Source organism: Scyliorhinus torazame, chromosome 5, assembly GCF_047496885.1.
Source record: "Scyliorhinus torazame isolate Kashiwa2021f chromosome 5, sScyTor2.1, whole genome shotgun sequence".
Taxonomy (NCBI): domain Eukaryota; kingdom Metazoa; phylum Chordata; class Chondrichthyes; order Carcharhiniformes; family Scyliorhinidae; genus Scyliorhinus; species Scyliorhinus torazame.
In genome coordinates, this window is record NC_092711.1 from 43,011,525 (window position 1) to 43,291,673 (window position 280,149).

The window sequence follows — 280,149 nt, forward strand, 5'->3', positions numbered from 1 at the left end:
TTTCGGAATGATACAGGGCTATGGGGAGAGAGTGGGGCAGTGGGATTAGTTTGGGAATGATACAGGTCTATGGGGAGAAAGAGGGGCAGTGGGATTAGTTTGAGAATGATACAGGGCTATGGGGAGAGAGTGGGGCAGTGGGATTAGTTTGGGAATGATACAGGTCTATGGGGAGAAAGAGGGGCAGTGGGATTAGTTTGAGAATGATACAGGGCTATGGGGAGAGAGCGGGGCAGTGGGATTAGTTTGGGATTGATACAGGTCTATGGGGAGAAAGAGGGGCAGTGGGATTAGTTTGGGGATTGATACAGGGCTATGGGGAGAGAGCGGGGCAGTGGGATTAGTTTGGGAATGATACAGGGCTATGGGGAGAGAGTGGGGCAGTGGGATTAGTTTGGGGATTGATACAGGGCTATGGGGAGAGAGTGGGGCAGTGGGATTAGTTTGGGAATGATACAGGTCTATGAGGAGAGAGTGGGGCAGTGGGATTAGTTTGGGAATGATACAGGGCTATGGGGAGAGAGTGGGGCAGTGGGATTAGTTTGGGGATTGATACAGGGCTATGGGGAGAGAGTGGGGCAGTGGGATTAGTTTGGGAATGATACAGGGCTATGGGGAGAGAGTGGGGCAGTGGGATTAGTTTGGGATTGATACAGGGCTATGGGGTGAGAGTGGGGCAGTAGGATTAGTTTGGGATTGATACAGGTCTAAGGGAAGAAAGAGGGGCAGTGGGATTAGTTTGGGAATGATACAGGGCTATGGGGTGAGAGTGGGGCAGTAGGATTAGTTTGGTGATTGATACAGGGCTATGGGGAGAGAGTGGGGCAGTGGGATTAGTTTGGGGATTGATACAGGTCTATGAGGAGAGAGTGGGGCAGTGGGATTAGTTTGGGATTGATACAGGGCTATGGGGTGAGAGTGGGGCAGTAGGATTAGTTTGGGATTGATACAGGTCTATGGGGAGAAAGAGGGGCAGTGGGATTAGTTTGGGAATGATACAGGGCTATGGGGTGAGAATGGGGCAGTGGGATTAGTTTGGGATTGATACAGGACTATGGGGTGAGAGTGGGGCAGTATGATTAGTTTGGGATTGATACAGGGCTATGGAGAGAGAGCGGGCCAGTGGGATTAGTTTGGGGATTGATACAGGGCTATGGGGAGAAAGAGGGGCAGTGGGATTAGTTTGGGATTGATACAGGGCTATGGGGTGAGAGTGGGGCAGTAGGATTAGTTTGGGATTGATACGGGGCTATGGGGAGAGAGCGGGGCAGTGGGATTAGTTTGGGGATTGATACAGGGCTATGGGGAGAAAGTGGGGCAGTAGGATTAGTTTGGGATTGATACGGGGCTATGGGGTGAGAGTGGGGCAGTAGGATTAGTTTGGGATTGATACAGGGCTATGGGGAGAGAGTTGGGCAGTGGGATTAGTTTGGGAATGATACAGGGCTATGGGGAGAGAGCGGGGCAGTGGGATTAGTTTGGGATTGATACGGGGCTATGGGGTGAGAGTGGGGCAGTGGGATTAGTTTGGGATTGATACAGGGCTATGGGGTGAGAGTGGGGCAGTAGGATTAGTTTGAGATTGATACGGGGCTATGGGGTGAGAGTGGGGCAGTAGGATTAGTTTGGGATTGATACAGGGCTATGGGGAGAGAGTTGGGCAGTGGGATTAGTTTGGGAATGATACAGGGCTATGGGGAGAGAGCGGGGCAGTGGGATTAGTTTGTGGATTGATACGGGGCTATGGGGAGAGAGTGGGGCAGTGGGATTAGTTTGGGGATTGATACAGGGCTATGGGGTGAGAGTGGGGCAGTGGGATTAATTTGGGGATTGATACAGGGATATGGAGAGAGAGTGGGGCAGTGGGATTAGTTTGGGATTGATACAGGTCTATGGGGAGAAAGAGGGGCAGTGGGATTAGTTTGGGAATGATACAGGGCTATGGGGTGAGAGTGGGGCAGTGGGATTAGTTTGGGATTGATACAGGTCTATGGGGAGAAAGAGGGGCAGTGGGATTAGTTTGGGAATGATACAGGGCTATGGGGAGAGAGTGGGGCAGTGGGATTAGTTTGGGATTGATACAGGTCTATGGGGAGAGAGTGAGGCAGTGGGATTAGTTTGGGATTGATACAGGTCTATGGGGAGAAAGAGGGGCAGTGGGATTAGTTTGGGAATGATACAGGGCTATGGGGAGAGAGTGGGGCAGTGGGATTAGTTTGGGATTGATACAGGGCTATGGGGAGAGAGTTGGGCAGTGGGATTAGTTTGGGATTGATACAGGTCTATGGGGAGAAAGAGGGGCAGTGGGATTAGTTTGGAAATGATACAGGGCTATGGGGAGAGAGTGGGGAAGTGGGATTAGTTTGGGAATGATACAGGGCTATGGGGAGAGACTGGGGCAGTGGGATTAGTTTGGGATTGATACAGGGCTATGGGGTGAGAGTGGGACAGTGTAATTAGTTTGGGATTGATACAGGGCTATGGAGAGAGAGTGGGGAAGTGGGATTAGTTTGTGAATGATACAGGTCTACGGGGAGAAAGTGGGGCAGTGGGATTAGTTTGGGAATAATACAGGGCTATGGGGAGAGAGTGGGGCTGTGGGATTAGTTTGAGGATTGATACAGGGCTATGGGGTGAGAGTGGGGCAGTGGGATTAGTTTGGGGATTGATACAGGTCTATGAGGAGAGAGTGGGGCAGTGGGATTAGTTTGGGATTGATACAGGGCTATGGGGTGAGAGTGGGGCAGTGGGATTAGTTTGGGATTGATACAGGTCTATGGGGAGAAAGAGGGGCAGTGGGATTAGTTTGGGAATGATACAGGGCTATGGGGTGAGAGTGGGGCAGTATGATTAGTTTGGGATTGATACAGGGCTTTGGGGAGAGAGCAGGCCAGTGGGATTAGTTTGGGGATTGATACAGGGCTATGGGGAGAGAGTGGGGCAGTGGGATTAGTTTGGGGATTGATACAGGGCTATGGGGTGAGAGTGGGGCAGTAGGATTAGTTTGGGATTGATACGGGGCTATGGGGAGAGAGTGGGGCAGTGGGATTAGTTTGGGGATTGATACAGGGCTATGGGGTGAGAGTGGGGCAGTAGGATTAGTTTGGGATTGATACAGTGCTATGGGTAGAGAGCGGGGCAGTGGGATTAGTTTGGGGATTGATACAGGGCTATGGGGAGAGAGTGGGGCAGTGGGATTAGTTTGGGGATTGATACAGGGCTATGGGGTGAGAGTGGGGCAGTGGGATTAGTTTTGGGATTGATACAGGGCTATGGGGTGAGAGTGGGGCAGTGGGATTAATTTGGGGATTGATACAGGGATATGGAGAGAGAGTGGGGCAGTGGGATTAGTTTGGGATTGATACAGGTCTATGGGGAGAAAGAGGGGCAGTGGGATTAGTTTGGGAATGATACAGGGCTATGGGGTGAGAGTGCGGCAGTGGGATTAGTTTGGGATTGATAAAGGTCTATGGGGAGAAAGAGGTGCAGTGGGATTAGTTTGGGAATGATACAGGCTATGGGGAGAGAGTTGGGCAGTGGGATTAGTTTGGGATTGATACAGGTCTATGGGGAGAAAGAGGGGCAGTGGGATTAGTTTGGGAATGATACAGGGCTATGGGGAGAGAGTTGGGCAGTGGGATTAGTTTGGGATTGATACAGGTCTATGGGGAGAAAGAGGGGCAGTGGGATTAGTTTGGGAATGATACAGGGCTATGGGGAGAGAGTGGGGAAGTGGGATTAGTTTGGGAATGATACAGGGCTATGGGGAGAGAGTGGGGCAGTGGGATTAGTTTGGGATTGATACAGGGCTATGGGGTGAGAGTGGGGCAGTGTAATTAGTTTGGGATTAATACAGGGCTATGTGGAGAGAGTGGGGAAGTGGGATTAGTTTGGGAATGATACAGGGCTATGGGGAGAGAGTGGGGCAGTGGGATTAGTTTGGGATTGATACAGGTCTATGGGGAGAGAGTGAGGCAGTGGGATTAGTTTGGGATTGATACAGGTCTATGGGGAGAAAGAGGGGCAGTGGGATTAGTTTGGGAATGATACAGGGCTATGGGGAGAGAGTGGGGCAGTGGGATTAGTTTGGGATTGATACAGGGCTATGGGGAGAGAGTTGGGCAGTGGGATTAGTTTGGGATTGATACAGGTCTATGGGGAGAAAGAGGGGCAGTGGGATTAGTTTGGAAATGATACAGGGCTATGGGGAGAGAGTGGGGAAGTGGGATTAGTTTGGGAATGATACAGGGCTATGGGGAGAGACTGGGGCAGTGGGATTAGTTTGGGATTGATACAGGGCTATGGGGTGAGAGTGGGGCAGTGTAATTAGTTTGGGATTGATACAGGGCTATGGAGAGAGAGTGGGGAAGTGGGATTAGTTTGTGAATGATACAGGTCTACGGGCAGAAAGTGGGGCAGTGGGATTAGTTTGGGAATAATACAGGGCTATGGGGAGAGAGTGGGGCTGTGGGATTAGTTTGAGGATTGATACAGGGCTATGGGGTGAGAGTGGGGCAGTGGGATTAGTTTGGGGATTGATACAGGTCTATGAGGAGAGAGTGGGGCAGTGGGATTAGTTTGGGATTGATACAGGGCTATGGGGTGAGAGTGGGGCAGTGGGATTAGTTTGGGATTGATACAGGTCTATGGGGAGAAAGAGGGGCAGTGGGATTAGTTTGGGAATGATACAGGGCTATGGGGTGAGAGTGGGGCAGTATGATTAGTTTGGGATTGATACAGGGCTATGGGGAGAGAGCGGGCCAGTGGGATTAGTTTGGGGATTGATACAGGGCTATGGGGAGAGAGTGGGGCAGTGGGATTAGTTTGGGGATTGATACAGGGCTATGGGGTGAGAGTGGGGCAGTAGGATTAGTTTGGGATTGATACGGGGCTATGGGGAGAGAGCGGGGCAGTGGGATTAGTTTGGGGATTGATACAGGGCTATGGGTGAGAGTGGGGCAGTAGGATTAGTTTGGGATTGATACAGTGCTATGGGTAGAGAGCGGGGCAGTGGGATTAGTTTGGGGATTGATACAGGGCTATGGGGAGAGAGTGGGGCAGTGGGATTAGTTTGGGGATTGATACAGGGCTATGGGGTGAGAGTGGGGCAGTGGGATTAGTTTGGGGATTGATACAGGGCTATGGGGTGAGAGTGGGGCAGTGGGATTAATTTGGGGATTGATACAGGGATATGGAGAGAGAGTGGGGCAGTGGGATTAGTTTGGGATTGATACAGGTCTATGGGGAGAAAGAGGGGCAGTGGGATTAGTTTGGGAATGATACAGGGCTATGGGGTGAGAGTGGGGCAGTGGGATTAGTTTGGGATTGATACAGGTCTATGGGGAGAAAGAGGGGCAGTGGGATTAGTTTGGGAATGATACAGGGCTATGGGGTGAGAGTGGGGCAGTGGGATTAGTTTGGGATTGATACAGGTCTATGGGGAGAAAGAGGGGCAGTGGGATTAGTTTGGGAATGATACAGGGCTATGGGGAGAGAGTTGGGCAGTGGGATTAGTTTGGGATTGATACAGGTCTATGGGGAGAAAGAGGGGCAGTGGGATTAGTTTGGGAATGATACAGGGCTATGGGGAGAGAGTTGGGCAGTGGGATTAGTTTGGGATTGATACAGGTCTATGGGGAGAAAGAGGGGCAGTGGGATTAGTTTGGGAATGATACAGGGCTATGGGGAGAGAGTGGGGAAGTGGGATTAGTTTGGGAATGATACAGGGCTATGGGGAGAGAGTGGGGCAGTGGGATTAGTTTGGGATTGATACAGGGCTATGGGGTGAGAGTGGGGCAGTGTAATTAGTTTGGGATTGATACAGGGCTATGGGGAGAGAGTGGGGAAGTGGGATTAGTTTGGGAATGATACAGGGCTATGGGGAGAGAGTGGGGCAGTGGGATTAGTTTGGGATTGATACAGGTCTATGGGGAGAGAGTGAGGCAGTGGGATTAGTTTGGGATTGATACAGGTCTATGGGGAGAAAGAGGGGCAGTGGGATTAGTTTGGGAATGATACAGGGCTATGGCGAGAGAGTGGGGCAGTGGGATTAGTTTGGGATTGATACAGGGCTATGGGGAGAGAGTTGGGCAGTGGGATTAGTTTGGGATTGATACAGGTCTATGGGGAGAAAGAGGGGCAGTGGGATTAGTTTGGAAATGATACAGGGCTATGGGGAGAGAGTGGGGAAGTGGGATTAGTTTGGGAATGATACAGGGCTATGGGGAGAGACTGGGGCAGTGGGATTAGTTTGGGATTGATACAGGGCTATGGGGTGAGAGTGGGGCAGTGTAATTAGTTTGGGATTGATACAGGGCTATGGAGAGAGAGTGGGGAAGTGGGATTAGTTTGTGAATGATACAGGTCTACGGGGAGAAAGTGGGGCAGTGGGATTAGTTTGGGAATAATACAGGGCTATGGGGAGAGAGTGGGGCTGTGGGATTAGTTTAAGGATTGATACAGGGCTATGGGGTGAGAGTGGGGCAGTGGGATTAGTTTGGGAATTGATACAGGTCTATGAGGAGAGAGTGGGGCAGTGGGATTAGTTTGGGATTGATACAGGGCTATGGGGTGAGAGTGGGGCAGTGGGATTAGTTTGGGATTGATACAGGTCTATGGGGAGAAAGAGGGGCAGTGGGATTAGTTTGGGAATGATACAGGGCTATGGGGTGAGAGTGGGGCAGTATGATTAGTTTGGGATTGATACAGGGCTATGGGGAGAGAGCGGGTCGGTGGGATTAGTTTGGGGATTGATACAGGGCTATGGGGAGAGAGTGGGGCAGTGGGATTAGTTTGGGGATTGAAACAGGGCTATGGGGTGAGAGTGGGGCAGTAGGATTAGTTTGGGATTGATACGGGGCTATGGGGAGAGAGCGGGGCAGTGGGATTAGTTTGGGGATTGATACAGGGCTATGGGGTGAGAGTGGGGCAGTAGGATTAGTTTGGGATTGATACAGTGCTATGGGTAGAGAGCGGGGCAGTGGGATTAGTTTGGGGATTGATACAGGGCTATGGGGAGAGAGTGGGGCAGTGGGATTAGTTTGGGGATTGATACAGGGCTATGGGGTGAGAGTGGGGCAGTGGGATTAGTTTGGGGATTGATACAGGGCTATGGGGTGAGAGTGGGGCAGTGGGATTAATTTGGGGATTGATACAGGGATATGGAGAGAGAGTGGGGCAGTGGGATTAGTTTGGGATTGATACAGGTCTATGGGGAGAAAGAGGGGCAGTGGGATTAGTTTGGGAATGATACAGGGCTATGGGGTGAGAGTGGGGCAGTGGGATTAGTTTGGGATTGATACAGGTCTATGGGGAGAAAGAGGGGCAGTGGGATTAGTTTGGGAATGATACAGGGCTATGGGGTGAGAGTGGGGCAGTGGGATTAGTTTGGGATTGATACAGGTCTATGGGGAGAAAGAGGGGCAGTGGGATTAGTTTGGGAATGATACAGGGCTATGGGGAGAGAGTTGGGCAGTGGGATTAGTTTGGGATTGATACAGGTCTATGGGGAGAAAGAGGGGCAGTGGGATTAGTTTGGGAATGATACAGGGCTATGGGGAGAGAGTTGGGCAGTGGGATTAGTTTGGGATTGATACAGGTCTATGGGGAGAAAGAGGGGCAGTGGGATTAGTTTGGGAATGATACAGGGCTATGGGGAGAGAGTGGGGAAGTGGGATTAGTTTGGGAATGATACAGGGCTATGGGGAGAGAGTGGGGCAGTGGGATTAGTTTGGGATTGATACAGGGCTATGGGGTGAGAGTGGGGCAGTGTAATTAGTTTGGGATTGATACAGGGCTATGGGGAGAGAGTGGGGAAGTGGGATTAGTTTGGGAATGATACAGGGCTATAGGGAGAGAGTGGGGCAGTGGGATTAGTTTGGGATTGATACAGGTCTATGGGGAGAGAGTGAGGCAGTGGGATTAGTTTGGGATTGATACAGGTCTATGGGGAGAAAGAGGGGCAGTGGGATTAGTTTGGGAATGATACAGGGCTATGGGGAGAGAGTGGGGCAGTGGGATTAGTTTGGGATTGATACAGGGCTATGGGGAGAGAGTTGGGCAGTGGGATTAGTTTGGGATTGATACAGGTCTATGGGGAGAAAGAGGGGCAGTGGGATTAGTTTGGAAATGATACAGGGCTATGGGGAGAGAGTGGGGAAGTGGGATTAGTTTGGGAATGATACAGGGCTATGGGGAGAGACTGGGGCAGTGGGATTAGTTTGGGATTGATACAGGGCTATGGGGTGAGAGTGGGGCAGTGTAATTAGTTTGGGATTGATACAGGGCTATGGAGAGAGAGTGGGGAAGTGGGATTAGTTTGTGAATGATACAGGTCTACGGGGAGAAAGTGGGGCAGTGGGATTAGTTTGGGAATAATACAGGGCTATGGGGAGAGAGTGGGGCTGTGGGATTAGTTTGAGGATTGATACAGGGCTATGGGGTGAGAGTGGGGCAGTGGGATTAGTTTGGGAATTGATACAGGTCTATGAGGAGAGAGTGGGGCAGTGGGATTAGTTTGGGATTGATACAGGGCTATGGGGTGAGAGTGGGGCAGTGGGATTAGTTTGGGATTGATACAGGTCTATGGGGAGAAAGAGGGGCAGTGGGATTAGTTTGGGAATGATACAGGGCTATGGGGTGAGAGTGGGGCAGTATGATTAGTTTGGGATTGATACAGGGCTATGGGGAGAGAGCGGGCCAGTGGGATTAGTTTGGGGATTGATACAGGGCTATGGGGAGAGAGTGGGGCAGTGGGATTAGTTTGGGGATTGATACAGGGCTATGGGGTGAGAGTGGGGCAGTAGGATTAGTTTGGGATTGATACGGGGCTATGGGGAGAGAGCGGGGCAGTGGGATTAGTTTGGGGATTGATACAGGGCTATGGGGTGAGAGTGGGGCAGTAGGATTAGTTTGGGATTGATACAGTGCTATGGGTAGAGAGCGGGGCAGTGGGATTAGTTTGGGGATTGATACAGGGCTATGGGGAGAGAGTGGGGCAGTGGGATTAGTTTGGGGATTGATACAGGGCTATGGGGTGAGAGTGGGGCAGTGGGATTAGTTTGGGGATTGATACAGGGCTATGGGGTGAGAGTGGGGCAGTGGGATTAATTTGGGGATTGATACATGGATATGGAGAGAGAGTGGGGCAGTGGGATTAGTTTGGGATTGATACAGGTCTATGGGGAGAAAGAGGGGCAGTGGGATTAGTTTGGGAATGATACAGGGCTATGGGGTGAGAGTGGGGCAGTGGGATTAGTTTGGGACTGATACAGGTCTATGGGGAGAAAGAGGGTTAGTGGGATTAGTTTGGGAATGATACAGGGCTATGGGGAGAGAGTTGGGCAGTGGGATTAGTTTGGGATTGATACAGGTCTATGGGGAGAAAGAGGGGCAGTGGGATTAGTTTGGGAATTATACAGGGCTATGGGGAGAGAGTTGGGCAGTGGGATTAGTTTGGGATTGATACAGGTCTATGGGGAGAAAGAGGGGCAGTGGGATTAGTTTGGGAATGATACAGGGCTATGGGGAGAGAGTGGGGCAGTGGGATTAGTTTGGGATTGATACAGGGCTATGGGGTGAGAGTGGGGCAGTGTAATTAGTTTGGGATTGATACAGGGCTATGGGGAGGGAGTGGGGAAGTGGGATTAGTTTGTGAATGATACAGGTCTACGGGGAGAAAGTGGGGCAGTGGGATTAGTTTGGGAATAATACAGGGCTATGGGGAGAGAGTGGGGCAGTAGGATTAGTTTGGGATTGATACAGGTCTATGGGGAGAAAGAGGGGCAGTGGGATTGGTTTGGAAATGATACAGGGCTATGGGGAGAGAGTGGGGCAGTGGGATTAGTTTGGGATTGATACAGGGCTATGGGGTGAGAGTGGGGCAGTGTAATTAGTTTGGGATTGATACAGGGCTATGGAGAGAGAGTGGGGAAGTGGGATTAGTTTGTGAATGATACAGGTCTACGGGGAGAAAGTGGGGCAGTGGGATTAGTTTGGGAATAATACAGGGCTATGGGGAGAGAGTGGGGCTGTGGGATTAGTTTGAGGATTGATACAGGGCTATGGGGTGAGAGTGGGGCAGTGGGATTAGTTTGGGGATTGATACAGGTCTATGAGGAGAGAGTGGGGCAGTGAGATTAGTTTGGGATTGATACAGGGCTATAGGGTGAGAGTGGGGCAGTAGGATTAGTTTGGGATTGATACAGGTCTATGGGGAGAAAGAGGGGCAGTGGGATTAGTTTGGGAATGATACAGGGCTATGGGGTGAGAGTGGGGCAGTATGATTAGTTTGGGATTGATACAGGGCTATGGGGAGAGAGCGGGCCAGTGGGATTAGTTTGGGGATTGATACAGGGCTATGGGGAGAGAGTGGGGCAGTGGGATTAGTTTGGGGATTGATACAGGGCTATGGGGTGAGAGTGGGGCAGTAGGATTAGTTTGGGATTGATACGGGGCTATGGGGAGAGAGCGGGGCAGTGGGATTAGTTTGGGGATTGATACAGGGCTATGGGGAGAGAGTGGGGCAGTGGGATTAGTTTGGGGATTGATACAGGGCTATGGGGTGAGAGTGGGGCAGTAGGATTAGTTTGGGATTGATACAGTGCTATGGGTAGAGAGCGGGGCAGTGGGATTAGTTTGGGGATTGATACAGGGCTATGGGGAGAGAGCGGGGCAGTGGGATTAGTTTGTGGATTGATACGGGGCTATGGGGAGAGAGTGGGGCAGTGGGATTAGTTTGGGGATTGATACAGGGCTATGGGGTGAGGGTGGGGCAGTGGGATTAATTTGGGGATTGATACAGGGATATGGAGAGAGAGTGGGGCAGTGGGATTAGTTTGGGATTGATACAGGGCTATGGGGAGAAAGAGGGGCAGTGGGATTAGTTTGGGAATGATACAGGGCTATGGGGAGAGAGTTGGGCAGTGGGATTAGTTTGGGAATGATACAGGGCTATGGGGTGAGAGTGGGGCAGTGGGATTAGTTTGGGATTGATACAGGTCTATGGGGAGAAAGAGGGGCAGTGGGATTAGTTTGGGAATGATACAGGGCTATGCGGAGAGAGTTGGGCAGTGGGATTAGTTTGGGATTGATACAGGTCTATGGGGAGAAAGAGGGGCAGTGGGATTAGTTTGGGATTGATACAGGGCTATGGGGTGAGAGTGGGGCAGTGTAATTAGTTTGGGATTGATACAGGGCTATGGGGAGAGAGTGGGGAAGTGGGATTAGTTTGTGAATGATACAGGTCTACGGGGAGAAAGTGGGGCAGTGGGATTAGTTTGGGAATAATACAGGGCTATGGGGAGAGAGTGGGGCAGTGGGATTAGTTTGGGATTGATACAGGGCTATGGGGAGAGTGGGGAAGTGGGATTAGTTTGGGGTTGATACAGGGCTATGGGGTGAGAGTGGGGCAGTGGGATTAGTTTGGGGATTGATACAGGGCTATGGGGAGAGAGTGGGGCAGTAGGATTAGTTTGGGGATTGATACAGGGCTATGGGGAGAGAGTGGGGCAGTGGGATTAGTTTGGGGATTGATACAGGGCTATGGGGAGAGAGTGGGGTAGTGGGATTAGTTTGGGGATTGATACAGGGCTATGAGGAGAGAGCGGGGCGGTGGGATTAGTTTGGGGTTGATACAGGGCTATGGGGAGAGAGTGGGGCAGTAGGATTAGTTTGGGGATTGATACAGGCTATGGGGAGAGAGTGGGGCAGTGGGATTAGTTTGGGGATTGATACAGGGCTATGAGGAGAGAGCGGGGCGGTGGGATTAGTTTGGGGTTGATACAGGGCTATGGGGAGAGAGTGGGGCAGTGGGATTAGTTTGGGGATTGATACAGGGCTATGGGGAGAGAGTGGGGCAGTGGGATTAGTTTGGGATTGATACAGGGCTATGAGGAGAGAGCGGGGCGGTGGGATTTGTTTGGGGTTGATACAGGGCTATGGGGGAGAACGGGGCAGTGGGATTAGTTTGGGATTGATACAGGTCTACGGGGAGAAAGTGGGGCAGTGGGATTAGTTTGGGATTGATACAGGGCTATGAGGAGAGAGCGGGGCGGTGGGATTTGTTTGGGGTTGATACAGGGCTATGGGGGAGAACGGGGCAGTGGGATTAGTTTGGGATTGATACAGGGCTATGAGGAGAGAGCGGGGCGGTGGGATTAGTTTGGGGATTGATACAGGGCTATGAGGAGAGAGCGGGGCGGTGGGATTAGTTTGGGGTTGATACAGGGCTATGGGGGAGAGCAGGGCAGTGGGATTAGTTTGGGGATTGATACAGGGCTATGGGGAGCGAGTGGGGCAGTGGGATTAGTTTGGGATTGATACAGGGCGATGGGGAGAGAGTGGGGCAGTGGGATTAGTTTGGGGATTGATACAGGTCTATGGGGAGAGAGTGGGGCTGTGGGATTAGTTTGGGTATTGATACAGGGCTATGAGGAGAGAGCGGGGCGGTGGGATTAGTTTGGGGATTGACACAGGTCTATGGGGAGAGAGTGGGGCTGTGGGATTAGTTTGGGGATTGATACAGGGCTATGGGGAGAGAGTGGGGCAGTGGGATTAGTTTGGGGTTGATACAGGGCTATGGGGAGAGAGTGGGGCAGTGGGATTAGTTTGAGGATTGATACAGGGCTATGGGGAGAGAGTGGGGCTGTGGGATTAGTTTGAGGATTGATACAGGGCTATGGGGAGGGAGTGGGGCAGTGGGATTAGTTTGGGGATTGATACAGGGCTATAGGGAGAGAGTGGGGCAGTGGGATTAGTTTGGGGATTGATACAGGGCTATGGGATGAGAGTGGGGTAGTGGGATTAGTTTGGGAATGATACAGGTCTATGGGGAGAAAGAGGGGCAGTGGGATTAGTTTGGAAATGATACAGGGCTATGGGGAGAGAGTGGGGAAGTGGGATTAGTTTGGGAATGATACAGGGCTATGGGGTGAGAGTGGGGCAGTGTAATTAGTTTGGGATTGATACAGGGCTATGGGGAGAGAGTGGGGAAGTGGGATTAGTTTGTGAATGATACAGGTCTACGGGGAGAAAGTGGGGCAGTGGGATTAGTTTGGGAATAATACAGGGCTATGGGGAGAGAGTGGGGCAGTGGGATTAGTTTGGGATTGATACAGGGCTATGGGGAGAGTGGGGAAGTGGGATTAGTTTGGGGTTGATACAGGGCTATGGGGTGAGAGTGGGGCAGTGGGATTAGTTTGGGGATTGATACAGGGCTATGGGGAGAGAGTGGGGCAGTAGGATTAGTTTGGGGATTGATACAGGGCTATGGGGAGAGAGTGGGGCAGTGGGATTAGTTTGGGGATTGATACAGGGCTATGGGGAGAGAGTGGGGCAGTGGGATTAGTTTGGGGATTGATACAGGGCTATGAGGAGAGAGCGGGGCGGTGGGATTAGTTTGGGGTTGATACAGGGCTATGGGGAGAGAGTGGGGCAGTAGGATTAGTTTGGGGATTGATACAGGCTATGGGGAGAGAGTGGGGCAGTGGGATTAGTTTGGGGATTGATACAGGGCTATGAGGAGAGAGCGGGGCGGTGGGATTAGTTTGGGGTTGATACAGGGCTATGAAGAGAGAGTGGGGCAGTGGGATTAGTTTGGGGATTGATACAGGGCTATGGGGAGAGAGTGGGGCAGTGGGATTAGTTTGGGATTGATACAGGGCTATGAGGAGAGAGCGGGGCGGTGGGATTTGTTTGGGGTTGATACAGGGCTATGGGGGAGAACGGGGCAGTGGGATTAGTATGGGATTGATACAGGGCTATGAGGAGAGAGCGGGGCGGTGGGATTAGTTTGGGGATTGATACAGGGCTATGAGGAGAGAGCGGGGCGGTGGGATTAGTTTGGGGTTGATACAGGGCTATGGGGGAGAGCGGGGCAGTGGGATTAGTTTGGGGATTGATACAGGGCTATGGGGAGCGAGTGGGGCAGTGGGATTAGTTTGGGATTGATACAGGGCTATGGGGAGAGAGTGGGGCAGTGGGATTAGTTTGGGGATTGATACAGGTCTATGGGGAGAGAGTGGGGCTGTGGGATTAGTTTGGGTATTGATACAGGGCTATGAGGAGAGAGTGGGGCGGTGGGATTAGTTTGGGGATTGATACAGGTCTATGGGGAGAGAGTGGGGATGTGGGATTAGTTTGGGGATTGATACAGGGCTATGGGGAGAGAGTGGGGCAGTGGGATTAGTTTGGGGTTGATACAGGGCTATGGGGAGAGAGTGGGGCAGTGGGATTAGTTTGAGGATTGATACAGGGCTATGGGGAGAGAGTGGGGCTGTGGGATTAGTTTGAGGATTGATACAGGGCTATGGGGAGGGAGTGGGGCAGTGGGATTAGTTTGGGGATTGATACAGGGCTATGGGGAGAGAGTGGGGCAGTGGGATTAGTTTGGGGATTGATACAGGGCTATGGGATGAGAGTGGGGTAGTGGGATTAGTTTGGGAATGATACAGGTCTATGGGGAGAAAGAGGGACAGTGGGATTAGTTTGGGAATGATACAGGGCTATGAGGAGAGAGTTGGGCAGTGGTATTAGTTTGGGATTGATACAGGTCTATGGGGAGAAAGAGGGGCAGTGGGATTAGTTTGGGAATGATACAGGGCTATGGGGAGAGAGTGGGGCAGTGGGATTAGTTTGGGGTTGATACAGGGCTATGGGGAGAGAGTGGGGCAGTGGGATTAGTTTGGGAATGATACAGGGCTATGGGGAGAGAGTGGGGCAGTGGGATTAGTTTGGGGATTGATACAGGGCTATGTGGAGAGAGCGGGGCAGTGGGATTAGTTTGGGATTGATACAGGTCTATGGGGAGAAAGAGGGGCAGTAGGATTAGTTTCGGAATGATACAGGGCTATGGGGTGAGAGTGGGGCAGTGGGATTAGTTTGGGGATTGATACAGATCTATGAGGTGAGAGTGGGGCAGTGGGATTAGTTTGGGATTGATACAGGGCTATGGGGTGAGAGAGGGGCAGTAGGATTAGTTTGGGATTGATACAGGTCTATGGGGAGAAAGAGGGGCAGTGGGATTAGTTTGGGATTGATACAGGGCTACGGGGAGAGTGGGGAAGTGGGATTAGTTTGGGATTGATACAGGGCTATGGGGTGAGAGTGGGGCAGTATGATTAGTTTGGGATTGATACAGGTCTATGGGGAGAAAGAGGGGCAGTGGGATTAGTTTGGGAATGATACAGGGCTATGGGGAGAGAGTTGGGCAGTGGGATTAGTTTAGGATTGATACAGGTCTATGGGGAGAAAGAGGGGCAGTGGGATTAGTTTGGGAATGATACAGGGCTATGGGGTGAGAGTGGGGCAGTGGGATTAGTTTGGGGATGATACAGGGCTATGGGGAGAAAGAGGGGCAGTGGGATTAGTTTGGGATTGATACAGGGCTATGGGGAGAAAGAGGGGCAGTGGGATTAGTTTGGGGATTGATACAGGTCTATGGGGTGAGAGTGTGGCAGTAGGATTAGTTTGGGATTGATACAGGGCTATGGGGAGACAGTGGGGCAGTGGGATTGGTTTGGGATAGATACAGGGCTATGGGGTGAGAGTGGGGCAGTGGGATTAGTTTGTGAATGATACAGGTCTATGGGGAGAGAGTTGGGCAGTGGGATTAGTTTGGGAATGATACAGGTCTATGGGGAGAGAGTTGGGCAGTGGGATTAGTTTGGGATTGATACAGGGCTATGGGGAGAGAGCGGGGCAGTGGGATTAGTTTGGGAATGATACAGGGCTATGGGTTGAGAGTGGGGCAGTGGGATTAATTTGGGGATTGATACAGGTCTATGGGGAGAAAGAGGGGCAGTGGGATTAGTTTGGGAATGATACAGGGCTATGGGGAGAGAGTTGGGCAGTGGGATTAGTTTGGGAATGATACAGGGCTATGGGGTGAGAGTGGGGCAGTGGGATTAGTTTGGGATTGATACAGGGCTATGGGGAGAGAGTGGGGAAGTGGGATTAGTTTGTGAATGATACAGGTCTACGGGGAGAAAGTGGGGCAGTGGGATTAGTTTGGGAATAATACAGGGCTATGGGGAGAGAGTGGGGCAGTGGGATTAGTTTGGGATTGATACAGGGCTATGGGGAGAGTGGGGAAGTGGGATTAGTTTGGGGTTGATACAGGGCTATGGGGTGAGAGTGGGGCAGGAGGATTAGTTTGGGGACGGATACAGGGCTATGGGGAGAGAGTGGGGCAGTGGGATTAGTTTGGGGATTGATACAGTGCTATGGGGAGAGAGTGGGGCAGTAGGATTAGTTTGGGGATTGATACAGGGCTATGGGGAGAGTGTGGGGCAGTGGGATTAGTTTGGGGATTGATACAGGGCTATGGGGAGAGAGTGGGACAGTGGGATTAGTTTGGGGATTGATACAGGGCTTTGGGGAGAGAGTGGGGCTGTGGGATTAGTTTGGGGATTGATACAGATTTACAGGGAGAGTGTGGGGCGGTGGATTCGTTTGGGGATTGATGCAGGACTTTGGGGAGAGAGTGGGGCAGTGGGATTAGTTTGGGGTTGATACAGGGCTATGGGGAGAGAGTGGGGCAGTAGGATTAGTTTGGGATTGATACAGGGCTATGGGGGAGAGTGGGGCTGTGGGATTAGTTTGGGATTGATACAGGGCTATGGGGAGAAAGCGGGGCAGTGGGATTAGTTTGGGAATGATACAGGGCTATGGGGAGACAGTGGGGCAGTGAGATTAGTTTGGGGATTGATACAGGGCTATGGGGAGAGAGTGGGTCTGTGGTATTAGTTAGGGATTGATACAGGGCTATGGGGAGATAGCGGGGCAGTGGGATTAGTTTGGGAATGATACAGGGCTATGGGGAGACAGTGGGGCAGTGAAATTAGTTTGGGGATTGATACAGGGCTATGGGGAGACAGTGGGGCAGTGAGATTAGTTTGGGAATGATACAGGGCTATGGGGAGAGAGTGGGGCTGTGGGATTAGTTTGGGGATTGATACAGGGCGATGGGGAGAGAGTGGGGCAGTGGGATTAGTTTGGGGATTGATGCAGGGCTTTGGGGTGAGAGTGGGGCAGTGGGATTAGTTTGGGATTGATACAGGGCTATGGGGAGAGAGTGGGGCTGTGGGATTAGTTTGGGGATTGATACAGGGCTATGGGGAGAGAGTGGGGCAGTGGGATTAGTTTGGGGTTGATACAGGGCTATGGGGAGAAAGCGGGGCGGTGGGATTAGTTTGGGAATGATACAGGGCTATGGGGAGAGAGTGGGGCTGTGGGATTAGTTTGAGGATTGATACAGGGCTATGGGGAGGGAGTGGGGCAGTGGGATTAGTTTGGGGATTGATACAGGGCTATGGGGAGAGAGTGGGGCAGTGGGATTAGTTTGGGGATTGATACAGGGCTATGGGATGAGAGTGGGGTAGTGGGATTAGTTTGGGAATGATACAGGTCTATGGGGAGAAAGAGGGACAGTGGGATTAGTTTGGGAATGATACAGGTCTATGGGGAGAAAGAGGGACAGTGGGATTAGTTTGGGAATGATACAGGGCTATGAGGAGAGAGTTGGGCAGTGGTATTAGTTTGGGATTGATACAGGTCTATGGGGAGAAAGAGGGGCGGTGGGATTAGTTTGGGAATGATACAGGGCTATGGGGAGAGAGTGGGGCAGTGGGATTAGTTTGGGGATTGATACAGGGCTATGGGGAGAGAGTGGGGCAGTGGGATTAGTTTGGGATTGATACAGGGCTATGTGGTGAGAGTGGGGCAGTGGGATTAGTTTGGGATTGATACAGGTCTATGGGGAGAAAGAGGGGCAGTGGGATTAGTTTGGGAATGATACAGGGCTATGGGGAGAGAGTGGGGCAGTGGGATTAGTTTGGGGATTGATACAGGGCTATGGGGAGGGAGTGGGGCAGTGGGATTAGTTTGGGAATAATACAGGGCTATGGGGTGAGAGTGGGGCAGTGGGATTAGTTTGGGATTGATACAGGGCTATGGGGTGAGAGTGGGGCAGTAGGATTAGTTTGGGAATGATACAGGTCTATGGGGAGAAAGAGGGGCAGTGGGATTAGTTTGGGAATGATACAGGGCTATGGGGAGAGAGTTGGGCAGTTGGATTAGTTTGGGATTGATACAGGTCTATGGGGAGAAAGAGGGGCAGTGGGATTAGTTTGGAAATGATACAGGGCTATGGGGAGAGAGTGGGGAAGTGGGATTAGTTTGGGAATGATACAGGGCTATGGGGAGAGAGTGGGGAAGTGGGATTAGTTTGGGAATGATACAGGGCTATGGGGAGAGAGTGGGGCAGTGGGATTAGTTTGGGATTGATACAGGGCTATGGGGTGAGAGTGGGGCAGTGTAATTAGTTTGGGATTGATACAGGGCTATGGGGTGAGAGTGGGGCAGTGGGATTAGTTTCGGATTGATACAGGGCTATGGGGAGAGAGTGGGGAAGTGGGATTAGTTTGTGAATGATACAGGTCTACGGGGAGAAAGTGGGGCAGTGGGATTAGTTTGGGAATAATACAGGGCTATGGGGAGAGAGTGGGGCAGTGGGATTAGTTTGGGATTGATACAGGGCTATGGGGAGAGTGGGGAAGTGGGATTAGTTTGGGGTTGATACAGGGCTATGGGGTGAGAGTGGGGCAGTGGGATTAGTTTGGGGATTGATACAGGGCTATGGGGAGAGAGTGGGGCAGTAGGATTAGTTTGGGGATTGATACAGGGCTATGGGGAGAGAGTGGGGCAGTGGGATTAGTTTGGGGATTGATACAGGGCTATGGGGAGAGAGTGGGGTAGTGGGATTAGTTTGGGGATTGATACAGGGCTATGAGGAGAGAGCGGGGCGGTGGGATTAGTTTGGGGTTGATACAGGGCTATGGGGAGAGAGTGGGGCAGTAGGATTAGTTTGGGGATTGATACAGGCTATGGGGAGAGAGTGGGGCAGTGGGATTAGTTTGGGGATTGATACAGGGCTATGAGGAGAGAGCGGGGCGGTGGGATTAGTTTGGGGTTGATACAGGGCTATGGGGGAGAGTGGGGCAGTGGGATTAGTTTGGGGATTGATACAGGGCTATGGGGAGAGAGTGGGGCAGTGGGATTAGTTTGGGATTGATACAGGGCTATGAGGAGAGAGCGGGGCGGTGGGATTTGTTTGGGGTTGATACAGGGCTATGGGGGAGAACGGGGCAGTGGGATTAGTTTGGGATTGATACAGGTCTACGGGGAGAAAGTGGGGCAGTGGGATTAGTTTGGGATTGATACAGGGCTATGAGGAGAGAGCGGGGCGGTGGGATTTGTTTGGGGTTGATACAGGGCTATGGGGGAGAACGGGGCAGTGGGATTAGTTTGGGATTGATACAGGGCTATGAGGAGAGAGCGGGGCGGTGGGATTAGTTTGGGGATTGATACAGGGCTATGAGGAGAGAGCGGGGCGGTGGGATTAGTTTGGGGTTGATACAGGGCTATGGGGGAGAGCGGGGCAGTGGGATTAGTTTGGGGATTGATACAGGGCTATGGGGAGCGAGTGGGGCAGTGGGATTAGTTTGGGATTGATACAGGGCTATGGGGAGAGAGTGGGGCAGTGGGATTAGTTTGGGGATTGATACAGGTCTATGGGGAGAGAGTGGGGTTGTGGGATTAGTTTGGGTATTGATACAGGGCTATGAGGAGAGAGCGGGGCGGTGGGATTAGTTTGGGGATTGATACAGGTCTATGGGGAGAGAGTGGGGCTGTGGGATTAGTTTGGGGATTGATACAGGGCTATGGGGAGAGAGTGGGGCAGTGGGATTAGTTTGGGGTTGATACAGGGCTATGGGGAGAGAGTGGGGCAGTGGGATTAGTTTGAGGATTGATACAGGGCTATGGGGAGAGAGTGGGGCTGTGGGATTAGTTTGAGGATTGATACAGGGCTATGGGGAGGGAGTGGGGCAGTGGGATTAGTTTGGGGATTGATACAGGGCTATAGGGAGAGAGTGGGGCAGTGGGATTAGTTTGGGGATTGATACAGGGCTATGGGATGAGAGTGGGGTAGTGGGATTAGTTTGGGAATGATACAGGTCTATGGGGAGAAAGAGGGGCAGTGGGATTAGTTTGGAAATGATACAGGGCTATGGGGAGAGAGTGGGGAAGTGGGATTAGTTTGGGAATGATACAGGGCTATGGGGTGAGAGTGGGGCAGTGTAATTAGTTTGGGATTGATACAGGGCTATGGGGAGAGAGTGGGGAAGTGGGATTAGTTTGTGAATGATACAGGTCTACGGGGAGAAAGTGGGGCAGTGGGATTAGTTTGGGAATAATACAGGGCTATGGGGAGAGAGTGGGGCAGTGGGATTAGTTTGGGATTGATACAGGGCTATGGGGAGAGTGGGGAAGTGGGATTAGTTTGGGGTTGATACAGGGCTATGGGGTCAGAGTGGGGCAGTGGGATTAGTTTGGGGATTGATACAGGGCTATGGGGAGAGAGTGGGGCAGTAGGATTAGTTTGGGGATTGATTCAGGGCTATGGGGAGAGAGTGGGGCAGTGGGATTAGTTTGGGGATTGATACAGGGCTATGGGGAGAGAGTGGGGCAGTGGGATTAGTTTGGGGATTGATACAGGGCTATGAGGAGAGAGCGGGGCGGTGGGATTAGTTTGGGGTTGATACAGGGCTATGGGGAGAGAGTGGGGCAGTGGGATTAGTTTGGGGATTGATACAGGGCTATGGGGAGAGAGTGGGGCAGTGGGATTAGTTTGGGATTGATACAGGGCTATGAGGAGAGAGCGGGGCGGTGGGATTTGTTTGGGGTTGATACAGGGCTATGGGGGAGAACGGGGCAGTGGGATTAGTTTGGGATTGATACAGTGCTATGAGGAGAGAGCGGGGCGGTGGAATTAGTTTGGGGATTGATACAGGGCTATGAGGAGAGAGCGGGGCGGTGGGATTAGTTTGGGGTTGATACAGGGCTATGGGGGAGAGCGGGGCAGTGGGATTAGTTTGGGGATTGATACAGGGCTATGGGGAGCGAGTGGGGCAGTGGGATTAGTTTGGGATTGATACAGGGCTATGGGGAGAGAGTGGGGCAGTGGGATTAGTTTGGGGATTGATACAGGTCTATGGGGAGAGAGTGGGGCTGTGGGATTAGTTTGGGTATTGATACAGGGCTATGAGGAGAGAGTGGGGCGGTGGGATTAGTTTGGGGATTGATACAGGTCTATGGGGAGAGAGTGGGGCTGTGGGATTAGTTTGGGGATTCATACAGGGCTATGGGGAGAGAGTGGGGCAGTGGGATTAGTTTGGGGTTGATACAGGGCTATGGGGAGAGAGTGGGGCAGTGGGATTAGTTTGAGGATTGATACAGGGCTATGGGGAGAGAGTGGGGCTGTGGGATTAGTTTGAGGATTGATACAGGGCTATGGGGAGGGAGTGGGGCAGTGGGATTAGTTTGGGGATTGATACAGGGCTATGGGGAGAGAGTGGGGCAGTGGGATTAGTTTGGGGATTGATACAGGTCTATGGGATGAGAGTGGGGTAGTGGGATTAGTTTGGGAATGATACAGGTCTATGGGGAGAAAGAGGGACAGTGGGATTAGTTTGGGAATGATACAGGGCTATGAGGAGAGAGTTGGGCAGTGGTATTAGTTTGGGATTGATACAGGGCTATGAGGAGAGAGTTGGGCAGTGGTATTAGTTTGGGATTGATACAGGTCTATGGGGAGAAAGAGGGGCAGTGGGATTAGTTTGGGAATGATACAGGGCTATGGGGAGAGAGTGGGGCAGTGGGATTAGTTTGGGAATGATACAGGGCTATGGGGAGAGAGTGGGGCAGTGGGATTAGTTTGGGATTGATACAGGGCTATGGGGAGAGAGTGGGGCAGTGGGATTAGTTTGGGAATGATACAGGGCTATGGGGAGAGAGTGGGGCAGTGGGATTAGTTTGGGATTGATACAGGGCTATGGGGTGAGAGTGGGGCAGTAGGATTAGTTTGGGATTGATACAGGTCTATGGGGAGAAAGAGGGGCAGTAGGATTAGTTTCGGAATGATACAGGGCTATGGGGTGAGAGTGGGGCAGTGGGATTAGTTTGGGGATTGATACAGATCTATGAGGTGAGAGTGGGGCAGTGGGATTAGTTTGGGATTGATACAGGGCTATGGGGTGAGAGAGGGGCAGTAGGATTAGTTTGGGATTGATACAGGTCTATGGGGAGAAAGAGGGGCAGTGGGATTAGTTTGGGATTGATACAGGGCTATGGGGAGAGTGGGGAAGTGGGATTAGTTTGGGATTGATACAGGGCTATGGGGTGAGAGTGGGGCAGTATGATTAGTTTGGGATTGATACAGGTCTATGGGGAGAAAGAGGGGCAGTGGGATTAGTTTGGGATTGATACAGGGCTATGGGGAGAAAGAGGGGCAGTGGGATTAGTTTTGGGATTGATACAGGGCTATGGGGTGAGAGTGGGGCAGTATGATTAGTTTGGGGATTGATACAGGGCTATGGGGAGAGAGTGGGGCAGTGGGATTAGTTTGGAAATGATACAGGGCTATGGGGTGAGAGTGGGGCAGTGGGATTAGTTTGGGATTGATACAGGGCTATGGGGAGAGAGTGGGGCAGTGGGATTAGTTTGGGATTGATACAGGGCTATGGGGAGAGAGTGGGGCAGTGGGATTAGTTTGGGAATGATACAGGGCTATGGGGTGAGAGTGGGGCAGTGTAATTAGTTTGGGATTGATACAGGGCTATGGGGAGAGAGTGGGGAAGTGGGATTAGTTTGGGAATGATACAGGGCTATGGGGTGAGAGTGGGGCAGTGTAATTAGTTTGGGATTGATATAGGGCTATGGGGAGAGAGTGGGGAAGTGGGATTAGTTTGTGAATGATACAGGTCTACGGGGAGAAAGTGGGGCAGTGGGATTAGTTTGGGAATAATACAGGGCTATGGGGAGAGAGTGGGGCAGTGGGATTAGTTTGGGATTGATACAGGGCTATGGGGAGAGTGGGGAAGTGGGATTAGTTTGGGGTTGATACAGGGCTATGGGGTGAGAATGGGGCAGTGGGATTAGTTTGGGGATTGATACAGGGCTATGGGGAGAGAGTGGGGCAGTAGGATTAGTTTGGGGATTGATACAGGGCTATGGGGAGAGAGTGGGGCAGTGGGATTAGTTTGGGGATTGATACAGGGCTATGGGGAGCGAGTGGGACAGTGGGATTAGTTTAGGGATTGATACAGGTCTATGGGGAGAGAGTGGGGCTCTGGGATTAGTTTGGGGATTGATACAGGGCTATGGGGAGAGAGTGGGGCAGTGGGATTAGTTTGGGGTTGATACGGGGCTATGGGGAGAGAGTGGGGCAGTGGGATTAGTTTGAGGATTGATACAGGGCTATGGGGAGAGAGTGGGGCTGTGGGATTAGTTTGAGGATTGATACAGGGCTATGGGGAGGGAGTGGGGCAGTGGGATTAGTTTGGGGATTGATACAGGGCTATGGGGAGAGAGTGGGGCAGTGGGATTAGTTTGGGGATTGATACAGGGCTATGGGATGAGAGTGGGGTAGTGGGATTAGTTTGGGAATGATACAGGTCTATGGGGAGAAAGAGGGACAGTGGGATTAGTTTGGGAATGATACAGGGCTATGAGGAGAGAGTTGGGCAGTGGTATTAGTTTGGGATTGATACAGGTCTATGGGGAGAAAGAGGGGCAGTGGGATTAGTTTGGGAATGATACAGGGCTATGGGGAGAGAGTGGGGCAGTGGGATTAGTTTGGGAATGATACAGGGCTATGGGGAGAGAGTGGGGCAGTGGGATTAGTTTGGGATTGATACAGGTCTATGGGGAGTGAGTGGGGCAGTGGGATTAGTTTGGGAATGATACAGGGCTATGGTGTGAGAGTGGGGCAGTAGGATTAGTTTGGGATTGATACAGGTCTATGGGGAGAAAGAGGGGCAGTGGGATTAGTTTGGTAATGATACAGGGCTATGGGGAGAGAGTGGGGCAGTGGTATTAGTTTGGGATTGATACAGGTCTATGGGGAGTGAGTGGGACAGTGGGATTAGTTTGAGGATTGATACAGGGCTATGGGGTGAGAGTGGGGCAGTGGGATTAGTTTGGGGATTGATACAGGGCTATGGGGAGAAAGCGGGGCAGTGGGATTAGTTTGGGATTGATACAGGCTATGGGGAGAGAGTGGGACAGTGGGATTAGTTTGGGGATTGATACAGGGCTATGGGGTGAGTGTGGGGCAGTGGGATTAGTTTGGGATTGATACAGGTCTATGGGGAGAGAGTGGGGCTGTGGGATTAGTTTGGGATTGATACAGGGCTATGGGGAGAGAGTGGGGCAGTGGGATTAGTTTGGGATTGATACAGGGCTATGGGGAGAGAGTGGGGCAGTGGGATTAGTTTGGGATTGATACAGGGCTATGGGGTGAGAGTGGGGCAGTGGGATTAGTTTGGGGATTGATACAGATCTATGAGGAGAGAGTGGGGCAGTGGGATTAGTTTGGGATTGATACAGGGCTATGGGGTGAGAGAGGGGCAGTAGGATTAGTTTGGGATTGATACAGGTCTATGGGGAGAAAGAGGGGCAGTGGGATTAGTTTGGGAATGATACAGGGCAATGGGGTGAGAGTGGGGCAGTGGGATTAGTGTGGGGATTGATACAGGGCTATGGGGTGAGAGTGGGGCAGTATGATTAGTTTGGGATTGATACAGGGCTATGGGGAGAGTGGGGAAGTGGGATTAGTTTGTGAATGATACAGGGCTATGGGGTGAGAGTGGGGCAGTGGGATTAATTTGGGGATTGATACAGGGCTATGGGGAGAGAGCAGGGCAGTGGGATTAGTTTGGGATTGATTCAGGTCTATGGGGAGAGTGTGGGACAGTGGGATTAGTTTGGAAATGATACAGGGCTATGGGGAGAGAGTGGGGAAGCGGGATTAGTTTGGGAATGATACAGGGCTATGGGGTGAGAGTGGGGCAGTGTAATTAGTTTGGGATTGATACAGGGCTATGGGGAGAGAGTGGGGAAGTGGGATTAGTTTGTGAATGATACAGGTCTACGGGGAGAAAGTGGGGCAGTGGGATTAGTTTGGGAATAATACAGGGCTATGGGGAGAGAGTGGGGCAGTGGGATTAGTTTGGGATTGATACAGGGCTATGGGGAGAGTGGGGAAGTGGGATTAGTTTGGGGTTGATACAGGGCTATGGGGTGAGAATGGGGCAGTGGGATTAGTTTGGGATTGATACAGGGCTATGGGGAGAGAGTGGGGCAGTGGGATTAGTTTGGGGATTGATACAGGGCTATGGGGAGAGAGTGGGGCAGTGGGATTAGTTTGCGGATTGATACAGGGCTATGAGGAGAGAGCGGGGCGGTGGGATTAGTTTGGGGTTGATACAGGGCTATGGGGAGAGAGTGGGGCAGTAGGATTAGTTTGGGGATTGTTACAGGCTATGGGGAGAGAGTGGGGCAGTGGGATTGGTTAGGGGATTGATACAGGGCTATGAGGAGAGAGCGTGGCGGTGGGATTAGTTTGGGGTTGATACAGGGCTATGGGGAGAGAGTGGGGCAGTGGGATTAGTTTGGGGATTGATACAGGGCTATGGGGAGAGAGTGGGGCAGTGGGATTAGTTTGGGATTGATACAGGGCTATGAGGAGAGAGCGGGGCGGTGGGATTTGTTTGGGGTTGATACAGGGCTATGGGGGAGAACGGGGCAGTGGGATTAGTTTGGGGTTGATACAGGGCTATGGGGTCAGAGTGGGGCAGTGGGATTAGTTTGGGGATTGATACAGGGCTATGGGGAGAGAGTGGGGCATTGGATTAGTTTGGGGATTGATTCAGGGCTATGGGGAGAGAGTGGGGCAGTGGGATTAGTTTGGGGATTGATACAGGGCTATGGGGAGAGAGTGGGGCAGTGGGATTAGTTTGGGGATTGATACAGGGCTATGAGGAGAGAGCGGGGCGGTGGGATTAGTTTGGGGTTGATACAGGGCTATGGGGAGAGAGTGGGGCAGTGGGATTAGTTTGGGGATTGATACAGGGCTATGGGGAGAGAGTGGGGCAGTGGGATTAGTTTGGGATTGATACAGGGCTATGAGGAGAGAGCGGGGCGGTGGGATTTGTTTGGGGTTGATACAGGGCTATGGGGGAGAACGGGGCAGTGGGATTAGTTTGGGATTGATACAGTGCTATGAGGAGAGAGCGGGGCGGTGGAATTAGTTTGGGGATTGATACAGGGCTATGAGGAGAGAGCGGGGCGGTGGGATTAGTTTGGGGTTGATACAGGGCTATGGGGGAGAGCGGGGCAGTGGGATTAGTTTGGGGATTGATACAGGGCTATGGGGAGCGAGTGGGGCAGTGGGATTAGTTTGGGATTGATACAGGGCTATGGGGAGAGAGTGGGGCAGTGGGATTAGTTTGGGGATTGATACAGGTCTATGGGGAGAGAGTGGGGCTGTGGGATTAGTTTGGTTATTGATACAGGGCTATGAGGAGAGAGTGGGGCGGTGGGATTAGTTTGGGGATTGATACAGGTCTATGGGGAGAGAGTGGGGCTGTGGGATTAGTTTGGGGATTCATACAGGGCTATGGGGAGAGAGTGGGGCAGTGGGATTAGTTTGGGGTTGATACAGGGCTATGGGGAGAGAGTGGGGCAGTGGGATTAGTTTGAGGATTGATACAGGGCTATGGGGAGAGAGTGGGGCTGTGGGATTAGTTTGAGGATTGATACAGGGCTATGGGGAGGGAGTGGGGCAGTGGGATTAGTTTGGGGATTGATACAGGGCTATGGGGAGAGAGTGGGGCAGTGGGATTAGTTTGGGGATTGATACAGGGCTATGGGATGAGAGTGGGGTAGTGGGATTAGTTTGGGAATGATACAGGGCTATGAGGAGAGAGTTGGGCAGTGGTATTAGTTTGGGATTGATACAGGTCTATGGGGAGAAAGAGGGACAGTGGGATTAGTTTGGGAATGATACAGGGCTATGAGGAGAGAGTTGGGCAGTGGTATTAGTTTGGGATTGATACAGGGCTATGAGGAGAGAGTTGGGCAGTGGTATTAGTTTGGGATTGATACAGGTCTATGTGGAGAAAGAGGGGCAGTGGGATTAGTTTGGGAATGATACAGGGCTATGGGGAGAGAGTGGGGCAGTGGGATTAGTTTGGGAATGATACAGGGCTATGGGGAGAGAGTGGGGCAGTGGGATTAGTTTGGGATTGATACAGGGCTATGGGGAGAGAGTGGGGCAGTGGGATTAGTTTGGGAATGATACAGGGCTATGGGGAGAGAGTGGGGCAGTGGGATTAGTTTGGGATTGATACAGGGCTATGGGGTGAGAGTGGGGCAGTAGGATTAGTTTGGGATTGATACAGGTCTATGGGGAGAAAGAGGGGCAGTAGGATTAGTTTCGGAATGATACAGGGCTATGGGGTGAGAGTGGGGCAGTGGGATTAGTTTGGGGATTGATACAGATCTATGAGGTGAGAGTGGGGCAGTGGGATTAGTTTGGGATTGATACAGGGCTATGGGGTGAGAGAGGGGCAGTAGGATTAGTTTGGGATTGATACAGGTCTATGGGGAGAAAGAGGGGCAGTGGGATTAGTTTGGGATTGATACAGGGCTATGGGGAGAGTGGGGAAGTGGGATTAGTTTGGGATTGATACAGGGCTATGGGGTGAGAGTGGGGCAGTATGATTAGTTTGGGATTGATACAGGTCTATGGGGAGAAAGAGGGGCAGTGGGATTAGTTTGGGATTGATACAGGGCTATGGGGAGAAAGAGGGGCAGTGGGATTAGTTTTGGGATTGATACAGGGCTATGGGTGAGAGTGGGGCAGTATGATTAGTTTGGGGATTGATACAGGGCTATGGGGAGAGAGTGGGGCAGTGGGATTAGTTTGGAAATGATACAGGGCTATGGGGTGAGAGTGGGGCAGTGGGATTAGTTTGGGATTGATACAGGGCTATGGGGAGAGAGTGGGGCAGTGGGATTAGTTTGGGATTGATACAGGGCTATGGGGAGAGAGTGGGGCAGTGGGATTAGTTTGGGAATGATACAGGGCTATGGGGTGAGAGTGGGGCAGTGTAATTAGTTTGGGATTGATACAGGGCTATGGGGAGAGAGTGGGGAAGTGGGATTAGTTTGGGAATGATACAGGGCTATGGGGTGAGAGTGGGGCAGTGTAATTAGTTTGGGATTGATACAGGGCTATGGGGAGAGAGTGGGGAAGTGGGATTAGTTTGTGAATGATACAGGTCTACGGGGAGAAAGTGGGGCAGTGGGATTAGTTTGGGAATAATACAGGGCTATGGGGAGAGAGTGGGGCAGTGGGATTAGTTTGGGATTGATACAGGGCTATGGGGAGAGTGGGGAAGTGGGATTAGTTTGGGGTTGATACAGGGCTATGGGGTGAGAATGGGGCAGTGGGATTAGTTTGGGGATTGATACAGGGCTATGGGGAGAGAGCGGGGCGGTGGGATTAGTTTGGGGTTGATACAGGGCTATGGGGGAGAGCGGGGCAGTGGGATTAGTTTGGGGATTGATACAGGGCTATGGGGAGCGAGTGGGGCAGTGGGATTAGTTTGGGATTGATACAGGGCTATGGGGAGAGAGTGGGGCAGTGGGATTAGTTTGGGGATTGATACAGGTCTATGGGGAGAGAGTGGGGCTGTGGGATTAGTTTGGTTATTGATACAGGGCTATGAGGAGAGAGTGGGGCGGTGGGATTAGTTTGGGGATTGATACAGGTCTATGGGGAGAGAGTGGGGCTGTGGGATTAGTTTGGGGATTCATACAGGGCTATGGGGAGAGAGTGGGGCAGTGGGATTAGTTTGGGGTTGATACAGGGCTATGGGGAGAGAGTGGGGCAGTGGGATTAGTTTGAGGATTGATACAGGGCTATGGGGAGAGAGTGGGGCTGTGGGATTAGTTTGAGGATTGATACAGGGCTATGGGGAGGGAGTGGGGCAGTGGGATTAGTTTGGGGATTGATACAGGGCTATGGGGAGAGAGTGGGGCAGTGGGATTAGTTTGGGGATTGATACAGGGCTATGGGATGAGAGTGGGGTAGTGGGATTAGTTTGGGAATGATACAGGTCTATGGGGAGAAAGAGGGACAGTGGGATTAGTTTGGGAATGATACAGGGCTATGAGGAGAGAGTTGGGCAGTGGTATTAGTTTGGGATTGATACAGGGCTATGAGGAGAGAGTTGGGCAGTGGTATTAGTTTGGGATTGATACAGGTCTATGTGGAGAAAGAGGGGCAGTGGGATTAGTTTGGGAATGATACAGGGCTATGGGGAGAGAGTGGGGCAGTGGGATTAGTTTGGGAATGATACAGGGCTATGGGGAGAGAGTGGGGCAGTGGGATTAGTTTGGGATTGATACAGGGCTATGGGGAGAGAGTGGGGCAGTGGGATTAGTTTGGGAATGATACAGGGCTATGGGGAGAGAGTGGGGCAGTGGGATTAGTTTGGGATTGATACAGGGCTATGGGGTGAGAGTGGGGCAGTAGGATTAGTTTGGGATTGATACAGGTCTATGGGGAGAAAGAGGGGCAGTAGGATTAGTTTCGGAATGATACAGGGCTATGGGGTGAGAGTGGGGCAGTGGGATTAGTTTGGCGATTGATACAGATCTATGAGGTGAGAGTGGGGCAGTGGGATTAGTTTGGGATTGATACAGGGCTATGGGGTGAGAGAGGGGCAGTAGGATTAGTTTGGGATTGATACAGGTCTATGGGGAGAAAGAGGGGCAGTGGGATTAGTTTGGGATTGATACAGGGCTATGGGGAGAGTGGGGAAGTGGGATTAGTTTGGGATTGATACAGGGCTATGGGGTGAGAGTGGGGCAGTATGATTAGTTTGGGATTGATACAGGTCTATGGGGAGAAAGAGGGGCAGTGGGATTAGTTTGGGATTGATACAGGGCTATGGGGAGAAAGAGGGGCAGTGGGATTAGTTTTGGGATTGATACAGGGCTATGGGTGAGAGTGGGGCAGTATGATTAGTTTGGGGATTGATACAGGGCTATGGGGAGAGAGTGGGGCAGTGGGATTAGTTTGGAAATGATACAGGGCTATGGGGTGAGAGTGGGGCAGTGGGATTAGTTTGGGATTGATACAGGGCTATGGGGAGAGAGTGGGGCAGTGGGATTAGTTTGGGATTGATACAGGGCTATGGGGAGAGAGTGGGGCAGTGGGATTAGTTTGGGAATGATACAGGGCTATGGGGTGAGAGTGGGGCAGTGTAATTAGTTTGGGATTGATACAGGGCTATGGGGAGAGAGTGGGGAAGTGGGATTAGTTTGGGAATGATACAGGGCTATGGGGTGAGAGTGGGGCAGTGTAATTAGTTTGGGATTGATACAGGGCTATGGGGAGAGAGTGGGGAAGTGGGATTAGTTTGTGAATGATACAGGTCTACGGGGAGAAAGTGGGGCAGTGGGATTAGTTTGGGAATAATACAGGGCTATGGGGAGAGAGTGGGGCAGTGGGATTAGTTTGGGATTGATACAGGGCTATGGGGAGAGTGGGGAAGTGGGATTAGTTTGGGGTTGATACAGGGCTATGGGGTGAGAATGGGGCAGTGGGATTAGTTTGGGGATTGATACAGGGCTATGGGGAGAGAGTGGGGCAGTAGGATTAGTTTGGGGATTGATACAGGGCTATGGGGAGAGAGTGGGGCATGGGATTAGTTTGGGGATTGATACAGGGCTATGGGGAGCGAGTGGGACAGTGGGATTAGTTTAGGGATTGATACAGGTCTATGGGGAGAGAGTGGGGCTCTGGGATTAGTTTGGGGATTGATACAGGGCTATGGGGAGAGAGTGGGGCAGTGGGATTAGTTTGGGGTTGATACAGGGCTATGGGGAGAGAGTGGGGCAGTGGGATTAGTTTGAGGATTGATACAGGGCTATGGGAAGAGAGTGGGGCTGTGGGATTAGTTTGAGGATTGATACAGGGCTATGGGGAGGGAGTGGGGCAGTGGGATTAGTTTGGGGATTGATACAGGGCTATGGGGAGAGAGTGGGGCAGTGGGATTAGTTTGGGGATTGATACAGGGCTATGGGATGAGAGTGGGGTAGTGGGATTAGTTTGGGAATGATACAGGTCTATGGGGAGAAAGAGGGACAGTGGGATTAGTTTGGGAATGATACAGGGCTATGAGGAGAGAGTTGGGCAGTGGTATTAGTTTGGGATTGATACAGGTCTATGGGGAGAAAGAGGGGCAGTGGGATTAGTTTGGGAATGATACAGGGCTATGGGGAGAGAGTGGGGCAGTGGGATTAGTTTGGGAATGATACAGGGCTATGGGGAGAGAGTGGGGCAGTGGGATTAGTTTGGGATTGATACAGGTCTATGGGGAGTGAGTGGGGCAGTGGGATTAGTTTGGGAATGATACAGGGCTATGGTGTGAGAGTGGGGCAGTAGGATTAGTTTGGGATTGATACAGGTCTATGGGGAGAAAGAGGGGCAGTGGGATTAGTTTGGGAATGATACAGGGCTATGGGGAGAGAGTGGGGCAGTGGGATTAGTTTGGGATTGATACAGGTCTATGGGGAGTGAGTGGGACAGTGGGATTAGTTTGAGGATTGATACAGGGCTATGGGGTGAGAGTGGGGCAGTGGGATTAGTTTGGGGATTGATACAGGGCTATGGGGAGAAAGCGGGGCAGTGGGATTAGTTTGGGATTGATACAGGCTATGGGGAGAGAGTGGGACAGTGGGATTAGTTTGGGGATTGATACAGGGCTATGGGGTGAGTGTGGGGCAGTGGGATTAGTTTGGGATTGATACAGGTCTATGGGGAGAGAGTGGGGCTGTGGGATTAGTTTGGGATTGATACAGGGCTATGGGGAGAGAGTGGGGCAGTGGGATTAGTTTGGGATTGATACAGGGCTATGGGGAGAGAGTGGGGCAGTGGGATTAGTTTGGGATTGATACAGGGCTATGGGGTGAGAGTGGGGCAGTGGGATTAGTTTGGGGATTGATACAGATCTATGAGGAGAGAGTGGGGCAGTGGGATTAGTTTGGGATTGATACAGGGCTATGGGGTGAGAGAGGGGCAGTAGGATTAGTTTGGGATTGATACAGGTCTATGGGGAGAAAGAGGGGCAGTGGGATTAGTTTGGGAATGATACAGGGCAATGGGGTGAGAGTGGGGCAGTGGGATTAGTGTGGGGATTGATACAGGGCTATGGGGTGAGAGTGGGGCAGTATGATTAGTTTGGGATTGATACAGGGCTATGGGGAGAGTGGGGAAGTGGGATTAGTTTGTGAATGATACAGGGCTATGGGGTGAGAGTGGGGCAGTGGGATTAATTTGGGGATTGATACAGGGCTATGGGGAGAGAGCAGGGCAGTGGGATTAGTTTGGGATTGATACAGGTCTATGGGGAGAGTGTGGGACAGTGGGATTAGTTTGGAAATGATACAGGGCTATGGGGAGAGAGTGGGGAAGTGGGATTAGTTTGGGAATGATACAGGGCTATGGGGTGAGAGTGGGGCAGTGTAATTAGTTTGGGATTGATACAGGGCTATGGGGAGAGAGTGGGGAAGTGGGATTAGTTTGTGAATGATACAGGTCTACGGGGAGAAAGTGGGGCAGTGGGATTAGTTTGGGAATAATACAGGGCTATGGGGAGAGAGTGGGGCAGTGGGATTAGTTTGGGATTGATACAGGGCTATGGGGAGAGTGGGGAAGTGGGATTAGTTTGGGGTTGATACAGGGCTATGGGGTGAGAATGGGGCAGTGGGATTAGTTTGGGATTGATACAGGGCTATGGGGAGAGAGTGGGGCAGTGGGATTAGTTTGGGGATTGATACAGGGCTATGGGGAGAGAGTGGGGCAGTGGGATTAGTTTGCGGATTGATACAGGGCTATGAGGAGAGAGCGGGGCGGTGGGATTAGTTTGGGGTTGATACAGGGCTATGGGGAGAGAGTGGGGCAGTAGGATTAGTTTGGGGATTGATACAGGCTATGGGGAGAGAGTGGGGCAGTGGGATTGGTTAGGGGATTGATACAGGGCTATGAGGAGAGAGCGGGGCGGTGGGATTAGTTTGGGGTTGATACAGGGCTATGGGGAGAGAGTGGGGCAGTGGGATTAGTTTGGGGATTGATACAGGGCTATGGGGAGAGAGTGGGGCAGTGGGATTAGTTTGGGATTGATACAGGGCTATGAGGAGAGAGCGGGGCGGTGGGATTTGTTTGGGGTTGATACAGGGCTATGGGGGAGAACGGGGCAGTGGGATTAGTTTGGGATTGATACAGGGCTATGAGGAGAGAGCGGGGCGGTGGGATTAGTTTGGGGATTGATACAGGGCTATGAGGAGAGAGCGGGGCGGTGGGATTAGTTTGGGGTTGATACAGGGCTATGGGGGAGAGCGAGGCAGTGGGATTAGTTTGGGGATTGATACATGGCTATGGGGAGCGAGTGGGGCAGTGGGATTAGTTTGGGGATTGATACAGGGCTATGGGGAGAGAGTGGGGCAGTGGGATTAGTTTGGGGATTGATACAGGGCTATGGGGAGAGAGTGGGGCAGTGGGATTAGTTTGGGGTTGATACAGGGCTATGGGGAGAGAGTGGGGCAGTGGGATTAGTTTGAGGATTGACACAGGGCTATGGGGAGAGAGTGGGACAGTGGGATTAGTTTGGGGATTGATACAGTGCTATGGGGAGAGAGTGGGGCAGTGGGATTAGTTTGGGGATTGATACAGGGCTATGGGGAGCGAGTGGGACAGTGGGATTAGTTTGAAGATTGATACAGGGCTATGGGGAGCGAGTGGGACAGTGGGATTAGTTTGGGGATTGATACAGGGCTATGGGGAGAGAGTGGGGCAGTGGAATTAGTTTGGGGATTGATACAGGGCTATGGGGAGAGAGTGGGGCAGTGGGATTAGTTTGGGAATGATACAGGGCTATGGGGAGAGAGTGGGACAGTGGGATTAGTTTGGGGATTGATACAGGGCTATGGGGAGAGAGTGGGGCAGTGGGATTAGTTTGGTGATTGGCAGAGTGGAGGATGCCCCCAAGGTGCTGGCCATGCACACCCCTGGTACCACCCGCCCGTGTAAAAAGGCAAAGGACAGGGGAGGTGGCAGCCTAAATGCAGGGGCCACAAGGGAAGGCGCCGCAGGGCAATAGCAGAGCGGGGCAGCATCCTTCAGCCCTGGAGGGGCCTAAAGTAATGTCCAAAGCTGCCCCACACCCCCCGCAGGTGGCAAAGCGGCCGGACGGCTCTCTTCAGCCCTGCCTTAGCCCAAAACAAAGTCTCTCGCTGCAGCCCCAGGTGGTCCCACTCCCACCTCAGGCAGAGGGGTGGGAGGACAGGAGGCCGGGCCTGCAGCCCTGGATGGTCCCACTCCCACCTCAGGCAGAGGGGTGGGAGGACAGGAGGCCGGGCCTGCAGCCCTGGATGGTCCCAGTCCCACCTCAGGCAGAGGGGTGGGAGGACAGGAGGCTGGGCCTGCAGCCCTGGATGGTCCCACTCCCACCTCAGGCAGAGGGGTGGGAGGACAGGAGGCCGGGCCTGCAGCCCTGGATGGTCCCACTCCCACCTCAGGCAGAGGGGTGGGAGGACAGGAGGCTGGGCCTGCAGCCCTGGATGGTCCCACTCCCACCTCAGGCAGAGGGGTGGGAGGACAGGAGGCCGGGCCTGCAGCCCTGGATGGTCCCAGTCCCACCTCAGGCAGAGGGGTGGGAGGACAGGAGGCCGGGCCTGCAGCCCTCGATGCTCCCACTCCCACCTCATACAGAGGGGTGATCAAACCGTGATCTTTATCAATGATGAGAAGGCGGAGACAGTGGAAGTTTAAGCTGGACAGATATTTCACAGCTGGTTTCACACAATACAGACAGCAATGTCGTAGATTGTGTAAGTGCCACAAATGTTGTCAAATGCGGTACGTGGGGTCCCTCAATGTTTCAATCTTGCTGAGAGACTGTCAGCCCACAGGGACAACATTTCTGTTTAATAGGACTGATGGACAAGTTAAAATAGTTCCGTTTCAAAGTTTAAAATACCCAGTCATTTTTCTGTGCAGCTTTCGGAATCTGTCAATGGAATTTACTTCACACAGGCAAGTTTAACAAGTGTATGGGGAACTGATTAGAAGTTTTGATGGAGATATTCATGCATTATGGAAATGTGTGAGATCTATTTAGGGTTGGGAAATGGATTGAGGATCAAAGGATGCAGTTGTTTTTTAACTACATTAGACTGAGAGCCTTGAAGATTCACAACTTCCATGAGCTGTGAGAAAGGATTGATTAACCAAGGCCTATTATTCAAATACTTCAGACAAGTGAATAAGCTACAGTAACATTGAATATACAGACAGAGACAAGCAGGCACCTGTAATCGGAGCTTAAACTTCACGTTTGAATGTGAAGGGCTGAAATAAACAAGAGTCCACCCTGGGATTCGGTGCAATTTAAGTTCTGATTTCCCAAAAAATAAAAATAACTATCTGCAATGAAAAATTCCTTGGACAGGACAGAGGGATTTTGACTCTGTATTTAACCCCAGACAGTATTTGTGTTGTGAGTGTTTGATGGGCAGTGTAGATGAAGCTTTACTCTGAAACACTGGAATTCAGTCTCAGGGCTGATTTAATCAAAATGCTTCAGAATAATAATTGATATTGTACATCTCGTGTGTGTCTCAGTGTCAGCTGCGAAACATGTACAGCACAATCTCATCCTGTTTCTGTCTCTCTCTCTGAAATTAGCTGGTCCATTTCCTAAATTCCCACCTTTCAAAAGGGCTCCATTGCCTGTGAAACAGTTTGTGATACACAAAGGTTATGAAAAGTGCTTTAGAAATATCTGTCCCCAAGCTGCTGTGAGGATGTTCAGAGTCAGTGTGTGTCTTGGGTCACACACAGGCCAGATACACCTCTCCAAGTTAAAGGTGGAGAATGGATCTCTCTCCATTTGAAAGATGTATTGACCCAGTCTGTCTGAGTTTGAGTATCTGTTTTTCTGTACACATGTGTGTGTGTTGAGGGGGGGGGGGGGTTATGTGTGGCATTCTTTACGCGGCACTGGAAGTTACACGGTAGCACAGTGGGTAGCACTGCGGCCTCACAGCTCCAGCGCCCCAGGTTCGAATCCCGGCTTGGGTCGCAGTCTGTGCGGAGTCTGCACGTTCTCCGCTTGTCCGCGTGGGTTTCTCCCGGGTGCTCCGGTTTCCCCCCTGACGTCCCGAAGGACGTGCTGTTTGGTGAATTGGACATCATGTATTCTCCCTCAGTGTACCCGAACAGGCGCCAGAGTTTGGAGACTAGGGACTTTTCTCAGTAACTTCATTGCAGTCTGTGTGTGTGCCTGTGTGTGTGTGTGTGTCTGTGTGTGTGTGTGCCTGTGTGTGTGCCTGTGTGTGTGTGTGCGTGTGTGTGTGTGCCTGTGTGTGTGCATGTGTGTGTGCCTGTGTGTGTGTATGCCTGTGTGTGTGTGTGTGTGTGTGTGTGTGTATTTGTGTGTCTCAGTTTCACTTTGTTTAGTACTGATTGAAGATAATGAGATAGAAAGTTTGATAGAAAGTATGGCAGCATTGTAGGTGTAAACAATAATGACAGAGACAGTGTGAACCCTGAAGAGAGCGCCATACCTGGGCCCACTCCCCTATCCCGTCGCTGTCACCCCACCTAACCTGAACATCTTTAGATACTGTGGGCAATTTGGATTGATCACCGCCAACCCACCTAACCTGCACGTCTTTGGGCGGTGGGAGGAAACCGGAGCACCCGGACAAAACCCACGCAGACACGGGGAGGACGTCCAGACTCCGCACAGACAGTGACCCAAGCCGGGAATCGAACCTGGGACCCTGTAGCTGTGAGGCAGCAGTGCTAACCACTGTTCAGTCCCGGCTCTGGGTCACTGTCCGTGTGGAGTTTGCACATTCTCCCCGTGACTGCCTGGGTTTCACCCCCACAACCCAAAGATGTGCAGGGCAGGTGGACTGGCCACACTAAGTTGCCCCTGAATTGGAAAAACTGAACTGGGCTCTGAATTTATTGAAAAAATATTTTTATTGCCATTTCCACAATTCTGTGCATTGCGGCTTGTTTACATTTCTCAGAGAGTGAAAAGGCGTTCTCTTACGTTTCTATCGTTACAAACTGTTGCCGTTCAGTTCGGCGTGTCTGCCCACCCCCAACCCCCCAACCCCCCTTTCCCTAACCCTTCCCCTCTCTCCCCCGCAGACCCTCCGTGATGCCCTTCCGGGCCGACCTGCTGTGTGACCCCCTGCTCCTTGTTTACCCCCTTACCCCCCCCTTTCTTTTCTCCCTCCATCGATTTCAGCCGTGTTCTTTCAGTGGATTGGGGGGCGGGGGTTCCCCCTCTCCATCCCTCTCGGTGGGGGGGGGGGGGGTTCCCCCCACTCCACAACTCTCGGTGGGGGGATTCCCCCCTCCATCTCTCTCGGTGTGGGGGAATTCGCCCTCTCCATCTCTCTCGGTGTGGGGGATTCCCCCCCTCCATCTCTCTCGGTGTGGGGGGATTCGCCCTCTCCATCTCTCTCGGTGTGGGGGGATTCCCCCCCCTCCATCTCTCTCGGTGTGGGGGGATTCCCCCCTCCATCTCTCTCGGTGGTGGGGGGGGGGTTTCCCCTCTCCATCTCTCTCGTTGGGGGGGGGGGGGTTCCCCCACTCCATCTCTCTCGGTGGGGTGGGGGTTCCCCCCTCTCCATCCCTCTCGGTGGGGGGTCCCCCCTCTCCATCCCTCTCGGTGGGGGGGGGGGTTCCCCCCACTCCACAACTCTCGGTGGGGGGGGGATTTACCCCTCCATCTCTCTCGGTGTGGGGGGATTCGCCCTCTCCATCTCTCTCGGTGTGGGGGGATTCCCCCCCTCCATCTCTCTCGGTGGTGGGGGGGGGGTTTCCCCTCTCCATCTCACTCGGTGGGGGGGGGGGGGTTCCCCCACTCCCTCTCTCGGTGGGGTGGGGGTTCCCCCCTCTCCATCCCTCTCGGTGGGGGGGTCCCCCCTCTCCATCTCTCTCGGTGGGGGCCCCCCCCGTCTCCATCACTCTCGGTGGGGAGGTGGCTGTTCCCCCCTCTCCATCTCTCTCATAGAACATTACAACGCAGTACAGGCCCTTCGGCCCTCGATGTTGCGCCGACCTGTGAAACCACTCTGAAGCCCATCTACACTATTCCCTTATCGTCCATATGTCTATCCAATGACCATTTGAATGCCCTTAGTGTTGGCGAGTCCACTACTGTTGCAGGCAGAGCATTCCACGCCCTTACTACTCTCTGAGTAAAGAACCTACCTCTGACATCTGTCTTATATCTATCTCCCCTCAATTTAAAGCTATGTCCCCTCGTGCTAGACATCACCATCCGAGGAAAAAGGCTCTCACTGTCCACCCTATCCCAATCCTCTGATCACCTTGTATGCCTCAATTAAGTCACCTCTTAACTTTCTTCTCTCTAACGAAAACAGCCTCAAGTCCCTCAGCCTTTCCTCATAAGATCTTCCCTCCATAACCAGGCAACATTCTGGTAAATCTCCTCTGCACCCTTTCCAATGCTTCCACATCCTCCCTATAATGCGGCGACCAGAATTGCACGCAATACTCCAAATGCGGCCGCACCAGAGTTTTGTACAGCTGCAACATGACCTCATGGCTCCGAAATTCAGACACTCTACCAATAAAAGCTAACACACCGTACACCTTCTTAACAACCCTCTCAACCTGAATGGCAACTTTCAGGGATCTATGTACATGGACACCGAGATCACTCTGCTCATCCACACTGCCAAGAATCTTACCATTAGCCCAGTACGCTGTCTTCCTGTTATTCCTTCCTAAATGAATCACCTCACATTTTTCTGCATTAAACTCCATTTGCCACCTCTCAGCCCAGCGCTGCAGCTTATCTATGTCCCTCTGTAACTTGTAACATCCTTCCGCACTGTCCACAACTCCACCGACTTTAGTGTCAGCTGCAAATTTACTCACCCATCCTTCTGCGCCCTCCTCCAGGTCATTTATAAAAATGACAAACAGCAGTGGCCCCAATACAGATCCTTGTGGTACACCACTAGTAACTGGACTCCAGTCTGAACACTTCCCATCAACCACCACCCGTTGTCTTCTTCCAGCTAGCCAATTTCTGATCCAAACTGCTAAATCTTCCTGAATCCCATGCTTCCGTATTTTCTGCAGTAGCCTACCGTGGGGAACCTTGTCAAACGCGTTACTGAAATCCATATACACCACATCAACTGCTTTACCCTCATCCCCCTGTTTCTCACCTTCTCAAAGAACTCTATATGGTTTGTGAGGCACAACCGACCCTTCACAAAACCGTGTTGACTATGTCTAATCAAATTATTCCTTTCCAGATGATTATACACCCTATCTCTTAAAAACCTTTCCAAGATTTTGCCCACAACAGAAGTAAGGCTCACTGGTCTATATTTACCGGGGTTGTCTCTACTCCCCCTCTTGAACAAGGGGACAACATTTGCCAGAGAATCCTAGGATAAATCCCATCCGGCCCAGGGGACTTGTCTATTTTCACCCTTTCCAGAATTGCTAACACCTCCTCCTTGTGAACCTCAAGTCCTTCTAGTCGAGTAGCCTGAATCTCAGTATTCTCCTCGTCAACATTGTCTTTTTCCTGTGTGAATAGTGATGAAAAATATTCGTATAGCACCTCTCCTATCTCCACGGACTCCAAGCACAACTTCCCACTCCTGTCCTTGACTGGCCCTACTCTTACCCTAGTCATTCTTTTATTCCTGACATATCTGTAGAAAGCTTTAGGGTTATCCTTGATCCTACCATCCAAAGACTTCTCATGTCCCCTTCTGGCTCTTCTTAGCTCTCTCTTTAGGTCCTTCCTAGCTAACTTGTAACTCTCGAGCGCCCCCACTGAACCTTCATGTCTCATCTTTACATAAGCCTCCTTCCTTCTTCCTCTAGACAAGTGTTTCAACTGCCTTAGTAAACCACGGTTCCCTTGCTCGACCACTTCCTCCCTGCCTGACAGGTACATACTTATCAAGGACACGCAGTAGCTGTTCTTTGAACAAGCTCCACATTTTCATTGTGCCCATCCCCTGCAGTTTTCCTCTCCGTCTCGGTGGGGGTGGGGGGGGGGGGGGGAAGGGTCCCCCCTCTCCATCTCTCTCGGTGTGTGGGGTGTTCCCGCCTCTCCATCTCTCTCGGTGGGGGAGTCCCCCCTCTCCATCTCTCTCTTTGGTGGTGTCCCCCCTCTCCATCTCTCTCGGTGGGGGCAAAGTTCCCCCCTCTCCATCTCTCTCGGTGGAGGGAGGACCCCCTCTCCATCTCTCTCGGCGGGGGGGGGGGGGGTCCACCCTCTCCATCTCTCTCGGTGGAGGGGGAGTTCCCCCCTCTCCATCTCTCTCGGTGGGTGTGGGGGTTCCCGCCTCTCCATCTCTCTCGGTGGGGGGTCCCCCTCTCCATCTCTCTCGCTGGGGGAGTCCCCCCTCTCCATCTCTCTCGGTGGGGGGGTCCCCCCTCTCCATCTCTCGGTGGTGGGGGGGTCGCCCTCTCCTTCTCTCTCAGCGGGGGGGGGGGGTCCACCCTTTCCATCTCTCTGGGTGGAGGGGGAGTTCTCCCCTCTCCATCTCTCTCGGTGGGGGCAGGGCTCCCCTCTCTCCATCTCTCTCGGTGGGGGCAAAGTTCCCCCCTCTCCATCTCTCTCGGTGGAGGGGGGACCCCCTCTCCATCTCTCTCGGCGGGGGGGGGGGGGTGGGTCCACCCTCTCCATCTCTCTCGGTGGAGGGGGAGTTCCCCCCTCTCCATCTCTCTCGGTGGGTGTGGGGGTTCCCGCCTCTCCATCTCTCTCGGTGGGGGGGTCCCCCTCTCCACCTCTCTCGCCGGGGGAGTCCCCCCTCTCCATCTCTCTCGGTGGGGGGTCCCCCCTCTCCATCTCTCTCGGTGGTGGGGGGGGGTCGCCCTCTCCTTCTCTCTCAGCGGGGGGGGGGGGTCCACCCTCTCCATCTCTCTCGGTGGAGGGGGAGTTCTCCCCTCTCCATCTCTCTCGGTGGGGGCAGGGCTCCCCCCTCTCCATCTCTCTCGGTGGGGGGGACCCCCTCTCTATCTCTCTCGGCGGGGGAGAGGGGGTCCACCCTCACCATCTCTCTCGATGGAGGGGGATTTCCCCCCTCTCCATCTCTCCCGGTGGGGGAGGGGGGTTCCACCCTCTCCATCTCTCTCTCGGTGGGGGGGGGTTCCCCCTTCTCCATCTCGCTTTGTGGGGGGGGGTCTCCTTCTCCATATCTCTCGGTGGGGGAGGAGGGGGGTTCCACCAACTCCATCTCTCTCTGTGGGGGGGGGGGGTTACCCCTTCTCCATCTCGCTCGGTGGGGGGGGGTCCTCTTCTCCATCTCTCTCGGTGGAGGAGGGGGTTCCCCTTCTCCATCTCTCTCGGTGGGGGAGGCTGTTCTCCCCTCTCCATCTCTCTCGGTCTCTTCGTCTCTCCGTCTCTCTCTGGGACTCTGCCAAAACAAAATCCACAACCAGCAGTCGGCCATTAGTGTGTCAGTTCACAATGGCCATTGTATGTCAGTTCACGGTGGCCATTTTATGTCTGTTCACGGGAGCCATTTTATGTCAGTTCACAATAGCCATTTTATGTCAGTTAACAATGGACAGTTCATGTCAGGTCGCAATGGCCATTTTGTGTCAGTTCACAATGGACAGTTAATGTCAGTTCACGGGGGCCATTTTGTGTCAGGTCGCAATGGCCATTGTATGTCAGTTCAGAATGGCCATTTTATGTCAGTTCACGGTAGCCATTGTATGTCAGTTCACATTGGCCATTTATGTCAGTTCACAATGGCCATTTTATGTCAGTTCACATTGGCCATTTTATGTCAGTTCACATTGGCCATTTTATGTCAGTTCACAGTGGCCATTTTATGTCAGTTCACAATGGCCATTTTATGTCAGTTCACAATGCCCATTTTATGTCAGTTCACAATGGCCATTTTATGTCAGTTCACGGTGGCCATTGTATGTCAGTTCACAATGGCCATTTTATGTCAATTTGCAATGGACATTTTTTGTCATTTCACAATGGCCATTTTATGTCAGTTTGCAATGGCCATTTTATCTCAGTTGCGGTGGCCAGTTCATGTCGGTTCACGGGGGCCATTTTATGTCAGTTCACGGTGGGATTTTATGTCAGTTCATGGGGGCCATTTTGTGTCAGTTCACGGTGGCCATTGTATGTCAGTTTACAATGGCCATTGCATGTCAGTTCACAATGGCCATTTTGTGTCAGTTTGCAATGGCCATTTTATCTCAGTTGCGGTGGCCAGTTCATGTCGGTTCACGGGGACCATTTTATGTCAGTTCACGGTGGCCATTTTATATCAGTTCACGGGGGCCATTTATGTCAGTTCATGGTGGCTATTGTATGTCAGTTCACAATGGCCATTTTATGTCAGTTCACGGTGGCCATTTTATCTCAGTTCACAGTGGCCATTTTATGCCAGTTCACGGGGGCCATTTTATTCAGTCGATGGGTGCCATTTTATGTCAGTACACGGTGGCCATTTTATGTCAGTTCACGGTGGTCATTCTATGTCGGTTGACGGGGGCCTTTTTATGTCTGCTCGCAATGGCCATTTTATGTCAGTTCACGGCGGCCATTGTATGTCAGTTCACGGCAGCCATTTTATGTCAGTTCACGGTGTCCACTGTATGTCAGTTCACAATGGCCATTTTATGTCAGTTCACAATGACCATTTTATGTCAGTTCACGTTGGCCATTGTATGTCAGCTCACAATGGCCATTTTATGTCAATTTGCAATGGCCATTTTATGTCAGTTCACGGTGGCCATTGTATGTCCGTTCACAATGGCCATTTTATGTCACGGTGGCCATTGTATGTCCGTTCACAATGGCCATTTTATGTCAGTTTGCAATGGCCATTTTATCTCAGTTGTGGTGGCCAGTTCATGTCGGTTCACGGGGGCCATTTTTTGTCAGTTCACGGTGGCCATTTTATGTCAGTTCACGGGGGGCATTTTATGTCAGTTCATGGTGGCTATTGTATGTCAGTTCACAATGGCCATTTTATTTCAGTTGACGGTGGCCATTTTATCTCAGTTCAAAGTGGCCATTTTATGTCATTTCACGGGGGACTTTTTATGTCAGGTCGCAATGGCCATTTTATGTCAGTTCACAATGGCCATTTTATGTCAGTTCATGGTGGCCATTGTATGTCAGTTCACAATGGCCATTGTATGTCAGTTCACAATGGCCATTTTATGTCAGTTTGCCGTGACCATTTTTCTTCAGTTGACGGTGGCCATTTTATGTCAGTTCACGGGGTCCATTTTAAGACAGTTCACAATGGCCATTTTATGTCAGTTCACAATGGCCATTTTATGTCAGTTCACGGTGGCCATTGTGAGTCAGTTCACAATGGCCATTTTATGTCAGTTCACAATGGCCATTTTATGTCAGTTCATGGTGGCCATTGTATGTCAGTTCACAATGGCCATTTTATGTCAGTTCACAATGGCCATTTTATGTCAGTGTGCAATGGCCATTTTTTATCAGTTGACGGTGGCCATTTTGTGTCAGTTCACGGTGGCCATTGCATGTCAGTTCACAATGGCCATTGTATGTCAGTTCACAATGGCCAGTTTATGTCAGTTTGCAATGGCCATTTTATCTCAGTTGCGGTGGCCAGTTCATGTCGGTTCACGGAGGCCATTTTATGTCAGTTCACGGTGGCCATTTTATGTCAGTTCAAGGAGGCCATTTTATTCAGTCAATGGGGGCCATTTTATGTCAGTTTACGGTGGCCATTTTATGTCAGTACACGGTGGTCATTTTATGTCGGTTCATGGCGGCAATTTTATGTCAGGTCACGGTGGCTATTTTATGTTAGCTCATGGCGGCCATTTTATGTCAGTTCACGGGGCCATTTTATGTCAGTTCACGATGGACATTTTATATCAGTTCACGGGGGCCTTTTTAGGTCCGGTCGCAATGGCCATTTAATGTCAGTTCACGGGGGCCATTGTATATCAGTTCACAATGGCCATTTTATGTCAGTTTGCAATGGCCATTTTATCTCAGTTGCGGTGGCCAGTATATGTCGGTTCACGGGGGCCATTTTATGTCAGTTCACGGTGGCCATTTTATGTCAGTTCACGGGGGCCATTTTATGTCAGTCCATGGTGGCCATTTATATGTCAGTTCACAATGGCCATTGTATGTCAGTTCACAATCGCTATTTTGTGTCAGTTCACGGTGGCCATTGTATGTCAGTTTACAATGGCCATTTTATGTCAGTTTGCAATGGCCATTTTATCTCAGTTGCGGTGGCCAGTACATGTCGGTTCACGGGGGCCATTTTATGTCAGTTCACGGTGGCCATTTTATGTCAGTTCACGGGGGCCATTTTATGTCAGTTCATGGTGGCCATTGTATGTCAGTTCACAATGGCCATTGCATGTCAGTTCACAATGGCCATTGTATGTCAGTTTACAATGTCCATTGCATGTCAGTTCACAATGGCCATTTTATGTCAGTATGCAATGGCCATTTTATCTCAGTTGCAGTGGCCAGTTCATGTCGGTTCACGGGGGCCATTTTATGTCAGTTCACGGTGGCCATTTTATGTCAGTTCACGGGGGCCATTTTATGTCAGTTCATGGTGCCCATTATATGTCAGTTTACGGTGGCCATTTTATCTCAGTTCACAGTGGCCATTTTTGTCAGTTCACGGGGGCCATTTTATTCAGTCGATGGGGGCCATTTTATGTCAGTACACGGTGGCCATTTTATGTCGGTTCACGGTGGTCATTTTATGCCGGTTGACGGGGGCCATTTTATGTCTGCTTGCAATGGCCATTTTATGTCAGTTCACGGTGGCCATTGTATGTCAGTTCATGGCGGCCATTTTATGTCAGGTCACGGTGGCTATTTTATGTTAGCTCATGGCGGCCATTTTATGTCAGTTCACGGGGCCGTTTCATGTCAGTTCACGATGGACATTTTATATCAGTTCACGGGGGCCATTGTATATCAGTTCACGGCAGCCATTTTATGTCAGTTCACAGTGGCCACTGTATGTCAGTTCACAATGGCCATTTTATGTCAGTTTGCAATGGCCATTTTATCTCAGTTCACGGTGGCCATTGTATGTCAGTTCACAATGGCCATTTTATGTCAGTTTGCAATGGCCATTTTATCTCAGTTGCGGTGGCCAGTTCATGTCGGTTCACGGGGGACATTTTATGTCAGTTCACGGTGCCCATTTTATGTCAGTTCACGGGGGCCATTTTATGTCAGTTCACGGTGGACATTTTATGTCAGTTCAAGGTGGCCATTGTATGTCAGTTCACAATGGCCATTTTATGTCTGTTCACATTGGCCATTTTATGTCAGTTCAAGGGGGCCATTGTATGTCAGTTCACAATGGACAGTTTATGTCAGTTCACGGGGGCCATTTTATGTCAGTTCACGGATGCCTTTTTATGTCAGGTCGCAATGGCCATTTTATGTCAGTTCACGGCGGCCATTGTATATCAGTTCACAGTGGCCATTTTATTTCAGTTCACAGTGGCCATTTTATGTCAGTTCACAATGGCCATTTTATGTCAGTTCATTTGTGGCCATTGTATGTCAGTTCAGAATGGACAGTTTATATCAGTTCACGGGGGCCTTTTTATGTCAGGTCGCAATGGCCATTTTATGTCAGTTCACAATGGCCATTTTATGTCTGCTCAGAATGGCCATTTTATGTCAGTTCAAGGGGGTCATTGTATGTCAGTTCACAATGGACAGTTTATGTCAGTTCACGGGGGCTGTTTTATGTCAGGTCGCAATGGCCATTTTATGTCAGTTCACAATGGCCATTGTATGTCAGTTCACAATGGCCATTTTTTGTCAGTTCACAGTGACCATTTTATGCCAGTTCACGGCAGCCATTGTATATCAGTTCACAGTGGCCATTTCATGTCTGTTCACAATGGCCGTTTTATGTCAGTTCACGGTGGCCATTGTATATCTGTTCACAATGCCATTTTATGTCAGTTCACGGGGTCCATTTTATGTCAGTACACGGTGGCCATTTTATGTCTGTTCACAATGGTCATTTTATGTCAGTTCACGGTGGCCATTGTATGTCAGTTCACAGTGGACATTTTATGTCAGTTCACGGTGGCGATTGTATGTCAGTTCACGGTGGTCATTTTATGTCTGTTCACAATGGCCATTTTATGTCAGTTCATGGTGGCCATTGTATGTCAGTTCACAATGGCCGTTGTATGTCAGTTCACAGTGGACATTTTATGTCAGTTCATGGTGGCCATTGTATGTCAGTTCTCAATGGCCATTGTATGTCAGTTCGCAATGGCCATTTTATGTCAGTTCACAATGGCCATTTTATGTCTGTTCATGGTGGCCATTTTATGTCAGTTCACAATGGCCACTGAATGTCAGTTCACATTGGCCATTGTATGTCAGTTCACAATGGCCATGTTATGTCAGTTTGCAATGGCCATTTTATCTCAGTTGCGGTGGCCAGTTCATGTCGGTTCACGGGGGCCATTTTATGTCAGTTCACGGTGGCCATTTTATGTCAGTTCACGGGGGCCATTTTATGTCAGTTCATGGTGGCCATTTTATCTCAGTTCACGGTAGCCATTTTATGTCAGTTCACAGGGGCCATTTTATTCAGTCGAAGGGGCCATTTTATGTCAGTTCATGGTGGTCATTTTATGTCGGTTGAAGGGGGCCGTTTTATGTCAGCTCGCAATGGCCATTTTATGTCAGTTCACGGTGGCCATTGTATGTCCGTTCACGGGGGCCGTTTTATGTCAGCTCGCAATGGCCATTTTATGTCAGTTCACGGTGGCCATTTTATGTCAGTTCACGGTGGCCATTGTATGTCAGTTCACGGTGGCCATTTTATGTCAGGTCACGGTGGCTATTTTATGTTAGCTCACGGCAGCCATTTTATGTCCATTCGCGGTGACCATTTAATGTCAGTTCATGGCAGCCATTTTATGTCAGTTCACGGTGGTCATTTTATATTGGTTGAAGGGGGGCATTTTATGTCAGTTCACGGCAGCCATTTTATGTCAGTTCACGGTGGCCATTTTATGTCAGTTCACAATGGACAGTTTATGTCAGTTCAGAGCCATCCCACAGCCAGCACTGCCTGTGCTCCACCGACACAGCCATCACTGTCAGTGCTCCCCCACACAGCCAGCACTGTCAGTGCTCCCCCCACACAGCCAGCACTGTCAGTGCTCCACCCACACAGCCATCACTGCCAGTGCCTCGTCACAACAGCCAGCAATGTCAGTGCTCCCACCACACAGCCAGCACTGTCAGTGCTCCACCGACACAGCCATCACTGTCAGTGCTCCCCCCACACAGCCAGCACTGTCAGTGCTCCCAACACACAGCCAGCACTGTCAGTGCTCCCCCACACAGCCAGCACTGTCAGTGCTCCCCCCACACAGCCAGCACTGTCAGTGCTTCCCCACACAGCCAGCACTGTCAGTGCTCCCCCCACACAGCCAGCACTGTCAGTGCTCCCCCACACAGCCAGCACTGTCAGTGCTCCCCCCACACAGCCAGCACTGTCAGTGCTCCCACCACACAGCCAGCACTTACAGGGCTCCCCCCACACAGCCAGCACTGTCAGTGCTCCCCCACACATAGCCAGCACTGTCAGTGCTCCCCCACACATCCAGCACTGTCAGTGCTCCCACCACATAGCCAGCACTGTCAGTGTTCCCCCACACAGCCAGCAATGCCAGTGCTCCCACCACACCGCCAGCACAGTCAGTGCTCCCCCCACACAGCCAGCACTGTCAGTGCTCCCCACACAGCCAGCACTATCAGTGCTCCCTCCACACAGCCAGCACTGTCAGTGCTCCCCCACAGTCAGCACTGTCAGTGCTCCCCACACAGCCAGCACTGTCAGTGCTCCCCCACACAGCCAGCACTGTCAGTGTTCCCACCACACAGCCAGCACTGTCAGTGCTCCCCCCACAGCCAGCACTGTCAGTGCTCCCCCACACAGCCAGCACTGTCAGTGCTCCCACCACACAGCCAGCACTGTCAGTGCTCCCCACACAGCCAGCACCGTCAGTGCTCCCCCACACAGCCAGCACTGTCAGTGCTCCCCCACACAGCCAGCACTGTCAGAGCTGCCCCACACAGCCAGCTCTGTCAGCGCTCCCACCACACAGCCAGCACTGTCAGTGCTCCCACCACACAGCCAGCACTGTCAGTGCTCCCCCACACAGCCAGCACTGTCAGTGCTCCCCCCACACAGCCAGCACTGCCAGTGCTCCCCCCACACAGCCAGAACTGTCAGTGATCCCCCCACACAGCCAGCACTGTCAGTGTACCCCCCACCCAGCCAACACTGTCAGTGCTCCCCCCACACAGCCAGCACTGCCAGTGCTCCCCTACACAGCTAGCACTGTCAGTGCTCCCACCACACAGCCAGCACTGTCAGTGCTCCACCACACAGCCAGCACTGTCAGTGCTCCCATCAGAAAGCCAGCACTGTCAGTGCTCCCCCACACAGCCAGCACTGTCAGTGCTCCCCCACACAGCCAGCACTGCCAGTGCTCCCCCCACACAGCCAGCACTGTCAGTGCTACCCCACGGAGCCAGCACTGTCAGAGTTCGCCCCACACAGCCAGCACTGTCAGTCCTCCCCCCACACAGCCAGCACTGTTAGTGCTCCCACCACACAGCCAGCACTGTCAGTGCTCCCCACACAGCCAGCACTGTCAGTGCTCCCCCCACACAGCCAGCACTGCCAGTGCTCCCACCACACAGCCAGCACTGTCAGTGCTCCCCCACACAGCCAGCACTGTCAGTGCTCACCCCACACAGCCAGCACTGTCAGTGCTCCCCCACACAGCCAGCACTGTCAGTGCTCACCCCACACAGCCAGCACTGTCAGTGCTCCCCCACACAGCCAGCACTGTCAGTGCTCCCCGCACACAGCCAGCACTGTCAGTGCTCCCCGCACAGCCAGCACTGTCAGTGCTCCCCCCACACAGCCAGCACTGTCAGTGCTCCCACCACACAGCCAGCACTGTCAGTGCTCACCCCACACAGCCAGCACTGTCAGTGCTCCCCCCACACAGCCAGCACTGTCAGTGCTCCCCCAAACAGCCAGCACTGTCAGTGCTCCTACCACACAGCCAGCACTGTCAGTCCTCCCCCACACAGCCAGCACTGTCAGTGCTCCCACCACACAGCCAGCACTGTCAGTGCTCCCCACCACACAGCCAGCACTGTCAGTGTTCCCCACGCCCCAGACCCAGCTCCTCATTGGCTGAGAGGCTGTCATTCAGCGCCAGGAGATACTGATAGGCTGAGAGACTGTCAGTCAGCGGTTGGAGCTCCTGATTGCTGAGAGACTGCCAGTCGGCGGCTGGAGCTCCTGATTGGCTGAAAGACTGTCAGTCAGCGGCTGGAGCTCCTGATTGGCTGAGAGACTGTCAGTCAGCGGTTGGAACTCCTGATTGGCTGAGTGGCTTTCAGTCAGTTTTATTTTCTCATTAATTTAATAATTGATGCAATCGGATATTTCACCGCGATCTTGATCTGCTCCCTGAACCTGGACTGAGTCACCACATAAATAAATGTGCTCCCACCGCACAGCCAGCACTGTCAGTGCTCCCCACACAGCCAGCACTGTCAGTGCTCCCCCCACACAGCCAGCACTGCCAGTGCTCCCAGCACACAGCCAGCTCTGCCCGTGCTCCCACCACACAGCCAGCTCTATCAGTGCTCCCACCACACAGCCAGCACTGTCAGTGCTCCCCCCACACAGCCAGCACTGTCAGTGCTCCACCCACACAGCCAGCACTGTCAGTGCACCCCCCACACAGCCAGCACTGTCAGTGCTCACCCCACACAGCCAGCACTGTCAGTGCTCCCAACACGCAGCCAGCACTGTCAGTGCTCCCCCCACACAGCCACCACTGCCAGTGCTCCCACCACACAGCCAGCATTGCCAGTGCTCCCATCACACAGCAAGCACTACCAGTGCTCCACCCACACATCCAGCACTGTGAGTGCTCCCCACACACAGCCAGCACTGTCAGTGCTCCCCCCACACAGCCACCACTGCCAGTGCTCCCACCACACAGCCAGCATTGCCAGTGCTCCCATCACACAGCAAGCACTACCAGTGCTCCACCCACACATCCAGCACTGTGAGTGCTCCCCACACAGCCAGCACTGTCAGTGCTCCCCGCACACAGCCAGCACTGTCAGTGCTCCCCCCACAGCCAGCACTGTCAGTGCTCCCCCACACAGCCAGCACTGTCAGTGCTCCCCCACACAGCCAGCACTGTCAGTGCTCCCCCCACACAGCCAGCACTGTCAGTCCTCCCACCACACAGCCAGCACTGTCAGTGCTCCCCCACACAGCCAGCACTGTCAGTGCTCCCTCCACACAACCAGCACTGTCAGTGCTCCCCCGCACAGCCAGCACTGTCAGTGCTCCCCCACACAGCCAGCACTGTCAGTGCTCCCCCACACAGCCAGCACTGTCAGTGCTCCCCAAACAGCCTGAACTGTCAGTGCTCCCCCACACATCCAGCACTGTCAGTGCTCCTACCACACAGCCAGCAATGCCAGTGCTCCCACCACACCGCCAGCACAGTCAGTGCTCCCCCCACACAGCCAGCACTGTCAGTGCTCCCCACACAGCCAGCACTGTCAGTGCTCCCCCCACACAGCCAGCACTGTCAGTGCTCCCCCACAGCCAGCAATGTCAGTGCTCCCCCCACACAGCCAGCACTATCAGTGCTCCACCACACAGCCAGCACTGTCAGTGCTCCCCACACAGCCAGCACTGTCAGTGCTCCCCCCACACAGCCAGCACTGTCAGTGCTCCCACCACACAGCCAGCACTGTCAGTGCTCCCACCACACAGCTAGCACTGTCAGTGCTCCCTCCACACAGCCAGCACTGTCAGTGCTCCCCCCACACAGCCAGCACTGTCAGTGTTCCCCCCACACAGCCAGCACTGTCAGTGCTCCCCACACAGCCAGCACTGTCAGTGCTCCCCCACACAGCCAGCACTGTCAGAGCTCCCCCACACAGCCAGCACTGTCAGTGCTCCCACCACACAGCCAGCACTGTCAGTGCTCCCACCACACAGCCAGCACTGTCAGTGCTCCCCACACAGCCAGCACTGTCAGTGCTCCCCCACACAGCCAGCACTGCCAGTGCTCCCCCCACACAGCCAGAACTGTCAGTGATCCCCCCACTCAGCCAGCACTGTCAGTGCTCCCCCCACCCAGCCAGCACTGTCAGTGCTCCCCTCACACAGCCAGCACTGTCAGTGCTCCCCCACAGAGCCAGCACTGTCAGTCCTCCACCCACACAGCTAGCACTGTCAGTGCTCCCACCACACAGCCAGCACTGTCAGTGCTCCCCCCACACAGCCAGCACTGTCAGTGCTCCCACCACACAGCCAGCACTGTCAGTGCTCCCCCCACACAGCCAGCACTGTCAGTGCTCCCCTCACACAGCCAGCACTGTCAGTGCTCCCACCACACAACCAGCACTGTCAGTGCTGCCCCCACACAGCCAGCACTGCCAGTGCTCTCCCTACACAGCCAGCACTGTCAGTGCTCCCCTCACACAGCTAGCACTGTCAGTGCTCCCCCACACAGCCAGCACTGTCAGTCCTCCACCCACACAGCAAGCACTGTCAGTGCTCCCACCAGCCAGCCAGCACTGTCAGTGCTCCACCACACAGCCAGCACTGTCAGTGCTCCCCCACACAGCCAGCACTGTCAGTGCTCCCCCACACAGCCAGCACTGTCAGTGCTCCCCCCACACAGCCAGCACTGCCCGTGCTCCCCCCACACAGCCAGCACTGTCAGTGCTCCCCCACAGAGCCAGCACTGTCAGAGTTCGCCCCACACAGCCAGCACTGTCAGTCCTCCCCCCACACAGCCAGCACTGTTAGTGCTCCCACCACACAGCCAGCACTGTCAGTGCTCCCCACACAGCCAGCACTATCAGTGCTCCCCCCACACAGCCAGCACTGCCAGTGCTCCCACCACACAGCCAGCACTGCCCGTGCTCCCACCACACAGCCAGCACTGTCAGTGCTCCCACCACACAGCCAGCACTGTCAGTGCTCCCCCCACACAGCCAGCACTGTCAGTGCTCACCCCACACAGCCAGCACTGTCAGTGCTCCCCCCACACAGCCAGCACTGTCAGTGCTTACCCCACACAGCCAGCACTGTCAGTGCTCCCCCACACAGCCAGCACTGTCAGTGCTCCCCGCACACAGCCAGCACTGTCAGTGCTCCCCCCACAGCCAGCACTGTCAGTGCTCCCCCCACACAGCCAGCACTGTCAGTGCTCCCCCACACAGACTGCACTGTCAGTTCTCCCACCACACAGCCAGCACAGTAAGTGCTCCCCCACACAGCCAGCACTGTCAGTGCTCCGCCACAGAGCCAGCACTGTCAGTGCTCCCCCCACACAGCCAGCACTGTCAGTGCTCCCCACACAGCCAGCACTGTCAGTGGTCTCCCACACAGCCAGCACTGTCAGTGCTCCCCACAGAGCCAGCACTGTCAGTGTTCCCACCACACAGCCAGCACTGTCAGTGCTCCCCACACAGCCAGCACTGTGAGTGCTCCCCCACACAGCCACCACTGTCAGTGCTCCCACCACACAGCCAGCACTGTCAGTGCTCCCAACACACAGCCAGCACTGTCAGCGCTCCCCCACACAGCCAGCACTGTCAGTGCTACCACCACACAGCCAGCACTGTCAGTGCTCACCCCACACAGCCAGCACTGTCAGTGCTCCCCCACAGTCAGCACTGTCAGTGCTCCCCACACAGCCAGCACTGTCAGTGCTCCCCCCACACAGCCAGCACTGTCAGTGCTCCCACCACACAGCCAGCACTGTCAGTGCTCCCCACACAGCCAGCACTGTCAGTGCTCCCACCACACAGCCAGCACTGTCAGTGCTCCCTCCACACAGCCAGCACTGTCAGTGCTCCCCCAACACAGCCAGCACTGTCAGTGTTCACCCCACACTGCCAGCACTGTCAGTGCTCCCCCCACAGCCAGCACTGTCAGTGCTCCCCCACACAGCCAGCACTGTCAGTGCTCCCACCACACAGCCAGCACTGTCAGTGCTCCCCACACAGCCAGCACCGTCAGTGCTCCCCCACGCAGCCAGCACTGTCAGTGCTCCCCCACACAGCCAGCACTGTCAGAGCTCCCCCACACAGCCAGCACTGTCAGCGCTCCCACCACACAGCCAGCACTGTCAGTGCTCCCACCACACAGCCAGCACTGTCAGTGCTCCCCCACACAGCCAGCACTGTCAGTGCTCCCCCCACACAGCCAGCACTGCCAGTGCTCCCCCACACAGCCAGAACTGTCAGTGATCCCCCCGCACAGCCAGCACTGTCAGTGCTCCCCCACCCAGCCAGCACTGTCAGTGCTCCCCCCACACAGCCAGCACTGCCAGTGCTCCCCCTACACAGCCAGCACTGTCAGTGCTCCCCTCACACAGCCAGCACTGTCAGTCCTCCCCCACAGAGCCAGCACTGTCAGTCCTCCACCCACACAGCTAGCACTGTCAGTGCTCCCACCACACAGCCAGCACTGTCAGTGCTCCCCCACACAGCCAGCACTGTCAGTGCTCCCCCCACACAGCCAGCACTGCCAGTGCTCCCCCCACACAGCCAGCACTGTCAGTGCTACCCCACGGAGCCAGCACTGTCAGAGTTCGCCCCACACAGCCAGCACTGTCAGTCCTCCCCCCACACAGCCAGCACGGTTAGTGCTCCCACCACACAGCCAGCACTGTCAGTGCTCCCCACACAGCCAGCACTGTCAGTGCTCCCCCCACACAGCCAGCACTGCCAGTGCTCCCACCACACAGCCAGCACTGTCAGTGCTCCCCCACACAGCCAGCACTGCCAGTGCTCACCCCACACAGCCAGCTCTGTCAGTACTCCCCCCACACAGCCAGCACTGTCAGTGCTTACCCCACACAGCCAGCACTGTCAGTGCTCCCCCACACAGCCAGCACTGTCAGTGCTCCCCGCACACAGCCAGCACTGTCCGTGCTCCCCCCACAGCCAGCACTGTCAGTGCTCCCCCCACACAGCCAGCACTGTCAGTGCTCCACCCACACAGCCAGCACTGTCAGTGCACCCCCCACACAGCCAGCACTGTCAGTGCTCACCCCACACAGCCAGCACTGTCAGTGCTCCCAACACGCAGCCAGCACTGTCAGTGCTCCCCCCACACAGCCACCACTGCCAGTGCTCCCACCACACAGCCAGCATTGCCAGTGCTCCCATCACACAGCAAGCACTACCAGTGCTCCACCCACACATCCAGCACTGTGAGTGCTCCCCACACACAGCCAGCACTGTCAGTGCTCCCCCCACACAGCCACCACTGCCAGTGCTCCCACCACACAGCCAGCATTGCCAGTGCTCCCATCACACAGCAAGCACTACCAGTGCTCCACCCACACATCCAGCACTGTGAGTGCTCCCCACACAGCCAGCACTGTCAGTGCTCCCCGCACACAGCCAGCACTGTCAGTGCTCCCCCCACAGCCAGCACTGTCAGTGCTCCCCCACACAGCCAGCACTGTCAGTGCTCCCCCACACAGCCAGCACTGTCAGTGCTCCCCCCACACAGCCAGCACTGTCAGTCCTCCCACCACACAGCCAGCACTGTCAGTGCTCCCCCACACAGCCAGCACTGTCAGTGCTCCCTCCACACAACCAGCACTGTCAGTGCTCCCCCGCACAGCCAGCACTGTCAGTGCTCCCCCACACAGCCAGCACTGTCAGTGCTCCCCCACACAGCCAGCACTGTCAGTGCTCCCCAAACAGCCTGAACTGTCAGTGCTCCCCCACACATCCAGCACTGTCAGTGCTCCTACCACACAGCCAGCAATGCCAGTGCTCCCACCACACCGCCAGCACAGTCAGTGCTCCCCCCACACAGCCAGCACTGTCAGTGCTCCCCACACAGCCAGCACTGTCAGTGCTCCCCCCACACAGCCAGCACTGTCAGTGCTCCCCCACAGCCAGCAATGTCAGTGCTCCCCCCACACAGCCAGCACTATCAGTGCTCCACCACACAGCCAGCACTGTCAGTGCTCCCCACACAGCCAGCACTGTCAGTGCTCCCCCACACAGCCAGCACTGTCAGTGCTCCCACCACACAGCCAGCACTGTCAGTGCTCCCACCACACAGCTAGCACTGTCAGTGCTCCCTCCACACAGCCAGCACTGTCAGTGCTCCCCCCACACAGCCAGCACTGTCAGTGTTCCCCCCACACAGCCAGCACTGTCAGTGCTCCCCACACAGCCAGCACTGTCAGTGGTCCCCCACACAGCCAGCACTGTCAGAGCTCCCCCACACAGCCAGCACTGTCAGTGCTCCCACCACACAGCCAGCACTGTCAGTGCTCCCACCACACAGCCAGCACTGTCAGTGCTCCCCACACAGCCAGCACTGTCAGTGCTCCCCCACACAGCCAGCACTGCCAGTGCTCCCCCCACACAGCCAGAACTGTCAGTGATCCCCCCACTCAGCCAGCACTGTCAGTGCTCCCCCCACCCAGCCAGCACTGTCAGTGCTCCCCTCACACAGCCAGCACTGTCAGTGCTCCCCCACAGAGCCAGCACTGTCAGTCCTCCACCCACACAGCTAGCACTGTCAGTGCTCCCACCACACAGCCAGCACTGTCAGTGCTCCCCCCACACAGCCAGCACTGTCAGTGCTCCCACCACACAGCCAGCACTGTCAGTGCTCCCCCCACACAGCCAGCACTGTCAGTGCTCCCCTCACACAGCCAGCACTGTCAGTGCTCCCACCACACAACCAGCACTGTCAGTGCTGCCCCCACACAGCCAGCACTGCCAGTGCTCTCCCTACACAGCCAGCACTGTCAGTGCTCCCCTCACACAGCTAGCACTGTCAGTGCTCCCCCACACAGCCAGCACTGTCAGTCCTCCACCCACACAGCAAGCACTGTCAGTGCTCCCACCACCCAGCCAGCACTGTCAGTGCTCCACCACACAGCCAGCACTGTCAGTGCTCCCCCACACAGCCAGCACTGTCAGTGCTCCCCCACACAGCCAGCACTGTCAGTGCTCCCCCCACACAGCCAGCACTGCCCGTGCTCCCCCCACACAGCCAGCACTGTCAGTGCTCCCCCACAGAGCCAGCACTGTCAGAGTTCGCCCCACACAGCCAGCACTGTCAGTCCTCCCCCCACACAGCCAGCACTGTTAGTGCTCCCACCACACAGCCAGCACTGTCAGTGCTCCCCACACAGCCAGCACTATCAGTGCTCCCCCCACACAGCCAGCACTGCCAGTGCTCCCACCACACAGCCAGCACTGCCCGTGCTCCCACCACACAGCCAGCACTGTCAGTGCTCCCACCACACAGCCAGCACTGTCAGTGCTCCCCCCACACAGCCAGCACTGTCAGTGCTCACCCCACACAGCCAGCACTGTCAGTGCTCCCCCCACACAGCCAGCACTGTCAGTGCTTACCCCACACAGCCAGCACTGTCAGTGCTCCCCCACACAGCCAGCACTGTCAGTGCTCCCCGCACACAGCCAGCACTGTCAGTGCTCCCCCCACAGCCAGCACTGTCAGTGCTCCGCCACAGAGCCAGCACTGTCAGTGCTCCCCCCACACAGCCAGCACTGTCAGTGCTCCCCACACAGCCAGCACTGTCAGTGGTCTCCCACACAGCCAGCACTGTCAGTGCTCCCCACAGAGCCAGCACTGTCAGTGTTCCCACCACACAGCCAGCACTGTCAGTGCTCCCCACACAGCCAGCACTGTGAGTGCTCCCCCACACAGCCACCACTGTCAGTGCTCCCACCACACAGCCAGCACTGTCAGTGCTCCCAACACACAGCCAGCACTGTCAGCGCTCCCCCACACAGCCAGCACTGTCAGTGCTACCACCACACAGCCAGCACTGTCAGTGCTCACCCCACACAGCCAGCACTGTCAGTGCTCCCCCACAGTCAGCACTGTCAGTGCTCCCCACACAGCCAGCACTGTCAGTGCTCCCCCCACACAGCCAGCACTGTCAGTGCTCCCACCACACAGCCAGCACTGTCAGTGCTCCCCACACAGCCAGCACTGTCAGTGCTCCCACCACACAGCCAGCACTGTCAGTGCTCCCTCCACACAGCCAGCACTGTCAGTGCTCCCCCAACACAGCCAGCACTGTCAGTGTTCACCCCACACTGCCAGCACTGTCAGTGCTCCCCCCACAGCCAGCACTGTCAGTGCTCCCCCACACAGCCAGCACTGTCAGTGCTCCCACCACACAGCCAGCACTGTCAGTGCTCCCCACACAGCCAGCACCGTCAGTGCTCCCCCACGCAGCCAGCACTGTCAGTGCTCCCCCACACAGCCAGCACTGTCAGAGCTCCCCCACACAGCCAGCACTGTCAGCGCTCCCACCACACAGCCAGCACTGTCAGTGCTCCCACCACACAGCCAGCACTGTCAGTGCTCCCCCACACAGCCAGCACTGTCAGTGCTCCCCCCACACAGCCAGCACTGTCAGTGTTCCCCCCACACAGCCAGCACTGTCAGTGCTCCCCACACAGCCAGCACTGTCAGTGCTCCCCCACACAGCCAGCACTGTCAGAGCTCCCCCACACAGCCAGCACTGTCAGTGCTCCCACCACACAGCCAGCACTGTCAGTGCTCCCACCACACAGCCAGCACTGTCAGTGCTCCCCACACAGCCAGCACTGTCAGTGCTCCCCCACACAGCCAGCACTGCCAGTGCTCCCCCCACACAGCCAGAACTGTCAGTGATCCCCCCACTCAGCCAGCACTGTCAGTGCTCCCCCCACCCAGCCAGCACTGTCAGTGCTCCCCTCACACAGCCAGCACTGTCAGTGCTCCCCCACAGAGCCAGCACTGTCAGTCCTCCACCCACACAGCTAGCACTGTCAGTGCTCCCACCACACAGCCAGCACTGTCAGTGCTCCCCCCACACAGCCAGCACTGTCAGTGCTCCCACCACACAGCCAGCACTGTCAGTGCTCCCCCCACACAGCCAGCACTGTCAGTGCTCCCCTCACACAGCCAGCACTGTCAGTGCTCCCACCACACAACCAGCACTGTCAGTGCTGCCCCCACACAGCCAGCACTGCCAGTGCTCTCCCTACCCAGCCAGCACTGTCAGTGCTCCCCTCACACAGCTAGCACTGTCAGTGCTCCCCCACACAGCCAGCACTGTCAGTCCTCCACCCACACAGCAAGCACTGTCAGTGCTCCCACCACCCAGCCAGCACTGTCAGTGCTCCACCACACAGCCAGCACTGTCAGTGCTCCCCCACACAGCCAGCACTGTCAGTGCTCCCCCACACAGCCTGCACTGTCAGTGCTCCCCCCACACAGCCAGCACTGCCCGTGCTCCCCCCACACAGCCAGCACTGTCAGTGCTCCCCCACAGAGCCAGCACTGTCAGAGTTCGCCCCACACAGCCAGCACTGTCAGTCCTCCCCCCACACAGCCAGCACTGTTAGTGCTCCCACCACACAGCCAGCACTGTCAGTGCTCCCCACACAGCCAGCACTATCAGTGCTCCCCCCACACAGCCAGCACTGCCAGTGCTCCCACCACACAGCCAGCACTGCCCGTGCTCCCACCACACAGCCAGCACTGTCAGTGCTCCCACCACACAGCCAGCACTGTCAGTGCTCCCCCCACACAGCCAGCACTGTCAGTGCTCACCCCACACAGCCAGCACTGTCAGTGCTCCCCCCACACAGCCAGCACTGTCAGTGCTTACCCCACACAGCCAGCACTGTCAGTGCTCCCCCACACAGCCAGCACTGTCAGTGCTCCCCGCACACAGCCAGCACTGTCAGTGCTCCCCCCACAGCCAGCACTGTCAGTGCTCCCCCCACACAGCCAGCACTGTCAGTGCTCCCCCACACAGACTGCACTGTCAGTTCTCCCACCACACAGCCAGCACAGTAAGTGCTCCCCCACACAGCCAGCACTGTCAGTGCTCCGCCACAGAGCCAGCACTGTCAGTGCTCCCCCCACACAGCCAGCACTGTCAGTGCTCCCCACACAGCCAGCACTGTCAGTGGTCTCCCACACAGCCAGCACTGTCAGTGCTCCCCACAGAGCCAGCACTGTCAGTGTTCCCACCACACAGCCAGCACTGTCAGTGCTCCCCACACAGCCAGCACTGTGAGTGCTCCCCCACACAGCCACCACTGTCAGTGCTCCCACCACACAGCCAGCACTGTCAGTGCTCCCAACACACAGCCAGCACTGTCAGCGCTCCCCCACACAGCCAGCACTGTCAGTGCTACCACCACACAGCCAGCACTGTCAGTGCTCACCCCACACAGCCAGCACTGTCAGTGCTCCCCCACAGTCAGCACTGTCAGTGCTCCCCACACAGCCAGCACTGTCAGTGCTCCCCCCACACAGCCAGCACTGTCAGTGCTCCCACCACACAGCCAGCACTGTCAGTGCTCCCCACACAGCCAGCACTGTCAGTGCTCCCACCACACAGCCAGCACTGTCAGTGCTCCCTCCACACAGCCAGCACTGTCAGTGCTCCCCCAACACAGCCAGCACTGTCAGTGTTCACCCCACACTGCCAGCACTGTCAGTGCTCCCCCCACAGCCAGCACTGTCAGTGCTCCCCCACACAGCCAGCACTGTCAGTGCTCCCACCACACAGCCAGCACTGTCAGTGCTCCCCACACAGCCAGCACCGTCAGTGCTCCCCCACGCAGCCAGCACTGTCAGTGCTCCCCCACACAGCCAGCACTGTCAGAGCTCCCCCACACAGCCAGCACTGTCAGCGGTCCCACCACACAGCCAGCACTGTCAGTGCTCCCACCACACAGCCAGCACTGTCAGTGCTCCCCCACACAGCCAGCACTGTCAGTGCTCCCCCCACACAGCCAGCACTGCCAGTGCTCCCCCCACACAGCCAGAACTGTCAGTGATCCCCCCGCACAGCCAGCACTGTCAGTGCTCCCCCACCCAGCCAGCACTGTCAGTGCTCCCCCCACACAGCCAGCACTGCCAGTGCTCCCCCTACACAGCCAGCACTGTCAGTGCTCCCCTCACACAGCCAGCACTGTCAGTCCTCCCCCACAGAGCCAGCACTGTCAGTCCTCCACCCACACAGCTAGCACTGTCAGTGCTCCCACCACACAGCCAGCACTGTCAGTGCTCCCCCACACAGCCAGCACTGTCAGTGCTCCCCCCACACAGCCAGCACTGCCAGTGCTCCCCCCACACAGCCAGCACTGTCAGTGCTACCCCACGGAGCCAGCACTGTCAGAGTTCGCCCCACACAGCCAGCACTGTCAGTCCTCCCCCCACACAGCCAGCACGGTTAGTGCTCCCACCACACAGCCAGCACTGTCAGTGCTCCCCACACAGCCAGCACTGTCAGTGCTCCCCCCACACAGCCAGCACTGCCAGTGCTCCCACCACACAGCCAGCACTGTCAGTGCTCCCCCACACAGCCAGCACTGTCAGTGCTCACCCCACACAGCCAGCTCTGTCAGTACTCCCCCCACACAGCCAGCACTGTCAGTGCTTACCCCACACAGCCAGCACTGTCAGTGCTCCCCCACACAGCCAGCACTGTCAGTGCTCCCCGCACACAGCCAGCACTGTCCGTGCTCCCCCCACAGCCAGCACTGTCAGTGCTCCCCCCACACAGCCAGCACTGTCAGTGCTCCCACCACACAGCCAGCACTGTCAGTGCTCACCCCACACAGCCAGCACTGTCAGTGCTCCTCCCACACAGCCAGCACTGTCAGTGCTCACCCCACACAGCCAGCACTGTCAGTGCTCCCCCCACACAGCCAGCACTGTCAGTGCTCACCCCACACAGCCAGCACTGTCAGTGCTCACCCCACACAGCCAGCACTGTCAGTGCTCCCACCACACAGCCAGCACTGTCAGTGCTCCCCCCACACAGCCAGCACTGTCAGTGCTCCCCTCACACAGCCAGCACTGTCAGTGATCCCCCACACAGCCAGCACTGTCAGTGCTCCCCCACACAGCCAGCACTGTCAGTGCTCCCACCATACAACCAGCACTGTCAGTGCTGCCCCCACACAGCCAGCACTGCCAGGGCTCTCCCTACACAGCCAGCACTGTCAGTGCTCACCTCACACAGCTAGCACTGTCAGTGCTCCCCCACACAGCCAGCACTGTCAGTCCTCCACCCACACAGCAAGCACTGTCAGTGCTCCCACCACCCAGCCAGCACTGTCAGTGCTCCACCACACAGCCAGCACTGTCAGTGCTCCCCCACACAGCCAGCACTGTCAGTGCTCCACCACACAGCCAGCACTGTCAGTGCTCCCCCCACACAGCCAGCACTGTCAGTGCTCCCCCACAGAGCCAGCACTGTCAGAGTTCGCCCCACACAGCCAGCACTGTCAGTCCTCCCCCCACACAGCCAGCACTGTTAGTGCTCCCACCACACAGCCAGCACTGTCAGTGCTCCCCACACAGCCAGCACTATCAGTGCTCCCTCCACACAGCCAGCACGGTTAGTGCTCCCACCACACAGCCAGCACTGTCAGTGCTCCCCACACAGCCAGCACTGTCAGTGCTCCCCCCACACAGCCAGCACTGCCAGTGCTCCCACCACACAGCCAGCACTGTCAGTGCTCCCCCCACACAGCCAGCACTGTCAGTGCTCACCCCACATAGCCAGCTCTGTCAGTACTCCCCCCACACAGCCAGCACTGTCAGTGCTCACCCCACACAGCCAGCACTGTCAGTGCTCCCCCACACAGCCAGCACTGTCAGTGCTCCCCGCACACAGCCAGCACTGTCCGTGCTCCCCCCACAGCCAGCACTGTCAGTGCTCCCCCCACACAGCCAGCACTGTCAGTGCTCCCACCACACAGCCAGCACTGTCAGTGCTCACCCCACACAGCCAGCACTGTCAGTGATCCTCCCACACAGCCAGCACTGTCAGTGCTCACCCCACACAGCCAGCACTGTCAGTGCTCCCACCACACAGCCAGCACTGTCAGTGCTCACCACACACAGCCAGCACTGTCAGTGCTCACCCCACACAGCCAGCACTGTCAGTGCTCCCACCACACAGCCAGCACTGTCAGTGCTCCCCCCACACAGCCAGCACTGTCAGTGCTCCCCTCACACAGCCAGCACTGTCAGTGATCCCCCACACAGCCAGCACTGTCAGTGCTCCCCCACACAGCCAGCACTGTCAGTGCTCCCACCATACAACCAGCACTGTCAGTGCTGCCCCCACACATCCAGCACTGCCAGTGCTCTCCCTACACAGCCAGCACTGTCAGTGCTCCCCTCACACAGCTAGCACTGTCAGTGCTCCCCCACACAGCCAGCACTGTCAGTCCTCCACCCACACAGCAAGCACTGTCAGTGCTCCCACCACCCAGCCAGCACTGTCAGTGCTCCACCACACAGCCAGCACTGTCAGTGCTCCCCCACACAGCCAGCACTGTCAGTGCTCCCCCACACAGCCAGCACTGTCAGTGCTCCCCCCACACAGCCAGCACTGTCAGTGCTCCCCCACAGAGCCAGCACTGTCAGAGTTCGCCCCACACAGCCAGCACTGTCAGTCCTCCCCCCACACAGCCAGCACTGTGAGTGCTCCCACCACACAGCCAGCACTGTCAGTGCTCCCCACACAGCCAGCACTATCAGTGCTCCCCCCACACAGCCAGCACTGCCAGTGCTCCCACCACACAGCCAGCACTGCCCGTGCTCCCACCACACAGCCAGCACTGTCAGTGCTCCCACCACACAGCCAGCACTGTCAGTGCTCCCCCCACACAGCCAGCACTGTCAGTGCTCACCCCACACAGCCAGCACTGTCAGTGCTCCCCCACACAGCCAGCACTGTCAGTGCTCACCCCACACAGCCTGCACTGTCAGTTCTCCCACCACACAGCCAGCACAGTCAGTGCTCCCCCACACAGCCAGCACTGTCAGTGCTCCGCCACAGAGCCAGCACTGCCAGTGCTCCCCCCACACAGCCAGCACTGTCAGTGCTCCCCACACAGCCAGCACTGTCAGTGGTCTCCCACACAGCCAGCACTGTCAGTGCTCCCCCACAGAGCCAGCACTGTCAGTGTTCCCACCACACAGCCAGCACTGTCAGTGCTCCCCACACAGCCAGCACTGTGAGTGCTCCCCCACACAGCCACCACTGTCAGTGCTCCCACCACACAGCCAGCACTGTCAGTGCTCCCACCACACAGCCAGCACTGTCAGCGCTCCCCCACACAGCCTGCACTGTCAGTGCTACCACCACACAGCCAGCACTGTCAGTGCTCACCCCACACAGCCAGCACTGTCAGTGCTCCCCCACAGTCAGCACTGTCAGTGCTCCCCACACAGCCAGCACTGTCAGTGCTCCCCCCACACAGCCAGCACTGTCAGTGCTCCCACCACACAGCCAGCACTGGCAGTGCTCCCCCACACAGCCAGCACTGTCAGTGCTCCCACCACACAGCCAGCACTGTCAGTGCTCCCTCCACACAGCCAGCACTGTCAGTGCTCCCCCCACACAGCCAGCACTGTCAGTGTTCCCCCCACACAGCCAGCACTGTCAGTGCTCCCCCCACAGCCAGCACTGTCAGTGCTCACCCACACAGCCAGCACTGTCAGTGCTCCCACCACACAGCCAGCACTGTCAGTGCTCCCCACACAGCCAGCACCGTCAGTGCTCCCCCACACAGCCAGCACTGTCAGTGCTCCCCCACACAGCCAGCACTGTCAGAGCTCCCCCACACAGCCAGCACTGTCAGCGCTCCCACCACACAGCCAGCACTGTCAGTGCTCCCACCACACAGCCAGCACTGTCAGTGCTCCCCCACACAGCCAGCACTGTCAGTGCTCCCCCCACACAGCCAGCACTGCCAGTGCTCCCCCCACACAGCCAGAACTGTCAGTGATCCCCCCCGCACAGCCAGCACTGTCAGTGCTCCCCCCACCCAGCCAGCACTGTCAGTGCTCCCCCCACACAGCCAGCACTGCCAGTGCTCCCCCTACACAGCCAGCACTGTCAGTGCTCCCCTCACACAGCCAGCACTGTCAGTGCTCCCCCACAGAGCCAGCACTGTCAGTCCTCCACCAACACAGCTAGCACTGTCAGTGCTCCCACCACACAGCCAGCACTGTCAGTGCTCCCCCACACAGCCAGCACTGTCAGTGCTCCCCCCACACAGCCAGCACTGCCAGTGCTCCCCCCACACAGCCAGCACTGTCAGTGCTACCCCACGGAGCCAGCACTGTCAGAGTTCGCCCCACACAGCCAGCACTGTCAGTCCTCCCCCCACACAGCCAGCACGGTTAGTGCTCCCACCACACAGCCAGCACTGTCAGTGCTCCCCACACAGCCAGCACTGTCAGTGCTCCCCCCACACAGCCAGCACTGCCAGTGCTCCCACCACACAGCCAGCACTGTCAGTGCTCCCCCCACACAGCCAGCACTGTCAGTGCTCACCCCACACAGCCAGCTCTGTCAGTACTCCCCCCACACAGCCAGCACTGTCAGTGCTCACCCCACACAGCCAGCACTGTCAGTGCTCCCCCACACAGCCAGCACTGTCAGTGCTCCCCGCACACAGCCAGCACTGTCAGTGCTCCCCCACAGCCAGCACTGTCAGTGCTCCCCCCACACAGCCAGCACTGTCAGTGCTCCCACCACACAGCCAGCACTGTCAGTGCTCACCCCACACAGCCAGCACTGTCAGTGCTCCTCCCACACAGCCATCACTGTCAGTGCTCCCCCAAACAGCCAGCACTGTCAGTGCTCCTACCACACAGCCAGCACTGTCAGTGCTCCCCCACACAGCCAGCACTGTCAGTGCTCCCACCACACAGCCAGCAGTGTCAGTGCTCCCCACCACACAGCCAGCACTGTCAGTGTTCCCCACGCCCCAGACCCAGCTCCTGATTGGCTGAGAGGCTGTCAGTCAGCGCCAGGAGATACTGATAGGCTGAGAGACTGTCAGTCAGCGGTTGGAGCTCCTGATTGCTGAGAGACTGCCAGTCGGCGGCTGGAGCTCCTGATTGGCTGAGAGACTGTCAGTCAGCGGTTGGAGCTCCTGATTGGCTGAGAGGCTGTCAGTCAGCGGTTGGAACTCCTGATTGGCTGAGGGGCTTTCAGTCAGTTTTATTTTCTCATTAATTTAATAATTGATGCAACCGGATATTTCACCGCGATCTTGATCTGCTCCCTGAACCTGGACTGAGTCACCACATAAATAAATGTGCTCCCACCGCACAGCCAGCACTGTCAGTGCTCCCCACACAGCCAGCACTGTCAGTGCTCCCCCCACACAGCCAGCACTGCCAGTGCTCCCACCACACAGCCAGCTCTGCCCGTGCTCCCACCACACAGCCAGCACTGTCAGTGCTCCCACCACACAGCCAGCACTGTCAGTGCTCCCCCCACACAGCCAGCACTGTCAGTGCTCCACCCACACAGCCAGCACTGTCAGTGCACCCCCCACACAGCCAGCACTGTCAGTGCTCACCCCACACAGCCAGCACTGTCAGTGCTCCCAACACACAGCCAGCACTGTCAGTGCTCCCCCCACACAGCCAGCACTGCCAGTGCTCCCACCACACAGCCAGCATTGCCAGTGCTCCCATCAAACAGCAAGCACTGCCAGTGCTCCACCCACACAGCCAGCACTGTGAGTGCTCCCCACACAGCCAGCACTGTCAGTGCTCCCCGCACACAGCCAGCACTGTCAGTGCTCCCCCCACAGCCAGCACTGTCAGTGCTCCCCCCACACAGCCAGCACTGTCAGTGCTCCCACCACACAGCCAGCACTGTCAGTGCTCACCCCACACAGGCAGCACTGTCAGTGCTCCCAACACACAGCCAGCACTGTCAGTGCTCCCCACACACAGCCAGCACTGTCAGTGCTCCCCCACACAGCCAACACTGTCAGTGCTCCCCCCACACAGCCAGCACTGTCAGTCCTCCCACCACACAGCCAGCACTGTCAGTGCTCCCCCACACAGCCAGCACTGTCAGTGCTCCCTCCACACAACCAGCTCTGTCAGTGCTCCCCCGCACAGCCAGCACTGTCAGTGCTCCCCCACACAGCCAGCACTGTCAGTGCTCCCCCCACACAGCCAGCACTGTCAGTGCTCCCCCAAACAGCCTGCACTGTCAGTGCTCCCCCACACATCCAGCACTGTCAGTGCTCCCACCACACAGCCAGCAATGCCAGTGCTCCCACCACACCGCCAGCACAGTCAGTGCTCCCCCCACACAGCCAGCATGTCAGTGCTCCCCACACAGCCAGCACTGTCAGTGCTTCCCCCACACAGCCAGCACTGTCAGTGCTCCCCCACAGCCAGCAATGTCAGTGCTCCCCCCACACAGCCAGCACTGTCAGTGCTCCACCACACATCCAGCACTGTCAGTGCTCCCCACACAGCCAGCACTGTCAGTGCTCCCCCCACACAGCCAGCACTGTCTGTGCTCCCATCACACAGCCAGCACTGTCAGTGCTCCCACCACACAGCTAGCACTGTCAGTGCTCCCTCCACACAGCCAGCACTGTCAGTGCTCCCCCCACACAGCCAGCACTGTCAGTGTTCCCCCCACACAGCCAGCACTGTCAGTGCTCCCCACACAGCCAGCACTGTCAGTGCTCCCCCACACAGCCAGCACTGTCAGAGCTCCCCCACACAGCCAGCGCTGTCAGTGCTCCCACCACACAGCCAGCACTGTCAGTGCTCCCACCACACAGCCAGCACTGTCAGTGCTCCCCCACACAGCCAGCACTGTCAGTGCTCCCCCCACACAGCCAGCACTGCCAGTGCTCCCCCCACACAGCCAGAACTGTCAGTGATCCCCCCACACAGCCAGCACTGTCAGTGCTCCCCCCACCCAGCCAGCACTGTCAGTGCTCCCCTCACACAGCCAGCACTGTCAGTGCTCCCCCACAGAGCCAGCACTGTCAGTCCTCCACCCACACAGCTAGCACTGTCAGTGCTCCCACCACACGGCCAGCACTGTCAGTGCTCCCCCCACACAGCCAGCACTGTCAGTGCTCCCACCACACAGCCAGCACTGTCAGTGCTCCCCCCACACAGCCAGCACTGTCAGTGCTCCCCTCACACAGCCAGCACTGTCAGTGATCCCCCACACAGCCAGCACTGTCAGTGCTCCCCCACACAGCCAGCACTGTCAGTGCTCCCACCACACAACCAGCACTGTCAGTGCTCCCCCCACACAGCCAGCACTGCCAGTGCTCTCCCTACACAGCCAGCACTGTCAGTGCTCCCCTCACACAGCTAGCACTGTCAGTGCTCCCCCACAGAGCCAGCACTGTCAGTCCTCCACCCACACAGCTAGCACTGTCAGTGCTCCCACCACACAGCCAGCACTGTCAGTGCTCCACCACACAGCCAGCACTGTCAGTGCTCCCCCACACAGCCAGCACTGTCAGTGCTCCCCCCACACAGCCAGCACTGTCAGTGCTCCCCCACACAGCCAGCACTGTCAGTGCTCCCCTCACACAGCCAGCACTGCCCGTGCTCCCCCACACAGCCAGCACTATCAGTGCTCCCCCCACACAGCCAGCACTGCCAGTGCTCCCCCCACACAGCCAGCACTGTCAGTGCTCCCCCACAGAGCCAGCACTGTCAGAGTTCGCCCCAGACAGCCAGAACTGTCAGTCCTCCCCCCACACAGCCAGCACTGTTAGTGCTCCCACCACACAGCCAGCACTTTCAGTGCTCCCCACACAGCCAGCACTATCAGTGCTCCCCCCACACAGCCAGCACTGCCAGTGCTCCCACCACACAGCCAGCACTGCCCGTGCTCCCCCCACACAGCCAGCACTGTCAGTGCTCACCCCACACAGCCAGCACTGTCAGTGCTCCCCCACACAGCCAGCACTGTCAGTGCTCCCCGCCCACACAGCCAGCACTGTCAGTGCTCCCCTCACAGCCAGCACTGTCAGTGCTCCCCCCACACAGCCAGCACTGTCAGTGCTCCCCCCACACAGCCAGCACTGTCAGTGCTCCCACCACACAACCAGCACTTTCAGTGCTCCCCCACACAGCCAGCACTGTCAGTTCTCCCACCACACAGCCAGCACAGTCAGTGCTCCCCCACACAGCCAGCACTGTCAGTGCTCCCCACAGAGCCAGCACTGTCAGTGCTCCCCACACTGCCAGCACTGTCAGTGCTCTCCCACACAGCCAGCACTGTCAGTGCTCCCCCACAGAGCCAGCACTGTCAGTGTTCCCACCACACAGCCAGCACTGTCAGTGCTCCCCACACAGCCAGCACTGTGAGTGCTCCCCCACACAGCCACCACTGTCAGTGCTCCCACCACACAGCCAGCACTGTCAGTGCTCCCACCACACAGCCAGCACTGTCAGCGCTCCCCCACACAGCCAGCACTGTCAGTGCTACCACCACACAGCCAGCACTGTCAGTGCTCCCACCACACAGCCAGCACTGTCAGCGCTCCCCCACACAGCCAGCACTGTCAGTGCTCCCCCACAGAGCCAGCACTGTCAGTGTTCCCACCACACAGCCAGCACTGTCAGTGCTCCCCACACAGCCAGCACTGTGAGTGCTCCCCCACACAGCCACCACTGTCAGTGCTCCCACCACACAGCCAGCACTGTCAGCGCTCCCCCACACAGCCAGCACTGTCAGTGCTACCACCACACAGCCAGCACTGTCAGTGCTCCCACCACACAGCCACCACTGTCAGTGCTCCCACCACACAGCCAGCACTGTCAGCGCTCCCCCACACAGCCAGCACTGTCAGTGCTACCACCACACAGCCAGCACTGTCAGTGCTCCCACCACACAGCCAGCACTGTCAGCGCTCCCCCACACAGCCAGCACTGTCAGTGCTCCCCCACACAGCCAGCACTGTCAGTGCTCCCACCACACAGCCAGCACTGTCAGTGTTCCCCACGCCCCAGACCCAGCTCCTGATTGGCTGAGAGGCTGTCAGTCAGCGCCAGGAGATACTGATAGGCTGAGAGACTGTCAGTCAGCGGTTGGAGCTCCTGATTGGCTGAGAGACTGCCAGTCGGCGGCTGGAGCCCCTGATTGGCTGAGAGACTGTCAGTCAGCGGCTGGAGCTCCTGATTGGTTGAGAGACTGTCAGTCAGCGGTTGGAACTCCTGATTGGCTGAGGGGCTTTCAGTCAGTTTTATTTTCTCATTAATTTATTAATTGATGCAACCGGATATTTCACCGCGATCTTGATCTGCTCCCTGAACCTGGACTGAGTCACCACATAAATAAATGTGCTCCCACCGCACAGCCAGCACTGTCAGTGCTCCCCACACAGCCAGCACTGTCAGTGCTCCCCCCACACAGCCAGCACTGCCAGTGCTCCCACCACACAGCCAGCACTGCCCGTGCTCCCACCACACAGCCAGCACTGTCAGTGCTCCCACCACACAGCCAGCACTGTTAGTGCTCCCCCCACACAGCCAGCACTGTCAGTGCTCCCCCACACAGCCAGCCCTTCCAGTGATCCCCCCACACAGCCAGCACTGTCAGTGCTCCCCCCACACAGCCAGCACTGTCAGTGCACCCACCACACAGCCAGCACTGTCAGTGCTCCCACCACACAGCCAGCACTGCCAGTGCTCCCACCCCACAGCCAGCACTGTCAGTGCTCACCCCACACAGCCAGCACTGTGAGTGCTCCCCACACAGCCAGCACTGCCAGTGCTCCCCGCACACAGCCAGCACTGTCAGTGCTCTCCCAACAGCCAGCACTGTCAGTGCTCCCCCGACACAGCCAGCACTGTCAGTGCTCCCACCACACAGCCAGCACTGTCAGTGCTCACCCCACACAGCCAGCACTGTCAGTGCTCCCCCACACAGCCAACACTGTCAGTGCTCCCCCACACAGCCAGCACTGTCAGTGCTCCCCCCACACAGCCAGCACTGTCAGTGCTCCCACCACACATCCAGCACTGTCAGTGCTCCCCCGCACAGCCTGCACTGTTAGTGCTCCCCCACACAGCCAGCACTGTCAGTGCTCCCCCACACAGCTAGCACTGTCAGTGCTCCCCCCACACAGCCTGCACTGTCAGTGCTCCCCACACAGCCAGCACTGTCAGTGCTCCCCCCACACAGCCAGCACTGCCAGTGCTCCCACCACACAGCCAGCACTGTCAGTGCTCCCCCCACACAGCCAGCACTGTCAGTGCTCACCCCACACAGCCAGCTCTGTCAGTACTCCCCCCACACAACCAGCACTGTCAGTGCTCACCCCACACAGCCAGCACTGTCAGTGCTCCCCCACACAGCCAGCACTGTCAGTGCTCCCCGCACACAGCCAGCACTGTCAGTGCTCCCCCCACAGCCAGCACTGTCAGTGCTCCCCCCACACAGCCAGCACAGTCAGTGCTCCCACCACACAGCCAGCACTGTCAGTGCTCACCCCACACAGCCAGCACTGTCAGTGCTCCTCCCACACAGCCATCACTGTCAGTGCTCCCCCAAACAGCCAGCACTGTCAGTGCTCCTACCACACAGCCAGCACTGTCAGTGCTCCCCCACACAGCCAGCACTGTCAGTGCTCCCACCACACAGCCAGCACTGTCAGTGCTCCCCACCACACAGCCAGCACTGTCAGTGTTCCCCACGCCCCAGACCCAGCTCCTGATTGGCTGAGAGGCTGTCAGTCAGCGCCAGGAGATACTGATAGGCTGAGAGACTGTCAGTCAGCGGTTGGAGCTCCTGATTGCTGAGAGACTGCCAGTCGGCGGCTGGAGCTCCTGATTGGCTGAGAGACTGTCAGTCAGCGGTTGGAGCTCCTGATTGGCTGAGAGGTTGTCAGTCAGCGGTTGGAACTCCTGATTGGCTGAGGGGCTTTCAGTCAGTTTTATTTTCTCATTAATTTAATAATTGATGCAACCGGATATTTCACCGCGATCTTGATCTGCTCCCTGAACCTGGACTGAGTCACCACATAAATAAATGTGCTCCCACCGCACAGCCAGCACTGTCAGTGCTCCCCACACAGCCAGCACTGTCAGTGCTCCCCCCACACAGCCAGCACTGCCAGTGCTCCCACCACACAGCCAGCTCTGTCCGTGCTCCCACCACACAGCCAGCACTGTCAGTGCTCCCACCACACAGCCAGCACTGTCAGTGCTCCCCCCACACAGCCAGCACTGTCAGTGCTCCACCCACACAGCCAGCACTGTTAGTGCACCCCCCACACAGCCAGCACTGTCAGTGCTCACCCCACACAGCCAGCACTGTCAGTGCTCCCAACACACAGCCAGCACTGTCAGTGCTCCCCCACACAGCCAGCACTGCCAGTGCTCCCACCACACAGCCAGCATTGCCAGTGCTCCCATCAAACAGCAAGCACTGCCAGTGCTCCACCCACACAGCCAGCACTGTGAGTGCTCCCCACACAGCCAGCACTGTCAGTGCTCCCCGCACACAGCCAGCACTGTCAGTGCTCCCCCCACAGCCAGCACTGTCAGTGCTCCCCCCACACAGCCAGCACTGTCAGTGCTCCCACCACACAGCCAGCACTGTCAGTGCTCACCCCACACAGGCAGCACTGTCAGTGCTCCCAACACACAGCCAGCACTGTCAGTGCTCCCCCCACACAGCCAGCACTGTCAGTGCTCCCCCACACAGCCAACACTGTCAGTGCTCCCCCCACACAGCCAGCACTGTCAGTCCTCCCACCACACAGCCAGCACTGTCAGTGCTCCCCCACACAGCCAGCACTGTTAGTGCTCCCTCCACACAACCAGCACTGTCAGTGCTCCCCACACAGCCAGCACTGTCAGTGCTCCCCCACACAGCCAGCACTGCCAGTGCTCCCACCACACAGCCAGCACTGTCAGTGCTCCCCCCACACAGCCAGCACTGTCAGTGCTCACCCCACACAGCCAGCTCTGTCAGTACTCCCCCCACACAGCCAGCACTGTCAGTGCTCACCCCACACAGCCAGCACTGTCAGTGCTCCCCCACACAGCCAGCACTGTCAGTGCTCCCCGCACACAGCCAGCACTGTCAGTGCTCCCCCCACAGCCAGCACTGTCAGTGCTCCCCCCACACAGCCAGCACTGTTTGTGCTCCCACCACACAGCCAGCACTGTCAGTGCTCACCCCACACAGCCAGCACTGTCAGTGCTCCTCCCACACAGCCATCACCGTCAGTGCTCCCCCAAACAGCCAGCACTGTCAGTGCTCCTACCACACAGCCAGCACTGTCAGTGCTCCCCCACACAGCCAGCACTGTCAGTGCTCCCACCACACAGCCAGCACTGTCAGTGCTCCCCACCACACAGCCAGCACTGTCAGTGTTCCCCACGCCCCAGACCCAGCTCCTGATTGGCTGAGAGGCTGTCAGTCAGCGCCAGGAGATACTGATAGGCTGAGAGACTGTCAGTCAGCGGTTGGAGCTCCTGATTGCTGAGAGACTGCCAGTCGGCGGCTGGAGCTCCTGATTGGCTGAGAGACTGTCAGTCAGCGGTTGGAGCTCCTGATTGGCTGAGAGGTTGTCAGTCAGCGGTTGGAACTCCTGATTGGCTGAGGGGCTTTCAGTCAGTTTTATTTTCTCATTAATTTAATAATTAATGCAACCGGATATTTCACCGCGATCTTGATCTGCTCCCTGAACCTGGACTGAGTCACCACATAAATAAATGTGCTCCCACCGCACAGCCAGCACTGTCAGTGCTCCCCACACAGCCAGCACTGTCAGTGCTCCCCCCACACAGCCAGCACTGCCAGTGCTCCCACCACACAGCCAGCTCTGCCCGTGCTCCCACCACACAGCCAGCCCTGTCAGTGCTCCCACCACACAGCCAGCACTGTCAGTGCTCCCCCCACACAGCCAGCACTGTCAGTGCTCCACCCACACAGCCAGCACTGTCAGTGCACCCCCCACACAGCCAGCACTGTCAGTGCTCACCCCACACAGCCAGCACTGTCAGTGCTCCCAACACACAGCCAGCACTGTCAGTGCTCCCCCACACAGCCAGCACTGCCAGTGCTCCCACCACACAGCCAGCATTGCCAGTGCTCCCATCAAACAGCAAGCACTGCCAGTGCTCCACCCACACAGCCAGCACTGTGAGTGCTCCCCACACAGCCAGCACTGTCAGTGCTCCCCGCACACAGCCAGCACTGTCAGTGCTCCCCCCACAGCCAGCACTGTCAGTGCTCCCCCACACAGCCAGCACTGTCAGTGCTCCCACCACACAGCCAGCACTGTCAGTGCTCACCCCACACAGGCAGCACTGTCAGTGCTCCCAACACACAGCCAGCACTGTCAGTGCTCCCCCCACACAGCCAGCACTGTCAGTGCTCCCCCACACAGCCAACACTGTCAGTGCTCCCCCCACACAGCCAGCACTGTCAGTCCTCCCACCACACAGCCAGCACTGTCAGTGCTCCCCCACACAGCCAGCACTGTCAGTGCTCCCTCCACACAACCAGCACTGTCAGTGCTCCCCCGCACAGCCAGCACTGTCAGTGCTCCCCCACACAGCCAGCACTGTCAGTGCTCCCCCCACACAGCCAGCACTGTCAGTGCTCCCCCAAACAGCCTGCACTGTCAGTGCTCCCCCACACATCCAGCACTGTCAGTGCTCACACCACACAGCCAGCAATGCCAGTGCTCCCACCACACCGCCAGCACAGTCAGTGCTTCCCCCACACAGCCAGCACTGTCAGTGCTCCCCCACAGCCAGCAATGTCAGTGCTCCCCCCACACAGCCAGCACTGTTAGTGCTCCACCACACAGCCAGCACTGTCAGTGCTCCCCACACAGCCAAGACTGTCAGTGCTCCCCCACACAGCCAGCACTGTCAGTGCTCCCATCACACAGCCAGCACTGTCAGTGCTCCCACCACACAGCTAGCACTGTCAGTGCTCCCTCCACACAGCCAGCACTGTCAGTGCTCCCCCCACACAGCCAGCACTTTCAGTGTTCCCCCCACACAGCCAGCACTGTCAGTGCTCCCCACACAGCCAGCACTGTCAGTGCTCCCCCACACAGCCAGCACTGTCAGAGCTCCCCCACACAGCCAGCGCTGTCAGTGCTCCCACCACACAGCCAGCACTGTCAGTGCTCCCACCACACAGCCAGCACTGTCAGTGCTCCCCCACACAGCCAGCACTGTCAGTGCTCCCCCCACACAGCCAGCACTGCCAGTGCTCCCCCCACACAGCCAGAACTGTCAGTGATCCCCCCACACAGCCAGCACTGTCAGTGCTCCCCCCACCCAGCCAGCACTGTCAGTGCTCCCCTCACACAGCCAGCACTGTCAGTGCTCCCCCACAGAGCCAGCACTGTCAGTCCTCCACCCACACAGCTAGCACTGTCAGTGCTCCCACCACACGGCCAGCACTGTCAGTGCTCCCCCCACACAGCCAGCACTGTCAGTGCTCCCACCACACAGCCAGCACTGTCAGTGCTCCCCCCACACAGCCAGCACTGTCAGTGCTCCCCTCACACAGCCAGCACTGTCAGTGATCCCCCACACAGCCAGCACTGTCAGTGCTCCCCCACACAGCCAGCACTGTCAGTGCTCCCACCACACAACCAGCACTGTCAGTGCTCCCCCCACACAGCCAGCACTGCCAGTGCTCTCCCTACACAGCCTGCACTGTCAGTGCTCCCCTCACACAGCTAGCACTGTCAGTGCTCCCCCACAGAGCCAGCACTGTCAGTCCTCCACCCACACAGCTAGCACTGTCAGTGCTCCCACCACACAGCCAGCACTGTCAGTGCTCCACCACACAGCCAGCACTGTCAGTGCTCCCCCACACAGCCAGCACTGTCAGTGCTCCCCCCACACAGCCAGCACTGTCAGTGCTCCCCCACACAGCCAGCACTGTCAGTGCTCCCCTCACACAGCCAGCACTGCCCGTGCTCCCCCACACAGCCAGCACTGTCAGTGCTCCACCCACACAGCCAGCACTGCCAGTGCTCCCCCCACACAGCCAGCACTGTCAGTGCTCCCCCACAGAGCCAGCACTGTCAGAGTTCGCCCCAGACAGCCAGAACTGTCAGTCCTCCCCCCACACAGCCAGCACTGTTAGTGCTCCCACCACACAGCCAGCACTGTCAGTGCTCCCCACACAGCCAGCACTATCAGTGCTCCCCCCACACAGCCAGCACTGCCAGTGCTCCCACCACACTGCCAGCACTGCCAGTGCTCCCACCACACCGCCAGCACAGTCAGTGCTCCCCCCACACAGCCAGCATGTCAGTGCTCCCCACACAGCCAGCACTGTCAGTGCTTCCCCCACACAGCCAGCACTGTCAGTGCTCCCCCACAGCCAGCAATGTCAGTGCTCCCCCCACACAGCCAGCACTGTCAGTGCTCCACCACACATCCAGCACTGTCAGTGCTCCCCACACAGCCAGCACTGTCAGTGCTCCCCCCACACAGCCAGCACTGTCTGTGCTCCCATCACACAGCCAGCACTGTCAGTGCTCCCACCACACAGCTAGCACTGTCAGTGCTCCCTCCACACAGCCAGCACTGTCAGTGCTCCCCCCACACAGCCAGCACTGTCAGTGTTCCCCCCACACAGCCAGCACTGTCAGTGCTCCCCACACAGCCAGCACTGTCAGTGCTCCCCCACACAGCCAGCACTGTCAGAGCTCCCCCACACAGCCAGCGCTGTCAGTGCTCCCACCACACAGCCAGCACTGTCAGTGCTCCCACCACACAGCCAGCACTGTCAGTGCTCCCCCACACAGCCAGCACTGTCAGTGCTCCCCCCACACAGCCAGCACTGCCAGTGCTCCCCCACACAGCCAGAACTGTCAGTGATCCCCCCACACAGCCAGCACTGTCAGTGATCCCCCCACACAGCCAGCACTGTCAGTGCTCCCCCCACCCAGCCAGCACTGTCTGTGCTCCCCTCACACAGCCAGCACTGTCAGTGCTCCCCCACAGAGCCAGCACTGTCAGTCCTCCACCCACACAGCTAGCACTGTCAGTGCTCCCACCACACGGCCAGCACTGTCAGTGCTCCCCCCACACAGCCAGCACTGTCAGTGCTCCCACCACACAGCCAGCACTGTCAGTGCTCCCCCCACACAGCCAGCACTGTCAGTGCTCCCCTCACACAGCCAGCACTGTCAGTGATCCCCCACACAGCCAGCACTGTCAGAGCTCCCCCACACAGCCAGCACTGTCTGTGCTCCCACCACACAACCAGCACTGTCAGTGCTCCCCCCACACAGCCAGCACTGCCAGTGCTCTCCCTACACAGCCAGCACTGTCAGTGCTCCCCTCACACAGCTAGCACTGTCAGTGCTCCCCCACAGAGCCAGCACTGTCAGTCCTCCACCCACACAGCTAGCACTGTCAGTGCTCCCACCACACAGCCAGCACTGTCAGTGCTCCACCACACAGCCAGCACTGTCAGTGCTCCCCCACACAGCCAGCACTGTCAGTGCTCCCCCCACACAGCCAGCACTGTCAGTGCTCCCCCACACAGCCAGCACTGTCAGTGCTCCCCTCACACAGCCAGCACTGCCCGTGCTCCCCCACACAGCCAGCACTATCAGTGCTCCCCCCACACAGCCAGCACTGCCAGTGCTCCCCCCACACAGCCAGCACTGTCAGTGCTCCCCCACAGTGCCAGCACTGTCAGAGTTCGCCCCAGACAGCCAGAACTGTCAGTCCTCCCCCCACACAGCCAGCACTGTTAGTGCTCCCACCACACAGCCAGCACTTTCAGTGCTCCCCACACAGCCAGCACTATCAGTGCTCCCCCCACACAGCCAGCACTGCCAGTGCTCCCACCACACAGCCAGCACTGCCCGTGCTCCCCCCACACAGCCAGCACTGTCAGTGCTCACCCCACACAGCCAGCACTGTCAGTGCTCCCCCACACAGCCAGCACTGTCAGTGCTCCCCGCACACAGCCAGCACTGTCAGTGCTCCCCTCACAGCCAGCACTGTCAGTGCTCCCCCCACACAGCCAGCACTGTCAGTGCTCCCCCCACACAGCCAGCACTGTCAGTGCTCCCACCACACAACCAGCACTTTCAGTGCTCCCCCACACAGCCAGCACTGTCAGTTCTCCCACCACACAGCCAGCACAGTCAGTGCTCCCCCACACAGCCAGCACTGTCAGTGCTCCCCACAGAGCCAGCACTGTCAGTGCTCCCCACACAGCCAGCACTGTCAGTGCTCTCCCACACAGCCAGCACTGTCAGTGCTCCCCCACAGAGCCAGCACTGTCAGTGTTCCCACCACACAGCCAGCACTGTCAGTGCTCCCCACACAGCCAGCACTGTGAGTGCTCCCCCACACAGCCACCACTGTCAGTGCTCCCACCACACAGCCAGCACTGTCAGTGCTCCCACCACACAGCCAGCACTGTCAGCGCTCCCCCACACAGCCAGCACTGTCAGTGCTACCACCACACAGCCAGCACTGTCAGTGCTCCCACCACACAGCCAGCACTGTCAGCGCTCCCCCACACAGCCAGCACTGTCAGTGCTCCCCCACAGAGCCAGCACTGTCAGTGTTCCCACCACACAGCCAGCACTGTCAGTGCTCCCCACACAGCCAGCACTGTGAGTGCTCCCCCACACAGCCACCACTGTCAGTGCTCCCACCACACAGCCAGCACTGTCAGCGCTCCCCCACACAGCCAGCACTGTCAGTGCTACCACCACACAGCCAGCACTGTCAGTGCTCCCACCACACAGCCACCACTGTCAGTGCTCCCACCACACAGCCAGCACTGTCAGCGCTCCCCCACACAGCCAGCACTGTCAGTGCTACCACCACACAGCCAGCACTGTCAGTGCTCCCACCACACAGCCAGCACTGTCAGCGCTCCCCCACACAGCCAGCACTGTCAGTGCTCCCCCACACAGCCAGCACTGTCAGTGCTCCCACCACACAGCCAGCACTGTCAGTGTTCCCCACGCCCCAGACCCAGCTCCTGATTGGCTGAGAGGCTGTCAGTCAGCGCCAGGAGATACTGATTGGCTGAGAGACTGTCAGTCAGCGGTTGGAGCTCCTGATTGGCTGAGAGACTGCCAGTCGGCGGCTGGAGCCCCTGATTGGCTGAGAGACTGTCAGTCAGCGGCTGGAGCTCCTGATTGGTTGAGAGACTGTCAGTCAGCGGTTGGAACTCCTGATTGGCTGAGGGGCTTTCAGTCAGTTTTATTTTCTCATTAATTTATTAATTGATGCAACCGGATATTTCACCGCGATCTTGATCTGCTCCCTGAACCTGGACTGAGTCACCACATAAATAAATGTGCTCCCACCGCACAGCCAGCACTGTCAGTGCTCCCCACACAGCCAGCACTGTCAGTGCTCCCCCCCACACAGCCAGCACTGCCAGTGCTCCCACCACACAGCCAGCACTGCCCGTGCTCCCACCACACAGCCAGCACTGTCAGTGCTCCCACCACACAGCCAGCACTGTTAGTGCTCCCCCCACACAGCCAGCACTGTCAGTGCTCCCCCACACAGCCAGCCCTTCCAGTGATCCCCCCACACAGCCAGCACTGTCAGTGCTCCCCCACACAGCTAGCACTGTCAGTGCTCACCCCACACAGCCAGCACTGTCAGTGCTCCCAACACACAGCCAGCACTGCCAGTGCTCCCATCACACAGCAAGCACTGCCAGTGCTCCACCCACACAGCCAGCACTGTCAGTGCTCCGAGCACACAGCCAGCACTGTCAGTGCACCCACCACACAGCCAGCACTGTCAGTGCTCCCACCACACAGCCAGCACTGCCAGTGCTCCCACCCCACAGCCAGCACTGTCAGTGCTCACCCCACACAGCCAGCACTGTGAGTGCTCCCCAGACAGCCAGCACTGTCAGTGCTCCCCGCACACAGCCAGCACTGTCAGTGCTCTCCCAACAGCCAGCACTGTCAGTGCTCCCCCGACACAGCCAGCACTGTCAGTGCTCCCACCACACAGCCAGCACTGTCAGTGCTCACCCCACACAGCCAGCACTGTCAGTGCTCCCCCACACAGCCAACACTGTCAGTGCTCCCCCACACAGCCAGCACTGTCAGTGCTCCCCCCACACAGCCAGCACTGTCAGTGCTCCCACCACACATCCAGCACTGTCAGTGCTCCCCCGCACAGCCTGCACTGTTAGTGCTCCCCCACACAGCCAGCACTGTCAGTGCTCCCCACACAGCTAGCACTGTCAGTGCTCCCCCCACACAGCCTGCACTGTCAGTGCTCCCCACACAGCCAGCACTGTCAGTGCTCCCCCCACACAGCCAGCACTGCCAGTGCTCCCACCACACAGCCAGCACTGTCAGTGCTCCCCCCACACAGCCAGCACTGTCAGTGCTCACCCCACACAGCCAGCTCTGTCAGTACTCCCCCCACACAACCAGCACTGTCAGTGCTCACCCCACACAGCCAGCACTGTCAGTGCTCCCCCACACAGCCAGCACTGTCAGTGCTCCCCGCACACAGCCAGCACTGTCAGTGCTCCCCCCACAGCCAGCACTGTCAGTGCTCCCCCCACACAGCCAGCACAGTCAGTGCTCCCACCACACAGCCAGCACTGTCAGTGCTCACCCCACACAGCCAGCACTGTCAGTGCTCCTCCCACACAGCCATCACTGTCAGTGCTCCCCCAAACAGCCAGCACTGTCAGTGCTCCTACCACACAGCCAGCACTGTCAGTGCTCCCCCACACAGCCAGCACTGTCAGTGCTCCCACCACACAGCCAGCACTGTCAGTGCTCCCCACCACACAGCCAGCACTGTCAGTGTTCCCCACGCCCCAGACCCAGCTCCTGATTGGCTGAGAGGCTGTCAGTCAGCGCCAGGAGATACTGATAGGCTGAGAGACTGTCAGTCAGCGGTTGGAGCTCCTGATTGCTGAGAGACTGCCAGTCGGCGGCTGGAGCTCCTGATTGGCTGAGAGACTGTCAGTCAGCGGTTGGAGCTCCTGATTGGCTGAGAGGTTGTCAGTCAGCGGTTGGAACTCCTGATTGGCTGAGGGGCTTTCAGTCAGTTTTATTTTCTCATTAATTTAATAATTGATGCAACCGGATATTTCACCGCGATCTTGATCTGCTCCCTGAACCTGGACTGAGTCACCACATAAATAAATGTGCTCCCACCGCACAGCCAGCACTGTCAGTGCTCCCCACACAGCCAGCACTGTCAGTGCTCCCCCCACACAGCCAGCACTGCCAGTGCTCCCACCACACAGCCAGCTCTGCCCGTGCTCCCACCACACAGCCAGCACTGTCAGTGCTCCCACCACACAGCCAGCACTGTCAGTGCTCCCCCCACACAGCCAGCACTGTCAGTGCTCCACCCACACAGCCAGCACTGTCAGTGCACCCCCCACACAGCCAGCACTGTCAGTGCTCACCCCACACAGCCAGCACTGTCAGTGCTCCCAACACACAGCCAGCACTGTCAGTGCTCCCCCACACAGCCAGCACTGCCAGTGCTCCCACCACACAGCCAGCATTGCCAGTGCTCCCATCAAACAGCAAGCACTGCCAGTGCTCCACCCACACAGCCAGCACTGTGAGTGCTCCCCACACAGCCAGCACTGTCAGTGCTCCCCGCACACAGCCAGCACTGTCAGTGCTCCCCCCACAGCCAGCACTGTCAGTGCTCCCCCCACACAGCCAGCACTGTCAGTGCTCCCACCACACAGCCAGCACTGTCAGTGCTCACCCCACACAGGCAGCACTGTCAGTGCTCCCAACACACAGCCAGCACTGTCAGTGCTCCCCCCACACAGCCAGCACTGTCAGTGCTCCCCCACACAGCCAACACTGTCAGTGCTCCCCCCACACAGCCAGCACTGTCAGTCCTCCCACCACACAGCCAGCACTGTCAGTGCTCCCCCACACAGCCAGCACTGTTAGTGCTCCCTCCACACAACCAGCACTGTCAGTGCTCCCCACACAGCCAGCACTGTCAGTGCTCCCCACACAGCCAGCACTGCCAGTGCTCCCACCACACAGCCAGCACTGTCAGTGCTCCCCCCACACAGCCAGCACTGTCAGTGCTCACCCCACACAGCCAGCTCTGTCAGTACTCCCCCCACACAGCCAGCACTGTCAGTGCTCACCCCACACAGCCAGCACTGTCAGTGCTCCCCCACACAGCCAGCACTGTCAGTGCTCCCCGCACACAGCCAGCACTGTCAGTGCTCCCCCCACAGCCAGCACTGTCAGTGCTCCCCCCACACAGCCAGCACTGTTTGTGCTCCCACCACACAGCCAGCACTGTCAGTGCTCACCCCACACAGCCAGCACTGTCAGTGCTCCTCCCACACAGCCATCACCGTCAGTGCTCCCCCAAACAGCCAGCACTGTCAGTGCTCCTACCACACAGCCAGCACTGTCAGTGCTCCCCCACACAGCCAGCACTGTCAGTGCTCCCACCACACAGCCAGCACTGTCAGTGCTCCCCACCACACAGCCAGCACTGTCAGTGTTCCCCACGCCCCAGACCCAGCTCCTGATTGGCTGAGAGGCTGTCAGTCAGCGCCAGGAGATACTGATAGGCTGAGAGACTGTCAGTCAGCGGTTGGAGCTCCTGATTGCTGAGAGACTGCCAGTCGGCGGCTGGAGCTCCTGATTGGCTGAGAGACTGTCAGTCAGCGGTTGGAGCTCCTGATTGGCTGAGAGGTTGTCAGTCAGCGGTTGGAACTCCTGATTGGCTGAGGGGCTTTCAGTCAGTTTTATTTTCTCATTAATTTAATAATTGATGCAACCGGATATTTCACCGCGATCTTGATCTGCTCCCTGAACCTGGACTGAGTCACCACATAAATAAATGTGCTCCCACCGCACAGCCAGCACTGTCAGTGCTCCCCACACAGCCAGCACTGTCAGTGCTCCCCCCACACAGCCAGCACTGCCAGTGCTCCCACCACACAGCCAGCTCTGCCCGTGCTCCCACCACACAGCCAGCCCTGTCAGTGCTCCCACCACACAGCCAGCACTGTCAGTGCTCCCCCCACACAGCCAGCACTGTCAGTGCTCCACCCACACAGCCAGCACTGTCAGTGCACCCCCCACACAGCCAGCACTGTCAGTGCTCACCCCACACAGCCAGCACTGTCAGTGCTCCCAACACACAGCCAGCACTGTCAGTGCTCCCCCACACAGCCAGCACTGCCAGTGCTCCCACCACACAGCCAGCATTGCCAGTGCTCCCATCAAACAGCAAGCACTGCCAGTGCTCCACCCACACAGCCAGCACTGTGAGTGCTCCCCACACAGCCAGCACTGTCAGTGCTCCCCGCACACAGCCAGCACTGTCAGTGCTCCCCCCACAGCCAGCACTGTCAGTGCTCCCCCACACAGCCAGCACTGTCAGTGCTCCCACCACACAGCCAGCACTGTCAGTGCTCACCCCACACAGGCAGCACTGTCAGTGCTCCCAACACACAGCCAGCACTGTCAGTGCTCCCCCCACACAGCCAGCACTGTCAGTGCTCCCCCACACAGCCAACACTGTCAGTGCTCCCCCCACACAGCCAGCACTGTCAGTCCTCCCACCACACAGCCAGCACTGTCAGTGCTCCCCCACACAGCCAGCACTGTCAGTGCTCCCTCCACACAACCAGCACTGTCAGTGCTCCCCCGCACAGCCAGCACTGTCAGTGCTCCCCCACACAGCCAGCACTGTCAGTGCTCCCCCCACACAGCCAGCACTGTCAGTGCTCCCCCAAACAGCCTGCACTGTCAGTGCTCCCCCACACATCCAGCACTGTCAGTGCTCCCACCACACAGCCAGCAATGCCAGTGCTCCCCCACAGCCAGCAAAGTCAGTGCTCCCCCCACACAGCCAGCACTGTTAGTGCTCCACCACACAGCCAGCACTGTCAGTGCTCCCCACACAGCCAAGACTGTCAGTGCTCCCCCCACACAGCCAGCACTGTCAGTGCTCCCATCACACAGCCAGCACTGTCAGTGCTCCCACCACACAGCTAGCACTGTCAGTGCTCCCTCCACACAGCCAGCACTGTCAGTGCTCCCCCCCACACAGCCAGCACTTTCAGTGTTCCCCCCACACAGCCAGCACTGTCAGTGCTCCCCACACAGCCAGCACTGTCAGTGCTCCCCCACACAGCCAGCACTGTCAGAGCTCCCCCACACAGCCAGCGCTGTCAGTGCTCCCACCACACAGCCAGCACTGTCAGTGCTCCCACCACACAGCCAGCACTGTCAGTGCTCCCCCACACAGCCAGCACTGTCAGTGCTCCCCCCACACAGCCAGCACTGCCAGTGCTCCCCCCACACAGTCAGAACTGTCAGTGATCCCCCCACACAGCCAGCACTGTCAGTGCTCCCCCCACCCAGCCAGCACTGTCAGTGCTCCCCTCACACAGCCAGCACTGTCAGTGCTCCCCCACAGAGCCAGCACTGTCAGTCCTCCACCCACACAGCTAGCACTGTCAGTGCTCCCACCACACGGCCAGCACTGTCAGTGCTCCCCCCACACAGCCAGCACTGTCAGTGCTCCCACCACACAGCCAGCACTGTCAGTGCTCCCCCCACACAGCCAGCACTGTCAGTGCTCCCCTCACACAGCCAGCACTGTCAGTGATCCCCCACACAGCCAGCACTGTCAGTGCTCCCCCACACAGCCAGCACTGTCAGTGCTCCCACCACACAACCAGCACTGTCAGTGCTCCCCCCACACAGCCAGCACTGCCAGTGCTCTCCCTACACAGCCTGCACTGTCAGTGCTCCCCTCACACAGCTAGCACTGTCAGTGCTCCCCCACAGAGCCAGCACTGTCAGTCCTCCACCCACACAGCTAGCACTGTCAGTGCTCCCACCACACAGCCAGCACTGTCAGTGCTCCACCACACAGCCAGCACTGTCAGTGCTCACCCACACAGCCAGCACTGTCAGTGCTCCCCCACACAGCCAGCACTGTCAGTGCTCCCCCACACAGCCAGCACTGTCAGTGCTCCCCTCACACAGCCAGCACTGCCCGTGCTCCCCCACACAGCCAGCACTGTCAGTGCTCCACCCACACAGCCAGCACTGCCAGTGCTCCCCCCACACAGCCAGCACTGTCAGTGCTCCCCCACAGAGCCAGCACTGTCAGAGTTCGCCCCAGACAGCCAGAACTGTCAGTCCTCCCCCACACAGCCAGCACTGTTAGTGCTCCCACCACACAGCCAGCACTGTCAGTGCTCCCCACACAGCCAGCACTATCAGTGCTCCCCCCACACAGCCAGCACTGCCAGTGCTCCCACCACACTGCCAGCACTGCCCGTGGTCCCCCCACACAGCCAGCACTGTCAGTGCTCAACCCACACAGCCAGCACTGTCAGTGCTCCCCCACACAGCCAGCACTGTCAGTGCTCCCCGCACACAGCCAGCACTGTCAGTGCTCCCCCACAGCCAGCACTGTCAGTGCTCCCCCCACACAGCCAGCACTGTCAGTGCTCCCTCCACACAGCCAGCACTGTCAGTGCTCCCACCACACAACCAGCACTTTCAGTGCTCCCCCACACAGCCTGCAATGTCAGTTCTCCCACCACACAGCCAGCACAGTCAGTGCTCCCCACACAGCCAGCACTGTCAGTGCTCCCCCACAGAGCCAGCACTGTCAGTGCTCCCCACACAGCCAGCACTGTCAGTGCTCTCCCACACAGCCAGCACTGTCAGTGCTCCCCCACAGAGCCAGCACTGTCAGTGTTCCCACCACACAGCCAGCACTGTCAGTGCTCCCCACACAGCCAGCACTGTGAGTGCTCCCCCACACAGCCACCACTGTCAGTGCTCCCACCACACAGCCAGCACTGTCAGTGCTCCCACCACACAGCCAGCACTGTCAGCGCTCCCCCACACAGCCAGCACTGTCAGTGCTCCCACCACACAGCCAGCACTGTCAGCGCTCCCCCACACAGCCAGCACTGTCAGTGCTCCCCCACAGAGCCAGCACTGTCAGTGTTCCCACCACACAGCCAGCACTGTCAGTGCTCCCCACAGAGCCAGCAATGTGAGTGCTCCCCCACACAGCCACCACTGTCAGTGCTCCCACCACACAGCCAGCACTGTCAGCGCTCCCCCCACACAGCCAGCACTGTCAGTGCTACCACCACACAGCCAGCACTGTCAGTGCTCCCACCACACAGCCAGCACTGTCAGCGCTCCCCCACACAGCCAGCACTGTCAGTGCTCCCCCACACAGCCAGCACTGTCAGTGCTCCCACCACACAGCCAGCACTGTCAGTGTTCCCCACGCCCCAGACCCAGCTCCTGATTGGCTGAGAGGCTGTCAGTCAGCGCCAGGAGATACTGATAGGCTGAGAGACTGTCAGTCAGCGGTTGGAGCTCCTGATTGGCTGAGAGACTGCCAGTCGGCGGCTGGAGCCCCTGATTGGCTGAGAGACTGTCAGTCAGCGGCTGGAGCTCCTGATTGGTTGAGAGACTGTCAGTCAGCGGTTGGAACTCCTGATTGGCTGAGGGGCTTTCAGTCAGTTTTATTTTCTCATTAATTTATTAATTGATGCAACCGGATATTTCACCGCGATCTTGATCTGCTCCCTGAACCTGGACTGAGTCACCACATAAATAAATGTGCTCCCACCGCACAGCCAGCACTGTCAGTGCTCCCCACACAGCCAGCACTGTCAGTGCTCCCCCCACACAGCCAGCACTGCCAGTGCTCCCACCACACAGCCAGCACTGCCCGTGCTCCCACCACACAGCCAGCACTGTCAGTGCTCCCACCACACAGCCAGCACTGTTAGTGCTCCCCCCACACAGCCAGCACTGTCAGTGCTCCCCCACACAGCCAGCCCTTCCAGTTATCCCCCCACACAGCCAGCACTGTCAGTGCTCCCCCCACACAGCTAGCACAGTCAGTGCTCACCCCACACAGCCAGCACTGTCAGTGCTCCCAACACACAGCCAGCACTGCCAGTGCTCCCATCACACAGCAAGCACTGCCAGTGCTCCACCCACACAGCCAGCACTGTCAGTGCTCCGAGCACACAGCCAGCACTGTCAGTGCACCCACCACACAGCCAGCACTGTCAGTGCTCCCACCACACAGCCAGCACTGCCAGTGCTCCCACCCCACAGCCAGCACTGTCAGTGCTCACCCCACACAGCCAGCACTGTGAGTGCTCCCCACACAGCCAGCACTGTCAGTGCTCCCCGCACACAGCCAGCACTGTCAGTGCTCTCCCAACAGCCAGCACTGTCAGTGCTCCCCCGACACAGCCAGCACTGTCAGTGCTCCCACCACACAGCCAGCACTGTCAGTGCTCACCCCACACAGCCAGCACTGTCAGTGCTCCCCCACACAGCCAACACTGTCAGTGCTCCCCCACACAGCCAGCACTGTCAGTGCTCCCCCCACACAGCCAGCACTGTCAGTGCTCCCACCACACATCCAGCACTGTCAGTGCTCCCCCGCACAGCCTGCACTGTTAGTGCTCCCCCACACAGCCAGCACTGTCAGTGCTCCCCCACACAGCTAGCACTGTCAGTGCTCCCCCCACACAGCCTGCACTGTCAGTGCTCCCCCCACACAGCCAGCACTGTCAGTTCTCCCACCACACAACCAGCACTGTCAGTGCTCCCCCCACACACCCAGCACTGTCAGCGCTCCCCCCACACAGCCAGCACTGCCAGTGCTCCCACCACACAGCCAGCACTGTCAGTGCTCCCACCACACAGCCAGCACTGTCAGCGCTCCCCCACACAGCCAGCACTGTCAGTGCTCCCCCCACACAGCCAGCACTGCCAGTGCTCCCACCACACAGCCAGCGCTGTTAGTGCTCCCACCACACAGCCAGCACTGTCAGTGCTCCCACCACACAACCAGCACTGTCAGTGCTCACCCCACACAGCCAGCACTGTCAGCGCTCCCACCACACAGCCAGCACTGTCAGTGCTCCCACCACACAACCAGCACTGCCAGTGCCCCCCCCCCCCCCACACAGCCAGCACTGTCAGTGCTCCCCCCATACAGCCAGCACTGTCAGTGCTCCCACCACACAGCCAGCAATGTCAGTGCTCCCACACCACACAGCCAGCACTGTCAGTGCTCCCACCCCACACAGCCAGCAGTGTCAGTGCTCCCACCACACAACCAGCACTGTCAGTGCCCCCCCACACAGCCAGCACTGTCAGTGCTCCCCCATACAGCCAGCACTGTCAGTGCTCCCGCCACACAGCCAGCACTGTCAGTGCTCCCACCCCACACAGCCAGCACTGTCAGTGCTCCCCCCACACAGCCAGCACTGTCAGTGCTCCTCCACACAGCCAGCACTGTCAGTGCTCCCACCACACAGCCAGCACTGTCAGTGCTCCCCCACACAGCCAGCACTGACAGTGCTCCCCCCACACAGCCAGCACTGTCAGTGCTCCCTCACACAGCCAGCACTGTCAGTGCTCCACCCACACAGCCAGCACTGTCAGTGCTCCCCTCACACAGCCAGCACTGTCAGTGCTTCCCACCACACAGCCAGCACTGTCCGTGCTCCCCCCACACAGCCAGCACTGTCAGTGCTCCCACCACACGGACAGCACTGTCAGTGCTCCCACCACACAGCCAGCACTGTCAGTGCTCCCCACCACACAGCCAGCACTGTCAGTGCTCCCACCACACAACCAGCACTGTCAGTGCTCCCACCACACAGCCAGCACTGTCAGTGCTCCCCACCACACAGCCAGCAGTGTCAGTGTTCCCCACGCCCCAGACCCAGCTCCTGATTGGCTGAGAGGCTGTCAGTCAGCGCCAGCAGATACTGATAGGCTGAGAGACTGTCAGTCAGCAGTTGGAGCTCCTGATTGGCTGAGAGACTGCCAGTCGGCGGCTGGAGCTCCTGATTGGCTGAGAGACTGTCAGTCAGCGGCTGGAGCTCCTGATTGGCTGAGAGACTGTCAGTCAGCGGTTTGAACTCCTGATTGGCTGAGGGGCTTTCAGTCAGTTTTATTTTCTCATTAATTTAATAATTGATGCAACCGGATATTTCACCGCGATCTTGATCTGCTCCCTGAACCTGGACTGAGTCACCACATAAATAAATGTGCTCCCACCGCACAGCCAGCACTGTCAGTGCTCCCCACACAGCCAGCACTGTCAGTGCTCCCCCCACACAGCCAGCACTGCCAGTGCTCCCACCACACAGCCAGCTCTGCCCGTGCTCCCACCACACAGCCAGCACTGTCAGTGCTCCCACCACACAGCCAGCACTGTCAGTGCTCCCCCCACACAGCCAGCACTGTCAGTGCTCCACCCACACAGCCGGCACTGTCAGTGCTCCCCCACAGAGCCAGCACTGTCAGTGTTCCCACCACACAGCCAGCACTGTCAGTGCTCCCCACACAGCCAGCACTGTGAGTGCTCCCCCACACAGCCACCACTGTCAGTGCTCCCACCACACAGCCAGCTCTGTCAGCGCTCCCCCACACAGCCAGCACTGTCAGTGCTACCACCACACAGCCAGCACTGTCAGTGCTCCCACCACACAGCCAGCACTGTCAGCGCTCCCCCACACAGCCAGCACTGTCAGTGCTCCCCCACACAGCCAGCAATGTCAGTGCTCCCACCACACAGCCAGCACTGTCAGTTTTCCCCACGCCCCAGACCCAGCTCCTGATTGGCTGAGAGGCTGTCAGTCAGCGCCAGGAGATACTGATAGGCTGAGAGACTGTCAGTCAGCGGTTGGAGCTCCTGATTGGCTGAGAGACTGCCAGTCGGCGGCTGGAACCCCTGATTGGCTGAGAGACTGTCAGTCAGCGGCTGGAGCTCCTGATTGGTTGAGAGACTGTCAGTCAGCGGTTGGAACTCCTGATTGGCTGAGGGGCTTTCAGTCAGTTTTATTTTCTCATTAATTTAATAATTGATGCAACCGGATATTTCACCGCGATCTTGATCTGCTCCCTGAACCTGGACTGAGTCACCACATAAATAAATGTGCTCCCACCGCACAGCCAGCACTGTCAGTGCTCCCCACACAGCCAGCACTGTCAGTGCTCCCCCCACACAGCCAGCACTGCCAGTGCTCCCACCACACAGCCAGCACTGCCCGTGCTCCCACCACACAGCCAGCACTGTCAGTGCTCCCACCACACAGCCAGCACTGTTAGTGCTCCCCCCACACAGCCAGCACTGTCAGTGCTCCCCCACACAGTCAGCCCTTCCAGTGATCCCCCCACACAGCCAGCACTGTCAGTGCTCCCCCCACACAGCTAGCACTGTCAGTGCTCACCCCACACAGCCAGCACTGTCAGTGCTCCCAACACACAGCCAGCACTGCCAGTGCTCCCATCACACAGCAATCACTGCCAGTGCTCCACCCACACAGCCAGCACTGTCAGTGCTCCGAGCACACAGCCAGCACTGTCAGTGCACCCACCACACAGCCAGCACTGTCAGTGCTCCCACCACACAGCCAGCACTGCCAGTGCTCCCACCCCACAGCCAGCACTGTCAGTGCTCACCCCACACAGCCAGCACTGTGAGTGCTCCGCACACAGCCAGCACTGTCAGTGCTCCCCGCACACAGCCAGCACTGTCAGTGCTCCCCCAACAGCCAGCACTGTCAGTGCTCCCCCGACACAGCCAGCACTGTCAGTGCTCCCACCAGACAGCCAGCACTGTCAGTGCTCACCCCACACAGCCAGCACTGTCAGTGCTCCCCCACACAGCCAACACTGTCAGTGCTCCCCCCACACAGCCAGCACTGTCAGTGCTCCCCTCACACAGCCAGCACTGTCAGTGCTTCCCACCACACAGCCAGCACTGTCCGTGCTCCCCCCACACAGCCAGCACTGTCAGTGCTCCCACCACACGGACAGCACTGTCAGTGCTCCCACCACACAGCCAGCACTGTCAGTGCTCCCCACCACACAGCCAGCACTGTCAGTGCTCCCACCACACAACCAGCACTGTCAGTGCTCCCACCACACAGCCAGCACTGTCAGTGCTCCCCACCACACAGCCAGCAGTGTCAGTGTTCCCCACGCCCCAGACCCAGCTCCTGATTTGCTGAGAGGCTGTCAGTCAGCGCCAGGAGATACTGATAGGCTGAGAGACTGTCAGTCAGCAGTTGGAGCTCCTGATTGGCTGAGAGACTGCCAGTCGGCGGCTGGAGCTCCTGATTGGCTGAGAGACTGTCAGTCAGCGGCTGGAGCTCCTGATTGGCTGAGAGACTGTCAGTCAGCGGTTTGAACTCCTGATTGGCTGAGGGGCTTTCAGTCAGTTTTATTTTCTCATTAATTTAATAATTGATGCAACCGGATATTTCACCGCGATCTTGATCTGCTCCCTGAACCTGGACTGAGTCACCACATAAATAAATGTGCTCCCACCGCACAGCCAGCACTGTCAGTGCTCCCCACACAGCCAGCACTGTCAGTGCTCCCCCCACACAGCCAGCACTGCCAGTGCTCCCACCACACAGCCAGCTCTGCCCGTGCTCCCACCACACAGCCAGCACTGTCAGTGTTCCCACCACACAGCCAGCACTGTCAGTGCTCCCCCCACACAGCCAGCACTGTCAGTGCTCCACCCACACAGCCGGCACTGTCAGTGCTCCCCCACAGAGCCAGCACTGTCAGTGTTCCCACCACACAGCCAGCACTGTCAGTGCTCCCCACACAGCCAGCACTGTGAGTGCTCCCCCACACAGCCACCACTGTCAGTGCTCCCACCACACAGCCAGCTCTGTCAGCGCTCCCCCACACAGCCAGCACTGTCAGTGCTACCACCACACAGCCAGCACTGTCAGTGCTCCCACCACACAGCCAGCACTGTCAGCGCTCCCCCACACAGCCAGCACTGTCAGTGCTCCCCCACACAGCCAGCACTGTCAGTGCTCCCACCACACAGCCAGCACTGTCAGTTTTCCCCACGCCCCAGACCCAGCTCCTGATTGGCTGAGAGGCTGTCAGTCAGCGCCAGGAGATACTGATAGGCTGAGAGACTGTCAGTCAGCGGTTGGAGCTCCTGATTGGCTGAGAGACTGCCAGTCGGCGGCTGGAACCCCTGATTGGCTGAGAGACTGTCAGTCAGCGGCTGGAGCTCCTGATTGGTTGAGAGACTGTCAGTCAGCGGTTGGAACTCCTGATTGGCTGAGGGGCTTTCAGTCAGTTTTATTTTCTCATTAATTTAATAATTGATGCAACCGGATATTTCACCGCGATCTTGATCTGCTCCCTGAACCTGGACTGAGTCACCACATAAATAAATGTGCTCCCACCGCACAGCCAGCACTGTCAGTGCTCCCCACACAGCCAGCACTGTCAGTGCTCCCCCCACACAGCCAGCACTGCCAGTGCTCCCACCACACAGCCAGCACTGCCCGTGCTCCCACCACACAGCCAGCACTGTCAGTGCTCCCACCACACAGCCAGCACTGTTAGTGCTCCCCCCACACAGCCAGCACTGTCAGTGCTCCCCCACACAGTCAGCCCTTCCAGTGATCCCCCCACACAGCCAGCACTGTCAGTGCTCCCCCCACACAGCTAGCACTGTCAGTGCTCACCCCACACAGCCAGCACTGTCAGTGCTCCCAACACACAGCCAGCACTGCCAGTGCTCCCATCACACAGCAAGCACTGCCAGTGCTCCACCCACACAGCCAGCACTGTCAGTGCTCCGAGCACACAGCCAGCACTGTCAGTGCACCCACCACACAGCCAGCACTGTCAGTGCTCCCACCACACAGCCAGCACTGCCAGTGCTCCCACCCCACAGCCAGCACTGTCAGTGCTCACCCCACACAGCCAGCACTGTGAGTGCTCCGCACACAGCCAGCACTGTCAGTGCTCCCCGCACACAGCCAGCACTGTCAGTGCTCCCCCAACAGCCAGCACTGTCAGTGCTCCCCCGACACAGCCAGCACTGTCAGTGCTCCCACCAGACAGACAGCACTGTCAGTGCTCACCCCACACAGCCAGCACTGTCAGTGCTCCCCCACACAGCCAACACTGTCAGTGCTCCCCCCACACAGCCAGCACTGTCAGTGCTCCCCCCACACAGCCAGCACTGTCAGTGCTCCCACCACACATCCAGCACTGTCAGTGCTCCCCCGCACAGCCTGCACTGTTAGTGCTCCCCCACACAGCCAGCACTGTCAGTGCTCCCCCACACAGCTAGCACTGTCAGTGCTCCCCCCACACAGCCTGCACTGTCAGTGCTCCCTCCACACAGCCAGCACTGTCAGTTCTCCCACCACACAACCAGCACTGTCAGTGCTCCCCCCACACACCCAGCACTGTCAGTGCTCCCCCCACACAGCCAGCACTGCCAGTGCTCCCACCACACAGCCAGCACTGTCAGTGCTCCCACCACACAGCCAGCACTGTCAGCGCTCCCCCACACAGCCATCACTGTCAGTGCTCCCCCCACACAGCCAGCACTGCCAGTGCTCCCACCACACAGCCAGCGCTGTCAGTGCTCCCACCACACAGCCAGCACTGTCAGTGCTCCCACCACACAACCAGCACTGTCAGTGGTCACCCCACACAGCCAGCACTGTCAGTGCTCCCACCACACAGCCAGCACTGTCAGTGCTCCCACCACACAACCAGCACTGCCAGTGCCCCCCCCCACACAGCCAGCACTGTCAGTGCTCCCCCCATACAGCCAGCACTGTCAGTGCTCCCACCACACAGCCAGCACTGTCAGTGCTCCCCCCCCACACAGCCAGCACTGTCAGTGCTCCCACCACACACAGCCAGCAGTGTCAGTGCTCCCACCACACAACCAGCACTGTCAGTGCCCCCCCACACAGCCAGCACTGTCAGTGCTCCCCCCAGACAGCCAGCACTGTCAGTGCTCCCACCACACAGCCAGCACTGTCAGTGCTCCCACCGCACACAGCCAGCACTGTCAGTGCTCCCCCCACACAGCCAGCACTGTCAGTGCTCCTCCACACAGCCAGCACTGTCAGTGCTCCCACCACACAGCCAGCACTGTCAGTGCTCCCCCACACAGCCAGCACTGACAGTGCTCCCCCCACACAGCCAGCACTGTCAGTGCTCCCTCACACAGCCAGCACTGTCAGTGCTTCCCACCACACAGCCAGCACTGTCCGTGCTCCCCCCACAATGCCAGCACTGTCAGTGCTCCCACCACACGGACAGCACTGTCAGTGCTCCCACCACACAGCCAGCACTGTCAGTGCTCCCCACCACACAGCCAGCACTGTCAGTGCTCCCACCACACAACCAGCACTGTCAGTGCTCCCACCACACAGCCAGCACTGTCAGTGCTCCCCACCACACAGCCAGCAGTGTCAGTGTTCCCCACGCCCCAGACCCAGCTCCTGATTGGCTGAGAGGCTGTCAGTCAGCGCCAGGAGATACTGATAGGCTGAGAGACTGTCAGTCAGCAGTTGGAGCTCCTGATTGGCTGAGAGACTGCCAGTCGGCGGCTGGAGCTCCTGATTGGCTGAGAGACTGTCAGTCAGCGGCTGGATCTCCTGATTGGCTGAGAGACTGTCAGTCAGCGGTTGGAACTCCTGATTGGCTGAGGGGCTTTCAGTCAGTTTTATTTTCTCATTAATTTAATAATTGATGCAACCGGATATTTCACCGCGATCTTGATCTGCTCCCTGAACCTGGACTGAGTCACCACATAAATAAATGTGCTCCCACCGCACAGCCAGCACTGTCAGTGCTCCCCACACAGCCAGCACTGTCAGTGCTCCCCCCACACAGCCAGCACTGCCAGTGCTCCCACCACACAGCCAGCTCTGCCCGTGCTCCCACCACACAGCCAGCACTGTCAGTGCTCCCACCACACAGCCAGCACTGTCAGAGCTCCCCCCACACAGCCAGCACTGTCAGTGCTCCACCCACACAGCCAGCACTGTCAGTGCTCCCACCACACATCCAGCACTGTCAGTGCTCACCCCACACAGCCAGCACTGTCAGTGCTCCCAACACACAGCCAGCACTGTCAGTGCTCCCCCCACACAGCCAGCACTGTCAGTGCTCCCCCACACAGCCAGCACTGTCAGTGCTCCCCCCACACAGCCAGCACTGTCAGTCCTCCCACCACACAGCCAGCACTGTCAGTGCTCCCCCACACTGCCAGCACTGTCAGTGCTCCCCCACACAACCAGCACTGTCAGTGCTCCCCCGCACAGCCAGCACTGTCAGTGCTCCCCCACACAGCCAGCACTGTCAGTGCTTCCCCCACACAGCCATCACTGTCAGTGCTCCCCCACACAGCCTGCACTGTCAGTGCTCCCCACGCATCCAGCACTGTCAGTGCTCCCACCACACAGCCAGCACTGTCAGTGTTCCCCCCACACAGCCAGCAATGCCAGTGCTCCCACCACACCGCCAGCACAGTCAGTGCTCCCCCACACAGCCAGCACTGTCAGTGCTCCCCACACAGCCAGCACTGTCAGTGCTCCCCCCACACAGCCAGCACTGTCAGTGCTCCCCCACAGCCAGCAATGTCAGTGCTCCCCCCACACAGCCAGCACTGTCAGTGCTCCACCACACAGCCAGCACTGTCAGTGCTCCCCACACAGCCAGCACTGTCAGTGCTCCCCCCACACAGCCAGCACTGTCAGTGCTCCCACCACACAGCCAGCACTGTCAGTGGTCCACCACACAGCTAGCACTGTCAGTGCTCCCTCCACACAGCCAGCACTGTCAGTGCTTCCCCCACACAGCCAGCACTGTCAGTGTTCCCCCCACACAGCCAGCAATGTCAGTGCTCCCCACACAGCCAGCACTGTCAGTGCTCACCCACACAGCCAGCACTGTCAGAGCTCCACCACACAGCCAGCACTGTCAGTGCTCCCACCACACAGCCAGCACTGTCAGTGCTCCCACCACACAGCCAGCACTGTCAGTGCTCCCCCACACAGCCAGCACTGTCAGTGCTCCCCCCACACAGCCAGCACTGCCAGTGCTCCCCCACACAGCCAGCACTGTCAGTCCTCCACCCACACAGCTAGCACTGTCAGTGCTCCCACCACACAGCCAGCACTGTCAGTGCTCCCCCACACAGCCAGCACTGTCAGTGCTCCCACCACACAGCCAGCACTGTCAGTGCTCCCCCCAGACACCAAGCACTGTCAGTGCTCCCCTCACACAGCCAGCACTGTCAGTGATCCCCCACACAGCCAGCACTGTCAGTGCTTCCCCACACAGCCAGCACTGTCAGTGCTCCCACCACACAACCAGCACTGTCAGTGCTCCCCCACACAGCCAGCACTGCCAGTGCTCTCCCTACACAGCCAGCACTGTCAGTGCTCCCCTCACACAGCTAGCACTGTCAGTGCTCACCCACAGAGCCAGCACTGTCAGTCCTCCACCCACACAGCTAGCACTGTCAGTGCTCCCACCACACAGCCAGCACTGTCAGTGCTCCACCACACAGCCAGCACTGTCAGTGCTCCCCCACACAGCCAGCACTGTCAGTGCTCCCCCCACACAGCCAGCACTGTCAGTGCTCCCCCACACAGCCAGCACTGTCAGTGCTCCCCTCACACAGCCAGCACTGCCCGTGCTCCCCCACACAGCCAGCACTGTCTGTGCTCCCCCCGCACAGCCAGCACTGCCAGTGCTCCCCCCACACAGCCAGCACTGTCAGTGCTCCCCCACAGAGCCAGCACTATCAGAGTTCGCCCCACACAGCCAGCACTGTCAGTCCTCCCCCCACAAAGCCAGCACTGTTAGTGCTCCCACCACACAGCCAGCACTGTCAGTGCTCCCCACACAGCCAGCACTATCAGTGCTCCCCCCACACAGCCAGCACTGCCAGTGCTCCCACCACACAGCCAGCACTGCCCGTGCTCCCACCACACAGCCAGCACTGTCAGTGCTCCCACCACACAGCCAGCACTGTCAGTGCTCCCCCCACACAGCCAGCACTGTCAGTGCTCACCCCAGACAGCCAGCACTGTCAGTGCTCCCCCCACACAGCCAGCACTGTCAGTGCTCACCCCACACAGCCAGCACTGTCAGTGCTCCCCCACACAGCCAGCACTGTCAGTGCTCCCCGCACACAGCCAGCACTGTCAGTGCTCCCCCCACAGCCAGCACTGACAGTGCTCCCCCCACACAGCCAGCACTGTCAGTGCTCCCCCCACACAGCCAGCACTGTCAGTGCTCCCACCACACAACCAGCACTTTCAGTGCTCCCCCACACAGCCTGCACTGTCAGTTCTCCCACCACACAGCCAGCACAGTCAGTGCTCCCCCACACAGCCAGCACTGTCAGTGCTCCCCCACAGAGCCAGCGCTGTCAGTGCTCCCCACACAGCCAGCACTGTCAGTGCTCTCCCACACAGCCAGCACTGTCAGTGCTCCCCCACAGAGCCAGCACTGTCAGTGTTCCCACCACACAGCCAGCACTGTCAGTTCTCCCCACACAGCCAGCACTGTGAGTGCTCCCCCACACAGCCACCACTGTCTGTGCTCCCACCACACAGCCAGCACTGTCAGTGCTCCCACCACACAGCCAGCACTGTCAGTGCTCCCACCACACAACCAGCACTGTCAGTGCTCACCCCACACAGCCAGCACTGCCAGTGCCCCCCCCCCCACACAGCCAGCACTGTCAGTGCTCCCCCCATACAGCCAGCACTGTCAGTGCTCCCACCACACAGCCAGCACTGTCAGTGCTCGCACACCACACAGCCAGCACTGTCAGTGCTCCCACCCCACACAGCCAGCAGTGTCAGTGCTCCCACCACACAACCAGCACTGTCAGTGCCCCCCCCCCACACAGCCAGCACTGTCAGTGCTCCCCCCATACAGCCAGCACTGTCAGTGCTCCCACCACACAGCCAGCACTGTCAGTGCTCCCACCCCACACAGCCAGCACTGTCAGTGCTCCCCCCACACAGCCAGCACTGTCAGTGCTCCTCCACACAGCCAGCACTGTCAGTGCTCCCACCACACAGCCAGCACTGTCAGTGCTCCCCCACACAGCCAGCACTGACAGTGCTCCCCCCACACAGCCAGCACTGTCAGTGCTCCCTCACACAGCCAGCACTGTCAGTGCTCCACCCACACAGCCAGCACTGTCAGTGCTCCCCTCACACAGCCAGCACTGTCAGTGCTTCCCACCACACAGCCAGCACTGTCCGTGCTCCCCCCACACAGCCAGCACTGTCAGTGCTCCCACCACACGGACAGCACTGTCAGTGCTCCCACCACACAGCCAGCACTGTCAGTGCTCCCCACCACACAGCCAGCACTGTCAGTGCTCCCACCACACAACCAGCACTGTCAGTGCTCCCACCACACAGCCAGCACTGTCAGTGCTCCCCACCACACAGCCAGCAGTGTCAGTGTTCCCCACGCCCCAGACCCAGCTCCTGATTGGCTGAGAGGCTGTCAGTCAGCGCCAGGAGATACTGATAGGCTGAGAGACTGTCAGTCAGCAGTTGGAGCTCCTGATTGGCTGAGAGACTGCCAGTCGGCGGCTGGAGCTCCTGATTGGCTGAGAGACTGTCAGTCAGCGGCTGGAGCTCCTGATTGGCTGAGAGACTGTCAGTCAGCGGTTTGAACTCCTGATTGGCTGAGGGGCTTTCAGTCAGTTTTATTTTCTCATTAATTTAATAATTGATGCAACCGGATATTTCACCGCGATCTTGATCTGCTCCCTGAACCTGGACTGAGTCACCACATAAATAAATGTGCTCCCACCGCACAGCCAGCACTGTCAGTGCTCCCCACACAGCCAGCACTGTCAGTGTTCCCCCCACACAGCCAGCACTGCCAGTGCTCCCACCACACAGCCAGCTCTGCCCGTGCTCCCACCACACAGCCAGCACTGTCAGTGCTCCCACCACACAGCCAGCACTGTCAGTGCTCCCCCCACACAGCCAGCACTGTCAGTGCTCCACCCACACAGCCGGCACTGTCAGTGCTCCCCCACAGAGCCAGCACTGTCAGTGTTCCCACCACACAGCCAGCACTGTCAGTGCTCCCCACACAGCCAGCACTGTGAGTGCTCCCCCACACAGCCACCACTGTCAGTGCTCCCACCACACAGCCAGCTCTGTCAGCGCTCCCCCACACAGCCAGCACTGTCAGTGCTACCACCACACAGCCAGCACTGTCAGTGCTCCCACCACACAGCCAGCACTGTCAGCGCTCCCCCACACAGCCAGCACTGTCAGTGCTCCCCCACACAGCCAGCACTGTCAGTGCTCCCACCACACAGCCAGCACTGTCAGTTTTCCCCACGCCCCAGACCCAGCTCCTGATTGGCTGAGAGGCTGTCAGTCAGCGCCAGGAGATACTGATAGGCTGAGAGACTGTCAGTCAGCGGTTGGAGCTCCTGATTGGCTGAGAGACTGCCAGTCGGCGGCTGGAACCCCTGATTGGCTGAGAGACTGTCAGTCAGCGGCTGGAGCTCCTGATTGGTTGAGAGACTGTCAGTCAGCGGTTGGAACTCCTGATTGGCTGAGGGGCTTTCAGTCAGTTTTATTTTCTCATTAATTTAATAATTGATGCAACCGGATATTTCACCGCGATCTTGATCTGCTCCCTGAACCTGGACTGAGTCACCACATAAATAAATGTGCTCCCACCGCACAGCCAGCACTGTCAGTGCTCCCCACACAGCCAGCACTGTCAGTGCTCCCCCCACACAGCCAGCACTGCCAGTGCTCCCACCACACAGCCAGCACTGCCCGTGCTCCCACCACACAGCCAGCACTGTCAGTGCTCCCACCACACAGCCAGCACTGTTAGTGCTCCCCCCACACAGCCAGCACTGTCAGTACTCCCCCACACAGTCAGCCCTTCCAGTGATCCCCCCACACAGCCAGCACTGTCAGTGCTCCCCCCACACAGCTAGCACTGTCAGTGCTCACCCCACACAGCCAGCACTGTCAGTGCTCCCAACACACAGCCAGCACTGCCAGTGCTCCCATCATACAGCAAGCACTGCCAGTGCTCCACCCACACAGCCAGCACTGTCAGTGCTCCGAGCACACAGCCAGCACTGTCAGTGCACCCACCACACAGCCAGCACTGTCAGTGCTCCCACCACACAGCCAGCACTGCCAGTGCTCCCACCCCACAGCCAGCACTGTCAGTGCTCACCCCACACAGCCAGCACTGTGAGTGCTCCGAACACAGCCAGCACTGTCAGTGCTCCCCGCACACAGCCAGCACTGTCAGTGCTCCCCCAACAGCCAGCACTGTCAGTGCTCCCCCGACACAGCCAGCACTGTCAGTGCTCCCACCAGACAGCCAGCACTGTCAGTGCTCACCCCACACAGCCAGCACTGTCAGTGCTCCCCCACACAGCCAACACTGTCAGTGCTCCCCCCACACAGCCAGCACTGTCAGTGCTCCCCCCACACAGCCAGCACTGCCAGTGCTCCCACCACACATCCAGCACTGTCAGTGCTCCCCCGCACAGCCTGCACTGTTAGTGCTCCCCCACACAGCCAGCACTGTCAGTGCTCCCCCACACAGCTAGCACTGTCAGTGCTCCCCCCACACAGCCTGCACTGTCAGTGCTCCCTCCACACAGCCAGCACTGTCAGTTCTCCCACCACACAACCAGCACTGTCAGTGCTCCCCCCACACACCCAGCACTGTCAGTGCTCCCCCCACACAGCCAGCACTGCCAGTGCTCCCACCACACAGCCAGCACTGTCAGTGCTCCCACCACACAGCCAGCACTGTCAGCGCTCCCCCACACAGCCATCACTGTCAGTGCTCCCCCCACACAGCCAGCACTGCCAGTGCTCCCACCACACAGCCAGCGCTGTCAGTGCTCCCACCACACAGCCAGCACTGTCAGTGCTCCCACCACACAACCAGCACTGTCAGTGGTCACCCCACACAGCCAGCACTGTCAGTGCTCCCACCACACAGCCAGCACTGTCAGTGCTCCCACCACACAACCAGCACTGCCAGTGCCCCCCCCCCCCACACAGCCAGCACTGTCAGTGCTCCCCCCATACAGCCAGCACTGTCAGTGCTCCCACCACACAGCCAGCACTGTCAGTGCTCCCCCCCCACACAGCCAGCACTGTCAGTGCTCCCACCACACACAGCCAGCAGTGTCAGTGCTCCCACCACACAACCAGCACTGTCAGTGCCCCCCCACACAGCCAGCACTGTCAGTGCTCCCCCCAGACAGCCAGCACTGTCAGTGCTCCCACCATACAGCCAGCACTGTCAGTGCTCCCACCCCACACAGCCAGCACTGTCAGTGCTCCCCCCACACAGCCAGCACTGTCAGTGCTCCTCCACACAGCCAGCACTGTCAGTGCTCCCACCACACAGCCAGCACTGTCAGTGCTCCCCCACACAGCCAGCACTGACAGTGCTCCCCCCACACAGCCAGCACTGTCAGTGCTCCCTCACACAGCCAGCACTGTCAGTGCTTCCCACCACACAGCCAGCACTGTCCGTGCTCCCCCCACACAGCCAGCACTGTCAGTGCTCCCACCACACGGACAGCACTGTCAGTGCTCCCACCACACAGCCAGCACTGTCAGTGCTCCCCACCACACAGCCAGCACTGTCAGTGCTCCCACCACACAACCAGCACTGTCAGTGCTCCCACCACACAGCCAGCACTGTCAGTGCTCCCCACCACACAGCCAGCAGTGTCAGTGTTCCCCACGCCCCAGACCCAGCTCCTGATTGGCTGAGAGGCTGTCAGTCAGCGCCAGGAGATACTGATAGGCTGAGAGACTGTCAGTCAGCAGTTGGAGCTCCTGATTGGCTGAGAGACTGCCAGTCGGCGGCTGGAGCTCCTGATTGGCTGAGAGACTGTCAGTCAGCGGCTGGAGCTCCTGATTGGCTGAGAGACTGTCAGTCAGCGGTTGGAACTCCTGATTGGCTGAGGGGCTTTCAGTCAGTTTTATTTTCTCATTAATTTAATAATTGATGCAACCGGATATTTCACCGCGATCTTGATCTGCTCCCTGAACCTGGACTGAGTCACCACATAAATAAATGTGCTCCCACCGCACAGCCAGCACTGTCAGTGCTCCCCACACAGCCAGCACTGTCAGTGCTCCCCCCACACAGCCAGCACTGCCAGTGCTCCCACCACACAGCCAGCTCTGCCCGTGCTCCCACCACACAGCCAGCACTGTCAGTGCTCCCACCACACAGCCAGCACTGTCAGTGCTCCCCCCACACAGCCAGCACTGTCAGTGCTCCACCCACACAGCCAGCACTGTCAGTGCTCCCACCACACATCCAGCACTGTCAGTGCTCACCCCACACAGCCAGCACTGTCAGTGCTCCCAACACACAGCCAGCACTGTCAGTGCTCCCCCCACACAGCCAGCACTGTCAGTGCTCCCCCACACAGCCAGCACTGTCAGTGCTCCCCCCACACAGCCAGCACTGTCAGTCCTCCCACCACACAGCCAGCACTGTCAGTGCTCCCCCACACTGCCAGCACTGTCAGTGCTCCCCCACACAACCAGCACTGTCAGTGCTCCCCCGCACAGCCAGCACTGTCAGTGCTCCCCCACACAGCCAGCACTGTCAGTGCTCCCCCACACAGCCATCACTGTCAGTGCTCCCCCACACAGCCTGCACTGTCAGTGCTCCCCACGCATCCAGCACTGTCAGTGCTCCCACCACACAGCCAGCACTGTCAGTGTTCCCCCCACACAGCCAGCAATGCCAGTGCTCCCACCACACCGCCAGCACAGTCAGTGCTCCCCCCACACAGCCAGCACTGTCAGTGCTCCCCACACAGCCAGCACTGTCAGTGCTCCCCCCACACAGCCAGCACTGTCAGTGCTCCCCCACAGCCAGCAATGTCAGTGCTCCCCCCACACAGCCAGCACTGTCAGTGCTCCACCACACAGCCAGCACTGTCAGTGCTCCCCACACAGCCAGCACTGTCAGTGCTCCCCCCACACAGCCAGCACTGTCAGTGCTCCCACCACACAGCCAGCACTGTCAGTGGTCCCACCACACAGCTAGCACTGTCAGTGCTCCCTCCACACAGCCAGCACTGTCAGTGCTTCCCCCACACAGCCAGCACTGTCAGTGTTCCCCCCACACAGCCAGCAATGTCAGTGCTCCCCACACAGCCAGCACTGTCAGTGCTCCCCCACACAGCCAGCACTGTCAGAGCTCCACCACACAGCCAGCACTGTCAGTGCTCCCACCACACAGCCAGCACTGTCAGTGCTCCCACCACACAGCCAGCACTGTCAGTGCTCCCCCACACAGCCAGCACTGTCAGTGCTCCCCCCACACAGCCAGCACTGCCAGTGCTCCCCCACACAGCCAGCACTGTCAGTCCTCCACCCACACAGCTAGCACTGTCAGTGCTCCCACCACACAGCCAGCACTGTCAGTGCTCCCCCCACACAGCCAGCACTGTCAGTGCTCCCACCACACAGCCAGCACTGTCAGTGCTCCCCCCAGACACCAAGCACTGTCAGTGCTCCCCTCACACAGCCAGCACTGTCAGTGATCCCCCACACAGCCAGCACTGTCAGTGCTTCTCCACACAGCCAGCACTGTCAGTGCTCCCACCACACAACCAGCACTGTCAGTGCTCCCCCACACAGCCAGCACTGCCAGTGCTCTCCCTACACAGCCAGCACTGTCAGTGCTCCCCTCACACAGCTAGCACTGTCAGTGCTCACCCACAGAGCCAGCACTGTCAGTCCTCCACCCACACAGCTAGCACTGTCAGTGCTCCCACCACACAGCCAGCACTGTCAGTGCTCCACCACACAGCCAGCACTGTCAGTGCTCCTCCACACAGCCAGCACTGTCAGTGCTCCCCCCACACAGCCAGCACTGTCAGTGCTCCCCCACACAGCCAGCACTGTCAGTGCTCCCCTCACACAGCCAGCACTGCCCGTGCTCCCCCACACAGCCAGCACTGTCTGTGCTCCCCCCGCACAGCCAGCACTGCCAGTGCTCCCCCCACACAGCCAGCACTGTCAGTGCTCCCCCACAGAGCCAGCACTATCAGAGTTCGCCCCACACAGCCAGCACTGTCAGTCCTCCCCCCACAAAGCCAGCACTGTTAGTGCTCCCACCACACAGCCAGCACTGTCAGTGCTCCCCACACAGCCAGCACTATCAGTGCTCCCCCCACACAGCCAGCACTGCCAGTGCTCCCACCACACAGCCAGCACTGCCCGTGCTCCCACCACACAGCCAGCACTGTCAGTGCTCCCACCACACAGCCAGCACTGTCAGTGCTCCCCCCACACAGCCAGCACTGTCAGTGCTCACCCCACACAGCCAGCACTGTCAGTGCTCCCCCCACACAGCCAGCACTGTCAGTGCTCACCCCACACAGCCAGCACTGTCAGTGCTCCCTCCACACAGCCAGCACTGTCAGTTCTCCCACCACACAACCAGCACTGTCAGTGCTCCCCCCACACACCCAGCACTGTCAGTGCTCCCCCCACACAGCCAGCACTGCCAGTGCTCCCACCACACAGCCAGCACTGTCAGTGCTCCCACCACACAGCCAGCACTGTCAGCGCTCCCCCACACAGCCATCACTGTCAGTGCTCCCCCCACACAGCCAGCACTGCCAGTGCTCCCACCACACAGCCAGCGCTGTCAGTGCTCCCACCACACAGCCAGCACTGTCAGTGCTCCCACCACACAACCAGCACTGTCAGTGGTCACCCCACACAGCCAGCACTGTCAGTGCTCCCACCACACAGCCAGCACTGTCAGTGCTCCCACCACACAACCAGCACTGCCAGTGCCCCCCCCCCCACACAGCCAGCACTGTCAGTGCTCCCCCCATACAGCCAGCACTGTCAGTGCTCCCACCACACAGCCAGCACTGTCAGTGCTCCCCCCCCACACAGCCAGCACTGTCAGTGCTCCCACCACACACAGCCAGCAGTGTCAGTGCTCCCACCACACAACCAGCACTGTCAGTGCCCCCCCACACAGCCAGCACTGTCAGTGCTCCCCCCAGACAGCCAGCACTGTCAGTGCTCCCACCATACAGCCAGCACTGTCAGTGCTCCCACCCCACACAGCCAGCACTGTCAGTGCTCCCCCCACACAGCCAGCACTGTCAGTGCTCCTCCACACAGCCAGCACTGTCAGTGCTCCCACCACACAGCCAGCACTGTCAGTGCTCCCCCACACAGCCAGCACTGACAGTGCTCCCCCCACACAGCCAGCACTGTCAGTGCTCCCTCACACAGCCAGCACTGTCAGTGCTACCCACCACACAGCCAGCACTGTCCGTGCTCCCCCCACACAGCCAGCACTGTCAGTGCTCCCACCACACGGACAGCACTGTCAGTGCTCCCACCACACAGCCAGCACTGTCAGTGCTCCCCACCACACAGCCAGCACTGTCAGTGCTCCCACCACACAACCAGCACTGTCAGTGCTCCCACCACACAGCCAGCACTGTCAGTGCTCCCCCCACACAGCCAGCACTGTCAGTGCTCCCTCACACAGCCAGCACTGTCAGTGCTACCCACCACACAGCCAGCACTGTCCGTGCTCCCCCCACACAGCCAGCACTGTCAGTGCTCCCACCACACGGACAGCACTGTCAGTGCTCCCACCACACAGCCAGCACTGTCAGTGCTCCCCACCACACAGCCAGCACTGTCAGTGCTCCCACCACACAACCAGCACTGTCAGTGCTCCCACCACACAGCCAGCACTGTCAGTGCTCCCCACCACACAGCCAGCAGTGTCAGTGTTCCCCACGCCCCAGACCCAGCTCCTGATTGGCTGAGAGGCTGTCAGTCAGCGCCAGGAGATACTGATAGGCTGAGAGACTGTCAGTCAGCAGTTGGAGCTCCTGATTGGCTGAGAGACTGCCAGTCGGCGGCTGGAGCTCCTGATTGGCTGAGAGACTGTCAGTCAGCGGCTGGAGCTCCTGATTGGCTGAGAGACTGTCAGTCAGCGGTTGGAACTCCTGATTGGCTGAGGGGCTTTCAGTCAGTTTTATTTTCTCATTAATTTAATAATTGATGCAACCGGATATTTCACCGCGATCTTGATCTGCTCCCTGAACCTGGACTGAGTCACCACATAAATAAATGTGCTCCCACCGCACAGCCAGCACTGTCAGTGCTCCCCACACAGCCAGCACTGTCAGTGCTCCCCCCACACAGCCAGCACTGCCAGTGCTCCCACCACACAGCCAGCTCTGCCCGTGCTCCCACCACACAGCCAGCACTGTCAGTGCTCCCACCACACAGCCAGCACTGTCAGTGCTCCCCCCACACAGCCAGCACTGTCAGTGCTCCACCCACACAGCCAGCACTGTCAGTGCTCCCACCACACATCCAGCACTGTCAGTGCTCACCCCACACAGCCAGCACTGTCAGTGCTCCCAACACACAGCCAGCACTGTCAGTGCTCCCCCCACACAGCCAGCACTGTCAGTGCTCCCCCACACAGCCAGCACTGTCAGTGCTCCCCCCACACAGCCAGCACTGTCAGTCCTCCCACCACACAGCCAGCACTGTCAGTGCTCCCCCACACTGCCAGCACTGTCAGTGCTCCCCCACACAACCAGCACTGTCAGTGCTCCCCCGCACAGCCAGCACTGTCAGTGCTCCCCCACACAGCCAGCACTGTCAGTGCTCCCCCACACAGCCATCACTGTCAGTGCTCCCCCACACAGCCTGCACTGTCAGTGCTCCCCACGCATCCAGCACTGTCAGTGCTCCCACCACACAGCCAGCACTGTCAGTGTTCCCCCCACACAGCCAGCAATGCCAGTGCTCCCACCACACCGCCAGCACAGTCAGTGCTCCCCCCACACAGCCAGCACTGTCAGTGCTCCCCACACAGCCAGCACTGTCAGTGCTCCCCCCACACAGCCAGCACTGTCAGTGCTCCCCCACAGCCAGCAATGTCAGTGCTCCCCCCACACAGCCAGCACTGTCAGTGCTCCACCACACAGCCAGCACTGTCAGTGCTCCCCACACAGCCAGCACTGTCAGTGCTCCCCCCACACAGCCAGCACTGTCAGTGCTCCCACCACACAGCCAGCACTGTCAGTGGTCCCACCACACAGCTAGCACTGTCAGTGCTCCCTCCACACAGCCAGCACTGTCAGTGCTTCCCCCACACAGCCAGCACTGTCAGTGTTCCCCCCACACAGCCAGCAATGTCAGTGCTCCCCACACAGCCAGCACTGTCAGTGCTCCCCCACACAGCCAGCACTGTCAGAGCTCCACCACACAGCCAGCACTGTCAGTGCTCCCACCACACAGCCAGCACTGTCAGTGCTCCCACCACACAGCCAGCACTGTCAGTGCTCCCCCACACAGCCAGCACTGTCAGTGCTCCCCCCACACAGCCAGCACTGCCAGTGCTCCCCCACACAGCCAGCACTGTCAGTCCTCCACCCACACAGCTAGCACTGTCAGTGCTCCCACCACACAGCCAGCACTGTCAGTGCTCCCCCCACACAGCCAGCACTGTCAGTGCTCCCACCACACAGCCAGCACTGTCAGTGCTCCCCCCAGACACCAAGCACTGTCAGTGCTCCCCTCACACAGCCAGCACTGTCAGTGATCCCCCACACAGCCAGCACTGTCAGTGCTTCTCCACACAGCCAGCACTGTCAGTGCTCCCACCACACAACCAGCACTGTCAGTGCTCCCCCACACAGCCAGCACTGCCAGTGCTCTCCCTACACAGCCAGCACTGTCAGTGCTCCCCTCACACAGCTAGCACTGTCAGTGCTCACCCACAGAGCCAGCACTGTCAGTCCTCCACCCACACAGCTAGCACTGTCAGTGCTCCCACCACACAGCCAGCACTGTCAGTGCTCCACCACACAGCCAGCACTGTCAGTGCTCCTCCACACAGCCAGCACTGTCAGTGCTCCCCCCACACAGCCAGCACTGTCAGTGCTCCCCCACACAGCCAGCACTGTCAGTGCTCCCCTCACACAGCCAGCACTGCCCGTGCTCCCCCACACAGCCAGCACTGTCTGTGCTCCCCCCGCACAGCCAGCACTGCCAGTGCTCCCCCCACACAGCCAGCACTGTCAGTGCTCCCCCACAGAGCCAGCACTATCAGAGTTCGCCCCACACAGCCAGCACTGTCAGTCCTCCCCCCACAAAGCCAGCACTGTTAGTGCTCCCACCACACAGCCAGCACTGTCAGTGCTCCCCACACAGCCAGCACTATCAGTGCTCCCCCCACACAGCCAGCACTGCCAGTGCTCCCACCACACAGCCAGCACTGCCCGTGCTCCCACCACACAGCCAGCACTGTCAGTGCTCCCACCACACAGCCAGCACTGTCAGTGCTCCCCCCACACAGCCAGCACTGTCAGTGCTCACCCCACACAGCCAGCACTGTCAGTGCTCCCCCCACACAGCCAGCACTGTCAGTGCTCACCCCACACAGCCAGCACTGTCAGTGCTCCCCCACACAGCCAGCACTGTCAGTGCTCCCCGCACACAGCCAGCACTGTCAGTGCTCCCCCACAGCCAGCACTGACAGTGCTCCCCCCACACAGCCAGCACTGTCAGTGCTCCCCCCACACAGCCAGCACTGTCAGTGCTCCCACCACACAACCAGCACTTTCAGTGCTCCCCCACACAGCCTGCACTGTCAGTTCTCCCACCACACAGCCAGCACAGTCAGTGCTCCCCCACACAGCCAGCACTGTCAGTGCTCCCCCACAGAGCCAGCACTGTCAGTGCTCCCCACACAGCCAGCACTGTCAGTGCTCTCCCACACAGCCAGCACTGTCAGTGCTCCCCCACAGAGCCAGCACTGTCAGTGTTCCCACCACACAGCCAGCACTGTCAGTTCTCCCCACACAGCCAGCACTGTGAGTGCTCCCCCACACAGCCACCACTGTCAGTGCTCCCACCACACAGCCAGCACTGTCAGTGCTCCCACCACACAGCCAGCTCTGTCAGCGCTCCCCCACACAGCCAGCACTGTCAGTGCTACCACCACACAGCCAGCACTGTCAGTGCTCCCACCACACAGCCAGCACTGTCAGCGCTCCCCCACACAGCCAGCACTGTCAGTGCTCCCCCACACAGCCAGCACTGTCAGTGCTCCCACCACACAGCCAGCACTGTCAGTGTTCCCCACGCCCCAGACCCAGCTCCTGATTGGCTGAGAGGCTGTCAGTCAGCGCCAGGAGATACTGATAGGCTGAGAGACTGTCAGTCAGCGGTTGGAGCTCCTGATTGGCTGAGAGACTGCCAGTCGGCGGCTGGAGCCTCTGATTGGCTGAGAGACTGTCAGTCAGCGGCTGGAGCTCCTGATTGGCTGAGAGACTGTCAGTCAGCGGTTGGAACTCCTGATTGGCTGAGGGGCTTTCAGTCAGTTTTATTTTCTCATTAATTTAATAATTGATGCAACCGGATATTTCACCGCGATCTTGATCTGCTCCCTGAACCTGGACTGAGTCACCACATAAATAAATGTGCTCCCACCGCACAGCCAGCACTGTCAGTGCTCCCAACACAGCCAGCACTGTCAGTGCTCCCCCCACACAGCCAGCACTGCCAGTGCTCCCACCACACAGCCAGCACTGCCCGTGCTCCCACCACACAGCCAGCACTGTCAGTGCTCCCACCACACAGCCAGCACTGTTAGTGCTCCCCCCACACAGCCAGCACTGTCAGTGCTCCCCCACACAGCCAGCCCTTCCAGTGATCCCCCCACACAGCCAGCACTGTCAGTGCTCCCCCCACACAGCCAGCACTGTCAGTGCTCACCCCACACAGCCAGCACTGTCAGTGCTCCCCCACAGAGCCAGCACTATCAGAGTTCGCCCCACACAGCCAGCACTGTCAGTCCTCCCCCCACAAAGCCAGCACTGTTAGTGCTCCCACCACACAGCCAGCACTGTCAGTGCTCCCCACACAGCCAGCACTATCAGTGCTCCCCCCACACAGCCAGCACTGCCAGTGCTCCCACCACACAGCCAGCACTGCCCGTGCTCCCACCACACAGCCAGCACTGTCAGTGCTCCCACCACACAGCCAGCACTGTCAGTGCTCCCCCCACACAGCCAGCACTGTCAGTGCTCACCCCACACAGCCAGCACTGTCAGTGCTCCCCCCACACAGCCAGCACTGTCAGTGCTCACCCCACACAGCCAGCACTGTCAGTGCTCCCCCACACAGCCAGCACTGTCAGTGCTCCCCGCACACAGCCAGCACTGTCAGTGCTCCCCCACAGCCAGCACTGACAGTGCTCCCCCCACACAGCCAGCACTGTCAGTGCTCCCCCCACACAGCCAGCACTGTCAGTGCTCCCACCACACAACCAGCACTTTCAGTGCTCCCCCACACAGCCTGCACTGTCAGTTCTCCCACCACACAGCCAGCACAGTCAGTGCTCCCCCACACAGCCAGCACTGTCAGTGCTCCCCCACAGAGCCAGCACTGTCAGTGCTCCCCACACAGCCAGCACTGTCAGTGCTCTCCCACACAGCCAGCACTGTCAGTGCTCCCCCACAGAGCCAGCACTGTCAGTGTTCCCACCACACAGCCAGCACTGTCAGTTCTCCCCACACAGCCAGCACTGTGAGTGCTCCCCCACACAGCCACCACTGTCAGTGCTCCCACCACACAGCCAGCACTGTCAGTGCTCCCACCACACAGCCAGCACTGTCAGCGCTCCCCCACACAGCCAGCACTGTCAGTGCTACCACCACACAGCCAGCACTGTCAGTGCTCCCACCACACAGCCAGCACTGTCAGCGCTCCCCCACACAGCCAGCACTGTCAGTGCTCCCCCACACAGCCAGCACTGTCAGTGCTCCCACCACACAGCCAGCACTGTCAGTGTTCCCCACGCCCCAGACCCAGCTCCTGATTGGCTGAGAGGCTGTCAGTCAGCGCCAGGAGATACTGATAGGCTGAGAGACTGTCAGTCAGCGGTTGGAGCTCCTGATTGGCTGAGAGACTGCCAGTCGGCGGCTGGAGCCTCTGATTGGCTGAGAGACTGTCAGTCAGCGGCTGGAGCTCCTGATTGGCTGAGAGACTGTCAGTCAGCGGTTGGAACTCCTGATTGGCTGAGGGGCTTTCAGTCAGTTTTATTTTCTCATTAATTTAATAATTGATGCAACCGGATATTTCACCGCGATCTTGATCTGCTCCCTGAACCTGGACTGAGTCACCACATAAATAAATGTGCTCCCACCGCACAGCCAGCACTGTCAGTGCTCCCAACACAGCCAGCACTGTCAGTGCTCCCCCCACACAGCCAGCACTGCCAGTGCTCCCACCACACAGCCAGCACTGCCCGTGCTCCCACCACACAGCCAGCACTGTCAGTGCTCCCACCACACAGCCAGCACTGTTAGTGCTCCCCCCACACAGCCAGCACTGTCAGTGCTCCCCCACACAGCCAGCCCTTCCAGTGATCCCCCCACACAGCCAGCACTGTCAGTGCTCCCCCCACACAGCCAGCACTGTCAGTGCTCACCCCACACAGCCAGCACTGTCAGTGCTCCCAACACACAGCCAGCACTGCCAGTGCTCCCATCACACAGCAAGCACTGCCAGTGCTCCACCCACACAGCCAGCACTGTCAGTGCTCCGAGCACACAGCCAGCACTGTCAGTGCTCCCACCACACAGCCAGCACTGTCAGTGCTCCCACCACACAGCCAGCACTGTCAGTGCTCCCACCACACAGCCAGCACTGCCAGTGCTCCCACCCCACAGCCAGCACTGTCAGTGCTCACCCCACACAGCCAGCACTGTGAGTGCTCCCCACACAGCCAGCACTGTCAGTGCTCCCCGCACACAACCAGCACTGTCAGTGATCCCCCAACAGCCAGCACTGTCAGTGCTCCACCGACACAGCCAGCACTGTCAGTGCTCCCACCACACAGCCAGCACTGTCAGTGCTCACCCCACACAGCCAGCACTGTCAGTGCTCCCCCACACAGCCAACACTGTCTGTGCTCCCCCCACACAGCCAGCACTGTCAGTGCTCCCCCACACAGCCAGCACTGTCAGTGCTCCCACCACACAACCAGCACTGTCAGTGCTCCCCCGCACAGCCTGCACTGTCAGTGCTCCCCCACACAGCCAGCACTGTCAGTGCTCCCCCCACACAGCTAGCACTGTCAGTGCTCCCCGACACAGCCTGCACTGTCAGTGCTCCCCCCACACAGCCAGCACTGTCAGTTCTCCCACCACACAGCCAGCACTGTCAGTGCTCCCCCACACACCCAGCACTGTCAGTGCTCCCCCACACAGCCAGCACTGCCAGTGCTCCCACCACACAGCCAGCACTGTCAGTGCTCCCACCACACAGCCAGCACTGTCAGCGCTCCCCACACAGCCAGCACTGTCAGTGCTCCCCCCACACAGCCAGCACTGCCAGTGCTCCCACCACACAGCCAGCGCTGTCAGTGCTCCCACCACACAGCCAGTACTGTCAGTGCTCCCACGACACAACCAGCACTGTCAGTGCTCACCCCACACAGCCAGCACTGTCAGTGCTCCCACCACACCGCCAGCACTGTCAGTGCTCCCACCACACAACCAGCACTGTCAGTGCCCCCCCCCACACAGCCAGCACTGTCAGTGCTCCCCCCATACAGCCAGCACTGTCAGTGCTCCCACCACACAGCCAGCACTGTCAGTGCTCCCACCCCACACAGCCAGCACTGTCAGTGCTCCCACCCCACACAGCCAGCAGTGTCAGTGCTCCCACCACACAACCAGCACTGTCAGTGCCCCCCCCCCACACAGCCAGCACTGTCAGTGCTCCCCCCATACAGCCAGCACTGTCAGTGCTCCCACCACACAGCCAGCACTGTCAGTGCTCCCACCCCACACATTCAGCACTGTCAGTGCTCCCCCCACACAGCCAGCACTGTCAGTGCTCCTCCACACAGCCAGCACTGTTAGTGCTCCCACCACACAGCCAGCACTGTCAGTGCTCCCCCCACACAGCCAGCACTGTCAGTGCCCCCTCACACAGCCAGCACTGTCAGTGCTCCACCCACACAGCCAGCACTGTCAGTGCTCCCCTCACACAGCCAGCACTGTCAGTGCTTCCCACCACACAGCCAGCAATGTCAGTGCTCCCCCACAGAGCCAGCTCTGTCAGTGCTCCCACCACACAGACAGCACTGTCAGTGCTCCCACCACACAGCCAGCACTGTCAGTGCTCCCCACCACACAGCCAGCACTGTCAGTGCTCCCACCACACAGCCAGCACTGTCAGTGCTCCCACCACACAGCCAGCACTGTCAGTGCTCCCCACCACACAGCCAGCACTGTCAGTGCTCCCACCACACAGCCAGCACTGTCAGTGCTCCCCACCACACAGCCAGCACTGTCAGTGCTCCCACCACACAGCCAGCACTGTCAGTGCTCCCACCACACAGCCAGCACTGTCAGTGCTCCCCACCACACAGCCAGCACTGTCAGTGCTCCCACCACACAGCCAGCACTGTCAGTGCTCCCACCACACAGCCAGCACTGTCAGTGCTCCCCACACAGCCAGCACTGTCAGTGCTCCCACCACACAGCCAGCACTGTCAGTGCTCCCACCACACAGCCAGCACTGTCAGTGCTCCCCACCACACAGCCAGCACTGTCAGTGTTCCCCACGCCCCAGACCCAGCTCCTGATTGGCTGAGAGGCTGTCAGTCAGCGCCAGGAGATACTGAATGGCTGAGAGACTGTCAGTCAGCGGCTGGAGCTGCTAATTGGTTGAGATGGTTTCAGTCAGCGGTTGGAGCTCCTGATTCGCTGTGAGACTGCCAGTCGGCGGCTGGAGCTCCTGATTGGCTGAGAGACTGTCAGTCAGCGGCTGGAGCTCCTGATTGGCTGAGAGACTGTCAGTCAGCGGCTGGAGCTGCTGATTGGCTGAGATGGTTTCAGTCAGCGGCTGGAGCTCCTGATTGGCTGAGTGGCTGTTCGTAGCGGCTGGAGCTCCTGATTGGCAGAGAGGCTGTCAGTCAGCGGCTGGAGCTCCTGATTGGCTGAGAGACTGTCAGTCAGCGGCTGGAGCTCCTTATTGGCTGAGAGACTGTCAGTCAGCGGCTAGAGCTCCTGATTGGCTGAGAGGCTGTCAGTCAGCGGCTGGAGCTCCTGAATGGATGAGAGGCTGTCAGTCAGCGGCTGGAGCTCCTGATTGGCTGAGAGGCTGTCAGTCAGCGGCTGGAGCTCCTGATTGGCTGAGAGGCTGTCAGTCAGCGGTTGGGGCTCCTGATTGGCTGAGAGGCTGTCAGTCAGCGGCTGGAGCTCCTGATTGGCTGAGAGTCTGTCAGTCAGCGGCTGGGGCTCCTGATTGGCTGAGAGACTGTCAGTCAGCGGCTGGAGCTCCTGATTGGCTGAGAGACTGTCAGTCAGCGGCTGGAGCTCCTGATTGGCTGAGAGGCTGTCAGTTAGCGGCTGGATCTCCTGATCGGCTGAGAGGCTGTCAGTCAGCGGATGGAGCTCCTGATTGGCTGAGGGGTTTTCAGTCCGTTTTATTTTCTCATTAATTTAATCATTGATGTGACCGGATATTTCACCGCGACCTTGATCTGCTCCCTGAACCTGGACTGAGTCACCACATAAATAAATGTGTTTGTGCAGCAATTTAAATCCATCAGCATAAATCCGACTATTTGTAAAGTATATTGAGGCTCGGTGAGGTAATATAATCCTCTCACATCCATATAGAAAAATTTAATAACAGACACGGTCCAGAGGAGGATGAAAGTTCCGGAGATGCTGAAGAGTAAAATCATTGACTTCCTTCTGCTCTCCATCTCTGGGTCGCTGCGATTGTCTCCCTGGCTCTGGGCCCTCAGTGCCTTCCGGACCCGACTGCTGAGTAAAATGTGTCTGACTGTCAGAGCGTTGGTCAACAGGATTGAGAAGAACGGCACCAATGGGGCTACAACCTGGTCAAACCAGAGATACCCAGCCCATCCCGGGTCAGTGAAATAGCTGCTCTTTGTGACGCAGTCCCACTGGACATTGTCGATTATCCCCCCAGGTTCCAATGTAAAGTACCGGGGGATGTTTTTCACACAGAGCAGGAGGCCGCTTGTGGACAGAACCACAGCCGCAGTTTTCCCGGTGCAATATTTAGTTTTCAATTTCTGGCAGCGAATGGCCACAAATCGATCAAAGGAGAAAGTGAGGGTGAACCAGACAGAACAGTCCCTGGCTGCAGCCCGCAGGACAGAGTTAACACTACACACAGGGGTGAGGGACAGGAAACTCCGGGGGAAATAATAAACATTGATCCTGTTCAGTATGGGACGAGTGATAATAAACAGCAGATCCGCCGTTGCCATGGCCACCAGGTAGCGAGTGGTGCAGGTAGAGAGGCCACACTTCCCCCGACACAGAATCACAATTCCCAGTATATTAACTGTCAGAGAGAGAAAGGAGAGACGCGGGAAATTACTGGGTAATGAATCTCCCGGTCTGAACCAGGACACAATTGCAGCATCAATATAATGGACAGTGGGTGGGTGGGGGTGTGGGGAGAGGAGTGGGCACAGAGATTAACATTGCAGAGAGGGGAGTAGGAAATGTAACTCCAGTGTTAAAGATGGGGAATGGGGGGAAGTGTGAATTGCAGCCCTGTCAGTTTGATGGCAGTGGTAGGAAAATGTTTATAATTCAGAGACCTTTGGGGAGGTTACATTTCTCATTTAGTCTGATTTACAGGATTCACTCAGGCCGGCCAGGTTTCCCAAACCGGATACAAACATACCCGAGATTGTCACCCCAGCTCAATTATTGGACCACACCCCAGATTGGACCGTTCCCTGGACTGGATTTCTGATGGGGTTGGACCCCACTCCTGGTTTATTTGAATACTCCACGATCAATGGAAAAAATAAAACAAACGCGGGACCTTCCCACTTCATAACCATGGGAGGAATAGAAATATAGAATGTAGAGTGCAAAATGAGGCCATTCGGCCCATCGAGTCTGCACCGGCCCTTGGAAAGAGAAAACCAGTTCAGCCCACCCCATCCCCATAACCCAGTGACCCCATCAAAATTGTCTGGAAACTAAACACAATTTATCTTGGCCGAACCACCTAACCTGCACATCTTTGGACTGTGGGAGGAAACCGGAGCGCCCGGAGGAAACCCACGCAGATACGGGGAGGATGTGCAGACTCCGCACAGACAGTCACCCAAGCCGGGAATCGAACCTGGGACCCTGGAGCTGTGAATCAACTGTGCCAACCACTGTGCTACCATGCAGCCCAGCCTGTCCAGAATAGAGTCTGTCCAGTCTCCAGAACATCCCGAGGGATCACCCCTCCCAGGTTTAGTCATTCGTACAGCACCCGCTCCCAGGAATCCCCCATTGCCATGTCTGGAACATCCCAACATCACTGTTCCCAGGAATCCATCCTCTCCCTGTTTGAAAACAATCCCTGCCAAGCTTTTCTCAGGAATGTTCCCGCTCCGGCATTGGACATTCCCCAGGGTTCACTTGGCCGGAATAGACTCTCTCCAGATTCGGACTCATTGAATTCGTCAAAAAAGTAGGAAAATTCCAAAACAAGAGCGTTAAGATGGAGGAGAAAGTTACCAGAATAAAGTAGTTGAAATTAAAGTTACGTCCTGCGGGATGCAACATCCTAATTGGATGATGAGATGTTGCTCCTCCAGCTTGCGTTGGGCTTCACTGCATTCTTGTAGCAGGCCATGGACAGACATGTGGGCCTGAGAGAAAGGTTCTGAGTTAACATGGCCACAACAGGAAGGCTGGGGCCATGCTGTGGGCTGAGTGAAGGTGTTCCACAAAGCAGTCTCCCAGTCTGCGTTTAGTCTCCCCACTGTCGAGGAGACGGTATTGGCAGCAGCGAATACAGGAAAACAAACTGAAGGCACAGAAGTGAAACGCTGCTTCCCCAGAAAGGAGAGTTTGCTGCTGAGAACCGGGAGACGGGAGGTGGTAAAGGGACAGTTGTTGCACCGTCTGTGATTGCAGGGGAAGGTGCTGGGGGAAGGGAAAGGGGTGTGGGGTGTGAGGGGGAAGTGGACAAGGGGGAGGGAGCGGTACCTGAGGAATGCAGACATTGAGGGGGGTGGTTGGAGAGAGGTGAAGATGTGTTTGGTGGTGACATCATGCTGGAGTTGGCAGAAATGGAGGAGGATTTTCCTTTCAATGGGAAGGCTGATGGTATGGAAGGTGAGGACAGGAACCCTATCATGTTTCCGGGAGGGAGGGGGATGTGTGAGGACAGAGGTGTGAGAAATGAATTGAACACGATCGAGAGCCCTGTTAACAAAGGAAGGTGGTGGGGACGGCCCGGTTAAGGAAAAGACAGACATGCCAGGGGGGCTATTTTCGAAGACGCCAGCATCAGAACAGAGGCAATGGAGGCGGAGAAAGTGGGAGAATGAGATGCAGTCTTTACAGGAAGCAGGGTATGAGGATCTGTACACAACCCTCGTGTTGGGGAACGGAGGTGCAGAGGGATTGGACGTCCATTGTGAAGATTAGGCGGTTAGGGCCAGGGAAATGGACCTTGTTTATATGACATACGACACCAGAGGAATCAGGAACCATAACATCCCCACAGTGCAGAAGGAGGCCATTCGGCCCATTAAGTCTGTACCAAACCTCTGAAAGAGTACCTCAACCAAGCTCACTCCCCCGCCTATCTTATTAACCCCTTAATCTAACCTACACATCTTTTTGGACACCGGAGTAATTTAGCATGGTCAATCCACCTAACCTGGACTGTGGGAGGTAACCGGAGACCCGGAGGAAACCCACACAGACAGGGAGAAAAAGTGCAGTCTCCACACAGACAGTCACCCAAGGTAGGAATTCATCCGGGGACCCTGCTGCTGTGAGGCAGCAGTGCAAACCACTGTGTCACTGTGCCACCACTGTCTTTGGGAAGGGACAGAACAGGGTAAAGTGGATGGAATCAAGATAGGAAGAAATGAACTTGGAGGGGCTGGAACAGGCCGAAATAATGGGTGCACTGGGACTTTCCAATTTGTGGATTTTGGGAAGGAGGTAGAAGCGGGAGGTTGATGCAGGATGTGTGGGATTGTGGGACTCTGATCTCTGAGACTGTGGACAGAAGATATCCAGAGTCAACGAGGTCAGTGAAAGCCCTGTAAACAATAACATGATGTTTGGTGGTGTGCTGCTGGTCCAGGGGGAGGTACCAGGATGGGCCTGAGAGCTGACGGTCAGCCTCTGTGAGGAAGAGGTCAGGACACCAGACAATAATGGCACCACCCTTGTGAGCAGCTTAGATCACCAGGCCAGGGTTGGATATTCGATAGCGGATTGGAGCAAGTTTAGAGTGAGTCAGGATAGAGTTGGTGAGAGGCACAGGGAAATTGAGACGGTCGATGTCGCACTGACAGATCTCAATGAAAAGATCAAGAGCTGATAGGAGGCCAGAGGGTGGGGTCCAGGTAGAGGGAGATTACTGGAGGCGGATGGATTTCACAACAAATATTCATAAAATAGACAGTGAGAAACAGCAGAGACAATATTATCTATTCACTGATCACCATCAGAATAATTACCAAAGAATTGAAAAGCAGAAGTCGGTCTCTGTTATTCTTGAACTTAGAACAGAATATAATCAAATCTTCCAGTCACAATGTCAACAGTTGGAAGCATTGAATTAGAAGTCTGAGTTAAAAGAAATCCAGTAACACAGAGTATACTAAATAGCCGGCACATATTCCAAAGTCAACATTCTTCCTGACACATTTCATCCAATTATTTCAATAACTACCAGAAATAATAGATCTGAGTAGTATGATAGATGTTAAACAATTTGATTTTTCTAAAGGCCGTCAGTAAGATCCGACATAACAGACTGATGGGTAATCTCAGAGCCAATGGAGTTAGGGGACACAGCAGCAGGATGGACACAGGCTGGCGACACACACAGAAAACAGCGAGAGGAGTTAAAGGGATTTAGGCTGATTGGTGGAAGGTGGGAAGTGGTGTTCCACAAGGATCAGCACTGGGATCACTCTCCTTCACCATTCCCATCAACAGTATGGGATCGGGAAGCAGAATGATAACTATACAATTTATAGACAGAATCAAATTGGGAGTGATAGTGAATACAGAGGCAGAATACAACTAATTACAGGCACACACCATCATTAATTATGAATTTGCAAAGCGGGTATTTCAATGGGACATTAATGTCCCGACAGATCCGTGTCCGCTGCTGCATTTTGTTCAGAACAATAAGTCCCCCAATCGCTCCTTGGAAAACAAGTGTGTGAATGGATTGGAGGGGTTTCTGGCTTCAGGTGAATAGATTCACAAATCGTGTGAAGCAGAAAGACAGTTTAAAAACACCCATAAAAATTGATCAAACATGTGAGTTCATTTCAGGATCAATAGAAATGAGAAAATATCACAAAACCTATTGGAATACTGCACTGTTGTGGGTTTTATGAAATATTAGAGTGTGGATGATATCCGTTCCTGTTGGAGTAGGTCAATAGAAAACAGAGATAGAGACATTTCACTTCATACAATAAATATCAAACATCTTCAAAACACAGCCAAACTCTTCCTGTTTTCAACCTATTCCAAAGTTAAAACACACAGAGAGAACTCCACAGAATGGAGCGACCCCTCACCAATAAAATACCTCATTTCGAAACAGAACCAACTAATTTCAGTCCAGTTACTGACCCACACACAATACAATTCTACACGGACAGATAGTCCCGGTAATTGGTAGATAATTGGATCAGACCTTCCAGTCTGGTGAGAGACCCACAGTGAGTACAATTCTACACTGACAGATACTTCCAGTAATCCTTGTTCACTGCTGTCAGATATTCCACTCTGGTGAGAGCAACAGTCAGGACAATTCCACACTGATAGATACTTCCAGTAATGCTTGTTCACTGCTGTCAGATATTCCACTCTGGTGAGAGACCCATATTCAGTACAATTGTACACTGACAGATACTTCCAGTAATCCTTGTTCACCGCTGTCAGATATTCCACTCTGGTTAGTGATCCACCCTCAGTGTGATTTCACTCTTACTCCTACTAAACCTTCCTTCAGAGAGATTGCCTTCACTGAGATCCAATCTAACATTATACAAGATTCCACTCAACATGACAACTTTATTGATCAGAGATCCCGTGAGTTACAAACAGGTTTATTGTTAGTTGATGAAATGGATTCAAAACATAGACATTATGAACGATATTTGAATTAAGTGAATGATATCGTTGACCAGGTATCTGTATAACAGTGAGCACGAGATCAGCGTTAAACATTTTCAGTCGCAGTTTAAAATCAGAGAGCCGCTCACACACAGATTAACACAACTTCAATGGTGACAGTCACTTACCAGGAACACCAACAATAGCCAGGATTGGGTAGAATACTTTCTCAGCAATATCAATTGGATAAAGCATTTTCACTGTGACGTGTCCCTTCCTGCGATTGGCAATCTCTCTGTCTGAAACTCTGAGGTTATATATTCTCCAAGCTTTTAATTTATACCCTGAGGAACCACCTCAGGGAAATTGAGGTTGTGACATCGTTCAACTTATTTTTCAAAGATGTGAACAAACAGATTACGATATTGTGTTCAGAGAAAGCAAATATTATTTTTCTGAGTGAGTGACCTCTTTGCAAACACTGGACGGTGTTGATCACATTGTTCAACTAACATTAACAGAAAGGATGCTGTCCACTCAGACACCATCAGTCCCATCTCTACAGCTCACATTGTTTCAGTGATAACCCTCACTCCACTGTGGCCATTCAATGATTCAGTTCCCATTGTCAGTGTGTTTCTCTGGGTGGTCCCACTGCACTCTGGGATGTATCTGTCTCTGTAACTGTGACCATTCAGTGATTCAGTTCCAATTGTCAGTGTGTTTCTCTGGGTGGTTCCACTGCACTCTGGGGTGTAGCTGCCTCTGTAACTGTAACCATTCAGTGATCCAGCTCCAATTGTCAGTGTGTTTCTCTGGGTGGTTCCACTGCACTCTGGGGTGTAGCTGCCTCTGTAACTGTGACCATTCAGTAATTCAGTTCCAATTTTCAGTGTGTTTCTCTGGGTGGTTCCACTGCACTCTGGGGTGCAGCTACTTCTGTAACTGTGACCATTCAGTGATTCAGTTCCAATTGTCAGTGTGTTTCTCTGGGTGTTTCCACTGCACTCTGGGGTGTAGCTGTCTCTGTAACTGTGACCATTCAGTGATTCAGTTCCAATTGTCAGTGTGTTTCTCTGGGTGGTTCCACTGCACTCTGGGGTGTAGCTGCCTCTGTAACTGTGACCATTCAGTGATTCAGTTCCCATTGTCAGTGTGTTTCTCTGGGTGGTTCCACTGCACTCTGGGGTGTAGCTGCCTCTGTAACTGTGACCATTCAGTGATTCAGTTCCAATTGTCAGTGTGTTTCTCTGGGAGTGTCCACTGCAATCTGGGATGCAGCTGCCTCTGTAACTGTGACCATTCAGTTATTCAGTTCCAATTGTCAGTGTGTTTCTCTGAGTGGTTCCACTGCATTCTGGGGTGTAGCTGTCTCTGTAACTGTGACCATTCAGTGATTTAGTTCCAATTGTCAGTGTGTTTCTCTGGGTGGGTCCACTGCACGCTGGGGTGTAGCTGCCTATGTAACTGTGACTATTCAGTGATTCAGTTCCAATTGTCAGTGTGTTTCTCTGGGTGGTTCCACTGCACTCTGGGGTGTAGGTGTCTCTGTAACTGTGACCATTCAGTGATTCAGTTCGAATTATCAGTGTGTTTCTCTGGGTGATTCCACTGCACTCTGGGATGTAGCTGCTTCAATCCACTGTGATCATTCAGTGATTCAGTTCCAATTGTCAGTGTGTTTCTCTGGGTGGTTCCACTGCACTCTGGGGTGTAGCTACTTCTGTAACTGTGACCATTCAGTGATTCAGTTCCAATTGTCAGTGTGTTTCTCTGGGTGTTTCCACTGCACTCTGGGGTGTACCTGTCTCTGTAACTGTGACCATTCAGTGATTCAGTTCCAATTGTCAGTGTGTTTCTCTGGGTGTTTCCACTGCACTCTGGGCTGTAGCTGCCTCAATCCACTGTGACCATTCAGTGATTCAATTACAATTGTCAGTGTGTTTCTCTGGGTGGTTCCACTGCACTCTGGGGTGTAGCTGCCTCTGTAACTGTGACCATTCAGTGATTCAGCTCCAATTGTCAGTGAGTTTCTCTGGGTGATTCCACTGCACTCTGGGGTGTAGCTGCCTCTGTAACTGTGACCATTCAGTGATTCAGTTCCAATTGTCAGTGTGTTTCTCTGGGTGGTTCCACTGCACTCTGGGGTGTATCTACTTCTGTAACTGTGAACATTCAGTGATTCAGTTCCAATTGTCAGTGTGTTTGTCTGGGTGTTTCCACTGCACTCTGGGCTGTAGCTGCCTCAATCCACTGTGACCATTCAGTGATTCAATTACAATTGTCAGTGTGTTTCTCTGGGTGGTTCCACTGCACTCTGGGGTGTATCTACTTCTGTAACTGTGAACATTCAGTGATTCAGTTCCAATTGTCAGTGTGTTTCTCTGGGTGTTTCCACTGCACTCTGGGCTGTAGCTGCCTCAATCCACTGTGACCATTCAGTGATTCAATTACAATTGTCAGTGTGTTTCTCTGGGTGGTTCCACTGCACTCTGGGATGCAGCTGCCTCTGTAACTGTGACCATTCAGTGATTCAGTTCCAATTGTCAGTGTGTTTCTCTGAGTGGTTCCACTGCATTCTGGGGTGTAGCTGTCTCTGTAACTGTGACCATTCAGTGATTGAGTTCCAATTGTCAGTGTGTTTCTCTGGGTGGGTCCACTGCACGCTGGGGTGTAGCTGCCTATGTAACTGTGACTATTCAGTGATTCAGTTCCAATTGTCAGTGTGTTTCTCTGGGTGGTTCCACTGCACTCTGGGGTGTAGTTGTCTCTGTAACTGTGACCATTCAGTGATTCAGTTCGAATTATCAGTGTGTTTCTCTGGGTGTTTCCACTGCACTCTGGGATGTAGCTGCTTCAATCCACTGTGATCATTCAGTGATTCAGTTTCAATTGTCAGTGTGTTTCTCTGGGTGGTTACACTGCACTCTGGGGTGTAGCTGCCTCTGTAACTGTGACCATTCAGTGATTCTGTTCCAATTGTCAGTGTGTTTCTCTGGGTGGTTCCACTGCACTCTGGGGTGTAGCTGCCTCTGTAACTGTGACCATTCAGTGCTTCAGTTCCAATTGTCAGTGTGTTTCTCTGGGTGGTTCAACTGCACTCTGGGGTGTAGCTGCCTCTGTAAATGTGACCATTCAGTGATTTAGTTCCAATTGTCAGTGTGTTTCTCTGAGTGGTTCCACTGCACTCTGTGGTGTAGCTGCCTCTTTAACTGTGACCATTCAGTGATTCAGTTCCAATTGTCAGCGTGTTTCTGTGGGTGGTTCCACTGCACCCTGGGGTGTAGCTATCTCTGTAACTGTGACCATTCAGTGATTCAGTTCCAATTGACAGTGTGTCTCTCTGGGTGATTTCACTGCACTCTGGGATGTAGCTGCTTCAATCCACTGTGATCATTCAGTGTTTCAGTTCCAATTGTCAGTGTGTTTCTCTGGGCAGTTCCACTGCACTCTGGGGTGTAGCTGTCTCTGTAACTGTGACCATTCAGTGATTCAGTTCCAATTGTCAGTGTGTTTCTCTGGGTGGTTCCACTGCACTCTGGGGTGTAGCTGCCTCTGTAACTGTGACCATTCAGTGATTCAGTTCCCATTGTCAGTGTGTTTCTCTGGGTGGTTCCACTGCACTCTGGGGTGTAGCTGCCTCTGTAACTGTGACCATTCAGTGATTCAGTTCCAATTGTCAGTGTGTTTCTCTGGGAGTGTCCACTGCAATCTGGGATGCAGCTGCCTCTGTAACTGTGACCATTCAGTTATTCAGTTCCAATTGTCAGTGTGTTTCTCTGAGTGGTTCCACTGCATTCTGGGGTGTAGCTGTCTCTGTAACTGTGACCATTCAGTGATTTAGTTCCAATTGTCAGTGTGTTTCTCTGGGTGGGTCCACTGCACGCTGGGGTGTAGCTGCCTATGTAACTGTGACTATTCAGTGATTCAGTTCCAATTGTCAGTGTGTTTCTCTGGGTGGTTCCACTGCACTCTGGGGTGTAGGTGTCTCTGTAACTGTGACCATTCAGTGATTCAGTTCGAATTATCAGTGTGTTTCTCTGGGTGATTCCACTGCACTCTGGGATGTAGCTGCTTCAATCCACTGTGATCATTCAGTGATTCAGTTCCAATTGTCAGTGTGTTTCTCTGGGTGGTTCCACTGCACTCTGGGGTGTAGCTACTTCTGTAACTGTGACCATTCAGTGATTCAGTTCCAATTGTCAGTGTGTTTCTCTGGGTGTTTCCACTGCACTCTGGGGTGTACCTGTCTCTGTAACTGTGACCATTCAGTGATTCAGTTCCAATTGTCAGTGTGTTTCTCTGGGTGTTTCCACTGCACTCTGGGCTGTAGCTGCCTCAATCCACTGTGACCATTCAGTGATTCAATTACAATTGTCAGTGTGTTTCTCTGGGTGGTTCCACTGCACTCTGGGGTGTAGCTGCCTCTGTAACTGTGACCATTCAGTGATTCAGCTCCAATTGTCAGTGAGTTTCTCTGGGTGATTCCACTGCACTCTGGGGTGTAGCTGCCTCTGTAACTGTGACCATTCAGTGATTCAGTTCCAATTGTCAGTGTGTTTCTCTGGGTGGTTCCACTGCACTCTGGGGTGTATCTACTTCTGTAACTGTGAACATTCAGTGATTCAGTTCCAATTGTCAGTGTGTTTGTCTGGGTGTTTCCACTGCACTCTGGGCTGTAGCTGCCTCAATCCACTGTGACCATTCAGTGATTCAATTACAATTGTCAGTGTGTTTCTCTGGGTGGTTCCACTGCACTCTGGGGTGTATCTACTTCTGTAACTGTGAACATTCAGTGATTCAGTTCCAATTGTCAGTGTGTTTCTCTGGGTGTTTCCACTGCACTCTGGGCTGTAGCTGCCTCAATCCACTGTGACCATTCAGTGATTCAATTACAATTGTCAGTGTGTTTCTCTGGGTGGTTCCACTGCACTCTGGGATGCAGCTGCCTCTGTAACTGTGACCATTCAGTGATTCAGTTCCAATTGTCAGTGTGTTTCTCTGAGTGGTTCCACTGCATTCTGGGGTGTAGCTGTCTCTGTAACTGTGACCATTCAGTGATTGAGTTCCAATTGTCAGTGTGTTTCTCTGGGTGGGTCCACTGCACGCTGGGGTGTAGCTGCCTATGTAACTGTGACTATTCAGTGATTCAGTTCCAATTGTCAGTGTGTTTCTCTGGGTGGTTCCACTGCACTCTGGGGTGTAGTTGTCTCTGTAACTGTGACCATTCAGTGATTCAGTTCGAATTATCAGTGTGTTTCTCTGGGTGTTTCCACTGCACTCTGGGATGTAGCTGCTTCAATCCACTGTGATCATTCAGTGATTCAGTTTCAATTGTCAGTGTGTTTCTCTGGGTGGTTACACTGCACTCTGGGGTGTAGCTGCCTCTGTAAATGTGACCATTCAGTGATTCTGTTCCAATTGTCAGTGTGTTTCTCTGGGTGGTTCCACTGCACTCTGGGGTGTAGCTGCCTCTGTAACTGTGACCATTCAGTGCTTCAGTTCCAATTGTCAGTGTGTTTCTCTGGGTGGTTCAACTGCACTCTGGGGTGTAGCTGCCTCTGTAAATGTGACCATTCAGTGATTTAGTTCCAATTGTCAGTGTGTTTCTCTGAGTGGTTCCACTGCACTCTGTGGTGTAGCTGCCTCTTTAACTGTGACCATTCAGTGATTCAGTTCCAATTGTCAGCGTGTTTCTGTGGGTGGTTCCACTGCACCCTGGGGTGTAGCTATCTCTGTAACTGTGACCATTCAGTGATTCAGTTCCAATTGACAGTGTGTCTCTCTGGGTGATTTCACTGCACTCTGGGATGTAGCTGCTTCAATCCACTGTGATCATTCAGTGTTTCAGTTCCAATTGTCAGTGTGTTTCTCTGGGCAGTTCCACTGCACTCTGGGGTGTAGCTGTCTCTGTAACTGTGACCATTCAGTGATTCAGTTCCAATTGTCAGTGTGTTTCTCTGGGTGGTTCCACTGCACTCTGGGGTGTATCTACTTCTGTAACTGTGAACATTCAGTGATTCAGTTCCAATTGTCAGTGTGTTTCTCTGGGTGTTTCCACTGCACTCTGGGGTGTACCTGTCTCTGTAACTGTGACCATTCAGTGATTCAGTTTCAATTGTCAGTGTGTTTCTCTGGGTGGTTCCACTGCACTCTGGGGTATAGCTGCCTCTGTAACTGTGACCATTCAGTGATTCAGTTCCCATTGGCAGTGTGTTTCTCTGGGTGGTTCCACTGAACTCTGGGATGTAACTGTCTCTGTAACTGTGACCATTCAGTGATTCAGTTCCAATTGTCAGTGTGTTTCTCTGGGTGGTTCCACTGCACTCTGGGGTGTAGCTGCCTCTGTAACTGTGACCATTCAGTGATTCAGCTCCAATTGTCAGTGAGTTTCTCTGGGTGGTTCCACTGCACTCTGGGGTGTAGCTGCCTCTGTAACTGTGACCATTCAGTGATTCAGTTCCAATTGTCAGTGTGTTTCTCTGGGAGTGTCCACTGCACTCTGGGATGCAGCTGCCTCTGTAACTGTGACCATTCAGTGATTCAGTTCCAATTGTCAGTGTGTTTCTCTGAGTGGTTCCACTGCACGCTGGGGTGTAGCTGCCTATGTAACTGTGACTATTCAGTGATTCAGTTCCAATTGTCAGTGTGTTTCTCTGGGTGGTTCCACTGCACTCTGGGGTGTAGTTGTCTCTGTAACTGTGACCATTCAGTGATTCAGTTCGAATTATCAGTGTGTTTCTCTGAGTGGTTCCACTGCATTCTGGGGTGTAGCTGTCTCTGTAACTGTGACCATTCAGTGATTTAGTTCCAATTGTCAGTGTGTTTCTCTGGGTGGGTCCACTGCACGCTGGGGTGTAGCTGCCTATGTAACTGTGACTATTCAGTGATTCAGTTCCAATTGTCAGTGTGTTTCTCTGGGTGGTTCCACTGCACTCTGGGGTGTAGGTGTCTCTGTAACTGTGACCATTCAGTGATTCAGTTCGAATTATCAGTGTGTTTCTCTGGGTGATTCCACTGCACTCTGGGATGTAGCTGCTTCAATCCACTGTGATCATTCAGTGATTCAGTTCCAATTGTCAGTGTGTTTCTCTGGGTGGTTCCACTGCACTCTGGGGTGTAGCTACTTCTGTAACTGTGACCATTCAGTGATTCAGTTCCAATTGTCAGTGTGTTTCTCTGGGTGTTTCCACTGCACTCTGGGGTGTACCTGTCTCTGTAACTGTGACCATTCAGTGATTCAGTTCCAATTGTCAGTGTGTTTCTCTGGGTGTTTCCACTGCACTCTGGGCTGTAGCTGCCTCAATCCACTGTGACCATTCAGTGATTCAATTACAATTGTCAGTGTGTTTCTCTGGGTGGTTCCACTGCACTCTGGGGTGTAGCTGCCTCTGTAACTGTGACCATTCAGTGATTCAGCTCCAATTGTCAGTGAGTTTCTCTGGGTGATTCCACTGCACTCTGGGGTGTAGCTGCCTCTGTAACTGTGACCATTCAGTGATTCAGTTCCAATTGTCAGTGTGTTTCTCTGGGTGGTTCCACTGCACTCTGGGGTGTATCTACTTCTGTAACTGTGAACATTCAGTGATTCAGTTCCAATTGTCAGTGTGTTTCTCTGGGTGTTTCCACTGCACTCTGGGCTGTAGCTGCCTCAATCCACTGTGACCATTCAGTGATTCAATTACAATTGTCAGTGTGTTTCTCTGGGTGGTTCCACTGCACTCTGGGGTGTATCTACTTCTGTAACTGTGAACATTCAGTGATTCAGTTCCAATTGTCAGTGTGTTTCTCTGGGTGTTTCCACTGCACTCTGGGCTGTAGCTGCCTCAATCCACTGTGACCATTCAGTGATTCAATTACAATTGTCAGTGTGTTTCTCTGGGTGGTTCCACTGCACTCTGGGATGCAGCTGCCTCTGTAACTGTGACCATTCAGTGATTCAGTTCCAATTGTCAGTGTGTTTCTCTGAGTGGTTCCACTGCATTCTGGGGTGTAGCTGTCTCTGTAACTGTGACCATTCAGTGATTGAGTTCCAATTGTCAGTGTGTTTCTCTGGGTGGGTCCACTGCACGCTGGGGTGTAGCTGCCTATGTAACTGTGACTATTCAGTGATTCAGTTCCAATTGTCAGTGTGTTTCTCTGGGTGGTTCCACTGCACTCTGGGGTGTAGTTGTCTCTGTAACTGTGACCATTCAGTGATTCAGTTCGAATTATCAGTGTGTTTCTCTGGGTGTTTCCACTGCACTCTGGGATGTAGCTGCTTCAATCCACTGTGATCATTCAGTGATTCAGTTTCAATTGTCAGTGTGTTTCTCTGGGTGGTTACACTGCACTCTGGGGTGTAGCTGCCTCTGTAACTGTGACCATTCAGTGATTCTGTTCCAATTGTCAGTGTGTTTCTCTGGGTGGTTCCACTGCACTCTGGGGTGTAGCTGCCTCTGTAACTGTGACCATTCAGTGCTTCAGTTCCAATTGTCAGTGTGTTTCTCTGGGTGGTTCAACTGCACTCTGGGGTGTAGCTGCCTCTGTAAATGTGACCATTCAGTGATTTAGTTCCAATTGTCAGTGTGTTTCTCTGAGTGGTTCCACTGCACTCTGTGGTGTAGCTGCCTCTTTAACTGTGACCATTCAGTGATTCAGTTCCAATTGTCAGCGTGTTTCTGTGGGTGGTTCCACTGCACCCTGGGGTGTAGCTATCTCTGTAACTGTGACCATTCAGTGATTCAGTTCCAATTGACAGTGTGTCTCTCTGGGTGATTTCACTGCACTCTGGGATGTAGCTGCTTCAATCCACTGTGATCATTCAGTGTTTCAGTTCCAATTGTCAGTGTGTTTCTCTGGGCAGTTCCACTGCACTCTGGGGTGTAGCTGTCTCTGTAACTGTGACCATTCAGTGATTCAGTTCCAATTGTCAGTGTGTTTCTCTGGGTGGTTCCACTGCACTCTGGGGTGTATCTACTTCTGTAACTGTGAACATTCAGTGATTCAGTTCCAATTGTCAGTGTGTTTCTCTGGGTGTTTCCACTGCACTCTGGGGTGTACCTGTCTCTGTAACTGTGACCATTCAGTGATTCAGTTTCAATTGTCAGTGTGTTTCTCTGGGTGGTTCCACTGCACTCTGGGGTATAGCTGCCTCTGTAACTGTGACCATTCAGTGATTCAGTTCCCATTGGCAGTGTGTTTCTCTGGGTGGTTCCACTGAACTCTGGGATGTAACTGTCTCTGTAACTGTGACCATTCAGTGATTCAGTTCCAATTGTCAGTGTGTTTCTCTGGGTGGTTCCTCTGCACTCTGGGGTGTAGCTGCCTCTGTAACTGTGACCATTCAGTGATTCAGCTCCAATTGTCAGTGAGTTTCTCTGGGTGGTTCCACTGCACTCTGGGGTGTAGCTGCCTCTGTAACTGTGACCATTCAGTGATTCAGTTCCAATTGTCAGTGTGTTTCTCTGGGAGTGTCCACTGCACTCTGGGATGCAGCTGCCTCTGTAACTGTGACCATTCAGTGATTCAGTTCCAATTGTCAGTGTGTTTCTCTGAGTGGTTCCACTGCACGCTGGGGTGTAGCTGCCTATGTAACTGTGACTATTCAGTGATTCAGTTCCAATTGTCAGTGTGTTTCTCTGGGTGGTTCCACTGCACTCTGGGGTGTAGTTGTCTCTGTAACTGTGACCATTCAGTGATTCAGTTCGAATTATCAGTGTGTTTCTCTGGGTGTTTCCACTGCACTCTGGGATGTACCTGCTTCAATCCGCTGTGATCATTCAGTGATTCAGTTCCAATTGTCAGTGTGTTTCTCTGGGTGGTTACACTGCACTCTGGGGTGTAGCTGCCTCTGTAACTGGTACCATTCAGTGATTCAGTTCCAATTGTCAGTGTGTTTCTCTGGGTGGTTCCACTGCACTCTGGGGTGTAGCTGCCTCTGTAACTGTGACCATTCAGTGATTCAGTTCCAATTGTCAGTGTGTTTCTCTGGGTGGTTCCACTGCACTCTGGGGTGTAGCTGCCTCTGTAACTGTGACCATTCAGTGCTTCAGTTCCAATTGTCAGTGTATTTCTCTGGGTGGTTCCACTGCACTCTGGGGTGTAGCTGCCTCTGTAACTGTGACCATTCAGTGATTCAGTTCCAATTGTCAGTGTGTTTCTCTGAGTGGTTCCACTGCACTCTGGGGTGTAGCTGCCTCTTTAACTGTGGCCATTCAGTGATTCAGTTCCAATTGTCAGCGTGTTTCTGTGGGTGATTTCACTGAACTCTGGGATGTAGCTGCTTCAATCCACTGTGATCATTCAGTGATACAGTTCCAATTGTCAGTGTGTTTCTCTGGGTGGTTCCACTGCACTCTGGGGTGTAGCTGCCTCTGTAACTGTGACCATTCAGCGATTCAGTTCCAATTGTCAGTGTGTTTCTCTGGGTGGGTCCACTGCACTCTGGGGTGTAGCTGCCTCTGAAACTGTGACCATTCAGTGATTCAGTTCCAATTGTCAGTGTGATTATCTGGCTGGTTCCACTGCTCTCTGGGGTGTAGCTGCCTCTCTAACTGTGTCCATTCATTGATTCAGTTCCAATTGTCAGTGTGTTTCTCTCTGTGGTTCCACTACACTCTGGGGTGTAGCTGCCTCTGTAACTGTGTCCGTTCAGTGATTCAGTTCCAATTGTCAGTGTGTTTCTCAGTGTGGTTCCACTGCACTCTGGGGTGTAGCTGCCCCTGTAACTGTGACCATTCAGTGATTCAGTTCCAATTGTCAGTGTGCTTCTCTGGGTGGTTCCACTGCTCTCTGGGATGTAGCTGCCTCTGTAACTGTGACCATTCAGTGATTCAGTTCCAATTGTCAGTGTGTTTCTCTGGGTGGTTCCACTGTACTCTGGGGTGTAGCAGCCTCAGTAACTGTGGCCATTCAGTGATTCAGTTCCAATTGTCAGTGTGTTTCTCTGGGTGGTTCCACTGCACTCTGCGGTGTAGCTGCCTCTGTAACTGTGACCATTCAGTGATTCAGTTCTAATTGTCAGTGTGTTTCTCTGGGTGGTTCACTGCACTCTGGGGTGTAGCTGCCTCTGCAACTGTGACCATTCAGTGATTCAGTTCCAATTGTCAGTGTGTTTCTCTGGGTGGGTACACTGCACTCTGGGGTGTAGCTGCCTCTGTAACTGTGACCATTCAGTGATTCAGTTCCAATAGTCAGTGTGATTCTCTGGGTGGTTCCACTGCTCTCTGGGGTGTAGCTGCCTCTGTAACTGTGTCCATTCAGTGATTCAGTTCCAATTGTCAATGTGTTTCTCTGGGTGGTTCCACTGCACTCTTGGGTGTAGCTGCCTCTGTAACTGTGACCATTCAGTGATTCAGTTCCAATTGTCAGTGTGTTTCTCTGGGTGGTTCCACTGCACTCTGGGGTGTAGCTGCCTCTGTAACTGTGACCATTCAGTGATTCAGATCCAATTGTCAGTGTGTTTCTCTGGGTGGTTCCACTGCACTCTGGGGTGTATCCATCTCTGTAACTGTGACAATTCAGTGATTCAGTTCCAATTGTCAGTGTGTTTCTCTGGGTGGTTCAGTGCACTCTGGGGTGTAGCTGCCTCTGCAACTATGACCATTCAGTAATTCAGTTCCAATTGTCAGTGTGTTTCTCTGGGTGGGTCCACTGCACTCTGGGGTGTAGCTGCCTAGGTAACTGTGACCATTCAGTGATTCAGTTCCAATTGTCAGTGTGATTATCTGGCTGGTTCCACTGCTCTCTGGGGTGTAGCTGCCTCTGTAACTGTGTCCATTCATAGATTCAGTTCCAATTGTCTGTGTGTTTCTATGTGTGGTTCCACTACACTCTGGGGTGTATCTGCCTCTGTAACTGTGTCCGTTCAGTGATTCAGTTCCAATTGTCAGTGTGTTTCTCTGGGTGGTTCCACTGCACTCTAGGGTGTAGCTGCCCCTGTAACTGTGACCATTCAGTGATTCAGTTCCAATTGTCAGTGTGTTTCTCTGGGTGGTTCCACTGCACTCTGGGGTGTATCCGTCTCTGTAACTGTGACCATTCAGTGATTCAGTTCCAATTGTTAGTGTGTTTCTCTGGGTGGTTCACTGCACTCTGGGGTGTAGCTGCCTCTGCAACTGTGACCATTCAGTGATTCAGTTCCAAATGTCAGTGTGTTTCTCTGGGTGGGTCCTCTGCACTCTGGGGTGTAGCTGCCTCTGTAACTGTGACCATTCAGTGATTCAGTTCCAATTGTCAGTGTGATTCTCTGGGTGGTTCCACTGCTCTCTGGGGTGTAGCTGCCTCTGTAACTGTGTCCATTCAGTGATTCAGTTCCAATTGTCAGTGTGTTTCTCTGTGTGGTTCCACTGCTCTCTGGGGTGTAGCTGCCTCTGCAACTGTGACCATTCAGTGATTCAGTTCCAAATGTCAGTGTGTTTCTCTGGGTGGGTCCTCTGCACTCTGGGGTGTAGCTGCCTCTGTAACTGTGACCATTCAGTGATTCAGTTCCAATTGTCAGTGTGTTTCTCTGTGTGGTTCCATCCCACTCTGGGGTGCAGCTGCCTCTGTAACTGTGTCCATTCAGTGATTCAGTTCCAATTGTCAGTGTGTTTCTCTGTGTGGTTCCACTGCTCTCTGGGGTGTAGCTGCCCCTGTAACTGTGACCATTCAGTGATTCAGTTCCAATTATCAGTGTGTTTCTCTGCGTCGTTCCACTGCACTCTGGGGTGTAGCTGCCTCTGTAACTGTGACCATTCAGCGATTCAGTTCCAATTGTCAGTGTGTTTCTCTGGGTGGGTCCACTGCACTCTGGGGTGTAGCTGCCTCAGTAACTGTGACCATTCAGTGATTCAGTTCCAATTGTCAGTGTGTTTCTCTGGGTGGTTCCACTGCACTCTGGGGTGTAGCTGCCTCTGTAACTGTGACCATTCAGTGATTCAGTTCCAATTGTCAGTGTGTTTCTCTGGGTGGTTCCACTGCACTCTGGGGTGTAGCTGCCTCTGTAACTGTGACCATCCAGTGATTCAGTTCCAATTGTCAGTGTGTTTCTCTGGGTGGTTCCACTGTACTCTGGGGTGTATCCATCTCTGTAACTGTGACAATTCAGTGATTCAGTTCCAATTGTCAGTGTGTTTCTCTGGGTGGTTCACTGCACTCTGGGGTGTAGCTGCCTCTGCAACTGTGACCATTCAGTGATTCAGTTCCAATTGTCAGTGTGTTTCTTTGGGTGGGTCCACTGCACTCTGGGGTGTAGCTGCCTAGGTAACTGTGACCATTCAGTGATTCAGTTCCAATTGTCAGTGTGATTATCTGGCTGGTTCCACTGCTCTCTGGGGTGTAGCTGCCTCTGTAACTGTGTCCATTCATTGATTCAGTTCCAATTGTCAGTGTGTTTCTCAGTGTGGTTCCACTGCACTCTGGGGTGTAGCTGCCCCTGTAACTGTGACCACTCAGTGATTCAGTTCCAATTGTCAGTGTGTTTCTCTGGGTGGTTCCACTGCACTCTGGGGTGTAGCTGCCTCTGTAACTGTGACCATTCAGTGATTCAGTTCCAATTGTCAGTGTGTTTCTCTGGGTGGTTCAGTGCACTCTGGGGTGTAGCTGCCTCTGCAACTATGACCATTCAGTAATTCAGTTCCAATTGTCAGTGTGTTTCCCTGGGTGGGTCCACTGCACTCTGGGGTGTAGCTGCCGAGGTAACTGTGACGATTCAGTGATTCAGTTCCAATTGTCAGTGTGATTATCTGGCTGGTTCCACTGCTCTCTGGGGTGTAGCTGCCTCTGTAACTGTGTCCATTCATTGATTCAGTTCCAATTGTCAGTGTGTTTCTATGTGTGGTTCCACTACACTCTGGGGTGTATCTGCCTCTGTAACTGTGTCCGTTCAGTGATTCAGTTCCAATTGTCAGTGTGTTTCTCAGTGTGGTTCCACTGCACTCTAGGGTGTAGCTGCCCCTGTAACTGTGACCATTCAGTGATTCAGTTCCAATTGTTAGTGTGTTTCTCTGGGTGGTTCACTGCACTCTGGGGTGCAGCTGCCTCTGCAACTGTGACCTTTCAGTGATTCAGTTCCAATTGTCAGTGTGTTTCTCTGGGTGGGTCCACTGCACTCTGGGGTGTAGCTGTCTTAGTAACTGTGACCATTCAGTGATTCAGTTCCAATTGTCAGTGTGATTCTCTGGGTGGTTCCACTGCTCTCTGGGGTGTAGCTGCCTCTGTAACTGTGTCCAGTCAGTGATTCAGTTCCAATTGTCAGTGTGTTTCTCTGTGTGGTTCCATTCCACTCTGGGGTGCAGCTGCCTCTGTAACTGTGTCCATTCAGTGATTCAGTTCCAATTGTCAGTGTGTTTCTCTGTGTGGTTCCACTGCTCTCTGGGGTGTAGCTGCCCCTGTAACTGTGACCATTCAGTTATTCAGTTCCAATTGTCAGTGTGTTTCTCTGCGTCGTTCCACTGCACTCTGGGGTGAAGCTGCCTCTGTAACTGTGACCATTCAGCGATTCAGTTCCAATTGTCAGTGTGTTTATCTGGGTGGTTCCACTGCACTCTGGGGTGTATCCATCTCTGTAACTGTGACAATTCAGTGATTCAGTTCCAATTGTCAGTGTGTTTCTCTGGGTGGTTCAGTGCACTCTGGGGTGTAGCTGCCTCTGCAACTATGACCATTCAGTAATTCAGTTCCAATTGTCAGTGTGTTTCTCTGGGTGGGTCCACTGCACTCTGGGGTGTAGCTGCCTAGGTAACTGTGACCATTCAGTGATTCAGTTCCAATTGTCAGTGTGATTATCTGGCTGGTTCCACTGCTCTCTGGGGTGTAGCTGCCTCTGTAACTGTGTCCATTCATTGATTCAGTTCCAATTGTCTGTGTGTTTCTATGTGTGGTTCCACTACACTCTGGGGTGTATCTGCCTCTGTAACTGTGTCCGTTCAGTGATTCAGTTCCAATTGTCAGTGTGTTTCTCAGTGTGGTTCCACTGCACTCTAGGGTGTAGCTGCCCCTGTAACTGTGACCATTCAGTGATTCAGTTCCAATTGTCAGTGTGTTTCTCTGGGAGGTTCCACTGCACTCTGGGGTGTATCCGTCTCTGTAACTGTGACCATTCAGTGATTCAGTTCCAATTGTTAGTGTGTTTCTCTGGGTGGTTCACTGCACTCTGGGGTGTAGCTGCCTCTGCAACTGTGACCATTCAGTGATTCAGTTCCAAATGTCAGTGTGTTTCTCTGGGTGGGTCCTCTGCTCTCTGGGGTGTAGCTGCCTCTGTAACTGTGCGCATTCAGTGATTCAGTTCCAATTGTCAGTGTGTTTCTCTGTGTGGTTCCATTCCACTCTGGGGTGCAGCTGCCTCTGTAACTGTGTCCATTCAGTGATTCAGTTCCAATTGTCAGTGTGTTTCTCTGTGTGGTTCCACTGCTCTCTGGGGTGTAGCTGCCCCTGTAACTGTGACCATTCAGTGATTCAGTTCCAATTGTCAGTGTGTTTCTCTGCGTCGTTCCATTGCACTCTAGGGTGTAGCTGCCTCTGTAACTGTGACCATTCAGCGATTCAGTTCCAATTGTCAGTGTGTTTCTCTGGGTGGGTCCACTGCACTCTGGGGTGTAGCTGCCCCTGTAACTGTGACCATTCAGTGATTCAGTTCCAATTGTCAGTGTGTTTCTCTGGGTGGTTCCACTGCACTCTGGGGTGTAGCTGCCTCTGTAACTGTGACCATTCAGTGATTCAGTTCCAATTGTCAGTGTGTTTCTCTGGGTGGGTCCACTGCACTCTCGGGTGTAGCTGCCTCTGTAACTGTGACCATTCAGTGATTCAGTTCCAATTGTCAGTGTGTTTCTCTGGGTGGTTCAGTGCACTCTGGGGTGTAGCTGCCTCTGTAACTGTGTCCATTCATTGATTCAGTTCCAATTGTCAGTGTGTTTCTATGTGTGGTTCCACTGCACTCTGGGGTGCAGCTGCCTCTGCAACTGTGACCTTTCAGTGATTCAGTTCCAATTGTCAGTGTGTTTCTCTGGGTGGGTCCACTGCACTCTGGGGTGTAGCTGTCTTAGTAACTGTGACCATTCAGTGATTCAGTTCCAATTGTCAGTGTGATTCTCTGGGTGGTTCCACTGCTCTATGGGGTGTAGCTGCCTCTGTAACTGTGTCCATTCAGTGATTCAGTTCCAATTGTCAGTGTGTTTCTCTGTGTGGTTCCATTCCACTCTGGGGTGCAGCTGCCTCTGTAACTGTGTCCATTCAGTGATTCAGTTCCAATTGTCAGTGTTTTTCTCTGTGTGGTTCCACTGCACTCTGGGGTGTAGCTGCCCCTGTAACTGTGACCATTCAGTGATTCAGTTCCAATTGTCAGTGTGTTTCTCTGCGTCGTTCCACTGCACTCTGGGGTGTAGCTGCCTCTGTAACTGTGACCATTCAGCGATTCAGTTCCAATTGTCAGTGTGTTTATCTGGGTGGGTCCACTGCACTCTGGGGTGTAGCTGCCTCTGTAACTGTGACCATTCAGTGATTCAGTTCCAATTGTCAGTGTGTTTCTCTGGGTGGTTCCACTGTACTCTGGGGTGTATCCATCTCTGTAACTGACAATTCAGTGATTCAGTTCCAATTGTCAGTGTGTTTCTCTGGGTGGTTCACTGCACTCTGGGGTGTAGCTGCCTCTGCAACTGTGACCATTCAGTGATTCAGTTCCAATTGTCAGTGTGTTTCTCTGGGTGGGTCCACTGCACTCTGGGGTGTAGCTGCCTAGGTAACTGTGACGATTCAGTGATTCAGTTCCAATTGTCAGTGTGATTATCTGGCTGGTTCCACTGCTCTCTGGGGTGTAGCTGCCTCTGTAACTGTGTCCATTCATTGATTCAGTTCCAATTGTCTGTGTGTTTCTCTGTGTGGTTCCACTACACTCTGGGGTGTAGCTGCCTCTGTAACTGTGTCCGTTCAGTGATTCAGATCCAATTGTCAGTGTGTTTCTCTGGGCGGTTCCACTGCACTCTGGGGTGTATCCATCTCTGTAACTGTGACCATTCAGTGATTCAGTTCCAATTGTCAGTGTGTTTCTCTGGGTGGGTCCACTGCACTCTGGGGTGTAGCTGCCTCTGTAACTGTGACCATTCAGTGATTCAGTTCCAATTGTCAGTGTGTTTCTCTGGGTGGTTCCACTGCACTCTGGGGTGTATCCATCTCTGTAACTGTGACAATTCAGTGATTCAGTTCCAATTGTCAGTGTGTTTCTCTGGGTGGTTCAGTGCACTCTGGGGTGTAGCTGCCTCAGCAAATATGACCATTCAGTAATTCAGTTCCAATTGTCAGTGTGTTTCTCTGGGTGGGTCCACTGCACTCTGGGGTGTAGCTGCCTAGGTAACTGTGACCATTCAGTGATTCAGTTCCAATTGTCAGTGTGATTATCTGGCTGGTTCCACTGCTCTCTGGGGTCTAGCTGCCTCTGTAACTGTATCCATTCATTGATTCAGTTCCAATTGTCAGTGTGTTTCTATGTGGGGTTCCACTGCACTCTGGGGTGTATCTGCCTCTGTAACTGTGTCCGTTCAGTGATTCAGTTCCAATTGTCAGTGTGTTTCTCAGTGTGGTTCCACTGCACTCTAGGGTGTAGCTGCCCCTGTAACTGTGACCATTCAGTGATTCAGTTCCAATTGTCAGTGTGTTTCTCTGGGCGGTTCCACTGCACTCTGGGGTGTATCCGTCTCTGTAACTGTGACCATTCAGTGATTCAGTTCCAATTGTTAGTGTGTTTCTCTGGGTGGTTCACTGCACTCTGGGGTGTAGCTGCCTCTGCAACTGTGTCCGTTCAGTGATTCAGTTCCAATTGTCAGTGTGTTTCTCAGTGTGGTTCCACTGCACTCTGGGGTGTAGCTGCCCCTGTAACTGTGACCATTCAGTGATTCAGTTCCAATTGTCAGTGTGTTTCTCTGGGTGGTTCCACTGCACTCTGGGGTGTAGCTGCCTCTGTAACTGTGACCATTCAGTGATTCAGTTCCAATTGTCAGTGTGTTTCTCTGGGTGGGTCCACTGCACTCTCGGGTGTAGCTGCCTCTGTAACTGTGACCATTCAGTGATTCAGTTCCAATTGTCAGTGTGTTTCTCTGGGTGGTTCAGTGCACTCTGGGGTGTAGCTGCCTCTGCAACTATGACCATTCAGTAATTCAGTTCCAATTGTCAGTGTGTTTCTCTGGGTGGGTCCACTGCACTCTGGGGTGTAGCTGCCGAGATAACTGTGACCATTCAGTGATTCAGTTCCAATTGTCAGTGTGATTATCTGGCTTGTTCCACTGCTCTCTGGGGTGTAGCTGCCTCTGTAACTGTGTCCATTCATTGATTCAGTTCCAATTGTCAGTGTGTTTCTATGTGTGGTTCCACTGCACTCTGGGGTGCAGCTGCCTCTGCAACTGTGACCTTTCAGTGATTCAGTTCCAATTGTCAGTGTGTTTCTCTGGGTGGGTCCACTGCACTCTGGGGTGTAGCTGTCTTAGTAACTGTGACCATTCAGTGATTCAGTTCCAATTGTCAGTGTGATTCTCTGGGTGGTTCCACTGCTCTATGGGGTGTAGCTGCCTCTGTAACTGTGTCCATTCAGTGATTCAGTTCCAATTGTCAGTGTGTTTCTCTGTGTGGTTCCATTCCACTCTGGGGTGCAGCTGCCTCTGTAACTGTGTCCATTCAGTGATTCAGTTCCAATTGTCAGTGTTTTTCTCTGTGTGGTTCCACTGCTCTCTGGGGTGTAGCTGCCCCTGTAACTGTGACCATTCAGTGATTCAGTTCGAATTGTCAGTGTGTTTCTCTGCGTCGTTCCACTGCACTCTGGGGTGTAGCTGCCTCTGTAACTGTGACCATTCAGCGATTCAGTTCCAATTGTCAGTGTGTTTATCTGGGTGGGTCCACTGCACTCTGGGGTGTAGCTGCCTCTGTAACTGTGACCATTCAGTGATTCAGTTCCAATTGTCAGTGTGTTTCTCTGGGTGGTTCCACTGTACTCTGGGGTGTATCCATCTCTGTAACTGTGACAATTCAGTGATTCAGTTCCAATTGTCAGTGTGTTTCTCTGGGTGGTTCACTGCACTCTGGGGTGTAGCTGCCTCTGCAACTGTGACCATTCAGTGATTCAGTTCCAATTGTCAGTGTGTTTCTCTGGGTGGGTCCACTGCACTCTGGGGTGTAGCTGCCTAGGTAACTGTGACGATTCAGTGATTCAGTTCCAATTGTCAGTGTGATTATCTGGCTGGTTCCACTGCTCTCTGGGGTGTAGCTGCCTCTGTAACTGTGTCCATTCATTGATTCAGTTCCAATTGTCTGTGTGTTTCTCTGTGTGGTTCCACTACACTCTGGGGTGTAGCTGCCTCTGTAACTGTGTCCGTTCAGTGATTCAGTTCCAATTGTCAGTGTGTTTCTCTGGGCGGTTCCACTGCACTCTGGGGTGTATCCATCTCTGTAACTGTGACCATTCAGTGATTCAGTTCCAATTGTCAGTGTGTTTCTCTGGGTGGGTCCACTGCACTCTGGGGTGTAGCTGCCTCTGTAACTGTGACCATTCAGTGATTCAGTTCCAATTGTCAGTGTGTTTCTCTGGGTGGTTCCACTGCACTCTGGGGTGTATCCATCTCTGTAACTGTGACAATTCAGTGATTCAGTTCCAATTGTCAGTGTGTTTCTCTGGTGGTTCAGTGCACTCTGGGGTGTAGCTGCCTCTGCAAATATGACCATTCAGTAATTCAGTTCCAATTGTCAGTGTGTTTCTCTGGGTGGGTCCACTGCACTCTGGGGTGTAGCTGCCTAGGTAACTGTGACCATTCAGTGATTCAGTTCCAATTGTCAGTGTGATTATCTGGCTGGTTCCACTGCTCTCTGGGGTCTAGCTGCCTCTGTAACTGTATCCATTCATTGATTCAGTTCCAATTGTCAGTGTGTTTCTATGTGGGGTTCCACTGCACTCTGGGGTGTATCTGCCTCTGTAACTGTGTCCGTTCAGTGATTCAGTTCCAATTGTCAGTGTGTTTCTCAGTGTGGTTCCACTGCACTCTAGGGTGTAGCTGCCCCTGTAACTGTGACCATTCAGTGATTCAGTTCCAATTGTCAGTGTGTTTCTCTGGGCGGTTCCACTGCACTCTGGGGTGTATCCGTCTCTGTAACTGTGACCATTCAGTGATTCAGTTCCAATTGTTAGTGTGTTTCTCTGGGTGGTTCACTGCACTCTGGGGTGTAGCTGCCTCTGCAACTGTGACCATTCAGTGATTCAGTTCCAATTGTCAGTGTGTTTCTCTGGGTGGGTACACTGCACTCTGGGGTGTAGCTGCCTCTGTAACTGTGACCATACAGTGATTCAGTTCCAATTGTCAGTGAGATTCTCTGGGTGGATCCACTGCTCTCTGGGGTGTAGCTGCCTTTGTAACTGTGTCCATTCAGTGATTCAGTTCCAATTGTCAGTGTGTTTCTCTGTGTGGTTCCATTCCACTCTGGGGTGCAGCTGCCTCTGTAAATGTGTCCATTCAGTGATTCAGTTCCAATTGTCAGTGTGTTTCTCTGTGTGGTTCCACTACACTCTGGGGTGTAGCTGCCTCTGTAACTGTGTCCGTTCAGTGATTCAGTTCCAATTGTCAGTGTGTTTCTCAGTGTGGTTCCACTGCACTCTGGGGTGTAGCTGCCCCTGTAACTGTAACCATTCAGTGATTCAGTTCCAATTGTCAGTGTGTTGCTCTGGGTGGGTCCACTGCACTCTGGGGTGTAGCTGCCTCTGTAACTGTGACCATTCAGTGATTCAGTTCCAATTGCCAGTGTGTTTCTCTGGGTGGTTCCACTGCACTCTGGGGTGTAGCTGCCTCTGTAACTGTGACCATCCAGTGATTCAGTTCCAATTGTCAGTGTGTTTCTCTGGGTGGTTCCACTGCACTCTGGGGTGTATCCATCTCTGTAACTGTGACAATTCAGTGATTCAGTTCCAATTGTTAGTGTGTTTCTCTGGGTGGTTCACTGCACTCTGGGGTGTAGCTGCCTCTGCAACTGTGACCATTCAGTGATTCAGTTCCAATTGTCAGTGTGTTTCTCTGGGTGGGTCCACTGCACTCTAGGGTGTAGCTGCCTAGGTAACTGTGACCATTCAGTGATTATGTTCCAATTTTCAGTGTGATTATCTGGCTGGTTCCACTGCTCTCTGGGGTGTTGCTGCCTCTGTAACTGTGTCCATTCATTGATTCAGTTCCAATTGTCAGTGTGTTTCTCTGTGTGGTTCCACTACACTCTGGGGTGTAGCTGCCTCTGTAACTGTGTCCGTTCAGTGATTCAGTTCCAATTGTCAGTGTGTTTCTCAGTGTGGTTCCACTGCACTCTGGGGTGTAGCTGCCCCTGTAACTGTGACCATTCAGTGATTCAGTTCCAATTGTCAGTGTGTTTCTCTGGGTGGTTCCACTGCACTCTGGGGTGTAGCTGCCTCTGTGTCTGTGTCCATTCATTGATTCAGTTCCAATTGTCAGTGTGTTTCTGTGTGTGGTTCCACTACACTCTGGGGTGTAGCTGCCTCTGTAACTGTGTCCGTTCAGTGATTCAGTTCCAATTGTCAGTGTGTTTCTCAGTGTGGTTCCACTGCACTCTGGGGTGTATCCATCTCTGTAACTGTGACCATTCAGTGATTCAGTTCCAATTGTCAGTGTGTTTCTCTGGGTGGGTCCACTGCACTCTGGGGTGTAGCTGCCTCTGTAACTGTGACCATTCAGTGATTCAGTTCCAATTGTCAGTGTGTTTCTCTGGGTGGTTCCACTGCACTCTGGGGTGTATCCATCTCTGTAATTGTGACAATTCAGTGATTCAGTTCCAATTGTCAGTGTGTTTCTCTGGGTGGTTCAGTGCACTCTGGGGTGTAGCTGCCTCTGCAAATATGACCATTCAGTAATTCAGTTCCAATTGTCAGTGTGTTTCTCAGGGTGGGTCCACTGCACTCTGGGGTGTAGCTGCCTAGGTAACTGTGACCATTCAGTGATTCAGTTCCAATTGTCAGTGTGATTATCTGGCTGGTTCCACTGCTCTCTGGGGTCTAGCTGCCTCTGTAACTGTATCCATTCATTGATTCAGTTCCAATTGTCAGTGTGTTTCTATGTGGGGTTCCACTGCACTCTGGGGTGTATCTGCCTCTGTAACTGTGTCCGTTCAGTGATTCAGTTCCAATTGTCAGTGTGTTTCTCAGTGTGGTTCCACTGCACTCTAGGGTGTAGCTGCCCCTGTAACTGTGACCATTCAGTGATTCAGTTCCAATTGTCAGTGTGTTTCTCTGGGCGGTTCCACTGCACTCTGGGGTGAATCCGTCTCTGTAACTGTGACCATTCAGTGATTCAGTTCCAATTGTTAGTGTGCTTCTCTGGGTGGTTCACTGCACTCTGGGGTGTAGCTGCCTCTGCAACTGTGACCATTCAGTGATTCAGTTCCAATTGTCAGTGTGTTTCTCTAGGTGGGTACACTGCACTCTGGGGTGTAGCTGCCTCTGTAACTGTGACCATACAGTGATTCAGTTCCAATTGTCAGTGTGTTTCTCTGTGTGGTTCCACTGCTCTCTGGGGTGTAGCTGCCCCTGTAACTGTGACCATTCAGTGATTCAGTTCCAATTGTCAGTGGGTTTCTCTGCGTGGTTCCACTGCACTCTGGGGTGTAGCTGCCTCTGTTACTGTGACCATTCAACGATTAAGTTCCAATTGTCAGTGTGTTTCTCTGGGTGGGTCCACTGCACTCTGGGGTGTAGCTGCCTCTGTAACTGTGACCATTCAGTGATTCAGTTCCAATTGTCAGTGTGTTTCTCTGGGTGGTTCCACTGCACTCTGGGGTGTAGCTGCCTCTGTAACTGTGACCATTCAGTGATTCAGTTCCAATTGTCAGTGTGTTTCTCTGGGTGGTTCCACTGCACTCTGGGATGTAGCTGCCTCTGTAACTGTGACCATCCAGTGATTCAGTTCCAATTGTCAGTGTGTTTCTCTGGGTGGTTCCACTGCACTCTGGGGTGTATCCATCTCTGTAACTGTGACAATTCAGTGATTCAGTTCCAATTGTCAGTGTGTTTCTCTGGGTGGTTCACTGCACTCTAGGGTGTAGCTGCCTCTGCAACTGTGACCATTCAGAGATTCAGTTCCAATTGTCAGTGTGTTTCTCTGGGTGGGTCCACTGCACTCTGGGGTGTAGCTGCCTAGGTAACTGTGACCATTCAGTGATTCAGTTCCAATTGTCAGTGTGATTATCTGGCTGGTTCCACTGCTCTCTGGGGTGTTGCTGCCTCTGTAACTGTGTCCATTCATTGATTCAGTTCCAATTGTCAGTGTGTTTCTCTGTGTGGTTCCACTACACTCTGGGGTGTAGCTGCCTCTGTAACTGTGTCCGTTCAGTGATTCAGTTCCAATTGTCAGTGTGTTTCTCAGTGTGGTTCCACTGCACTCTGGGGTGTAGCTGCCCCTGTAACTGTGACCATTCAGTGATTCAGTTCCAATTGTCAGTGTGTTTCTCTGGGTGGGTTCCACTGCACTCTGGGGTGTAGCTGCCTCTGTGTCTGTGTCCATTCATTGATTCAGTTCCAATTGTCAGTGTGTTTCTCTGTGTGGTTCCACTAAACTCTGGGGTGTAGCTGCCTCTGTAACTGTGTCCGTTCAGTGATTCAGTTCCAATTGTCAGTGTGTTTCTCAGTGTGGTTCCACTGCACTCTGGGGTGTAGCTGCCCCTGTAACTGTGACCATTCAGTGATTCAGTTCCAATTGTCAGTGTGTTTCTCTGGGTGGTTCCACTGCACTCTGGGGTGTAGCTGCCTCTGTAACTGTGACCATTCAGTGATTCAGTTCCAATTGTCAGTGTGTTTCTCTGGGTGGGTCCACTGCACTCTGGGGTGTAGCTGCCTCTGCAACTGTGACCATTCAGCGATTCAGTTCCAATTGTCAGTGTGTTTCTCTGGGTGGGTACACTGCACTCTGGGGTGTAGCTGCCTCTGTAACTGTGACCATTCAGTGATTCAGTTCCAATTGTCAGTGTGATTCTCTGGGTGGTTCCACTGCTCTCTGGGGTGTAGCTGCCTCTGTAACTGTGTCCATTCAGTGATTCAGTTCCAATTGTCAGTGTGTTTCTCTGTGTGGTTCCATTCCACTCTGGGGTGCAGCTGCCTCTGTAAATGTGTCCATTCAGTGATTCAGTTCCAATTGTCAGTGTGTTTCTCTGTGTGGTTCCACTGCTCTCTGGGGTGTAGCTGCCCCTGTAACTGTGACCATTCAGTGATTCAGTTCCAATTGTCAGTGGGTTTCTCTGCGTGGTTCCACTGCACTCTGGGGTGTAGCTGCCTCTGTTACTGTGACCATTCAGCGATTCAGTTCCAATTGTCAGTGTGTTTCTCTGGGTGGGTCCACTGCACTCTGGGGTGTAGCTGCCTCTGTAACTGTGACCATTCAGTGATTCAGTTCCAATTGTCAGTGTGTTTCTCTGGGTGGTTCCACTGCACTCTGGGGTGTAGCTGCCTCTGTAACTGTGACCATTCAGTGATTCAGTTCCAATTGTCAGTGTGTTTCTCTGGGTGGTTCCACTGCACTCTGGGGTGTAGCTGCCTCTGTAACTGTGACCATCCAGTGATTCAGTTCCAATTGTCAGTGTGTTTCTCTGGGTGTTTCCACTGCACTCTGGGGTGTATCCATCTCTGTAACTGTGACAATTCAGTGATTCAGTTCCAATTGTCAGTGTGTTTCTCTGGGTGGTTCACTGCACTCTGGGGTGTAGCTGCCTCTGCAACTGTGACCATTCAGTGATTCAGTTCCAATTGTCAGTGTGTTTCTCTGGGTGGGTCCACTGCACTCTGGGGTGTAGCTGCCTAGGTAACTGTGACCATTCAGTGATTCAGTTCCAATTGTCAGTGTGATTATCTGGCTGGTTCCACTGCTCTCTGGGGTGTAGCTGCCTCTGTAACTGTGTCCATTCATTGATTCAGTTCCAATTGTCAGTGTGTTTCTCTGTGTGGTTCCACTACACTCTGGGGTGTAGCTGCCTCTGTAACTGTGTCCGTTCAGTGATTCAGTTCCAATTGTCAGTGTGTTTCTCAGTGTGGTTCCACTGCACTCTGGGGTGTAGCTGCCCCTGTAACTGTGACCATTCAGTGATTCAGTTCCAATTGTCAGTGTGTTTCTCTGGGTGGTTCCACTGCACTCTGGGGTGTAGCTGCCTCTGTGTCTGTGTCCATTCATTGATTCAGTTCCAATTGTCAGTGTGTTTCTCTGTGTGGTTCCACTACACTCTGGGGTGTAGCTGCCTCTGTAACTGTGTCCGTTCAGTGATTCAGTTCCAATTGTCAGTGTCTTTCTCAGTGTGGTTCCACTGCACTCTGGGGTGTAGCTGCCCCTGTAACTGTGACCATTCAGTGATTCAGTTCCAATTGTCAGTGTGTTTCTCTGGGTGGTTCCACTGCGCTCTGGGGTGCAGCTGCCTCTGTAACTGTGACCATTCGGTGATTCAGTTCCAATTGTCAGTGTGTTTCTGTGGGTGGTTCCACTGCACCCAGGGGTGTAGCTGCCTCTGTAACTGTGACCATTCAGTGATTCAGTTCCTATTGTCAGTGTGTTTCTGTGGGTGGTTCCACTGCACTCTGGGGTGTAGCTGCCTCTGTAACTGTGACCATTCAGTGATTCAGCTCCAATTGTCAGTGTGTTTCACTCGGTGGTTCCACTGCACTCTGCGGTGTAGCTGCCTCTGTAACTGTGAACATTCAGTGATTCAGTTCCTATTGTCAGTGTGTTTCTGTGGGTGGTTCCACTGCACTCTGGGGTGTAGCTGCCTCTGTAACTGTGACCATTCAGTGATTCAGCTCCAATTGTCAGTGTGTTTCACTCGGTGGTTCCACTGCACTCTGGGATGTAGCTGTCTCTGTAACTGTGACCATTCAGTGATTCAGTTCCAATTGTCAGTGTGCTTCTCTGGGTGGTTCCACTGCTCTCTGCGATGTAGCTGCCTCTGTAACTGTGACCATTCAGTGATTCAGTTGCAATTGTCAATGTGATTATCTGGCTGGTTCCACTGCACTCTGGGGTGTAGGTGCCTCTGTAACTGTGACCATTCAGTGATTCAGTTCCAATTGTCAGTGTGTTTCTCTGGGTGGGTCCACTGCACTCTGGGGTGTAGCTGCCTCTGTAACTGTGACCATTCAGTGATTCAGTTCCAATTGTCAGTGTGTTTCTCTGGGTGGTTCCACTGCACTCTGGGGTGTATCCATCTCTGTAACTGTGACAATTCAGTGATTCAGTTCCAATTGTCAGTGTGTTTATCTGGGTGGTTCAGTGCACTCTGGGGTGTAGCTGCCTCTGCAACTATGACCATTCAGTAATTCAGTTCCAATTGTCAGTGTGTTTCTCTGGGTGGGTCCACTGCACTCTGGGGTGTAGCTGCCGAGGTAACTGTGACCATTCAGTGATTCAGTTCCAATTGTCAGTGTGATTATCTGGCTGGTTCCACTGCTCTCTGGGGTGTAGCTGCCTCTGTAACTGTGTCCATTCATTGATTCAGTTCCAATTGTCAGTGTGTTTCTATGTGTGGTTCCACTACAATCTGGGGTGTATCTGCCTCTGTAACTGTGTTCGTTCAGTGATTCAGTTCCAATTGTCAGTGTGTTTCTCAGTGTGGTTCCACTGCACTATAGGGTGTAGCTGCCCCTGTAACTGTGACCATTCATTGATTCAGTTCCAATTGTTAGTGTGTTTCTCTGGGTGGTTCACTGCACTCTGGGGTGCAGCTGCCTCTGCAACTGTGACCTTTCAGTGATTCAGTTCCAATTGTCAGTGTGTTTCTCTGGGTGGGTCCACTGCACTCTGGGGTGTAGCTGTCTTAGTAACTGTGACCATTCAGTGATTCAGTTCCAATTGTCAGTGTGATTCTCTGGGTGGTTCCACTGCTCTCTGGGGTGTAGCTGCCTCTGTAACTGTGTCCATTCAGTGATTCAGTTCCAATTGTCAGTGTGTTTCTCTGTGTGGTTCCATTCCACTCTGGGGTGCAGCTGCCTCTGTAACTGTGTCCATTCAGTGATTCAGTTCCAATTGTCAGTGTGTTTCTCTGTGTGGTTTCACTGCTCTATGGGGTGTAGCTGCCCCTGTAACTGTGACCATTCAGTGATTCAGTTCCAATTGTCAGTGTGTTTCTCTGCGTCGTTCCACTGCACTCTGGGGTGTAGCTGCCTCTGTAACTGTGACCATTCAGCGATTCAGTTCCAATTGTCAGTGTGTTTATCTGGGTGGGTCCACTGCACTCTGGGGTGTAGCTGCCTCTGTAACTGTGACCATTCAGTGATTCAGTTCCAATTGTCAGTGTGTTTCTCTGGGTGGTTCAGTGCACTCTGGGGTGTAACTGCCTCTGCAAATATGACCATTCAGTAATTCAGTTCCAATTGTCAGTGTGTTTCTCTGGGTGGGTCCACTGCACTGTGGGGTTTAGCTGCCTAGGTAACTGTGACCATTCAGTGATTCAGTTCCAATTGTCAGTGTGATTATCTGGCTGGTTCCACTGCTCTCTGGGGTCTAGCTGCCTCTGTAACTGTGTCCATTCATTGATTCAGTTCCAATTGTCAGTGTGTTTCTATGTGGGGTTCCACTGCACTCTGGGGTGTATCTGCCTCTGTAACTGTGTCCGTTCAGTGATTCAGTTCCAATTGTCAGTGTGTTTCTCAGTGTGGTTCCACTGCACTCTAGGGTGTAGCTGCCCCTGTAACTGTGACCATTCAGTGATTCAGTTCCAATTGTCAGTGTGTTTCTCTGGGCGGTTCCACTGCACTCTGGGGTGTATCCGTCTCTGTAACTGTGACCATTCAGTGATTCAGTTCCAATTGTTAGTGTGTTTCTCTGGGTGGTTCACTGCACTCTGGGGTGTAGCTGCCTCTGCAACTGTGACCATTCAGTGATTCAGTTCCAATTGTCAGTGTGTTTCTCTGGGTGGGTACACTGCACTCTGGGGTGTAGCTGCCTCTGTAACTGTGACCATTCAGTGATTCAGTTCCAATTGTCAGTGTGATTCTCTGGGTGGTTCCACTGCTCTCTGGGGTGTAGCTGCCTCTGTAACTGTGTCCATTCAGTGATTCAATTCCAATTGTCAGTGTGTTTCTCTGTGTGGTTCCATTCCACTCTGGGGTGCAGCTGCCTCTGTAAATGTGTCCATTCAGTGATTCAGTTCCAATTGTCAGTGTGTTTCTCTGTGTGGTTCCACTGCTCTCTGGGGTGTAGCTGCCCCTGTAACTGTGACCATTCAGTGATTCAGTTCCAATTGTCAGTGGGTTTCGCTGCGTGGTTCCACTGCACTCTGGGGTGTAGCTGCCTCTGTTACTGTGACCATTCAGCGATTAATTTCCAATTGTCAGTGTGTTTCTCTGGGTGGGTCCAGTGCACTCTGGGGTGTAGCTGCCTCTGTAACTGTGACCATTCAGTGATTCAATTCCAATTGTCAGTGTGTTTCTCTGGGTGGTTCCACTGCACTCTGGGGTGTAGCTGCCTCTGTAACTGTGACCATTCAGTGATTCAGTTCCAATTGTCAGTGTGTTTCTCTGGGTGGTTCCACTGCACTCTGGGGTGTAGCTGCCTCTGTAACTGTGACCATCCAGTGATTCAGTTCCAATTGTCAGTGTGTTTCTCTGGGTGGTTCCACTGCACTCTGGGGTGTATCCATCTCTGTAACTGTGACAATTCAGTGATTCAGTTCCAATTGTCAGTGTGTTTCTCTGGGTGGTTCACTGCACTCTGGGGTGTAGCTGCCTCTGCAACTGTGACCATTCAGTGATTCAGTTCCAATTGTCAGTGTGTTTCTCTGGGTGGGTCCACTGCACTCTGGGGTGTAGCTGCCTAGGTAACTGTGACCATTCAGTGATTCAGTTCCAATTGTCAGTGTGATTACCTGGCTGGTTCCACTGCTCTCTGGGGTGTTGCTGCCTCTGTAACTGTGTCCATTCATTGATTCAGTTCCAATTGTCAGTGTGTTTCTCTGTGTGGTTCCACTACACTCTGGGGTGTAGCTGCCTCTGTAACTGTGTCCGTTCAGTGAATCAGTTCCAATTGTCAGTGTGTTTCTCAGTGTGGTTCCACTGCACTCTGGGGTGTAGCTGCCCCTGTAACTGTGACCATTCAGTGATTCAGTTCCAATTGTCAGTGTGTTTCTCTGGGTGGTTCCACTGCACTCTGGGGTGTAGCTGCCTCTGTGTCTGTGTCCATTCATTGATTCAGTTCCAATTGTCAGTGTGTTTCTCTGTGTGGTTCCACTACACTCTGGGGTGTAGCTGCCTCTGTAACTGTGTCCGTTCAGTGATTCAGTTCCAATTGTCAGTGTGTTTCTCAGTGTGGTTCCACTGCACTCTGGGGTGTAGCTGCCCCTGTAACTGTGACCATTCAGTGATTCAGTTCCAATTGTCAGTGTGTTTCTCTGGGTGGTTCCACTGCACTCTGGGGTGTAGCTGCCTCTGTAACTGTGACCATTCAGTGATTCAGTTCCAATTGTCAGTGTGTTTCTCTGGGTGGGTCCACTGCACTCTGGGGTGTAGCTGCCTCTGCAACTGTGACCATTCAGCGATTCAGTTCCAATTGTCAGTGTGTTTCTCTGCGTGGGTACACTGCACTCTGGGGTGTAGCTGCCTCTGTAACTGTGACCATTCAGTGATTCAGTTCCAATTGTCAGTGTGATTCTCTGGGTGGTTCCACTGCTCTCTGGGGTGTAGCTGCCTCTGTAACTGTGTCCATTCAGTGATTCAGTTCCAATTGTCAGTGTGTTTCTCTGTGTGGTTCCATTCCACTCTGGGGTGCAGCTGCCTCTGTAAATGTGTCCATTCAGTGATTCAGTTCCAATTGTCAGTGTGTTTCTCTGTGTGGTTCCACTGCTCTCTGGGGTGTAGCTGCCCCTGTAACTGTGACCATTCAGTGATTCAGTTCCAATTGTCAGTGGGTTTCTCTGCGTGGTTCCACTGCACTCTGGGGTGTAGCTGCCTCTGTTACTGTGACCATTCAGCGATTCAGTTCCAATTGTCAGTGTGTTTCTCTGGGTGGGTCCACTGCACTCTGGGGTGTAGCTGCCTCTGTAACTGTGACCATTCAGTGATTCAGTTCCAATTGTCAGTGTGTTTCTCTGGGTGGTTCCACTGCACTCTGGGGTGTAGCTGCCTCTGTAACTGTGACCATTCAGTGATTCAGTTCCAATTGTCAGTGTGTTTCTCTGGGTGGTTCCACTGCACTCTGGGGTGTAGCTGCCTCTGTAACTGTGACCATCCAGTGATTCAGTTCCAATTGTCAGTGTGTTTCTCTGGGTGTTTCCACTGCACTCTGGGGTGTATCCATCTCTGTAACTGTGACAATTCAGTGATTCAGTTCCAATTGTCAGTGTGTTTCTCTGGGTGGTTCACTGCACTCTGGGGTGTAGCTGCCTCTGCAACTGTGACCATTCAGTGATTCAGTTCCAATTGTCAGTGTGTTTCTCTGGGTGGGTACACTGCACTCTGGGGTGTAGCTGCCTCTGTAACTGTGACCATTCAGTGATTCAGTTCCAATTGTCAGTGTGATTCTCTGGGTGGTTCCACTGCTCTCTGGGGTGTAGCTGCCTCTGTAACTGTGTCCATTCAGTGATTCAATTCCAATTGTCAGTGTGTTTCTCTGTGTGGTTCCATTCCACTCTGGGGTGCAGCTGCCTCTGTAAATGTGTCCATTCAGTGATTCAGTTCCAATTGTCAGTGTGTTTCTCTGTGTGGTTCCACTGCTCTCTGGGGTGTAGCTGCCCCTGTAACTGTGACCATTCAGTGATTCAGTTCCAATTGTCAGTGGGTTTCGCTGCGTGGTTCCACTGCACTCTGGGGTGTAGCTGCCTCTGTTACTGTGACCATTCAGCGATTAATTTCCAATTGTCAGTGTGTTTCTCTGGGTGGGTCCACTGCACTCTGGGGTGTAGCTGCCTCTGTAACTGTGACCATTCAGTGATTCAATTCCAATTGTCAGTGTGTTTCTCTGGGTGGTTCCACTGCACTCTGGGGTGTAGCTGCCTCTGTAACTGTGACCATTCAGTGATTCAGTTCCAATTGTCAGTGTGTTTCTCTGGGTGGTTCCACTGCACTCTGGGGTGTAGCTGCCTCTGTAACTGTGACCATCCAGTGATTCAGTTCCAATTGTCAGTGTGTTTCTCTGGGTGGTTCCACTGCACTCTGGGGTGTATCCATCTCTGTAACTGTGACAATTCAGTGATTCAGTTCCAATTGTCAGTGTGTTTCTCTGGGTGGTTCACTGCACTCTGGGGTGTAGCTGCCTCTGCAACTGTGACCATTCAGTGATTCAGTTCCAATTGTCAGTGTGTTTCTCTGGGTGGGTCCACTGCACTCTGGGGTGTAGCTGCCTAGGTAACTGTGACCATTCAGTGATTCAGTTCCAATTGTCAGTGTGATTACCTGGCTGGTTCCACTGCTCTCTGGGGTGTTGCTGCCTCTGTAACTGTGTCCATTCATTGATTCAGTTCCAATTGTCAGTGTGTTTCTCTGTGTGGTTCCACTACACTCTGGGGTGTAGCTGCCTCTGTAACTGTGTCCGTTCAGTGATTCAGTTCCAATTGTCAGTGTGTTTCTCAGTGTGGTTCCACTGCACTCTGGGGTGTAGCTGCCCCTGTAACTGTGACCATTCAGTGATTCAGTTCCAATTGTCAGTGTGTTTCTCTGGGTGGTTCCACTGCACTCTGGGGTGTAGCTGCCTCTGTGTCTGTGTCCATTCATTGATTCAGTTCCAATTGTCAGTGTGTTTCTCTGTGTGGTTCCACTACACTCTGGGGTGTAGCTGCCTCTGTAACTGTGTCCGTTCAGTGATTCAGTTCCAATTGTCAGTGTGTTTCTCAGTGTGGTTCCACTGCACTCTGGGGTGTAGCTGCCCCTGTAACTGTGACCATTCAGTGATTCAGTTCCAATTGTCAGTGTGTTTCTCTGGGTGGTTCCACTGCACTCTGGGGTGTAGCTGCCTCTGTAACTGTGACCATTCAGTGATTCAGTTCCAATTGTCAGTGTGTTTCTCTGGGTGGGTCCACTGCACTCTGGGGTGTAGCTGCCTCTGCAACTGTGACCATTCAGCGATTCAGTTCCAATTGTCAGTGTGTTTCTCTGCGTGGGTACACTGCACTCTGGGGTGTAGCTGCCTCTGTAACTGTGACCATTCAGTGATTCAGTTCCAATTGTCAGTGTGATTCTCTGGGTGGTTCCACTGCTCTCTGGGGTGTAGCTGCCTCTGTAACTGTGTCCATTCAGTGATTCAGTTCCAATTGTCAGTGTGTTTCTCTGTGTGGTTCCATTCCACTCTGGGGTGCAGCTGCCTCTGTAAATGTGTCCATTCAGTGATTCAGTTCCAATTGTCAGTGTGTTTCTCTGTGTGGTTCCACTGCTCTCTGGGGTGTAGCTGCCCCTGTAACTGTGACCATTCAGTGATTCAGTTCCAATTGTCAGTGGGTTTCTCTGCGTGGTTCCACTGCACTCTGGGGTGTAGCTGCCTCTGTTACTGTGACCATTCAGCGATTCAGTTCCAATTGTCAGTGTGTTTCTCTGGGTGGGTCCACTGCACTCTGGGGTGTAGCTGCCTCTGTAACTGTGACCATTCAGTGATTCAGTTCCAATTGTCAGTGTGTTTCTCTGGGTGGTTCCACTGCACTCTGGGGTGTAGCTGCCTCTGTAACTGTGACCATTCAGTGATTCAGTTCCAATTGTCAGTGTGTTTCTCTGGGTGGTTCCACTGCACTCTGGGGTGTAGCTGCCTCTGTAACTGTGACCATCCAGTGATTCAGTTCCAATTGTCAGTGTGTTTCTCTGGGTGTTTCCACTGCACTCTGGGGTGTATCCATCTCTGTAACTGTGACAATTCAGTGATTCAGTTCCAATTGTCAGTGTGTTTCTCTGGGTGGTTCACTGCACTCTGGGGTGTAGCTGCCTCTGCAACTGTGACCATTCAGTGATTCAGTTCCAATTGTCAGTGTGTTTCTCTGGGTGGGTCCACTGCACTCTGGGGTGTAGCTGCCTAGGTAACTGTGACCATTCAGTGATTCAGTTCCAATTGTCAGTGTGATTATCTGGCTGGTTCCACTGCTCTCTGGGGTGTAGCTGCCTCTGTAACTGTGTCCATTCAATGATTCAGTTCCAATTGTCAGTGTGTTTCTCTGTGTGGTTCCACTACACTCTGGGGTGTAGCTGCCTCTGTAACTGTGTCCGTTCAGTGATTCAGTTCCAATTGTCAGTGTGTTTCTCAGTGTGGTTCCACTGCACTCTGGGGTGTAGCTGCCCCTGTAACTGTGACCATTCAGTGATTCAGTTCCAATTGTCAGTGTGTTTCTCTGGGTGGTTCCACTGCACTCTGGGGTGTAGCTGCCTCTGTGTCTGTGTCCATTCATTGATTCAGTTCCAATTGTCAGTGTGTTTCTCTGTGTGGTTCCACTACACTCTGGGGTGTAGCTGCCTCTGTAACTGTGTCCGTTCAGTGATTCAGTTCATATTGTCAGTGTGTTTCTCAGTGTGGTTCCACTGCACTCTGGGGTGTAGCTGCCCCTGTAACTGTGACCATTCAGTGATTCAGTTCCAATTGTCAGTGTGTTTCTCTGTGTGGTTCCACTGCACTTTGGGGTGTAGCTGCCTCTGTAACTGTGACCATTCGGTGATTCAGTTCCAATTGTCAGTGTGTTTCTCTGGGTGGGTCCACTGCACTCTGGGGTGTAGCTGCCTCTGTAACTGTGACCATTCAGTGATTCAGTTCCAATTGTCAGTGTGTTTCTGTGGGTGGTTCCACTGCACCCAGGGGTGTAGCTGCCTCTGTAACTGTGACCATTCAGTGATTCAGTTCCTATTGTCAGTGTGTTTCTGTGGGTGGTTCCACTGCACTCTGGGGTGTAGCTGCCTCTGTAACTGTGACCATTCAGTGATTCAGCTCCAATTGTCAGTGTGTTTCACTCGGTGGTTCCACTGCACTCTGCGGTGTAGCTGCCTCTGTAACTGTGAACATTCAGTGATTCAGTTCCAATTGTCAGTGTGCTTCTCTGGGTGGTTCCACTGCTCTCTGCGATGTAGCTGCCTCTGTAACTGATACCATTCAGTGATTCAGTTCCAATTGTCAATGTGATTATCTGGCTGGTTCCACTGCACTCTGGGGTGTAGCTGCCTCTGTAACTGTGACCATTCAGTGATTCAGTTCCAATTGTCAGTGTGTTTCTCTGGGTGGTTCCACTGCACTCTGGGGTGTATCCATCTCTGTAACTGTGACAATTCAGTGATTCAGTTCCAATTGTCAGTGTGTTTCTCTGGGTGGTTCAGTGCACTCTGGGGTGTAGCTGCCTCTGCAACTATGACCATTCAGTAATTCAGTTCCAATTGTCAGTGTGTTTCTCTGGGTGGGTCCACTGCACTCTGGGGTGTAGCTGCCGAGGTAACTGTGACCATTCAGTGATTCAGTTCCAATTGTCAGTGTGATTATCTGGCTGGTTCCACTGCTCTCTGGGGTGTAGCTGCCTCTGTAACTGTGTCCATTCATTGATTCAGTTCCAATTGTCAGTGTGTTTCTATGTGTGGTTCCACTACACTCTGGGGTGTATCTGCCTCTGTAACTGTGTCCGTTCAGTGATTCAGTTCCAATTGTCAGTGTGTTTCTCAGTGTGGTTCCACTGCACTCTAGGGTGTAGCTGCCCCTGTAACTGTGACCATTCATTGATTCAGTTCCAATTGTTAGTGTGTTTCTCTGGGTGGTTCACTGCACTCTGGGGTGCAGCTGCCTCTGCAACTGTGACCTTTCAGTGATTCAGTTCCAATTGTCAGTGTGTTTCTCTGGGTGGGTCCACTGCACTCTGGGGTGTAGCTGTCTTAGTAACTGTGACCATTCAGTGATTCAGTTCCAATTGTCAGTGTGATTCTCTGGGTGGTTCCACTGCTCTCTGGGGTGTAGCTGCCTCTGTAACTGTGTCCATTCAGTGATTCAGTTCCAATTGTCAGTGTGTTTCTCTGTGTGGTTCCGTTCCACTCTGGGGTGCAGCTGCCTCTGTAACTGTGTCCATTCAGTGATTCAGTTCCAATTGTCAGTGTGTTTCTCTGCGTCGTTCCACTGCACTCTGGGGTGTAGCTGCCTCTGTAACTGTGACCATTCAGCGATTCAGTTCCAATTGTCAGTGTGTTTATCTGGGTGGGTCCACTGCACTCTGGGGTGTAGCTGCCTCTGTAACTGTGACCATTCAGTGATTCAGTTCCAATTGTCAGTGTGTTTCTCTGGGTGGTTCCACTGTACTCTGGGGTGTATCCATCTCTGTAACTGTGACAATTCAGTGATTCAGTTCCAATTGTCAGTGTGTTTCTCTGGGTGGTTCACTGCACTCTGGGGTGTAGCTGCCTCTGCAACTGTGACCATTCAGTGATTCAGTTCCAATTGTCAGTATGTTTCTCTGGGTGGTTCCACTGCAATCTGGGGTGTAGCTGCCTAGGTAACTGTGACCATTCAGTGATTCAGTTCCAAATGTCAGTGTGATTATCTGGCTGGTTCCACTGCTCTCTGGGGTGTAGCTGCCTCTGTAACTGTGTCCATTCATTGATTCAGTTCCAATTGTCAGTGTGTTTCTCTGTGTGGTTCCACTACACTCTGGGGTGTAGCTGCCTCTGTAACTGTGTCCGTTCAGTGATTCAGTTCAAATTGTCAGTGTGTTTCTCAGTGTGGTTCCACTGCACTCTGGGGTGTAGCTGCCCCTGTAACTGTAACCATTCAGTGATTCAGTTCCAATTGTCAGTGTGTTTCTCTGGGTGGGTCCACTGCACTCTGGGGTGTAGCTGCCTCTGTAACTGTGGCCATTCATTGATTCAGTTCCAATTGTCAGTGTGTTTCTCTGGGTGGGTCCACTGCACTCTGGGGTGTAGCTGCCTCTGTAACTGTGACCATTCAGTGATTCAGTTCCAATTGTCAGTGTGTTTCTCTGGGTGGTTCCACTGCACTCTGGGGTGTATCCATCTCTGTAACTGTGACACTTCAGTGATTCAGTTCCAATTGTCAGTGTGATTCTCTGGGTGGTTCAGTGCACTCTGGGGTGTAGCTGCCTCTGCAACTATGACCATTCAGTAATTCAGTTCCAATTGTCAGTGTGTTTCTCTGGGTGGGTCCACTGCACTCTGGGGTGTAGCTGCCTAGGTAACTGTGACCATTCATTGATTCAGTTCCAATTGTTAGTATGTTTCTCTGGGTGGTTCACTGCACTCTGGGGTGCAGCTGCCTCTGCAACTGTGACCTTTCAGTGATTCAGTTCCAATTGTCAGTGTGTTTCTCTGGGTGGGTCCACTGCACTCTGGGGTGTAGCTGTCTTAGTAACTGTGACCATTCAGTGATTCAGTTCCAATTGTCAGTGTGATTCTCTGGGTGGTTCCACTGCTCTCTGGGGTGTAGCTGCCTCTGTAACTGTGTCCATTCAGTGATTCAGTTCCAATTGTCAGTGTGTTTCTCTGTGTGGTTCCATTCCACTCTGGGGTGCAGCTGCCTCTGTAACTGTGTCCATTCAGTGATTCAGTTCCAATTGTCAGTGTGTTTCTCTGTGTGGTTTCACTGCTCTCTGGGGTGTAGCTGCCCCTGTAACTGTGACCATTCAGTGATTCAGTTCCAATTGTCAGTGTGTTTCTCTGCGTCGTTCCACTGCACTCTGGGGTGTAGCTGCCTCTGTAACTGTGACCATTCAGCGATTCAGTTCCAATTGTCAGTGTGTTTATCTGGGTGGTTCACTGCACTCTGGGGTGTAGCTGCCTCTGTAACTGTGACCATTCAGTGATTCAGTTCCAATTGTCAGTGTGTTTCTCTGGGTGGTTCCACTGCACTCTGGGGTGTAGCTGCCTCTGTAACTGTGACCATTCAGTGATTCAGTTCCAATTGTCAGTGTGTTTCTCTGGGTGGTTCCACTGCACTCTGGGGTGTAGCGGCCTCTGTAACTGTGACCATCCAGTGATTCAGTTCCAATTGTCAGTGTGTTTCTCTGGGTGGTTCCACTGCACTCTGGGGTGTATCCATCTCTGTAACTGTGACAATTCAGTGATTCAGTTCCAATTGTCAGTGTGTTTCTCTGGGTGGTTCACTGCACTCTGGGGTGTAGCTGCCTCTGCAACTGTGACCATTCAGTGATTCATTTCCAATTGTCAGTGTGTTTCTCTGGGTGGGTCCACTGCACTCTGGGGTGTAGCTGCCTAGGTAACTGTGACCATTCAGTGATTCAGTTCCAATTGTCAGTGTGATTATCTGGCTGGTTCCACTGCTCTCTGGGGTGTAGCTGCCTCTGTAACTGTGTCCATTCATTGATTCAGTTCCAATTGTCAGTGTGTTTCTGTGGGTGGTTCCACTGCACCCAGGGGTGTAGCTGCCTCTGTAACTGTGACCATTCAGTGATTCAGTTCCTATTGTCAGTGTGTTTCTGTGGGTGGTTCCACTGCACTCTGGGGTGTAGCTGCCTCTGTAACTGTGACCATTCAGTGATTCAGCTCCAATTGTCAGTGTGTTTCACTCGGTGGTTCCACTGCACTCTGCGGTGTAGCTGCCTCTGTAACTGTGAACATTCAGTGATTCAGTTCCAATTGTCAGTGTGCTGCTCTGGGTGGTTCCACTGCTCTCTGGGATGTAGCTGCCTCTGTAACTGTGACCATTCAGTGATTCAGTTCCAATTGTCAGTGTGTTTCTCTGTGTGGTTCCACTGCTCTCTGGGGTGTAGCTGCCCCTGTAACTGTGACCATTCAGTGAGTCAGTTCCAATTGTCAGTGTGTTTCTCTGGGTGGTTCCACTGCACTCTGGGGTGTAGCTGCCTCTGTAACTGTGACCATTCAGCGATTCAGTTCCAATTGTCAGTGTGTTTCTCTGGGTGGGTCCACTGCACTCTGGGGTGTAGCTGCCTAGGTAACTGTGACCATTCAGTGATTCAGTTCCAATTGTCAATGTGATTATCTGGCTGGTTCCACTGCTCTCTGGGGTGTAGCTGCCTCTGTAACTGTGTCCATTCATTGATTCAGTTCCAATTGTCAGTGTGTTTCTCTGTGTGGTTCCACTACACACTGGGGTGTAGCTGCCTCTGTAACTGTGTCCGTTCAGTGATTCAGTTCCAATTGTCAGTGTGTTTCTCAGTGTGGTTCCACTGCACTCTAGGGTGTAGCTGCCCCTGTAACTGTGACCATTCAGTGATTCAGTTCCAATTGTCAGTGTGTTTCTCTGGGTGGTTCAACTGCACTCTGGGGTGTAGCTGCCTCTGTAACTGTGACCATTCAGTGATTCAGTTCCAATTGTCAGTGTGTTTCTCTGGGTGGGTCCACTGCACTCTGGGGTGTAGCTGCCTCTGTAACTGTGACCATTCAGTGATTCAGTTCCAATTGTCAGTGTGTTTCTCTGGGTGGTTCCACTGCACCCAGGGGTGTAGCTGCCTCTGTAACTGTGACCATTCAGTGATTCAGTTCCTATTGTCAGTGTGTTTCTGTGGGTGGTCCACTGCACTCTGGGGTGTAGCTGCCTCTGTAACTGTGACCATTCAGTGACTCAGCTCCAATTGTCAGTGTGTTTCTCTCGGTGGTTCCACTGCACTCTGCGGTGTAGCTGCCTCTGTAACTGTGAACATTCAGTGATTCAGTTCCAATTGTCAGTGTGCTTCTCTGGGTGGTTCCACTGCTCTCTGGGATGTAGCTGCCTCTGTAACTGTGACCATTCAGTGATTCAGTTCCAATTGTCAGTGTGTTTCTCTGGGTGGTTCCACTGCACTCTGGAGTGTAGCTGTCTCTGTAACTGTGACCATTCAGTGATTCAGTTCCAATTGTCAGTGTGATTCTCTGAATCGTTCCACTGCTCTCTGGTGTGTAGCTGTCTCTGTATCTGTGTCCATTCAGTGATTCAGTTCCAATTGTCAGTGTGTTTCTCTGTGTGGTTCCACTGCACTCTGGGGTGTAGCTGCCTCTGTAACAGTGTCCATTCAGTGATTCAGTTCCAATTGTCAGTGTGTTTCTCTGGGTGGTTCACTGCACTCTGGGGTGTAGCTGCCTCTGCAACTGTGACCATTCAGTGATTCAGTTCCAATTGTCAGTGTGTTTCTCTGGGTGGGTCCACTGCACTCTGGGGTGTAGCTGCCTAGGTAACTGTGACCATTCAGTGATTCAGTTCCAATTGTCAGTGTGATTATCTGGCTGGTTCCACTGCTCTCTGGGGTGTAGCTGCCTCTTTAACTGTGTCCATTCATTGATTCAGTTCCAATTGTCAGTGTGTTTCTCTGTGTGGTTCCACTACACTCTGGGCTGTAGCTGCCTCTGTAACTGTGTCCGTTCAGTGATTCAGTTCCAATTGTCAGTGTGTTTCTCAGTGTGTTTCCACTGCACTCTGGGGTGTAGCTGCCCCTGTAACTGTGACCATTCAGTGATTCAGTTCCAATTGTCAGTGTGTTTCTCTGGGTGGTTCCACTGCACTCTGGGGTGTAGCTGCCTCTGTAACTGTGACCATTCAGTGATTCAGTTCCAATTGTCAGTGTGTTTCTCTGGGTGGTTCCACTGCACCCAGGGGTGTAGCTGCCTCTGTAACTGTGACCATTCAGTGATTCAGTTCCTATTGTCAGTGTGTTTCTGTGGGTGGTCCACTGCACTCTGGGGTGTAGCTGCCTCTGTAACTGTGACCATTCAGTGACTCAGCTCCAATTGTCAGTGTGTTTCTCTCGGTGGTTCCACTGCACTCTGCGGTGTAGCTGCCTCTGTAACTGTGAACATTCAGTGATTCAGTTCCAATTGTCAGTGTGCTTCTCTGGGTGGTTCCACTGCTCTCTGGGATGTAGCTGCCTCTGTAACTGTGACCATTCAGTGATTCAGTTCCAATTGTCAGTGTGTTTCTCTGGGTGGTTCCACTGCACTCTGGAGTGTAGCTGTCTCTGTAACTGTGACCATTCAGTGATTCAGTTCCAATTGTCAGTGTGATTCTCTGAATCGTTCCACTGCTCTCTGGTGTGTAGCTGTCTCTGTATCTGTGTCCATTCAGTGATTCAGTTCCAATTGTCAGTGTGTTTCTCTGTGTGGTTCCACTGCACTCTGGGGTGTAGCTGCCTCTGTAACTGTGTCCATTCAGTGATTCAGTTCCAATTGTCAGTGTGTTTCTCTGGGTGGTTCACTGCACTCTGGGGTGTAGCTGCCTCTGTGTCTGTGTCCATTCATTGATTCAGTTCCAATTGTCAGTGTGTTTCTCTGTGTGGTTCCACTACACTCTGGGGTGTAGCTGCCTCTGTAACTGTGTCCGTTCAGTGATTCAGTTCCAAATGTCAGTGTGTTTCTCAGTGTGGTTCCACTGCACTCTGGGGTGTAGCTGCCCCTGTAACTGTGACCATTCAGTGATTCAGTTCCAATTGTCAGTGTGTTTCTCTGGGTGGTTCCACTGCACTCTGGGGTGTAGCTGCCTCTGTAACTGTGACCATTGAGTGATTCAGTTCCAATTGTCAGTGTGTTTCTCTGGGTGGGTCCACTGCACTCTGGGGTGTAGCTGCCTCTGTAACTGTGATCATTCAGTGATTCAGTTCCAATTTTCAGTGTGTTTCTGTGGGTGGTTACACTGCACCCAGGGGTGTAGCTGCCTCTGTAACTGTGACCATTCAGTGATTCAGCTCCAATTGTCAGTGTGTTTCACTCGGTGGTTCCACTGCAATCTGCGGTGTAGCTGCCTCTGTAACTGTGAACATTCAGTGATTCAGTTCCAATTGTCAGTGTGCTTCTCTGGGTGGTTCCACTGCTCTCTGGGATGTAGCTGCCTCTGTAACTGTGACCATTCAGTGATTCAGTTCCAATTGTCAGTGTGTTTCTCTGTGTGGTTCCACTGCTCTCTGGGGTGTAGCTGCCCCTGTAACTGTGACCATTCAGTGAGTCAGTTCCAATTGTCAGTGTGTTTCTCTGGGTGGTTCCACTGCACTCTGGGGTGTAGCTGCCTCTGTAACTGTGACCATTCAGCGATTCAGTTCCAATTGTCAGTGTGTTTCTCTGGGTGGGTCCACTGCACTCTGGGGTGTAGCTGCCTAGGTAACTGTGACCATTCAGTGATTAGGTTCCAATTGTCAATGTGATTATCTGGCTGGTTCCACTGCTCTCTGGGGTGTAGCTGCCTCTGTAACTGTGTCCATTCATTGATTCAGTTCCAATTGTCAGTGTGTTTCTCTGTGTGGTTCCACTACACACTGGGGTGTAGCTGCCTCTGTAACTGTGTCCGTTCAGTGATTCAGTTCCAATTGTCAGTGTGTTTCTCAATGTGGTTCCACTGCACTCTGGGGTGTAGCTGCCCCTGTAACTGTGACCATTCAGTGATTCAGTTCCAATTGTCAGTTTGTTTCTCTGGGTGGTTCAACTGCACTCTGGGGTGTAGCTGCCTCTGTAACTGTGACCATTCAGTGATTCAGTTCCAATTGTCAGTGTGTTTCTCTGGGTGGGTCCACTGCACTCTGGGGTGTAGCTGCCTCTGTAACTGTGACCATTCAGTGATTCAGTTCCAATTGTCAGTGTGTTTCTCTGGGTGGTTCCACTGCACCCAGGGGTGTAGCTGCCTCTGTAACTGTGACCATTCAGTGATTCAGTTCCTATTGTCAGTGTGTTTCTGTGGGTGGTCCACTGCACTCTGGGGTGTAGCTGCCTCTGTAACTGTGACCATTCAGTGACTCAGCTCCAATTGTCAGTGTGTTTCTCTCGGTGGTTCCACTGTACTCTGCGGTGTAGCTGCCTCTGTAACTGTGAACATTCAGTGATTCAGTTCCAATTGTCAGTGTGCTTCTCTGGGTGGTTCCACTGCTCTCTGGGATGTAGCTGCCTCTGTAACTGTGACCATTCAGTGTTTCAGTTCCAATTGTCAGTGTGTTTCTCTGGGTGGTTCCACTGCACTCTGGAGTGTAGCTGTCTCTGTAACTGTGACCATTCAGTGATTCAGTTCCAATTGTCAGTGTGATTCTCATAATCGTTCCACTGCTCTCTGGTGTGTACCTGTCTCTGTATCTGTGTCCATTCAGTGATTCAGTTCCAATTGTCAGTGTGTTTCTCTGTGAGGTTCCACTGCACTCTGGGGTGTAGCTGCCTCTGTAACTGTGTCCATTCAGTGATTCAGTTCCAATTGTCAGTGTGTTTCTCTGGGTGGTTCACTGCACTCTGGGGTGTAGCTGCCTCTGCAACTGTGACCATTCAGTGATTCAGTTCCAATTGTCAGTGTGTTTCTCTGGGTGGGTCCACTGCACTCTGGGGTGTAGCTGCCTAGGTAACTGTGACCATTCAGTGATTCAGTTCCAATTGTCAGTGTGATTATCTGGCTGGTTCCACTGCTCTCTGGGGTGTAGCTGCCTCTGTAACTGTGTCCATTCATTGATTCAGTTCCAATTGTCAGTGTGTTTCTCTGTGTGGTTCCACTACACTCTGGGCTGTAGCTGCCTCTGTAACTGTGTCCGTTCAGTGATTCAGTTCCAATTGTCAGTGTGTTTCGCAGTGTGGTTCCACTGCACTCTGGGGTGTAGCTGCCCCTGTAACTGTGACCATTCAGTGATTCAGTTCCAATTGTCAGTGTGTTTCTCTGGGTGGTTCCACTGCACTCTGGGGTGCAGCTGCCTCTGTAACTGTGACCATTCAGTGATTCAGTTCCAATTGTCAGTGTGTTTCTCTTGGTGGGTCTACTGCACTCTGGGGTGTAGCTGCCTCTGTAACTGTGACCATTCAGTGATTCAGTTCCAATTGTCAGTGTGTTTCTGTGGGTAGTTCCACTGCACCCAGGGGTGTAGCTGCCTCTGTAACTGTGACCATTCAGTGATTCAGTTCCTATTGTCAGTGTGTTTCTTGGGTGGTTCCACTGCACTCTGGGGTGTAGCTGTCTCTGTAACTGTGACCATTCAGTGATTCAGCTCCAATTGTCAGTGTGTTTCTCTCGGTGGTTCCACTGCACTCTGCGGTGTAGCTGCCTCTGTAACTGTGAACATTCAGTGATTCAGTTCCAATTGTCAGTGTGCTTCTCTGGGTGGTTCCATGCTCTCTGGGATGTAGCTGCCTCTGTAACTGTGACCATTCAGTGATTCAGTTCCAATTGTCAGTGTGTTTCTCTGGGTGGTTCCACTGCACTCTGGGGTGTAGCTGCCTCTGTAACTGTGACCATTCAGCGATTCAGTTCCAATTGTCAGTGTGTTTCTCTGGGTGGGTCCACTGCACTCTGGGGTGTAGCTGCCTAGGTACCTGTGACCATTCAGTGATTCAGTTCCAATTGTCAATGTGATTATCTGGCTGGTTCCACTGCTCTCTGGGGTGTAGCTGCCTCTGTAACTGTGTCCATTCATTGATTCAGTTCCAATTGTCAGTGTGTTTCTCTGTGTTGTTCCACTACACACAGGGGTGTAGCTGCCTCTGTAACTGTGTCCGTTCAGTGATTCAGTTCCAATTGTCAGTGTGTTTCTCAGTGTGGTTCCACTGCACTCTGGGGTGTAGCTGCCCCTGTAACTGTGACCATTCAGTGATTCAGTTCCAATTGTCAGTGTGTTTCTCTGGGTGGTTCAACTGCACTCTGGGGTGTAGCTGCCTCTGTAACTGTGACCATTCAGTGATTCAGTTCCAATTGTCAGTGTGTTTCTCTGGGTGGGTCCACTGCATTCTGGGGTGTAGCTGCCTCTGTAACTGTTACCATTCAGTGATTCAGTTCCAATTGTCAGTGTGTTTCTCTGGGTGGTTCCACTGCATCCAGGGGTGTAGCTGCCTCTGTAACTGTGACCATTCAGTGATTCAGTTCCTATTGTCAGTGTGTTTCTGTGGGTGGTCCACTGCACTCTGGGGTGTAGCTGCCTCTGTAACTGTGACCATTCAGTGATTCAGTTCCAATTGTCAGTGTGCTTCTCTGGGTGGTTCCACTGCTCTCTGGGATGTAGCTGCCTCTGTAACTGTGACCATTCAGTGATTCAGTTCCAATTGTCAGTGTGTTTCTCTGGGTGGTTCCACTGCACTCTGGAGTGTAGCTGTCTCTGTAACTGTGACCATTCAGTGATTCAGTTCCAATTGTCAGTGTGATTCTCTGAATCGTTCCACTGCTCTCTGGTGTGTACCTGTCTCTGTATCTGTGTCCATTCAGTGATTCAGTTCCAATTGTCAGTGTGTTTCTCTGTGAGGTTCCACTGCACTCTGGGGTGTAGCTGCCTCTGTAACTGTGTCCATTCAGTGATTCAATTCCAATTGTCAGTGTGTTTCTCTGGGTGGTTCACTGCACTCTGGGGTGTAGCTGCCTCTGCAACTGTGACCATTCAGTGATTCAGTTCCAATTGTCAGTGTGTTTCTCTGGGTGGGTCCACTGCAATCTGGGGTGTAGCTGCCTAGGTAACTGTGACCATTCAGTGATTCAGTTCCAATTGTCAGTGTGATTATCTGGCTGGTTCCACTGCTCTCTGGGGTGTAGCTGCCTCTGTAACTGTGTCCATTCATTGATTCAGTTCCAATTGTCAGTGTGTTTCTCTGTGTGGTTCCACTACACTCTGGGCTGTAGCTGCCTCTGTAACTGTGTCCGTTCAGTGATTCAGTTCCAATTGTCAGTGTGTTTCTCAGTGTAGTTCCACTGCACTCTGGGGTGTAGCTGCCCCTGTAACTGTGACCATTCAGTGATTCAGTTCCAATTGTCAGTGTGTTTCTCTGGGTGGTTCCACTGCACTCTGGGGTGTAGCTGCCTCTGTAACTGTGACCATTCAGTGATTCAGTTCCAATTGTCAGTGTGTTTCTGTGGGTAGTTCCACTGCACCCAGGGGTGTAGCTGCCTCTGTAACTGTGACCATTCAGTGATTCAGTTCCTATTGTCAGTGTGTTTCTTGGGTGGTTCCACTGCACTCTGCGGTGTAGCTGTCTCTGTAACTGTGACCATTCAGTGATTCAGCTCCAATTGTCAGTGTGTTTCTCTCGGTGGTTCCACTGCACTCTGCGGTGTAGCTGCCTCTGTAACTGTGAACATTCAGTGATTCAGTTCCAATTGTCAGTGTGCTTCTCTGGGTGGTTCCATGCTCTCTGGGATGTAGCTGCCTCTGTAACTGTGACCATTCAGTGATTCAGTTCCAATTGTCAGTGTGTTTCTCTGGGTGGTTCCACTGCACTCTGGGGTGTAGCTGCCTCTGTAACTGTGACCATTCAGCGATTCAGTTCCAATTGTCAGTGTGTTTCTCTGGGTGGGTCCACTGCACTCTGGGGTGTAGCTGCCTAGGTAACTGTGACCATTCAGTGATTCAGTTCCAATTGTCAATGTGATTATCTGGCTGGTTCCACTGCTCTCTGGGGTGTAGCTGCCTCTGTAACTGTGTCCATTCATTGATTCAGTTCCAATTGTCAGTGTGTTTCTCTGTGTGGTTCCACTACACACTGGGGTGTAGCTGCCTCTGTAACTGTGTCCGTTCAGTGATTCAGTTCCAATTGTCAGTGTGTTTCTCAGTGTGGTTCCACTGCACTCTGGGGTGTAGCTGCCCCTGTAACTGTGACCATTCAGTGATTCAGTTCCAATTGTCAGTGTGTTTCTCTGGGTGGTTCAACTGCACTCTGGGGTGTAGCTGCCTCTGTAACTGTGACCATTCAGTGATTCTGTTCCAATTGTCAGTGTGTTTCTCTGGGTGGGTCCACTGCATTCTGGGGTGTAGCTGCCTCTGTAACTGTGACCATTCAGTGATTCAGTTCCAATTGTCAGTGTGTTTCTCTGGGTGGTTCCACTGCACCCAGGGGTGTAGCTGCCTCTGTAACTGTGACCATTCAGTGATTCAGTTCCTATTGTCAGTGTGTTTCTGTGGGTGGTCCACTGCACTCTGGGGTGTAGCTGCCTCTGTAACTGTGACCATTCAGTGATTCAGTTCCAATTGTCAGTGTGCTTCTCTGGGTGGTTCCACTGCTCTCTGGGATGTAGCTGCCTCTGTAACTGTGACCATTCAGTGATTCAGTTCCAATTGTCAGTGTGTTTCTCTGGGTGGTTCCACTGCACTCTGGAGTGTAGCTGTCTCTGTAACTGTGACCATTCAGTGATTCAGTTCCAATTGTCAGTGTGATTCTCTGAATCGTTCCACTGCTCTCTGGTGTGTACCTGTCTCTGTATCTGTGTCCATTCAGTGATTCAGTTCCAATTGTCAGTGTGTTTCTCTGTGAGGTTCCACTGCACTCTGGGGTGTAGCTGCCTCTGTAACTGTGTCCATTCAGTGATTCAGTTCCAATTGTCAGTGTGTTTCTCTGGGTGGTTCACTGCACTCTGGGGTGTAGCTGCCTCTGCAACTGTGACCATTCAGTGATTCAGTTCCAATTGTCAGTGTGTTTCTCTGGGTGGGTCCACTGCACTCTGGGGTGTAGCTGCCTAGGTAACTGTGACCATTCAGTGATTCAGTTCCAATTGTCAGTGTGATTATCTGGCTGGTTCCACTGCTCTCTGGGGTGTAGCTGCCTCTGTAACTGTGTCCATTCATTGATTCAGTTCCAATTGTCAGTGTGTTTCTCTGTGTGGTTTCACTACACTCTGGGCTGTAGCTGCCTCTGTAACTGTGTCCGTTCAGTGATTCAGTTCCAATTGTCAGTGTGTTTCTCAGTGTGGTTCCACTGCACTCTGGGGTGTAGCTGCCCCTGTAACTGTGACCATTCAGTGATTCAGTTCCAATTGTCAGTGTGTTTCTCTGGGTGGTTCCACTGCACTCTGGGGTGTAGCTGCCTCTGTAACTGTGACCATTCAGTGATTCAGTTCCAATTGTCAGTGTGTTTCTGTGGGTAGTTCCACTGCACCCAGGGGTGTAGCTGCCTCTGTAACTGTGACCATTCAGTGATTCAGTTCCTATTGTCAGTGTGTTTCTTGGGTGGTTCCACTGCACTCTGGGGTGTAGCTGTCTCTGTAACTGTGACCATTCAGTGATTCAGCTCCAATTGTCAGTGTGTTTCTCTCGTTGGTTCCACTGCACTCTGCGGTGTAGCTGCCTCTGTAACTGTGAACATTCAGTGATTCAGTTCCAATTGTCAGTGTGCTTCTCTGGGTGGTTCCATGCTCTCTGGGATGTAGCTGCCTCTGTAACTGTGACCATTCAGTGATTCAGTTCCAATTGTCAGTGTGTTTCTCTGGGTGGTTCCACTGCACTCTGGGGTGTAGCTGCCCCTGTAACTGTGACCATTCAGCGATTCAGTTCCAATTGTCAGTGTGTTTCTCTGGGTGGGTCCACTACACTCTGGGATGTAGCTGCCTAGGTAACTGTGACCATTCAGCGATTCAGTTCCAATTGTCAGTGTGTTTCTCTGGGTGGGTCCACTACACTCTGGGGTGTAGCTGTCTCTGTAACTGTGACCATTCAGTGATTCAGTTCCAATTGTCAGTGTGTTTCTCTCGGTGGTTCCACTGCACTCTGCGGTGTAGCTGCCTCTGTAACTGTGACCATTCAGTGATTCAGTTCCAATAGTCAGTGTGATTCTCTGGGTCGTTCCACTGCTCTCTGGTGTGTAGCTGTCTCTGTATCTGTGTCCATTCAGTGATTCAGTTCCAATTGTCAGTCTGTTTCTCTGTGTGGTTCCACTGCACTCTGGGGTGTAGCTGCCTCTGTAACTGTGTCCATTCAGTGATTCAGTTCCAATTGTCAGTGTGTTTCTCTGGGTGGTTCACTGCACTCTGGGGTGTAGCTGCCTCTGCAACAGTGACCATTCAGTGATTCAGTTCCAATTGTCATGTGTTTCTCTGGGTGGGTCCACTGCACTCTGGGGTGTAGCTGCCTAGGTAACTGTGACCATTCAGTGATTCAGTTCCAATTCTCAGTGTGATTATCTGGCTGGTTCTACTGCTCTCTGGGGTGTAACTGCCTCTGTAACTGTGTCCATTCATTGATTCAGTTCCAATTGTCAGTGTGTTTCTCTGTGTGGTTCCACTACACTCTGGGGTGTAGCTGCCTCTGTAACTGTGTCCGTTCAGTGATTCAGTTCCAATTTTCAGTGTGTTTCTCAGTGTGGTTCCATTGCACTCTGGGGTGTAGCTGCCCCTGTAACTGTGACCATTCAGTGATTCAGTTCCAATTGTCAGTGTGTTTCTCTGGGTGGTTCCACTGCACTCTGGGGTGTAGCTGCCTCTGTAACTGTGACCATTCAGTGATTCAGTTCCAATTGTCAGTGTGTTTCTCTGGGTGGGTCCACTGCACTCTGGGGTGTAGCTGCCTCTGTAACTGTGACCATTCAGTGATTCAGTTCCAATTGTCAGTGTGTTTCTCTGGGTGGTTCCACTGCACCCAGGGGTGTAGCTGCCTCTGTAACTGTGACCATTCAGTGATTCAGTTCCTATTGTCAGTGTGTTTCTGTGGGTGGTTCCACTGCACTCTGGGGTGTAGCTGCCTCTGTAACTGTGACCATTCAGTGATTCACCTCCAATTGTCAGTGTGTTTCTCTCGGTGGTTCCACTGCACTCTGCGGTGTAGCTGCCTCTGTAACTGTGAACATTCAGTGATTCAGTTCCAATTGTCAGTGTGCTTCTCTGGGTGGTTCCACTGCTCTCTGGGATGTAGCTGCCTCTGTAACTGTGACCATTCAGTGATTCAGTTCCAATTGTCAGTGTGTTTCTCTGTGTGGTTCCACTGCTCTCTGGGGTGTAGCTGCCCCTGTAACTGTGACCATTCAGTGATTCAGTTCCAATTGTCAGTGTGTTTCTCTGGGTGGTTCCACTACACTCTGGGGTGTAGCTGCCTCTGTAACTGTGACCATTCAGCGATTCAGTTCCAATTGTCAGTGTGTTTCTCTGGGTGTGTCCACTGCACTCTGGGGTGTAGCTGCCTCTGTAACTGTGACCATTCAGTGATTCAGTTCCAATTGTCAGTGTGTTTCTCTGGGTGGTTCCACTGCACTCTGGGGTGTAGCTGCCTCTGTAACTGTGACCATTCTGTGATTCAGTTCCAATTGTCAGTGTGTTTCTCTGGGTGTTTCCACTGCACTCTGGGGTGTAGCTGCCTCTGTAACTGTGACCATCCAGTGATTCAGTTCCAATTGTTAGTGTGTTTCTCTGGGTGGTTCCACTGCACTCTGGGGTGTATCCATCTCTGTAACTGTGACAATTCAGTGATTCAGTTCCAATTGTCAGTGTGTTTCTCTGGGTGGCTCACTGCACTCTGGGGTGTAGCTGCCTCTGCAACTGTGACCATTCAGTGATTCAGTTCCAATTGTCAGTGTTTTTCTCTGGGTGGGTCCACTGCACTCTGGGGTGTAGCTGCCTCTGTAACTGTGACCATCCAGTGATTCAGTTCCAATTGTCAGTGTGTTTCTCTGGGTGGTTCCACTGCACTCTTGGGTGTATCCATCTCTGTAACTGTGACAATTCAGTGATTCAGTTCCAATTGTCAGTGTGTTTCTCTGGGTGGGTCCACTGCACTCTGGGGTGTAGCTGCCTATGCCACTGTGACCATTCAGTTATTCAGTTCCAATTGTCAGTGTGTTTCTCTGGGTGGGTCCACTGCACTCTGGGGTGTAGCTGCCTAGGTAACTGTGACCATTCAGTGATTCAGTTCCAATTGTCAGTGTGATTATCTGGCTGGTTCCACTGCTCTCTGGGGTGTAGCTGCCTCTGTAACTGTGTCCGTTCAGTGATTCAGTTCCAATTGTCAGTGTGTTTCTCAGTGTGGTTCCACTGCACTCTGGGGTGTGCCTGCCCCTGTAACTGTGACCATTCAGTGATTCAGTTCCAATTGTCAGTGTATTTCTCTGGGTGGTTCCACTGCACTCTGGGCTGTAGCTGCCCTGTAACTGTGACCATTCAGTGATTCAGTTCCAATTATCAGTGTGTTTCTCTGGGTGGGTCCACTGCACTCTGGGGTGTAGCTGCCTCGTTAACTGTGACAATTCAGTGATTCAGTTCCAATTGTCAAAGTGATTATCTGGCTGAGTCCACTGCTCTCTGGGGTGTAGCTGCCTCTGTAACTGTGTCCATTCATTGATTCAGTTCCAATTGTCAGTGTGTTTCTCTGTGTGGTTCCACTACACTCTGGGGTGTAGCTGCCTCTGTAACTGTGTCCGTTCAGTGATTCAGTTCCAATTGTCAGTGTGTTTCTCAGTGTGGTTCCACTGCACTCTGGGGTGTAGCTACCCCTGTAACTGTGACCATTCAGTGATTCTGTTCCAATTGTCAGTGTGTTTCTCTGGGTGGTTCCACTGCACTCTGGGGTGTAGCTGCCTCTGTAACTGTGACCATTCAGTGATTCAGTTCCAATTGTCAGTGTGTTTCTCTGGGTGGCTCCACTGCACTCTGGGGTGTAGCTGCCTCTGTAACTGTGACCATTCAGTGATTCAGTTCCAATTGTCAGTGTGTTTCTCTGGGTAGTTCCACTGCACCCAGGGGTGTAGCTGCCTCTGTAACTGTGACCATTCAGTGATTCAGTTCCTATTGTCAATGTGTTTCTGTGGGTGGTCCACTGCACTCTGGGGTGTAGCTGCCTCTGTAACTGTGACCATTCAGTGATTCAGCTCCAATTGTCAGTGTGTTTCTCTCGGTGGTTCCACTGCACTCTGCGGTGTAGCTGCCTCTGTAACTGTGAATCTTCAGTGATTCAGTTCCAATTGTCAGTGTGCTTCTCTGGGTGGTTCCACTGCTCTCTGGGATGTAGCTGCCTCTGTAACTGTGACCATTCAGTGATTCAGTTCCAATTGTCAGTGTGTTTCTCTGGGTGGTTCCACTGCTCTCTGGAGAGTAGTTGCCTCTGTAACTGTGACCATTCAGTGATTCAGTTCCAATTGTCAGTGTGTTTCTCTGGATGGTTCCACTGCACTCTGGAGTGTAGCTGCATCTGTAACTGTGACCATTCAGTGATTCAGTTCGAATTGTCAGTGTGTTTCTCTGGGTGGTTCACTGCAATCTGGGGTGTAGATGCCTCTGTAACTGTGACCATTCAGTGATTCAGTGCCAATTGTCAGTGTGTTTCTCTGGGTGGGTCCACTGCACTCTGGGGTGTAGCTGCCTCTGTAACTGTGACCATTCAGTGATTTAGTTCCAATTGTCAGTGTGTTTCTCTGGGTGGTTCCACTGCTCTCTGCGGTGTAGCTGCCTCTGTAACTGTGACCATTCAGTGATTCAGTTCCAATTGTCAGTGTGTTTCTCTGGGTGGTTCCACTGCACTCTGGGGTGTAGCTGCCTCTGTAACTGTGACCATTCAGTGATTCGGTTCCAATTGTCAGTATGTTTCTCTGGGTGGTTCCACTGCACTCTTGGATGTAGCTGACTCTGTAACTGTGACCATTCAGTGATTCAGTTCCAATTGTCAGTGTGTTTCTCAGGGTGGTTCCACTGCTCTCTGGGGTGTCGCTGCCTCTGTAACTGTGACCATTCAGTGATTCAGTTCCAATTGTCAGTGTGTTTCTCTGGGTGGTTCCACTGCACTCTGGGGTGTAGCTGGCTCTGTAACTGTGACCATTCAGTGATTCAGTTTCCACTGTCAGTGTGATTCTCTGTGTGGTTCCAGTGCCTTCTGGCGTGTAGCTGTTACTGTAACTGTGACCATTCTGTGATTCAGTTCCAATTGTCAGTGTGTTCCTCTGGGTGGTTCCACTGCACTCTGGGGTGTAGCTGCCTCTGTAACTTGACCATTGAGTGATTCAGTTCGAATTGTCAGTGTGTTTCTCTGGGTGGTTCACTGCACTCTGGGGTGTAGATGCCTAAATAACTGTGACCATTCAGTGATTCAGTTCCAATTGTCAGTGTGTTTCTCTGGGTGGTTCCACTGCTCTCTGGGGTGTAGCTGTCTCTGTAACTGTGACCATTCAGTGATTCAGTTCCAATTGTCAGTGTGTTTCTCTGGATGGTTCCACTGCTCTCTGTGGTGTAGTTGCCTCTGTAACTGTGACCATTCAGTGATTCAATTCCAATTGTCAGTGTGTTTCTGTGGGTAGTTCCACTGCACTCTGGAGTGTAGCTGCCTCTGTAACTGTGACCATTCAGTGATTCAGTTCGAATTGTCAGTGTGTTTCTCTGGGTGGTTCACTGCACTCTGGGGTGTAGATGCCTCTGTAACTGTGACCATTCAGTGATTCAGTTCCAATTGTCAGTGTGTTTCTCTGGGTGGGTCCACTGCACTCTGGGGTGTAGCTGCCTCTGTAACTGTGACCATTCAGTGATTTAGTTCCAATTGTCAGTGTGTTTCTCTGGGTTGTTCCACTGCTCTCTGGGGTGTAGCTGGCTCTGTAACTGTGACCATTCAGTGATTCAGTTCCAATTGGCAGTGTGTTTCCCTGGGTGGTTCCACTGCACTCTGGGGTGTAGCTGCCTCTGTAACTGTGACCATTCAGTGATTCGGTACAATTGTCAGTATGTTTCTCTTGGTGGTTCCACTGTACTCTGGGATGTAGCTGACTCTGTAACTGTGACCATTCAGTGATTCAGTTCCAATTATCAGTGTGTTTCTGAGGGTGGTTCCACTGCTCTCTGGGGTGTAGCTGCCTCTGTAACTGTGACTATTCAGTGATTCAGTTCCAATTGTCAGTGTGTTTCTCTGGGTGGTTCCACTGCACTCTGGGGTGTAGCTGGCTCTGTAACTGTGACCATTCAGTGATTCAGTTCCCACTGTCAGTGTGCTTCTCTGTGTTGTTCCAGTTCATTCTGGCGTGTAGCTGTTACTGTAACTGTGACCATTCTGTGATTCAGTTCCAATTGTCAGTGTGTTTCTCTGGGTGGTTCCACTGCACTCTGGGGTGTAGCTGCCTCTGTAACTGTGACATTCAGTGATTCAGTTCGAATTGTCAGTGTGTTTCTCTGGGTGGTTCCACTGCACGCTGGGGTGTAGCTGTCACTGTAACTGTGACCATTCAGTGATTAAGTTCCCATTGTCAGTGTGTTTCTCTGGGTGGGTCCACTGCACTCTGGAGTGTAGCTGCCTCTGTAACTGTGACCATTCAGTGATTTAGTTCCAATTGTCAGTGTGTTTCTCTGGGTGGTTCCACTGCTCTCTGGGGTGTAGCTGCCTCTGTAACTGTGACCATTCAGTGATTCAGTTCCCATTGGCAGTGTTTCTCTGGGTGGTTCCACTGCACTCTGGGGTGTAGTTGCCTCTGTAACTGTGACCATTCAGTGATTCGGTTCCAATTGTCAGTATGTTTCTCTGGGTGGTTCCACTGCACTCTGGGATGTGGCTGACTCTGTAACTGTGACCATTCAGTGATTCAGTTCCAATTTTCAGTGTGTTTCTCAGGGTGGTTCCACTGCTCTCTGGGGTGTAGCTGCCTCTGTAACTGTGACCATTCAGTGATTCAGTTCCCACTGTCAGTGTGCTTCTCTGTGTTGTTCCAGTTCATTCTGGCGTGTAGCTGTTACTGTAACTGTGACCATTCTGTGATTCAGTTCCAATTGTCAGTGTGTTTCTCTGGGTGGTTCCACTGCACTCTGGGGTGTAGCTGCCTCTGTAACTGTGACATTCAGTGATTCAGTTCGAATTGTCAGTGTGTTTCTCTGGGTGGTTCCACTGCACGCTGGGGTGTAGCTGTCACTGTAACTGTGACCATTCAGTGATTCAGTTCCCATTGTCAGTGTGTTTCTCTGGGTGGGTCCACTGCACTCTGGGGTGTAGCTGCCTCTGTAACTGTGACCATTCAGTGATTTAGTTCCAATTGTCAGTGTGTTTCTCTGGGTGGTTCCACTGCTCTCTGGGGTGTAGCTGCCTCTGTAACTGTGACCATTCAGTGATTCAGTTCCCACTGTCAGTGTGCTTCTCTGTGTTGTTCCAGTTCATTCTGGCGTGTAGCTGTTACTGTAACTGTGACCATTCTGTGATTCAGTTCCAATTGTCAGTGTGTTTCTCTGGGTGGTTCCATTGCACTCTGGGGTGTAGCTGCCTCTGTAACTGTGACATTCAGTGATTCAGTTCGAATTGTCAGTGTGTTTCTCTGGGTGGTTCCACTGCACGCTGGGGTGTAGCTGTCACTGTAACTGTGACCATTCAGTGATTCAGTTCCCATTGTCAGTGTGTTTGTCTGGGTGGGTCCACTGCACTCTGGGGTGTAGCTGCCTCTGTAACTGTGACCATTCAGTGATTTAGTTCCAATTGTCAGTGTGTTTCTCTGGGTGGTTCCACTGCACTCTGGGATGTGGCTGACTCTGTAACTGTGACCATTCAGTGATTCAGTTCCAATTTTCAGTGTGTTTCTCAGGGTGGTTCCACTGCTCTCTGGGGTGTAGCTGCCTCTGTAACTGTGACCATTCAGTGATTCAGTTCCAATTGTCAGTGTGTTTCTCTGGGTGGTTGCACTGCACTCTGGGGTGTAGCTGGCTCTGTAACTGTGGCCATTCAGTGATTCAGTTTCCACTGTCAGTGTGATTCTCTGTGTGGTTCCAGTGCATTCTGGCGTGTAACTGTTACTGTAACTGTGACCATTCTGTGATTCAGTTCCAATTGTCAGTGTGTTTCTCTGGGTGGTTCCACTGCACTCTGGGGTGTAGCTGCCTCTGTAAATGTGACCATTCAGTGATTCAGTTCCAATTGTCAGTGTGTTTCTCTGGGTGGGTCCACTGCACTCTGGAGTGTAGCTGCCTCTGTAACTGTGACCATTCAGTGATTTAGTTCCAATTGTCAGTGTGTTTCTCTGGGTGGTTCCACTGCTCTCTGGGGTGTAGCTGCCTCTGTAACTGTGACCATTCAGTGATTCAGTTCCCATTGGCAGTGTTTCTCTGGGTGGTTCCACTGCACTCTGGGGTGTAGTTGCCTCTGTAACTGTGACCATTCAGTGATTCGGTTCCAATTGTCAGTATGTTTCTCTGGGTGGTTCCACTGCACTCTGGGATGTGGCTGACTCTGTAACTGTGACCATTCAGTGATTCAGTTCCAATTTTCAGTGTGTTTCTCTGGGTGGTTCCACTGCTCTCTGGGGTGTAGCTGCCTCTGTAACTGTGACCATTCAGTGATTCAGTTCCCACTGTCAGTGTGCTTCTCTGTGTTGTTCCAGTTCATTCTGGCGTGTAGCTGTTACTGTAACTGTGACCATTCTGTGATTCAGTTCGAATTGTCAGTGTGTTTCTCTGGGTGGTTCCACTGCACGCTGGGGTGTAGCTGTCACTGTAACTGTGACCATTCAGTGATTCAGTTTCCACTGTCAGTGTGATTCTCTGTGTGGTTCCAGTGCATTCTGGCGTGTAACTGTTACTGTAACTGTGACCATTCTGTGATTCAGTTCCAATTGTCAGTGTGTTTCTCTGGGTGGTTCCACTGCACTCTGGGGTGTAGCTGCCTCTGTAAATGTGACCATTCAGTGATTCAGTTCCAATTGTCAGTGTGTTTCTCTGGGTGGGTCCACTGCACTCTGGAGTGTAGCTGCCTCTGTAACTGTGACCATTCAGTGATTTAGTTCCAATTGTCAGTGTGTTTCTCTGGGTGGTTCCACTGCTCTCTGGGGTGTAGCTGCCTCTGTAACTGTGACCATTCAGTGATTCAGTTCCCATTGGCAGTGTTTCTCTGGGTGGTTCCACTGCACTCTGGGGTGTAGTTGCCTCTGTAACTGTGACCATTCAGTGATTCGGTTCCAATTGTCAGTATGTTTCTCTGGGTGGTTCCACTGCACTCTGGGATGTGGCTGACTCTGTAACTGTGACCATTCAGTGATTCAGTTCCAATTTTCAGTGTGTTTCTCTGGGTGGTTCCACTGCTCTCTGGGGTGTAGCTGCCTCTGTAACTGTGACCATTCAGTGATTCAGTTCCCACTGTCAGTGTGCTTCTCTGTGTTGTTCCAGTTCATTCTGGCGTGTAGCTGTTACTGTAACTGTGACCATTCTGTGATTCAGTTCGAATTGTCAGTGTGTTTCTCTGGGTGGTTCCACTGCACGCTGGGGTGTAGCTGTCACTGTAACTGTGACCATTCAGTGATTCAGTTCCCATTGTCAGTGTGTTTCTCTGGGTGGGTCCACTGCACTCTGGGGTGTAGCTGCCTCTGTAACTGTGACCATTCAGTGATTTAGTTCCAATTGTCAGTGTGTTTCTCTGGGTGGTTCCACTGCTCTCTGGGGTGTAGCTGCCTCTGTAACTGTGACCATTCAGTGATTCAGTTCCCACTGTCAGTGTGCTTCTCTGTGTTGTTCCAGTTCATTCTGGCGTGTAGCTGTTACTGTAACTGTGACCATTCTGTGATTCAGTTCCAATTGTCAGTGTGTTTCTCTGGGTGGTTCCACTGCACTCTGGGGTGTAGCTGCCTCTGTAACTGTGACATTCAGTGATTCAGTTCGAATTGTCAGTGTGTTTCTCTGGGTGGTTCCACTGCACGCTGGGGTGTAGCTGTCACTGTAACTGTGACCATTCAGTGATTCAGTTCCCATTGTCAGTGTGTTTGTCTGGGTGGGTCCACTGCACTCTGGGGTGTAGCTGCCTCTGTAACTGTGACCATTCAGTGATTTAGTTCCAATTGTCAGTGTGTTTCTCTGGGTGGTTCCACTGCACTCTGGGATGTGGCTGACTCTGTAACTATGACCATTCAGTGATTCAGTTCCAATTTTCAGTGTGTTTCTCAGGGTGGTTCCACTGCTCTCTGGGGTGTAGCTGCCTCTGTAACTGTGACCATTCAGTGATTCAGTTCCAATTGTCAGTGTGTTTCTCTGGGTGGTTGCACTGCACTCTGGGGTGTAGCTGGCTCTGTAACTGTGGCCATTCAGTGATTCAGTTTCCACTGTCAGTGTGATTCTCTGTGTGGTTCCAGTGCATTCTGGCGTGTAACTGTTACTGTAACTGTGACCATTCTGTGATTCAGTTCCAATTGTCAGTGTGTTTCTCTGGGTGGTTCCACTGCACTCTGGGGTGTAGCTGCCTCTGTAAATGTGACCATTCAGTGATTCAGTTCCAATTGTCAGTGTGTTTCTCTGGGTGGTTCCACTGCACGCTGGTGTGTAGCTGTCACTGTAACTGTGACCATTCAGTGATTCAGTTCCAATTGTCAGTGTGTTTCTCTGGGTGGTTCCACTGCACTCTGGCGTGTAGCTGTCTCTGTAACTGTGACCATTCAGTGATTCAGTTCCAATTGTCAGTGTGTTTCTCTGGGTGGTTCCACTGCACTCTGGGGTGCAGCTGCCTCTGTAACTGTGGCCATTCAGTGATTCAGCTCCAATTGTCAGTGTGTTTCTCTGGGTGGTTCCCTGCACTCTGGGATGTAGCTGCCTCTGTAACTGTGACCATTCAGTGATTCAGTTCCCATTGTCAGTGTGTTTCTCTGTGTGGGTCCACAGCACTCTGGGGTGTAGCTGCCTCTGTAACTGTGACCATTCAGTGATTCAGTTCCAATTGTCAGTGTGTTTCACTGGGTGGTTCCACTGTACTCTGGGGTGTAGCTGCCTCTGTAACTGTGACCATTCAGTGATTCAGTTCCAATTGTTAGTGTGTTTCTCTGGGTGGTTCCACTGCACTCTGGGGTGTAGCTGCCTCTGTAACTGTGACATTCAGTGATTCAGTTCGAATTGTCAGTGTTTCTCTGGGTGGTTCCACTGCACTCTGGGGTGTAGCTGCCTCTGTAACTGTGACCATTCAGTGATTCAGTTCCAATTGTCAGTGTGTTTGTCTGGGTGGGTCCACTGCACTCTGGGGTGTAGCTGCCTCTGTAACTGTGACCATTCAGTGATTTAGTTCCAATTGTCAGTGTGTTTCTCTGGGTGGTTCCACTGCACTCTGGGATGTGGCTGACTCTGTAACTGTGACCATTCAGTGATTCAGTTCCAATTTTCAGTGTGTTTCTCAGGGTGGTTCCACTGCTCTCTGGGGTGTAGCTGCCTCTGTAACTGTGACCATTCAGTGATTCAGTTCCAATTGTCAGTGTGTTTCTCTGGGTGGTTGCACTGCACTCTGGGGTGTAGCTGGCTCTGTAACTGTGGCCATTCAGTGATTCAGTTTCCACTGTCAGTGTGATTCTCTGTGTGGTTCCAGTGCATTCTGGCGTGTAACTGTTACTGTAACTGTGACCATTCTGTGATTCAGTTCCAATTGTCAGTGTGTTTCTCAGGGTGGTTCCACTGCACTCTGGGGTGTAGCTGCCTCTGTAAATGTGACCATTCAGTGATTCAGTTCCAATTGTCAGTGTGTTTCTCTGGGTGGGTCCACTGCACTCTGGAGTGTAGCTGCCTCTGTAACTGTGACCATTCAGTGATTTAGTTCCAATTGTCAGTGTGTTTCTCTGGGTGGTTCCACTGCTCTCTGGGGTGTAGCTGCCTCTGTAACTGTGACCATTCAGTGATTCAGTTCCCATTGGCAGTGTTTCTCTGGGTGGTTCCACTGCACTCTGGGGTGTAGTTGCCTCTGTAACTGTGACCATTCAGTGATTCGGTTCCAATTGTCAGTATGTTTCTCTGGGTGGTTCCACTGCACTCTGGGATGTGGCTGACTCTGTAACTGTGACCATTCAGTGATTCAGTTCCAATTTTCAGTGTGTTTCTCAGGGTGGTTCCACTGCTCTCTGGGGTGTAGCTGCCTCTGTAACTGTGACCATTCAGTGATTCAGTTCCCACTGTCAGTGTGCTTCTCTGTGTTGTTCCAGTTCATTCTGGCGTGTAGCTGTTACTGTAACTGTGACCATTCTGTGATTCAGTTCCAATTGTCAGTGTGTTTCTCTGGGTGGTTCCACTGCACTCTGGGGTGTAGCTGCCTCTGTAACTGTGACATTCAGTGATTCAGTTCGAATTGTCAGTGTGTTTCTCTGGGTGGTTCCACTGCACGCTGGGGTGTAGCTGTCACTGTAACTGTGACCATTCAGTGATTCAGTTCCCATTGTCAGTGTGTTTCTCTGGGTGGGTCCACTGCACTCTGGGGTGTAGCTGCCTCTGTAACTGTGACCATTCAGTGATTTAGTTCCAATTGTCAGTGTGTTTCTCTGGGTGGTTCCACTGCTCTCTGGGGTGTAGCTGCCTCTGTAACTGTGACCATTCAGTGATTCAGTTCCCACTGTCAGTGTGCTTCTCTGTGTTGTTCCAGTTCATTCTGGCGTGTAGCTGTTACTGTAACTGTGACCATTCTGTGATTCAGTTCCAATTGTCAGTGTGTTTCTCTGGGTGGTTCCACTGCACTCTGGGGTGTAGCTGCCTCTGTAACTGTGACATTCAGTGATTCAGTTCGAATTGTCAGTGTGTTTCTCTGGGTGGTTCCACTGCACGCTGGGGTGTAGCTGTCACTGTAACTGTGACCATTCAGTGATTCAGTTCCCATTGTCAGTGTGTTTGTCTGGGTGGGTCCACTGCACTCTGGGGTGTAGCTGCCTCTGTAACTGTGACCATTCAGTGATTTAGTTCCAATTGTCAGTGTGTTTCTCTGGGTGGTTCCACTGCACTCTGGGATGTGGCTGACTCTGTAACTATGACCATTCAGTGATTCAGTTCCAATTTTCAGTGTGTTTCTCAGGGTGGTTCCACTGCTCTCTGGGGTGTAGCTGCCTCTGTAACTGTGACCATTCAGTGATTCAGTTCCAATTGTCAGTGTGTTTCTCTGGGTGGTTGCACTGCACTCTGGGGTGTAGCTGGCTCTGTAACTGTGGCCATTCAGTGATTCAGTTTCCACTGTCAGTGTGATTCTCTGTGTGGTTCCAGTGCATTCTGGCGTGTAACTGTTACTGTAACTGTGACCATTCTGTGATTCAGTTCCAATTGTCAGTGTGTTTCTCTGGGTGGTTCCACTGCACTCTGGGGTGTAGCTGCCTCTGTAAATGTGACCATTCAGTGATTCAGTTCCAATTGTCAGTGTGTTTCTCTGGGTGGTTCCACTGCACGCTGGTGTGTAGCTGTCACTGTAACTGTGACCATTCAGTGATTCAGTTCCAATTGTCAGTGTGTTTCTCTGGGTGGTTCCACTGCACTCTGGCGTGTAGCTGTCTCTGTAACTGTGACCATTCAGTGATTCAGTTCCAATTGTCAGTGTGTTTCTCTGGGTGGTTCCACTGCACTCTGGGGTGCAGCTGCCTCTGTAACTGTGGCCATTCAGTGATTCAGCTCCAATTGTCAGTGTGTTTCTCTGGGTGGTTCCCTGCACTCTGGGATGTAGCTGCCTCTGTAACTGTGACCATTCAGTGATTCAGTTCCCATTGTCAGTGTGTTTCTCTGTGTGGGTCCACAGCACTCTGGGGTGTAGCTGCCTCTGTAACTGTGACCATTCAGTGATTCAGTTCCAATTGTCAGTGTGTTTCACTGGGTGGTTCCACTGTACTCTGGGGTGTAGCTGCCTCTGTAACTGTGACCATTCAGTGATTCAGTTCCAATTGTTAGTGTGTTTCTCTGGGTGGTTCCACTGCACTCTGGGGTGTAGCTGCCTCTGTAACTGTGACATTCAGTGATTCAGTTCGAATTGTCAGTGCGTTTCTCTGGGTGGTTCCACTGCACGCTGGGGTGTAGCTGCCACTGTAACTGTGACCATTCAGTGATTCAGTTCCCATTGTCAGTGTGTTTCTCTGGGTGGGTCCACTGCACTCTGGGGTGTAGCTGCCTCTGTAACTGTGACCATTCAGTGATTTAGTTCCAATTGTCAGTGTGTTTCTCTGGGTGGTTCCACTGCTCTCTGGCGTGTAGCTGCCTCTGTAACTGTGACCATTCAGTGATTCAGTTCCAATTGGCAGTGTTTCTCTGGGTGGTTCCACTGCACTCTGGGGTGTAGTTTCCTCTGTAACTGTGACCATTCAGTGATTCGGTTCCAATTGTCAGTATGTTTCTCTGGGTGGTTCCACTGCACTCTGGGATGTGGCTGACTCTGTAACTGTGACCATTCAGTGATTCAGTTCCAATTTTCAGTGTGTTTCTCAGAGTGGTTCCACTGCTCTCTGGGGTGTAGCTGCCTCTGTAACTGTGACCATTCAGTGATTCAGTTCCAATTGTCAGTGTGTTTCTCTGGGTGGTTCCACTGCACTCTGGGGTGTAGCTGGCTCTGTAACTGTGGCCATTCAGTGATTCAGTTTCCACTGTCAGTGTGATTCTCTGTGTAGTTCCAGTGCATTCTGGCGTGTAACTGTTACAGTAACTGTGACCATTCTGTGATTCAGTTCCAATTGTCAGTGTGTTTCTCTGGGTGGTTCCACTGCACTCTGGGGTGTAGCTGCCTCTGTAACTGTGACCATTCAGTGATTCAGCTCCAATTGTCAGTGTATTTCTCTGGGTGGTTCCCTGCACTCTGGGGTGTAGCTGCCTCTGTAACTGTGACCATTCAGTGATTCAGTTCCCATTGTCAGTGTGTTTCTCTGTGTGGGTCCACAGCACTCTGGGGTGTAGCTGCCTCTGTAACTGTGACCATTCAGTGATTCAGTTCCAATTGTCAGTGTGTTTCTCTGGGTGGTTCCACTGCACTCTGGGGTGTAGCTGCCTCTGTAACTGTGACCATTCAGTGATTCAGTTCCAATTGTTAGTGTGTTTCTCTGGGTGGTTCCACTGCACTCTGGGGTGTAGCTGCCTCTGTAACTGTGACCGTTCCATTATTTAATTTCAGTAGGCTATGTTTGATCATATGTAGAAAATTTCAATGTCTCCAAAATCTGGAACTATTTAAAGCGCAAAGTATGTGATCCCATATCTAAATCTGATTCAGCCCCTCAAACTAAGAAACTATTTATAATCATTGGGACCTCAGAAAACTCAGAGGCTGCGGCAGCAACAAACTCATCACCTCAGAGAGCAGCAGTAAAACATAGTCAGCAGTGAAAACTAATACCCCGTCTCTAACTGACACCGGCCTCCATCTGATACACACACTTCAACTGGGAGAGAGGCGGGGTGAGATGTGGAGGAAGAGAGAACTGGTCTGTGAGATGTGCTGATAGAAGGCAGGGTGAGAGCGAAAGAGGTTGGGAGGAGAGATATTGGGAGAGAAAGAGGGTGGGAGGAGATAGAATGGGGGAGAAAAAGGGTGGGAGAAATAAAGGATAAAACGGGAGAAGGAGGTGGATTGTCTGAGAGAAAGGGAAGCAGAGAGTGGAGAGCGAGCGGATGTGGGTGAGGGAGGCAGATTGTCTGAGAGAAAGGGAAGCAGAGAGTGGAGAGCGAGCGGGTGTGGGAGAGGGAGGCAGATTGTCTGAGAGAAAGGGAAGCAGAGAGTGGAGAGCGAGCGGGTGTGGGTGAGAGAGGCAGATTGGGAGAGAGAAAGGGAAGCAGAGAGTGGAGACCGAGCGGGTGTGGGTGAGGGAGGCAGATTGGGTGAGAGAAAGGGAAGCAGAGAGAGGAGACCGAGCGGGTGTGGGTGAGGGAGGCAGATTGTCTGAGAGATAGGGAAGCAGAGACTGGAGAGCGAGCGGGTGTGGGTGAGGAAGGCAGATTGGGTGAGAGAAAGGGAAGCAGAGAGTGGAGACCGAGCGGGTTTGGGTGAGTGAAGCAGACGGTCTGAGAGAATGGGAAGCAGAGAGTGGAGAGCGAGCGGGTGTAGGTGAGGGAGGCAGATTGTGTGAGAGAAAGGGAAGCAGAGAGTGGAGAGCGAGGGGGTGTGAGTGAGGGAGGCAGATTGGGTGAGAGAAAGGGAAGCAGAGGGTGGAGAGCGAGCGGGTGTGGGTGAGGGAGGCAGATTATCTGAGAGAAAGGGAAGCAGAGAGTGGAGACCGAGCGGGTGTGGGTGAGGGAGGCAGATTGTCTGAGAGAAAGGGAAGCAGAGGGTGGAGAGCGAGCGGGTGTGGGTGAGGGTGGCAGATTATCTGAGAGAAAGTGAAGCAGAGAGCGGTGACGAGCGGGTGTGGGTGAGGGAGGCAGATTGTCTGAGAGAAAGGGAAGCAGAGAGTGGAGAGCGAGCGGGTGTGGGTAAGGGAGGCAGATTGTCTGAGAGAAAGGGAAGCAGAGAGAGGAGAGCGAGCGGGTGTGGGTGAGGGAGGCAGATTGTATGAGACAAAGGGAAGCAGAGAGTGGAGAGTGAGCGGGTGTGGGTGAGGGAGGCAGATTGGGTGAGAGAAAGGGAAGCAGAGAGTGGAGAGCGAGCGGGTGAGGGTGACGAGGCAGATTGTCTGAGAGAAAGGGAAGCAGAGAGTGGAGAGCGAGCGGGTGTGCGTGAGGGAGGCAGATTGGGTGAGAGAAAATGAAGCAGAGAGTGGAGAGCGAGCGGGTGTGGGTGACGAAGCAGATTATCTGATAGAAAGGGAAGCAGAGAGTGGAGAGCGAGCGGGTGTGGGTGAGGGAGCCAGATTGTCTGAGAGAAAGGGAAGGAGAGAGCGGTGACCGAGCGGTGTGGGTGAGGGAGGCAGATTGGGTGAGAGAAAGGGAAGCAGAGAGTGGAGACCGAGCGGGTGTGGGTGAGGGAGGCAGATTGTCTGAGAGAAAGGGAAGCAGAGAGTGGAGAGCGAGCGGGTGTGGGTGAGGGTGGCAGATTGTCTGAGCGAAAGGGAAGCAGAGAGTGGAGAGCCAGCGGGCCTGGGTGAGGGAGGCAGATTGTCTGAGAGAAAGGGAAGCAGAGAGAGGAGAGCGAACGGGTGTGGGTGAGGGAGGCAGATTGTATGAGACAAAGGGAAGCAGAGAGTGGCGAGTGAGCGGGTGGGGGTGAGGGAGGCAGATTGGGTGAGAGAAAGGGAAGCAGAGAGTGGAGAGCGAGCGGGTGAGGGTGACGAGGCAGATTGTCTGAGAGAAAGGGAAGCAGAGAGTGGAGAGCGAGCGGGTGTGGGTGAGGGAGGCAGATTGTCTGAGAGAAAGGAAAGCAGAGAGTGGAGACCGAGCGGGTGTGGGTGAGGGAGGCAGATTGTCTGAGAGAAAGGGAAGCAGAGAGTGGTGGCCGAGCGGGTGTGGGTGAGGGAGGCAGATTGGGTGAGAGAAAGGGAAGCAGAGAGTGGAGACCGAGCGGGTGTGGGTGAGGGAGGCAGATTGTCTGAGAGAAAGGGAAGCAGAGAGTGGAGAGCGAGCGGGTGTGGGTGAGGGAGGCAGATTGGGTGAGAGATTGGGAAGCAGAGAGTGGAGAGCGAGCGGATGTGGGTGAGAGAGGCAGATTGTCTGAGAGAAAGGGAGACAGAGAGTGGAGAGCGAGAGGGTGTGGGTAAGGGAGGCAGATTGGGTGAGAGAAAAGGAAGCAGAGAGTCGAGACCGAGCGGGTGTGGGTGAGGGAACCAGATTGACTGAGAGAAAGGTAAGCAGAGAGTGGAGAGCGAGCGGGTGTGGGTGAGGGAGGCAGATTGGGTGAAGGAAAGGTAAGCACAGAGTGGAGACGGAGCTGGTGTGGGCGAGGGAGGGAGATTGTCTGAGAGAAAGGGAAGCAGAGAGTGGAGACCGAGCGGGTGTGGGTGAGGGAAGCAGATTGTCTGAGAGAAAGGGAAGCAGAGAGTGGAGAGTGAGCGGGTCTGGGTGAGGGAGGCAGATTGTCTGAGCGAAAGGGAAGCAGAGAGTAGAGACCGAGCGGGTTTAGGGGAGGGAGGCAGATTGTGTGAAAGTAAGGGAAGCAGAGAGTGGAGAGCGAGGGGGTGTGGGTGAGGGAGGCAGATTGGGTGAGAGATAGGGAAGCAGAGAGTGGAGGGAGAGCGGGTGTGGGTGAGAGAGCCGGATTGTCTGAGAGAAAGGGAAGCAGAGAGTGGAGAGCGAGCGGGTGTTAGTGAGGGAGGCAGACTGTCTGAGAGAAAGGGCCTCAGAGAGTGGAGACGGAGCTGGTGTGGGCGAGGGAGGCAGATTGGGTGAGAGAATGGAAAGCAGAGAGTGGAGAGCGAGCGGGTGTGTGTGCGGGAGGCAGATTGTCTGAGAGAAAGGGAAGCAGAGAGTGGAGAGCGAGCGGGTGTGTGTGAGGGACACAGATTGTCTGAGAGAATGGGAAGCAGAGAGTGGAGAGCGAGCGGGCGTGAGTGAGGGAGGCAGATTGTCTGAGAGAAAGGGAAGCAGAGAGTGGAGAGCGAGGGTGTGTGTGTGAGGGAGGCAGAATGTCTGAGAAAGGGATGCAGAGAGTGAAGACCGAACGGGTGTGGGTGGGGGAGGCAGATTGTCTGAGAGAAAGGGAAGCAGAGAGTGGAGAGCGAGCGGGTGTGGGTAAGGGAGGCAGATTGTCTGAGAGAAAGGGAAGCAGAGAGAGGAGAGCGAGCGGGTGTGGGTGAGGGAGGCAGATTGTATGAGACAAAGGGAAGCAGAGAGTGGAGAGTGAGCGGGTGTGGGTGAGGGAGGCAGATTGGGTGAGAGAAAGGGAAGCAGAGAGTGGAGAGCGAGCGGGTGAGGGTGACGAGGCAGATTGTCTGAGAGAAAGGGAAGCAGAGAGTGGAGAGCGAGCGGGTGTGCGTGAGGGAGGCAGATTGGGTGAGAGAAAATGAAGCAGAGAGTGGAGAGCTAGCGGGTGTGGGTGACGAAGCAGATTATCTGATAGAAAGGGAAGCAGAGAGTGGAGAGCGAGCGGGTGTGGGTGAGGGAGCCAGATTGTCTGAGAGAAAGGGAAGGAGAGAGCGGTGACCGAGCGGGTGTGGGTGAGGGAGGCAGATTGGGTGAGAGAAAGGGAAGCAGAGAGTGGAGAACGAGCGGGTGTGGGTGAGGGAGGCAGATTGTCTGAGAGAAAGGGAAGCAGAGAGTGGAGAGCGAGCGGGTGTGGGTGAGGGAGGCAGATTGTCTGAGAGAAAGGAAAGCAGAGAGTGGAGACCGAGCGGGTGTGGGTGAGGGAGGCAGATTGTCTGAGAGAAAGGGAAGCAGAGAGTGGTGGCCGAGCGGGTGTGGGTGAGGGAGGCAGATTGGGTGAGAGAAAGGGAAGCAGAGAGTGGAGACCGAGCGGGTGTGGGTGAGGGAGGCAGATTGTCTGAGAGAAAGGGAAGCAGAGAGTGGAGAGCGAGCGGGTGTGGGTGAGGGAGGCAGATTGGGTGAGAGATTGGGAAGCAGAGAGTGGAGAGCGAGCGGATGTGGGTGAGAGAGGCAGATTGTCTGAGAGAAAGGGAGACAGAGAGTGGAGAGCGAGAGGGTGTGGGTAAGGGAGGCAGATTGGGTGAGAGAAAAGGAAGCAGAGAGTCGAGACCGAGCGGGTGTGGGTGAGGGAAGCAGATTGACTGAGAGAAAGGTAAGCAGAGAGTGGAGAGCGAGCGGGTGTGGGTGAGGGAGGCAGATTGGGTGAAGGAAAGGTAAGCACAGAGTGGAGACGGAGCTGGTGTGGGCGAGGGAGGGAGATTGTCTGAGAGAAAGGGAAGCAGAGAGTGGAGACCGAGCGGGTGTGGGTGAGGGAAGCAGATTGTCTGAGAGAAAGGGAAGCAGAGAGTGGAGAGTGAGCGGGTCTGGGTGAGGGAGGCAGATTGTCTGAGCGAAAGGGAAGCAGAGAGTAGAGACCGAGCGGGTTTAGGGGAGGGAGGCAGATTGTGTGAAAGTAAGGGAAGCAGAGAGTGGAGAGCGAGGGGGTGTGGGTGAGGGAGGCAGATTGGGTGAGAGATAGGGAAGCAGAGAGTGGAGGGAGAGCGGGTGTGGGTGAGAGAGCCGGATTGTCTGAGAGAAAGGGAAGCAGAGAGTGGAGAGCGAGCGGGTGTTAGTGAGGGAGGCAGACTGTCTGAGAGAAAGGGCCTCAGAGAGTGGAGACGGAGCTGGTGTGGGCGAGGGAGGCAGATTGGGTGAGAGAATGGAAAGCAGAGAGTGGAGAGCGAGCGGGTGTGGGTGAGGGAGGCAGATTGTCTGAGAGAAAGGGAAGCAGAGAGTGGAGAGCGAGCGGGTGTGTGTGCGGGAGGCAGATTGTCTGAGAGAAAGGGAAGCAGAGAGTGGAGAGCGAGCGGGTGTGTGTGAGGGACACAGATTGTCTGAGAGAATGGGAAGCAGAGAGTGGAGAGCGAGCGGGCGTGAGTGAGGGAGGCAGATTGTCTGAGAGAAAGGGAAGCAGAGAGTGGAGAGCGAGGGTGTGTGTGTGAGGGAGGCAGAATGTCTGAGAAAGGGATGCAGAGAGTGGAGAGCGAGCGGGTGTGGGTGAGGGAAGCAGTTTGTCTGAGAGAAAGGGAAGCAGAGAGTGAAGACCGAACGGGTGTGGGTGGGGGAGGCAGATTGTCTGAGAGAAAGGGAAGTAGAGAGTGGGGAGCGGGCGGGTGTGGGTGAGGGAGGCAGATTGTCTGAGAGAAAGGGAAGCAGAGAGTGGAGGGCGAGCGGGTCTGGTCGGGGGAGGCAGATTGTCTGAGAGAAAGGGAAGCAGAGAGCGGACACGGAGCGGGTGTGAGTGAGGGAGGCAGATAGTCTGAGAGAATGGGAAGCAGAGAGTGGAGACCGAGCGGGTGTGGGTGAGGGAGGCAGATTGTCAGAGAGAAAGGGAAGCAGAGAGTGGAGACGGAGCGGGTGTGGGTGAGGGAGGCAGATTGTCTGAGAGAAAGGGAAGCAGAGAGTGGAGACCGAGCGGGTGTGGGTGAGGGAGGCAGATTGGGTGAGAGAAAGGGAAGCAGAGAGCGGAGACGGAGCGGGTGTGGGTGAGGGAGGCAGATAGTCTGAGAGAATGGGAAGCAGAGAGTGGAGACCGAGCGGGTGTGGGTGAGGGAGGCAGATTGTCAGAGAGAAAGGGAAGCAGAGAGTGGAGAGCGAGCGGGTGTGGGTGAGGGAGGCAGATTGTCTGAGAGAAAGGGAAGCAGAGAGTGGAGACCGAGCGGGTGTGGGTGAGGGAGGCAGATTGTCTGAGAGAAAGGGAAGCAGAGGGTGGAGAGCGAGCGGGTGTGGGTGAGGGTGGCAGATTGTCTGAGAGAAATGGAAGCAGAGAGCGGTGACCGAGCGGATGTGGGTGAGGGAGGCAGATTGTCTGAGAGAAAGGGATGCAGAGAGTGGAGAGAGAGCGGGTGTGGGTGAGGGAAGCAGATTGTCTGAGAGAAAGGGAAGCAGAGAGTGGAGACCGAGCGGGTGTGGGTGAGGGAAGCAGATTGTTTGAGAGAAAGGGAAGCAGAGAGTGGAGAGAGAGCGGGTGTGGGTGAAGGAGGCAGATTGTCTGAGAGAAAGGGAAGCAGAGAGTGGAGAACGAGCGGGTGTGGGTGAGTGAGGCAGATTGTCTGAGAGAAAGGGAAGCAGAGAGTGGAGACGGATCGTGTGTGGGTGAGGGAGGCAGATTGTCTGAGAGAAAGGGATGCAGAGAGTGGAGAGAGAGCGGGTGTGGGTGAGGGTGGCAGATTGTCTGAGAGAAAGGGACGCAGAGAGTGGAGACCGAGCGGTTGTGGGTGAGGGAGGCAGATTGCCTGAGAGAAAGGGAAGCAGAGAGTGGAGAGCGAGAGGGTGTGGGTGAGGGAGGCAGATTGTCTGAGAGAAAGGGAAGCAGAGTGTGGAGAGCGAGCAGGTGTGGGTGAAGGAGGCAGATTGTCTGAGAAAGGGAAGCAGAGAGTGGAGAGCGAGCGGGTGTGGGTGAGGGAGGCAGATTGTATGAGACAAAGGGAAGCAGTGAGTGGAGAGCGAGCGGGTGTGGGTGAGGGAGGCAGGTTGGGTGAGAGAAAGGGAAGCAGAGAGTGGAGAGCGAGCGGGTGTGGGTGACGAGGCAGATTGTCTGAGAGAAAGGGAAGCAGAGAGTGGAGACCGAGCGGTTGTGGGTGAGGGAGGCAGATTGCCTGAGAGAAAGGGAAGCAGAGAGTGGAGACCGAACGGGTGTGGGTGAGGGAGGCAGATTGTCTGAGAGAAAGGGATGGAGAGAGCGGTGACCGAGCGGGTGTGGGTGAGGGAGGCAGATTGGGTGAGAGAAAGGGAAGCAGAGAGTGGAGACCGAGCGGTTGTGGGTGAGGGAGGCAGATTGCCTGAGAGAAAGGGATGGAGAGAGCGGTGACCGAGCGGGTGTGGGTGAGGGAGGCAGATTGGGTGAGAGAAAGGGAAGCAGAGAGTGGAGACCGAGCGGGTGTGGGTGAGGGAGGCAGATTGTCTGAGAGAAAGGGAAGCAGAGAGTAGAGAGCGAGCGGGTGTGGGTGAGGGAGGCAGATGGGGTGAGAGATTGGGAAGCAGAGAGTGGAGAGCGAGCGGATGTGGGTGAGGGTGGCAGATTGTCTGAGAGAAAGGGAAGCAGAGAGTGGAGAGCGAGCGGGTGTGGGTGAGGGAGGCAGATTGTATGAGACAAAGGGAAGCAGAGAGTGGTGACCGAGCGGGTGGGTGAGGGAGGCAGATTGTCTGAGAGAAAGGGAAGCAGAGAGTGGAGAGCGAGCGGGTGTGGGTGGCGAAGCAGATTATCTGATAGAAAGGGAAGCAGAGAGTGGAGAGCGAGCGGGTGTGGGTGAGAGAGGCAGATTGTCTGATAGAAAGGGAAGCAGAGCGTGGAGACCGAGTGGGTGTGGTGAGGGAGGCAGATTGTCTGAGAGAAAGGGAAGGAGAGAGCGGTGACCGAGCGGGTGTGGGTGAGGGAGGCAGATTGGGTGAGAGAAAGGGAAGCAGAGAGTGGAGACCGAGCGGATGTGGGTGAGGGAGGCAGATTTTCTGAGAGAAAGGGAAGCAGAGAGTGGAGAGCGAGCGGGTGTGTTTTAGGACACAGATTGTCTGAGAGAATGGGAAGCAGAGAGTGGAGAGCGAGGGTGTGTGTGTGAGGGAGGCAGAATGTCTGAGAAAGGGAAGCAGAGAGTGGAGAGCGAGCGGGTATGGGTGAGGGAAGCAGTTTGTCTGAGAGAAAGGGAAGCAGAGAGTGGAGACCGAGGGGGTGTGTGTGGGGGAGGCAGATTGTCTGAGAGAAAGGGAAGCAGAGATTGGAGGGCGAGCGGGTCTGGTCGGGGGAGGCAGATTGTCTGAGAGAAAGGGAAGCAGAGAGCGGACACGGAGCGAGTGTGAGTGAGGGAGGCAGATTGGGTGAGAGAAAGGGAAGCAGAGAGTGGAGAGCGAGCGGGTGTGGGTGAGGGAGGCAGATTGTCTGAGAGAAAGGGAAGCAGAGAGCGGTGACCGAGCGGGTGTGGGTGAGGGAGGCAGATTGTCTGAGAGAAAGGGAAGCAGAGAGTGGAGAGCGAGCGGGTGTAGGTGAGGGAGGCAGATAGTCTGAGAGAAAGGGAAGCAGAGAGTGGAGAGCGAGCGGGTGTGGGTGAGGGAGGCAGATTGTCTGAGAGAAAGGGAAGCAGAGAGCGGTGACCGGGCGGGTGTGGGTGAGGGAGGCAGATTGTCTGAGAGAAAGGGAAGCAGAGAGAGGAGAGCGAGCGGGTGTGGGTGAAGGAGGCAGATTGTCTGAGAGAAAGGGAAGCAGAGAGTGGAGACCGAGCGGGTATGGGTGAGGGAAGCAGATTGTCTGAGAGAAAGGGATGCAGAGAGTGGAGAGAGAGCGGGTGTGGGTGAGGGTGGCAGATTGTCTGAGAGAAAGGGACGCAGAGAGTGGAGACCGAGCGGGCGTGGGTGAAGGAGGCAGATTGTCTGAGAAAGGGAAGCAGAGAGTGGAGAGCGAGAGGGTGTGGGTGAGGGAGGCAGATTGGGTGAGAGAAAGGGAAGCAGAGAGAGGAGAGCGAGCGGGTGTGGGTGAGGGAGGCAGATTGTCTGAGAGAAAGGGAAGCAGAGAGAGGAGAGCGAGCGGGTGTGGGTGAGGGAGGCAGATTGTATGAGACAAAGGGAAGCAGAGAGTGGAGAGTGAGCGGGTGTGGGTGAGGGAGGCAGGTTGGGTGAGAGAAAGCGAAGCAGAGAGTGAAGACCGAGCGGGTGTGGGTGACGAAGCAGATTATCTGATAGAAAGGGAAGCAGAGAGTGGAGAGCGAGCGGGTGTGGGTGAGGGAGCCAGATTGTCTGATAGAAAGGGAAGCAGAGCGTGGGGACCGAGTGGGTGTGGGTGAGGGAGGCAGATTGTCTGAGAGAAAGGGAAGCAGAGAGTGGAGACCGAGCAGTTGTGGGTGAGGGAGGCAGATTGTCTGAGAGAAAGGGAAGGAGAGAGTGGAGACCGAGCGGGTGTGGGTGAGGGAGGCAGATTGTCTGAGACAAAGGGAAGCAGAGAGTAGAGGGAGAGCGGGTGTGGGTGAGAGAGCCGGATTGTCTGAGACAAAGGGAAGCAGAGAGTAGAGGGAGAGCGGGTGTGGGTGAGAGAGCCGGATTGTCTGAGAGAAAGGGAAGCAGAGAGTGGAGAGCGAGCGGGTGTTAGTGAGGGAAGCAGACTGTCTGAGAGAAAGGGCCGAAGAGAGTGGAGACGGAGCTGGTGTGGGCGAGGGAGGCAGATTGTCTGAGAGAAAGGGAAGCAGAGAGTGGAGAGCGAGGGTGTGTGTGTGAGGGAGGCAGAATGTCTGAGAAAGGGAAGCAGAGAGTGGAGAGCGAGCGGGTGTGGGTGAGGGAAGCAGTTTGTCTGAGAGAAAGGGAAGCAGAGAGTGGAGAGAGAGCGGGTGTGGGTGAGGGAGGCAGATTGTCTGAGAGAAAGGGAAGCAGAGAGCGGACACGGAGCGGGTGTGAGTGAGGGAGGCAGATTGTCTGAGAGAAAGGGAAGCAGAGAGTGGAGAGCGAGCGGGTGTGGGTGAGGGAGGCAGATTGTCTGAGGGAAAGGGAAGCAGAGAGTGGAGACCGAGCGGGTGTGAGTGAGGGAGGCAGATTGGGTGAGAGAAAGGGAAGCAGAGAGTGGAGACCGAGCGGGTGTGGGTGGGGGAGGCAGATTGGGTGAGAGAAAGGGAAGCAGAGAGCGGTGACCGAGCGGGTGTGGGTTAGGGAGGCAGATTGTCTGAGAGAAAGGGAAGCAGAGAGCGGTGACCGAGCGGGTGTGGGTGAGGGAAGAAGATTGTCTGAGAGAAAGGGATGCAGAGAGTGGAGAGCGAGCGGGTGTGGGTGAGGGAGGCAGATTGTCTGAGAGAAAGTGAAGCAGAGAGTGGAGAGAGAGCGGGTGTGGGTGAAGGAGGCAGATTGTCTGAGAGAAAGGGAAGCAGAGAGTGGAGACGGATCGTGTGTGGGTGAGGGAGGCAGATTGTCTGAGAGAAAGGGAAGCAGAGGGTGGAGAGCGAGCGGGTGTGGGTGAGGGTGGCAGATTGTCTGAGAGAAATGGAAGCAGAGAGCGGTGACCGAGCGGGTGTGGGTGAGGGAGGCAGATTGTCTGAGAGAAAGGGATGCGGAGAGTGGAGAGAGAGCGGGTGTGGGTGAGGGTGGCAGATTGTCTGAGAGAAAGGGACGCAGAGAGTGGAGACCGAGCGGGTGTGGGTGAAGGAGGCAGATTGTCTGAGAAAGGGAAGCAGAGAGTGGAGAGCGAGAGGGTGTGGGTGAGGGAGGCAGATTGTCTGAGAGAAAGGGAAGCAGAGTGTGGAGTGCGAGCGGGTGTGGGTGAGGGTGGCAGATTGGCTGAGCGAAAGGGAAGCAGAGAGTGGAGAGCGAGCGGGTGTGGGTGAGGGAGGCAGATTGTATGAGACAAAGGGAAGCAGAGAGTGGAGAGTGAGCGGGTATGGGTGAGGGAGGCAGGTTGGGTGAGAGAAAGGGAAGCAGAGAGTGGAGACCGAGCGGGTGTGGTTGAGGGAGGCAGATTGGGTGAGAGAAAGGGAAGCAGAGAGTGGAGAGCGAGCGGGTGTGGGTGACGAGGCAGATTATCTGATAGAAAGGGAAGCAGAGAGTGGAGAGCGAGCGGGTGTGGGTGAGGGAGCCAGATTGTCTGATAGAAAGGGAAGCAGAGCGTGGGGACCGAGTGGGTGTGGGTGAGGGAGGCAGATTGTCTGAGAGAAAAGGAAGCAGAGAGTGAAGACCGAGCGGGTGTGGGTGACGAAGCAGATTATCTGATAGAAAGGGAAGCAGAGAGTGGAGAGCGAGCGGGTGTGGGTGAGGGAGCCAGATTGTCTGATAGAAAGGGAAGCAGAGCGTGGAGACCGAGTGGGTGTGGGTGAGGGAGGCAGATTGTCTGAGAAAGGGAAGCAGAGAGTGGAGACCGAGCGGGTGTGGGTGAGGGAGGCAGATTGGGTGAGAGATTGGGAAGCAGAGAGTGGAGAGCGAGCGGATGTGGGTGAGGGTGGCAGATTGTCTGAGCGAAAGGGAAGCAGAGAGTGGAGAGCGAGCGGGTCTGGGTGAGGGAGGCAGATTGTCTGAGAGAAAGGGAAGCAGAGAGAGGAGAGCGAGCGAGTGTGGGTGAGGGAGGCAGATTGTATGAGACAAAGGGAAGCAGAGAGTGGAGAGTGAGCGGGTGGGTGTGAGGGAGGCAGATTGGGTGAGAGAAAGGGAAGCAGAGAGTGGAGAGCGAGCGGGTGAGGGTGGCGAGGCAGATTGTCTGAGAGAAAGGGAAGCAGAGAGTGGGGAGCGAGCGGGTGTGGGTGAGTGAGGCAGATTGGGTGAGAGAAAGGGAAGCAGAGAGTGGAGAGCGAGCGGGTGTGGGTGGCGAAGCAGATTATCTGCTAGAAAGTGAAGCAGAGAGTGGAGAGCGAGCGGGTGTGGGTGAGGGAGCCAGATTGTCTGATAGAAAGGGAAGCAGAGCGTGGAGACCGAGTGGGTGTGGGTGAGGGAGGCAGATTGTCTGAGAGAAAGGGAAGCAGAGAGTGGAGACCGAGCGGGTGTGGGTGAGGGAGGCAGATTGTCTGAGAGAAAGGGAAGCAGAGAGTGGAGACCGAACGGGTGTGGGTGAGGGAGGCAGATTGTCTGAGAGAAAGGGAAGGAGAGAGCGGTGACCGAGCGGGTGTGGGTGAGGGAGGCAGATTGGGTGAGAGAAAGGGAAGCAGAGAGTGGAGACCGAGCGGGTGTGGGTGAGGGAGGCAGATTTTCTGAGAGAAAGGGAAGCAGAGAGTGGAGAGCGAGCGGGTGTGGGTGAGGGAGGCAGATTGGGTGAGAGATTGGGAAGCAGAGAGTGGAGAGCGAGCGGATGTGGGTGAGAGAGGCAGATTGTCTGAGAGAAAGGGAAGCAGAGAGTGGAGACGGATCGTGTGTGGGTGAGGGAGGCAGATTGTCTGAGAGAAAGGGAAGCAGAGGGTGGAGAGCGAGCGGGCGTGGGTGAGGGTGGCAGATTGTCTGAGAGAAAGGGATGCAGAGAGTGTAGAGAGAGCTGGTGTGGGTGAGGGTGGCAGATTGTCTGAGAGAAAGGGACGCAGAGAGTGGAGACCGAGCGGGTGTGGGTGAAGGAGGCAGATTGTCTGAGAAAGGGAAGCAGAGAGTGGAGAGCGAGAGGGTGTGGGTGAGGGAGGCAGATTGGGTGAGAGAAAGGGAAGCAGAGAGAGGAGAGCGAGCGGGTGTGGGTGAGGGAGGCAGATTGTCTGAGAGAAAGGGAAGCAGAGAGAGGAGAGCGAGCGGGTGTGGGTGAGGGAGGCAGATTGTATGAGACAAAGGGAAGCAGAGAGTGGAGAGTGAGCGGGTGTGGGTGAGGGAGGCAGGTTGGGTGAGAGAAAGGGAAGCAGAGAGTGGAGACCGAGCGGGTGTGGGTGACGAGGCAGATAGTCTGAGAGAAAGGGAAGCAGAGAGTGGAGAGCGAGCGAGTGTGGGTGAGGGAGCCAGATTGTCTGATAGAAAGGGAAGCAGAGCGTGGGGACCGAGTGGGTGTGGGTGAGGGAGGCAGATTGTCTGAGAGAAAAGGAAGCAGAGAGTGAAGACCGAGCGGGTGTGGGTGACGAAGCAGATTATCTGATAGAAAGGGAAGCAGAGAGTGGAGAGCGAGCGGGTGTGGGTGAGGGAGCCAGATTGTCTGATAGAAAGGGAAGCAGAGCGTGGAGACCGAGTGGGTGTGGGTGAGGGAGGCAGATTGTCTGAGAGAAAGGGAAGCAGAGAGTGGAGACCGAGCAGTTGTGGGTGAGGGAGGCAGATTGTCTGAGAGAAAGGGAAGCAGAGAGTGGAGACCGAACGGGTGTGGGTGAGGGAGGCAGATTGTCTGAGAGAAAGGGAAGGAGAGAGCGGTGACCGAGCGGGTGTGGGTGAGGGAGGCAGATTGGGTGAGAGAAAGGGAAGCAGAGAGTGGAGACCGAGCGGGTGTGGGTGAGGGAGGCAGATTGTCTGAGAGAAAGGGAAGCAGAGAGTAGAGGGAGAGCGGGTGTGGGTGAGAGAGCCGGATTGTCTGAGAGAAAGGGAAGCAGAGAGTGGAGAGCGAGCGGGTGTTAGTGAGGGAAGCAGACTGTCTGAGAGAAAGGGCCGCAGAGAGTGGAGACGGAGCTGGTGTGTGTGAGGGAGGCAGAATGTCTGAGAAAGGGAAGCAGAGAGTGGAGAGCGAGCGGGTGTGGGTGAGGGAAGCAGTTTGTCTGAGAGAAAGGGAAGCAGAGAGTGAAGACCGAGGGGGTGTGTGTGGGGGAGGCAGATTGTCTGAGAGAAAGGGAAGCAGAGAGTGGGGAGCGGGCGGGTGTGAGTGAGGGAGGCAGATTGGGTGATAGAAAGGGAAGCAGAGAGTGGAGGGCGAGCGGATCTGGTCGGGGGAGGCAGATTGTCTGAGAGAAAGGGAAGCAGAGAGCGGACACGGAGCGGGTGTGAGTGAGGGAGGCAGATTGTCTGAGAGAAAGGGAAGCAGAGAGTGGAGAGCGAGCGGGTGTGGGTGAGGGAGGCAGATTGTCTGAGGGAAAGGGAAGCAGAGAGTGGAGACCGAGCGGGTGTGAGTGAGGGAGGCAGATTGTCTGAGAGAAAGGGAAGCAGAGAGTGGAGACCGAGCGGATGTGGGTGGGGGAGGCAGATTGGGTGAGAGAAAGGGAAGCAGAGAGCGGTGACCGAGCGGGTGTGGGTGAGGGAGGCAGATTGTCTGAGGGAAAGGGAAGCAGAGAGTGGAGACCGAGCGGGTGTGAGTGAGGGAGGCAGATTGTCTGAGAGAAAGGGAAGCAGAGAGTGGAGACCGAGCGGATGTGGGTGGGGGAGGCAGATTGGGTGAGAGAAAGGGAAGCAGAGAGCGGTGACCGAGCGGGTGTGGGTTAGGGAGGCAGATTGTCTGAGAGAAAGGGCAGCAGAGAGCGGTGACCGAGCGGGTGTGGGTGAGGGAAGAAGATTGTCTGAGAGAAAGGGATGCAGAGAATGGAGAGCGAGCGGGTGTGGGTGAGGGAGGCAGATTGTCTGAGAGAAAGGGAAGCAGAGAGTGGAGACCGAGCGGGTGTGGGTGAGGGAAGCAGATTGTCTGAGTGAAAGGGAAGCAGAGAGTGGAGACCGAGCGGGTGTGGGTGAGGGAGGCAGATTGTCTGAGAGAAAGGGAAGCAGAGGGTGGAGAGCGAGCGGGCGTGGGTGAGGGTGGCAGATTATCTGAGAGAAAGTGAAGCAGAGAGCGGTGACGAGCGGCTGTGGGTGAGGGAGGAAGATTGTCTGAGAGAAAGGGAAGCAGAGTGTGGAGAGCGAGCGGGTGTGGGTGAGGGTGGCAGATTGTCTGAGCGAAAGGGAAGCAGAGAGTGGAGAGTGAGCGGGTGTGGATGAGGGAGGCAGATTGTCTGAGAGAAAGGGAAGCAGAGAGAGGAGAGCGAGCGGGTGTGGGTGAGGGAGGCAGATTGTATGAGACAAAGGGAAGCAGAGAGTGGAGAGTGAGCGGGTGTGGGTGAGGGAGGCAGATTGGGTGAGAGAAAGGGAAGCAGAGAGTGGAGAGCGAGCGGGTGAGGGTGACGAGGCAGATTGTCTGAGAGAAAGGGAAGCAGAGAGTGGAGAGAGAGCGGGTGTGGGTGAAGGAGGCAGATTGTCTGAGAGAAAGGGAAGCAGAGAGTGGAGACGGATCGTGTGTGGGTGAGGGAGGCAGATTGTCTGAGAGAAAGGGAAGCAGAGGGTGGAGAGCGAGCGGGTGTCGGTGAGGGTGGCAGATTGTCTGAGAGAAATGGACGCAGAGAGTGGAGAGCGAGAGGGTGTGGGTGAGGGAGGCAGATTGTCTGAGAGAAAGGGATGCGGAGAGTGGAGACCGAGCGGGTGTGGGTGAAGGAGGCAGATTGTCTGAGAAAGGGAAGCAGAGAGTGGAGAGCGAGAGGGTGTGGGTGAGGGAGGCAGATTGTCTGAGAGAAAGGGAAGCAGAGTGTGGAGTGCGAGCGGGTGTGGGTGAGGGTGGCAGATTGGCTGAGCGAAAGGGAAGCAGAGAGTGGAGAGCGAGCGGGTGTGGGTGAGGGAGGCAGATTGTATGAGACAAAGGGAAGCAGAGAGTGGAGAGTGAGCGGGTGTGGGTGAGGGAGGCAGATTGGGTGAGAGAAAGGGAAGCAGAGAGAGGAGAGCGAGCGGGTGTGGGAGAGGGAGGCAGATTGTATGAGACAAAGGGAAGCAGAGAGTGGAGAGTGAGCGGGTATGGGTGAGGGAGGCAGGTTGGGTGAGAGAAAGGGAAGCAGAGAGTGGAGACCGAGCGGGTGTGGGTGAGGGAGGCAGATTGGGTGAGAGAAAGGGAAGCAGAGAGTGGAGAGCGAGCGGGTGAGGGTGGCGAGGCAGATTGTCTGAGAGAAAGGGAAGCAGAGAGTGGGGAGCGAGCGGGTGTGGGTGAGTGAGGCAGATTGGGTGAGAGAAAGGGAAGCAGAGAGTGGAGAGCGAGCGGGTGTGGGTGGCGAAGCAGATTATCTGATAGAAAGGGAAGCAGAGAGTGGAGAGCGAGCGGGTGTGGGTGAGGGAGCCAGATTGTCTGATAGAAAGGGAAGCAGAGCGTGGAGACCGAGTGGGTGTGGTGAGGGAGGCAGATTGTCTGAGAGAAAGGGAAGCAGAGAGTGGAGACCGAGCGGGTGTGGGTGAGGGAGGCAGATTGTCTGAGAGAAAGGGAAGCAGAGAGTGGAGACCGAACGGGTGTGGGTGAGGGAGGCAGATTGTCTGAGAGAAAGGGAAGGAGAGAGCGGTGACCGAGCGGGTGTGGGTGAGGGAGGCAGATTGGGTGAGAGAAAGGGAAGCAGAGAGTGGAGACCGAGCGGGTGTGGGTGAGGGAGGCAGATTTTCTGAGAGAAAGGGAAGCAGAGAGTGGAGAGCGAGCGGGTGTGGGTGAGGGAGGCAGATTGGGTGAGAGATTGGGAAGCAGAGAGTGGAGAGCGAGCGTATGTGGGTGAGAGAGGCAGATTGTCTGAGAGAAAGGGAGGCAGAGAGTGGAGAGCGAGAGGGTGTGCGTAAGGGAGGCAGATTGGGTGAGAGAAAAGGGAGCAGAGAGTCGAGATCGAGCGGGTGTGGGTGAGGGAAGCAGATTGACTGAGAGAAAGGGAAGCAGAGAGTGGAGAGTGAGCGGGTCTGGGTGAGGGAGGCAGATTGTCTGAGCGAAAGGGAAGCAGAGAGTAGAGACCGAGCGGGTGTAGGGGAGGGAGGCAGATTGTGTGAAAGTAAGGGAAGCAGAGTGTGGAGAGCGATGGGGTGTGGGTGAGGGAGGCAGATTGGGTGAGAGATAGGGAAGCAGAGAGTAGAGGGAGAGCGGGTGTGGGTGAGAGAGCCGGATTGTCTGAGAGAAAGGGAAGCAGAGAGTGGAGAGCGAGCGGGTGTTAGTGAGGGAAGCAGACTGTCTGAGAGAAAGGGCCGCAGAGAGTGGAGACGGAGCTGGTGTGGGCGAGGGAGGCAGATTGTCTGAGAGAAAGGGAAGCAGAGAGTGGAGAGCGAGGGTGTGTGTGTGAGGGAGGCAGAATGTCTGAGAAAGGGAAGCAGAGAGTGGAGAGCGAGCGGGTGTGGGTGAGGGAAGCAGTTTGTCTGAGAGAAAGGGAAGCAGAGAGTGAAGACCGAGGGGGTGTGTGTGGGGGAGGCAGATTGTCTGAGAGAAAGGGAAGCAGAGAGTGGGGAGCGGGCGGGTGTGAGTGAGGGTGTCAGATTGGGTGATAGAAAGGGAAGCAGAGAGTGGAGGGCGAGCGGGTCTGGTCGGGGGAGGCAGATTGTCTGAGAGAAAGGGAAGCAGAGAGCGGACACGGAGCGGGTGTGAGTGAGGGAGGCAGATAGTCTGAGAGAAAGGGAAGCAGAGAGTGGAGAGCGAGCGGGTGTGGGTGAGGGAGGCAGATTGTCTGAGGGAAAGGGAAGCAGAGAGTGGAGACCGAGCGGGTGTGAGTGAGGGAGGCAGATTGGGTGAGAGAAAGGGAAGCAGAGAGTGGAGAGCGAGCGGGTGTGGGTGGGGGAGGCAGATAGTCTGAGAGAAAGGGAAGCAGAGAGTGGAGAGCGAGCGGGTGTGGGTGAGGGAGGCAGATTGTCTGAGGGAAAGGGAAGCAGAGAGTGGAGACCGAGCGGGTGTGAGTGAGGGAGGCAGATTGGGTGAGAGAAAGGGAAGCAGAGAGTGGAGAGCGAGCGGGTGTGGGTGAGGGAGGCAGATTGGGTGAGAGAAAGGGAAGCAGAGAGCGGTGACCGAGCGGGTGTGGGTGAGGGAGGCAGATTGTCTGAGAGAAAGGGAAGCAGAGAGCGGTGACCGAGAGGGTGTGGGTGAGGGAAGAAGATTGTCTGAGAGAAAGGGATGCAGAGAATGGAGAGCGAACGGGTGTGGGTGAGGGAGGCAGATTGTCTGAGAGAAAGGGAAGCAGAGAGTGGAGACCGAGCGGGTGTGGGTGAGGGAGGCAGATTGTCTGAGTGAAAGGGAAGCAGAGGGTGGAGAGCGAGCGGGTGTGGGTGAGGGAGGCAGATTGTCTGAGTGAAAGGGAAGCAGAGAGTGGAGAGAGAGCGGGTGTGGGTGAGAGAGGCAGATTGTCTGAGAGAAAGGGAAGCAGAGAGCGGTGACGAGCGGGTGTGGGTGAGGGAGGCAGATTGTCTGAGAGAAAGGGAAGCAGAGGGTGGAGAGCGAGAGGGTGTGGGTGAGGGTGGCAGATTATCTGAGAGAAAGTGAAGCAGAGAGCGGTGACGAGCGGGTGTGGGTGAGGGTGGCAGATTATCTGAGAGAAAGGGAAGCAGAGAGTGGAGACCGAGCGGGTGTGGGTGAGGGAGGCAGATTGTATGAGACAAAGGGAAGCAGAGAGTGGAGAGTGAGCGGGTGTGGGTGAGGGAGGCAGATTGGGTGAGAGAAAGGGAAGCAGAGAGTGGAGAGCGAGCGGGTGAGGGTGACGAGGCAGATTGTCTGAGAGAAAGGGAAGCAGAGAGTGGAGAGTGAGCGGGTGTGGGTGAGGGAGGCAGATTGTCTGAGAGAAAGGGAAGCAGAGAGAGGAGAGCGAGCGGGTGTGGGTGAGGGAGGCAGATTGTCTGAGAGAAAGGGAAGCAGAGAGAGGAGAGCGAGCGGGTGTGGGTGAGGGAGGCAGATTGTATGAGACAAAGGGAAGCAGAGAGTGGAGAGCGAGCGGGTGAGGGTGACGAGGCAGATTGTCTGAGAGAAAGGGAAGCAGAGAGTGGAGAGAGAGCGGGTGTGGGTGAAGGAGGCAGATTGTCTGAGAGAAAGGGAAGCAGAGAGTGGAGAGTGAGCGGGTGTGGGTGAGTGAGGCAGATTGTCTGAGAGAAAGGGAAGCAGAGAGTGGAGAGAGAGCGGGTGTGGGTGAAGGAGGCAGATTGTCTGAGCGAAAGGGAAGCAGAGAGTGGAGACCGAGCGGGTGTGGGTGAGGGAGGCAGATTGTCTGTGAGAAAGGGAAGCAGAGGGTGGAGAGCGAGCGGGTGTGGGTGAGGGTGGCAGATTGTCTGAGAGAAAGGGAAGCAGAGAGTGGAGAGCGAGAGGGTGTGGGTGAGGGAGGCAGATTGTCTGAGAGAAAGGGAAGCAGAGTGTGGAGTGCGAGCGGGTGTGGGTGAGGGTGGCAGATTGGCTGAGCGAAAGGGAAGCAGAGAGTGGAGAGCGAGCGGGTGTGGGTGAGGGAGGCAGATTGTATGAGACAAAGGGAAGCAGAGAGTGGAGAGTGAGCGGGTGTGGGTGAGGGAGGCAGATTGGGTGAGAGAAAGGGAAGCAGAGAGAGGAGAGCGAGCGGGTGTGGGAGAGGGAGGCAGATTGTATGAGACAAAGGGAAGCAGAGAGTGGAGAGTGAGCGGGTATGGGTGAGGGAGGCACGTTGGGTGAGAGAAAGGGAAGCAGAGAGTGGAGAGCGAGCGGGTGTGGGTGACGAGGCAGATTATCTGATAGAAAGGGAAGCAGAGAGTGGAGAGCGAGCGGGTGTGGGTGAGGGAGCCAGATTGTCTGATAGAAAGGGAAGCAGAGCGTGGGGACCGAGTGGGTGTGGGTGAGGGAGGCAGATTGTCTGAGAGAAAAGGAAGCAGAGAGTGAAGACCGCGCGGGTGTGGGTGACGAAGCAGAATATCTGATAGAAAGGGAAGCAGAGAATGGAGAGCGAGCGGGTGTGGGTGAGGGAGCCAGATTGTCTGAGAGAAAGGGAAGCAGAGAGTGGAGACCGAGCGGTTGTGGGTGAGGGAGGCAGATTGTCTGAGAGAAAGGGAAGCAGAGAGTGGAGACCGAACGGGTGTGGGTGAGGGAGGCAGATTGTCTGAGAGAAAGGGAAGGAGAGAGCGGTGACCGAGCGGGTGTGGGTGAGGGAGGCAGATTGGGTGAGAGAAAGGGAAGCAGAGAGTGGAGACCGAGCGGGTGTGGGTGAGGGAGGCAGATTGTCTGAGACAAAAGGGAAGCAGAGAGTGGAGAGCGAGCGGGTGTGGGTGAGGGAGGCAGATTGGGTGAGAGATTGGGAAGCAGAGAGTGGAGAGCGAGCGGATGTGGGTGAGGGTGGCAGATTGTCTGAGCGAAAGGGAAGCAGAGAGTGGAGAGCGAGCGGGTCTGGGTGAGGGAGGCAGATTGTCTGAGAGAAAGGGAAGCAGAGAGAGGAGAGCGAGCGGGTGTGGGTGAGGTAGGCAGATTGTATGAGACAAAGGGAAGCAGAGAGTGGAGAGCGAGCGGGTCTGGGTGAGGGAGGCAGATTGTCTGAGAGAAAGGGAAGCAGAGAGTGGAGAGTGAGCGGGTGGGTGTGAGGGAGGCAGATTGGGTGAGAGAAAGGGAAGCAGAGAGTGGAGAGCGAGCGGGTGAGGGTGGCGAGGCAGATTGTCTGAGAGAAAGGGAAGCAGAGAGTGGGGAGCGAGCGGGTGTGGGTGAGGGAGGCAGATTGGGTGAGAGAAAGGGAAGCAGAGAGTGGAGAGCGAGCGGGTGTGGGTGGCGCAGCAGATTATCTGATAGAAAGGGAAGCAGAGAGTGGAGAGCGAGCGGGTGTGGGTGAGGGAGCCAGATTGTCTGATAGAAAGGGAAGCAGAGCGTGGAGACCGAGTGGGTGTGGTGAGGGAGGCAGATTGTCTGAGAGAAAGGGAAGCAGAGAGTGGAGACCGAGCGGGTGTGGGTGAGGGAGGCAGATTGTCTGAGAGAAAGGGAAGCAGAGAGTGGAGACCGAACGGGTGTGGGTGAGGGAGGCAGATTGTCTGAGAGAAAGGGAAGGAGAGAGCGGTGACCGAGCGGGTGTGGGTGAGGGAGGCAGATTGGGTGAGAGAAAGGGAAGCAGAGAGTGGAGACCGAGCGGGTGTGGGTGAGGGAGGCAGATTGGGTGAGAGAAAGGGAAGCAGAGAGTGGAGAGCGAGCGGGTGAGGGTGACGAGGCAGATTGTCTGAGAGAAAGGGAAGCAGAGAGTGGAGAGAGAGCGGGTGTGGGTGAAGGAGGCAGATTGTCTGAGAGAAAGGGAAGCAGAGAGTGGAGACCGAGCGGGTGTGGGTGAGGGAAGCAGATTGTCTGAGAGAAAGGGAAGCAGAGAGTGGAGAGCGAGCGGGTGTGGGTGAGGGAGGCAGATTGTCTGAGAGAAATGGAAGCAGAGAGCGGTGACCGAGCGGGTGTGGGTGAGGGAGGCAGATTGTCTGAGAGAAAGGGAAGCAGAGAGTGGAGACGGATCGTGTGTGGGTGAGGGAGGCAGATTGTCTGAGAGAAAGGGAAGCAGAGGGTGGAGAGCGAGCGGGTGTGGGTGAGGGTGGCAGATTGTCTGAGAGAAATGGAAGCAGAGAGCGGTGACCGAGCGGGTGTGGGTGAGGGAGGCAGATTGTCTGAGACAAAGGGAAGCAGAGAGTGGAGAGTGAGCGGGTGGGTGTGAGGGAGGCAGATTGGGTGAGAGAAAGGGAAGCAGAGAGTGGAGAGCGAGCGGGTGAGGGTGGCGAGGCAGATTGTCTGAGAGAAAGGGAAGCAGAGAGTGGGGAGCGAGCGGGTGTGGGTGAGGGAGGCAGATTGGGTGAGAGAAAGGGAAGCAGAGAGTGGAGAGCGAGCGGGTGTGGGTGGCGCAGCAGATTATCTGATAGAAAGGGAAGCAGAGAGTGGAGAGCGAGCGGGTGTGGGTGAGGGAGCCAGATTGTCTGATAGAAAGGGAAGCAGAGCGTGGAGACCGAGTGGGTGTGGTGAGGGAGGCAGATTGTCTGAGAGAAAGGGAAGCAGAGAGTGGAGACCGAGCGGGTGTGGGTGAGGGAGGCAGATTGTCTGAGAGAAAGGGAAGCAGAGAGTGGAGACCGAACGGGTGTGGGTGAGGGAGGCAGATTGTCTGAGAGAAAGGGAAGGAGAGAGCGGTGACCGAGCGGGTGTGGGTGAGGGAGGCAGATTGGGTGAGAGAAAGGGAAGCAGAGAGTGGAGACCGAGCGGGTGTGGGTGAGGGAGGCAGATTGGGTGAGAGAAAGGGAAGCAGAGAGTGGAGAGCGAGCGGGTGAGGGTGACGAGGCAGATTGTCTGAGAGAAAGAGAAGCAGAGAGTGGAGAGAGAGCGGGTGTGGGTGAGGGAAGCAGATTGTCTGAGAGAAAGGGAAGCAGAGAGCGGAGACGGATCGTGTGTGGGTGAGGGAGGCAGATTGTCTGAGAGAAAGGGAAGCAGAGGGTGGAGAGCGAGCGGGTGTGGGTGAGGGTGGCAGATTGTATGAGACAAAGGGAAGCAGAGAGTGGAGAGTGAGCGGGTATGGGTGAGGGAGGCAGGTTGGGTGAGAGAAAGGGAAGCAGAGAGTGGAGACCGAGCGGGTGTGGGTGACGAGGCAGATTGTCTGAGAGAAAGGGAAGCAGAGAGTGGAGAGCAAGCGGGTGTGGGTGAGGGAGGCAGATTGGGTGAGAGAAAGGGAAGCAGAGAGTGGAGAGCGAGCGGGTGTGGGTGACGAGGCAGATTATCTGATAGAAAGGGAAGCAGAGAGTGGAGAGCGAGCGGGTGTGGGTGAGGGAGCCAGATTGTCTGATAGAAAGGGAAGCAGAGCGTGGGGACCGAGTGGGTGCGGGTGAGGGAGGCAGATTGTCTGAGAGAAAAGGAAGCAGAGAGTGAAGACCGAGCGGGTGTGGGTGACGAAGCAGATTATCTGATAGAAAGGGAAGCAGAGAGTGGAGAGCGAGCGGGTGTGGGTGAGGGAGCCAGATTGTCTGATAGAAAGGGAAGCAGAGCGTGGGGACCGAGTGGGTGTGGGTGAGGGAGGCAGATTGTCTGAGAGAAAGGGAAGCAGAGAGTGGAGACCGAGCGGTTGTGGGTGAGGGAGGCAGATTGTCTGAGAGAAAGGGAAGCAGAGAGTGGAGACCGAACGGGTGTGGGTGAGGGAGGCAGATTGTCTGAGAGAAAGGGAAGGAGAGAGCGGTGACCGAGCGGGTGTGGGTGAGGGAGGCAGATTGTCTGAGAGAAAGGGAAGCAGAGAGTGGAGAGCGAGCGGGTGTGGGTGAGGGAGGCAGATTGGGTGAGAGATTCGGAAGCAGAGAGTGGAGAGCGAGCGGATGTGGGTGAGGGTGGCAGATTGTCTGAGCGAAAGGGAAGCAGAGAGTGGAGAGCGAGCGGGTCTGGGTGAGGGAGGCAGATTGTCTGAGAGAAAGGGAAGCAGAGAGAGGAGAGCGAGCGGGTGTGGGTGAGGGAGGCAGATTGTATGAGACAAAGGGAAGCAGAGAGTGGAGAGTGAGCGGGTGTGGGTGAGGGAGGCAGATTGGGTGAGAGAAAGGGAAGCAGAGAGTGGAGAGCGAGCGGGTGTGGGTGGCGCAGCAGATTATCTGATAGAAAGGGAAGCAGAGAGTGGAGAGCGAGCGGGTGTGGGTGAGGGAGCCAGATTGTCTGATAGAAAGGGAAGCAGAGCGTGGAGACCGAGTGGGTGTGGTGAGGGAGGCAGATTGTCTGAGAGAAAGGGAAGCAGAGAGTGGAGACCGAACGGGTGTGGGTGAGGGAGGCAGATTGTCTGAGAGAAAGGGAAGGAGAGAGCGGTGACCGAGCGGGTGTGGGTGAGGGAGGCAGATTGAGTGAGAGAAAGGGAAGCAGAGAGTGGAGACCGAGCGGGTGTGGGTGAGGGAGGCAGATTGGGTGAGAGAAAGGGAAGCAGAGAGTGGAGAGCGAGCGGGTGAGGGTGACGAGGCAGATTGTCAGAGAGAAAGGGAAACAGAGAGTGGAGAGCAAGCGGGTGAGGGTGGCGAGGCAGATTGTCTGAGAGAAAGGGATGCAGAGAGTGGAGAGAGAGCGGGTGTGGGTGAGGGTGGCAGATTGTCTGAGAGAAAGGGACGCAGAGAGTGGAGACCGAGCGGGTGTGGGTGAAGGAGGCAGATTGTCTGAGAAAGGGAAGCAGAGAGTGGAGAGCGAGAGGGTGTGGGTGAGGGTGGCAGATTGTCTGAGAGAAATGGAAGCAGAGAGTGGAGAGTGAGCGGGTGTGGGTGAGTGAGGCAGATTGTCTGAGAGAAAGGGAAGCAGAGAGTGGGGAGCGAGCGGGTGTGGGTGAGGGAGGCAGATTGGGTGAGAGAAAGGGAAGCAGAGAGTGGAGAGCGAGCGGGTGTGGGTGGCGCAGCAGATTATCTGATAGAAAGGGAAGCAGAGAGTGGAGAGCGAGCGGGTGTGGGTGAGGGAGCCAGATTGTCTGATAGAAAGGGAAGCAGAGCGTGGAGACCGAGTGGGTGTGGTGAGGGAGGCAGATTGTCTGAGAGAAAGGGAAGCAGAGAGTGGAGACCGAGCGGGTGTGGGTGAGGGAGGCAGATTGTCTGAGAGAAAGGGAAGCAGAGAGTGGAGACCGAACGGGTGTGGGTGAGGGAGGCAGATTGTCTGAGAGAAAGGGAAGGAGAGAGCGGTGACCGAGCGGGTGTGGGTGAGGGAGGCAGATTGGGTGAGAGAAATGGAAGCAGAGAGTGGAGACCGAGCGGGTGTGGGTGAGGGAGGCAGATTGGGTGAGAGAAAGGGAAGCAGAGAGTGGAGAGCGAGCGGGTGAGGGTGGCGAGGCAGATTGTCTGAGAGAAAGGGATGCAGAGAGTGGAGAGAGAGCGGGTGTGGGTGAGGGTGGCAGATTGTCTGAGAGAAAGGGACGCAGAGAGTGGAGACCGAGCGGGTGTGGGTGAAGGAGGCAGATTGTCTGAGAAAGGGAAGCAGAGAGTGGAGAGCGAGAGGGTGTGGGTGAGGGTGGCAGATTGTCTGAGAGAAATGGAAGCAGAGAGCGGTGACCGAGCGGGTGTGGGTGAGGGAGGCAGATTGTCTGAGAGAAAGGGAAGCAGAGTGTGGAGAGCGAGCGGGTGTGGGTGAGGGTGGAAGATTGTCTGAGCGAAAGGGAAGCAGAGACTGGAGAGCGAGCGGGTGTGGGTGAGGGAGGCAGATTGTATGAGACAAAGGGAAGCAGAGAGTGGAGAGTGAGCGGGTGTGGGTGAGGGAGGTAGATTGGGTGAGAGAAAGGGAAGCAGAGAGTGGAGACCGAGCGGGTGTGGGTGACGAGGCAGATTGTCTGAGAGGAAGGGAAGCAGAGAGTGAAGAGCGAGCGGGTGTGGGTGAGGGAGCCAGATTGTCTGAGAGAAAGGGAAGCAGAGAGTGGAGAGCGAGGGGGTGTATGTGAGGGAGGCAGAATGTCTGAGAAAGGGAAGCAGAGAGTGGAGAGCGAGCGGGTGTGGGTGAGGGAAGCAGTTTGTCTGAGAGAAAGGGAAGCAGAGAGTGAAGACCGAGGGGGTGTGTGTGGGGGAGGCAGATTGTCTGAGAGAAAGGGAAGCAGAGAGCGGGGAGCGGGCGGGTGTGGGTGAGGGAGGCAGATTGGGTGATAGAAAGGCAAGTAGAGAGTGGAGGGCGAGCGGGTCTGGTCGGGGGAGGCAGATTGTCTGAGAGAAAGGGAAGCAGAGAGCGGACACGGAGCGGGTGTGAGTGAGGGAGGCAGATAGTCTGAGAGAAAGGGAAGCAGAGAGTGGAGAGCGAGCGGGTGTGTGTGAGGGAGGCAGATTGCCTGAGAGAAAGGGAAGCAGAGAGTGGAGACCGAGCGGGTGTGGGTGAGGGAGGCAGATTGTCTGAGAGAAAGGGAAGCAGAGAGTGGAGACGGATCGTGTGTGGGTGAGGGAGGCAGATTGTCTGAGAGAAAGGGACGCAGAGGGTGGAGAGCGAGCGGGTGTGGGTGAGGGTGGCAGATTATCTGAGAGAAAGTGAAGTAGAGAGCGGTGACGAGCGGGTGTGGGTGAGGGAGACAGATTGTCTGAGAGAAAGGGAAGCAGAGTGTGGAGAGCGAGCGGGTGTGGGTGAGGGTGGCAGATTGTCTGAGCGAAAGGGAAGCAGAGAGTGGAGAGTGAGCGGGTGTGGGTGAGGGAGGCAGATTGGGTGAGAGAAAGGGAAGCAGAGAGTGGAGAGAGAGCGGGTGTGGGTGAGGGTGGCAGATTGTCTGAGAGAAAGGGACGCAGAGAGTGGAGACCGAGCGGGTGTGGGTGAAGGAGGCAGATTGTCTGAGAAAGGGAAGCAGAGAGTGGAGAGCGAGAGGGTGTGGGTGAGGGTGGCAGATTGTCTGAGAGAAATGGAAGCAGAGAGTGGAGAGTGAGCGGGTGTGGGTGAGTGAGGCAGATTGTCTGAGAGAAAGGGAAGCAGAGAGTGGGGAGCGAGCGGGTGTGGGTGAGGGAGGCAGATTGGGTGAGAGAAAGGGAAGCAGAGAGTGGAGAGCGAGCGGGTGTGGGTGGCGCAGCAGATTATCTGATAGAAAGGGAAGCAGAGAGTGGAGAGCGAGCGGGTGTGGGTGAGGGAGCCAGATTGTCTGATAGAAAGGGAAGCAGAGCGTGGAGACCGAGTGGGTGTGGTGAGGGAGGCAGATTGTCTGAGAGAAAGGGAAGCAGAGAGTGGAGACCGAGCGGGTGTGGGTGAGGGAGGCAGATTGTCTGAGAGAAAGGGAAGCAGAGAGTGGAGACCGAACGGGTGTGGGTGAGGGAGGCAGATTGTCTGAGAGAAAGGGAAGGAGAGAGCGGTGACCGAGCGGGTGTGGGTGAGGGAGGCAGATTGGGTGAGAGAAATGGAAGCAGAGAGTGGAGACCGAGCGGGTGTGGGTGAGGGAGGCAGATTGGGTGAGAGAAAGGGAAGCAGAGAGTGGAGAGCGAGCGGGTGAGGGTGGCGAGGCAGATTGTCTGAGAGAAAGGGATGCAGAGAGTGGAGAGAGAGCGGGTGTGGGTGAGGGTGGCAGATTGTCTGAGAGAAAGGGACGCAGAGAGTGGAGACCGAGCGGGTGTGGGTGAAGGAGGCAGATTGTCTGAGAAAGGGAAGCAGAGAGTGGAGAGCGAGAGGGTGTGGGTGAGGGTGGCAGATTGTCTGAGAGAAATGGAAGCAGAGAGCGGTGACCGAGCGGGTGTGGGTGAGGGAGGCAGATTGTCTGAGAGAAAGGGAAGCAGAGTGTGGAGAGCGAGCGGGTGTGGGTGAGGGTGGAAGATTGTCTGAGCGAAAGGGAAGCAGAGACTGGAGAGCGAGCGGGTGTGGGTGAGGGAGGCAGATTGTATGAGACAAAGGGAAGCAGAGAGTGGAGAGTGAGCGGGTGTGGGTGAGGGAGGTAGATTGGGTGAGAGAAAGGGAAGCAGAGAGTGGAGACCGAGCGGGTGTGGGTGACGAGGCAGATTGTCTGAGAGGAAGGGAAGCAGAGAGTGAAGAGCGAGCGGGTGTGGGTGAGGGAGCCAGATTGTCTGAGAGAAAGGGAAGCAGAGAGTGGAGAGCGAGGGGGTGTATGTGAGGGAGGCAGAATGTCTGAGAAAGGGAAGCAGAGAGTGGAGAGCGAGCGGGTGTGGGTGAGGGAAGCAGTTTGTCTGAGAGAAAGGGAAGCAGAGAGTGAAGACCGAGGGGGTGTGTGTGGGGGAGGCAGATTGTCTGAGAGAAAGGGAAGCAGAGAGCGGGGAGCGGGCGGGTGTGGGTGAGGGAGGCAGATTGGGTGATAGAAAGGCAAGTAGAGAGTGGAGGGCGAGCGGGTCTGGTCGGGGGAGGCAGATTGTCTGAGAGAAAGGGAAGCAGAGAGCGGACACGGAGCGGGTGTGAGTGAGGGAGGCAGATAGTCTGAGAGAAAGGGAAGCAGAGAGTGGAGAGCGAGCGGGTGTGTGTGAGGGAGGCAGATTGCCTGAGAGAAAGGGAAGCAGAGAGTGGAGACCGAGCGGGTGTGGGTGAGGGAGGCAGATTGTCTGAGAGAAAGGGAAGCAGAGAGTGGAGACGGATCGTGTGTGGGTGAGGGAGGCAGATTGTCTGAGAGAAAGGGACGCAGAGGGTGGAGAGCGAGCGGGTGTGGGTGAGGGTGGCAGATTATCTGAGAGAAAGTGAAGTAGAGAGCGGTGACGAGCGGGTGTGGGTGAGGGAGACAGATTGTCTGAGAGAAAGGGAAGCAGAGTGTGGAGAGCGAGCGGGTGTGGGTGAGGGTGGCAGATTGTCTGAGCGAAAGGGAAGCAGAGAGTGGAGAGTGAGCGGGTGTGGGTGAGGGAGGCAGATTGGGTGAGAGAAAGGGAAGCAGAGAGTGGAGAGCGAGCGGGTGAGGGTGAGGAGGCAGATTGTCTGAGAGAAAGGGAAGCAGAGAGTGGAGAGCGAGCGGGTGTGCGTGAGGGAGGCAGATTGGGTGAGAGAAAATGAAGCAGAGAGTGGAGAGCGAGCGGGTGTGGGTGACGAAGCAGATTATCTGATAGAAAGGGAAGCAGAGAGTGGAGAGCGAGCGGGTGTGGGTGAGGGAGCCAGATTGTCTGATAGAAAGGGAAGCAGAGCGTGGAGACCGAGTGGGTGTGGGTGAGGGAGGCAGATTGTCTGAGAGAAAGGGAAGCAGAGAGTGGAGACCGAACGGGTGTGGGTGAGGGAGGCAGATTGTCTGAGAGAAAGGGAAGGAGAGAGCGGTGACCGAGCGGGTGTGGGTGAGGGAGGCAGATTGGGTGAGAGAAAGGGAAGCAGAGAGTGGAGACCGAGCGGGTGTGGGTGAGGGAGGCAGATTGTCTGAGAGAAAGGGAAGCAGAGAGTGGAGAGCGAGCGGGTTTGGGTGAGGGAGGCAGATTGGGTGAGAGATTGGGAAGCAGAGAGTGGAGAGCGAGCGGATGTGGGTGAGTGTGGCAGATTGTCTGAGCGAAAGGGAAGCAGAGAGTGGAGAGCGAGCGGGTCTGGGTGAGGGAGGCAGATTGTCTGAGAGAAAGGGAAGCAGAGAGTGGAGAGCGAGCGCGTGTGGGTGAGGGAGGCAGATTGTATGAGACAAAGGGAAGCAGAGAGTGGAGAGTGAGCGGGTGGGGGTGAGGGAGGCAGATTGGGTGAGAGAAAGGGAAGCAGAGAGTGGAGAGCGAGCGGGTGAGGGTGACGAGGCAGATTGTCTGAGAGAAAGGGAAGCAGAGAGTGGGGAGCGAGCGGGTGTGGGTGAGGGTGGCAGATTGGGTGAGAGAAAGGGAAGCAGGGAGTGGAGAGCGAGCGGGTGTGGGTGACGAAGAAGATTATCTGATAGAAAGGGAAGCAGAGTGGAGAGCGAGCGGGTGTGGGTGAGGGAGCCAGATTGTCTGATAGAAAGGGAAGCAGAGAGTGGAGACCGAACGGGTGTGGGTGAGGGAGGCAGATTGGGTGAGAGAAAGGGAAGCAGAGAGCGGAGACGGAGCGGGTGTGGGTGAGGGGGCAGATTGTCTGATAGAAAGGGAAGCAGAGCGTGGAGACCGAGTGGGTGTGGTGAGGGAGGCAGATTGTCTGAGAGAAAGGAAAGCAGAGAGTGGAGACCGAGCGGGTGTGGGTGAGGGAGGCAGATTGTCTGAGAGAAAGGGAAGCAGAGAGTGGAGACCGAACGGGTGTGGGTGAGGGAGGCAGATTGTCTGAGAGAAAGGGAAGGAGAGAGCGGTGACCGAGCGGGTGTGGGTGAGGGAGGCAGATTGGGTGAGAGAAAGGGAAGCAGAGAGTGGAGACCGAGCGGGTGTGGGTGAGGGAGGCAGATTTTCTGAGAGAAAGGGAAGCAGAGAGTGGAGAGCGAGCGGGTGTGGGTGAGGGAGGCAGATTGGGTGAGAGATTGGGAAGCAGAGAGTGGAGAGCGAGCGGATGTGGGTGAGAGAGGCTGATTGTCTGAGAGAAAGGGAGGCAGAGAGTGGAGAGCTAGAGGGTGTGGGTAAGGGAGGCAGATTGGGTGAGAGAAAAGGAAGCAGAGAGTCGAGACCGAGCGGGTGTTGGTGAGGGAAGCAGATTGACTGAGAGAAAGGTTAGCAGAGAGTGGAGAGCGAGCGGGTGTGGGTGAGGGAGGCAGATTGGGTGAAGGAAAGGTAAGCACAGAGTGGAGGCGGAGCTGGTGTGGGCGAGGGAGGGAGATTGTCTGAGAGAAAGGGAAGCAGAGAGTGGAGACCGAGCGGGTGTGGGTGAGGGAAGCAGATTGTCTGAGAGAAAGGGAAACAGAGAGTGGAGAGTGAGCGGGTCTGGGTGAGGGAGGCAGATTGTCTGAGCGAAAGGGAAGCAGAGAGTAGAGACCGAGCGGGTGTAGGGGAGGGAGGCAGATTGTGTGAAAGTAAGGGAAGCAGAGAGTGGAGAGCGAGGAGGTGTGGGTGAGGGAGGCAGATTGGGTGAGAGATAGGGAAGCAGAGAGTGGAGGGAGATCGGGTGTGGGTGAGAGAGCCGGTTTGTCTGAGAGAAAGGGAAGCAGAGAGCGGAGAGCGAGCGGGTTAGTGAGGGAGGCAGACTGTCTGAGAAAGGGAAGCAGAGAGTGGAGACCGAGCGGGTGTGGGTGAGGGAGGCAGATTATCTGAGAGAAAGGGAAGCAGAGGGTGGAGAGCGAGCGGGCGTGGGTGAGGGTGGCAGATTATCTGAGAGAAAGTGAAGCAGAGAGCGGTGACGAGCGGCTGTGGGTGAGGGAGGAAGATTGTCTGAGAGAAAGGGAAGCAGAGTGTGGAGAGCGAGCGGGTGTGGGTGAGGGTGGCAGATTGTCTGAGCGAAAGGGAAGCAGAGAGTGGAGAGTGAGCGGGTGTGGATGAGGGAGGCAGATTGTCTGAGAGAAAGGGAAGCAGAGAGAGGAGAGCGAGCGGGTGTGGGTGAGGGAGGCAGATTGTATGAGACAAAGGGAAGCAGAGAGTGGAGAGTGAGCGGGTGTGGGTGAGGGAGGCAGATTGGGTGAGAGAAAGGGAAGCAGAGAGTGGAGAGCGAGCGGGTGAGGGTGACGAGGCAGATTGTCTGAGAGAAAGGGAAGCAGAGAGTGGAGAGAGAGCGGGTGTGGGTGAAGGAGGCAGATTGTCTGAGAGAAAGGGAAGCAGAGAGTGGAGACGGATCGTGTGTGGGTGAGGGAGGCAGATTGTCTGAGAGAAAGGGAAGCAGAGGGTGGAGAGCGAGCGGGTGTCGGTGAGGGTGGCAGATTGTCTGAGAGAAATGGACGCAGAGAGTGGAGAGCGAGAGGGTGTGGGTGAGGGAGGCAGATTGTCTGAGAGAAAGGGATGCGGAGAGTGGAGACCGAGCGGGTGTGGGTGAAGGAGGCAGATTGTCTGAGAAAGGGAAGCAGAGAGTGGAGAGCGAGAGGGTGTGGGTGAGGGAGGCAGATTGTCTGAGAGAAAGGGAAGCAGAGTGTGGAGTGCGAGCGGGTGTGGGTGAGGGTGGCAGATTGGCTGAGCGAAAGGGAAGCAGAGAGTGGAGAGCGAGCGGGTGTGGGTGAGGGAGGCAGATTGTATGAGACAAAGGGAAGCAGAGAGTGGAGAGTGAGCGGGTGTGGGTGAGGGAGGCAGATTGGGTGAGAGAAAGGGAAGCAGAGAGAGGAGAGCGAGCGGGTGTGGGAGAGGGAGGCAGATTGTATGAGACAAAGGGAAGCAGAGAGTGGAGAGTGAGCGGGTATGGGTGAGGGAGGCAGGTTGGGTGAGAGAAAGGGAAGCAGAGAGTGGAGACCGAGCGGGTGTGGGTGAGGGAGGCAGATTGGGTGAGAGAAAGGGAAGCAGAGAGTGGAGAGCGAGCGGGTGAGGGTGGCGAGGCAGATTGTCTGAGAGAAAGGGAAGCAGAGAGTGGGGAGCGAGCGGGTGTGGGTGAGTGAGGCAGATTGGGTGAGAGAAAGGGAAGCAGAGAGTGGAGAGCGAGCGGGTGTGGGTGGCGAAGCAGATTATCTGATAGAAAGGGAAGCAGAGAGTGGAGAGCGAGCGGGTGTGGGTGAGGGAGCCAGATTGTCTGATAGAAAGGGAAGCAGAGCGTGGAGACCGAGTGGGTGTGGTGAGGGAGGCAGATTGTCTGAGAGAAAGGGAAGCAGAGAGTGGAGACCGAGCGGGTGTGGGTGAGGGAGGCAGATTGTCTGAGAGAAAGGGAAGCAGAGAGTGGAGACCGAACGGGTGTGGGTGAGGGAGGCAGATTGTCTGAGAGAAAGGGAAGGAGAGAGCGGTGACCGAGCGGGTGTGGGTGAGGGAGGCAGATTGGGTGAGAGAAAGGGAAGCAGAGAGTGGAGACCGAGCGGGTGTGGGTGAGGGAGGCAGATTTTCTGAGAGAAAGGGAAGCAGAGAGTGGAGAGCGAGCGGGTGTGGGTGAGGGAGGCAGATTGGGTGAGAGATTGGGAAGCAGAGAGTGGAGAGCGAGCGTATGTGGGTGAGAGAGGCAGATTGTCTGAGAGAAAGGGAGGCAGAGAGTGGAGAGCGAGAGGGTGTGCGTAAGGGAGGCAGATTGGGTGAGAGAAAAGGGAGCAGAGAGTCGAGATCGAGCGGGTGTGGGTGAGGGAAGCAGATTGACTGAGAGAAAGGGAAGCAGAGAGTGGAGAGTGAGCGGGTCTGGGTGAGGGAGGCAGATTGTCTGAGCGAAAGGGAAGCAGAGAGTAGAGACCGAGCGGGTGTAGGGGAGGGAGGCAGATTGTGTGAAAGTAAGGGAAGCAGAGTGTGGAGAGCGATGGGGTGTGGGTGAGGGAGGCAGATTGGGTGAGAGATAGGGAAGCAGAGAGTAGAGGGAGAGCGGGTGTGGGTGAGAGAGCCGGATTGTCTGAGAGAAAGGGAAGCAGAGAGTGGAGAGCGAGCGGGTGTTAGTGAGGGAAGCAGACTGTCTGAGAGAAAGGGCCGCAGAGAGTGGAGACGGAGCTGGTGTGGGCGAGGGAGGCAGATTGTCTGAGAGAAAGGGAAGCAGAGAGTGGAGAGCGAGGGTGTGTGTGTGAGGGAGGCAGAATGTCTGAGAAAGGGAAGCAGAGAGTGGAGAGCGAGCGGGTGTGGGTGAGGGAAGCAGTTTGTCTGAGAGAAAGGGAAGCAGAGAGTGAAGACCGAGGGGGTGTGTGTGGGGGAGGCAGATTGTCTGAGAGAAAGGGAAGCAGAGAGTGGGGAGCGGGCGGGTGTGAGTGAGGGTGTCAGATTGGGTGATAGAAAGGGAAGCAGAGAGTGGAGGGCGAGCGGGTCTGGTCGGGGGAGGCAGATTGTCTGAGAGAAAGGGAAGCAGAGAGCGGACACGGAGCGGGTGTGAGTGAGGGAGGCAGATAGTCTGAGAGAAAGGGAAGCAGAGAGTGGAGAGCGAGCGGGTGTGGGTGAGGGAGGCAGATTGTCTGAGGGAAAGGGAAGCAGAGAGTGGAGACCGAGCGGGTGTGAGTGAGGGAGGCAGATTGGGTGAGAGAAAGGGAAGCAGAGAGTGGAGAGCGAGCGGGTGTGGGTGGGGGAGGCAGATAGTCTGAGAGAAAGGGAAGCAGAGAGTGGAGAGCGAGCGGGTGTGGGTGAGGGAGGCAGATTGTCTGAGGGAAAGGGAAGCAGAGAGTGGAGACCGAGCGGGTGTGAGTGAGGGAGGCAGATTGGGTGAGAGAAAGGGAAGCAGAGAGTGGAGAGCGAGCGGGTGTGGGTGAGGGAGGCAGATTGGGTGAGAGAAAGGGAAGCAGAGAGCGGTGACCGAGCGGGTGTGGGTGAGGGAGGCAGATTGTCTGAGAGAAAGGGAAGCAGAGAGCGGTGACCGAGAGGGTGTGGGTGAGGGAAGAAGATTGTCTGAGAGAAAGGGATGCAGAGAATGGAGAGCGAACGGGTGTGGGTGAGGGAGGCAGATTGTCTGAGAGAAAGGGAAGCAGAGAGTGGAGACCGAGCGGGTGTGGGTGAGGGAGGCAGATTGTCTGAGTGAAAGGGAAGCAGAGGGTGGAGAGCGAGCGGGTGTGGGTGAGGGAGGCAGATTGTCTGAGTGAAAGGGAAGCAGAGAGTGGAGAGAGAGCGGGTGTGGGTGAGAGAGGCAGATTGTCTGAGAGAAAGGGAAGCAGAGAGCGGTGACGAGCGGGTGTGGGTGAGGGAGGCAGATTGTCTGAGAGAAAGGGAAGCAGAGGGTGGAGAGCGAGAGGGTGTGGGTGAGGGTGGCAGATTATCTGAGAGAAAGTGAAGCAGAGAGCGGTGACGAGCGGGTGTGGGTGAGGGTGGCAGATTATCTGAGAGAAAGGGAAGCAGAGAGTGGAGACCGAGCGGGTGTGGGTGAGGGAGGCAGATTGTATGAGACAAAGGGAAGCAGAGAGTGGAGAGTGAGCGGGTGTGGGTGAGGGAGGCAGATTGGGTGAGAGAAAGGGAAGCAGAGAGTGGAGAGCGAGCGGGTGAGGGTGACGAGGCAGATTGTCTGAGAGAAAGGGAAGCAGAGAGTGGAGAGTGAGCGGGTGTGGGTGAGGGAGGCAGATTGTCTGAGAGAAAGGGAAGCAGAGAGAGGAGAGCGAGCGGGTGTGGGTGAGGGAGGCAGATTGTCTGAGAGAAAGGGAAGCAGAGAGAGGAGAGCGAGCGGGTGTGGGTGAGGGAGGCAGATTGTATGAGACAAAGGGAAGCAGAGAGTGGAGAGCGAGCGGGTGAGGGTGACGAGGCAGATTGTCTGAGAGAAAGGGAAGCAGAGAGTGGAGAGAGAGCGGGTGTGGGTGAAGGAGGCAGATTGTCTGAGAGAAAGGGAAGCAGAGAGTGGAGAGTGAGCGGGTGTGGGTGAGTGAGGCAGATTGTCTGAGAGAAAGGGAAGCAGAGAGTGGAGAGAGAGCGGGTGTGGGTGAAGGAGGCAGATTGTCTGAGAGAAAGGGAAGCAGAGAGTGGAGACCGAGCGGGTGTGGGTGAGGGAGGCAGATTGTCTGTGAGAAAGGGAAGCAGAGGGTGGAGAGCGAGCGGGTGTGGGTGAGGGTGGCAGATTGTCTGAGAGAAAGGGAAGCAGAGAGTGGAGAGCGAGAGGGTGTGGGTGAGGGAGGCAGATTGTCTGAGAGAAAGGGAAGCAGAGTGTGGAGTGCGAGCGGGTGTGGGTGAGGGTGGCAGATTGGCTGAGCGAAAGGGAAGCAGAGAGTGGAGAGCGAGCGGGTGTGGGTGAGGGAGGCAGATTGTATGAGACAAAGGGAAGCAGAGAGTGGAGAGTGAGCGGGTGTGGGTGAGGGAGGCAGATTGGGTGAGAGAAAGGGAAGCAGAGAGAGGAGAGCGAGCGGGTGTGGGAGAGGGAGGCAGATTGTATGAGACAAAGGGAAGCAGAGAGTGGAGAGTGAGCGGGTATGGGTGAGGGAGGCACGTTGGGTGAGAGAAAGGGAAGCAGAGAGTGGAGAGCGAGCGGGTGTGGGTGACGAGGCAGATTATCTGATAGAAAGGGAAGCAGAGAGTGGAGAGCGAGCGGGTGTGGGTGAGGGAGCCAGATTGTCTGATAGAAAGGGAAGCAGAGCGTGGGGACCGAGTGGGTGTGGGTGAGGGAGGCAGATTGTCTGAGAGAAAAGGAAGCAGAGAGTGAAGACCGCGCGGGTGTGGGTGACGAAGCAGAATATCTGATAGAAAGGGAAGCAGAGAATGGAGAGCGAGCGGGTGTGGGTGAGGGAGCCAGATTGTCTGAGAGAAAGGGAAGCAGAGAGTGGAGACCGAGCGGTTGTGGGTGAGGGAGGCAGATTGTCTGAGAGAAAGGGAAGCAGAGAGTGGAGACCGAACGGGTGTGGGTGAGGGAGGCAGATTGTCTGAGAGAAAGGGAAGGAGAGAGCGGTGACCGAGCGGGTGTGGGTGAGGGAGGCAGATTGGGTGAGAGAAAGGGAAGCAGAGAGTGGAGACCGAGCGGGTGTGGGTGAGGGAGGCAGATTGTCTGAGACAAAAGGGAAGCAGAGAGTGGAGAGCGAGCGGGTGTGGGTGAGGGAGGCAGATTGGGTGAGAGATTGGGAAGCAGAGAGTGGAGAGCGAGCGGATGTGGGTGAGGGTGGCAGATTGTCTGAGCGAAAGGGAAGCAGAGAGTGGAGAGCGAGCGGGTCTGGGTGAGGGAGGCAGATTGTCTGAGAGAAAGGGAAGCAGAGAGAGGAGAGCGAGCGGGTGTGGGTGAGGGAGGCAGATTGTATGAGACAAAGGGAAGCAGAGAGTGGAGAGCGAGCGGGTCTGGGTGAGGGAGGCAGATTGTCTGAGAGAAAGGGAAGCAGAGAGTGGAGAGTGAGCGGGTGGGTGTGAGGGAGGCAGATTGGGTGAGAGAAAGGGAAGCAGAGAGTGGAGAGCGAGCGGGTGAGGGTGGCGAGGCAGATTGTCTGAGAGAAAGGGAAGCAGAGAGTGGGGAGCGAGCGGGTGTGGGTGAGGGAGGCAGATTGGGTGAGAGAAAGGGAAGCAGAGAGTGGAGAGCGAGCGGGTGTGGGTGGCGCAGCAGATTATCTGATAGAAAGGGAAGCAGAGAGTGGAGAGCGAGCGGGTGTGGGTGAGGGAGCCAGATTGTCTGATAGAAAGGGAAGCAGAGCGTGGAGACCGAGTGGGTGTGGTGAGGGAGGCAGATTGTCTGAGAGAAAGGGAAGCAGAGAGTGGAGACCGAGCGGGTGTGGGTGAGGGAGGCAGATTGTCTGAGAGAAAGGGAAGCAGAGAGTGGAGACCGAACGGGTGTGGGTGAGGGAGGCAGATTGTCTGAGAGAAAGGGAAGGAGAGAGCGGTGACCGAGCGGGTGTGGGTGAGGGAGGCAGATTGGGTGAGAGAAAGGGAAGCAGAGAGTGGAGACCGAGCGGGTGTGGGTGAGGGAGGCAGATTGGGTGAGAGAAAGGGAAGCAGAGAGTGGAGAGCGAGCGGGTGAGGGTGACGAGGCAGATTGTCTGAGAGAAAGGGAAGCAGAGAGTGGAGAGAGAGCGGGTGTGGGTGAAGGAGGCAGATTGTCTGAGAGAAAGGGAAGCAGAGAGTGGAGACCGAGCGGGTGTGGGTGAGGGAAGCAGATTGTCTGAGAGAAAGGGAAGCAGAGAGTGGAGAGCGAGCGGGTGTGGGTGAGGGAGGCAGATTGTCTGAGAGAAATGGAAGCAGAGAGCGGTGACCGAGCGGGTGTGGGTGAGGGAGGCAGATTGTCTGAGAGAAAGGGAAGCAGAGAGTGGAGACGGATCGTGTGTGGGTGAGGGAGGCAGATTGTCTGAGAGAAAGGGAAGCAGAGGGTGGAGAGCGAGCGGGTGTGGGTGAGGGTGGCAGATTGTCTGAGAGAAATGGAAGCAGAGAGCGGTGACCGAGCGGGTGTGGGTGAGGGAGGCAGATTGTCTGAGACAAAGGGAAGCAGAGAGTGGAGAGTGAGCGGGTGGGTGTGAGGGAGGCAGATTGGGTGAGAGAAAGGGAAGCAGAGAGTGGAGAGCGAGCGGGTGAGGGTGGCGAGGCAGATTGTCTGAGAGAAAGGGAAGCAGAGAGTGGGGAGCGAGCGGGTGTGGGTGAGGGAGGCAGATTGGGTGAGAGAAAGGGAAGCAGAGAGTGGAGAGCGAGCGGGTGTGGGTGGCGCAGCAGATTATCTGATAGAAAGGGAAGCAGAGAGTGGAGAGCGAGCGGGTGTGGGTGAGGGAGCCAGATTGTCTGATAGAAAGGGAAGCAGAGCGTGGAGACCGAGTGGGTGTGGTGAGGGAGGCAGATTGTCTGAGAGAAAGGGAAGCAGAGAGTGGAGACCGAGCGGGTGTGGGTGAGGGAGGCAGATTGTCTGAGAGAAAGGGAAGCAGAGAGTGGAGACCGAACGGGTGTGGGTGAGGGAGGCAGATTGTCTGAGAGAAAGGGAAGGAGAGAGCGGTGACCGAGCGGGTGTGGGTGAGGGAGGCAGATTGGGTGAGAGAAAGGGAAGCAGAGAGTGGAGACCGAGCGGGTGTGGGTGAGGGAGGCAGATTGGGTGAGAGAAAGGGAAGCAGAGAGTGGAGAGCGAGCGGGTGAGGGTGACGAGGCAGATTGTCTGAGAGAAAGAGAAGCAGAGAGTGGAGAGAGAGCGGGTGTGGGTGAGGGAAGCAGATTGTCTGAGAGAAAGGGAAGCAGAGAGCGGAGACGGATCGTGTGTGGGTGAGGGAGGCAGATTGTCTGAGAGAAAGGGAAGCAGAGGGTGGAGAGCGAGCGGGTGTGGGTGAGGGTGGCAGATTGTCTGAGAGAAATGGAAGCAGAGAGCGGTGACCGAGCGGGTGTGGGTGAGGGAGGCAGATTGTCTGAGAGAAATGGAAGCAGAGAGCGGTGACCGAGCGGGTGTGGGTGAGGGAGGCAGATTGTCTGAGAGAAAGGGTAGCAGAGAGTGGAGAGCGAGCGGGTGTGGGTGAGGGTGGCAGATTGTATGAGACAAAGGGAAGCAGAGAGTGGAGAGTGAGCGGGTATGGGTGAGGGAGGCAGGTTGGGTGAGAGAAAGGGAAGCAGAGAGTGGAGACCGAGCGGGTGTGGGTGACGAGGCAGATTGTCTGAGAGAAAGGGAAGCAGAGAGTGGAGAGCAAGCGGGTGTGGGTGAGGGAGGCAGATTGGGTGAGAGAAAGGGAAGCAGAGAGTGGAGAGCGAGCGGGTGTGGGTGACGAGGCAGATTATCTGATAGAAAGGGAAGCAGAGAGTGGAGAGCGAGCGGGTGTGGGTGAGGGAGCCAGATTGTCTGATAGAAAGGGAAGCAGAGCGTGGGGACCGAGTGGGTGCGGGTGAGGGAGGCAGATTGTCTGAGAGAAAAGGAAGCAGAGAGTGAAGACCGAGCGGGTGTGGGTGACGAAGCAGATTATCTGATAGAAAGGGAAGCAGAGAGTGGAGAGCGAGCGGGTGTGGGTGAGGGAGCCAGATTGTCTGATAGAAAGGGAAGCAGAGCGTGGGGACCGAGTGGGTGTGGGTGAGGGAGGCAGATTGTCTGAGAGAAAGGGAAGCAGAGAGTGGAGACCGAGCGGTTGTGGGTGAGGGAGGCAGATTGTCTGAGAGAAAGGGAAGCAGAGAGTGGAGACCGAACGGGTGTGGGTGAGGGAGGCAGATTGTCTGAGAGAAAGGGAAGGAGAGAGCGGTGACCGAGCGGGTGTGGGTGAGGGAGGCAGATTGTCTGAGAGAAAGGGAAGCAGAGAGTGGAGAGCGAGCGGGTGTGGGTGAGGGAGGCAGATTGGGTGAGAGATTCGGAAGCAGAGAGTTGAGAGCGAGCGGATGTGGGTGAGGGTGGCAGATTGTCTGAGCGAAAGGGAAGCAGAGAGTGGAGAGCGAGCGGGTCTGGGTGAGGGAGGCAGATTGTCTGAGAGAAAGGGAAGCAGAGAGAGGAGAGCGAGCGGGTGTGGGTGAGGGAGGCAGATTGTATGAGACAAAGGGAAGCAGAGAGTGGAGAGTGAGCGGGTGTGGGTGAGGGAGGCAGATTGGGTGAGAGAAAGGGAAGCAGAGAGTGGAGAGCGAGCGGGTGTGGGTGGCGCAGCAGATTATCTGATAGAAAGGGAAGCAGAGAGTGGAGAGCGAGCGGGTGTGGGTGAGGGAGCCAGATTGTCTGATAGAAAGGGAAGCAGAGCGTGGAGACCGAGTGGGTGTGGTGAGGGAGGCAGATTGTCTGAGAGAAAGGGAAGCAGAGAGTGGAGACCGAACGGGTGTGGGTGAGGGAGGCAGATTGTCTGAGAGAAAGGGAAGGAGAGAGCGGTGACCGAGCGGGTGTGGGTGAGGGAGGCAGATTGAGTGAGAGAAAGGGAAGCAGAGAGTGGAGACCGAGCGGGTGTGGGTGAGGGAGGCAGATTGGGTGAGAGAAAGGGAAGCAGAGAGTGGAGAGCGAGCGGGTGAGGGTGACGAGGCAGATTGTCAGAGAGAAAGGGAAACAGAGAGTGGAGAGCAAGCGGGTGAGGGTGGCGAGGCAGATTGTCTGAGAGAAAGGGATGCAGAGAGTGGAGAGAGAGCGGGTGTGGGTGAGGGTGGCAGATTGTCTGAGAGAAAGGGACGCAGAGAGTGGAGACCGAGCGGGTGTGGGTGAAGGAGGCAGATTGTCTGAGAAAGGGAAGCAGAGAGTGGAGAGCGAGAGGGTGTGGGTGAGGGTGGCAGATTGTCTGAGAGAAATGGAAGCAGAGAGTGGAGAGTGAGCGGGTGTGGGTGAGTGAGGCAGATTGTCTGAGAGAAAGGGAAGCAGAGAGTGGGGAGCGAGCGGGTGTGGGTGAGGGAGGCAGATTGGGTGAGAGAAAGGGAAGCAGAGAGTGGAGAGCGAGCGGGTGTGGGTGGCGCAGCAGATTATCTGATAGAAAGGGAAGCAGAGAGTGGAGAGCGAGCGGGTGTGGGTGAGGGAGCCAGATTGTCTGATAGAAAGGGAAGCAGAGCGTGGAGACCGAGTGGGTGTGGTGAGGGAGGCAGATTGTCTGAGAGAAAGGGAAGCAGAGAGTGGAGACCGAGCGGGTGTGGGTGAGGGAGGCAGATTGTCTGAGAGAAAGGGAAGCAGAGAGTGGAGACCGAACGGGTGTGGGTGAGGGAGGCAGATTGTCTGAGAGAAAGGGAAGGAGAGAGCGGTGACCGAGCGGGTGTGGGTGAGGGAGGCAGATTGGGTGAGAGAAAGGGAAGCAGAGAGTGGAGACCGAGCGGGTGTGGGTGAGGGAGGCAGATTGGGTGAGAGAAAGGGAAGCAGAGAGTGGAGAGCGAGCGGGTGAGGGTGGCGAGGCAGATTGTCTGAGAGAAAGGGATGCAGAGAGTGGAGAGAGAGCGGGTGTGGGTGAGGGTGGCAGATTGTCTGAGAGAAAGGGACGCAGAGAGTGGAGACCGAGCGGGTGTGGGTGAAGGAGGCAGATTGTCTGAGAAAGGGAAGCAGAGAGTGGAGAGCGAGAGGGTGTGGGTGAGGGTGGCAGATTGTCTGAGAGAAATGGAAGCAGAGAGCGGTGACCGAGCGGGTGTGGGTGAGGGAGGCAGATTGTCTGAGAGAAAGGGAAGCAGAGTGTGGAGAGCGAGCGGGTGTGGGTGAGGGTGGAAGATTGTCTGAGCGAAAGGGAAGCAGAGACTGGAGAGCGAGCGGGTGTGGGTGAGGGAGGCAGATTGTATGAGACAAAGGGAAGCAGAGAGTGGAGAGTGAGCGGGTGTGGGTGAGGGAGGTAGATTGGGTGAGAGAAAGGGAAGCAGAGAGTGGAGACCGAGCGGGTGTGGGTGACGAGGCAGATTGTCTGAGAGGAAGGGAAGCAGAGAGTGAAGAGCGAGCGGGTGTGGGTGAGGGAGCCAGATTGTCTGAGAGAAAGGGAAGCAGAGAGTGGAGAGCGAGGGGGTGTATGTGAGGGAGGCAGAATGTCTGAGAAAGGGAAGCAGAGAGTGGAGAGCGAGCGGGTGTGGGTGAGGGAAGCAGTTTGTCTGAGAGAAAGGGAAGCAGAGAGTGAAGACCGAGGGGGTGTGTGTGGGGGAGGCAGATTGTCTGAGAGAAAGGGAAGCAGAGAGCGGGGAGCGGGCGGGTGTGGGTGAGGGAGGCAGATTGGGTGATAGAAAGGCAAGTAGAGAGTGGAGGGCGAGCGGGTCTGGTCGGGGGAGGCAGATTGTCTGAGAGAAAGGGAAGCAGAGAGCGGACACGGAGCGGGTGTGAGTGAGGGAGGCAGATAGTCTGAGAGAAAGGGAAGCAGAGAGTGGAGAGCGAGCGGGTGTGTGTGAGGGAGGCAGATTGCCTGAGAGAAAGGGAAGCAGAGAGTGGAGACCGAGCGGGTGTGGGTGAGGGAGGCAGATTGTCTGAGAGAAAGGGAAGCAGAGAGTGGAGACGGATCGTGTGTGGGTGAGGGAGGCAGATTGTCTGAGAGAAAGGGACGCAGAGGGTGGAGAGCGAGCGGGTGTGGGTGAGGGTGGCAGATTATCTGAGAGAAAGTGAAGTAGAGAGCGGTGACGAGCGGGTGTGGGTGAGGGAGACAGATTGTCTGAGAGAAAGGGAAGCAGAGTGTGGAGAGCGAGCGGGTGTGGGTGAGGGTGGCAGATTGTCTGAGCGAAAGGGAAGCAGAGAGTGGAGAGTGAGCGGGTGTGGGTGAGGGAGGCAGATTGGGTGAGAGAAAGGGAAGCAGAGAGTGGAGAGCGAGCGGGTGAGGGTGAGGAGGCAGATTGTCTGAGAGAAAGGGAAGCAGAGAGTGGAGAGCGAGCGGGTGTGCGTGAGGGAGGCAGATTGGGTGAGAGAAAATGAAGCAGAGAGTGGAGAGCGAGCGGGTGTGGGTGACGAAGCAGATTATCTGATAGAAAGGGAAGCAGAGAGTGGAGAGCGAGCGGGTGTGGGTGAGGGAGCCAGATTGTCTGATAGAAAGGGAAGCAGAGCGTGGAGACCGAGTGGGTGTGGGTGAGGGAGGCAGATTGTCTGAGAGAAAGGGAAGCAGAGAGTGGAGACCGAACGGGTGTGGGTGAGGGAGGCAGATTGTCTGAGAGAAAGGGAAGGAGAGAGCGGTGACCGAGCGGGTGTGGGTGAGGGAGGCAGATTGGGTGAGAGAAAGGGAAGCAGAGAGTGGAGACCGAGCGGGTGTGGGTGAGGGAGGCAGATTGTCTGAGAGAAAGGGAAGCAGAGAGTGGAGAGCGAGCGGGTTTGGGTGAGGGAGGCAGATTGGGTGAGAGATTGGGAAGCAGAGAGTGGAGAGCGAGCGGATGTGGGTGAGTGTGGCAGATTGTCTGAGCGAAAGGGAAGCAGAGAGTGGAGAGCGAGCGGGTCTGGGTGAGGGAGGCAGATTGTCTGAGAGAAAGGGAAGCAGAGAGTGGAGAGCGAGCGCGTGTGGGTGAGGGAGGCAGATTGTATGAGACAAAGGGAAGCAGAGAGTGGAGAGTGAGCGGGTGGGGGTGAGGGAGGCAGATTGGGTGAGAGAAAGGGAAGCAGAGAGTGGAGAGCGAGCGGGTGAGGGTGACGAGGCAGATTGTCTGAGAGAAAGGGAAGCAGAGAGTGGGGAGCGAGCGGGTGTGGGTGAGGGTGGCAGATTGGGTGAGAGAAAGGGAAGCAGGGAGTGGAGAGCGAGCGGGTGTGGGTGACGAAGAAGATTATCTGATAGAAAGGGAAGCAGAGTGGAGAGCGAGCGGGTGTGGGTGAGGGAGCCAGATTGTCTGATAGAAAGGGAAGCAGAGAGTGGAGACCGAACGGGTGTGGGTGAGGGAGGCAGATTGGGTGAGAGAAAGGGAAGCAGAGAGCGGAGACGGAGCGGGTGTGGGTGAGGGGGCAGATTGTCTGATAGAAAGGGAAGCAGAGCGTGGAGACCGAGTGGGTGTGGTGAGGGAGGCAGATTGTCTGAGAGAAAGGAAAGCAGAGAGTGGAGACCGAGCGGGTGTGGGTGAGGGAGGCAGATTGTCTGAGAGAAAGGGAAGCAGAGAGTGGAGACCGAACGGGTGTGGGTGAGGGAGGCAGATTGTCTGAGAGAAAGGGAAGGAGAGAGCGGTGACCGAGCGGGTGTGGGTGAGGGAGGCAGATTGGGTGAGAGAAAGGGAAGCAGAGAGTGGAGACCGAGCGGGTGTGGGTGAGGGAGGCAGATTTTCTGAGAGAAAGGGAAGCAGAGAGTGGAGAGCGAGCGGGTGTGGGTGAGGGAGGCAGATTGGGTGAGAGATTGGGAAGCAGAGAGTGGAGAGCGAGCGGATGTGGGTGAGAGAGGCTGATTGTCTGAGAGAAAGGGAGGCAGAGAGTGGAGAGCTAGAGGGTGTGGGTAAGGGAGGCAGATTGGGTGAGAGAAAAGGAAGCAGAGAGTCGAGACCGAGCGGGTGTTGGTGAGGGAAGCAGATTGACTGAGAGAAAGGTTAGCAGAGAGTGGAGAGCGAGCGGGTGTGGGTGAGGGAGGCAGATTGGGTGAAGGAAAGGTAAGCACAGAGTGGAGGCGGAGCTGGTGTGGGCGAGGGAGGGAGATTGTCTGAGAGAAAGGGAAGCAGAGAGTGGAGACCGAGCGGGTGTGGGTGAGGGAAGCAGATTGTCTGAGAGAAAGGGAAACAGAGAGTGGAGAGTGAGCGGGTCTGGGTGAGGGAGGCAGATTGTCTGAGCGAAAGGGAAGCAGAGAGTAGAGACCGAGCGGGTGTAGGGGAGGGAGGCAGATTGTGTGAAAGTAAGGGAAGCAGAGAGTGGAGAGCGAGGAGGTGTGGGTGAGGGAGGCAGATTGGGTGAGAGATAGGGAAGCAGAGAGTGGAGGGAGATCGGGTGTGGGTGAGAGAGCCGGTTTGTCTGAGAGAAAGGGAAGCAGAGAGCGGAGAGCGAGCGGGTTAGTGAGGGAGGCAGACTGTCTGAGAGAAAGGGCCGCAGAGAGTGTAGACGGAGCTGGTGTGGGCGAGGGAGGCAGATTGGGTGAGAGAATGGAAAGCAGAGAGTGGAGAGCGAGCGGGTGTGGGTGAGGGAGGCAGATTGTCTGAGAGAAAGGGAAGCAGAGAGTGGAGACCGAGCGGGTGTGGGTGAGGGACACAGATTGTCTGAGAGAATGGGAAGCAGAGAGTGGAGAGCGAGCGGGCGTGAGTGAGGGAGGCAGATTGTCTGAGAGAAAGGGAAGCAGAGAGTGGAGAGCGAGCGGGTGTGTGTGAGGGACACAGATTGTCTGAGAGAATGGGAAGCAGAGAGTGGAGAGCGAGCGGGCGTGAGTGAGGGAGGCAGATTGTCTGAGAGAAAGGGAAGCAGAGAGTGGAGAGCGAGCGTATGTGGGTGAGGGAGGCAGATTGCCTGAGAGAAAGGGAAGCAGAGAGTGGAGAGCGAGCGGGTGTGGGTGAGGGAAGCAGTTTGTCTGAGAGAAAGGGAAGCAGAGAGTGAAGACCGAGCGGGTGTGGGTGGGGGAGGCAGATTGTCTGAGATAAAGGGAAGCAGAGAGTGTACACGGAGCGGGTGTGAGTGAGGGAGGCAGATTGGGTGAGAGAAAGGGAAGCAGAGAGTGGAGAGCGAGCGGATGTGGGTGAGGGAGGCAGATTGCCTGAGAGAAAGGGAAGCAGAGAGTGGGGAGCGGGCGGGTGTGAGTGAGGGAGGCAGATTGGGTGATAGAAAGGGAAGCAGAGAGTGGAGGGCGAGCGGGTCTGGTCGGGGGAGGCAGATTGTCTGAGAGAAAGGGAAGCAGAGAGCGGAGACGGAGCGGGTGTGGGTGAGGGAGGCAGATAGTCTGAGAGAAAGGGAAGCAGAGAGTGGAGAGCGAGCGGGTGTGGGTGAGGGAGGCAGATTGTCTGAGGGAAAGGGAAGCAGAGAGTGGAGACCGAGCGGGTGTGAGTGAGGGAGGCAGATTGGGTGAGAGAAAGGGAAGCAGAGAGTGGAGACCGAGCGGGTGTGGGTGAGGGAGGCAGATTGTCTGAGAGAAAGGGATGCAGAGAGTGGAGACCGAGCGGGTGTGGGTGAGGGAGGCAGATTGGGTGAGAGAAAGGGAAGCAGAGAGCGGTGACCGAGCGGGTGTGGGTGAGGGAGGCAGATTGTCTGAGAGAAAGGGAAGCAGAGAGCGGTGACCGAGCGGGTGTGGGTGAGGGAGGCAGATTGTCTGAGAGAAAGGGAAGCAGAGAGTGGAGAGCGAGCGGGTGTGGGTGAGGGAAGCAGACTGTCTGAGAGAAAGGGAAGCAGAGAGTGGAGACCGAGCGGGTGTGGGTGAGGGAAGCAGATTGTCTGAGAGAACGGGAAGCAGAGAGTGGAGAGAGAGCGGGTGTGGGTGAAGGAGGCAGATTGTCTGAGAGAAAGGGAAGCAGAGAGTGGAGACCGAGCGGGTGTGGGTGAGGGAAGCAGATTGTCTGAGAGAAAGGGCAGCAGAGAGTGGAGAACGAGCGGGTGTGGGTGAGTGAGGCAGATTGTCTGAGAGAAAGGGAAGCAGAGAGTGGAGACGGATCGTGTGTGGGTGAGGGAGGCAGATTGTCTGAGAGAAAGGGAAGCAGAGAGCGGTGACCGAGCGGGTGTGGGTGAGGGAGGCAGATTGTCTGAGAGAAAGGGATGCAGAGAGTAGAGAGAGAGCGGGTGTGGGTGAGGGTGGCAGATTGTCTGAGAGAAAGGGACGCAGAGAGTGGAGACCGAGCGTGTGTGGGTGAAGGAGGCAGATTGTCTGAGAAAGGGAAGCAGAGAGTGGAGAGCGAGCGGGTGTGGGTGAGGGAGGCAGATTGTCTGAGAGAAAGGGAAGCAGAGAGAGGAGAGCGAGCGGGTGTGGGTGAGGGAGGCAGATTGTCTGAGAGAAAGGGAAGCAGAGAGAGGAGAGCGAGCGGGTGTGGGTGAGGGAGGCAGATTGTATGAGACAAAGGGAAGCAGAGAGAGGAGAGCGAGCGGGTGTGGGTGAGGGAGGCAGATTGTATGAGACAAAGGGAAGCAGAGAGTGGAGAGTGAGCGGGTGTGGGTGAGGGAGGCAGATTGTCTGAGAGAAAGGGAAGCAGAGAGAGGAGAGCGAGCGGGTGTGGGTGAGGGAGGCAGATTGTATGAGACAAAGGGAAGCAGAGAGAGGAGAGCGAGCGGGTGTGGGTGAGGGAGGCAGATTGTCTGAGAGAAAGGGAAGCAGAGAGAGGAGAGCGAGCGGGTGTGGGTGAGGGAGGCAGATTGTATGAGACAAAGGGAAGCAGAGAGTGGAGAGTGTGCGGGTGTGGGTGAGGGAGGCAGGTTGGGTGAGAGAAAGGGAAGCAGAGAGTGGAGACCGAGCGGGTGTGGGTGACGAGGCAGATTGTCTGAGAGAAAGGGAAGCAGAGAGTGGAGAGCGAGCGGGTGTGGGTGAGGGAGGCAGATTGGGTGAGAGAAAGGGAAGCAGAGAGAGGAGAGCGAGCGGGTGTGGGTGAGGGAGGCAGATTGTATGAGACAAAGGGAAGCAGAGAGTGGAGAGTGAGCGGGTGTGGGTGAGGGAGGCAGGTTGGGTGAGAGAAAGGGAAGCAGAGAGTGGAGACCGAGCAGGTGTGGGTGACGAGGCAGATTGTCTGAGAGAAAGGGAAGCAGAGAGTGGAGAGCGAGCGGGTGTGGGTGAGGGAGGCAGATTGGGTGAGAGAAAGGGAAGCAGAGAGTGGAGAGCGAGCGGGTGTGGGTGACGAGGCAGATTATCTGATAGAAAGGGAAGCAGAGAGTGGAGAGCGAGCGGGTGTGGGTGAAGGAGCCAGATTGTCTGAGAGAAAGGGAAGCAGAGCGTGGGGACCGAGTGGGTGTGGGTGAGGGAGGCAGATTGTCTGAGAGAAAAGGAAGCAGAGAGTGAAGACCGAGCGGGTGTGGGTGACGAAGCAGATTATCTGATAGAAAGGGAAGCAGAGAGTGGGGTGCGGGCGGGTGTGGGTGAGGGAGGCAGATTGTCTGAGAGAAAGGGAAGGAGAGAGCGGTGACCGAGCTGGTGTGGGTGAGGGAGGCAGATTGGGTGAGAGAAAGGGAAGCAGAGAGTGGAGAGCGAGCGGGTGTGTGTGCGGGAGGCAGATTGTCTGAGAGAAAGGGAAGCAGAGAGTGGAGAGCGAGCGGGTGTGGGTGAGGGAGGCAGATTGTCTGAGAGAAAGGGAAGCAGAGAGTGGAGAGCGAGCGGGTGTGAGTGAGGGAGGCAGATTGTCTGAGAGAAAGGGAAGCAGAGAGTGGAGAGCGAGCGGGTGTGGGTGAGGGAAGCAGTTTGTCTGAGAGAAAGGGAAGCAGAGAGTGAAGACCGAGGGGGTGTGGGTGGGGGAGGCAGATTGTCTGAGAGAAAGGGAATCAGAGAGTGGGGAGCGGGCGGGTGTGAGTGAGGGAGGCAGATTGGGTGATAGAAAGGGAAGCAGAGAGCGGAGGGCGAGCGGGTCTGGTCGGGGGAGGCAGATTGTCTGAGAGAAAGGGAAGCAGAGAGCGGACACGGAGCGGGTGTGAGTGAGGGAGGCAGATAGTCTGAGAGAAAGGGAAGCAGAGAGTGGAGAGCGAGCGGGTGTGGGTGAGGGAGGCAGATTGTCTGAGGGAAAGGGAAGCAGAGAGTGGATACCGAGCGGGTGTGAGGAAGGGAGGCAGATTGGGTGAGAGAAAGGGAAGCAGAGAGTGGAGAGCGAGCGGGTGTGGGTGGCGAAGCAGATTATCTGATAGAAAGGGAAGCAGAGAGTGGAGAGCGAGCGGGTGAGGGTGAGGGAGCCAGATTGTCTGATAGAAAGGGAAGCAGAGCGTGGAGACCGAGTGGGTGTGGTGAGGGAGGCAGATTGTCTGAGAGAAAGGGAAGCAGAGTGTGGAGACCGAGCGGGTGTGGGTGAGGGAGGCAGATTGTCTGAGAGAAAGGGAAGCAGAGAGTGGAGAGCGAGCGGGTGTGGGTGAGGGAGGCAGATTGGGTGAGAGATTGGGAAGCAGAGAGTGGAGAGCGAGCGGATGTGGGTGAGGGTGGCAGATTGTCTGAGCGAAAGGCAAGCAGAGAGTGGAGAGCGAGCGGGTCTGGGTGAGGGAGGCAGATTGTCTGAGAGAAAGGGAAGCAGAGAGAGGAGACCGAGCGGGTGTGGGTGAGGGAGGCAGATTGTCTGATAGAAAGGGAAGCAGAGCGTGGAGACCGAGTGGGTGTGGTGAGGGAGGCAGATTGTCTGAGAGAAAGGGAAGCAGAGAGTGGGGAGCGAGCGGGTGTGGGTGAGGGAGGCAGATTGGGTGAGAGAAAGGGAATCAGAGAGTGGAGAGCGAGCGGGTGTGGGTGGCGATGCAGATTATCTGATAGAAAGGGAAGCAGAGAGTGGAGAGCGAGCGGGTGTGGGTGAGGGAGCCAGATTGTCTGATAGAAAGGGAAGCAGAGCGTGGAGACCGAGTGGGTGTGGTGAGGGAGGCAGATTGTCTGAGAGAAAGGGAAGCAGAGAGTGGAGACCGAGCGGGTGTGGGTGAGGGAGGCAGATTGTCTGAGAGAAAGGGAAGCAGAGAGTGGAGACCGAGCGGGTGTGGTGAGGGAGGCAGATTGTCTGAGAGAAAGGGAAGGAGAGAGCGGTGACCGAGCGGGTGTGGGTGAGGGAGGCAGATTGGGTGAGAGAAAGTGAAGCAGAGAGTGGAGAGAGAGCGGGTGTTAGTGAGGGAGGCAGACTGTCTGAGAGAAAGGGCCGCAGAGAGTGGAGACGGAGCTGGTGTGGGCGAGGGAGGCAGATTGGGTGAGAGAATGGAAAGCAGAGGGTGGAGAGCGAGCGGGTGTGGGTGAGGGAGGCAGATTGTCTGAGAGAAAGGGAAGCAGAGAGTGGAGAGCGAGCGGGTGTGGGTGAGGGAGGCAGATTGTCTGAGAGAAAGGGAAGCAGAGAGTGGAGAGCGAGCGGGTGTGAGTGAGGGAGGCAGATTGTCTGAGAGAAAGGGAAGCAGAGAGTGGAGAGCGAGGGTGTGTGTGTGAGGGAGGCAGAATGTCTGAGAAAGGGAAGCAGAGAGTGGAGAGCGAGCGGGTGTGGTTGAGGGAAGCAGTTTGTCTGAGAGAAAGGGAAGCAGAGAGTGAAGACCGAGGGGGTGTGGGTGGGGGAGGCAGATTGTCTGAGAGAAAGGGAATCAGAGAGTGGGGAGCGGGCGGGTGTGAGTGAGGGAGGAAGATTGGGTGATAGAAAGGGAAGCAGAGAGCGGAGGGCGAGCGGGTCTGGTCGGGGGAGGCAGATTGTCTGAGAGAAAGGGAAGCAGACAGCGGACACGGAGCGGGTGTGAGTGAGGGAGGCAGATAGTCTGAGAGAAAGGGAAGCAGAGAGTGGAGAGCGAGCGGGTGTGGGTGAGGGAGGCAGATTGTCTGAGGGAAAGGGAAGCAGAGAGTGGAGACCGAGCGGGTGTGAGTGAGGGAGGCAGATTGGGTGAGAGAAAGGGAAGCAGAGAGTGGAGAGCGAGCGGGTGTGGGTGGCGAAGCAGATTATCTGATAGAAAGGGAAGCAGAGAGTGGAGAGCGAGCGGGTGTGGGTGAGGGAGCCAGATTGTCTGATAGAAAGGGAAGCAGAGCGTGGAGACCGAGTGGGTGTGGTGAGGGAGGCAGATTGTCTGAGAGAAAGGGAAGCAGAGTGTGGAGACCGAGCGGGTGTGGATGAGGGAGGCAGATTGTCTGAGAGAAAGGGAAGCAGAGAGTGGAGACCGAAAGGGTGTGGGTGAGGGAGGCAGATTGTCTGAGAGAAAGGGAAGGAGAGAGCGGTGACCGAGCGTGTGTGGGTGAGGGAGGCAGATTGGGTGAGAGAAAGTGATGCAGAGAGTGGAGACCGAGCGGGTGTGGGTGAGGGAGGCAGATTTTCTGAGAGAAAGGGAAGCAGAGAGTGGAGAGCGAGCGGATGTGGGTGAGAGAGGCAGATTGTCTGAGAGAAAGGGAGGCAGAGAGTGGAGAGCGAGAGGGTGTGGGTAAGGGAGGCAGATTGGGTGAGAGAAAAGGGAGCAGAGAGTCGAGACCGAGCGGGTGTGGGTGAGGGAAGCAGATTGACTGAGAGAAAGGGAGGCAGAGAGTGGAGAGCGAGAGGGTGTGGGTAAGGGAGGCAGATTGGCTGAGAGAAAAGGGAGCAGAGAGTGGAGAGCGAGCGGGTGTGGGTGAGGGAGGCAGATTGGGTGAGGGAAAGGTAAGCACAGAGTGGAGACGGAGCTGGTGTGGGCGAGGGAGGGAGATTGTCTGAGAGAAAGGGAAGCAGAGAGTGGAGACCGAGCGGGTGTGGGTGAGGGAAGCAGATTGTCTGAGAGAAAGGGAAGCAGAGAGTGGAGAGTGAGCGGGTCTTGGTGAGGGAGGCAGATTGTCTGAGCGAAAGTGAAGCAGAGAGTAGAGACCGAGCGGGTTTAGGGGAGGGAGGCAGATTGTGTGAAAGTAAGGGAAGCAGAGAGTGGAGAGCGATGGGGTGTGGGTGAGGGAGGCAGATTGGGTGAGAGATAGGGAAGGAGAGAGTGGAGGGAGAGCGGGTGTGGGTGAGAGAGCCGGATTGTCTGAGAGAAAGGGAAGCAGAGAGTGGAGAGCGAGCGGGTGTTAGTGAGGGAGGCAGACTGTCTGAGAGAAAGGGCCGCAGAGAGTGGAGACGGAGCTGGTGTGGGCGAGGGAGGCAGATTGGGTGAGCGAATGGAAAGCAGAGAGTGGAGAGCGAGCGGGTGTGTGTGCGGGAGGCAGATTGTCTGAGAGAAAGGGAAGCAGAGAGTGGAGAGCGAGGGGGTGTGTGTGAGGGAGGCAGAATGCCTGAGAAAGGGAAGCAGAGAGTGGAGAGCGAGCGGGTGTGGGTGAGGGAAGCAGTTTGTCTGAGAGAAAGGGAAGCAGAGAGTGAAGACCGAGGGGGTGTGGGTGCGGGAGGCAGATTGTCTGAGAGAAAGGGAAGCAGAGAGTGGGGAGCGGGCGGGTGTGAGTGAGGGAGGCAGATTGGGTGATAGAAAGGGAAGCAGAGAGTGGAGGGCGAGCGGGTGTGGGTGAGGGAAGCAGTTTGTCTGAGAGAAAGGGAAGCAGAGAGCGGTGACCGAGCGGGTGTGGGTGAGGGAGGCAGATTGTCTGAGAGAAAGGGAAGCAGAGAGTGGGGAGCGGGCGGGTGTGAGTGAGGGAGGCAGATTGGGTGATAGAAAGGGAAGCAGAGAGTGGAGGGCGAGCGGGTGTGGGTGTGGGAGGCAGATTGTCTTAGAGAAAGGGAAGCAGAGAGTGGGGAGCGGGCGGGTGTGAGTGAGGGAGGCAGATTGGGTGATAGAGAGGGAAGCAGAGAGTGGAGACCGAGCGGGTGTGGGTGGGGGAGGCAGATTGTCTTAGAGAAAGGGAAGCAGAGAGCGGACACGGAGCGGGTGTGAGTGAGGGAGGCAGATTGTCTGAACGAAAGGGAAGCAGAGAGTGGAGACCGAGCGGGTGTGAGTGAGGGAGGCAGATTGGGTGAGAGAAAGGGAAGCAGAGAGTGGAGACCGAGCGGGTGTGGGTGGGGGTGGCAGATTGTCTGAGAGAAAGGGAAGCAGAGAGCGGTGACCGAGCGGGTGTGGGTGAGGGAAGCAGATTGTCTGAGAGAAAGGGAAGCAGATGTGGAGACCGAGCGGGTGTGGGTGAGGGAGGCAGATTGTCTGAGAGAAAGTGAAGCAGAGAGTGGAGAGCGAGCGGGTGTGGGTGAGGGTGGCAGATTATCTGAGAGAAAGTGAAGCAGAGAGCGGTGACGAGCGGGTGTGGGTGAGGGAGGCAGATTGTATGAGACAAAGGGAAGCAGAGAGTGGAGAGCGAGCGGGTGTGGGTGACGAAGCAGATTATCTGATAGAAAGGGAAGCAGAGAGTGGAGAGAGAGCGGGTGTGGGTGAAGGAGGCAGATTGTCTGAGAGAAAGGGAAGCAGAGAGTGGAGACCGAGCGGGTGTGGGTGAGGGAAGCAGATTGTCTGAGAGAAAGGGAAGCAGAGAGTGGAGAACGAGCGGGTGTGGGTGAGTGAGGCAGATTGTCTGAGAGAAAGGGAAGCAGAGAGTGGAGACGGATCGTGTGTGGGTGAGGGAGGCAGATTGTCTGAGAGAAAGGGATGCAGAGAGTGGAGAGAGAGCGGGTGTGGGTGAGGGTGGCAGATTGTCTGAGAGAAATGGAAGCAGAGAGCGGTGACCGAGCGGGTGTGGGTGAGGGAGGCAGATTGTCTGAGAGAAAGGGATGCAGAGAGTGGAGAGAGAGCGGGTGTGGGTGAGGGTGGCAGATTGTCTGAGAGAAAGTGACGCAGAGAGTGGAGACCGAGCGGGTGTGGGTGAAGGAGGCAGATTGTCTGAGAAAGGGAAGCAGAGAGTGGAGAGCGAGAGGGTGTGGGTGAGGGAGGCAGATTGTCTGAGAGAAAGGGAAGCAGAGTGTGGAGAGCGAGCGGGTGTGGGTGAGGGTGGCAGATTGTCTGAGCGAAAGGGAAGCAGAGAGTGGAGAGCGAGCGGGTGTGGGTGAGGGAGGCAGATTGTATGAGACAAAGGGAAGCAGAGAGTGGAGAGTGAGCGGGTGTGGGTGAGGGAGGCAGATTGGGTGAGAGAAAGGGAAGCAGAGAGAGGAGAGCGAGCGGGTGTGGGTGAGGGAGGCAGATTGTCTGAGAGAAAGGGAAGCAGAGAGAGGAGAGCGAGCGGGTGTGGGTGAGGGAGGCAGATTGTATGAGACAAAGGGAAGCAGAGAGTGGAGAGTGAGCGGGTGTGGGTGAGGGAGGCAGGTTGGGTGAGAGAAAGGGAAGCAGAGAGTGGAGACCGAGCGGGTGTGGGTGACGAGGCAGATTGTCTGAGAGAAAGGGAAGCAGAGAGTGGAGAGCGAGCGGGTGTGGGTGAGGGAGGCAGATTGGGTGAGAGAAAGGGAAGCAGAGAGTGGAGAGCGAGCGGTTGTGGGTGACGAGGCAGATTATCTGATAGAAAGGGAAGCAGAGAGTGGAGAGCGAGCGGGTGTGGGTGAGGGAGCCAGATTGTCTGATAGAAAGGGAAGCAGAGCGTGGGGACCGAGTGGGTGTGGGTGAGGGAGGCAGATTGTCTGAGAGAAAAAAAGCAGAGAGTGAAAACCGAGCGGGTGTGGGTGACGAAGCAGATTATCTGATAGAAAGGGAAGCAGAGAGTGGAGAGCGAGCGGGTGTGGGTGAGGGAGCCAGATTGTCTGATAGAATAGGGAAGCAGAGCGTGGAGACCGAGTGGGTGTGGGTGAGGGAGGCAGATTGTCTGAGAGAAAGGGAAGCAGAGAGTGGAGACCGAGCGGTTGTGGGTGAGGGAGGCAGATTGTCTGAGAGAAAGGGAAGCAGAGAGTGGAGACCGAACGGGTGTGGGTGAGGGAGGCAGATTAACTGAGAGAAAGGGACGCAGAGAGTGGAGTCCGAGCGGGTGTGGGTGAGGGAGGCAGATTGTCTGAGAGAAAGGGATGCAGAGAGTGGAGATAGAGCGGGTGTGGGTAAGGGAGCAGATTGTCTGAGAGAAAGGGAAGAAGAGAGTGGAGAGCGAGCGGGTGTGGGTGAGGGAGGCAGATTGTCTGAGAGAAAGGGAAGCAGAGAGTGGAGAGCGAGCGGGTGTGGGTGAGGGAGGCAGATTGTCAGAGAGAAAGGGAAGAAGAGAGTGGAGAGCGAGCGGGTGTGGGTGAGGGAGGCAGATTGTCTGAGAGAAAGGGAAGCAGAGAGTGGAGACCGAGCGGGTGTGGGTGAGGGATGCAGATTGTCTGAATGAAAGGGAAGCAGAGAATGGAGACCGAACGTGTGTGGGTGAGGTAGGCAGATTGTCTGAGAGAAAGGGAAGCAGAGAGTGGAGAGCGAGCGGGTGTGGGTGAGAGAGGCAGATTGGGAGAGAGAAAGAGAAGCAGTGAGTGGAGAGCGAGCGGTTGTGCGTGAGGGAGGCAGATTGGGTGAGAGAAAGGGAAGCAGAGAGTGGAGAGCGAGCGGGTGTGTGTGAGGGAGGCAGATTGTTTGAGAGAAAGGGACGCAGAGAGTGATGACAGAGCGGATGTGGGCGAGGGAGGCAGATTGTCTGAGAAAGGGAAGCAGAGAGTGGAGACCGAGCGGGTGTGGGCGAGGGAGGCAGATTGCCTGAGAAAAAGGGAAGCAGAGAGTGGAGAGCGAGCGGGTGTGGGTGAGGGAGGCAGATTGTCAGAGAGAAAGGGAAGAAGAGAGTGGAGAGCGAGCGGGTGTGGGTGAGGGAGGCAGATTGTCTGAGAGAAAGGGAAGCAGAGATTGGAGAGCGAGCGGGTGTGGGTGAGGGACGCAGATTGTCTGAGAGAAAGGGAAGCAGAGAGTGGAGACCGAGCGGGTGTGGGTGAGGGATGCAGATTGTCTGAGAGAAAGAGAAGCAGAGAATGGAGACCGAGCGTGTGTGCGTGAGGTAGGCAGATTGTCTGAGAGAAAGGGAAGCAGAGAGTGGAGACCGAGCGGGTGTGGGTGAGGGATGCAGATTGTCTGAGAGAAAGGGAAGCAGAGAATGGAGACCGAGCGTGTGTGCGTGAGGTAGGCAGATTGTCTGAGCGAAAGGGAAGCAGAGAGTGGAGAGCGAGCGGGTGTGGGTGAGGGAAGCAGTTTGTCTGAGAGAAAGGGAAGCAGAGAGTGAAGACCGAGGGGGTGTGTGTGTGGGAGGCAGATTGTCTGAGAGAAAGGGAAGCAGAGAGTGGGGAGCGGGCGGGTGTGAGTGAGGGAGGCAGATTGGGTGATAGAAAGGGAAGCAGAGAGTGGAGGGCGAGCGGGTCTGGTCGGGGGAGGCAGATTGTCTGAGAGAAAGGGAAGCAGAGAGCGGACACGGAGCGGGTGTGAGTGAGGGAGGCAGATAGTCTGAGAGAAAGGGAAGCAGAGAGTGGAGAGCGAGCGGGTGTGGGTGAGGGAGGCAGATTGTCTGAACGAAAGGGAAGCAGAGAGTGGAGACCGAGCGGGTGTGAGTGAGGGAGGCAGATTGGGTGAGAGAAAGGGAAGCAGAGAGTGGAGACCGAGCGGGTGTGGGTGGGGGAGGCAGATTGGGTGAGAGAAAGGGAAGCAGAGAGCGGTGACCGAGCGGGTGTGGGTTAGGGAGGCAGATTGTCTGAGAGAAAGGGAAGCAGAGAGCGGTGACCGAGCGGGTGTGGGTGAGGGAAGAAGATTGTCTGAGAGAAAGGGAAGCAGAGAGTGGAGACCGAGCGGGTGTGGGTGAGGGAAGCAGATTGTCTGAGAGAAAGGGAAGCAGAGAGTGGAGACCGAGCGGGTGTGGGTGAGGGAGGCAGATTGTCTGAGAGAAAGGGACGCAGAGGGTGGAGAGCGAGCGGGTGTGGGTGAGGGTGGCAGATTATCTGAGAGAAAGTGAAGCAGAGAGCGGTGACGAGCGGGTGTGGGTGAGGGAGGCAGATTGTCTGAGAGAAAGGGAAGCAGAGTGTGGAGAGCGAGCGGGTGTGGGTGAGGGTGGCAGATTGTCTGAGCGAAAGGGAAGCAGAGAGTGGAGAGCGAGCGGGTGTGGGTGAGGGAGGCAGATTGTCTGAGAGAAAGGGAAGCAGAGTGTGGAGAGTGAGCGGGTGTGGGTGAGGGAGGCAGATTGGGTGAGAGAAAATGAAGCAGAGAGTGGAGAGCGAGCGGGTGTGGGTGACGAAGCAGATTATCTGATAGAAAGGGAAGCAGAGAGTGGAGAGAGAGCGGGTGTGGGTGAAGGAGGCAGATTGTCTGAGAGAAAGGGAAGCAGAGAGTGGAGACCGAGCGGGTGTGGGTGAGGGAAGCAGATTGTCTGAGAGAAAGGGAAGCAGAGAGTGGAGAACGAGCGGGTGTGGGTGAGTGAGGCAGATTGTCTGAGAGAAAGGGAAGCAGAGAGTGGAGACGGATCGTGTGTGGGTGAGGGAGGCAGATTGTCTGAGAGAAAGGGAAGCAGAGGGTGGAGAGCGAGCGGGTGTGGGTGAGGGTGGCAGATTGTCTGAGAGAAATGGAAGCAGAGAGCGGTGACCGAGCGGGTGTGGGTGAGGGAGGCAGATTGTCTGAGAGAAAGGGATGCAGAGAGTGGAGAGAGAGCGGGTGTGGGTGAGGGTGGCAGATTGTCTGAGAGAAAGGGACGCAGAGAGTGGAGACCGAGCGGGTGTGGGTGAAGGAGGCAGATTGTCTGAGAAAGGGAAGCAGAGAGTGGAGAGCGAGAGGGTGTGGGTGAGGGAGGCAGATTGTCTGAGAGAAAGGGAAGCAGAGTGTGGAGAGCGAGCGGGTGTGGGTGAGGGTGGCAGATTGTCTGAGCGAAAGGGAAGCAGAGAGTGGAGAGCGAGCGGGTGTGGGTGAGGGAGGCAGATTGTATGAGACAAAGGGAAGCAGAGAGTGGAGAGTGAGCGGGTGTGGGTGAGGGAGGCAGATTGGGTGAGAGAAAGGGAAGCAGAGAGAGGAGAGCGAGCGGGTGTGGGTGAGGGAGGCAGATTGTCTGAGAGAAAGGGAAGCAGAGAGAGGAGAGCGAGCGGGTGTGGGTGAGGGAGGCAGATTGTATGAGAGAAAGGGAAGCAGAGAGTGGAGAGCGAGCGGGTGTGGGTGAGGGAGGCAGATTGGGTGAGAGAAAGGGAAGCAGAGAGTGGAGAGCGAGCGGGTGTGGGTGACGAGGCAGATTATCTGATAGAAAGGGAAGCAGAGAGTGGAGAGCGAGCGGGTGTGGGTGAGAGAGGCAGATTGGGAGAGAGAAAGAGAAGCAGTGAGTTGAGAGCGAGCGGGTGTGAGTGAGGGAGGCAGATTGGGTGAGAGAAAGGGAAGCAGAGAGTGGAGGGCGAGCGGGTCTGGTCGAGGGAGGCAGATTGTCTGAGAGAAAGGGTAGCAGAGAGTGGAGACCGAGCGGGTGTGGGTGAGGGAGGCAGATTGTCTGAGAGAAAGGAAGAGAAGAGTGGAGACCGAGCGGGTGTTGGTGAGGGAGGCAGATTGGGTGATAGTAAGGGAAGCAGAGAGCGGAGACGGAGCGGGTGTGGGTGAGGGAGGCAGATTGTCTGAGAGAAAGGGAAGCAGAGAATGGAGACCGAGCGGGTGTGAGTGAGGGAGGCAGATTGTGTGAGAGAAAGGGAAGCAGAGAGTGGAGACCCAGCGTGTGTGGGTGAGGGAGGCAGATTGTCTGAGAGAAAGGGAAGCAGAGAGTGGAGACCGAGCGTGTGTGGGTGAGGGAGGCAGATTGGGTGAGAGAAAGGGAAGCAGAGAGTGGAGAGCGAGCGGTTGTGGGTGACGAGGCAGATTATCTGATAGAAAGGGAAGCAGAGAGTGGAGAGCGAGCGGGTGTGGGTGAGGGAGCCAGATTGTCTGATAGAAAGGGAAGCAGAGCGTGGGGACCGAGTGGGTATGGGTGAGGGAGGCAGATTGTCTGAGAGAAAGGGAAGCAGAGAGCGGACACGGAGCGGGTGTGAGTGAGGGAGGCAGATAGTCTGAGAGAAAGGGAAGCAGAAAGTGGAGAGATAGCGGGTGTGGGTGAGGGAGGCACATTGTCTGATAGAAAGAGAAGCAGAGAGCGGAGAGCGAGCGAATGCGGGGGAGGGAGGCAGATTGTCTGAGAGAAAGGGAAGCGGAGAATGGAGAGCGAGCGGGTGTGGGTGAGAGAGGCAGATTGGGTGAGAGAAAGAGAAGCAGTGAGTGGAGAGCGAGCGGGTGAGCGGGTGAGGGAGGCAGATTGTCTGAGGGAAAACGAAGCAGAGAGTGGAGACCGAGCGGGTGTGGGTGAGGCAGGCAGATTGTGTGAGAGAAAGGGAAGCAGAGAGTGGAGTCCGAGCGGGTGTGGGTGAGGGAGGCAGATTGTTTGAGAGAAATGGAAGCAGAGAGTGGGGAGCGAGCGGGTGTGGGTGAGGGAGGCAGATTGGGTGAGAGAAAGGGAAGCAGAGAGTGCAGACCGAGCGGGTGTAAGTGAGGGAGGCAGATTGGGTGAGAGAAAGGGAAGCAGAGAGTGGAGAGCGAGCGGGTGTGGGTGAGGGAGGCAGATTGGCTGAGGGAAAGGGAAACAGAGAGTGGAGAGCGAGCGGGTGTGGGTGAGGGAGGCAGATTGTCTGAGAGAAAGGGAAGCAGAGAGTGGAGACCGAGCGGGTGTGGGTGAGGGAGGCAGATTGTCTGAGAGAAAGGGAAGCAGAGAGTGGACAGCGAGCGGGTGTGTGTGAGGGAGGCAGATTGTTTGAGAGAAAGGGACGCAGAGAGTGGTGACCGAGCGGATGTGGGCGAGGGAGGCAGATTGTCTGAGAGAAAGGGAAGCAGAGAGTGGAGACCGAGCGGGTGTGGGTGAGGGAGGCAGATTGCCTGTGAGAAAGGGAAGCAGAGAGTGGAGAGCGAGCGGGTGTGGGTGAGGGAGGCAGATTGCCTGAGAGAAAGGGAAGCAGACAGTTGAGAGCGAGCGGGTGTGGGTGAGGGAGGCAGATTGTCTGAGAGAAAGGGATCCAGAGAGGGGAGATAGAGCGGGTGTGGGTAAGGGAGGCAGATTGTCTGAGAGAAAGGGAAGAAGAGAGTGGAGAGCGAGCGGGTGTGGGTGAGGGAGGCAGATTGTCTGAGAGAAAGGGAAGCAGAGAGTGGAGAGCGAGCGGGTGTGGGTGAGGGAGGCAGATTGTCTGAGAGAAAGGGAAGCAGAGAGTGGAGAGCGAGCGGGTGTGGGCGAGGGAGGCAGACTGTCTGAGGAAAGGGAAGCAGAGAGTGGAGACCGAACGGGAGTGGGTGAGGGGGGCAGATTGCCTGAGAGAAAGGGAAGCAGAGAGTGGAGTCCGAGCGGGTGTTGGTGAGGGAGGCAGATTGTCTGAGAGAAAGGGATGCAGAGAGTGGAGATAGAGCGGGTGTGGGTAAGGGAGGCAGATTGTCAGAGAGAAAGGGAAGAAGAGAGTGGAGAGCAAGCGGGTGTGGGTGAGGGAGGCAGATTGTCTGAGAGAAAGGGAAGCAGGGAGTGGAGAGCGAGCGGGTGTGGGTGAGGGAGGCAGATTGTCTGAGAGAAAGAGAAGCAGAGAGTGGAGACCGAGCGGGTGGGGGTGAGGGATGCAGATTGTCTGAGAGAAAGGGAAGCAGAGAATGGAGACCGAGCGTGTGTGGGTGAGGTAGGCAGATTGTCTGAGAGAAAGGGAAGCAGAGAGTGGAGAGCGAGCGGGTGTGGGTGAGAGAGGCAGATTGGGAGAGAGAAAGAGAAGCAGTGAGTGGAGAGCGAGCGGGTGTGCGTGAGGGAGGCAGATTGGGTGAGAGAAAGGGAAGCAGAGAGTGGAGAGCGAGCGGGTGTGTGTGAGGGAGGCAGATTGTTTGAGAGAAAGGGACGCAGAGAGTGGTGACCGAGCGGATTTTGGCGAGGGAGGCAGATTGTCTGAGAGAAAGGGAGGCAGAGAGTGGATACCGAGCGGGTGTGGGTGAGGGAGGCAGATTGCCAGAGAGAAAGGGAAGCAGAGAGTGGAGAGCAAGCGGGTGAGGGTGAGGGAGGCAGATTGTCTGAGAGAAAGGAAGAAGAGAGTGGAGACCGAGCGGGTGTTAGTGAGGGAGGCAGATTGGGTGATAGAAAGGGAAGCAGAGAGCGGAGACGGAGCGGGTGTGGGTGAGGGAGGCAGATTGTCTGAGAGAAAGGGAAGCAGAGAGTGGAGACCGAGCGGGTGTTGGTGAGGGAGGCAGATTGGGTGAGAGAAAGGGAAGCAGAGAGCGGAGACGGAGCGGGTGTGGGTGAGGGAGGCAGATTGTCTGAGAGAAAGGGAAGCAGAGAGTGGAGACCGAGCGGGTGTGAGTGAGGGAGGCAGATTGGGTGAGAGAAAGGGAAGCAGAGAGTGGAGTCCGAGTGGGTGTGGGTGGGGGAGGCAGATTGGGTGAGAGAAAGGGAAGCAGAGAGTGGAGAACGAGCGTGTGTGGGTGAGGGAGGCAGATTGTCTGAGAGAAAGGGAAGCAGAGAGTGGAGACCGAGCGTGTGTGGGTGAGGGAGGCACATTGTCTGAGAGAAAGAGAAGCAGAGAGTGGGGAGCGAGCGAATGCGGGGGAGGTAGGCAGATTGTATGAGAGAAAGGGAAGCGGAGAATGGAGACCGAGCGGGTGTGGGTGAGGGAGGCAGATTGTCTGAGAGAAAGGGAAGCAGAGAGTGGAGAGCGAGCGGGTGTGGGTGAGTGAGGCAGATTGTCTGAGAGAAAGGGAAGCAGAGAGTGGAGACGGATCGTGTGCGGGTGAGGGAGGCAGATTGTCTGAGAGAAAGGGAAGCAGAGGGTGGAGAGCGAGCGGGTGTGGGTGAGGGTGGCAGATTGTCTGAGAGAAAGGGAAGCAGAGAGCGGTGACCGAGCGGGTGTGGGTGAGGGAGGCAGATTGTCTGAGAGAAAGGGATGCAGAGAGTGGAGAGAGAGCGGGTGTGGGTGAGGGTCGCAGATTGTCTGATAGAAAGGTACGCAGAGAGTGGAGAGCGAGCGGGTGTGGGTGAGGGTGGCAGATTGTCTGAGAGAAAGGGAAGCAGAGAGCGGTGACCGAGCGGGTGTGGGTGAGGGAGGCAGATTGTCTGAGAGAAAGGGATGCAGAGAGTGGAGAGAGAGCGGGTGTGGGTGAAGGAGGCAGATTGTCAGAGCGAAAGGGAAGCAGAGAGTGGAGAGCGAGCGGGTGTGGGTGAGGGTGGCAGATTGTCTGAGCGAAAGGGAAGCAGAGAGTGGAGAGCGAGCGGGTGTGGGTGAGGGAGGCAGATTGTATGAGACAAAGGGAATCAGAGAGTGGAGAGTGAGCGGGTGTGTGTGAGGGAGGCAGATTGTTTGAGAGAAAGGGACGCAGAGAGTGGTGACCGAGCGGATGTGGGCGAGGGAGGCAGATTGTCTGAGAGAAAGGGAAGCAGAGAGTGGAGACCGAGCGGGTGTGGGTGAGGGAGGCAGATTGCCTGTGAGAAAGGGAAGCAGAGAGTGGAGAGCGAGCGGGTGTGGGTGAGGGAGGCAGATTGCCTGAGAGAAAGGGAAGCAGACAGTTGAGAGCGAGCGGGTGTGGGTGAGGGAGGCAGATTGTCTGAGAGAAAGGGATCCAGAGAGGGGAGATAGAGCGGGTGTGGGTAAGGGAGGCAGATTGTCTGAGAGAAAGGGAAGAAGAGAGTGGAGAGCGAGCGGGTGTGGGTGAGGGAGGCAGATTGTCTGAGAGAAAGGGAAGCAGAGAGTGGAGAGCGAGCGGGTGTGGGTGAGGGAGGCAGATTGTCTGAGAGAAAGGGAAGCAGAGAGTGGAGAGCGAGCGGGTGTGGGCGAGGGAGGCAGACTGTCTGAGGAAAGGGAAGCAGAGAGTGGAGACCGAACGGGAGTGGGTGAGGGGGGCAGATTGCCTGAGAGAAAGGGAAGCAGAGAGTGGAGTCCGAGCGGGTGTTGGTGAGGGAGGCAGATTGTCTGAGAGAAAGGGATGCAGAGAGTGGAGATAGAGCGGGTGTGGGTAAGGGAGGCAGATTGTCAGAGAGAAAGGGAAGAAGAGAGTGGAGAGCAAGCGGGTGTGGGTGAGGGAGGCAGATTGTCTGAGAGAAAGGGAAGCAGGGAGTGGAGAGCGAGCGGGTGTGGGTGAGGGAGGCAGATTGTCTGAGAGAAAGAGAAGCAGAGAGTGGAGACCGAGCGGGTGGGGGTGAGGGATGCAGATTGTCTGAGAGAAAGGGAAGCAGAGAATGGAGACCGAGCGTGTGTGGGTGAGGTAGGCAGATTGTCTGAGAGAAAGGGAAGCAGAGAGTGGAGAGCGAGCGGGTGTGGGTGAGAGAGGCAGATTGGGAGAGAGAAAGAGAAGCAGTGAGTGGAGAGCGAGCGGGTGTGCGTGAGGGAGGCAGATTGGGTGAGAGAAAGGGAAGCAGAGAGTGGAGAGCGAGCGGGTGTGTGTGAGGGAGGCAGATTGTTTGAGAGAAAGGGACGCAGAGAGTGGTGACCGAGCGGATTTTGGCGAGGGAGGCAGATTGTCTGAGAGAAAGGGAGGCAGAGAGTGGATACCGAGCGGGTGTGGGTGAGGGAGGCAGATTGCCAGAGAGAAAGGGAAGCAGAGAGTGGAGAGCAAGCGGGTGAGGGTGAGGGAGGCAGATTGTCTGAGAGAAAGGAAGAAGAGAGTGGAGACCGAGCGGGTGTTAGTGAGGGAGGCAGATTGGGTGATAGAAAGGGAAGCAGAGAGCGGAGACGGAGCGGGTGTGGGTGAGGGAGGCAGATTGTCTGAGAGAAAGGGAAGCAGAGAGTGGAGACCGAGCGGGTGTTGGTGAGGGAGGCAGATTGGGTGAGAGAAAGGGAAGCAGAGAGCGGAGACGGAGCGGGTGTGGGTGAGGGAGGCAGATTGTCTGAGAGAAAGGGAAGCAGAGAGTGGAGACCGAGCGGGTGTGAGTGAGGGAGGCAGATTGGGTGAGAGAAAGGGAAGCAGAGAGTGGAGTCCGAGTGGGTGTGGGTGGGGGAGGCAGATTGGGTGAGAGAAAGGGAAGCAGAGAGTGGAGAACGAGCGTGTGTGGGTGAGGGAGGCAGATTGTCTGAGAGAAAGGGAAGCAGAGAGTGGAGACCGAGCGTGTGTGGGTGAGGGAGGCACATTGTCTGAGAGAAAGAGAAGCAGAGAGTGGGGAGCGAGCGAATGCGGGGGAGGTAGGCAGATTGTATGAGAGAAAGGGAAGCGGAGAATGGAGACCGAGCGGGTGTGGGTGAGGGAGGCAGATTGTCTGAGAGAAAGGGAAGCAGAGAGTGGAGAGCGAGCGGGTGTGGGTGAGTGAGGCAGATTGTCTGAGAGAAAGGGAAGCAGAGAGTGGAGACGGATCGTGTGCGGGTGAGGGAGGCAGATTGTCTGAGAGAAAGGGAAGCAGAGGGTGGAGAGCGAGCGGGTGTGGGTGAGGGTGGCAGATTGTCTGAGAGAAAGGGAAGCAGAGAGCGGTGACCGAGCGGGTGTGGGTGAGGGAGGCAGATTGTCTGAGAGAAAGGGATGCAGAGAGTGGAGAGAGAGCGGGTGTGGGTGAGGGTCGCAGATTGTCTGATAGAAAGGTACGCAGAGAGTGGAGAGCGAGCGGGTGTGGGTGAGGGTGGCAGATTGTCTGAGAGAAAGGGAAGCAGAGAGCGGTGACGGAGCGGGTGTGGGTGAGGGAGGCAGATTGTCTGAGAGAAAGGGATGCAGAGAGTGGAGAGAGAGCGGGTGTGGGTGAAGGAGGCAGATTGTCAGAGCGAAAGGGAAGCAGAGAGTGGAGAGCGAGCGGGTGTGGGTGAGGGTGGCAGATTGTCTGAGCGAAAGGGAAGCAGAGAGTGGAGAGCGAGCGGATGTGGGTGAGGGAGGCAGATTGTATGAGACAAAGGGAATCAGAGAGTGGAGAGTGAGCGGGTGTGGGTGAGGGAGGCAGATTGGGTGAGAGAAAGGGAAGCAGAGAGAGGAGAGCGAGCGGGTGTGGGTGAGGGAGGCAGATTGTCTGAGAGAAAGGGAAGCAGAGAGTGGAGAGCGAGCGGGTGTGGGTGAAGGAGGCAGATTGTCAGAGCGAAAGGGAAGCAGAGAGTGGAGAGCGAGCGGGTGTGGGTGAGGGTGGCAGATTGTCTGAGCGAAAGGGAAGCAGAGAGTGGAGAGCGAGCGGGTGTGGGTGAGGGAGGCAGATTGTATGAGACAACGGGAATCAGAGAGTGGAGAGTGAGCGGGTGTGGGTGAGGGAGGCAGATTGGGTGAGAGAAAGGGAAGCAGAGAGAGGAGAGCGAGCGGGTGTGGGTGAGGGAGGCAGATTGTCTGAGAGAAAGGGAAGCAGAGAGAGGAGAGCGAGCGGGTGTGGGTGAGGGAGGCAGATTGTATGAGACAAAGGGAAGCAGAGAGTGGAGAGTGAGCGGGTGTGGGTGAGGGAGGCAAGTTGGGTGAGAGAAAAGGAAGCCGAGAGTGGAGACCGAGCGGGTGTGGGTGACGAGGCAGATTGTCTGAGAGAAAGGGAAGCAGAGAGTGGAGAGCGAGCGGGCGTGGGTGAGGGAGGCAGATTGGGTGAGAGAAAGGGAAGCAGAGAGTGGAGAGCGAGCGGGTGTCGGTGACGAGGCAGATTATCTGATAGAAAGGGAAGCAGAGAGTGGAGAGCGAGCGGGTGTGGGTGAGGGAGCCAGATTGTCTGATAGAAAGGGAAGCAGAGCGTGGGGACCGAGTGGGTGTGGGTGAGGGAGGCAGATTGGGTGAGAGAAAGGGAAGCAGAGAGTGGAGAGCGAGCGGGTGGGTGAGGGAGGCAGATTGTCTGAGAGAAAGGGAAGCAGAGCGTGGAGAGTGAGCGAGTGTGGGTGAGGGAGGCAGATTGGGTGAGAGATTGGGAAGCAGAGAGTGGAGAGCGAACGGATGTGGGTGAGAGAGGCAGATTGTCTGAGAGAAAGGGAAGCAGAGATTGGAGAGCGAGCGGGTGTGGGTGAGGGAGGCAGATTGGGTGAGAGAAATGGAAGCAGAGAGTGGAGACCGAGCGGGTGTGGGTGAGGAAGGCAGATTGGGTGAGAGAAAGGTAAGCACAGAGTGGAGACGGAGCTGGTGTGGGCGAGGGAGGGAGAATGTCTGAGAGAAAGGGAAGCAGAGAGTGGAGACCGAGCGGGTGTGGGTGAGGGAAGCAGATTGTCTGAGAGAAAGGGAAGCAGAGAGTGGAGAGCGAGCCGGTGTGGGTGAGGGAGGCAGATTGCCTGAGCGAAAGGGAGCAGAGAGTATAGACCGAGCGGGTGTAGGGGAGGGAGGCAGATTGTGTGAAAGTAAGAGAAGCAGAGAGTGGAGAGCGAGGGGATGTGGGTGAGGGAGGCAGATTGTCTGAGAGAAAGGAAAGCAGAGAGTGGCGACCGAGATGGTGTGGGTGAGGGAGGCAGATTGTCTGAAAGAAAGGGAAGCAGAGAGCGGCGACCGAGCGGGTGTGGGTGAGGGAGGCAGATTGTCTGAGAGAAAGGGAAGCAGAGAGTGGAAAGCGAGCGGGTGTAGGTGAGGGAGGCAGATTGTCTGAGAGAAAGGGAAGCAGAGAGTGGAGACCGAGCGGGTGTGGGTGAGGGAGGCAGATTGTCTGACAGAAAGGGAAGCAGAGAGTTGAGAGCGAGCGGGTGTTGGTGAGGGAGGCAGATTGTCTGAGAGAAAGGGAAGCAGAGAGCGGTGACCGAGCGGGTGTGGGTGAGGGAGGCAGATTGTCTGAGAGAAAGGGAAGCAGAGAGCGGTGACCGAGCGGGTGTGGGTGAGGGAGGCAGATTGTCTGAGAGAAAGGGATGCAGAGAGTGGAGACCGAGCGGGTGTGGGTGAGAGATGCAGATTGTATGAGAGAAAGGAAAGCAGAGTGGAGAGCGAGCGGGTGTGGGTGAGGGAAGCAGATTGGGTGAGAGAAAGGGAAGCAGAGAGTTGACAGCGAGCGGGTGTAGGTGAGGGAGGCAGATTGTCTGAGAGAAAGGGAATCAGAGAGTGGAGAGTGAGCGGGTGTGGGTGAGGGAGGCAGATTGGGTGAGAGAAAGGGAAGCAGAGAGAGGAGAGCAAGCGGGTGTGGGTGAGGGAGGCAGATTGTCTGAGAGAAAGGGAAGCAGAGAGTGGAGAGCGAGAGGGTGTGGGTGAGGGAGGCAGATTGTCTGAGAGAAAGGGAAGCAGAGTGTGGAGAGCGAGCGGGTGTGGCTGAGGGTGGCAGATTGTCAGAGCGAAAGGGAAGCAGAGAGTGGAGAGCGAGCGGGTGTGGGTGAGGGAGGCAGTTTGACTGAGAGAAAGGGAAGCAGAGAGTGGAGAGCGAGCTGGTGTGGGTGAGGGAGGCAGATTGTATGAGACAAAGGGAACCAGAGAGTGGAGAACGAGCGGGTGTGGGTGAGGGAGGCAGATTGTCTGAGAGAAAGGGAAGCAGAGAGTGGAGACGGATCGTGTGCGGGTGAGGGAGGCAGATTGTCTGAGAGAAAGGGAAGCAGAGGGTGGAGAGCGAGCGGGTGTGGGTGAGGGTGGCAGATTGTCTGAGAGAAAGGGAAGCAGAGAGCGGTGACCGAGCGGGTGTGGGTGAGGGAGGCAGATTGTCTGAGAGAAAGGGATGCAGAGAGTGGAGAGAGAGCGGGTGTGGGTGAGGGTGGCAGATTGTCTGATAGAAAGGTACGCAGAGAGTGGAGAGCGAGCGGGTGTGGGTGAGGGTGGCAGATTGTCTGAGAGAAAGGGAAGCAGAGAGCGGTGACCGAGCGGGTGTGCGTGAGGGAGGCAGATTGTCTGAGAGAAAGGGATGCAGAGAGTGGAGAGAGAGCGGGTGTGGGTGAAGGAGGCAGATTGTCTGAGAAAGGGAAGCAGAGAGTGGAGAGCGAGCGGGTGTGGCTGAGGGTGGCAGATTGTCAGAGCGAAAGGGAAGCAGAGAGTGGAGAGCGAGCGGGTGTGCGTGAGGGAGGCAGTTTGACTGAGAGAAAGGGAAGCAGAGAGTGGAGAGCGAGCTGGTGTGGGTGTGGGGGGCAGATTGTCTGAGAGAAAGGGAAGCAGAGAGTGGAGAGCGAGCGGGTGTGGGTGAGGGAGGCAGATTGTTTGAGACAAAGGGAATCAGAGAGTGGAGAGTGAGCGGGTGTGGGTGAGGGAGGCAGATTGGGTGAGAGAAAGGGAAGCAGAGAGAGGAGAGCGAGCGGGTGTGGGTGAGCGGGACAGATTGGGTGAGAGAAAGGGAAGCAGAGAGTGGAGAGCGAGCAGGTGTGGGTGACGAGGCAGATTATCTGATAGAAAGGGAAGCAGAGAGTGGAGAGCGAGCGGGTGTGGGTGAGGGAGCCAGATTGTCTGATAGAAAGGGAAGCAGAGCGTGGGGACCGAGTGGGTGTGGGTGAGGGAGGCAGATTGTCTGAGAGAAAAGGAAGCAGAGAGTAAAGACCGAGCGGGTGTGGGTGAGGGAGGCAGGTTGGGTGAGAGAAAGGGAAGCAGAGAGTGGAGACCGAGTGGGTGTATGTGAGGGAGGCAGATTGTCTGAGAGAAAAGGAAGGAGAGAGCGGTGACCGAGCGGGTGTGGGTGAGGGAGGCAGATTGGGTGAGAGAAAGGGAAGCAGAGAGTTGAGAGCGAGCGGGTGTGGGTGAGGGAGGCAGATTGTCTGAGAGAAAGGGAAGCAGAGCGTGGAGAGCGAGCGAGTGTGGGTGAGGGAGGCAGATTGGGTGAGAGATTGGGAAGCAGAGAGTGGAGAGCGAGCGGTTGTGGGTGAGGGAGGCAGATTGTCTGAGAGAAAGGGAAGCAGAGAGTGGAGAGCGAGCGGGTGTGGGTGAGGGAGGCAGATTGGGTGAGAGATTGGGAAGCAGAGAGTGGAGAGCGAGCAGATGTGGGTGAGAGAGGCAGATTGTCTGAGAGAAAGGGAAGCAGAGGTTGGAGTCCGAGCGGGTGTGGGTGAGGGAGGCAGATTGGGTGAGAGAAAAGGAAGCAGAGAGTGGAGACCGAGCGGGTGTGGGTGAGGAAGGCAGATTGGGTGAGAGAAAGGTAAGCACAGAGTGGAGACGGAGCTGGTGTGGGCGAGGGAGGGAGAATGTCTGAGAGGAAGGGAAGCAGAGAGTGGAGACCGAGCGGGTGTGGGTGAGGGTAGCAGATTGTCTGAGAGAAAGGGAAGCAGAGAGTGGAGAGTGAGCCGGTGTGGGTGAGGGAGGCAGATTGCCTGAGCGAAAGGGAGCAGAGAGTAGAGACCGAGCGGGTGTAGGGGAGGGAGGCAGATTGTGTGAAAGTAAGGGAAGCAGAGAGTGGAGAGCGAGGGGGTGTGGGTGAGGGAGGCAGATTGGGTGAGAGATAGGGAAGCAGAGAGTGGAAAGAGAGCGGGTGTGGGTGAGGGAGGCAGATTGTCTGAGAGAAAGGGAAGCAGAGAGTGGCGACCGAGCGGGTGTGGGTGAGGGAGGTAGATTGTCTGAGAGAAAGGGAAGCAGAGAGTGGAGACCGAGCGGGTGTGGGTGAGGGAGGCAGATTGTCTGAAAGAAAGGGAAGCAGAGAGCGGTGACCGAGCGCGTGTGGGTGAGGGAGGCAGATTGTCTGAGAGAAAGGGAAGCAGAGAGCGGTGACCGAGCGGGTGTGGGTGAGGGAGGCAGATTGTCTGATAGAAAGGGAAGCAGAGAGTGGAGACCCAGCGGGTGTGGGTGAGGGATGCAGATTGTCTGAGAGAAAGGAAAGCAGAGAGTGGAGAGCGAGCGGGTGTGGGTGAGGGAAGCAGATTGATGAGAGAAAGGGAAGCAGAGAGTTGAGAGCGAGCGGGTGTAGGTGAGGGAGGCAGATTGCCTGAGAGAAAGGGAAGCAGAGAGCGGTGACCGAGCGGGTGTGGGTGAGGGAGGCATATTGTCTGAGAGAAAGGGAAGCAGAGAGTGGTGAGCGAGCGGGTGTGGGTGAGGGAAGCAGATTGTCTGAGAGAAAGGGAAGCAGAGAGTGGAGACCGAGCGGGTGTGGGTGAGGGAGGCAGATTATCTGAGAGAAAGGGAAGCAGAGAGTGGAGAGCGAGCGGGTGAGGGTGAGGGAGGCAGATTGTCTAGAGAAAGGGAAGCAGAGTGTGGAAAGCGAGCGGGTGTGGGTGAGGGTGGCAGATTGTCTGAGAGAAAGGGAAGCAGAGAGCGGTGACCGAACGGGTGTGGGTGAGGGAGGCAGATTGTCTGAGAGAAAGGGATGCAGACAGTGGAGAGAGATCGGGTGTGGGTGAGGGTGGCAGATTGTCTGAGAGAAAGGGAAGCAGAGAGCGGTGACCGAGCGGGTGTGGGTGAGGGAGGCAGATTGTCTGAGAGAAAGGGATGCCGAGAGTGGAGACCGAGCGGGTGTGGGTGAAGGAGGCAGATTGTCTGATAGAAAGGTACGCAGAGAGTGGAGACCGAGCGGGTGTGGGTGAAGGAGGCAGATTGTCTGAGAAAGGGAAGCAGAGAGTGGAGAGCGAGAGGGTGTGGGTGAGGGAGGCATATTGTCTGAGAGAAAGGGAAGCAGAGTGTGGAGAGCGAGCGGGTGTGGGTGAGGGTGGCAGATTGTCTGAGCGAAAGGGAAGCAGAGAGTGGAGAGCGAGCGGGTGTGGGTGAGGGAGGCAGATTGTTTGAGACAAAGGGAATCAGAGAGTGGAGAGTGAGCGGGTGTGGGTGAGGGAGGCAGATTGGGTGAGAGAAAGGGAAGCAGAGAGAGGAGAGCGAGCGGGTGTGGGTGAGGGAGGCAGATTGTCTGAGAGAAAGGGAAGCAGAGAGTGGAGAGTGAGCGGGTGTGGGTGAGGGAGGCAGGTTGGGTGAGAGAAAGGGAAGCAGAGAGTGGAGACCGAGCGGGTGTGGGTGACGAGGCAGATTGTCTGAGAGAAAGGGAAGCAGAGAGTGGAGAGCGAGCGGGTGTGGGTGAGGGAGCCAGATTGTCTGATAGAAAGGGAAGCAGAGCGTGGGGACCGAGTGGGTGTGGGTGAGGGAGGCAGATTGTCTGAGAGAAAAGGAAGCAGAGAGTAAAGACCGAGCGGGTGTGGGTGAGGGAGGCAGGTTGGGTGAGAGAAAGGGAAGCAGTGAGTGGAGACCGAGCGTGTGTATGTGAGGGAGGCAGATTGTCTGAGAGAAAAGGAAGCAGAGAGTGGAGAGCGAGCGAGTGTGGGTGAGGGAGGCAGATTGTGTGAGAGAAAGGGAAGCAGAGAGTGGAGAGCGAGCGGTTGTGGGTCAGGGAGCAAATTGTCTGAGAGAAAGGGAAGCAAAGAGTGGAGACCGAGCGGGTGTGGGTGAGGGAGGCAGATTGTCTGAGAGAAAGGGACGCAGAGAGTGGAGAGCGAGCGGATGTGGGTGAGAGAGGCAGATTGTCTGAGAGAAAGGGAAGCAGAGGTTGGAGTCCGAGCGGGTGTGGGTGAGGGAGGCAGATTGGGTGAGAGAAAGGTAAGCACAGAGTGGAGACGGAGCTGGTGTGGGCGAGGGAGGGAGAATGTCTGAGAGAAAGGGAAGCAGAGAGTGGAGACCGAGCGGGTGTGAGTGAGGGAAGCAGATTGTCTGAGAGAAAGGGAAGCAGAGAGTGGAGACCGAGCGGGTGTAGGGGAGGGAGGCAGATTGTGTGAAAGTAAGGGAAGCAGAGAGTGGAGAGCGAGGGGGTGTGGGTGAGGGAGGCAGATTGGGTGAGAGATAGGGAAGCAGAGAGTGGAAAGAGAGCGGGTGTGGGTGAGGGAGGCAGATTGTCTGAGAGAAAGGGAAGCAGAGAGTGGCGACCGAGCGGGTGTTGGTGAGGGAGGCAGATTGTCTGAGAGAAAGGGAAGCAGAGAGCGGCGACCGAGCGGGTGTTGGTGAGGGAGGCAGATTGTCTGAGAGAAAGGGATGCAGAGAGTGGAGACGGAGCGGGTGTGGGTGAGGGAGGCAGATTGTCTGAGAGAAAGGGAAGCAGAGAGCGGCGACCGAGCGGGTGTTGGTGAGGGAGGCAGATTGTCTGAGAGAAAGTGAAGCAGAGAGCGGTGACCGAGCTGGTGTGGGTGAGGGAGGTAGATTGTCTGAGAGAAAGGGAAGCAGAGAGTGGAGACCGAGCGGGTGTGGGTGAGGGATGCAGATTGTCTGAGAGAAAGGGAAGCAGAGAGTGGTGAGCGAGCGGGTGTGGGTGAGGGAATCAGATTGTCTGAGAGAAAGGGAAGCAGAGAGTGGAGACCGAGCGGGTGTGGGTGAGGGAGGCAGATTGTCTGAGAGAAAAGGAAGCAGAGAGTGGTGAGCGAGCGGGTGTGGGTGAGGGAATCAGATTGTCTGAGAGAAAGGGAAGCAGAGAGTGGAGACCGAGCGGGTGTGGGTGAGGGAGGCAGATTGTCTGAGAGAAAGGGAAGCAGAGAGTGGAGAGCGAGCGGGTGTGGGTGAGAGAGGCAGATTGGGTGAGAGAAAGAGAAGCAGTGAGTGGAGAGCGAGGCGGTGAGCGGGTGAGGGAGGCAGGTTGTCTGAGGGAAAACGAAGCAGAGAGTGGAGACCGAGCGGGTGTGGGTGAGGCACGTAGATTGTGTGAGAGAAAGGGAAGCAGAGAGTGGAGTCCGAGCGGGTGTGGGTGAGGGAGGCAGATTGTATGAGAGAAAGGGAAGCAGAGAGTGGAGAGCGAGGGTGTGTGGGTGAGGGAGGCAGATTGGGTGAGAGATAGGGAAGCAGAGAGTGGAGAGAGAGCGGATGTGGGTGAGAGAGTCAGACTGTCTAAGAGAAAGGGAAGCAGAGAGTGGAGAGCGAGGGGTTGTGTGTGAGGGAGGCAGAATGTCTGAGAAAGGGAAGCAGAGAGTGGAGAGCGATAGGGTGTGGGTGAGTGAGGCAGATTGTCTGAGAGAATGGGAAGCAGAGAGTGGAGAGTGAGCGGGTGTGAATGAGGGAGGCAGATTGTCTGAGAGAAAGGGAAGCAGAGAGTGGAGACCGAACGGGTGTGGGTGAGGGAGGCAGATTGGGTGTGAGAAAGGGAAGCAGAGAGTGGAGAGCGAGCGGGTGTGTGTGAGGGACCCAGATTGTCTGAGAGAAAGGGAAGCAGAGAGTGGAGAGCGAGGGTGTGTGTGTGAGGGAGGCAGAATGTCTGAGAAAGGGAAGCAGAGAGTGGAGAACGAGCGGGTGTGGGTGAGGGAAGCAGTAAGTCTGAGAGAAAGGGAAGCAGAGTGTGGAGACCGAGCGGGTGTGGGTGGGGGAGGCAGGTTGCTGAGAGAAAGGGAAGTAGAGAGTGGAGAGCGAGCTGGTGTGGGTGAGGGGGGCAGATTGTCTGAGAGAAAGGGAAGCAGAGAGAGGAGAGCGAGCGGGTGTGGGTGAGGGAGGCAGATTGGGTGAGAGAAAGGGAAGCAGAGAGTGGACACCGAGCGGGTGTGGGTGAGGGAGGCAGATTGTCTGAGAGAAAGGGATGCAGAGAGTGGAGAGAGAGCGGGTGTGGGTGAAGGAGGCAGATTGTCTGAGGAAGGGAAGCAGAGAGTGGAGAGCGAGAGGGGTGGGTGAGGGAGGCAGATTGTCTGAGAGAAAGGGAAGCAGAGTGTGGAGAGCGAGCGGGAGTGCGTGAGGGTGGCAGATTGTCAGAGCGAAAGGGAAGCAGAGAGTGGAGAGCGAGCGGGTGTGCGTGAGGGAGGCAGTTTGACTGAGAGAAAGGGAAGCAGAGAGTGGAGACCGAGCGGGTGTGGGTGACGAGCCAGATTGTCTGAGAGAAAGGGATGCAGAGAGTGGAGAGCGAGCGGGTGTGGGTGAGGGAGGCAGATTGGGTGAGAGAAAGGGAAGCAGAGAGTGGAGAGCGAGCGGGTGTGGCTGACGAGGCAGATTATCTGATAGAAAGGGAAGCAGAGAGTGGAGAGCGAGCGGGTGTGGGTGAGGGAGCCAGATTGTCTGATAGAAAGGGAAGCAGAGCGTGGAGACCGAGTGGGTGTGGGTGAGGGAGGGAGATTGTCTGAGAGAAAGGGAAGCAGAGAGTGGAGACCGAGCGGGTGTTGGTGAGGGAGGCAGATTGGGTGAGAGATTGGGAAGCAGAGAGTGGAGAGCGAGCGGATGTGGGTGAGAGAGGCAGATTTTCTGAGAGAAAGTGAATCAGAGAGTGGAGACCGAGCGGGTGTGTGTGAGGGAAGCAGATTGACTGAGAGAAAGGTAAGCAGAGAGTAGAGACCGAGCGGGTGTGGGTGAGGGAAGCAGATTGTCTGAGAGAAAGGGAAGCAGAGAGTGGAGTTTAAGCGGGTGTGGGTGAGGGAGGCAGATTGTATGAGCGAAAGTGAAGCAGAGAGTAGAGACCGAGCGGGTGTAGGGGAGGGAGGCAGATTGTGTGAAAGTAAGGGAAGCAGAGAGTGGAGAGCAAGTGGGTGTGGGTGAGGGAGGCAGATTGGGTGAGAGATAGGGAAGCAGAGAGTGGAGAGAGAGCGGGTGTGGGTGAGAGAGTCAGATTGTCTGAGAGAAAGGGAAGCAGAGAGTGGAGAGCGAGGGGTTGTGCGTGAGGGAGGCAGAATGTCTGAGAAAGGGAAGCAGAGAGTGGAGAGCGAGCGGGTGTTGGTGAGGGAGGCAGCTTGTCTGAGAGAAAGGGAAGCAGAGAGTGGATACCGAGCGGGTGTTGGTGAGGGAGGCAGATTGTCTGAGAGAAAGGGAAGCAGAGAGTGGCGGCCGAGCGGATGTGGGTGAGGGAGGCAGATTGTCTGAGAGAAAGGGAAGCATAGAGCGGTGACCGAGCGGGTGTGGGTGAGGGAGGTAGATTGTCTGAGAGAAAGTGAAGCAGAGAGCGGTGACCGAGCTGGTGTGGGTGAGGGAGGTAGATTGTCTGAGAGAAAGGGAAGCAGAGAGTGGAGAGCGAGCGGGTGTGGGTGAGGGAAGCAGATTGGGTGAGAGAAAGGGAAGCAGAGAGTGGAGACCGAGCGGGTGAGGGTGAGGGAGGCAGATTGTCTGAGAGAAAGGGAAGCAGAGAGCGGTGACCGAGCGGGTGTGGGTGAGGGAGGCAGATTGTCTGAGAGAAAGGGAAGCAGAGAGCGGTGACCGAGCGGGTGTGGGTGAGGGAGGCAGATTGTCTGATAGAAAGGGAAGCAGAGAGTGGAGACCGAGCGGGTGTGGGTGAGGGATGCAGATTGTCAGAGAGAATGGGAAGCAGAGAGTGGAGACCGAGCGGGTGTGGGTGAGGGATGCAGATTGTCTGAGAGAAAGGAAAGCAGAGAGTGGAGAGCGAGCGGGTGTGGGTGAGGGAAGCAGATTGATGAGGGAAAGGGAAGCAGGGAGTTGAGAGCGAGCGGGTGTAGGTGAGGGAGGCAGATTGTCTGAGAGAAAGGGAAGCAGAGAGCGGTGACCGAGCGGGTGTGGGTGAGGGAGGCAGATTGTCTGAGAGAAAGGGAAGCAGAGAGTGGTGAGCGAGCGGGTGTGGGTGAGAGAGGCAGATTGTCTGAGAGAAAGGGAAGCAGAGAGTGGAGAGCGAGCGGGTGTGGGTGAGGGAAGCAGATTGCCTGAGAGAAAGGGAAGCAGAGAGTGGAGATCGAGCGGGTGTGGGTGAGTGAAGCAGATTGTCTGAGAGAAAGGGAAGCAGAGAGTGGAGACCGAGCGGGTGAGGGTGAGGGAGGCAGATTGTCTGAGAGAAAGGGAAACAGAGGGTGGAAAGCGAGCGGGTGTGGGTGAGGGTGGCAGATTGTCTGAGAGAAAGGGAAGCAGAGAGCGGTGACCGAACGGGTGTGGGTGAGGGAGGCAGATTGTCTGAGAGAAAGGGATGCAGACAGTGGAGAGAGATCGGGTGTGGGTGAAGGAGGCAGATTGTCTGAGAGAAAGGGAAGCAGAGAGTGGAGACCGAGCGGGTGTGGGTGTGGGAAGCAGATTGTGTGAGAGAAAGGGAAGCAGAGAGTGGAGACCGAGCGGGTGTAGGTGAGTGAGGCAGATTGTCTGAGAGAAAGGGAAGCAGAGAGTGGAGACGGATCGTGTGTGGGTGAGGGAGGCAGATTGTCTGAGAGAAAGGGAAGCAGAGAGTGGAGACCGAGCGGGTGTGGGTGTGGGAGGCAGATTGCCTGTGAGAAAGGGAAGCAGAGAGTGGAGAGCGAGCGGGTGTGGGTGAGGGAGGCAGATTGCCTGAGAGAAAGGGAAGCAGAGAGTTGAGAGCGAGCGGGTGTGGGTGAGGGAGGCAGATTGTCTGAGAGAAAGGGATCCAGAGAGGGGAGATAGAGCGGGTGTGGGTAAGGGAGGCAGATTGTCTGAGAGAAAGGGAAGAAGAGAGTGGAGAGCGAGCGGGTGTGGGTGAGGGAGGCAGATTGTCTGAGAGAAAGGGAAGCAGAGAGTGGAGAGCGAGCGGGTGTGGGTGAGGGAGGCAGATTGTCTGAGAGAAAGGGAAGCAGAGAGTGGAGAGCGAGCGGGTGTGGGCGAGGGAGGCAGACTGTCTGAGGAAAGGGAAGCAGAGAGTGGAGACCGAACGGGAGTGGGTGAGGGGGGCAGATTGCCTGAGAGAAAGGGAAGCAGAGAGTGGAGTCCGAGCGGGTGTTGGTGAGGGAGGCAGATTGTCTGAGAGAAAGGGATGCAGAGAGTGGAGATAGAGCGGGTGTGGGTAAGGGAGGCAGATTGTCAGAGAGAAAGGGAAGAAGAGAGTGGAGAGCAAGCGGGTGTGGGTGAGGGAGGCAGATTGTCTGAGAGAAAGGGAAGCAGGGAGTGGAGAGCGAGCGGGTGTGGGTGAGGGAGGCAGATTGTCTGAGAGAAAGAGAAGCAGAGAGTGGAGACCGAGCGGGTGGGGGTGAGGGATGCAGATTGTCTGAGAGAAAGGGAAGCAGAGAATGGAGACCGAGCGTGTGTGGGTGAGGTAGGCAGATTGCCAGAGAGAAAGGGAAGCAGAGAGTGGAGAGCAAGCGGGTGAGGGTGAGGGAGGCAGATTGTCTGAGAGAAAGGAAGAAGAGAGTGGAGACCGAGCGGGTGTTAGTGAGGGAGGCAGATTGGGTGATAGAAAGGGAAGCAGAGAGCGGAGACGGAGCGGGTGTGGGTGAGGGAGGCAGATTGTCTGAGAGAAAGGGAAGCAGAGAGTGGAGACCGAGCGGGTGTTGGTGAGGGAGGCAGATTGGGTGAGAGAAAGGGAAGCAGAGAGCGGAGACGGAGCGGGTGTGGGTGAGGGAGGCAGATTGTCTGAGAGAAAGGGAAGCAGAGAGTGGAGACCGAGCGGGTGTGAGTGAGGGAGGCAGATTGGGTGAGAGAAAGGGAAGCAGAGAGTGGAGTCCGAGTGGGTGTGGGTGGGGGAGGCAGATTGGGTGAGAGAAAGGGAAGCAGAGAGTGGAGAACGAGCGTGTGTGGGTGAGGGAGGCAGATTGTCTGAGAGAAAGGGAAGCAGAGAGTGGAGACCGAGCGTGTGTGGGTGAGGGAGGCACATTGTCTGAGAGAAAGAGAAGCAGAGAGTGGGGAGCGAGCGAATGCGGGGGAGGTAGGCAGATTGTATGAGAGAAAGGGAAGCGGAGAATGGAGACCGAGCGGGTGTGGGTGAGGGAGGCAGATTGTCTGAGAGAAAGGGAAGCAGAGAGTGGAGAGCGAGCGGGTGTGGGTGAGTGAGGCAGATTGTCTGAGAGAAAGGGAAGCAGAGAGTGGAGACGGATCGTGTGCGGGTGAGGGAGGCAGATTGTCTGAGAGAAAGGGAAGCAGAGGGTGGAGAGCGAGCGGGTGTGGGTGAGGGTGGCAGATTGTCTGAGAGAAAGGGAAGCAGAGAGCGGTGACCGAGCGGGTGTGGGTGAGGGAGGCAGATTGTCTGAGAGAAAGGGATGCAGAGAGTGGAGAGAGAGCGGGTGTGGGTGAGGGTCGCAGATTGTCTGATAGAAAGGTACGCAGAGAGTGGAGAGCGAGCGGGTGTGGGTGAGGGTGGCAGATTGTCTGAGAGAAAGGGAAGCAGAGAGCGGTGACCGAGCGGGTGTGGGTGAGGGAGGCAGATTGTCTGAGAGAAAGGGATGCAGAGAGTGGAGAGAGAGCGGGTGTGGGTGAAGGAGGCAGATTGTCAGAGCGAAAGGGAAGCAGAGAGTGGAGAGCGAGCGGGTGTGGGTGAGGGTGGCAGATTGTCTGAGCGAAAGGGAAGCAGAGAGTGGAGAGCGAGCGGGTGTGGGTGAGGGAGGCAGATTGTATGAGACAAAGGGAATCAGAGAGTGGAGAGTGAGCGGGTGTGGGTGAGGGAGGCAGATTGGGTGAGAGAAAGGGAAGCAGAGAGAGGAGAGCGAGCGGGTGTGGGTGAGGGAGGCAGATTGTCTGAGAGAAAGGGAAGCAGAGAGTGGAGAGCGAGCGGGTGTGGGTGAAGGAGGCAGATTGTCAGAGCGAAAGGGAAGCAGAGAGTGGAGAGCGAGCGGGTGTGGGTGAGGGTGGCAGATTGTCTGAGCGAAAGGGAAGCAGAGAGTGGAGAGCGAGCGGGTGTGGGTGAGGGAGGCAGATTGTATGAGACAAAGGGAATCAGAGAGTGGAGAGTGAGCGGGTGTGGGTGAGGGAGGCAGATTGGGTGAGAGAAAGGGAAGCAGAGAGAGGAGAGCGAGCGGGTGTGGGTGAGGGAGGCAGATTGTCTGAGAGAAAGGGAAGCAGAGAGAGGAGAGCGAGCGGGTGTGGGTGAGGGAGGCAGATTGTATGAGACAAAGGGAAGCAGAGAGTGGAGAGTGAGCGGGTGTGGGTGAGGGAGGCAAGTTGGGTGAGAGAAAAGGAAGCCGAGAGTGGAGACCGAGCGGGTGTGGGTGACGAGGCAGATTGTCTGAGAGAAAGGGAAGCAGAGAGTGGAGAGCGAGCGGGCGTGGGTGAGGGAGGCAGATTGGGTGAGAGAAAGGGAAGCAGAGAGTGGAGAGCGAGCGGGTGTCGGTGACGAGGCAGATTATCTGATAGAAAGGGAAGCAGAGAGTGGAGAGCGAGCGGGTGTGGGTGAGGGAGCCAGATTGTCTGATAGAAAGGGAAGCAGAGCGTGGGGACCGAGTGGGTGTGGGTGAGGGAGGCAGATTGGGTGAGAGAAAGGGAAGCAGAGAGTGGAGAGCGAGCGGGTGGGTGAGGGAGGCAGATTGTCTGAGAGAAAGGGAAGCAGAGCGTGGAGAGTGAGCGAGTGTGGGTGAGGGAGGCAGATTGGGTGAGAGATTGGGAAGCAGAGAGTGGAGAGCGAACGGATGTGGGTGAGAGAGGCAGATTGTCTGAGAGAAAGGGAAGCAGAGATTGGAGAGCGAGCGGGTGTGGGTGAGGGAGGCAGATTGGGTGAGAGAAATGGAAGCAGAGAGTGGAGACCGAGCGGGTGTGGGTGAGGAAGGCAGATTGGGTGAGAGAAAGGTAAGCACAGAGTGGAGACGGAGCTGGTGTGGGCGAGGGAGGGAGAATGTCTGAGAGAAAGGGAAGCAGAGAGTGGAGACCGAGCGGGTGTGGGTGAGGGAAGCAGATTGTCTGAGAGAAAGGGAAGCAGAGAGTGGAGAGCGAGCCGGTGTGGGTGAGGGAGGCAGATTGCCTGAGCGAAAGGGAGCAGAGAGTATAGACCGAGCGGGTGTAGGGGAGGGAGGCAGATTGTGTGAAAGTAAGAGAAGCAGAGAGTGGAGAGCGAGGGGATGTGGGTGAGGGAGGCAGATTGTCTGAGAGAAAGGAAAGCAGAGAGTGGCGACCGAGATGGTGTGGGTGAGGGAGGCAGATTGTCTGAAAGAAAGGGAAGCAGAGAGCGGCGACCGAGCGGGTGTGGGTGAGGGAGGCAGATTGTCTGAGAGAAAGGGAAGCAGAGAGTGGAAAGCGAGCGGGTGTAGGTGAGGGAGGCAGATTGTCTGAGAGAAAGGGAAGCAGAGAGTGGAGACCGAGCGGGTGTGGGTGAGGGAGGCAGATTGTCTGACAGAAAGGGAAGCAGAGAGTTGAGAGCGAGCGGGTGTTGGTGAGGGAGGCAGATTGTCTGAGAGAAAGGGAAGCAGAGAGCGGTGACCGAGCGGGTGTGGGTGAGGGAGGCAGATTGTCTGAGAGAAAGGGAAGCAGAGAGCGGTGACCGAGCGGGTGTGGGTGAGGGAGGCAGATTGTCTGAGAGAAAGGGATGCAGAGAGTGGAGACCGAGCGGGTGTGGGTGAGAGATGCAGATTGTATGAGAGAAAGGAAAGCAGAGTGGAGAGCGAGCGGGTGTGGCTGAGGGAAGCAGATTGGGTGAGAGAAAGGGAAGCAGAGAGTTGACAGCGAGCGGGTGTAGGTGAGGGAGGCAGATTGTCTGAGAGAAAGGGAATCAGAGAGTGGAGAGTGAGCGGGTGTGGGTGAGGGAGGCAGATTGGGTGAGAGAAAGGGAAGCAGAGAGAGGAGAGCAAGCGGGTGTGGGTGAGGGAGGCAGATTGTCTGAGAGAAAGGGAAGCAGAGAGTGGAGAGCGAGAGGGTGTGGGTGAGGGAGGCAGATTGTCTGAGAGAAAGGGAAGCAGAGTGTGGAGAGCGAGCGGGTGTGGCTGAGGGTGGCAGATTGTCAGAGCGAAAGGGAAGCAGAGAGTGGAGAGCGAGCGGGTGTGGGTGAGGGAGGCAGTTTGACTGAGAGAAAGGGAAGCAGAGAGTGGAGAGCGAGCTGGTGTGGGTGAGGGAGGCAGATTGTATGAGACAAAGGGAACCAGAGAGTGGAGAACGAGCGGGTGTGGGTGAGGGAGGCAGATTGTCTGAGAGAAAGGGAAGCAGAGAGTGGAGACGGATCGTGTGCGGGTGAGGGAGGCAGATTGTCTGAGAGAAAGGGAAGCAGAGGGTGGAGAGCGAGCGGGTGTGGGTGAGGGTGGCAGATTGTCTGAGAGAAAGGGAAGCAGAGAGCGGTGACCGAGCGGGTGTGGGTGAGGGAGGCAGATTGTCTGAGAGAAAGGGATGCAGAGAGTGGAGAGAGAGCGGGTGTGGGTGAGGGTGGCAGATTGTCTGATAGAAAGGTACGCAGAGAGTGGAGAGCGAGCGGGTGTGGGTGAGGGTGGCAGATTGTCTGAGAGAAAGGGAAGCAGAGAGCGGTGACCGAGCGGGTGTGCGTGAGGGAGGCAGATTGTCTGAGAGAAAGGGATGCAGAGAGTGGAGAGAGAGCGGGTGTGGGTGAAGGAGGCAGATTGTCTGAGAAAGGGAAGCAGAGAGTGGAGAGCGAGCGGGTGTGGCTGAGGGTGGCAGATTGTCAGAGCGAAAGGGAAGCAGAGAGTGGAGAGCGAGCGGGTGTGCGTGAGGGAGGCAGTTTGACTGAGAGAAAGGGAAGCAGAGAGTGGAGAGCGAGCTGGTGTGGGTGTGGGGGGCAGATTGTCTGAGAGAAAGGGAAGCAGAGAGTGGAGAGCGAGCGGGTGTGGGTGAGGGAGGCAGATTGTTTGAGACAAAGGGAATCAGAGAGTGGAGAGTGAGCGGGTGTGGGTGAGGGAGGCAGATTGGGTGAGAGAAAGGGAAGCAGAGAGAGGAGAGCGAGCGGGTGTGGGTGAGCGGGACAGATTGGGTGAGAGAAAGGGAAGCAGAGAGTGGAGAGCGAGCAGGTGTGGGTGACGAGGCAGATTATCTGATAGAAAGGGAAGCAGAGAGTGGAGAGCGAGCGGGTGTGGGTGAGGGAGCCAGATTGTCTGATAGAAAGGGAAGCAGAGCGTGGGGACCGAGTGGGTGTGGGTGAGGGAGGCAGATTGTCTGAGAGAAAAGGAAGCAGAGAGTAAAGACCGAGCGGGTGTGGGTGAGGGAGGCAGGTTGGGTGAGAGAAAGGGAAGCAGAGAGTGGAGACCGAGCGGGTGTATGTGAGGGAGGCAGATTGTCTGAGAGAAAAGGAAGGAGAGAGCGGTGACCGAGCGGGTGTGGGTGAGGGAGGCAGATTGGGTGAGAGAAAGGGAAGCAGAGAGTTGAGAGCGAGCGGGTGTGGGTGAGGGAGGCAGATTGTCTGAGAGAAAGGGAAGCAGAGCGTGGAGAGCGAGCGAGTGTGGGTGAGGGAGGCAGATTGGGTGAGAGATTGGGAAGCAGAGAGTGGAGAGCGAGCGGTTGTGGGTGAGGGAGGCAGATTGTCTGAGAGAAAGGGAAGCAGAGAGTGGAGAGCGAGCGGGTGTGGGTGAGGGAGGCAGATTGGGTGAGAGATTGGGAAGCAGAGAGTGGAGAGCGAGCAGATGTGGGTGAGAGAGGCAGATTGTCTGAGAGAAAGGGAAGCAGAGGTTGGAGTCCGAACGGGTGTGGGTGAGGGAGGCAGATTGGGTGAGAGAAAAGGAAGCAGAGAGTGGAGACCGAGCGGGTGTGGGTGAGGAAGGCAGATTGGGTGAGAGAAAGGTAAGCACAGAGTGGAGACGGAGCTGGTGTGGGCGAGGGAGGGAGAATGTCTGAGAGGAAGGGAAGCAGAGAGTGGAGACCGAGCGGGTGTGGGTGAGGGAAGCAGATTGTCTGAGAGAAAGGGAAGCAGAGAGTGGAGAGTGAGCCGGTGTGGGTGAGGGAGGCAGATTGCCTGAGCGAAAGGGAGCAGAGAGTAGAGACCGAGCGGGTGTAGGGGAGGGAGGCAGATTGTGTGAAAGTAAGGGAAGCAGAGAGTGGAGAGCGAGGGGGTGTGGGTGAGGGAGGCAGATTGGGTGAGAGATAGGGAAGCAGAGAGTGGAAAGAGAGCGGGTGTGGGTGAGGGAGGCAGATTGTCTGAGAGAAAGGGAAGCAGAGAGTGGCGACCGAGCGGGTGTGGGTGAGGGAGGTAGATTGTCTGAGAGAAAGGGAAGCAGAGAGTGGAGACCGAGCGGGTGTGGGTGAGGGAGGCAGATTGTCTGAAAGAAAGGGAAGCAGAGAGCGGTGACCGAGCGGGTGTGGGTGAGGGAGGCAGATTGTCTGAGAGAAAGGGAAGCAGAGAGCGGTGACCGAGCGGGTGTGGGTGAGGGAGGCAGATTGTCTGATAGAAAGGGAAGCAGAGAGTGGAGACCCAGCGGGTGTGGGTGAGGGATGCAGATTGTCTGAGAGAAAGGAAAGCAGAGAGTGGAGAGCGAGCGGGTGTGGGTGAGGGAAGCAGATTGATGAGAGAAAGGGAAGCAGAGAGTTGAGAGCGAGCGGGTGTAGGTGAGGGAGGCAGATTGCCTGAGAGAAAGGGAAGCAGAGAGCGGTGACCGAGCGGGTGTGGGTGAGGGAGGCAGATTGTCTGAGAGAAAGGGAAGCAGAGAGTGGTGAGCGAGCGGGTGTGGGTGAGGGAAGCAGATTGTCTGAGAGAAAGGGAAGCAGAGAGTGGAGACCGAGCGGGTGTGGGTGAGGGAGGCAGATTATCTGAGAGAAAGGGAAGCAGAGAGTGGAGAGCGAGCGGGTGAGGGTGAGGGAGGCAGATTGTCTAGAGAAAGGGAAGCAGAGTGTGGAAAGCGAGCGGGTGTGGGTGAGGGTGGCAGATTGTCTGAGAGAAAGGGAAGCAGAGAGCGGTGACCGAACGGGTGTGGGTGAGGGAGGCAGATTGTCTGAGAGAAAGGGATGCAGACAGTGGAGAGAGATCGGGTGTGGGTGAGGGTGGCAGATTGTCTGAGAGAAAGGGAAGCAGAGAGCGGTGACCGAGCGGGTGTGGGTGAGGGAGGCAGATTGTCTGAGAGAAAGGGATGCCGAGAGTGGAGACCGAGCGGGTGTGGGTGAAGGAGGCAGATTGTCTGATAGAAAGGTACGCAGAGAGTGGAGACCGAGCGGGTGTGGGTGAAGGAGGCAGATTGTCTGAGAAAGGGAAGCAGAGAGTGGAGAGCGAGAGGGTGTGGGTGAGGGAGGCATATTGTCTGAGAGAAAGGGAAGCAGAGTGTGGAGAGCGAGCGGGTGTGGGTGAGGGTGGCAGATTGTCTGAGCGAAAGGGAAGCAGAGAGTGGAGAGCGAGCGGGTGTGGGTGAGGGAGGCAGATTGTTTGAGACAAAGGGAATCAGAGAGTGGAGAGTGAGCGGGTGTGGGTGAGGGAGGCAGATTGGGTGAGAGAAAGGGAAGCAGAGAGAGGAGAGCGAGCGGGTGTGGGTGAGGGAGGCAGATTGTCTGAGAGAAAGGGAAGCAGAGAGTGGAGAGTGAGCGGGTGTGGGTGAGGGAGGCAGGTTGGGTGAGAGAAAGGGAAGCAGAGAGTGGAGACCGAGCGGGTGTGGGTGACGAGGCAGATTGTCTGAGAGAAAGGGAAGCAGAGAGTGGAGAGCGAGCGGGTGTGGGTGAGGGAGCCAGATTGTCTGATAGAAAGGGAAGCAGAGCGTGGGGACCGAGTGGGTGTGGGTGAGGGAGGCAGATTGTCTGAGAGAAAAGGAAGCAGAGAGTAAAGACCGAGCGGGTGTGGGTGAGGGAGGCAGGTTGGGTGAGAGAAAGGGAAGCAGTGAGTGGAGACCGAGCGTGTGTATGTGAGGGAGGCAGATTGTCTGAGAGAAAAGGAAGCAGAGAGTGGAGAGCGAGCGAGTGTGGGTGAGGGAGGCAGATTGTGTGAGAGAAAGGGAAGCAGAGAGTGGAGAGCGAGCGGTTGTGGGTCAGGGAGCAAATTGTCTGAGAGAAAGGGAAGCAGAGAGTGGAGACCGAGCGGGTGTGGGTGAGGGAGGCAGATTGTCTGAGAGAAAGGGACGCAGAGAGTGGAGAGCGAGCGGATGTGGGTGAGAGAGGCAGATTGTCTGAGAGAAAGGGAAGCAGAGGTTGGAGTCCGAGCGGGTGTGGGTGAGGGAGGCAGATTGGGTGAGAGAAAGGTAAGCACAGAGTGGAGACGGAGCTGGTGTGGGCGAGGGAGGGAGAATGTCTGAGAGAAAGGGAAGCAGAGAGTGGAGACCGAGCGGGTGTGGGTGAGGGAAGCAGATTGTCTGAGAGAAAGGGAAGCAGAGTGTGGAGACCGAGCGGGTGTAGGGGAGGGAGGCAGATTGTGTGAAAGTAAGGGAAGCAGAGAGTGGAGAGCGAGGGGGTGTGGGTGAGGGAGGCAGATTGGGTGAGAGATAGGGAAGCAGAGAGTGGAGACCGAGCGGGTGTAGGGGAGGGAGGCAGATTGTGTGAAAGTAAGGGAAGCAGAGAGTGGAGAGCGAGGGGGTGTGGGTGAGGGAGGCAGATTGGGTGAGAGATAGGGAAGCAGAGAGTGGAAAGAGAGCGGGTGTGGGTGAGGGAGGCAGATTGTCTGAGAGAAAGGGAAGCAGAGAGTGGCGACCGAGCGGGTGTTGGTGAGGGAGGCAGATTGTCTGAGAGAAAGGGAAGCAGAGAGCGGCGACCGAGCGGGTGTTGGTGAGGGAGGCAGATTGTCTGAGAGAAAGGGATGCAGAGAGTGGAGACGGAGCGGGTGTGGGTGAGGGAGGCAGATTGTCTGAGAGAAAGGGAAGCAGAGAGCGGCGACCGAGCGGGTGTTGGTGAGGGAGGCAGATTGTCTGAGAGAAAGTGAAGCAGAGAGCGGTGACCGAGCTGGTGTGGGTCAGGGATGCAGATTGTCTGAGAGAAAGGGAAGCAGAGAGTGGTGAGCGAGCGGGTGTGGGTGAGGGAATCAGATTGTCTGAGAGAAAGGGAAGCAGAGAGTGGAGACCGAGCGGGTGTGGGTGAGGGAGGCAGATTGTCTGAGAGAAAGGGAAGCAGAGAGTGGAGAGCGAGCGGGTGTGGGTGAGAGAGGCAGATTGGGTGAGAGAAAGAGAAGCAGTGAGTGGAGAGCGAGGCGGTGAGCGGGTGAGGGAGGCAGGTTGTCTGAGGGAAAACGAAGCAGAGAGTGGAGACCGAGCGGGTGTGGGTGAGGCACGTAGATTGTGTGAGAGAAAGGGAAGCAGAGAGTGGAGTCCGAGCGGGTGTGGGTGAGGGAGGCAGATTGTATGAGAGAAAGGGAAGCAGAGAGTGGAGAGCGAGGGTGTGTGGGTGAGGGAGGCAGATTGGGTGAGAGATAGGGAAGCAGAGAGTGGAGAGAGAGCGGATGTGGGTGAGAGAGTCAGACTGTCTAAGAGAAAGGGAAGCAGAGAGTGGAGAGCGAGGGGTTGTGTGTGAGGGAGGCAGAATGTCTGAGAAAGGGAAGCAGAGAGTGGAGAGCGATAGGGTGTGGGTGAGTGAGGCAGATTGTCTGAGAGAATGGGAAGCAGAGAGTGGAGAGTGAGCGGGTGTGAATGAGGGAGGCAGATTGTCTGAGAGAAAGGGAAGCAGAGAGTGGAGACCGAACGGGTGTGGGTGAGGGAGGCAGATTGGGTGTGAGAAAGGGAAGCAGAGAGTGGAGAGCGAGCGGGTGTGTGTGAGGGACCCAGATTGTCTGAGAGAAAGGGAAGCAGAGAGTGGAGAGCGAGGGTGTGTGTGTGAGGGAGGCAGAATGTCTGAGAAAGGGAAGCAGAGAGTGGAGAACGAGCGGGTGTGGGTGAGGGAAGCAGTAAGTCTGAGAGAAAGGGAAGCAGAGTGTGGAGACCGAGCGGGTGTGGGTGGGGGAGGCAGGTTGCTGAGAGAAAGGGAAGTAGAGAGTGGAGAGCGAGCTGGTGTGGGTGAGGGGGGCAGATTGTCTGAGAGAAAGGGAAGCAGAGAGAGGAGAGCGAGCGGGTGTGGGTGAGGGAGGCAGATTGGGTGAGAGAAAGGGAAGCAGAGAGTGGACACCGAGCGGGTGTGGGTGAGGGAGGCAGATTGTCTGAGAGAAAGGGATGCAGAGAGTGGAGAGAGAGCGGGTGTGGGTGAAGGAGGCAGATTGTCTGAGGAAGGGAAGCAGAGAGTGGAGAGCGAGAGGGGTGGGTGAGGGAGGCAGATTGTCTGAGAGAAAGGGAAGCAGAGTGTGGAGAGCGAGCGGGAGTGCGTGAGGGTGGCAGATTGTCAGAGCGAAAGGGAAGCAGAGAGTGGAGAGCGAGCGGGTGTGCGTGAGGGAGGCAGTTTGACTGAGAGAAAGGGAAGCAGAGAGTGGAGACCGAGCGGGTGTGGGTGACGAGCCAGATTGTCTGAGAGAAAGGGATGCAGAGAGTGGAGAGCGAGCGGGTGTGGGTGAGGGAGGCAGATTGGGTGAGAGAAAGGGAAGCAGAGAGTGGAGAGCGAGCGGGTGTGGCTGACGAGGCAGATTATCTGATAGAAAGGGAAGCAGAGAGTGGAGAGCGAGCGGGTGTGGGTGAGGGAGCCAGATTGTCTGATAGAAAGGGAAGCAGAGCGTGGAGACCGAGTGGGTGTGGGTGAGGGAGGGAGATTGTCTGAGAGAAAGGGAAGCAGAGAGTGGAGACCGAGCGGGTGTTGGTGAGGGAGGCAGATTGGGTGAGAGATTGGGAAGCAGAGAGTGGAGAGCGAGCGGATGTGGGTGAGAGAGGCAGATTTTCTGAGAGAAAGTGAATCAGAGAGTGGAGACCGAGCGGGTGTGTGTGAGGGAAGCAGATTGACTGAGAGAAAGGTAAGCAGAGAGTAGAGACCGAGCGGGTGTGGGTGAGGGAAGCAGATTGTCTGAGAGAAAGGGAAGCAGAGAGTGGAGATTAAGCGGGTGTGGGTGAGGGAGGCAGATTGTATGAGCGAAAGTGAAGCAGAGAGTAGAGACCGAGCGGGTGTAGGGGAGGGAGGCAGATTGTGTGAAAGTAAGGGAAGCAGAGAGTGGAGAGCAAGTGGGTGTGGGTGAGGGAGGCAGATTGGGTGAGAGATAGGGAAGCAGAGAGTGGAGAGAGAGCGGGTGTGGGTGAGAGAGTCAGATTGTCTGAGAGAAAGGGAAGCAGAGAGTGGAGAGCGAGGGGTTGTGCGTGAGGGAGGCAGAATGTCTGAGAAAGGGAAGCAGAGAGTGGAGAGCGAGCGGGTGTTGGTGAGGGAGGCAGATTGTCTGAGAGAAAGGGAAGCAGAGAGTGGAGACCGAGCGGGTGTTGGTGAGGGAGGCAGATTGTCTGAGAGAAAGGGAAGCAGAGAGTGGCGGCCGAGCGGGTGTGGGTGAGGGAGGCAGATTGTCTGAGAGAAAGGGAAGCATAGAGCGGTGACCGAGCGGGTGTGGGTGAGGGAGGTAGATTGTCTGAGAGAAAGTGAAGCAGAGAGCGGTGACCGAGCTGGTGTGGGTGAGGGAGGTAGATTGTCTGAGAGAAAGGGAAGCAGAGAGTGGAGAGCGAGCGGGTGTGGGTGAGGGAAGCAGATTGGGTGAGAGAAAGGGAAGCAGAGAGTGGAGACCGAGCGGGTGAGGGTGAGGGAGGCAGATTGTCTGAGAGAAAGGGAAGCAGAGAGCGGTGACCGAGCGGGTGTGGGTGAGGGAGGCAGATTGTCTGAGAGAAAGGGAAGCAGAGAGCGGTGACCGAGCGGGTGTGGGTGAGGGAGGCAGATTGTCTGATAGAAAGGGAAGCAGAGAGTGGAGACCGAGCGGGTGTGGGTGAGGGATGCAGATTGTCAGAGAGAATGGGAAGCAGAGAGTGGAGACCGAGCGGGTGTGGGTGAGGGATGCAGATTGTCTGAGAGAAAGGAAAGCAGAGAGTGGAGAGCGAGCGGGTGTGGGTGAGGGAAGCAGATTGATGAGAGAAAGGGAAGCAGAGAGTTGAGAGCGAGCGGGTGTAGGTGAGGGAGGCAGATTGTCTGAGAGAAAGGGAAGCAGAGAGCGGTGACCGAGCGGGTGTGGGTGAGGGAGGCAGATTGTCTGAGAGATAGGGAAGCAGAGAGTGGTGAGCGAGCGGGTGTGGGTGAGAGAGGCAGATTGTCTGAGAGAAAGGGAAGCAGAGAGTGGAGAGCGAGCGGGTGTGGGTGAGGGAAGCAGATTGCCTGAGAGAAAGGGAAGCAGAGAGTGGAGATCGAGCGGGTGTGGGTGAGTGAAGCAGATTGTCTGAGAGAAAGGGAAGCAGAGAGTGGAGACCGAGCGGGTGAGGGTGAGGGAGGCAGATTGTCTGAGAGAAAGGGAAACAGAGGGTGGAAAGCGAGCGGGTGTGGGTGAGGGTGGCAGATTGTCTGAGAGAAAGGGAAGCAGAGAGCGGTGACCGAACGGGTGTGGGTGAGGGAGGCAGATTGTCTGAGAGAAAGGGATGCAGACAGTGGAGAGAGATCGGGTGTGGGTGAAGGAGGCAGATTGTCTGAGAGAAAGGGAAGCAGAGAGTGGAGACCGAGCGGGTGTGGGTGTGGGAAGCAGATTGTGTGAGAGAAAGGGAAGCAGAGAGTGGAGACCGAGCGGGTGTAGGTGAGTGAGGCAGATTGTCTGAGAGAAAGGGAAGCAGAGAGTGGAGACGGATCGTGTGTGGGTGAGGGAGGCAGATTGTCTGAGAGAAAGGGAAGCAGAGGGTGGAGAGCGAGCGGGTGTGGGTGAGGGTGGCAGATTGTCTGAGAGAAAGGGAAGCAGAGAGCGGTGACCGAGCGGGTGTGGGTGAGGGAGGCAGATTGTCTGAGAGAAAGGGATGCAGAGAGTGGAGAGAGAGCGGGTGAGGGCGAAGGAGGCAGATTGTCTGAGGAAGGGAAGCAGAGAGTGGAGAGCGAGCGGGTGTGGGTGAGGGAGGCAGATTGTCTGAGAGAAAGGGAAGCAGAGTGTGGAGAGCGAGCGGGTGTGGGTGAGGGTGGCAGATTGTCTGAGAGAAAGGGAAGCAGAGAGTGGAGAGCGAGCGGGTGTGCGTGAGGGAGGCAGTTTGACTGAGAGAAAGGGAAGTAGAGAGTGGAGAGCGAGCTGGTGTGGGTGAGGGGGGCAGATTGTCTGAGAGAAAGGGAAGCAGAGAGAGGAGAGCGAGCGGGTGTGGGTGAGGGAGGCAGATTGGGTGAGAGAAAGGGAAGCAGAGAGTGGACACCGAGCGGGTGTGGGTGAGGGAGGCAGATTGTCTGAGAGAAAGGGATGCAGAGAGTGGAGAGAGAGCGGGTGTGGGTGAAGGAGGCAGATTGTCTGAGGAAGGGAAGCAGAGAGTGGAGAGCGAGAGGGGTGGGTGAGGGAGGCAGATTGTCTGAGAGAAAGGGAAGCAGAGTGTGGAGAGCGAGCGGGAGTGGGTGAGGGTGGCAGATTGTCAGAGCGAAAGGGAAGCAGAGAGTGGAGAGCGAGCGGGTGTGCGTGAGGGAGGCAGTTTGACTGAGAGAAAGGGAAGCAGAGAGTGGAGAGCGAGCTGGTGTGGGTGAGGGGGGCAGATTGCCTGAGACAAAGGGAAGCAGAGAGTGGAGAGTGAGCGGGTGTGGGTGAGGGAGGCAGATTGGGTGAGAGAAAGGGAAGCAGAGAGTGGAGACCGAGCGGGTGTGGGTGACGAGCCAGATTGTCTGAGAGAAAGGGATGCAGAGAGTGGAGAGCGAGCGGGTGTGGGTGAGGGAGGCAGATTGGGTGAGAGAAAGGGAAGCAGAGAGTGGAGAGCGAGCGGGTGTGGGTGACGAGGCAGATTATCTGATAGAAAGGGAAGCAGAGAGTGGAGAGCGAGCGGGTGTGGGTGAGGGAGCCAGATTGTCTGATAGAAAGGGAAGCAGAGCGTGGAGACCGAGTGGGTGTGGGTGAGGGAGGGAGATTGTCTGAGAGAAAGGGAAGCAGAGAGTGGAGACCGAGCGGGTGTTGGTGAGGGAGGCAGATTGGGTGAGAGATTGGGAAGCAGAGTTTGGAGAGCGAGCGGATGTGGGTGAGAGAGGCAGATTTTCTGAGAGAAAGTGAATCAGAGAGTGGAGACCGAGCGGGTGTGTGTGAGGGAAGCAGATTGACTGAGTGAAAGGTAAGCAGAGAGTAGAGACCGAGCGGGTGTAGGGGAGGGAGGCAGATTGTATGAGCGAAAGGGAAGCAGAGAGTAGAGACCGAGCGGGTGTAGGGGAGGGAGGCAGATTGTGTGAAAGTAAGGGAAGCAGAGAGTGGAGAGCGAGGGGGTGTGGGTGAGGGAGGCAGATTGGGTGAGAGATAGGTAAGCACAGAGTGGAGACGGAGATGGTGTGGGCGATGGAAGGGAGATTTTCTGAGAGAAAGGGAAGCAGAGAGTGGAGACCGAGCGGGTGTGGGTGAGGGAAGCAGATTGTCTGAGAGAAAGGGAAGCAGAGAGTGGAGATTAAGCGGGTGTGGGTGAGGGAGGCAGATTGTATGAGCGAAAGGGAAGCAGAGAGTAGAGACCGAGCGGGTGTAGGGGAGGGAGGCAGATTGTGTGAAAGTAAGGGAAGCAGAGAGTGGAGAGCAAGGGGGTGTGGGTGAGGGAGGCAGATTGGGTGAGAGATAGGGAAGCAGAGAGTGGAGAGAGAGCGGGTGTGGGTGAGAGAGTCAGATTGTCTGAGAGAAAGGGAAGCAGAGAGTGGAGAGCGAGGGGTTGTGCGTGAGGGAGGCAGAATGTCTGAGAAAGGAAAGCAGAGAGTGGAGAGCGAGCAGGTGTGTGTGAGGGAGGCAGATTGTCTGAGAGAAAGGGAAGCAGAGAGTGGAGACCGAGCGGGTGTGGGTGAGGGAGGCAGATTGTCTGAGAGAAAGGGATGCAGAGAGTGGAGATAGAGCGGGTGTGGGTAAGGGAGGCAGATTGTCTGAGAGAAAGGGAAGAAGAGAGTGGTGAGCGAGCGGGTGTGGGTGAGGGAGGCAGATTGTCTGAGAGAAAGGGAAGGCGAGAGTGGAGAGCGAGCGGGTGTGGGTGAGGGAGGCAGATTGTCTGAGAGAAAGGGAAGCAGAGAGTGGAGAGCGAGCGGGTGTGGGTGAGGGAGGCAGATTGTCTGAGAGAAAGGGAAACAGAGAGTGGAGACCGAGCGGGTGTGGGTGAGGGATGCAGATTGTCTGAGAGAAAGGGAAGCAGAGAATGGAGACCGAGCGGGTGTGGGTGAGGGAGGCAGATTGTCTGAGAGAAAGGGAAGCAGAAAGTGGAGAGCGAGCGGGTGTGGGTGAGAGAGGCAGATTGGGTGAGAGAAAGAGAAGCAGTGAGTGGAGAGCGAGGCGGTGAGCGGGTGAGGGAGGCAGGTTGTCTGAGGGAAAACGAAGCAGAGAGTGGAGACCGAGCGGGTGTGGGTGAGGCACGTAGATTGTGTGAGAGAAAGGGAAGCAGAGAGTGGAGTCCGAGCGGGTGTGGGTGAGGGAGGCAGATTGTATGAGAGAAAGGGAAGCAGAGAGTGGAGAGCGAGGGTGTGTGGGTGAGGGAGGCAGATTGGGTGAGAGATAGGGAAGCAGAGAGTGGAGAGAGAGCGGATGTGGGTGAGAGAGTCAGACTGTCTAAGAGAAAGGGAAGCAGAGAGTGGAGAGCGAGGGGTTGTGTGTGAGGGAGGCAGAATGTCTGAGAAAGGGAAGCAGAGAGTGGAGAGCGATCGGGTGTGGGTGAGTGAGGCAGATTGTCTGAGAGAATGGGAAGCAGAGAGTGGAGAGTGAGCGGGTGTGAATGAGGGAGGCAGATTGTCTGAGAGAAAGGGAAGCAGAGAGTGGAGACCGAACGGGTGTGGGTGAGGGAGGCAGATTGGGTGTGAGAAAGGGAAGCAGAGAGTGGAGAGCGAGCGGGTGTGTGTGAGGGACCCAGATTGTCTGAGAGAAAGGGAAGCAGAGAGTGGAGAGCGAGGGTGTGTGTGTGAGGGAGGCAGAATGTCTGAGAAAGGGAAGCAGAGAGTGGAGAACGAGCGGGTGTGGGTGAGGGAAGCAGTAAGTCTGAGAGAAAGGGAAGCAGAGAATGGAGACCGAGCGGGTGTGGGTGGGGGAGGCAGGTTGCTGAGAGAAAGGGAAGTAGAGAGTGGAGAGCGAGCTGGTGTGGGTGAGGGGGGCAGATTGTCTGAGAGAAAGGGAAGCAGAGAGAGGAGAGCGAGCGGGTGTGGGTGAGGGAGGCAGATTGGGTGAGAGAAAGGGAAGCAGAGAGTGGACACCGAGCGGGTGTGGGTGAGGGAGGCAGATTGTCTGAGAGAAAGGGATGCAGAGAGTGGAGAGAGAGCGGGTGTGGGTGAAGGAGGCAGATTGTCTGAGGAAGGGAAGCAGAGAGTGGAGAGCGAGAGGGGTGGGTGAGGGAGGCAGATTGTCTGAGAGAAAGGGAAGCAGAGTGTGGAGAGCGAGCGGGAGTGGGTGAGGGTGGCAGATTGTCAGAGCGAAAGGGAAGCAGAGAGTGGAGAGCGAGCGGGTGTGCGTGAGGGAGGCAGTTTGACTGAGAGAAAGGGAAGCAGAGAGTGGAGACCGAGCGGGTGTGGGTGACGAGCCAGATTGTCTGAGAGAAAGGGATGCAGAGAGTGGAGAGCGAGCGGGTGTGGGTGAGGGAGGCAGATTGGGTGAGAGAAAGGGAAGCAGAGAGTGGAGAGCGAGCGGGTGTGGCTGACGAGGCAGATTATCTGATAGAAAGGGAAGCAGAGAGTGGAGAGCGAGCGGGTGTGGGTGAGGGAGCCAGATTGTCTGATAGAAAGGGAAGCAGAGCGTGGAGACCGAGTGGGTGTGGGTGAGGGAGGGAGATTGTCTGAGAGAAAGGGAAGCAGAGAGTGGAGACCGAGCGGGTGTTGGTGAGGGAGGCAGATTGGGTGAGAGATTGGGAAGCAGAGAGTGGAGAGCGAGCGGATGTGGGTGAGAGAGGCAGATTTTCTGAGAGAAAGTGAATCAGAGAGTGGAGACGGAGCGGGTGTGTGTGAGGGAAGCAGATTGACTGAGAGAAAGGTAAGCAGAGAGTAGAGACCGAGCGGGTGTAGGGGAGGGAGGCAGATTGTATGAGCGAAAGGGAAGCAGAGAGTAGAGACCGAGCGGGTGTAGGGGAGGGAGGCAGATTGTGTGAAAGTAAGGGAAGCAGAGAGTGGAGAGCGAGGGGGTGTGGGTGAGGGAGGCAGATTGGGTGAGAGATAGGTAAGCACAGAGTGGAGACGGAGATGGTGTGGGCGATGGAAGGGAGATTTTCTGAGAGAAAGGGAAGCAGAGAGTGGAGACCGAGCGGGTGTGGGTGAGGGAAGCAGATTGTCTGAGAGAAAGGGAAGCAGAGAGTGGAGATTAAGCGGGTGTGGGTGAGGGAGGCAGATTGTATGAGCGAAAGTGAAGCAGAGAGTAGAGACCGAGCGGGTGTGGGTGACGAGCCAGATTGTCTGAGAGAAAGGGATGCAGAGAGTGGAGAGCGAGCGGGTGTGGGTGAGGGAGGCAGATTGGGTGAGAGAAAGGGAAGCAGAGAGTGGAGAGCGAGCGGGTGTGGCTGACGAGGCAGATTATCTGATAGAAAGGGAAGCAGAGAGTGGAGAGCGAGCGGGTGTGGGTGAGGGAGCCAGATTGTCTGATAGAAAGGGAAGCAGAGCGTGGAGACCGAGTGGGTGTGGGTGAGGGAGGGAGATTGTCTGAGAGAAAGGGAAGCAGAGAGTGGAGACCGAGCGGGTGTTGGTGAGGGAGGCAGATTGGGTGAGAGATTGGGAAGCAGAGAGTGGAGAGCGAGCGGATGTGGGTGAGAGAGGCAGATTTTCTGAGAGAAAGTGAATCAGAGAGTGGAGACCGAGCGGGTGTGTGTGAGGGAAGCAGATTGACTGAGAGAAAGGTAAGCAGAGAGTAGAGACCGAGCGGGTGTAGGGGAGGGAGGCAGATTGTATGAGCGAAAGGGAAGCAGAGAGTAGAGACCGAGCGGGTGTAGGGGAGGGAGGCAGATTGTGTGAAAGTAAGGGAAGCAGAGAGTGGAGAGCGAGGGGGTGTGGGTGAGGGAGGCAGATTGGGTGAGAGATAGGTAAGCACAGAGTGGAGACGGAGATGGTGTGGGCGATGGAAGGGAGATTTTCTGAGAGAAAGGGAAGCAGAGAGTGGAGACCGAGCGGGTGTGGGTGAGGGAAGCAGATTGTCTGAGAGAAAGGGAAGCAGAGAGTGGAGATTAAGCGGGTGTGGGTGAGGGAGGCAGATTGTATGAGCGAAAGTGAAGCAGAGAGTAGAGACCGAGCGGGTGTAGGGGAGGGAGGCAGATTGTGTGAAAGTAAGGGAAGCAGAGAGTGGAGAGCAAGTGGGTGTTGGTGAGGGAGGCAGATTGTCTGAGAGAAAGGGAAGCAGAGAGTGGAGACCGAGCGGGTGTTGGTGAGGGAGGCAGATTGTCTGAGAGAAAGGGAAGCAGAGAGTGGAGACCGAGCGGGTGTTGGTGAGGGAGGCAGATTGTCTGAGAGAAAGGGAAGCAGAGAGTGGCGGCCGAGCGGGTGTGGGTGAGGGAGGCAGATTGTCTGAGAGAAAGGGAAGCATAGAGCGGTGACCGAGCGGGTGTGGGTGAGGGAGGTAGATTGTCTGAGAGAAAGTGAAGCAGAGAGCGGTGACCGAGCTGGTGTGGGTGAGGGAGGCAGATTGTCTGAGAGAAAGGGTAGGAGAGAGTGGAGTCCGAGGGGTGTGGTGAGGGAGGCAGATTGTCTGAGAGAAAGGGAAGCAGAGAGTGGAGAGCGAGCGGGTGTGGGTGAGGGAGGCAGATTGTCTGAGAGAAAGGGTAGGAGAGAGTGGAGTCCGAGGGGTGTGGTGAGGGAGGCAGATTGTCTGAGAGAAAGGGAAGCAGAGAGTGGAGAGCGAGCGGGTGTGGGTGAGGGAAGCAGATTGGGTGAGAGAAAGGGAAGCAGAGAGTGGAGACCGAGCGGGTGAGGGTGAGGGAGGCAGATTGTCTGAGAGAAAGGGAAGCAGAGAGCGGTGACCGAGCGGGTGTGGGTGAGGGAGGCAGATTGTCTGAGAGAAAGGGAAGCAGAGAGTGGAGAGCGAGCGGGTGTGGGTGAGGGAAGCAGATTGTCTGAGAGAAAGGGAAGCAGAGAGTGGAGATCGAGCGGGTGTGGGTGAGTGAAGCAGATTGTCTGAGAGAAAGGGAAACAGAGGGTGGAAAGCGAGCGGGTGTGGGTGAGGGTGGCAGATTGTCTGAGAGAAAGGGAAGCAGAGAGCGGTGACCGAACGGGTGTGGGTGAGGGAGGCAGATTGTCTGAGAGAAAGGGAAGCAGAGAGCGGTGACCGAGCGGGTGTGGGTGAGGGAGGCAGATTATCTGAGAGAAAGGGAAGCAGAGAGTGGAGAGCGAGCGGGTGTGGGTGAGGGAAGCAGATTGTCTGAGAGAAAGGGAAGCAGAGAGTGGAGATCGAGCGGGTGTGGGTGAGTGAAGCAGATTGTCTGAGAGAAAGGGAAACAGAGGGTGGAAAGCGAGCGGGTGTGGGTGAGGGTGGCAGATTGTCTGAGAGAAAGGGAAGCAGAGAGCGGTGACCGAACGGGTGTGGGTGAGGGAGGCAGATTGTCTGAGAGAAAGGGATGCAGACAGTGGAGAGAGATCGGGTGTGGGTGAAGGAGGCAGATTGTCTGAGAGAAAGGGAAGCAGAGAGTGGAGACCGAGCGGGTGTGGGTGTGGGAAGCAGATTGTCTGAGAGAAAGGGAAGCAGAGAGTGGAGACCGAGCGGGTGAGGGTGAGGGAGGCAGATTGTCTGAGAGAAAGGGAAACAGAGGGTGGAAAGCGAGCGGGTGTGGGTGAGGGTGGCAGATTGTCTGAGAGAAAGGGAAGCAGAGAGCGGTGACCGAACGGGTGTGGGTGAGGGAGGCAGATTGTCTGAGAGAAAGGGATGCAGACAGTGGAGAGAGATCGGGTGTGGGTGAAGGAGGCAGATTGTCTGAGAGAAAGGGAAGCAGAGAGTGGAGACCGAGCGGGTGTGGGTGTGGGAAGCAGATTGTCTGAGAGAAAGGGAAGCAGAGAGCGGTGACCGAGCGGGTGTGGATGAGGGAGGCAGATTGTCTGAGAGAAAGGGATGCAGAGAGTGGAGAGAGAGCGGGTGAGGGCGAAGGAGGCAGATTGTCTGAGGAAGGGAAGCAGAGAGTGGAGAGCGAGAGGGTGTGGGTGAGGGAGGCAGATTGTCTGAGAGAAAGGGAAGCAGAGTGTGGAGAGCGAGCGGGTGTGGGTGAGGGTGGCAGATTGTCAGAGCGAAAGGGAAGCAGAGAGTGGAGAGCGAGCGGGTGTGCGTGAGGGAGGCAGTTTGACTGAGAGAAAGGGAAGTAGAGAGTGGAGAGCGAGCTGGTGTGGGTGAGGGGGGCAGATTGTCTGAGAGAAAGGGAAGCAGAGAGAGGAGAGCGAGCGGGTGTGGGTGAGGGAGGCAGATTGGGTGAGAGAAAGGGAAGCCGAGAGTGGACACCGAGCGGGTGTGGGTGAGGGAGGCAGATTGTCTGAGAGAAAGGGATGCAGAGAGTGGAGAGAGAGCGGGTGTGGGTGAAGGAGGCAGATTGTCTGAGGAAGGGAAGCAGAGAGTGGAGAGCGAGAGGGGTGGGTGAGGGAGGCAGATTGTCTGAGAGAAAGGGAAGCAGAGTGTGGAGAGCGAGCGGGAGTGGGTGAGGGTGGCAGATTGTCAGAGCGAAAGGGAAGCAGAGAGTGGAGAGCGAGCGGGTGTGCGTGAGGGAGGCAGTTTGACTGAGAGAAAGGGAAGCAGAGAGTGGAGAGCGAGCTGGTGTGGGTGAGGGGGGCAGATTGCCTGAGACAAAGGGAAGCAGAGAGTGGAGAGTGAGCGGGTGTGGGTGAGGGAGGCAGATTGGGTGAGAGAAAGGGAAGCAGAGAGTGGAGACCGAGCGGGTGTGGGTGACGAGCCAGATTGTCTGAGAGAAAGGGATGCAGAGAGTGGAGAGCGAGCGGGTGTGGGTGAGGGAGGCAGATTGGGTGAGAGAAAGGGAAGCAGAGAGTGGAGAGCGAGCGGGTGTGGGTGACGAGGCAGATTATCTGATAGAAAGGGAAGCAGAGAGTGGAGAGCGAGCGGGTGTGGGTGAGGGAGCCAGATTGTCTGATAGAAAGGGAAGCAGAGCGTGGAGACCGAGTGGGTGTGGGTGAGGGAGGGAGATTGTCTGAGAGAAAGGGAAACAGAGAGTGGAGACCGAGCGGGTGTTGGTGAGGGAGGCAGATTGGTTGAGAGATTGGGAAGCAGAGTTTGGAGAGCGAGCGGATGTGGGTGAGAGAGGCAGATTTTCTGAGAGAAAGTGAATCAGAGAGTAGAGACCGAGCGGGTGTAGGGGAGGGAGGCAGATTGTATGAGCGAAAGGGAAGCAGAGAGTAGAGACCGAGCGGGTGTAGGGGAGGGAGGCAGATTGTGTGAAAGTAAGGGAAGCAGAGAGTGGAGAGCGAGGGGGTGTGGGTGAGGGAGGCAGATTGGGTGAGAGATAGGTAAGCACAGAGTGGAGACGGAGATGGTGTGGGCGATGGAAGGGAGATTTTCTGAGAGAAAGGGAAGCAGAGAGTGGAGACCGAGCGGGTGTGGGTGAGGGAAGCAGATTGTCTGAGAGAAAGGGAAGCAGAGAGTGGAGATTAAGCGGGTGTGGGTGAGGGAGGCAGATTGTATGAGCGAAAGGGAAGCAGAGAGTAGAGACCGAGCGGGTGTAGGGGAGGGAGGCAGATTGTGTGAAAGTAAGGGAAGCAGAGAGTGGAGAGCAAGGGGGTGTGGGTGAGGGAGGCAGATTGGGTGAGAGATAGGGAAGCAGAGAGTGGAGAGAGAGCGGGTGTGGGTGAGAGAGTCAGATTGTCTGAGAGAAAGGGAAGCAGAGAGTGGAGAGCGAGGGGTTGTGCGTGAGGGAGGCAGAATGTCTGAGAAAGGAAAGCAGAGAGTGGAGAGCGAGCAGGTGTGTGTGAGGGAGGCAGATTGTCTGAGAGAAAGGGAAGCAGAGAGTGGAGACCGAGCGGGTGTGGGTGAGGGAGGCAGATTGTCTGAGAGAAAGGGATGCAGAGAGTGGAGATAGAGCGGGTGTGGGTAAGGGAGGCAGATTGTCTGAGAGAAAGGGAAGAAGAGAGTGGTGAGCGAGCGGGTGTGGGTGAGGGAGGCAGATTGTCTGAGAGAAAGGGAAGACGAGAGTGGAGAGCGAGCGGGTGTGGGTGAGGGAGGCAGATTGTCTGAGAGAAAGGGAAGCAGAGAGTGGAGAGCGAGCGGGTGTGGGTGAGGGAGGCAGATTGTCTGAGAGAAAGGGAAACAGAGAGTGGAGACCGAGCGGGTGTGGGTGAGGGATGCAGATTGTCTGAGAGAAAGGGAAGCAGAGAATGGAGACCGAGCGGGTGTGGGTGAGGGAGGCAGATTGTCTGAGAGAAAGGGAAGCAGAGAGTGGAGAGCGAGCGGGTGTGGGTGAGAGAGGCAGATTGGGTGAGAGAAAGAGAAGCAGTGAGTGGAGAGCGAGGCGGTGAGCGGGTGAGGGAGGCAGGTTGTCTGAGGGAAAACGAAGCAGAGAGTGGAGACCGAGCGGGTGTGGGTGAGGAACGTAGATTGTGTGAGAGAAAGGGAAGCAGAGAGTGGAGTCCGAGCGGGTGTGGGTGAGGGAGGCAGAATGTCTGAGAAAGGGAAGCAGAGAGTGGAGAGCGATCGGGTGTGGGTGAGTGAGGCAGATTGTCTGAGAGAATGGGAAGCAGAGAGTGGAGAGTGAGCGGGTGTGAATGAGGGAGGCAGATTGTCTGAGAGAAAGGGAAGCAGAGAGTGGAGACCGAACGGGTGTGGGTGAGGGAGGCAGATTGGGTGTGAGAAAGGGAAGCAGAGAGTGGAGAGCGAGCGGGTGTGTGTGAGGGACCCAGATTGTCTGAGAGAAAGGGAAGCAGAGAGTGGAGAGCGAGGGTGTGTGTGTGAGGGAGGCAGAATGTCTGAGAAAGGGAAGCAGAGAGTGGAGAACGAGCGGGTGTGGGTGAGGGAAGCAGTAAGTCTGAGAGAAAGGGAAGCAGAGAATGGAGACCGAGCGAGTGTGGGTGGGGGAGGCAGGTTGCTGAGAGAAAGGGAAGCAGAGAGTGGGGAGCGGGCGGGTGTGGGTGAGGGAGGCAGGTTGGGTGAGAGAAAGGGAAGCAGAGAGTGGAGAGCGAGCGGGTGTGGGAGGCAGATTGTCTGAGAGAAAGGGAAGCAGAGAGTGGAGAGCGAGCGGGTGTGGGTGGGGGAGGCAGATTGTCTGAGAGAAAGGGAAGCAGAGAGTGGAGAGCGAGCGGGTGTGAGGGAGGGAGGCAGATTGTCTGAGAATAAGGGAAGCAGAAAGTGGAGAGCGAGCGGGTGTGGTTGAGGGAGGCAGATTGTTTGAGAGAAAGGGACGTAGTGAGTGGTGACGGAGCGGATGTGGGCGATGGAGGCAGATTGTCTGAGAGAAAGGGAAGCAGAGAGTGGAGAGCGAGCGGGTGTGGGTGAGGGAGGCAGATTGCCTGAGAAAAAGGGAAGCAGAGAGTGGAGAGCGAGCGGGTGTGGGTGAGGGAGGCAGATTGTCTGAGAGAAAGGGATGCAGATAGTGGAGATAGAGCGGGTGTGGGTAAGGGAAGCAGATTGTCTGAGAGAAAGGGAAGAAGAGAGTGGAGAGCGAGCGGGTGTGGGTGAGGCAGGCAGGTTGTCTGAGAGAAAGGGAAGCAGAGAGTGGAGAGCGAGCGGGTGTGGGTGAGAGAGGCAGATTGGGTGAGAAAAAGAGAAGCAGTGAGTGGAGAGCGAGCGGGTGAGCGGGTGAGGGAGGCAGATTGTCTGAGGGAAAACGAAGCAGAGAGTGGAGACCGAGCGGGTGTGGGTGAGGGAGGCAGATTGTCTGAGAGAAAGGGAAGCAGAGAGTGGAGACCGAGCGGGTGTGGGTGAGGGAGGCAGATTGTCTGAGAGAAAGGGAAGCAGAGGGTGGAGAGCGAGCGGGTGTGGGTGAGGGTGGCAGATTGTCTGAGAGAAAGGGAAGCAGAGAGCGGTGACCGAGCGGGTGTGGGTGAGGGAGGCAGATTGTCTGAGAGAAAGGGAAGCAGAGAGTGGAGACCGAGCGGGTGTGGGTGAGGGAGGCAGATTGTCTGAGAGAAAGGGAAGCAGAGGGTGGAGAGCGAGCGTGTGTGGGTGGGGGAGGCAGATTGTCTGAGAGAAAGGGATGCAGAGAGTGGAGAGAGAGCGGGTGTGGGTGAAGGAGGCAGATTGTCTGAGAAAGGGAAGCAGAGAGTGGAGAGCGAGAGGGTATGGGTGAGGGAGGCAGATTGTCTGAGAGAAAGGGAAGCAGAGTGTGGAGAGCGAGCGGGTGTGGGTGAGGGTGGAAGATTGTCAGAGCGAAAGGGAAGCAGAGAGTGGAAAGCGAGCGGGTGTGCGTGAGGGAGGCAGTTTGACTGAGAGAAAGGGAAGCAGAGAGTGGAGAGCGAGCTGGTGTGGGTGAGGGGTGCAGATTGTCTGAGAGAAAGGGAAGCAGAGAGAGGAGAGCGAGCGGGTATGGGTGAGGGAGGCAGATTGTATGAGACAAAGGGAAGCAGAGAGTGGAGAGTGAGCGGGTGTGGGTGAGGGAGGCAGATTGGGTGAGAGAAAGGGAAGCAGAGAGTGGAGACCGAGCGGGTGTGGGTGACGAGGCAGATTGTCTGAGAGAAAGGGATGCAGAGAGTGGAGAGCGAGCGGGTGTGGGTGAGGGAGGCAGATTGGGTGAGAGAAAGTGAAGCAGAGAGTGGAGAGCGAGCGGGTGTGGGTGACGAGGCAGATTATCTGATAGAAAGGGAAGCAGAGAGTGGAGAGCGAGCGGGTGTGGGTGAGGGAGCCAGATTGTCTGATAGAAAGGGAAGCAGAGCGTGGAGACCGAGTGGGTGTGGGTGAGGGAGGCAGATTGTCTGAGAGAAAGGGAAGCAGAGAGTGGAGACCGAGCGGGTGTTGGTGAGCCAGGCAGATTGGGTGAGAGATTGGGAAGCAGAGAGTGGAGAGCGAGCGGATGTGGGTGAGAGAGGCAGATTGTCTGAGAGAAAGGGAATCAGAGATTGGAGTCCGAGCGGGTGTGGGTGAGGAAAGCAGATTGGGTGAGAGAAAGGGAAGCAGAGAGTGGAGAGTGAGCGGGTGTAGGGGAGGGAGGCAGATTGTGTGAAAGTAAGGGAAGCAGAGAGTGGAGAGCGAGGGGGTGTGGGTGAGGGAGGCAGATTGTCTGAGAGAATGGGAAGCAGAGAGTCGAGACCGAGCGGGTGTAGGGGAGGGAGGCAGATTGTGTGAAAGTAAGGGAAGCAGAGAGTGGAGAGCGAGGGGGTGTGGGTGAGGGAGGCAGATTGGGTGAGAGATAGGGAAGCAGAGAGTGGAGAGAGAGCGGGTGTGGGTGAGAGAGTCAGATTGTCTGAGAGAAAGGGAAGCAGAGAGTGGAGAGCGAGGGGTTGTGTGTGAGGGAGGCAGAATGTCTGAGAAAGGGAAGCAGAGAGTGGAGAGCGAGCGGGTGTGAGTGAGGGAGGCAGATTGTCTGAGAGAAAGGGAAGCAGATAGTGGAGACCGAACGGGTGTGGGTGAGGGAGGCAGATTGTCTGAGAGAAAGGGAAGCAGAGAGTGGGGAGCGGGCGGTTGTGGGTGAGGGAGGCAGAATGTCTGAGAAAGGGAAGCAGAGAGTGGAGAACGAGCGGGTGTGGGTGGGGGAGGCAGATTGTCTGAGAGAAAGGGAAGCAGAGAGTGGAGAGCGAGCGGGTGTGCGTGAGGGAGGCAGATTGTCTGAGAGAAAGGGAAGCAGAGAGTGGAGAGCGAGCGGGTGTGGATGAGGGAGGCAGATTGTTTGAGAGAAAGGGACGTAGAGAGTGGTGACGGAGCGAATGTGGGTGAGGGAGGCAGATTGTCTGAGAGAAAGGGAAGCAGAGAGTGGAGAGCGAGCGTGTGTGGGTGTGGGAGGCAGATTGTTTGAGAGAAAGGGACGTAGAGAGTGGGGAGCGGGCGGTTGTGGGTGAGGGAGGCAGGTTTGGTGAGAGAAAGGGAAGCAGAGAGTGGAGAGCGAGCGTGTGTGGGTGTGGGAGGCAGATTGCCTGAGAGAAAGGGAAGCAGAGAGTGGAGAGCGAGGGGTGTGGGTGAGGGAGGCAGATTGTCTGAGAGAAAGGGATGCAGAGAGTGGAGATAGAGCGGGTGTGGGTGAGGGAGGCAGATTG